Below are 288,358 nucleotides of genomic sequence, written 5' to 3'. Positions count from 1 at the left end.
CTTGACATTGGTTGGGTAATGCAAGACTCTCCAAGACACAGAAGGGAAGTTCTGAGACAAAATAATCTCCTGTAACCAGGGGCGTAGGAGCCGGGGGGAGGGGGGTGGGCTTGCACGTTGTGTATTTTGCTTTTCTAACTCTCAACAGTAAGTTGCGACCCCGAATTATTTCCTTTTTTGGGGGAAACTTTTCTTACTTTACTGTTGAGAGTTAGAAAAGTAGAATACACAACACGCAATTTCTAAATTTGGTTGTGCATCAGCAGTTTTTATCTTGTTATGTCAGTCACAGTCACTAAATTATCCCATGTCAGTACAACATTTCACTTAGGGCCCCCAAAAGGCTAGGGCCGGCTCTGACTGCATGTGTGGGAATGGATGTGGGTACGCAGAACCGAGAGCCACTGTGGCCCCTCATGATGAGCTCAGATTTTTAAGTGGCCCCCACCCCCATCAAAGTTGTCTATCCCTGGTCTAGAGGGTGTATTGCATGTGTTATCTTCATGCAGGAGAGAGGCAGCCATGATGATACCCATGGAGAGACAGACATGGATAGAGGAGAGAGAGAGAGAGAGAGAGAGAGAGAGAGAGAGAGAGAGAGAGAGAGAGAGAGAGAGAGAGAGAGAGAGAGAGAGAGAGAGAGAGAGAGAGACCACAAACAAACAGGTAAGACAGCGAGAAGTGTCTCTCCAGTTAACTTCATGCATGAGAGAGGCAGCCATGATGATATTTTATTTTTGATAATTGGAGATTGATTAATTTCAGTTAGACCGTTCATGCCTACCTTTTCTTTATTAAAACAGTTTTTAACTGTGTATGTTGCTGGTTATTATTACAGTATAACAACTGTATTATAAGTATAAAATATTACGTCAAAAACCATGCAGAATTTAGAACAGAAGTAGTAACAACCTGACATAGGGGAAGTGAGAAAAATACTAGGACATTATTCATACAGTAGCAGAGAAAGAGTACAAAATGGTTGTTTAATTGAATATATCCACATTAACAGTCATACTGGTATTCAGCACAGTATGAATGGCCATGGCCCTAAGATTGATTGGACTGTACCAGAGTAAGTGCCCCTCTGCCCCTCTGCAAGGCCCCCCTTAGCCTTGTAAACCTGTAAGTTTTCTCAAAAAGTCACTAGTAATGAGCATTCAAAACCTGAGCATTCAACCCCCCCCCAAAATATGTCAGAGTCACTCTGTTATAGTCCATGTTGATGTGTTTTCATGTGAATGTCCAGCACATTTGGTCCAATTCAAGTGAATTACCGGTAGCATCATTCTCTGTGTAACCATGGTGATGTCAGAGCATCACACCTGCAGTGTGTGCTGAATCTAAAGTTCTGAGATCACATACTCTCTAACTTTCAAAATATAACACAAAGGCACAAAGTACAAAGGCCAGAAAATAGGCAATTTTGCCAACTGTTAGACACATTTACTATTCCTTTGAACAGAAGAAGCTTGATAACACAGAAGATAATCTATTGTGACAGAAGATTGGCTGACTGAGTACCAATGGAAGAGCAGGGCAGGCAGGGCAGGACAAGGTTGGTGTGAGGAGGGCAGAAGAGGGGGGTGAGGAGAGTTATTCAACTCTCTAGACTAAACTGTATATCTGACTGTTTGACTGTGATAAGGCTGTACGCCATGCTTCCTCACAGCAGCACTTCCTCTGTTTGTTAGAAAGCTGTTGGGTCAGCAGCATGCTGCAGATACAGGGAAGCAGAGGGAGGAGGGCTTATGGACCATGTCCAAGGGAATGGGATAGTATAGGCAGCCTCAGATTTTATTTTATTTTATATTTTGTTTTATTGTTTTAGGGGGTAAATCTGCTTTAATATTGCAGATAGATTGTGGGTTCTATCAATGTAATTGTCTGCATCATTTCCAATCCCCCATATATTTTGTCCTTATTTATTATTTTCCCCTAACCCCTCCCCTTATTGGAGAAAACTAATTGACAACAACACTTAGGCTTCTACTTCCAGCTTATACATACTATATACATTTTACAGACACCGTATGTATATTTTACATTAGTTTTCTTTTTTAAATTGTTTTTACTTGTTTTTAGTCCCACCCTTCAGCTACCCTCAACCCCTCCCATCTATCACTGAAAACCATCCAGTTTTGATTTATAATTGCCATATATTTTTCAACTGTGCTGTAATGTTTCACAACAGTTCTGAACCTTTATATTCTCATAGTTTCTCCAGCTTGTAAATTAAAGATGACAATTTTTACTAAGAGTATTATTATACTGAACAAAAATATAAAAGCAATATGTAAAGTGTTGGTCCCATATTTCATGAGCTGAAATAAAAGAGCACAGACATTTTCCATACGCACAAAAAGCTCTCAAATTTTGTGCACAAATTTGTTTACATCCCTGTTAGTAAGCATTTCTCCTTTGCCAACATTGTCCATCCACCTAACAGGTGAGGCATATCAAAAAACTGATTAAACAGCATGATCATTACACAGTTGCACCTTGTGCTGGGGACAATAAAAGGCCACTCTAAAGTGTGCTATTTTGTCACACAACACAATGCCACAGATGTCTGAAGTTTTGAAAGAGCATGCAATTGGCATGCTGACTGCAGGAATGTCCACCAGAGCCGTGGCCAGAGAATTGAATGTTAATTTCTCTACCATAAGCTGCCTCCAACATCGTTTTAGAGAATTTGGCAGTACATCCAACCGGCCTCACAACAGCAGACCACGTGTAACAACGCCAGCCCATGACCTCCACATCTGGCTTCTTCACCTGCGGGATCATCTGAGACCAGCCACCCGGACAATTGATGAAACTGAGGAGTATTTATATTTGTATTAAAGGCCTTTTGTGGGGAAAAACTCATTCTGATTGGCTGGGCCTAGCTCCCCAGTGGATGGGCCTGGCTCCCAAGTGGGTAGGCCTATGCCCTCCCAGGCCCACCCATGGCTGCACCCCTGCCCAGTCATGTGAAATCCATAGATTAGGGCCTGACGAATTCATTTAAATTGACTGATTTCCTTATATGAACTGTAACTCAGTAAAATCTTTGAAATTGTAGCATGTTGCGTTTATATTTTTGATCAGTATATACAGTTGAAGTCGGAAGTTTACATACACATTAGCCAAATACAATTAAACTCAGTTTTTCACAATTCCTGACCTTTAATCCTAGTAAAAATTCCCTGTTTTAGGTCAGTTAGGATCACCACATTATTTTAAGAATGTGAAATGTCAGAATAATAGTAGAGAGAATTATTTATTTCAGCTTTTATTTCTTTCATCACATTCCCAGTGGGTCAGAAGTTTACATACACTCAATTAGTATTTGATAGCATTGCCTTTAAATTGTTTGACTTGGGATAAACATTTCGGGTAGCCTTCCACAAGCTTCCCACAATAAGTTGGGTGAATATTGGCCCATTCCTCCTGACAGAGCTGGTGTAACTGAGTCAGGTTTGTAGGCCTCCTTGCTCACACACGCTTTTTCAGTTCTGCCCACAAATGTTCTATAGGATTGAGGTCAGGGCTTTGTGATGGCCACTCCAATACCTTGACTTTGTTGTCCTTAAGCCATTTTGCCACAACTTTGGAAGTATGCTTGAGGTCATTGTCCATTTGGAAGACCCATTTGCGACCAAGCTTTAAATTCCTGACTGATGTCTTGAGATGTTGCTTCAATATATCCACATAATTTTCCTTCCTCATGATGCCATCTATTTTGTGAAGTGCACCAGTCCCTCCTGCAGCAAAGCACCCCCACAGCATGATGCTGCCACCCTCGTGCTTCACGGTTGGGATGGTGTTCTTCGGCTTGCAAGCAACCCCCTTTTTCCTCCAAACATAACGATGGTCATTACGGCCAAACAGTTCTATTTTTGTTTCATCAGACCAGAGGACATTTCTCCAAAAAGTACGATCTTTGTCCCCATGTGCAGTTGCAAACCGTAGTCTGGCTTTTTTTATGGCGGTTTTGGAGCAGTGGCTTCTTCCTTGCTGAGCGGCCTTTCAGGTTATGTCGATATAGGACTTGTTTTACTGTGGATATAGATACTTTTGTAGCTGTTTCCTCCAGCATCTTCACAAGGTCCTTTGCTGTTAAACTTATGACCCACTTGAATTGTGATACAATGAATTATAAGTGAAATAATCTGTCTGTAAACAATTGTTGGAAAAATTACTTGTGTCATGCACAAAGTAGATGTCCTAACCGACTTGCCAAAACTATAGTTTGTTAACAAGACATTTGTGGAGTGGTTGAAAAACGAGTTTTAATGACTCCAACCTAAGTGTATGTAAACTTCCGACTTCAACTGTATTATTGATCAATAGACTATGGCTTTTCAAGTCAACCAGCAGTGCTATTTGCAGAGTTAGCTCCAGGTAAATGTTGCAATTCTTCAGCCATTCCTGAACATGTGACCAAAAATGAGCTACATATGGGCAGTACCAAAACAAGTGATCTAATGATTCTGTCACTTCGCAGCAAAATCTGCTGAGCTGGGATGGTTGTATCCCCATATACATAACGTGCTATTGGTTGCAATAATTTTGTATAATAATTTAAATAGAAATACTCTCAGTTTTGAATCCGGTGTTGTTTTGTGTATCAGGATAAACCATGTGCCATGGAATTGGCACATCGAAAATCTCTTCCCAACTATTTTGCAAACTGTATTATTTCTTAATATTTAATAATTTCAGCCTTCCGAATTCATATTCATTATATAAATAGGCCCGTTTAATTTTGTCTGGCTTGCCATTCCAAATAAAGTGGAATATTTTTTGCTCATATAATTTAAAAAACAAGTTGTTCTGTCTAGGCAGGGCCATAAGTAAATGGATAAACTGGGATATGACTAAAGAATGAATCGGCCTCAGATTCTTGGTGACCCACTGTGTTTTGACAGTTTGGAGTGAGATACTCAACAGGAATGTGTTCTTAGATAGTATCTGTGTAGCAATGAAAGGTGTGATCTAAAGAACAGAACAGTAAGACCTAGTGAATGCAACAGCGCAACAGGTGTGTGGGTTTGTCTTTGTACATGTGTGCATGCGTTTGTGTTTGTGTGTGTGTTTACAGTATACGTTTCTTTGCACCTATACTAAACAGGCTAAGATGGATAAGGATATTTACGTACAATCTCCTCTCACTTCCTTTCCCATAAAGATTTGATACCAGAGAGCCAAGTAACACACCCACACTCCCATATCAGGATACACCTTTACACTGAAATGTCTCTCTCTCTCTCTCTCTCTCTCTCTCTCTCTCTCTCTCTCTCTCTCTCTCTCTCTCTCTCTCTCTCTCTCTCTCTCTCTCTCTCTCTCTTTCTCTCTCTCTTTCTTTTTCTTTCTCCTTTCCTGACCCATCAATCCCTCTCTCTGGACATCCTGCCTAACACCCGCTCTGCCCGGCATGGAGAACTCCACGGCTGTGGCCTTTAACTTGACCCCTGACCAGGCGAAACCAGAAGCCATGACACAACCCATGCCAACCAGTAAGTATTCTCCAACTGTCCAGTCTGGTACCGTTGAACCACCACACAACTCTCTCTGCCTGTCTGAGCAGCCTGGGCTGTGCCTTGCAGAACAGAAACAGATTGCAGTGTCACCTTCTGCTCCACTACAGTATTTTACAGGAAGGGACAAGGGTTTGGAGCATGCGGGGTGGAGTCAGGGTGAAAGTACTAAAACAGATTAACTCTAACTGTACTGTAACTCATTTAGACCCCCTATACTCCACACTGTTGTAAAGCACACAACACCTGACCTTGTCTACTCCTGAGAGAGAAAAAAAACTGGAAGAAGCACAACATGTATCGAACACCTGGCAGTCTGAGAGGCATGTTGAGTACTGCTTGAATTACTAGGTTTGGGCCAGGAGTGTTCCAATCAAGAAAGCAAAACAAAATGAACGACATCAAGCAGCTGTTATATTTCACTCCTTGTGATCTTGCATTGTTCAGTTGAATTTCACAGTTTTAGTATTTTTTTATTAGACTCCACCTGTGTGTATCCTGTCAAGCGCTGCCTAAAGTGGCCAAACATTGACAGAGCAGGAAGAAGATTGTTACAGTTGTTAGAAGTTGTTTCAAAGCTTTGACATTTAAATGTTTTAAATTTTAGTCATTTAGCAGACTCTCTTATCCAGAGCGACTGTTAGCTAGGTGAGACAACCACGTCTCAGTCATAGTAAGTACATTTTTCTTCAATAACGTAGATATCAGAAAAGTTAAATCCTTTCCATACAGTTTCCATACATTAATAAGCATTTATATGTACTGTAATTCTATATATTAGCAATACATTCTATTTGCTGTATGGAGTATGGTGATGTGTGAAACTCACTCCTCAGCCTGAAGTGTCGCCACTTGTTCTGAAAAATTGCTAGCTTTTCAATGGCGCCGACTGGAAAGACGCTTCAGGAGGGAAGTCATGTGTTCTATAAAGGCAGATCACTTGAGTTTGAGTCTCAGTGTGAGCTGAATCAGGAGGAAGCGGTACTCGCTAAGCAAGTAGCATGACGACAGTTACATATACACAAAATAGCTCTTACATATCCACAAATGTACTGAATGAAAGGAAAAATAAATAAATTAAATGTTAGAATCAAGAAATGCAAATTATATTAATCTATAGAATACTTTACATTTTGAAATATCCAAATCAATAAATGAGCAATATCTGAGGGTTTATATTTTTATCAGATCAATCAAAGTTCATAATTCAAACAAAATACACATTTTTTAAAATCTTAATATGATTTGAGCAACAACAAAGAAAAGCCTATTTTTGAGCAAGCTTTGATATACAATATGATTTCATGTGGTGTGAAGAAAAACACAAATTCTCAGTCTTTGAGAGTTCATCATTGTATTGACAGACAGGTAAAAATATACATATATTGTCATATACACCGAATATGTAGAGTCAAATGTGTTGTTTTATGTTGCCACCTGCTATAAGTCAAAAATACATGCTGGAAGTGCTTGGTCATGAATACAAAAAATAAGGCATACAAGTATGGGGGGGGGGAAATATGGTAGATTCTTGTCTGTTAGAAATGCCTTCACTTTTCAAAGTCAGGGCGACTACAGCTATGCTGTCCATTGTGCGTGCTAGTGTTGTCTGCAACGGTGTCACTGAGTGAGAGCAGGCAGGCGATATGACAGGTGTGAGTATGGATCTCCTCAATCCCCGGGACCTGGGCCTGACAGCAGGGAATGTGTTGCAAGGTGGCAGCTAGTCATCCACAGGATAAAAACAGTCAGCTCTCACAACCAACCACTTTAACAGGGTTGTTGGGTTTAACAAGGTGCAATCTTATCATGAGAAAAAACATACCCTCATTAGTGATGCAGTGACAAACAGCGCATCTGGCTGGATATTAGAAGCAAAGCAAATTGCAGAATATATATATTAATCGTTGTGGTTTTCAGGATAAAATTACGGGACAACACAGTGAGGCTGTATGGAGAACAGCACCACATTGGCCACAGGTTTAGTCAGTGTCTGTCTAGTCAGCGTAGATCAAATTTCATCTCCATACATCTGTACCATCTGGAGCATTTAAGTTAATAACATAATAGCAAGTCTTATCACTCAATATATCTGTAGGCTACTATGAGAGAGGCAGTTGTGTGCCAAAGAAAGAGGCAGGCAAGCGCCTGCAGACATTATAAAGCAGTCTTTCAGAGCCTGATTGTTCCTTCTCCTATTTTCCGGTGATCTTCATAACAGAGGAGAGGCAGCAGCAAACATCATTCTATTTGGCTACTTCAGCAAATGGTTAGTTCTCCAACCCATGCATATAAGCTTTAGGAAGAGAGGGTAACATTTTCCTCTGCACAAGTCTGTGAATGTATTCTTTCTCCTTGTTAGCGTGACATTCTTTTCACTGTGCACACCTGAAAGCCTGAAACCCGTAAGATAATATTAGAGGGTTTTAGATTTAATTCGATATTGTGAAGTAACTACTGACAGGAATTAGGTTGAAGCAAAAAAGAGGTGATCACCTCGAGTTCCAATTAATCTCAAAATAGGTGATAAAGACCCAATTTTAGACTGACTTGTCACTTTTTGATGAGGATAAGCTCCAATAACTGCTTTATGAGATATGAATGATTAAGCGAGCATAAAATTTGCCATCATGCTTGGCTGCTGATAACCCTGAAGTGCTAGGAGGGAAATGTGATTTTAATGTTAATTGACAATTACCTGCCACCATGCCTACAGGTTGAATCCTTCCCTGCCTATAGCACAAGGCAATAACACCATGGGAGCCACAAAGTCCAGCATTTCGCTACACCTGCAATAACATCTGCTAAATATGTGTATGTGACCAATAAAATGTGATTTGATTTGACAATGTGGCACTGTCATAGGAGTGCTTTGGGATCATCCTCATATTGTCATATGGTGGGACCATAGATGGGTATACACCTGGGCTCATTCAGGTGTCTATATCCTTCACCGTACAACTGCAATATGACTGTAGTAAGCTTTGTGTTGTGTAGGTGACATTTTGTTGGTGTGCTGAGGATAAATAAACATCTAGCAGAGTGTGAGTGATTCTAGGGTTTATGTATGTAAGGCTTTGAGTTTATAACTACATGACGTCACACACAGCCATGAATACAATATTAATTTAACCACACACTAAGGAGTATGTACATTTGACCGTATGTATACAGATCTGTTAACATCCATTTGCTCATCAAGCACCAATTGTGGGCCAGCACACATTGAATAGGTGCATTAAATAGGTGTTGAAGAATAATGATCTGTTTTGCAACCAGCTGGCAGAAGCTGTTCAAAAACACTGTGAGGCAGCGACCTGATGTTTGTTTGTATAAGCTGGTCTGGTGGCTGTCACTCAGCATGTTCTCATTAGCCTGCTATCGAAAAGAGGCCCTTCTCTCTGTGTTATCAACTATGCACTGTGCTAGCTACCATGCTAACTTTCTGCAGCATATAACTGCAACCTATGAATAATCAGACATGGAAATAGAGCTATTATTTTCCCACACACACTAACCCCCAGAGTCCCTATCTTAGTTCACAGAGACAAGCATGTATCATCTTAGACACAGAGTCAGGAAAGGACACAGAATAATGGAGATTCTCCATTTTTAGCATGAAAGCATATGTGTCAGAGGAGCTGAAAGGAGATGACAGTAGAGCTGACCTTAACTTATCTGGGCTGCTGGAGCTGCTGGAGCTGCTGGAGCTGCTGGAGCTGTGCATTCGGGAGAGGCTGTGCTTCTGAGGAGGCAGAGAAGGAGATTTCCCCTTCCTCTGCTCTCACTGTCAGGGTTTGCAGGGTTTGCAGACAGGTAGAAAGATGGCTAGAGAGAGGGAGAGAAAGAGTAAAGAGGGAGAGAGAAAGAGAGCATGCTTGAGAGAGGATGAGGCAGACAAAGACAGAGAAGCAGAGAGTGACAGAGGGGAACAGTAAGTGGCAGGCTGAGAGAAAGTGCTACAGAGATAGATTGAGGCTGGGATGGATGGAGTAGTTGGAGAAATCGATAAGAAAATAAAGGGAGAACTGGAGTAAAATTAAACACGAGATGGGAACAGGAAATAACCCTTCCTGTTTTCTTGGAGCAGGATGTGTTGTATTTAGAACCGCAGGGGTTGGAGGTATTTCTCCAAGAGTTGAGAAGAGATGAGGGAGAAGAGGGGGAGGATGTGTTTCTAAACCAGTGTGGAGAGAGCGGAGAGACCCAATAACAATCTCAGACTGGCGTCTCTGTAGTGTGTTTATCTTAGTCCCCCCAGAGTCTCCTCCCCTATCCACTCCATCCCTCAGCTCCATGCTCCAGAGATAACAGGGCAGATGTGCTGCCACAGCAGCAGCACCAACTACCTCTCACTCTCCCTCTCTCCCTCATGCTGGTGCTATAGCTTCACACCAGGGAGAGCCAATCAGGTGCCTGGCAGGGAGGCTAGATGCTGGTCCTGGAGGACAGCTGTCCAGTAAGTTTTCCAATTCCCTTGGAGCAGCCGTCTTTCAGTTTCTGGAGACAGCAGAGGTGCTTAATTGATTCCACCCAGGGTAAAGGGTGAGAACTCAGAGAAGTTTATAGCACTCTCATACAGTGTAAATCCCAGTGCAGGAGTGTTACACACATGGCTATCTAAACTGAGAGAAAAGCAGGAGAAAATGGTACGGTAGCTCCAACAAAGTTTCAGGCTCTAAAATCCTCTGTTGTTAGTAACCACAGAAATGTTATGAGTAATATCTAACAGTTGGTTCCGATTTTGTAAAAAATAAAAAGCATTTGCAATGAATCAAATGACAAGTATTCGGGTACAGGGTGCAGAGTTGAGAAGCAGTTAAGTAGGCCAAAACCATGGCAACAAACTTTCACTGCTTTTCTACGAAAGCGCAAAAGCCTTCGTGAGCCGCTGAACCTATCTGCCACTGTCTGGACGGTTCTGTTTATCTGTTTCTTCCTGATTCACTGGTTTCTCTGTGTGTGTCTACAGTAGTTAGCCCGGCAGAGAACAGACCTCTTTGTACATCCCCATAGGCGGCAAGGCAACGGGGAGCACAGGACAAGGCATCATCTGTCCCCAATCAGCCTCAACCATGCCTGAAGCAAGTCATCTGATCCTGTCATAAGATTTCATAGCCATTAACAACCTGGCCCAGACTCTTCCCATTCCCCCTTTACCCGGTCAGCATTAGGACAACTGCTGTACCTTTTACACTACAAGGAAAGAAAGGAAGAAGTAGGGAAATGGAAAGTAGTGTTCTACAGTTGCCAGTGCCATATGGTTGGAAGAGATAGGGTCTCCAAGCTATATTCCCAGCCAGATATGACCCCCAAGGCCAACCTGGACTCAGGAGTAGTTTTAACATAGTAAACGTAAATCTGGGACACTCAAATTAGTATTTTGTTTACTATGTTACATCTAGTCTATGAGTCCAGGCTGCCAGTAAGAGAGAGGGATTAGCTTGCTGCCTACCGGTGTATTTCCAAGAACAATGAGGAGAAGGCACGGGAAAGGGTGTGTGTGTGCATGTGTGTGTCATCTCCTTCAGCCTGTTGTGTGAATGTGTTTGTGTTGTGAAGTGAAGTGGGGTTGGAAGTGGACTCAGGTTGACTGTAACTCTCTTGAGGATATCCCCCTGTTGAGAGGAAGTCAATGTAACACTAATACCATTGTTCAGCTTTTATTAAAAACAGTTCCCAGACCATAACAATTCAGAAGGATAGACTACTTAATGAAAGACAGGTTTACATACCATTATGTGCCGCAATGGTCTCAAACAAGTTAATGAACCCTAACTTTTCTTTTTTTGTTTATATTTGCCTAATAATTGATTCTAAAGTACAATGCAACCATTGGTTGTTCTCCAAAATAAAACTGATACTGATTATTGTTCATAAGCCACTCCGACTCTAAAGATTACACAAATAAAATTACATTCCCATAATTCACAGGGGGGAAAGATATTTCTTCATGCTGCCAGTAACCTTTTGCCTCCAATTATTTTCCCTCTGTGTGATTTTGTACTGATGAAGTGTGGTTCTGCTATTGAATCTGTACAGGGGAGCACTGAGGTAATTGAAAGGATCTGAGGGGAAGTGATTTCATTTCTCAAATAACAATCCCTGAGGCAGTCTCCAGCTGACAGTGTCTGATTAGGGCTAATAACTGTTTCAGCCAGGGGGCATGTGTTAAGTTTTAAGTATTAGTAGCCTAAAGTTAAGATGACAATTGTGATGGACTGGTTAACTTTGGTCAGTCAGGTCAAGTAAGGATTTCGCAACATGCTGTTGGTGGAGTAGTGATCTGGTCTGCGAGATGAAATCATGTTTATTGGGGTGTCTATTTGTTTGATTTTGATGATTGACACACATTCAGGGCACCACCTCTTTCTCTTTCTCTAAAGTTGTGTGACTTTCTGAATCTATTCTGTCTGTATTCCTCATTTCATGTTGTAATAAAGTGAAGGAGAAAGGGAAAGAACAGGGAGAGTGATGCTGCTACTATATGTGTCCAACACAATATTTCCAGTTTATTTCCCAAACCTTCACTAGGTAGGTCCTATGTCCTCAAACAGTTTTTCACAATTTGGCCCTAGACCCTTGGGCTATGTCCAGTCAACCAGCCATCTTAACCCTGTGAGACGCAAGCGTTTCTGCAAATGTGTTTTTGCAACACAAATACCTCTAGCTCTGGCTAAGAATTTTTTATGTTTCTCTATTGATTTTTTTCTACATAATCACTAGATCATAGAGAAGACAGGAGGACACACAACACATGCTACTAAGAGATACATCTGGGTCTAAGGCGGTGAACAGAGTAGTGTTTGACATGAGTTTACGACCTGTTGCATTTTTGCACTTGGAGGTCTCACAGGGTTAACAGACAAACAGTGCTTCCCTTCAAGCTTAATTTTCCAATATGATCTCCCTGAAACATAATATTATTTCCCAGTCACTAAATAACTATATATGTGACCTGGTGACCAATGGGTCATTCACAATCTCATACATGTCAACTCTCTCAGTAATTCAGAATCCATTTTTGGCTCTGAAAGATGAAAACATTTCCTTCATGCAATTGTAAACTGACCGTGTGCTTGGTTAACACTATATCTGCTAAATTCCTCATTGATTTTTCTGAGCCATCGACTCCAGTTGAATTTGTTATCATTTTTCACTTTTTGTTTTGAAGTGAGATCGGACAGTGTCATCAAACAGGATGTGCGGAGGGCCAGCCCTGCTTCACCCAGTGACTCAGGAAACGTGTCCTCAATGTTTGATATAAATCTTTAACTTGTCACTCAGGCTGTCATGAATACCACCGAGGCTGCTCCTCCTCCTTGCTCGGGCAGGCTTCGGCGGTCGTCGTCCCCGTAGTACTAGCTGCTACCGCTTGATGTTCTCGATGTTTGTTTGGTCTTGTCTAGTTGGTGCACCTGTTTCGTCTTCTGTATTGATTATGTCACCTATAAGTTACCCTTTGGTTTTGTTTGCAGTTGTGTGTTATTGTCCGCCTGTCGTTTGTCTAGGTTCGGTATATTTTGTGCATGAGTGTATTTTACGCGTTGCGCGTAGTCTTTCGCCTCCTGTGTTTACGAGGCCATTTATTTTTGTATTTGTTCATTGAGTCTCAGTAAAGTCGTTTTGACTTATCCGCTGTGTCCTGCGCCTGACTTCACCACCACATCCACAAGTGTACCGTGACAGAATAACACTCCTGGTTGGAGTCTGCCAATTACGCACGGCCGACACATGGTCAATCTCCATCTTCACCCCTGACGCGGACAACCGATGACCCAAGAAGGAGATGGACTCCTGGAAAAACAGACATTTCTCTGCCTTGACATACAAGTCATGCTCCAACAGCCTACCCAACACTCGGCGCACCAGGGCTACATGCTCGGCTCGTGTAGAAGAGTACACTAGGATGTCGTCAATGTACACTACCACACCTTGCCCATGCAGGTCTCGGAAGATCTCGTCATTAACCCGTATGGCATGACGAGATACTCATAATGACCCGAGGTGGTACTAAATGCTGTCTTCCATTCATCTCCCTCCCTAATGCGCACCAAGTTGTAGGCGCTCCTGAGATCCAGTTTTGTGAAGAAACGTGCTCCGCGTAATGATTCAGTCATACTTGCAATCAGAGGAAGAGGATAACTGTATTTGACAGTGATCTGATTGAGACTACGGTAATCAATACACTGGCGCAACCTTCCATCCTTCTTCTTCACAAAAAAGAAACTCGAGGACGCAGGGGAAGTGGAGGACCGTATGTATCCTTGTCTCAGGGACTCGGCTATGTATGTCTCCATAGCCGCCGTCTCCTCTTGAGACAGAGGATACACATGGCTCCGTGGAAGAGCCGCACCTGCCTGGAGGTTTATCGCACAATCTCCCCGTCTATGAGGTGGCAATCGCGTCGCCCTAGTCTTGCTGAACACGAGTGTCAAATCCTCATACTCGGGGGGAATGTGCATTGCGGGCACTTGGTTCGGACTCCTCACCGTGGTCGCCCGGACGGAAACACCTAAACATCGCCCGACACACTGGACAGACCATTCCTTGAGAGCCCTCTGTTGCCACGAAATGGTGGGGTCATGGGCGATTAACCAAGGAAGCCCCAGCACCACGGGATACGCAGGAGAGTCGATCAGGTACAATTGAATGATCTCCTCATGACCCCCCTGCGTCTTCATCTTTAGTGGCGCAGTGACCTCCCTAATCAACCCAGATCCCAACGGACGGCTATCTAGGGCATGGACAGGGAAGGGTGCCTCAACGGGCAGGAGGGGAATCCCTAACTTAACACAAAATTTACGATCAATGAAATTCCCAGCTGCGCCTGAATCGACTAGCGCCTTATGCTGGGAATGTGATGCAACCGGAGGAAATACTACAGGTATACACAAGTGAACAACAGAGAGCTCTGGGTGAGTTGGGCGCCTACTCACCTGGAATGACTCCCCAGTGCGCGACCTGTTGCCTCGAATCCCTGGAGACCCTCCCCAGCACCTAGCCGCAGTGTGTCCTCCATGGCCACAGTTGGTGCAGGGGACGGCCCCCCTCGGGCTCTCTCTCCTCCTCTCTCTAGCGCCAGCACCCCCGAGCTCCATAGGGCTCGGCTCGGAGGTGCTGGGGGATGGAATGGACGGCCCCAACTCTGGACGTCCGCGGGTGGCCAGCAGGGTATTCAGACGGATTGACATGTCCACCAACTGGTCGAAGGTTAGATTGGTGTCCCTGCAGGACAACTCTCGTCGAACGTCCTCACGCAGGCTGCACCGATAGTGATCGATGAGGGCCCTCTCATTCCACCCCGCATCCGCCGCTAGAGTCCGGAAGTCCAGGGCGAACTCCTGTGCGCTCCTCTTCCCCTGTCGAAGGTGGAACAGACGCTCCCCCGCTGCTTTACCCTCAAGGGGGGGGGGGTACTGTCACGAATACCACCGAGGCTGCTCCTCCTCCTTGCTCGGGCAGGCTTCGGCGGTCGTCGTCCCCGGAGTGCTAGCTGCTACCGCTTGATGTTCTCGATGTTTGTTTGGTCTTGTCTAGTTGGTGCACCTGTTTCGTCTTCTGTATTGATTATGTCACCTATAAGTTACCCTTTGGTTTTGTTTGCAGTTGTGTGTTATTGTCCGCCTGTCGTTTGTCTAGGTTCGGAATATTTTGTGCATGAGTGTATTTTACGCGTTGCGCGTAGTCTTTCGCCTCCTGTGTTTACGAGGCCATTTAAAGTCCTGAGGAGATTGAACGAGGTATGCTACAAGTTACAACTGCCTAATGATTATCACATTAACCCCTCGTTCCATGTGTCTCTCCTCAGGCCGGTAGTAGCTGGTCCACTCCAGGACAGTGAGATAAGAGAGACTCCTCCGATCCCCCCACTGGACATCGAGGGGGCTCCGGCGTACTCAGTCCGGTCCATCGTGGATTCGAGACGTCGGATGGGGGGTCTACAATATCTCGTGGAGTGGGAGGGGTACGGTCCGGAGGAACGGTGCTGGGTGCCCAGGAGGGACATTTTAGATCCCTCCCTCCTGACGGAGTTCCACCGTAGTCATCCCACGCGCCCTGCTCCGCGTCCTCCTGGCCGCCCCCGAGGCCGGGGTCGGCACACGGCTGGAGCCGCGCGTCAAGGGGGGGGGGGGGGGTACTGTCACGAATACCACCGAGGCTGCTCCTCCTCCTTGCTCGGGCAGGCTTCGGCGGTCGTCGTCCCCGGAGTACTAGCTGCTACCGCTTGATGTTCTCGATGTTTGTTTGGTCTTGTCTAGTTGGTGCACCTGTTTCGTCTTCTGTATTGATTATGTCACCTATAAGTTACCCTTTGGTTTTGTTTGCAGTTGTGTGTTATTGTCCGCCTGTCGTTTGTCTAGGTTCGGTATATTTTGTGCATGAGTGTATTTTACGCGTTGCGCGTAGTCTTTCGGCTCCTGTGTTTACGAGGCCATTTATTTTTGTATTTGTTCATTGAGTCTCAGTAAAGTCGTTTTGACTTATCAGCTGTGTCCTGCGCCTGACTTCACCACCACATCCTCAAGTGTACCGTGACACAGGCCACAGATTATAATTGGTTTGTCCTGACAACCAGTGCTCGAAACCAAACACCCAAAGCCCCGATGCAGTGTTACACATCCATGAATTATGACAAGTCATTGTCGGACAAGGAGAATATATTACACTATCATAACACCTTTTATTTATTAATTTGGAATACTATAGGATATAATTCCCATGAAAGTATACATTTTTGTATCCTTCTCACAACGATATGAAGTTGCCATTGTGCTTCCCTGGAGGTTTGACCTAAAATATAAGGTTATTCGATAGGTTGTAAGGCTCCTGGTAACAAGTCTCTGAGAGGGGATCTGGGGCGCACCCTAATCGATCGTTCTGACAGCTCTGGGCCCGACAAATAAGTGACACTGCAAGTGGGGGAGAAAGATAATTTATTTTGTCTTCTTAATCAGAGCTGCGATATTGGATCCAATGTTTTATTGAGAGCGTCCTCATGGTGGCATGGTAAATTGTAAGATGCCAATCTAGAGGCTTCCTCAACAGGTTAATTACTTTTAGAGTATTCCATGGCAGTCCGATGATAACTTTGTCATCGATCATTCTAGTAGGAGAACTTTGATTTTGCAACAGAACTTGCAGACAGAGACTAGGGAGTCTGAGAGGCTGAGTGGGGGAGATAGCGAGAGAAAAGCCTGAACACAGCCAGATACAGCCAGAGGAAAGCAGAGAAAGAATGTGGGGGAGAGGCAAGGAAAGATAAGGGAAAATGGAGAGTTGTGCCAAATACTTGAGACACAGTGTAATGGTTCAGTGTAATGGTTATAGGGGCGTGGGTGGAAAGGATTGGAGGGGCAAAACATGTTTTATTACAGTACTGCCCACTGGATGACAAACAAGAGGTTCTGCTGAGGTGTGGCTGCCCTGTAGCCTCAGTCTAGAATCCTCTCCCCTCTATTCACTCTTCTCCTTTCCCTCTTCCTCTCCCTGTCTTTGTATATAATTCCAGGCTTTTTCTCTCTGTCTTAATCTTCTTCTTTTTTTGTCCCTGTTGCTTTCCCGCACGCCACACCCTTCACACACCTGCTTTCTGCAAGTTGTTGGCCTACTCTCTCACTTGCTAGCTTCCAGAGCTGTGATTGAAATGTTTTCATTGAGAATTCTGGTCCCGGTTAGAACCTCTGTCAGAAAATGGATAAGGGTTGTCAGAGCAACGAGCACAGAATAGCCGTGGAAGGAAAGGGGAGAGGGATGATCATGGCACATGGGTAGGTCTCCGAGAACCAACGCTCCACATATTTAACTTGTTACAACACATAACATTTGATAAACAACCTCAGGTCCCAAGAAGCGCTCCCTCAAGGACCAATTTTCTGATAGGATCTATTGTACAATCATGCCTACAGCCAGAAGAAATATGCTGTCCACTTTTGATGGGAGGCCTGATAATAAAAAGTGTTTAACACTGAAAATACAGGTTTGTAAAGCCTGTCCAAGTTTAACACAAAATGGTGTCTGACAAGCTTAAAACTCCAACTCATATATATGATATATTGGGCTTTTACACCACTCCACTCAAGGCTACCTACAGGCCTTCTGCTGTACACAGCATTTCACTACACAAATTTGCTTTACGTAGTATCCTTGGCACAATTACAAGACCTCAGACGACATCCCATTTTACCTTAAACACAGACTGTGTATTATCTACTTTCTCAGTAGGCCTAGATGAAGTGTACTGATAATTGTGTTTATTCAGTGGACCCTTTGGAGAAGATAACAGCTGACTGTTTTGTTCACACATTTAGAAAATTGCATTCTGTATCTACGAGATGGATTGAGTTTTGTTTTGTGTAGTCTGTATTGATTGAGATACCCAGCCAGATTTCATTAAATGAAACTTTGAAGGCATTTTTTTTACTACCACACTCTCTCTCTCTCTGCCCATATAGACAGAACTATTCTGATGATGACTTTGCTGTGTGTTTGTTTGTAAAGACTTCATTGCAAGTTCATTACTGATGTTCCCATATTGGCAGATTGCACTGGCATTGCTTGCATGTCATCAAAGCTTCTACTGCTGTTGAAGAGATTGCAGTATTGCCCTCCCAATCAACACAGTCTAAAGTAGCAGAAGAAAGAAACTCATTAGAATGTGTTGATTAGTTATGCCTGGCAGGCCGTTTGCAGAGAGATAACTTTATTCAAATGTGATGTCGTTCTGTTGCGTCGTCCCTCAGGCGGTCATTTACTTTCATTACCATCGCTGGAGATGATGATCAACCTGCATCACTGCTACAGAATGCACTAGATAGAACAACGCTGAGTAGTTTGGTGCCTGCCATGCAACTTGCAGGAGATCTTTAAACACACAAGGGCATGCTTTCTGCTAATACTGAACGTACAGTTCATCAGTAAAGATACCGTCTGCTGTCAGTGTTTATCCTAGAGCAGAGTCACTAGCATTCACTGTGTTAATTGGCAGTATAAATAAAATATGAAATGGCGGTTCACATTAGAGATCTGTATTTAGCTAATGAACTCATAGTGCCTGCTCAAACCTCTCAGATGAATAATGTAAAACGGCATGTCTGCATGGTTTCAGAGCTGATAAGATGCTTCCCTCCCCAGCCTCCCACCGCTACCCAATCCTTTCCTCCGTATCCTTATCACGACATGACTTGGAGGTCAGTGCATGAGTAGAGTACAGTATGTGAGAGGAAATATTAGTCTGGAACATGCCAGAGAAAACTATGCTTTGGCCAGCTCAAACATAGTAGCCATTTTGATTAGCGAAGCACGATTATTTATTCAGACCTATATGTACATGTAGCCAAGAAAATGGGGTACGACTGGTATGCAGTCCATTGTACATACCCATACATACCCGTACATTCTGTCTTTTGTATAGTCTAATCGGGGAGTTGCGCTCTTGGACTTAATGGAAGCACTAAGCTCAGGCTTTCAGTTCCTCAGAATGGCTATGAGCTGCTGACTCTGGTGACGAAATCAAAGCAATTCTTCAGTCAGCCATTTATTGCCCATTCATTGAATAGTCCATTTAGATATTATTTTTGTTGTACAGCACCATACCAGTCTTACTCTGACAGTGCTCTTACTGAAGGGGATAAATAAGAAATATGTTTTCTCCTCTATGTGATGTGACGAGGAAAATGATTGAGAAAGCCAAAGTGATTTTTTTAGTACCTGCAGTGTGTGGGAGAGGCAGGGTTCAGAACACATGTATATGAATTATAGACCAACATTTTTAAAAAGTAATGAAGTCAAATATGTTTGGAGCCCAGGCAGGGAGTTTGAGGCGAATGAAAGAGACAAGAGACGAACCCTGCATATTAAAACTATTCTGCAAGGATGAAGTTCCCTTGGCCGGCAAATTGAAATATTTGACATTTTACTCAGGAGCGTTATCTTAATGCGTTCTAAGACCCTGACGTTGGGAGAAAGTTCATTGTTCATTTATGGAGACCTTGCAGTCTCAAGACCAGATGAGTAGGTTTTTGATGTGATTGGTTATGATTTCTCATGGTTGCTTACATAACATATACCTAATAATAGATAATAGTGTTGCTAATGGTTGGTGCTTAGCTCATCCACAAACACAAATGCTTTATATTGAACATGCAGTAGGCTTGTGTATCATTTTCTCAACAGTACACAGTATAATAAGGGGAAAATAAATAAAGGGAACTGCAATATTATCACGTTTAACCAAGCCACAACCTCTCCAACTGCTCCACCAGACACCTGCCAGAACTCCAAAGATGTGCATTTCATTTGAAAGGACACTCAGTATTTAGATTTTTCAGACAGCTGCATGAGCAGCCCACAGCATGTTAAATAATACAAAGACGAGCATCCATCTCTGTGGAACATTACCGAAAGAAGAAGAGCAGAGAGAGAGATGGGGGAAGAGAGAGGTATTTATCCAGGCATTTAGTGGATGTTTTCACCCTCAGTTAGGCACAGGCAGCGGGCCACAGCTGAGCTGTTTGCTGACGGAAATCAGGAGTCAGCCATATCCACCAGACAATGACAGGTGGGAAATTAAGTTGAGAAACCACCGTTGCAGCCCGTCAATAATAAAACGTTTGAAATCCACCGAGACGAGGTGAAACTGTGCTTTGAACACTGTCTGTTCCATCCTTGAAATTTGAAGACTGTATTGAAGAGTTTGCGTGTTATCAAAATTCAAATCTATCGTCTGCATGTTTGACACTGAATTTTTATGGTAGTCTCCCAATCTCCCATGTTGTTTGATAGGCCCTACTTCTCAGACTGAGCTGGCGATTATTCTCAAGCCCCTTCTGCAACTTCATAATTGCAGCAGCATTGGTCCAACAAGCTAAATGATCCCAAATATTTGTGGGATTACAAAATGAACAGCAACTCCCCAACAAGTACAAGTTAGTAACAACACCACAGCTGTTGATTTGATTTGAAACATCATTGTGTTGTGACAGCACGGATGGCCTCAAGTGATTGCTGCCAAAAAAACAAGAGTGTTATTGTCATGGTCGCTGGCAGCTGCATTCACCTCCCAAGACTTATCACAACTCCATTAATGACATCCCCTGTGCCAGCTAGCCCAGAGAGGGAACCAGGAAATTGACTGTCCAACTGCAATACACCTATACTGAAAACTACTTTAGAGCACCAACTCTGCACTACGTGATACCATTTTCATTAAGATTGGTCCATGCAGTTTGATAGTGTGAGAAGCAAGATGCCAGCCTATCTAACATTTAAATGGATATTATTTACTTTTCCTTACGATGGCCACTAAATTGAACCGCCATTTAGGGACCAAGAGCCACTAGAGCTAGATGCGACCAGGCTTTAGCATATATTTATTTCCTGAGAATATCATATCAGCACAGTGTCAGCCACAGATCTGCAGGGTGGAATTAATTTGGCTTCCAGTTCCCCCTTCCTTACTATAGGGAGACATTTACCAGGCCTGCTTCACAGCCAGCTTTGGGCAAGATTAACGCCACTTCTGGGAATGCGATGAAAGCAGTGTCTCGTTCCCGGGGGAAACTCTTCGGCGGATGTGTCGGCGAAAGAAGCGAAAGATGGAGGTGATGCATGATGGCTAATGCTCTGTGGCATCCAATACTCACCACTCTCCACCAACCCTCCTCACGCCTTTGCCTGCCTGTCGGCCCATTTGGCTTCTGGTGACGAGAAGAGAAATCTGCTCTTGGATGAGGCTTAGTGGTCCCCATCGGGGGCGGTGCAGATGTCCCACTCTCCATGTCGCGGCAGTGAGCGGATCTTGCTAACGAGGCTAACGAGGAGACACCTCCGGGCAAGACAGGCCCCCCGTGTTTGCTTGGCAAATTTATCAGGGATTTGAGCTCTCTCCTCAGCTCTCAGATCTTGGCTGGCCTGATTAAGTGTAGACCATATAAAGAAATTAAACTTAACCCGTTCCCCTACCCTGAATTATGGATGGATATATTTTTGCTTTAAAATTGGATAGGATAGGCTGCCTCCCTCTGAATTTCACCATGCATCTTAGTAGCAGCTTAAACTATTGACCTGCTTGCTGCCTCATCTGTGATGATGAATCTTGCCTTAAGCAAAGTTGCTATTTTTTCCAGCAGGGTTTGCTTGTAAGTATTTGAAATTATGCATGCACTTAAAAGAGTGCAGTTCGGTAACAAAATATTGAGTAACATTGTCTACCTACACGTTATAATAGCTGTTGTGTAATTATGTAAAAATATTGTTTCAGCGACTATTCATATATATTAAGACTGAGTAGAAAAATGTATTATGATTATTTGTTTCTGGAGTGAAAGTGATATTGTCTTCTGACTCTTGCACTGTATTCTACAACCAAGCACTGCTTGCTTTCTCTGTATATTCACAGGTCTGAGTGAAGCAGCAGACACGATAACCGCTGTTGGTGAGTTCATTTTTTGATAAAGTGTCTTAAGTTTTTGCGTTCTGAATAATGTTAGGCATTCCAAAATCCAATCTAGATTTTTACAAGGGAATGAGATTGCACTGAGGTATCCCGTTTTCTATCTGATAAACAGAGATAATACACCACACTAAAGAATGGTTATATTGGTCAGGTATTTATTTAGATAAGACAAAATACATGCAGCTCGGCAGCAGACACAGGGTGTTTCTCAATATGCATACTAACGTGCTCCACACTCTCATGCTCCGAGTGCATTCTCAGAGGATGTTCTCTTGAGCATGTTCTTGTGAGGACGAGAGTGTGGAGAACGCATAAAACATTATATTTGAGAAGCACTCGCACTCCCCCTACTGTATTACCTCACACTGCATCTCCCCATTCACTGAACCTTATTCCAACCAGGACAATGGCAACAACAGAGGCGAAACAAGATATACACAAAGCAAACTTCATAATTATCAGCTAGATATATGTGAATCGTAGTAATCTAGTCAGCCAGCTAGTTAAACAGGCAAAAATGACCTAAAACTAATGTTATGCAAGGTAGATGTACATTCTTCATGGCTAGCTTGCTAGCCAGTTAGCCCTATTGACTTACTAAGGAGTTACCCATTCACTGAACCTTCTTCCTACCAGGACAATGGCAATAGAGACGAAACAAGATATACACAAAGCAAACATTTTACTTCATAACTATCAATTAGCTATATGTGAATCGTAATAATGTAGCTAACCAGCTAGTTTAACAGGTAAAAATGACCTAAAATTAATGTTATGCAAGGTAGATGTAAATTCTTCGTGGGTAGCTAGCTAACAATTCTTTGTGACTTTCTGGCTAGCTAACAGTAGTAGCTAGCCAGTTAGCCCTATTGACTTAGTATGGGCTTGCGATCTACGGTACGTAGGCAGGTAAGCATGCCAAAATTAACACAGCATGTATTTATTAACCTATCAAGATAAAATATTGTAGTCAGGCAATATATGAGATGTGAATAGGTAACATTTCATTCCGAAGTCGGAGTGTATTTTCTCTCGCTTCAGCGCAAATAATTGCCGCCATTGATTTCAATAAATGTTATGTATTTTTTACAGGGTTGCGTCATATTTCTTTTCATACTTTCCGTTAAAGCTTGCATCGATGCATGCTTCAAAATATGTACAAACGGAGTACGCCCTCCGTGCTCCGTTTCGCATACTTTGATTTGGACTCATATGCCGATCCTCCCGTGCTCCAATTTGCATGCTTGGAGCACGGAAGTATACATTTTGAGAAACACCCACACTCTCACGCCTGTTGATTTAGCCATAAATCCTAAACAGAAACAGTCTCATAACGGAGTATGTGTTGCTTTGGTCAGGTCTAACTGAGGGAGAAGAGAGTCTGCATCTAAAATAGCCGATCATATTTGGATCAAGATTGAATTATATTGAGGCCTCCAGAACAGGCAAGCATTCGTCAAAGACATTTTGAAATTCAAATATTGATTTAGTACACAGTAACTGAATGACCCACACAGCCTGGACCCTGTCCCATCACAGCTGCTTCACTGCACTTCACACTCTGTTCCCACAACTACACACTGAGGATATGTTGTTTAATTGCTCTCCCTCCATCCCAAATGAGCAGGTTCTGTTAGGCCTTTTAATTGCTGAGAATGTGTCCACATCGTAAACAATGCATCGTGATGAGGATCTAATGACTGAGCGAACACCTAGATGTGTTTCGGTTGATTAGGCATTAATGAGGCTGCCTTTTAATTGTGCACTTTGGGGTCTCCATTAACTAAGCACCATTTTGTTCTTCCTTTCTTCCTTCCTTCATTAGCTATAGCGCTTTCTCATGCTTGCAGGGATCGATCTCCATTTTGGATTTAACGTTGTGTTTTTATAAATGACACGGTTTCGGCTTTGACTGACTGACTCTGTGACTCTGTCCTTCAGAGAAAGTCAACTCAAGACAGTCAGATGTTGCCTGCGCAATAATTCATGATTACCTTTAATCACTTTCTTTAATGAGGGTTTTTTCTCCCGGTGACGGATACAAAGTACCTCTCTGCACACACACCAGGGAGACAGCTGTCTATAAAAACAAACCTTCATAAAACATTTACATTTGTTAAAATAACAAAGTAAAAGTCTGGGGAAACTAAATATTAATGTGGTTCAAGATACATGGGATAAATTGAAGGTAAAATAATTGTACTTACAGCGTTATAACTACACACTGTACTGTAGCTATCTATGTAACTTATGTAAACCTATATGAGCACATCTGAAATCCCTTTCTTTTTGCCTCCTTAGATTATGACGTGAATGATGGATACTTTGATGCCATACTAGGAGGTGAGTTATAATATAGTTATTCTCATTCCCAGAACATTCAAAGGGTGTCCATCAGCTTTGCTTCCCTCTGCAAACCTCATCCAAGTCGATATGGCTGATGGATTTGATGCTGGAGGCAGACATCCTCCTTAGTTTAACGATGCAACACAAAGATATCTCTTTCCCTTTATTTCAAAGCAGCGGTCTGCTAAATGTTCCAGAACAGAGCTATTTAAAGCTAATTTCTGGAGTCAGCCAACCAACGGGACAAATTTTACATGTAATGTCACTGCTATTTTTATGGAAACAGCTGTAACAGACCACACAATATGCATTTAAAAATACACTTTGTCCTTCTTCTGCCATTAATGTGTTCAAATTAGAATCTAGTGTGAAACTGACTTTTTATTATCAAGAGACAATTAAGTTGCAAAACATCTTCACAAGTTGTGATTTTTGGCCCAAGACAGTTTTTTCAAACTTAACAGGTCACTGTAGGACAATGTGTCTCTCCTACCACATTACCGCTACCATTCACTGTTGGCAAACCATCACAATGAACTTTGATTGAACTATTCTCATTTGAAAATAACAGAGAAACAGCTGTTTAGGCCTGTACTTGTCTCTGAACACTACATTATTGAACAAAGTCTTGTTTTGTACTGCACTCTGTTGGCAGATTTAAGATTGATCAGTATTTGGAGATGCATATCCCTTTTGGTTTTGGGTTGGCGTTTACCAAACATCAAGGAACAGTCGTCTTTCTGATCCACATACTGTACATTCCAATGACTTTGCCCATTCAAAGATCAATGACACTTCAATGTCGAAGTCCTGCCTGTGCAGAATCGCGGGCTATTGTGAAAAGCATCCCCCATTGTATTTTGCCATTGTCATTGTGATAGTGAATTGTCATTGTGAGACCAAAGTCCTTGCTGTAACACCCTAATCTATCTCCATTTGCAGCTGTCATTGCTGCTGTGTTCCTGGTGCTTCTTTGCTTGGCAGTGGTAGTGATTCGCTACATGTACCGGCACAAGGGCACCTACCACACCAACGAGGCCAAGGGCACTGAGTTTGCCGAAACAGAGGATGCGGCACTTCGAGGCGACCCGGCTCTGCAGGATGCCATGGACGAGAGCAAGAAGGAGTACTTCATCTGATCTCAGGAGGGGCAAACTGTGGCACTCTGGCTCCACGGACCTTGATATTCGAGCCAGGGTTGTGTATTTCATTGTTCGGGTGTATTTCTATGTTGGGGATTTCTGGTTGTGCATTTCTATGTTTGGGTTAATTGTTCTTTATTAGTCATATGACTCCCAATCGGAGGTAACGAGTGTCAGCTGTCGGCTCGTTATCTCTGATTGGGAGCCATATTTATACTGTGTGTGTTCACCTTTGTTTTGTGGGTTTTTGTTTCCTTGATGCTGTTAGTGTATATCAGTATTTGGACTTCACTTTCGTCCTATTTGGTTTGTTGTTTTTGATCGTGGTTTCTTTAATTAAATAAAGTCTACGATGTTCGCTCAACACGCTGCGCTTTGGTCTCCTCCTTTCGACGATCGTGACAGAAAAACCCACCAAAGAAAGACCAAGCAGCGTGTCCAGGAGCAAGGAGACTGGACATGGGAGGAGGCGCCGGGCAAGGAGATGGAGAGGCTGGCGATAGCCCAGGTGGGCACATCGTGGTCCTGGGAGGACATGCTCGGAGGCAAGGGACCTTGGGGAAGGATCAAGGCCCTGGCGAGAGAGGAGCAACGGCGGCAGCAGGGCCATCGTCGGAGGGTCGTGAGTCAACCCCAGAAAATTTTTAGGGGGGGGCACACGGCATGGACGACGGGGCTGACGGAGGAGAAAAGGGGGAGTATCCAGGAGGCCACCAGGCCAGGGGTACACCGCCCTGTACGTCCTGTGCTGATGCCTCACACAGAGTGTGTGAGGGTAGGCATTCAGCCAGGACGGGTGGTGGCCGCTGTGCACTCCAGGCCTCCTGTCCGTCTCCACAGCCCGGTCCGGCCTGTTCCTGCCACCCGCACCAAGACTACGGTGCGCGTCGCCAGCCCGACCCGGCCTGTTCCTGCCACCCGCACCAAGTCTACGTTGCGCGTCGCCAGCCCGGTCCGGCCTGTTCCTGCCACCCGCACCAAGACTACGGTGCGCGTCGCCAGCCCGACCCGGCCTGTTCCTGCCACCCGCACCAAGACTACGGTGCGTGTCGCCAGCCCGGTCCGGCCTGTTCCTGCCAACCGCACCAAGACTACGGTGCGCGTCGCCAGCCCGACCCGGCCTGTTCCTGCCACCCGCACCAAGACTACGGTGCGCGTCGCCAGCCCGACCCGGCCTGTTCCGGCCACCGGCACCAAGTCTACGGTGCGCGTCGCCAGCCCGGTCCGGCCTGTTCCTGCCACCCGCACCAAGACTACGGTGCGCGTCGCCAGCCCGACCCGGCCTGTTCCTGCCACCCGCACCAAGACTACGGTGCGCGTCGCCAGCCCGGTCCGGCCTGTCCCGGCCACCCGCACCAAGTCTACGGTGCGCCTCAGACGGCCAGAGTCTGCCGTCTGCCCAACGGGGCCTGAACTGTCCGTCTGCCCAACGCCGTCTGAACTGCCCGTCTGCCCAACGGCGCCTGAACTGCCCGTCTGCCCAACGCCGTCTGAACTGTCCGTCTGCCAAGCGCCGCAGGAGCTGCCCGTCGGTACTGAGCCTGCAAAGCCGCCCGTCTGCCATGAGCCTTCAGAGCCGTCCACCAGACCGGAGCCGCTAGAGCTCTCCGCCAGACAGGAGCAGCCAGAGCCTTCCGCCAGACAGGATCAGCCAGAGCCTTCCGCCAGACAGGATCAGCCAGAGCCTTCCGCCAGACAGGATCAGCCAGAGCCTTCCGCCAGACAGGATCAGCCAGAGCCTTCCGCCAGACAGGATCAGCCAGAGCCTTCCGCCAGACAGGATCAGCCAGAGCCTTCCGCCAGACAGGATCAGCCAGAGCCTTCTGCCAGACAGGATCAGCCAGAACCTTCCGCCAGCCAGGATCCGCCAGAGCCGTCCAGCCAGGATCCGCCAGAGCCGTCCAGCCAGGATCCGCCAGAGCCGTCCAGCCAGGATCCGCCAGAGCCAGCTAGTCAGGTACTGTCCCTTAGCCCGGTGCGGCCCATTAGTCCAGGGCTGCCCCTTAGTCCGGTGCTGCCCCTTAGTCCGGTGCCGCCCCTTAATCCAGTGGGGTTGAGTTGGGGGGTGGTCATGTGGAGGGGGATACAGAAGCGGATAGTGACTAAGGTGGGGTGGGGACCACGACCTGGGCCAGAGCCGCCACCAGGGACAGACGCCCACCCAGACCCTCCCCTAGACTGTATGCTGGTGCGCCCGGAGGTCGCACCTTTAGGGGGGGGTACTGTGGCACTCTGGCTCCACGGACCTTGATATTCGAGCCAGGGTTGTGTATTTCATTGTTCGGGTGTATTTCTATGTTGGGGATTTCTGGTTGTGCATTTCTATGTTTGGGTTAATTGTTCTTTATTAGTCATATGACTCCCAATCGGAGGTAACGAGTGTCAGCTGTCGGCTCGTTATCTCTGATTGGGAGCCATATTTATACTGTGTGTGTTCACCTTTGTTTTGTGGGTTTTTGTTTCCTTGATGCTGTTAGTGTATATCAGTATTTGGACTTCACTTTCGTCCTATTTGGTTTGTTGTTTTTGATCGTGGTTTCTTTAATTAAATAAAGTCTACGATGTTCGCTCAACACGCTGCGCTTTGGTCTCCTCCTTTCGACGATCGTGACACAACCTCTGCTGTTTACAATTCACTTTAGTCTCCCAAAAGAAGTGTCTTTTGGGGTTGGAGGATAGAAAGCTTGGAGAGGGGGTGAAAATGCCCTCGCCATATTGAGGCTCAGAGTGACTGATCAGACAATCTACCAAAGAAACATCAGATGAATCTTACGATAATATCAATTTAGTATTCTTCCCCCCTACCTGTTTTTCTCTCCAATATATTTGGCATATCACCAAGCATATATACTTTTCAAAACACTGACTTTGCTTTTAGGAGGCTATATTTGTCATGCAGAGCATCTTCCCATGGGGAACTGTCAGGAAAAAAGCATCTTATGAGGATCTAAGGCACCCATAGACACCAATGCCTTCTGTGGAAAAAGCAAGAGTATTCCTGCAACACAGAATTGGAATTCACAAATATTAATAGACCCTTCTCAAAGATGTCTATGATGAAAGTCAAGGAAGTGAATTGATGCAGAATTTCTCTGCAAGCTCACAAAACTAACTGTATTTACTAATGGTATTGAAACTAAAGCAAAATACATTTTGGAATGAAGAAACCTCTCAACAAATTGTCAGATCTGTCAGCAAGCTCAAAGTGTGCCTCTGCTCTCAAGTGCAATGCTACGGAGGAAAACATGGAACAAATGATGTTGAAGGAAGCAACTTTTACTGTACGAACTGAATCACCAATGGGCCCTTACCAAAATCCTGAATATGGCTGGTTGCTCCCGGAACTACTTTTGAATAACTTTTGTTTGGATTGTGAATGTCAATTTGTGAGTGTTCAAGGGAATGCCTTTAGCATTGATTAATAACTAGTTAATTACAGATCCAAAGAGATAAAAAGAGAGCTAAACAAGCTAAAACTGCAGGAAGACCTTGCCTGATGAGGTTAGTTGTGAATACCAAAGTGATGCTCTGTCCTGGACAGGGAGGACCAGGGTTCAAACAGGTTCCTAATGACATTTTCTCCCTAGCACCCTGTCCACTGACTAAAGTCAATTCCAAGTATATTGACATGCTATTTGGATAGCCACAGAAAACCAAACATATTGTGGTCTTTCCATCTTGATTTGGGCATAAAAATTACACTAACTAATAAAAGTATTGTGCGGTTTGTGTCCATAAAATGTTTAGCATGAACATTATAGACTGGACATGTTTTGGATTGATGCAGAATTCAATGATGACTTTGTAAGCACCAGAGGTTCCTGTATAAATGTCTGAGGGTGGATAAGTGTTGTGATCTGGTCAAGACTGTAACCCTATTTGTAGAACTATTTGTGGGACTATTTCTTGGAACACTGTAATGATGCTTTTTAAATTGCCTTGCTAAGGAAAAATATTAAAGTACAACTCATTCTCAACTATAACTGCCCTGACTCAGTGAACCGACAACTGCAATAATTGGATATTGTTTGTGACTTTACACCAGGATGATACTAAACAAAAATGAGAACACCAAGGATTTTTTTGGGGGGGTCAATTAATTTTATTGTGGTGGAAATGGCAACTGAAAATAAGCCCCCCGAGCTCCAAATCTCATTTCAATTCCCCAACCCCTTTTGCTCTTCTCTGCTGGCTTTGATTAATGCTAACTTTTCTTTGTCTCCATGATTGCCAAGTTCTACAAGAAAAGAAACAAGAGTTTTATTGGTTCAAACAGAAGGTTTGTTAGAGAGCACAATGCTAAATGGCTCCTCTGCAAATTCTGCTTTGATAACTAGTGCTGATGCAGGTATGATTAACTCTCTGCAAACAAGTATAAGATACATACGCAGCGATATAATTATTCACTCTCCTGAGGGCGTACACTTCTTTTAGATCACATGTTAAGTGGAGACACTTAACACCAAAATGTATTTAATCTCTGCTGAAGATAATGAAATTCTTGTAATTTCCTAACACAAGATAAAAATGAAAATACTTATAGTAAGAGGATGCATGGCTATGCCAAGGCATAGCATATAACAAAAGCTGTTACAGAACAGAAGATACCTTCATCCCAGAATTGTCCATCATTTGTTTGTTTTTTGCCGTCTTTGCAATAGTGCATGCCATTGACTGTCACTATAAGTGTATTGCATACATTAATAGCTGCTCTCAAACTGTGAGCTCTCTGTCCCTCCATTTCATTTTTTTTTTTTCATTCTTAACTGACAGGAGACGACTGACATTGAGAAACAGAGAGGAAAGATCCCAGCTAGCCTCAGCGGCAGTAAGAAATACAATTTAACTCTCTGTTTCTTTTGCACTGCGGGATTATCTGATTCAAGTGGCAGGAATTGACTCTTTATGTCCCCTTCACCTTCAATGTTTTCTTAACTGTTGAAATATTCATGTTGACGCATTATTTTGAAGCTCAAATGTTTTATTTATTTCCAAGAGGTAAATCCAACTAAAAGCAAATAAAAGGCATTCCAATTCAAACGTACTATTTCCAAGTTTTCTAAAATGACATATATAAAAGTATTATTAAGTGAAAAGTGCTGCTCGGGTTCAGAAGTATTTTCCATGACTCGTGAGCCGTGACTGGTCTTCCGGATCAACAGACAGCCGAGTGTAGTCAGAGCTAGTCTGTTTGTCAAGAACTCTGATGAGCCCACTGTCAAAAGACTGCTGTGAAACTTATCAAGCATGTCCTTGCAGAGAAGATTTAGTTATGAACGGTAAACAAGCTGAGAAACGATGAACTGAGTATTGCTTCCATGTAAGCCACTCTCTTGAAATCTCTAAACTCCAACATGATTCCAGGGGAAATAATATATTTCTGCCATACAGTATAAAACTGACAGAACCTCATCATTTTTTCTGTTCAGGTTACATTGCGGTCACTAAATACTCAGTCTCAAGCCTCAGGCCTCTATAATCTTTTTTTTTTTTTAAATGGCTAGAGCATATGAATGTCTCGCAACAGCTTCATTGAAATAATCCATTCTCTTTCCAACCATATTGTCACGCCCTGGCTCGGGGGACTCTCGTATGTTGAGCCAGGGTGTTAGTTTCTATGTTTTTGTTGTGGGTCTAGGTTACTTATTTCTATGTTGGTCTGAGTGACTCCTAATCAGAGGCAACGAGTGTCAGCTGGTTGTCTCTGATTGGGAGCCATATTTAAACAGTCGGGTTTTCATTCGTGTTTGTGGGTTTTTGTTTCGAGTCTGTTTATGGTAACCGTGAACTGTCACGTATTGTTCGTTGTTTTGTTCGTGTTGCCTTCAGTGAGAATAAATATGTTTGCATTCAACGCTGCGCATTGGTCCACTCTGTTAGACGATCTTGACAGAAAAACCCACCTCTACTGGACCAAGCAGCGAGTCGAGGAGCCATCGCCAGGGAAATCGCTGGCAGATCTCCGTGGCAGCTTCGACTGGGTCAAGCCCATTGAGGAGCTGAGTGACGAGGGTTGGAGACAGAGGAGCGAGAGGTGGGCGAGAACGATGGAGGCCTGGCCCACGGGGAGGAGAGACCCCCAGAACATTTTTAGGGGGGGGCTCACGACGTCGGGGCAGCAGGAGGCCGCTATGGAGCGGTCCAGCGGGGTTGCAGAGGAGGCCGCCAGGTTACGGGGGCCACTGGTAGAAGAGGGGATGGAAGGTGTAGAGGCACGGCGAGAGGTACTGGGGTGTGTTACCAGTCCGGTCCGGCCCGTTACAGATCCCGGTGTAGGGCCAGTGGTGTGTGTCCCTAGTACGGTCCGGTCTGTTCCTGCTCCCCGCACCAAGTCTGTGGTGCGTCTCGTCAGCCCGGCTCTGCCCGTTCCTGCTCTCCACACCAGGTCTGTGGTGCGCGTCGCCAGCCCAGTCCGGCCCATTCCTGCTCCCCGCATCAAGTCTGTGGTGCGTCTCGTCAGCCCGGCTCTGCCCGTTCCTGCTCCCCGCACCAGGTCTGTGGTGCGCGTCGCCAGCCCAGTCCGGCCCATTCCTGCTCCCCGCATCAAGTCTGTGGTGCGTCTCGTCAGCCCGGCTCTGCCCGTTCCTGCTCCCAGCACCAAGTCTGTGGTGCGTTTCGTCAGCCCTGTCCGGCCCGCTCCTGCTCCCCACACCAAGCCAGTGGTGTGCGTCGTCAGTTCAGCACGGCCCGTGCCTGTTCCCCACACCAAGCCAGTGGTGTGCGTCGTCGGTCCGGCACGGCACGTGCCTGTTCCACTGGTGCCTGGTCCGGCGCCGGTCAGATGCGTTACGCCGGAGCTAGAGCAATCCGCTCCACCAGTGTGCAGTCCAGCTCCGGTCAGCAGGACCAGACCGGACCAGGGGTACTTTGGGGGGTTAGAGAGCGAGTGGGGATCATGCCCGGAGCCGGATCCGCCGCCTAGGTGGAGTGCCCACCCGGTCCCTCCCCTGTTGTGTTTCGTTGGCGCGGTCGGAGTCCGCGCCTTTAGGGGGGGGGTACTGTCACGCCCTGGCTCGGGGGACTCTCGTATGTTGAGCCAGGGTGTTAGTTTCTATGTTTTTGTTGTGGGTCTAGGTTACTTATTTCTATGTTGGTCTGAGTGACTCCCAATCAGAGGCAACGAGTGTCAGCTGGTTGTCTCTGATTGGGAGCCATATTTAAACAGTCGGGTTTTCATTCGTGTTTGTGGGTTTTTGTTTCGAGTCTGTTTATGGTAACCGTGAACTGTCACGTATCGTTCGTTGTTTTGTTCGTGTTGCCTTCAGTGAGAATAAATATGTTTGCATTCAACGCTGCGCATTGGTCCACTCTGTTAGACGATCTTGACACATATACTCTCCGTAACAATCGTTCACACTCAAACAAGAAAAAAAATATATATATATATGTAGGCCTACTGCTACCGTACTTTCCGTAACATACTTTAGCCGTGTTTGGCGCCTGGTTTATATTCCCCCCAAATTCGAGCCCTCTCTCAGACACTCAAGTGGAAAAACACAATAAGACCGGTTTGATCCGACAGGTCTCAGACAGGAGTTATGGCCCAGATACTTGCCTCGATTGATCTCCCCTCTCCGGGAAAAGAGAATCACCGTAAATAATTCACAGTGTGGTCTAACAGACATGGCCGTCGGACACTTCTTGTCAGATCACTTTTCAAACTGCCGCTCATTTCAAGCTTCACACTTTCAAAATTTGTGGCCGTAGCTTGAAGCTCCTCAGCAAACAGGAACCAAAGCCAAGAAGACAGAGAGAGATGAGAGTGCCTGAGTCGTTCTACACCACCACATGTGCAGCCAGGACAGTTAATTTAGCTATGCATCCCCAATACAAGTCCCAGAAGTATTAATCTTTGTGCTGGGATTTACACAAACTACACAGATACAGTGTGGAAAAAAAGTATTTAGACAGCCACCAATTGTGCAAGTTCTCCCACTTAAAAAGATGAGAGAGGCCTGTAATTTTCATCATAGGTACACGTCAACTATGACAGACAAAATGAGAAAAAAAAATCCAGAAAATCACATTGTAGGATTTTTTATGAATTTATTTGCAAATTATGGTGGAAAATAAGTATTTGGTCAATAACAAAAGTTTCTCAATACTTTGTTATATACCCTTTGTTGGCAATGACACAGGTCAAACGTTTTCAGTAAGTCTTCACAAGGTTTTCACACACTGTTGCTGGTATTTTGGCCCATTCCTCCATGCAGATCTCCTCTAGAGCAGTGATGTTTTGGGGCTGTCGCTGGGCAACACGGACTTTCAACTCCCTCCAAAGATTTTCTATGGGGTTGAGATCTGGAGACTGGCTAGGCCACTCCAGGACCTTGAAATGCTTCTTACGAAGCCACTCCTTCGTTGCCCGGGCGGTGTGTTTGGGATCATTGTCATGCTGAAAGACCCAGCCACGTTTCATCTTCAATGCCCTTGCTGATGGAAGGAGGTTTTCACTCAAAATCTCACGATACATGGCCCCATTCATTCTTTCCTTTACACGGATCAGTCGTCCTGGTCCCTTTGCAGAAAAACAGCCCCAAAGCATGATGTTTCCACCCCCATGCTTCACAGTAGGTATGGTGTTCTTTGGATGCAACTCAGCATTCTTTGTCCTCCAAACACGACGAGTTGAGTTTTTACCAAAAGGTTCTATTTTGGTTTCATTTGACCATATGACATTCTCCCAATCCTCTTCTGGATCATCCAAATGCACTCTAGCAAACTTCAGACGGGCCTGGACATGTACTGGCTTAAGCAGGGGGACACGTCTGGCACTGCAGGATTTGAGTCCCTGGCGGCGTAATGTGTTACTGATGGTAGGCTTTGTTACTTTGGTCCCAGCTCTCTGCAGGTCATTCACTAGGTCCCCCCGTGTGGTTCTGGGATTTTTGCTCACCGTTCTTGTGATCATTTTGACCCCACAGGGTGAGATCTTGCGTGGAGCCCCAGATCGAGGGAGATTATCAGTGGTCTTGTATGTCTTCCATTTCCTAATAATTGCTCCCACAGTTGATTTCTTCAAACCAAGCTGCTTACCTATTGCAGATTCAGTCTTCCCAGCCTGGTGCAGGTCTACAATTTTGTTTCTGGTGTCCTTTGACAGCTCTTTGGTCTTGGCCATAGTGGAGTTTGGAGTGTGACTGTTTGAGGTTGTGGACAGGTGTCTTTTATACTGATAACAAGTTCAAACAGGTGCCATTAATACAGGTAACGAGTGGAGGACAGAGGAGCCTCTTAAAGAAGAAGTTACAGGTCTGTGAGAGCCAGAAATCTTGCTTGTTTGTAGGTGACCAAATACTTATTTTCCACCATAATTTGCAAATAAATTCATTAAAAATCCTACAATGTGATTTTCTGGATATTTTTTTCTCAATTTGTTTGTCATAGTTGATGTGTACCTATGATGAAAATTACAGGCCTCTCTCATCTTTTTTTGTGGGAGAACTTGCACAATTGGTGGCTGACTAAATACTTTTTTCCCCACTGTATGTGGAAGCTCGCCCTTCCCCAGTCTTGACTTTTGAGATTGGGTATTTTGAATCTCCCTTGGACGTTGATTCTTGCTAAAGACAAATTGCTTTCTTTAAGTTTATTTTAGTATTCTATAAAACTCTGAACGCTCCCCTTCTCCAAGAGTGAGCAAGATAAGGGAAAAAATTAAATGCATTTGAGTGTTGAGTGTCCTCCTTTGTGATAAAAGCTTAGCGTGCGGTTTGATTTTTTTATTGTGTTGCCTTGTGGTGACATGGTGTGCTCAGGATTGTCATATCAAAGTCAAGTTTCAACTGGGAGCATTTAATAAGCTATTCTTCTTGAGAACATTTCCCCACCAGCAAAATAGTTCTGGATGTGTAATTGCTGCTTTGTGTGTGAGTCAAAGTATATAAAGTTCAAGCTGAGCTCTTTGGTCCAAAGCTTTTGTTTGGGAGTTGATATTGCTTTACGTTGATCACCCAGGGGTTTATACATATTGGTTCAGAGACACAATAATACACAAGATTTTCCTGCATAATGTACTCTCCCTGTACGTTGCTTTAAATTGAGAAGGTGTAAAAACATCATGAAGCTTAGTTTTCTGTATATCTGGGATCCTTTTTTAATCATGGCGGCACTTTACTACTTTTTGAACTCTGGATGAATTATAGCTAGCAATTAGGCTACTCATAGATTCATATCTGCAAAGGGCTTCACTGTCAAGACAGGATATGGAGAATTCACTGCTGCACCACCCAGGAAATTGCTGTATATCAAAAATTAGTTATCTAATATGAATGTAGTGTTAGCAGATAATTATGAATAATATAAACTCAATAAGACATTTAGATGAGGTGCAACATAAACTTTCACAGAGCTTAAGTGTGAGGACCAGAATCATAAGAACTTAACTGTGCATCAAAAGGAACTAAAGGGAGGAAGTGCTGGCCAAGCAGATTAATGTGTCTTGCTGTTGTTCAGAAAATGAATTAGCTATTTGATTTAGAATTTTAGGACCCCTTTAGGTATTTTTTTTTTTATGAAACATTGAATTTGTCCTTACTGCTCTTAACCCATAGAAATGCATTAAGTAACAGATAGTCAAAAAATATATCATAAGGAAGTTGTTTTTAAATGTCTGTCCTATATCTGAGAGATATAAGAAAGATCAGGAAATTATTGTAATTTATTTGTACCCATATTTAACCCCTTTTTTTTGGCACTAAACTACTTCCATATATACTTCCATTTTTTTTTTACAGGTATCGGGCTACCTTCAGACGAGTCTTGTGGGCGACCTAGAGCAAAACTTGTACGTCTTCGTGAATTTCGGGATGTCGGATGGTCTGACGAACACCGCTGTAGCTCGGCCACCTTCCATTGCAGATGCGGAAGGCCGCCATTGGCAGATGCAAAAACCCAGATATCTCTAGTTTAAAGTTAAATGTAACTAAATGTAATCGGAAATGTAATCTACGTAATCCCCAAAAGTAATTATTTATCATGATAGGGCCATAAACAATAACTATTAATGCTGCATACTCCAATAAATTTAAAAAATACACCTTTCTGGTGAAAATAGTTATAACTTACTTAGGTGTAGTCACTTTTGAGGACACAAGCTCAAGTACACAGTACAAATATGATACAAATATGAAAATATGAAATATTTTATAATATGTATTTCCTATTCAACAAAACTGTATGAATAAGGTTTGAAATGACATATGCTTTCTAAATACAGTATAATCAATTATAAAATGACTAACTATAAGATTACACCTTCCTTATAACAGTAAAATACATATTTGTATGTTTATTGTTAGAGAAAATGTGAATTTTTCTAAAGGTCTCTCTTGATCAAAATGTCTGCCCCCATCGCTGTGAACGTCTCACAGAGCTTTAGCTTGGCTTCCTGAACTGGTTAGGATCTCGACTTTCATCTCATATTAATACGACAGACAGTTTTTTTTATTTTAGATTAATGGCTATAAATCGATCTCTACAGTGATAAAACCACTCTCTCCTGCTGCGCTACGGTGTAAGGATTGCAGGCATGTGCTTTGTCAGTGGCTGTGATGTACAGTGCCTTGCAAAAGTATTCATCCCCCTTGGCGTTTTTCCTATTTTGTTGCATTACAACCTGTCATTTAAATTGATTCTTATTTGGATTTCATGTAATGGACATACACAAAATAGACCAAATTGGTGAAATGAAATGAAAAAAATTACTTGTTTCAGAAAACTCTAAAAAATAAATAACGGAAAAGTGGTGCGTGCATACTATATGTATTCACCCCCTTTGCTATGAAGCCCCTAAATAAGATCTTAGGGGAGAAGGTACGGTGTGATTCGAAACGGTCGGTGATCTGTTTGTTAACTTGGCTTTCAAAAACGTTCGAAAGGCAGGGCAGTATGGATATAGGTCTGTAACAGTTTGGATCTAGAGTGTCACCCCCTTTGAATAGGGGGATGACCGCGGCAGCTTTCCAATCTCTGGGGATCTCAGACATTACGAAAGAGAGGTTGAACAGGCTAGTAATAGGGGTTGCGACAATTTCGGCGGCTATTTTTAGAAAGAAAGGGTCCAGATTGTCTAGCCCAGATGATTTGTAGGGGTCCAGATTTTGCAGCTCTTTCAGAACATCAGCTGTCTGAATTTGTGTGAAGGAGAAGCGGGGGAGGGGCATGGGCAAGTTAAAGCGGAGGGTGCAGAGCTGGTGGCTGGGGTAGTGGTAGCCAGGTGGAAAGCATGGCCAGCCATAGCAAAATGCCTGTTGAAATTCTCGATTATTGTATATTTATCAGTGGTGATAGTGTTTCCTAGCCTCAGTGCAGTGGGCAGCTGGGAGGAGGTGCTCTTATTCTCCATGGAATTTACAGTGTCCCAAAACTTTTTGAAGTTAGTGCTACAGGATGCACATTTCTGTTTGAAAAAGCTAGCCTTTGCTTTCCTAACTGCTTGTGTATATTGGTTCCTAACTTCCCTGAAAAGTTGCATATCGCGGGGGCTATTCGATGCTAATGCAGTACGCCACAGGATGTTTTTGTGCTGGTCAAGGGCAGTCAAGTCTGAGGAGAACCAGGGGCTAAATCTGGTCTTAGTTCTGAATTTTTTGAATGGGGCATGCTTATTTAAGATTGAGAGGAAAGCACTTTTAAAAAACAACCAGGCATCCTCTACTGACGGAATGATATCGATATCCATCCAGGATACCTGGGCCAGGTCAATTAGGAAGGCCTGCTCGCTAAAGTGTTTTAGGGAGCATTTGACAGTGATGAGGGGTGGTCTTTTGACCGCAGACCCGTTACGGTCAGATGAGACTAAAATTGAGCTTTTTGGCCATCAAGGAAAACGCTATGTCTGGCGCAAACCCAAAACCTCTCATCACCCCGAGAACACCATCCCCACAGTGAAGTATGGTGGTGGCAGCATCATGCTGTGGGGATGATTTTCATAGGCAGGGACTGGGAAACTGGTCAGAATTGAAGGAATGATGGATGGCGCTAAATACAGGGAAATTCTTGAGGCAAACCTGTTTCATTCTTCCAGAGATTTGAGACTGGGATGGAGGTTCACCTTCCAGCAGGACACTGACCCTAAGCATACTGCTAAAGCAACACTCAAGTGGTTTAAGGGGAAACATTTAAATGTCTTGGAATGGCCCAGACCTCAATACAATTGAGAATCTGTGGTTTACTTAAAGATTGCTGTACACCAGCGGAACCCATCCAACTTGAAGGAGCTGGAGCAGTTTTGCCTTGAAGAATGGGCAAAAATCCCAGAGGCTAGATGTGCCAAGCTTATAGAGATATACCCCAAGAGACTTGCAGCTGTAATTGCTGCAAAAGGTGGCTCTACAAAGTATTGACTTTGGGGGGGTGAATAGTTATGCACGCTCAAGTTTTCTGTTTTTTTTGTATTATTTCTTGTTTGTTTCACAAGAAAAAAATATTTTGCATCTTCAAAGTGGTAGGCATGTTGTGTAAATCAAATGATACAACCCCCCCCCCCCCAAATCCATTTTAATTCCAGGTTGTAAGGCAACAAAATAGGAAAAAGGGGGGTGAATGCTTTCGCAAGCCACTGTAGGGTTCAGCCAGGAGTTGATCGACAGTTGGAAGAGCAAATGAAATGGTAGGAGGGACATCCCAGCTTCAAGTGGTTTCAGATTTCACATCCTACATCAGGCAAAAAAAAAAATTATACAGTGTCCGTTGGAATCAGGGCTATCGCTCAGTGCAAGCCAGTTCGATCTACAGTATCTACAGATCGATTTATAAGCGAAAAAATTGGTCGGAACCGGTACCAGACCCACGCAGGTACCCTAAACAGGGGACTTTACATCTAAGAGGTTTTAAACAGAAGGATTTTGAAGGGGAGTTTTGTTTTATGCTAATTAGATTTGCGTGGGGCTTGGACATCGAATCTAGGGGGTTTTAATAGTGTTGATATAAATGAGAAATAAACAGTTACAACTCAATCCATTGGCTGAGATGTATTAGCTGATGTGTGGTAAGCACTCTGGTGTAAAATGGCTGCACTGGATAACTAGTGCCAGAAGTTGCTATAAAAATATTGAAATCTTCTAATTGCAGCTTTGATTATTACTCTACATCTACACTGAGTGTACAATGACATAGACTGACCAGGTGAATTGAGGTGAAAGCTATGATCCATTAGTGATGTCACTTGTTAAATCCATTTCAATCAGTGTAGATGAAGGGGAGGAGACAGGTTAAATAAGGATTTCTAAACCTCGAGACAATTGAGACATGGATTGTGTATGTGTGCCATTCAGAGGGTGAATGGCAAGAGAAAATATTTAAGTGCCTTTGAACGGGGTAGTAGGTGCCAGGCGCACCGGTTTGAGTGTGTCAAGAACTGCAACACTGCTGGGTTTTTACGCTTAACAGGTTCACATGTGTATCAAGAATAGTCCACCACCTAAAGGACATCCAGCCAACTTCACACAACTGTGGGAAGCATTGGAGTCAACATGGGCCAGCATCCCTGTGGAACGCATTCGACACCTTGTAGAGTCCATGCCCAGATGAATTGAGGCTGTTCTGAGGGCCTCATCAACAGAAAATGACCATTGATATATGACATTAGAAAATAACTGGTACTCAATTTATAGCAAATGGTAAACAATTATGCACATTTGAGATGAGGGAGGATTATTTTTATTTAATGAGCATGGCCTTATTTCTATTACAGCATATTGGCTGACTGTCATTCATATTCCATTCACCCAGCTCAATGTAACATCGATAGGTTTAGGCTACTACAGTACATGATACTAGAATTTTCCCTGTACCCATCATGAGGTTGCTACAACCTAGCCTATGAATAAAAGTTTACAATGTAGGTGTACAGGTCAAGAGAATTTTGAGTAATCAAGGTGACAGACAGTGACACATTCAATACCGCCTTGCACACTCTTGCCTGCATCTAGCTGATCTGGGGTGTAATCATTAGACCAACAGTTGCAAATGAAGTATGTTTATCCCCATTTCGTTCCGTTTGCTTCCATTTAAGAAACGTTTTTTCAACAGAATCGGTGGAATGAATACACCCCTGGTCACATGCAAACACAGTTCACTTTCATAGCAGCCACATAAAAACAGCATGATCACTTTACTCCTTGTATATATAATTCCTAATCTCAACTATCTACGCGCTCTCCTCCTCTCATTTTTTTATTCGCAATTCACTGAGGAGCCTCCACTGATGTACAGTCTGGGAGTGGTATAGTTTTTAGAAATGTGTGCTGAGAGAGAAACATATCTGTCCTTAATCTTTCCATCAACAATACTTTTTTATCGTTTGTGTGCATCGTCTAAAAAATGCTTAAAACATTTGCCTGCCAGTTTTAGAAGTGATTACCTTACTTGCAAGAGAGATGCTTACTTTGAGGGGTCATTTTTTGGAGAGCGTCCTGTCTCCCCTGCTGACTCTGTGACATCTGTCCTCACCGGATGGGGGCAAACATCACTTTTGTTATGGTACTGAAGGTATTTTTAGACATGGAGATTAGCCCTCTGCCAGAGGGGTTGGAGGGGTGGGTGGGCAACAACTGACCCGAGGATCAACACAGGAAGACATGCTGTGGAGAAGGGATTTTAAGATTAAACTGAATTAAAGTGATAATACAAGTGATTCTGAAACTCTTGTGATGATGTTTCCAATCATAATTGTTTATTTAGTTTGGTGAATACACCTTCGAGACTATTCTTTTGGTCAGATTGTATTGGGCAAACTAAATCAAGCACAGCTCAAGTATTTGGAAATATAACAACATTAATAATCTATTCATTGGAATAACGTATTGTCTCTCACTACCTGTAAATCAATCAAACCTTCCACCCCTAGTACTGTTCTTCATTATTCATGTACTTCATCTTGCAAAGTGTTCTTACGGTCCTTGAATTGAAAAATGGACAGCTACTCACTGAGCCATATGATTAAAGGGGAATTTCACCCTGGGGGAATCTGGGCTTGTTTTCATCATGTCTGAGGCATTTCTAGGACAGTGAGAATTGCCCAGGAGGAAGGCAGGTCAGGGCTTTGCGCGCTGAATGATACACCCTATGACGGCTTCCGGTGTTTTGATCGGGGGGGGGGGGGGGGTTGGGTCTAAAAATTAATGTAGTCCTGCTATGTGGCATTTCGCGAAGGCTCGATGTTATACTGATTGCACTTTACGTTGTTGTGGGTGTAGATATGGTTGTCCTTGTTCGATAGAGCCATTGGATGTCTTTCAGTGATGTTCCTATCGGCTGATTCATTGCTAAATATACAAGCAGACACATTTTTGTCCAGTCTCTGAAAGACTACAACTTGTGTTGGGTAGTGCTTCATGCTCTGGCCCCCGTCCCTCCCCTAAGGCAGGCTTTTTTGAAAAGAAGGTGGACACTAACAACAATCCTTTGGGCAAAACTGAAAGAACTGACCAGACACAATTGCTTCAAGTGATTGCTCTCATCAACATTAATTTGATGATGGAGTATCTATTAGTTACATGGTGACATTCAACCTTACATGTTTCAACCAGAATATAGCAAAGAGTATTCGAAACAAACAGTTGGATTTAGCTAACGTAACATTAGAAGCTCATCAACAGCCGATGCCAGCATCAAGAAGGCAGATGACAAATACGGTGCCTAGCTAAGTAAATAATTTTTCCTGCAAGCCACCTAGCTAACTTTAGTTTATCTACTGAGACCCATATTGCATATTGCTGGCTAACGTTCTACTGTGTTACAGTGGAGGGAAATCAAATTATGTTTTTTTGTGCTAACTTAGCTAGCTAGGTAGCTAGCTTACTCTTCCCAGTTATGAGATTTGCATCTAATTGTTGTATAAAACAAATTATTAAGTATAATATTACTTTTGTGAACAATGTGATTTTAGCATTCTAGATGAGATAATTGTTTTCCATATTGATTTGTTCTCAGTCAGTGGCCACGCCCAGATGAGCACAAACATGATGGAACACCCCTTTTACCCCGAGTGCATAAAAAGCATTGTGACAAAATTCAACTCAGACCAGGAAGCCGCACGACTTAAAATGGTTGAAACTCTACAGACCAGCAGACGTGAAGCGTGAGCTAAACGTTACAAAATTGCTTAAAACTACAACTCCATTACCAAAGGAAGACCAAGCATACTACGGTATAAGCCGGATGTTGCAAATGGTTGAATTTCTACAAGACCAAGAAGCGTGTGTCACGATCGTTTAAAGACTGGTCGAACCAAAGCGCAGCGTGATAACCGTACATATTTATTTAAGTACTAAACACGACAAAACAACAAACAAACGATACGTGAAGTCTTAAGGTTACACAAAACAAACATATACAGAACAAGATCCCACACAGACTGGTGCCAAAAGGCTGCCTAAGTATGGTCCCCAATCAGAGACAACGAGCTACAGCTGCCTCTGATTGGGAACCACCCTGGCCAACATAGATCTACACGATCTAGAAACTCAACATAGAAAACTTAACATAGAAACTACACACCCTGGCTCAACATTTAAGAGTCCCCAGAGCCACGGCGTGACAGTACCCCCCCCAAAGGTGCGGACTCCGACCGCGCCCCATAAACATAACAGGGTAGGGGCCGGGTGGGCATTCACCTCGGAGGCGGATCTGGCTCCGGGCGTGACCACCACTTTCTCTCCACCTCCCTGTTGCGCCCCTGGTCTGGTCTGGCACCGCTGACTGGAGCTGGACCCGACGAAGGTGGATCGAACTGTACAGGCTCCGGACTGGAGCCGCTGGCCGGAGTTGGACTGGGCACCGGTGGAGCGGACTTCTCTGGCTCCGGAGTGGAGCGGCTGACCGGAGCTGGACTGGACCCCGGTGGAGCGGATTGCTCTGGCTCCGGAGTGGATCCGCTGACTGGAGTTGGACCGGACCCCGGTGGAGCGGATTGCTCTGGCTCCAGAGTGGAGCAGCTGACCGGTGCCGGACCAGGCACCGGTGGAACAGGCACGGGCCGTGCCGGACTGGACACACACACCACTGGCTTGGTGCGGGGAGCAGGAACGGGCCGGACCGGGCTGACGACGCGCACCACTGGCTTGGTGCGGGGAGCAGGAACGGGCCGGACCGGGCTGACGACGCGCACCACTGGCTTGGTGCGGGGAGCAGGAACGGGCCGGACCGGGCTGACGACGCGCACCACTGGCTTGGTGCGGGGAGCAGGAACGGGCCGGACCAGGCTGACGACGCGCACCACTGGCTTGGTGCGGGGAGCAGGAACGGGCCGGACCGGGCTGACGACGCACACCACTGGCTTGGTGCGGGGAGCAGGAACGGGCCGGACCGGGCTGACGACGCGCACCACTGGCTTGGCGCGAGGGGCAGGAACAGGCCGGAACGGGCTGGCGACGCGCACCACTGGCTTGGCGCGAGGGACAGGAACAGGCCGGACCGGGCTGGCGACGCGCACCACTGGCTTAGTGCGGGAATCAGGAACGGGCCGGACCGGACTGGCGACACGCACCACTCGATTGGTGCGAGGAGCGGGACTGGGTTCCTTCATTAACCCCCGCTCCTTCTGCTGCCTAACCAGCTCCTCTCGCCGTGCCTCTACACTTTCCTTCTGCTCCCTCTGCACCAATGACCCCCTTAATCTGGCGGCCTCCTCTGCTAAACGGCTGAACCGCTCTATCGCGGCCTCCTGCTGCCTCGTCGTCCACGGCGTGAGCCCCCCCCCCTAAAAATGTTTTGGGCTTGTCTCTCCCCCGTGCTCATGGCCTCCATCCCTCTTGCCAGACTCTCGCTCATCTCCTCCCAAGTCCATCCTCTCTCCTCATCACGCTGCTTGATCCAGGATTGGTGGGATCTTCTGTCACGATCGTTTAAAGACTGGTCGAACCAAGGCGCAGCGTGATAAGCGTACATATTTATTTAAGTACTGAACACGACAAAACAACAAACAAACGATACGTGAAGTCTTAAGGTTACACAAAACAAACCTATACGGAACAGGATCCCACACAGACTGGTGCCAAAAGGCTGCCTAAGTATGGTTCCCAATCAGAGACAACGAGCTACAGCTGCCTCTGATTGGGAACCACCCTGGCCAACATAGATCTACACGATCTAGAAACTCAACATAGAAAACTTAACATAGAAACTATACACCCTGGCTCAACATCAGCAACTGTAAATAATTTTACTAGCTAGCTAAGTAACATAATTGATGAGGGTTGACATTGATTATGATTATGACCGTGGATGCAAGATAGGATTACAAACAGATGTAAATAACAAGTATTGCATATCCAGCAAGCTAGTTAGCTACAGTTGAAGTCGGTAGTTTACATACACCTTAGCCAAATACATTTAAACTCAGTTTTTCACAATTCCTGACATTTAATCCTAGTACAAATTACCTGTCTTAGGTCAGTTAAGATCACCACTTTATTTTAAGAATGTGAAATGTCAGAATAATAGTAGAGAGAATGATTTATTTCAGCTGTTATTTATTTCATCACATTCCCAGTCGGTCAGAAGTTAACATACTTAGCATTTGGTAGAATTGCCTTTAAATTGTTTAACTTGGGTCAAACGTTTTGGGTAGCCTTCCACAAGCTTTCCACAATAAGTTGGGTGAATTTTGGCCCATTACTCCTGACAGAGCAGGTGTAACTGAGTCAGGTTTCTAGGCCTCCTTGCTCGCACAAGCTTTTTCAGTTCTGCCCACAAATGTTCTATAGGATTGAGGTCAGGTCTTTGTGATGGCCACTCCAATACCTTGACTTTGTTGTCCTTAAGCCATTTTGCCACAACTTTGGAAGTATGCTTGGGGTCATTGTCCATTTGGAAGACCCATTTGCAACCAAGCTTTAAATTCCTGACTGATGTCTGGAGATGTCGCTTCAATATAGCCACATAATTTTCCTTCCTCATGATGACATCAATTTTGTGAAGTGCACCAGTCCCTCCTGCAGCAAAGCACCCCCACAGCGTGATGCTGCCACCCCCGTGCTTCATGGTTGGGATGGTGTTCTTCTGCTTGCAAGCGTCCCCCTTTTTCTTCCAAACATAACGATGGCCATTATAGCCAAACAGTTCTATTTTTGTTTCATCAGACCAGAGGACATTTCTCCAAAAAGTACGATCTTTGTCCCCATGTGCAGTTGCAAACTGTAGTCTGGCTTTTGTATGGCGGTTTTGGAGCAGTGGCTTCTTCCTTGCTGAGCAGCCTTTCAGGTTATGTCAATATAGGACTCGTTTTACTGTGGATATAGATACTTTTGTACCTGTTTCCTCCAGCATCTTCACAAGGTCCTTTGCTGTTGTTCTGGGATTGATTTGCACTTTTCGCACCAAAGTACGTTCATCTCTAGGAGACAGAACGCGCCTCCTTCTTGAGTGGTATGACGGCTGTGTGGCTCCATGGTGTTTATACTTGCGTACTATTGTTTGTACAGATGAACGTGGTACCTTCAGGCGTTTGGAAATTGCTCCCAAGGATGAACCAGACTTGTGGAGGTCTACCTTTTTTTTCTGAGGTCTTGACTGATTTCGTTTAGATTTTCCCATGATGTCAAGCAAAGAGGCACTGAGTTTGAAGGTAGGCCTTGAAATACATCCACAGGTACACCTCCAATTGACTAAAATGATGTCAATTAGCCTATCAGAAGCTTCTAAAGTCATGACATTATTTTCTGGAATTTTCCAAGCTGTTTAAAGGCACAGTCAACTTAGTGTATGTAAACTTCTGACCCACTGGAATTGTGATACAGTGAATTATAAGTGAAATAATCTGTCTGTAAACAATTGTTGGAAAAATTACTTGTGTCATGCACAAAGTAGATGTCCTAACTGACTTGCCAAAACTATAGTTTGTCAACAAGAAATTTGTGGAGTGGTTGAAAAACGAGTTTTAATGACTCCAACCTAAGTGTATGTAAACTTCCGACTTCAACCGTATAAGTGAATTTGTTCCACTACTTTTGGTCCCCTAAAATGCAGGGACTATATACAAAAAGTTCTGTAATTTCTAAATGGTTCACCCGATATGGATGAAAATACCCTCAAATGCACTCACTAACTGTAAGTCGCTCCGGATAAAGGTGTCTGCTAAATGACTAAAATGTAAATGTAATAATAAACAGAGTAGCAGCAGCGTAAAAGAGGGGGTTGGGTGGGGTGGGGGGAACAATGCAAATAGTCTGGGTAGCCATGATTAGCAATTCACAAGGCTTATGGCTTGGGGGTAGAAGCTGTTAAGAAGCCTTTTGGACTTAGACTTGGCGCTCCGGTACCGCTTACCGTGCGGTAGCAGAGTGAACAGTCTATGACTATGGTGGTTGGTGTCTTTGACAATTCTTAGGGCCTTCCTCTGACTCCGCCTTGTATAGAGGTCCTGGATGGCAGGAAGCTTGGCCCCAGTGATGTACTGGGCCGTACGCACTACCCTCTGTAGTGCCTTGCAGTCGGAGGCCGAGCAGTTGCCATACCAGGCCATGATGCAACTCTCGATGTATAACTTTTTGAGGATCTGAGGACCCATGCCAAATCTTTTCAGTCTCCTGAGGGGGAATAGGCTTTGTCGTGCCCTCTTCACGACTGTCTTGGTGTGTTTGGACCATGATAGTTTGTTGGTGATGTGGACACCAAGGAACTTGTTGCTCTCAACCTGTTCCACTACAGCCCCGTCGATGAGAATGGGGGTGTGCTCAGTCCTCTTCTCTACCCTCATAATCATTGCATCATTTCAAAGTGCTGGAATAAGGAGCCCAAACAAAAAACAAAAAAATCACAGTCCCAAAACTTTTGGAGCTCACTGTAGAACTACAGATATAGGAAATGAGATGTACTCCGGGAATGAGAACAATAGAAGTGACTCCCTGAGCCTTGGGGGTCTGTGTGCTGACACAGTCTCTGATCTAGCACCACTCAGACTTGATGTGTTTCAGAAGGGCAATTATCCACAAACCATCAATCCCCTGAAGGCACAATTATCAGAAGAAAGATCTGATGTATCATATTTTTTCATGGCATAGTTATTTCAGTATAGTTATATCACAACCAGGACCCATTTCAGAGGACTTGAAATTATATGAATATCACAATATTGTCTGTTGTTTGCCTCTATAGCTATTTCTGTGTTCTTTCTCCTACAGGACAATATTAAACAACAAACAGAATGTTGCAGTTGGTTTTTGACTTTACAGTGCACTGGTTTGATGGTTGGTACTTGGTGATTAACTGATATGATTGATGTTAATATGAATTGAATATGATTAATTAATATATTACAGTTGGCCATTGGTATTCAGAGGCGTCATGCCCATAGGAGGCACAAGGGCATGGGCCCCCTCAGATTTGTCCTGTATTTTTTTATTTTTCAGATGTTCAATTAATTACTCAACTTAATTTTAAAGCTCACGTTTTATCTTAATTATTTATAAAAATATCTGTCAGTGGTATTTTGAGGAGAGGGCACACTGACAGGAATAGGCAAAGAGTTATTCTCCCTAGTTTTTTATTTATTTATTTTTATTTAACCTTTATTTAACCAGGTAAGCCAGTTGAGAACAAGTTCTCATTTACAACTGCAACCTGGCCAAGATAAAGCAAAGCAGTGCTATAAAAACAACATCAACACAGAGTTGCATATGGAATAAACAAAACGTACAGTCAATAACACAATAGAAAATCTATATACAGTGTGTGCAAATGTAGTAAGTTATGGAGGTAAGGTAATAAATAGGCCATAGTGCAAAATAATTACAATGTAGTTTTAAAACTGGAGTGATAGATGTGCAGAAGATGTGCAAATAGAGATACTGGGGTGCAAATTAGCAAAATAAATAACAATGTAAATAACAATATGGGGAGGAGGTCAGATATCTGGCCGTGTGGTGCCAGGACAACAACCTCTCCCTCAACGTGACCAAGACAAAGGAGATGATTGTGGTCTACAGGAAAAAAAAGAGGACTGAGCACGCCCCCATTCTCATCGACGGGGCTGTAGTGGAACAGGTTGAGAGCTTCAAGTTCCTTGGTGTCCACATCACCAACGAACTATCATGGTCCAAACACACCAAGACAGTCGTGAAGAGGGCACGACAAAGCCTATTCCCCCTCAGGAGACTAAAAAGATTTGGCATGGGTCCTCAGATCCTCAAAAAATTCTACAGCTGCACCATCGAGAGCATCCTGACTGGTTGCATCACCGCCTGGTATGGCAACTGCTTGGCCTCCGACCGCAAGGCACTACAGAGGGTAGTGCGTACGGCCCAGTACATCACTGGGGCCAAGCTTCCTGCCCTCCAGGACCTCTATACCAGGCGGTGCCAGAGGAAGGCCCTCAAAATTGTCAAAGACTCCAGCCACCCTAGTCATAGACTGTTCTCTCTGCTACCGCACGGCAAGTGGTACCGGAGTGCCAAGTCTAGGTCCAAAAGACTTCTCAACAGCTTCTACCCCCAAGCCATAAGACTCCTGAACAGCTAATCATGGCTACCCGGACTATTTGCACTGCCCCCCCACCCCATCCTTTTTACGCTGCTGCTACTCTGTTAAGTATTTATGCATAGTCACTTTAACTCTACCCACATGTACATATTACCTCAACTACCTCAACTAGCCGGTGCCCCCGCACATTGACTCTGCAACGGTACCCCCCTGTATATATAGCCTCCCTACTGTCACTTTATTTTACTTCTGCTCTTTTTTTTCTCAACACTTTTTTTGTTGTTGTTGTTTTATTTTTACTTTTTTGTTTAAAATAAATGCACTGTTGGTTAAGGGCTGTAAGTAAGCATTTCACTGTAATGTCTGCACCTGTTGTATTCGGCGCATGTGACCAATAAAATTTGATTTGATTTGATTTGATTTGATTTGATTTGATTTGATGAGGTAGTTGGGTGGGCTAATTACAGATGGGCTGTGTACAGGTGCAGTGATCGGTAAGCTGCTCTGACAACTGATGCTTAAAGTTAGTGAGGGAGATAAGTGTCTCCAGCTTCAGAGATTTTTGCAGTTTGTTCCAGTCATTTGCAGCAGGGAACTGGAAGGAATGGCGGCCAAAGGAGGTCTTGGCTTTGGGGATGACCAGTGAGATATACCTGCTGGAATGCATACTACGGGTGGGTGTTGCTATGGTGACCAATGATCTAAGATAAGGCAGGGATTTGTCTAGAAGTGATTTATAGATGACCTGGAGCCAGTGGGTTTGGCGACGAATATGTAGTGAGGGCCAACCAATGAGAGCGTACAGGTCACAATGGTGGGTAGTATATGGGGCTTTGGTGACAAAACGGATGGCACTGTGATAGACTACATCCAATTTGCTGAGTAGAGTGGAAGCTATTTTGTAAATGACATCGCCGAAGTCATGGATCGGTAGGATAGTCAGTTTTACGAGGGCATGTTTAGCAGCATGAGTGAAGGAGGCTTTGTTGCGAAATAGGAAGCCAATTCTAGATTTAACTTTGGATTGGAGATGCTTAAGGTGAGTCTGGAAGGAGAGTTTACGGTCTAACCAGACACCTAGGTATTTGTAGTTGTCCACATATTCTAAGTCAGACCCGCCGAGAGTAGTGATTCTAGTCGGGCGGGCGGGTGCAAGCAGTGTTCGATTGAAGAGCATGCATTTAGTTTTACTAGCGTTTAAGAGCAGTTGGAGGCCACGGAAGGAGTGTTGTATGGCATTGAAGCTCGTTTGGAGGTTTGTTAACACAGTGTCCAATGAAGGGCCAGATGTATACAAAAGGGTGTCGTCTGCGTAGAGGTGGATCTGAGAGTCACCAGCAGCAAGAGCGACATCATTGATATACACAGAGAATAGAGTCGGCCCGGGAATTGAACCCTGTGGCACCCCCATAGAGACTGCCATAGGTCCAGACAACAGGCCCTCAGATTTTACACATTGAACTCTATCTGAGAAGTAGTTGGTGAACCAGGCGAGGCAGTCATTTGACTAAAATTTACATTTGAGAAACCAAGGCTATTTAGTCTGCCAATAAGAATGCGGTGATTGACAGAGTCAAAAGCCTTGGCCAGGTCGATGAAGATGGCTGCACAGTACTGTCTTTTATCGATCGTGGTTATTATATTGTTTAGGTCCTTGAGCGTGGCTGAGGTGCACCCATGACCAGCTCGGAAACCAGATTGCATAGCGGAGAAGGTACGGTGGGATTCGAAATGGTCGGTGATCTGTTTGTTAACTTGGCTTTCAAATACTTTCAAAAGGCAGGGCAGGATGGATATAGGTCTGTAACAGTTTGGATCTAGAGTGTCACCCCCTTTGAAGAGGGGGATGACCGCGGCAGCTTTCCAATCTCTGGGGATGTCAGACGATACGAAAAGAGGTTGAACAGGCTAGTAATAGGGGTTGCGACAATTTCGGTGGCTAATTTCAGAAAGAAAGGGTCCAGATTGTCTAGCCCAGCTGATTTGTAGGGGTCCAGATTTAGCAGCTCTTTCAGGACATCAGCTATCTGAATTTGGGTGAAGGAGAAGCGGGGGGGGCATGGGCAAGTTGCAGCGGAGGGTGCAGAGCTGGTTGCCAGGGTAGGGGTAGCCAGGTGGAAAGCATGGCCAGCCATAGCAAAATGCTTATTGAAATTCTCGATTATCGTAGATTTATCGGTGGTGACAGTGTTTCCTAGCCTCAGTGCAGTGGGTAGCTGATTTCTGTTTGAAGCTAGCCTTTGCTTTCCTAACTGATTGTGTATATTGGTTCCTGACTTCCCTGAAAAGTTGCATATCGCGGGGGCTGTTCGATGCTAATGCAGTACGCCACAGGATGTTTTTGTGCTGGTCAAGGGCAGTCAAATCTGGGGTGAACCAGGGGCTATATCTGTTCTTAGTTCAGAATTTTTTGAATGGGGCATGCTTATTTAAGGTGGAGAGGAAAGCACTTTTGAAGAACATCCAGGCATCCTCTACTGACGGAATGAGGTCAATATCCATCCAGGATACCCGGGCCAGGTCAATTAGAAAAGGCCTGCTCACTGAAGTGTTTTAGGGAGCGTTTGACAGTGATGAGGGGTGGTCGTTTGACCGCGGACCCATTACGGACACAGGCAATAAGGCAGTGATCGCTGAAATCCTGGTTGAAGACAGCAGAGGTGTATTTAGAGGGTAAATTAGTCAGTATGATATCTATGAGGGTGCCCATGTTTACAGATTTAGGGTTGTACCTGGTAGGTTCCTTGATCATTTGTGTGAGATTGAGGGCATCTAGTTTAGATTGTAGGACGGCTGGGGTGTTAAGCATATCCCAGTTTAGGTCACCTAGCAGTACGAACTACAGTGGGAAAAAAAAGTATTTAGTCAGCCACCAATTGTGCAAGTTCTCCCACTTAAAAAGATGAGAGAGGCCTGTCATTTTCATCATAGGTACACGTCAACTATGACAGACAAAATGAGAAAAAAAAATCCAGAAAATCACATTGTAGGATTTTTAATGAATTTATTTGCAAATTATGGTGGAAAGTAAGTATTTGGTCAATAACAAAAGTTTCTCAATACTTTGTTATATACCCTTTGTTGGCAATGACAAAGGTCAAACGTTTTCTGTAAGTCTTCACAAGGTTTTCACACACTGTTGCTGGTATTTTGGCCCATTCCTCCATGCAGATCTCCTCTAGAGCAGTGATGTTTTGGGGCTGTCGCTGGGCAACACGGACTTTCAACTCCCTCCAAAGATTTTCTATGGGGTTGAGATCTGGAGACTGGCTAGGCCACTCCAGGACCTTGAAATGCTTCTTACGAAGCCACTCCTTCGTTGCACGGGCGGTGTGTTTGGGATCATTGTCATGCTGAAAGACCCAGCCACGTTTCATCTTCAATGCCCTTGCTGATGGAAGGAGGTTTTCACTCAAAATCTCACGATACATGGCCCCATTCATTATTTCCTTTACACGGATCAGTCGTCCTGGTCCCTTTGCAGAAAAACAGCCCCAAAGCATGATGTTTCCACCCCCATGCTTCACAGTAGGTATGGTGTTCTTTGGATGCAACTCAGCATTCTTTGTCCTCCAAACACGACGAGTTGAGTTTTTACCAAAAGTTCTATTTTGGTTTCATCTGACCATATGACATTCTCCCAATCCTCTTCTGGATCATCCAAATGCACTCTAGCAAACTTCAGACGGGCCTGGACATGTACTGGCTTAAGCAGGGGGACACGTCTTGCACTGCAGGATTTGAGTCCCTGGCGGCGTAGTGTGTTACTGATGGTAGGCTTTGTTACTTTGGTCCCAGCTCTCTGCAGGTCATTCACTAGGTCCCCCCGTGTGGTTCTGGGATTTCTGCTCACCGTTCTTGTGCTCATTTTGACCCCACGGGGTGAGATCTTGCGGGGTGAGATCGAGGGAGATTATCAGTGGTCTTGTATGTCTTCCATTTCCTAATAATTGCTCCCACAGTTGATTTCTTCAAACCAAGCTGCTTACCTATTGCAGATTCAGTCTTCCCAGCCTGGTGCAGGTCTACAATTTTGTTTCTGGTGTCCTTTGACAGCTCTTTGGTCTTGGCCATCGTGGAGTTTGGAGTGTGACTGTTTGAGGTTGTGGACAGGTGTCTTTTATACTGATAACAAGTTCAAACAGGTGCCATTTATACAGGTAACGAGTGGAGGACAGAGGAGCCTCTTAAAGAAGAAGTTACAGGTCTGTGAGAGCCAGAAATCCTGCTTGTTTGTAGGTGACCAAATACTTATTTTCCACCATAATTTGCAAATAAATTCATTAAAAATCCTACAATGTGATTTTCTGGATTTTTTTTTCTCAATTTGTCTGTCATAGTTGACGTGTACCTATGATGAAAATTACAGGCCTCTCTCATCTTTTTAAGTTGGAGAACTTGCACAATTGGTGGCTGACTAAATACTTTTTTCCCCACTGTATGAGGATAGATGGGGGGCAAGCAATTCACATATGGTGTCCAGGGCACAACTGGGGGCTGAGGGGGGTCTGTAGCAAGCGGCAACAGTGAGAGACTTATTTCTGGAAAGGTGGATTTTTAGATGTAGAAGCTCAAACTGTTTGGGCTATCTCTACAGTAGATTGCAACTCCGCCCCCTTTGGCAGTTCTATCTAGATGGAAAATGTTGTAGTTTGGAATGGACATTTCTGAATTTTTGGTGGCCTTCCTAAGCCAAGATTCAGACACTGCTAGAACATCAGGGTTGGTAGTGTGCTAACGCAGTGAATAACTCAAACTTGGGGAGGAGACTTCTGATGTTAACATGCAAGTAACCAAGGCTTTTACGGTTAAAGAAGTCAACAAATGATAGCGCCTGGGGGGTAGGAGTGATACTGGGGGCTACAGGGCCTGGGTTAACCTCTACATCACCAGAGGAACAGAGGAGGAATTGAATAAGGATACGGCTAAAGGCTTTAAGAACTGGTCTTCTAGTGCATTGGGTACAGAGAAAAGGGGCAGATTTCTGGGCGTTGTAGAATAGATTCAGGGCATTATGTACAGACAAGGATATTGAAGGATATGAGTACAGTGGAGGTACACCTAAGCATTGGGTAACTATGAAAGAGATAGCATCACTGGAGGTACCGATTGAGCCGGTCTCCGTGTGTATGGGGGGTGGGACAAAAGAGCTATCTGAGGCTGGTTGAGCTGAACTTGGGGCTCTACAGTGAAATTGTATAATAAGAACTAACCCAAACAGCAATAGGCTAGGCATATTGACATGGGAGAGAGGCATAACGCAATCACAGGTGTTATTCGAGAGGGCTAAGACTGGTAATGGCGACGAAAGTTTGGGCTGAGGCTAAACAGATAAACAGGATGGGGTACCGTGTAAAGGAACAGTCCAGCAGGCATTAGCTGTGTAGCTGAGTGATCATAAGGTCCAGTGAACAGCACTAAGTAAGTCTGGGAGCAGATCGTAGGCTTCTAATGCACAGGCGATCAGGAGGCACGGCTGTTGATTGCGCGTGCTAGCGGGCCGGGGCTAGCAGATGGATCTTCGTGGTCGTGCAGACAGTATCGTCAGTGGAGGAGAAGAGAGAGAGTGTAGAGTGACACACACCGTGTTCGATTTGATTTTAGCTGCCGGTGATGGGAAGGACTCGCAGAAGGTATGTTTGTAAATGAATTTGATCAAGCTATGTAGCCTATTGATTCCTTCTTGATGAATAAATAAAACAAAATATTTGTTGTTTCTCTGTAATACTAGCCACCTAGCAATGTTATGAAGTTAGCTTTAGCTAGCCAGCTAGATAGGTTATCAATCTCCCAACCTCATAACTAGCTACCATTTCAGGCTATCAATCAAGTTAGAGTAGCTTGTCTAACTATCTTAGCTGGCATGCCGGCTGGCATGGTTGGTAGACTTTAGAAAAGCAAGCACTAAATGTAGGCCTACTGAATAAGACTCGCATTCCTTTCAATCTTTTATCCACATTTTAGCAGAGATGCAGAGAAGCATATTTAGGGTTATGTGTAGCGGGTGATTTGGACGGAGTCAGGCGCAGGAGGTGTAAATCACAGAATAATGGTTTATTCGGCCAATACAGTGGTTCGCAGCAATGCGTAAAACAACTACAGTGCGACTTAGTGGCGCACTGGGGAAAACAAAACACACAGGTGAATATCCCGGCGATAAGGTACATAAAGCTCCAACGAGCTATCGACACCTCCACATGGAAACAATCATACACAAAGACATGGGGGCAGAGGGAATACTTATACAGGGACTGATGAGGGGATATGAACCAGGTGTGTGTAAAAAACAAGACAAAACAAATGGAATAATGAGAAGAGGAGCGGCAGTGGCTAGAAGGCCGGTGACGACGAACGCCGAAGCCTGCCCAAACAAGGAGAGGTGGCAGCTTCGGAGGAAGTCGTGACATTATGATCCTACTGAATTTACCAGTGTGGCAGTTGTACTTAACTCTTAAGGCCTAAAAGTTCTTTAAAAATCTATGTACATCATTAATTAAAATGCCAATTGAACAGGTAAATAGGTATGCTTAAATAACCTATGCAGAAAAATATAAAACATTTTTTTACATAGAATTAGGCATAATGATTATGGCTCTAAATTCTCCAACTTCCCAAGGGGAACTTCCCCTTGCAGTTAGTGTGTATTCTTCACAAGGTTAACTGCTTTGTAAGTGAATACATAGATCTGTCCACAGCAGTAAAAACAGTGTGCTTCGCTCCAGGTGAAGCCTCTGACAATTACCATTGAGTTGTTAGCCAGTTGTTAGCCTTGAGGTGTGAATGGACAGCTAGCTACCAAGCTGCGTGCATCAAAATGGACTTTTCTGCCTTAGGGCAATATAGCACTGCAGTGTCCACTCCTCACCACTACAGGCCAAGAGTCATAAAATACACACATGAACCCAGAAAGTAATCATGATTCATAATAGATTATCCAGATCTCACAATCAACATCAACACAAGGTCACCTACACAGCATTTCAAAATCCTTTGAGAATCCTTTGACTCACATTCAGTGAGTCTAGTAGTGATCTATAAAGATGAAAAGTGGAAATAAGGATGACAGAACCATAGAACTCTCACAAAACGGATAGATAGAGTCGGCAGACTTTATGAGTCATGTAATGTAGACCTCAGGGCCCCGGACATGTCTGAGGCTGAGACAACCACTTCAAACACCTCGTCTCATTAACATTCATCGCTGGGCTCTAATTGGTGGAAGGAACGGAGGTAAAAGAGAGGAGGAAAGGAAGGGAGAGCGAGAGGGAGGGAAGAGCCCAGCTCTGTGGCCATTAGCCAAAATGAATTAGTGTGGCCGGGCCATAAGGGACCACATGCTGCTTACAGGGGGAAGCCTGGCTTCCTGATTTTACAGTGATCATTATCAGGGATCATTACACTGTCCTTCCCACAGGCATATAGGGAGATGGTATGTGTGATGTCCCTCCTCACATAAGAGAGCACTGACTGGATAAATGTGAGGTCTTCAAGCTTCAGTCAACACATCTCATAATGTAGTAGGGTACTATGGAGGACTATGGGTACTATCCAGTAAAGGATGACATATTCACCATTTTTAGCACAATCTACCCACGCATGTAGAATCATAAAAATATAATAAATAGAATGGGTGTCCCCATTCAAGTCAATAATGGCATAATGGGTGGACTGGCGGCCATTTTGAGTGTACCCATATGTCGTGACGTGACTTACTTTAATGTATGACTGTTATTTATCGAATCACCTAACTATGTTTAATTGTCACTCGATTAAATTAATCATGTAACAAGTTGTTGTTAACGAGTTACCATCTCCCGAATTAAACTCTTAGAAGATATATGTTAAATATAATCGATAACAGTCACGTATTAAATAATTACCTCTTATCAGTCTAATTCTGAACGTTGCATAATCCTTGAACCTGCAAGAACCCTAACCTTATTGATGAATCAGCAATACACAAACTGGCTTAATTATTTATTTACTAACTAAATAATAACACAATACAAACACACATACAGTGGAGAGAACAAGTATTTGATACACTGCCGATTTTGCAGGTTTTCCTACTTACAAAGCATGTAGAGGTCTGTAATTTTTATCATAGGTACACTTCAACTGTGAGAGACGGAATCAAAAACAAAAATCCAGAAAATTACATTGTATGATTTTCAAGTAATTAATTTGCATTTTATTGCATGACCTAAATATTTGATACATCAGAAAAGCAGAACTTAATATTTGGTACAGAAACCTTTGTCTGCAATTACAGAGATCATACATTTCCTGTAGGTCTTGACCAGGTTTGCACACACTGCAGCAGGGATTTTGGCCCACTCCTCCATACAGACCTTCTCCAGATCCTTCAGGTTTCGGGGCTGTCGCTGGGCAACACGGACTTTTAAGTAGGAATGTTGTTTCCTTATCCACTTTTGGATGTTTGAGTTTTGGCGGGAAGACTTCCTTTGTTAACAAAGGGGTCCTTTCTCCCAATACTTCATGGCAAGGAAGAGAAAGTCTCTTCAAGGAATTTACGACCGGTCATAAAACTGGCCCCCAGGAAAGGGGATGTTCAAACCTTTGCCTAGCAGGAATCTTTGATCCTCAGCCAATGAGGGCAAGTCATGACAAATAAGAGCAAAGCAGGAAGTAAAAGCAGGAAGTAAAAGTAGGAAGTGTACCCATCAATCTGTGCTGTGACTTGTTGAATAACTTCAACTGACATTACACAAAATACATTTAATTGCATGAGCCACATCAGTTAGCAACATTTGAGTGAACACTCTACATTACCATGGAAATCATTGCATCACAATACCAGGCAGCCATTGCGAGTGTACCCATGAGTTTACCAGTCAAATGGTCAGGGTTAGAGGTTCCAAGCTTATTCTATTCATTCTATTTCTATGTGTAGAATACTAACATTGCACAGATGGTTGACATGGGATTTAATATAGATTGCATGTATACATTTCTGCCTGTGAATATAAGGAAGTGCCGTGTAGAGAACTCATTTAGATGCACGTGTTGTTATGTAGTCAGTTTGAACACAATACAACGCATGACTGGAGATGACAGGAGAACCTACACTTCTAGAACATGGTTAAATTTACAATTTACAAACAGCAGAGGCCTATTCAAATTCCTTTACCAACCATACCATAAGGGCAAGGCTGCTTTCCTCTACAGTGCCTTTGGAATAGGATTCTGGGGCTTGTTACAGGCATAGACGAACATGGCAGATGGAAGCTTATTAGGCTGGGGGGGAAATCACCATCCCTCAGATACCTTGTATTTGTTATCCTGGTGTCTGTACCTGGAAGTCAGCAAATGTATCAAAGTGGGAGAGGTGTTCCTGGGCATTGTAAAACCATTTACACAGTAATGCTGGAAAGCTGGTGGAAAGCGTGCCAAGGAATTAAAGCAAAGGTTCTGCATCTGACTACATAACATTAAGCTTGCATGGTAGCCACTCAGTGAAACTCACACACACCTACAGAAATCGCACACACCTACAGTACATACCAGAGGAGGCTGGTGGGAGGAGCTATATGAGGATGGGCTCATTGTAACTGCTGGAATAGAATAAATGGAACAGAGTCAAACATGTGGTTTCCATATATGTTGATGTGTTTGACACTGTTCCATTCATTCCATTCTAGCCATTTCACATGCATGCCCTCGTAAAACTGACTATCCTACCGATCCTTGACTTCGGCGATGTCATTTACAAAATAGCCTCCAACACTCTACTCAGCAAACTGGATGTAGTCTATCACAGTGCCATCCGTTTTGTCTCCAAAGCCCCATACACTACCCACCACTGTGACCTGTACGCTCTTGTTGGCTGTTCCTCACTACATGTTCGTCGTCAAACCCACTGGCTCCAGGCCATCTATAAATCACTGCTAGGCAAATCCCCGCCTTATCTTAGCTCATTGGTCACCATAGCAGCACCCACCCGTAGTCTGCGCTCCAGCAGGTATATCTCACTGGTCATTCCCAAAGCCAACACCTCCTTTGGCCGCCATTCCTTCCACTTCTCTGCTGCCAATGACTGGAACGAATTGCAAAAATCTCTGAAGCTGGAGACTCTTATCTCCCTCACTAACTTTAAGCATCAGTTGTCAGAGCACCTTACCGATCACTGCACCTGTACACAGCCCATCTGAAATTAGCCCACCCAACTACCTCATCCCTATATTGTTATTTATTTTGCTCTTTTGCACCCCAGTATCTCTATTTGCACATAATCTCTTGCACAACTAGCATTCCAGTGTTAATACTATTGTAATTATTTTGCACTATAGCCTATTTATTGCTTTACCTCCATAACTTGCTACATTTGCACCACTGTATATATATTTTCTGTTGTATTTTTGACTTTATGTTTTTTTACCCCATATGTAACTCTGTGTTGTTTTTATCACACTGCTTTGCTTTATCTTGGCCAGGTCGCAGTTGTAAATGAGAACTTGTTCTCAACTGGCTTACCTGGTTAAATAAAGGTGAAATAAAAAAGTAAAAAAATAAAAAAATGTGCAAGCATACGCACACACACACGGCACACATGTACGAGCAGACACGCACACACACTTATTCAAACACGCCAACTTACTCACAACAGAAGAACAATAATTGACCCTAACCTCTTCCTGTTGCTCTCCACCCGAGCCAGGTGTTGAATATGAGCCGTTGAATATGCCTTCCTGAAGGGTTGTGAAAAGTAATGACATTTAAGAAACAGGGACATAGAGCTGGGAGGAGATAAGAGGTGAGGAGAGACTCTACAAAGAGGCAGGATAGGTTCCGACACTCTGTGACTAAGTGTGAAATGGTGTCCTCTGGGTCTCGGTTATGGAGAGCCTGGGTTTCATTACATTCATTTCTGTGGAAGGTAAATAACAGGAAGGAGTGAGGAGCCAGAAGTGGGCTTTTTGTTCCTGCTCATGAAGGATATCCTTCTTTCAGCAGAGCTACCTTTCAGGTGCACTCATTATCAGCTAAGACAAATAGGCCTTTATGCTGCCGCCCCTCATTTGTTTAAGACAAAGTCATGTAATTAAAATCTAATCAGAGACGGGGCCAGAGTGCCAGAGAATACATGAATAGTTAAATCTGTTTTGCTTCTGAATCTTAATGAAATGGTAATTTTTGAAAGCTGCAGGCTTAATTTTGGCCAGGGAGCAAATTAACTGGATTTCAAGAGATTCCCTAAAGTATTTTCCCCTCCCAGCTTTTCCTCCTCAATGTGTGGTACATATGGAAATCTGAATAAAAGTTATATTTAAAACTTGCTCCAACTGCTTATCCAACAAATCCAGGCCATGTTTTGCTCATTTTAAAAAAATCAATGTATATTCTCAGAAGAATTCTGTTTTCTTGGTGGTGTAGGAGTTGTTGGGATTTAATATTATGGCCAGGAGGGAGGTTCAAATCATGTTTTGAGGCGATGCCAAATTTACACCCTTGAGTGAGCGCCTTAATCTGCATTGGCTCAGAGTATCTCCAGCTCTATAAATGGAGGAGTTAAAAGTCTTAAGTTATGTAAGCATCCCAGGGCAGAGGACTCGGCTGGCCTTGTAAATAATGGAAGATGTTGAAGGGCGACTGCACTTCCTGATTTGGTTCATTAAGAAATGCTAGCGGCCATGACATGAGTTGATTTTGGGGTGTGGTTTGATGTGGGTGTCTTGCGTGTGTTCACAGGTCGGAAGAGTTAGCCAAATTATTTAGCCAATTAGCTTCAGCCGGCTGGTGTATGACAGTGGCAAAATTGGTTTGACTTTGGATAGCCCATTTCGGGGCTAGTTAGGGACTGTCAATAAATTACACAAAGTTAAATACATTTATTGTGTTTCATAATGCTTGTATCTAAACCAAAGTAGATTGTTTAAAGACTGTATTATACATCAGTTGGGGTCTCTATAAGCTACAATTTGGGGTATTAAACCTACCATGAAAGTGTTTCATTGTAGCTGTGTGGGCTAATATAGTCCACATTTTTGCTTTGGAGTACAGTAAATTGAGCCAATGGCCACCAAACACAAATGATGATTTTGTCAGTTTTATGTGTCATGCATATTTTTGCAATGTGTCATGCGTTTTTATTGTTCACAGAGCCGACATCATCATGCCCTGTGTATACAAATGTGAAACAAGCAGGGGTCTAGGCCCCCTTGAGGTTCTTAGAGAGCAGCCAAGGAAGTGAGAGAAGAGAAGAAGTCCATTAGACAAACAAATGAACATGTACCTGTGCGAAAGAGAGGCTATGATAGAATAGCAGAGGCACACAAGTTCTTATCTTATGACATGGAGTCTGAGCTTGCTAAACATATCAAGAATGTCACGAAACAGTTTCATGGGCTTAGTAGCCTCAAATGCAGAGAAGTTGCTTACAAATTGGCACATCGGAACAACATCCCTGTCCCAGACAACTGGTCAAGCAATGGAAGGGTATGGGATTAAGGTCTGGGGAGTTTCCTGGCCATGGACCCAAAATGTCAATGTTTTGTTCCCTGAGCCACTTAGTTATCACTTTTGCCTTATGGCAAGGTGCTCCATCATGCTGGAAAAGGCATTGGTCATCACCAAACTGTTCTTAGATGGTTGGGAGAAGTTGCTCTCGGAGGATGTGTTGGTACCATTCTTTATTCATGGCTGTGTTCTTAGGCAAAATTGTGAGTGAGCCCACTCCCTTGGCTGAGAAGCAACCCCACACATGAATGGTCTCAGGATTATTTTCTGTTGGCATGACACAGGACTGATGGTAGTGCTCACCTTGTCTTTTCCGGACAAGGTGTTTTTCGGATGCCCCAAATAATCAGAAAGGGGATTCATCAGAGAAAATGACTTTACCCCAGTCCTCAGCAGTCCAATCCCTGTACCTTTTGCAGAATATCAGTCTGTCCCTGATGTTTTTCCTGGAGAGAAGTGGCTTCTTTGCTGCCCTTCTTGACACCAGGCCTTCCTCCAAAAGTATTCGCCTCACTGTGCGTGCATATGCACTCACACCTGCCTGCTGCCATTCCTGAGCAAGCTCTGCACTGGTGGTGCCCCGATCCCGCAGCTGAATCAACTTTAGGAGATGGTCCTGGCGCTTGCTGGACTTTCTTGGGCACCCTGACGCCTTCTTCACAACAATTGAACCTCTCTCCTTGAAGTTCTTGATGATCCGATAAATGGTTGATTTAGGTGCAATCTTACTAGCAGCAATATCCTTGCCTGTGAAGCCCTTTTTGTGTAAAGCAATGATGACGGCACGTGTTTCCTTGCAGTTAACCATGGTTAACAGAGGAAGAACAATGATTTCAAGCACCACTCTCCTTTTAAAGCTTCCAGTCTGTTATTCTAACTCAATCAGCATGACGGAGTGATCTCCAGCCTTGTCCTCGTCAACACTCTCACCAGTGTTAACGAGAGAATCACTGACATGATGGCAGCTGGTCCTTTTGTAGCAGGGCTGAAATGCAGTGGAAATGTTTTGGGGGGATTAAGTTCATTTTCATGGCAAAGAGGGACTTTGCAATTATTTGCAATTCATCTGATCACTCTTCATGACATTCTGGAGTATATGCAAATTGCCATCATCAAAACTGAGGCAGCAGACTTTGTGAAAATGAGTATTTGTGTCATTCTCAAAACCTTTGACCACGACTGTAAATGAGACAATATTTTTATGTCGCACACGTTTTAGGTTTTCATGAAATGCTTTCAATATTTGTATATGCATTTCTACAATGTATATATGGTTTGACGAGACTGACTTTATGAACAAAATGATCCGCTTTAAAACTGGCAGCCTGCACTGTCTCATCGCCATTGGCTTAGCTTTGTTCTGTTTCTGTGGCAATGAGTTGTTGAGTCACATGCATGCACTTCCCGCCAAGTGGCACTGGTGTTGAAAGCAGACTTGTTATTGTTGATAACATCCTGAGCCATCGCTACATGACCTAGGGGAATATCCCGACTGTTAGGAAGAGGCTGTAAACTGATCATGTCTCAAGGAAAAGGGATTGTGCATTAGTAGTGTGATGTGAAAAGCCATTTTGGATATCATCAATGCTTATCGGCCTTTCAACACTGTTTCGACCATGCTTAGCAGGCCTATGTTTACACCAAACATAGAGATAACTATGGACAACAATGTATATTACACACTTATTTTTCCTCCTAGAATTACTCCCTTTCAGGGACCCAGTCAAATAACCTTTAGCTCTCCTTTACCAATACAATCCTTTTCACACTAGAAATAGATGCTGAATTGATTAAGTTCATTTAACCAAGGATGATTCGGGAGTCTATGTTTACAGAAATGGCTGAAATGAAAGCCTGCACATCTTTCAATCTAGCCTACTACTGTGCTCCAATAGAATATTACAGTCTGCACTGAAATTAACTGTCTGTGAATGTATTCATATTTTATTTTCACATGGGTTCTTGGGTTCAACATGCAATTTCAAGCTTAATCAACTAAACCTTCATCTCCAACATGGTGTCTAACCCTAGGCTGCTATACATTCATCTTTAGTTATTCATCACTCAATCGCTGGCTCTATGACCTGGCTTTTTACTGGGCACGCATTGCCTTGGAGGGATTTTTGTGTTTTTCTTTATAAATGAGGCCATTTTCAAGGGGGCGATAATAGAGGTGTGTATCTAGGGGGAAATGAGAGACAAACGGGTAAATAAACGAGATCTCAAGTGGAAAATGACATGGTGTTGGACATGATTGCATTTCAAAAGATGTCTTCGAAGAGTCACACATGGCTCAGTGGAGTCCACCACTCACGGGCTGTCTAGACGACTCCTTTGCCAAAACGTTCAGGGGCAAACACTATTTATTGTCAAATATGTTTTTTAAAGCCACTCTGGTAAGGATGTGACTGAATATTTTCACGGACTGGAGAAATTGCTCGTCACTCTGGCTGAGAGAGTGTATGCATTTCCACACACATCTTTACGGGCGCAATTTGGCATTCTAGATTAATGAGATATTTTTCTGCTAAAGCTGGCAGTGAAACACACAGGGTGACAAAGCTAAATCTAATAAGACTCCTTCCTCAAAGAGAGTGGGTATTAGAGTTTGAAGAAAAACTGAGCTAAAAACGGAGAGCCATCCCAAGGCTTGCAGTATCCCCGCTACACTATGATATAGGTCCAGTATAACACTGAGATTAGGATTTTCTGTAAGCACCCGAGGGGTGTAGGGGTGGGAAAGGCCTGCTTTTGGACCCATTTGGTGGCTAAATTACTCTATACAAGGTTTGGCAGCGCTCCACAGAGACTTAATTGACTGCAGCTGCACACCTTACACACCTGGCTGCAATTAGCGTTACAGCAGCAGCACATAGGCCATGCAGTAGCATTCACAGAGAGGAGAGAGCTGTGAGGAGTACCTGTCAAAACTCTGTTGCGGGCATTGGACCACCCAGAACAGAACCCCAATATGCATAAGGATTAAGCTCTCTCTGCCCTGGGGTAAAATATTATCTTCCCCAGTATTTAAGTTTACTTTAGTTGCTGCATTAAAGAGCCAGTGTTTGATTTGGTGTGTTTGCCATGCTTTAGTGAGTACTTTATTTTGGGACATGATTCCCCAAGCTACCTGTTAAGTCTTATGAGTTAAATCCCCATTTGAGAACTGAATTGTCTTGTCTAACTCTTGGTTTTGCACTGCCACACGAGACACGCCCCTCCACCTATGGGGTCGATAGAGTACATTGTCATGTTGAGGAATTCTGGACAAGTGCGTATCTGCCATTTAATTGAGTAGAACATGTACTCATATTGCCTTTTATTTAACATTATCTATTAAAAATGGGTGACATGAAACCAAAGACAAGAAATTGACAAAAGGACAGAGGCACTTTCACATCCTTCACGTCTGTGAAATCATATCCTGCAGGCTCAGTGGATAGGTGTCAAGACTGCCTGCTACCTGCTCCTGTAGTAAGGACAGGAAGACAAAAATAAACGTATAGGCTTAGTGCAGTAAAAAAATTGATTTTCCTGTTTTATATACTACCTTCAGAAAGTATTCATACCCCTTGACTTATTCCACATTTTGTTGTTACAACCTGAATTCAAAATGTATTAAATCGTTTTTTCCCCTCACCCATCTACACACAATACCCCATAATGACAAAATGAAAACATGTTTTTAGATTTTTTGTTTGTTTGTTTTAGGTTATTGTCCTGCTGAAAGGTGCATCTCCCAGTGTCTAGTGGAAAGGAGACTGAACCAGGTTTTCCTCTAGGATTTTGCCTGTGATTAGCTCCATTCAATTTATTTGTTATCCTGAAACTCCAGTCCTTAACGATTACAAGCATACCCATAACATGATGCAGCCACCACTATGCTTGAAGATAATGGAGCTTGGTACTCAATAATGTGTTGTATTGGATTTGCCCCAAACATAACACTTTGTATTCAGGCCAAAAAGTTCATTGCTTTGCCTAATGTTTGGCAGTATTACTTTAGTGCCTTGTTGCAAACAGGCTTCCTTCTTTTCACTTTGTCAATTAGGTTAGTATTGTGGAGTAACTACAATGTTGTTGATCCATCTTCAGTTTTCTGCTAACACAGCCATTAACCCCCTAAAGTCGATTGACTCACTGGTGTATCAATCTAAGTAACATAATAAAAAAATCCCCATCAAAATTGGTCAGTTTAAGCTAGAGATAGGACAATCTGTTGTTTTGCATTGGATGCGTCTCAAGCCACCGCATCCGCCTACGTCGCACTTCCGCATATGCAGTGAAAGGTGGCAGAGCTAGAGTGGTGTTTGTCAGACCATGAGACATCCCGAAAACGTCTGTAGCGTCCGAACGGTTTGACTTAGAAACTATTATGACCCCACTGTGGAAAGGGGAGATTCTCACGAACACGATGGTGGGACTCGTCTGAAGGTAACCAGTGAAGGTAGTTTTGTGCCTACCCAAAAAAGGGGTTAAATATGTGTAAAAAAATATACATATATTTCCTGAACATTCTTATATATCCTAGATATAGGACAGACACTTCAAAACTATATTTCCTATTATATATTTTTTTAGCTGTCTTTTTTTTCCATTTATGAATGTGTTATTCAATGCGTTTCTCTGGGCTATAGTAGTAAAGGCACTGTATATGTCCATACTAAGGTTAGAATAATATTGTGAAAATGATGATAATACCCTTTTAGTGTAAGAGCTGTTTGAAAAGACCACCTGGTATTTCCTCCTGTTTCCGGTGGGATGGAATTTTGTTTGGCCTTCCATGGTGACATCAACATGCGTTAAAATATACTGAACAACAATATAAACACAACATGTAAAGTGTTGGTCCAATGTTTCATGAGCTGAAATAAAAGATCCCAGAAATTTTCCATACGCACAAAAAGCTTAAGTCTCTAAAATGTTGTGCACAAATTGGTTTACATCCCTGTTAGGGAGCATTTCTCCTTCGCCAAGATAATCCATCCACCTGACAGGTGTGGCATATCAAGAAGCTGATTTAACAGCATGATCATTACAAAGGTGCACCTTGTGCTGGGGACAATAAAAGGCCACTCTAAAATGTGTTGTTTTGTCACTCAACACAAAGCCACAAATGTCTAAAGTTTTGAAGGAGCGTGCAATTGGCATGCTGACTGCAGGAATGTTCACCAGAGTTTTTGCCAGAGAATGTAATGTTCATTTCTCTACCATAAGCTGCCTCCAACGTTGCTTTAGAGAATTTGTCAGTATGTCCAACTGGCCTCACAACCGCAGACCACGTGTAACCACGCCAGCCCAGGACCTCCACATCCGGATTCTTCACCTGTGGGATCGTCTGAGACCAGCCACCAGGACAGCTGATGAAAATGTGGGTTGGCACAAACAAAGAATTTCTGCACAAACTGTCCGAAACCGTCTCAGGGAAGTTCATCTGCATGCTCGTCGTCCTCACCAGGGTCTTGACCTGACTGCAGTTCGGCTTTGTAACCGACTTTAGTGGGCAAATGTTCACCTTCGATGGCCACTGGCACGCTGGAGAAGTGTGCTATTCACGGTTTCAGGGTAGATAGCAGACAGTGTGTATGGAGTCATGTGGGCGAGCGGTTTGCTGATGTCAATATTGTGAACAGAGTGCCCCATGGTGGCAGTGGGGTTATGGTATGGGCAAGCATAAGCTACAGACAACGAACACAATTGCATTTTATCGATGGCACTTTGAATGCACAGAGATACCGTGACGAGATCCTAAGGCCCATTGTCGTGCCATTCATCCACCACCATCACCTCATGTTTCAGCATGATAATGCACGGCCCCATGACACAAGGATCTGTACACAATTCCTGGAAGCTGAAAATGTCTCAGTACACCAGACATGTCACACATTGAGCATGTTTGCGATGCTCTGGATCGACGTGTACGACAGCGTGTTCCAGTTCCCGGCAATATCCATCAACTTCGCACTTCCATTGAAGAGGAGTGGGACAACATTCTACAGGCCATAATCAACAGCCTGATCAACTCTGTGCAAAGGAGATGTGTCGCGCTGCATGAGGCAAGTTGTGGTCACACCAGATACTGACTAGTTTTCTGATCCATGCCCCTACCTTTTTTTAAGGTATCTGTGACCAACAGATGCATATGTATATTCCCAGTCATGTGAAATCCATAGATTAGGGCCTAATGGATTTATTGACAGATTTCCTCATATGAACTGTAACTCAGTACAATCTTTGAAATTGTCCATGTTGTGATTCTATTTTTGTTCAGTATAATATTTAATAACTAGGCCTGTTTTGTTTCATGGGCAAGTATGTTGCACTCATATTTCAAAGAAATAGCTAATAACTGGCTCTGAATATATAATAGCTGTGCTCAGAAGATTGTGTTTGTGTGTGTGTGTGCATGCCAATGTGTGTACATGTGAGCTACCCGCAAGCGTGCAGTAAACTTCTCTCCAAGTCTGTATAGGCCCAGCCTGAATGATGAGTTTGCCTAACGATCAGCTTGAGGAGGGCCTGTCAAGGGGGAGAGAACATGTCATTGGGAATGTGGAGGGTTCCTGATTGACTTGTCATTGAGACCTCCCATGTCCCCTGCCCCCGCGCTGCAACAGCACTGTTCCTCTGACACCCTGCTACACTGCCGTGTCAGACACTTTGATCTGCTCATTATGTTCTCTAACCGCTGGTGTCGACTCACATCTACCCAGTCCTCCGCCTTCCCAGCATGCCACCTGTCATGGGGCTCGCTCAGTTCCCTTCCCACTGTCCTAGAGGTTGACATAGACTAGAGTCTGTTGGACCTCACTTGAATGTGAGGGAATATGGGGTCTCAGGCAAATAAACTTCCTTGAGGTTGACATGGACTGTCACTGTGACTGTGGTTCTACGTGTTATTTCTGTGGGACTGCTGTTTTTAAATGAGGGGGGCTATTGTTGGAAGCATAAATCTGTTGGGAATATCTGACATCTGTTGTGATATAAAGCTTGTGCATGCATTACGAGTGACTTATTCTGCCTTACACAACAGACTTTAGCCCATTCCGATGAATCATGTTTGTGGATCCCTAGAGAGTAGTAGTATCATGTGTATTCATCCTCAAACTACAACACGTGACCAGAATTGATTTATCGCCATGAATGTAAAAAGAGCATTGATGGATGATCATGGAAAATGTTGTTAATTTAAGTGCTCTGGGCATATGTTCATTAAATAAATATATTACTGTTCAATAAATTACATAGTTAATTTAATTAATTGGTAATTTGTAGTTTCTACCTCTGCTTTACAGCCTCATTACTAGTAACAGGTGTATTACAGCATTGGCATCCTGAATATTATCTAAAATCAGAGGCTTAAGAACGCTGAACAACAACTGCTGGATAAGACCTTCTGAGGGCATTAAAAATGTATATTCTTAAAACGCTGAGGTCAAAATAGAAGCTTCTTAACATCATCTGCACCCAAGACAAAAGCATAAAAAAATCACACACCACAGCATGTATATCAAAGAGAGAAATACATTTAGTACAGGAAAATGTACAGTTGCAAGGCTGCAATGGAGCAACAGTGCCCCCTTTTGAAACTGAGCCTCCTCTCCTTCAGTGCAACTACAAACCGTCTCTGCTATGCCCATGCAGACATGTCTACTGCACCTACTCTGTTTTGTGCTTCATAAACCTAAATCTCTCACGCAGTCAGTTGAAAAAGGAAGAGAAAAGGACAAGAAAAACATTCAAAATGCAGTTCCATGTTTCACAAACTGAAGAAATTACTGCCATACCACTTTTAAATACAAACTATTGAAACAAGAGAGCATTGAAGTGTTGGATCCAGAAACTGTTTTCACCGATTCAAACTGTTGATTAAACTCCACTGAACAAAAATAAACACAACATGCAACAATTTCAAAGACTTGACTGAGTTAGTTCACATACTGAACAAAAATATAAACACAACATGTAAAGTGTTGGTCCAATGTTTCATGAGCGGAAATAAAAGACCCCAGAAATGTTCCATACGCACAGAAAGCTTATTTCTCTAAATTGTTGTGCACAAATTTGTTTACATCCTTGTTAGTGAGGATTTCTCAAGCAGCTGATTAAACAGCATGATCATTACACAAACTGACTGCATGCTTGTCGTTCTCACCAGGGTCTTGACCTGACTGCAGTTTGGCGTCATCACCGACTTCAGTGGGCAAATGCTCACCTTCGATGGCCACTGGCATGCTGGAGAAGTGTGATCTTCACGGATGAATCCTGGTTTCAACTGTACCGGGCAGATGGCAGACAGCGTGTAAGGAGTCATGTGGGCGAGCGGGTTTGCTGATGTCAACGTTGTGAACAGAGTGCCCCATGGTGGCGGTGGGGTTATGGTATGGGCAGGCATAAGCTATGGACAATGAACACAATTGCATTTTATCGATGGCAAATTGAATGCACAGAGATACTGTGACGAGATCCTGAGGCCCATTGTCGTGCCATTCATCCGCCGCCATCACCTCACGTTTCAGCATGATAATGCTAGGCCCCATGTCGCAAAGATCTATACACAATTCCTGGAAGCTGAAAATGTCCCACTTCTTCCATGGCCTGCATACTCACCAGACATGTCACCCATTGAGCATGTTTGGGATGCTCTGGATCGACTTGTACGACAGTGTGTTCCAGTTCCTGCCAATATCCAGCAACTTCACACAGCCATTGAAGAGGAGTGGGACAACATTCCACAGGCCACCATCAGTCTTATTAACTCCATGTGAAGGAGATGTGCCACACTGTATGAGGCAAATGGTGGTCACACTGGATACGGACTGGTTTTCTGATCCATTCCGCTACTTTTTTTTTAAAGGTATCTGACCAACAGATGCATATTTGTATTTCCAGTCATGTGAAATCCATAGATTAGGGCCTAATGCATTTATTTCAATTGACTGAGTTTCTTATATGAACTGTTACTCAGTAAAATCTTTGAAATTGTTGCGTGTTGCATTTATATTTCTGTTCAGTGTATAAGGAAATCAGTCAATTGAAATAAATAAATTAGGCCGCTTGCCCACACAATGCAGTACACACTGTCTGCCAACTGCCCGGTACAGTTGAAACTGGGATTCATCCGTGAAGAGCACATTTATCCAGCGTGCCAGTGGCCATTGAAGGTGAGCATTTGCCCAATGAAGTCGGTTACGACGCCAAACTGCAGTCAGGTCAAGGCCCTGGTGAGGACGACGAGCAAGCAGATGAGCTTCCCATAGACGGTTTCTGACAGTTTGTGCAGAAATTCTTTGGTTGTGCAAACCCCCAGTTTCATCAGCTGTCCAGGTGGCTGGTCTCAGACCATCCCGCAGGTGAAGAAGCCGGATGTGGAGGTCCTGGGCTGGCGTGGTTACACGTGGTCTGAGGTTGTGAGGCCAGTTGGACGTACTGCCAAATTCTCTAAAGCGACATTGGAGGCGGCTTACGGTAGAGAAATTAACATTACATTCTCTGGCAACAGCTCTGGTGGACATTCCTGTAGTCTACATGCCAATTGCACGCTCCCTTAAAACTTGAGACATCTGTGGCATTGTGTTGTGTGACAAAACTGCACATTTTAGAGTGGCCTTTTATTGTGCCCAGCACAAGGTGTACCTGTGTAATGATCATGCTGTTTAACTAGCTTCTTGATATGCCACACCTGTCAGGTGGATGGATTATCTTGGCAAAGGAGAAATGCTCACAGGGATATAGGGATATAAATAAATTTGTGCACAATATTTCAGAGAAAAGCCTTTTGTGCTTATAGAAAATGTCAGGGATATTTTATTTCAGCTCATGAAACATGGGACCAACACTTTACATGTTGCATTTATATATTTGTTCAGTGTTATTCCATTGGTAGAAAGTATCATATGAAGTCCAATACACAAGATAGGCTGCTATCGTCATTGGGATCTAGCAGCAGCATGTACGTAATTGGAGAACTCCCCTTGTCTCACTAACACCCTTAGCTATTGAGCCTTTTGTGTGTATCAGCACTGGCAATCAAGAGTTGATTAGAACTACGAGACGTTAGCTCCAACTGACAAAAGAAAGAGAAATGAATCACTGCTTCTCTCGCAGAGGCAGAGCTATTTCTAGAGATGTGGTCACTGTGTTCAGGCCTAGCCAGCCAAGCCACTGGGAACAAAAACTGACTCCAGACTGGCCAAAGATGGCATCATATGGCGAAACAATCAATCTGAACTACCACATGAACTGTGCTGCTCAGTTTTCAGAGTAGGACTTAATGCAACTGATTTTCTGCTGAATGGTTTATAGCCCAGATAAACTGTACTAAAGAAGTGGGTCATAATCTTGTAGAAATCTAACTTTTTCATATTCATAACGTAGCCTACTCTTCATCCTCCGTTGCCCTTTTGAATGTGTTTTCCCATTCTGGCACATGGTTAGGGTCTAGCTTTAGGAAATGATCAGTCTGAGATTGGCCATAAGAGAGTTCTGTAAACCCGATTTCAACTGTGACATCCTACAGTGAGGGAAAAAAGTATTTGATCCCCTGCTGATTTTGTATGTTTGCCCACTGACAAAGAAATGATCAGTCTATAATTTTAATGGTAGGTTTATTTGAACAGTGAGAGACAGAATAACAACAAAAAAATCCAGAAAAACACATGTAAAAAATGTTATAAATTGATTTGCATTTTAATGAGGGAAATAAGTATTTGACCCATCTGCAAAACATGACATTTACATTTTAGTCATTTAGCAGACGCTCTTATCCAGAGCGACTTACAGTTAGTGAGTGCATACATTTTAAAAACAATTCTCATACTGGTCCCCCGTGGGAAACGAACCCACAACCCTGGCATTGCAAACACCATGCTCTACCAACTGAGCTACACAGGACTACTTGGTGGCAAAAGCCTTGTTGGCAATGATAGATGTCAGATGTTTCTTGTAGTTGGCCACCTGGTTTGCACACATCTCAGGAGGGATTTTGTCCCACTCCTCTTTGCAGATCTTCTCCAAGTCATTAAGGTTTCGAGGCTGACGATTGGCAACTCGAACCTTCAGCTCCCTCCACAGATTTTCTATGGGATTAAGGTCTGGAGACTGGCTAGGCCACTACAGGACCTTAATGTGCTTCTTGTTGAGCCACTCCTTTGTTGCCTTGGCTGTGTGTTTTGGGTCATTGTCATGCTGGAATACCAATCCACGACCCATGTTCAATGCCCTGGCTGAGGGAAGGAGGTTCTCACCCAAGATTTGACGGTACATGGCCCCATCCATCATCCCTTAGATGCGGTGAAGTTGTCCTGTCCCTTAGCAGAAAAACACCCCCAAAGCATAATGGTTCCACCTCCATGTTTGACGGTGGGGATGGTGTTCTTGGGGTCATAGGCAGCATTCCTCCTCCTCCTCCAAACACAGCGAGTTGAGTTGATGCCAAAGAGCTCGATTTTGGTCTCATCTGACCACAACACTTTCACCCAGTTCTCCTCTGAATCATTCAGATGTTCATTGGCAAACTTCAGATGGGCATGTATATGTGCTTTCTTGAGCAGGGGGACCTTGCGGGCGCTGCAGGATTTCAGTCCTTCACTGCGTAGTGTGTTACCAATTGTTTTCTTGGTGACTATGGTCCCAGCTGCCTTGAGATCATTGACAAGATCCTCCCGTGTAGTTCTGGGCTGATTCCTCACCATTCTCATGATCATTGCAACTCCACGAGGTGAGATCTTGCATGGAGCCCCAGGCCGAGGGAGATTGACAGTTCTTTTGTGTTTCTTCCATTTGCGAATAATCGCACCAACTGTTGTCACCTTCTCACCAAGCTGCTTGGCGATGGTCTTGTAGCTCATTCCAGCCTTGTGTAGGTCTACAATCTTGTCCCTGACATCCTTGGAGAGCTCTTTGGTCTTGGCCATGGTGGAGAGTTTGGAATCTGATTGATTGCTTCTGTGGACAGGTGTCTTTTATACAGGTAACAAACTGAGATTAGGAGCACTCCCTTTAAGAGTGTGCTCCTAATCTCAGCCCGTTACCTGTATAAAAGACACCTGGGAGCCAGAAATATTTCTGATTGAGAGTGGGTCAATTACTTATTTCCCTCATTAAAATGCAAATCAATTTTTGACATGCGTTTTTCTGGATTTTGTTGTTGTTATTCTGTCTCTCACTGTTCAAATAAACCTACCATTAAAGTTATAGACTGATCATTTCTTTGTCAGTGGGCAAACGTACAAAATCAGCAGGGGATCAAATACTTTTATCCCTCACTGTATAACAAGTCATGAGACTGACTGCTCATTTCATATAATGCCAAGTACAACTCTTCCCTCTCTCATGGGCTGTGAAAATCACCACTGTCGATAGATTGCAAAGTGGCCCATGTGAAAAGGAAGTCAGGGGAGGGAGGCGTTCTTTTGTTTCACAGGGTTTTACCTGCTAGATCCATTTGCACAGTGAAGAGCAAGGGGAGGTCGACAAGTGCTCATTTAATCGTACTTTAATGCCATGTGTTCAATGAACATTTTGGAAGATGACACCAGCCGACTAGGTACTACACCCAGCGTCTAATTGCCATAGCCTGCCAAACTGTTCCTCTCGGTCAGTATAATAGCTCCGTGTCATCCGTCTGCACTGAGCTACAGTGGCGTAGGTGTGTAAATGCTGGAGGTGTGTGTGTCTCTGACTGAGTGAGTGAGAGAGGTGAGAAATGCTGAAGAGTCAGCTGGTGGTGAATTAAAAGCAACCAGGCTCTTAAAGTCAAACTGTGAAAAGAGAGTGGAGGAGAGAAATTGCACTTCTGTTTTGGTACATGAAGACCTGAGGGGTGTAATACAAAGCAGGATCAATGAGTTAGCCAGCTAACTTTCATAAACAACCAGAAATAACTTTAGATTTTCTGGTTCAATAAGAAAGCTAAACTTCAATGTTTTTGGTGATCCACACCACCAGAGTCTGAAATGAGCAGCACCTGAATGATCATCTAAATAAAACAAGATCCTTCTCTTTCATTAAAAGTAGTATATCTAATCTTGGCCTTAAGGCATGTCATAACTGCTGAGACAGATTTTAGACACATTATTTATAAATGCATTGTGTCTGATATGACGTTATGGAACAGCTGGAAGCCAATCAGTCTGAGCCCAGTCAGTATCTGCAGACACATACAGTACAACATGCACACTGAAGGCCTGCCTAATTGGCTACCTGTTTCCTTAACTGGAACTGTGGTTTAGAAAAACAGTAAACCCTTACGGGGCTATGTGCCACCTCACTACGCACTGACAAAGTCACTGTGTGAAGCATCTGCTAAAGAAAAGATTAGGGGATACATTATAATGATACAAGTTAGTAAAGTCACAGTCTCCCGAGTGGCGCAGTGGTCTGTAAGTCGCTCTGGATAAGAGCATCTGCTAAATGACTAAAATGTAAATGTTAAACTGGGACAGCAAACTTGAAAGTTATCTAAAAAATAATAAATCAGTAATATGATTGAGGATAAGCCGAAATTTCTCCTCTCAATCCAATTGCCATTATCGCTCTTGAAAAGGCTAGATGCATATTCCACAAAAATGAAAGAACACGTTTTTAGATGTACTTTTAATACATAATTTATGGACATATTACAATTAATTTATCCTTGATACACACAGTCGGACCAGAGAAGAGAACGTTGCTGATTGTATCAAATGGATAACCCCATATTTAGACTTCTCCGCCCATAGGGAGGAGTGAACAGGTGTGTGAGGGGGGTTGAGGGAGGGAATGAGGAATGAACCATTCATCTATAGCAATCAACTCCAGAGTAGTCCGGTCCACTCAATCACTTCAGCCAGATGTTCTTGTCTCCTACGTCTGCATTATAACCTGCAGCGTACTTCTTTCCCGGGAGCTTTTGGACAGAAAAGAAAATGACAGTCAATTTAATTAGATTGAGAGAAGTGATTGGCTATATCCCCTATGATGTATGCTAAACATCTGGGATGTATTTGCTGAAACAGTTGCCAAAAATATAGAGCGCAAATCTTAGTTAAGTTGCAAGTAAAATACAATGTAGTTACCTAGGTATAAACAAAAACAACAACTTAATAGATATTGAGCCTTTTTGGAAATAAATCAAGTTAGCAGCCTAATAGTTATTCTGAGAGTTCTGTAACCCTCTTAGTCTGGGCATACAGTAAGCCATAGCCTACACTTTACTGAAGAAATCCTTAAAACTAATCCAATGTGAGGGTTTTAGTCAAGGAGTCATCCTTGCCTCAAAAAAAAAACTTTTGTGGGAATTGCTTGGGTAAAAAGAGACAAGTGAGATTCCACAGGACACTTAGGCAGGTTTAACGTTCTCTGATTTAAGGAGCAGGGCCTTCTTATTCCCTTAAGCTTTGAAGAACTAGCCACTCAAGACTCATCCATCCTTGGATGTGGGATGACAGCAAAGACTAATGGTATAGCAAAGTGTTTTTGTCACTAGGGGCGACATTGCAGTCCATCACCCCAGAGCCTTGGCAAACAGCATGTTATGAGTTACTGCTAATGTGAAGCCACATCAGTGACAGAGTGATAGACAGCCAGGCCGCTCTCCGTCACCCAGGCGACGCTACACCATTAGTCTTGTGAGTATGAAACAAAAAATAGTCTAGTGTTAACTGAGGCCTACATTAGCACTGCTTCTCTTTCTTTCAACTGTTATCAGTCAGCAAAAGAAGCAGAAAATATACTTAAATATAAAAGACATTTACAGCTTCAAAGACAATCAGCCAAGATTGGAGAAGTGGTGTTGGATTGCAAATAGCAACATTGATAGGCATTCAAGTTTTATTTTGTTTACCTAGTTTTACTTTGACATCTGCGGTACAATTTAGCAAGAGTTTTAGCTGGCGAAGCCAAAATGAAATCACCAGACAAAACCCTATCTGTTGTTCTTCTTGTCAAACAGTACAGTACATGCTCTACTGCAGAATACTAGCTTGCACTTCAGAAGAAGTGAACTTTGTCAAGTAAAAGTATGGATGAGAAAATGCAGACAACCTAAGCCCGCCATAGTTCACATTCCCCAAGCTTGTCCTCCCACTCGTTCCAGTATAATAGCGGGCACCGAGCAAAATGTCAGCTCAAAGAATCCTGTAGCACATTATATACCCCCACATCTCCAGTCAATAAACTTTAAAGGTCAGGACAGAATGTTTTCCTGCAAGACTGATGACACCAATGACTTGGAGAATATTCCACATATGGCATTTCCCTTTTCGTATATCATTTGATATTTCAGCTACCAAAATAGTTATTTAATATGCTGGAAGCAAAAGCACTAGACGGCCACAAAACCCAGGAGAGACGGAGGGAAAATACTATTGAAGGAGGGAGAAAGTCCTGTCCCTATGCAGTATGGTAGCCTATAGCTCATATACCACTTTATCATAATCTGGTCACATCAGGTGATCTAGCCACACCACATCATAAGAGAAGTGCTTTTCTCCCTTACCGATTTGAAGGCATAGTAGCCTGCGTCGTACTCGTGAGCCCCGATGGTGACCTCAGGGAGGAAGTTGGGTACAAGGGTCAGGTCTGCCACCCTCATCTTGTCTTCCACCCTGGGGAGAAAGGCAGGAAAACAGCAGGCTGATGAGAAGGCCTCCAGAGGTCCAATATCAACTATATATGCCTACCCATGTACGTGACGGAAAATTAAGGTCTACACGTGTAGGGAACAAATTAAGTGATTATACTTACAGCATTCTCAGGTAGTGGAGTGTGACATCATCCTGCTCTACCCAAGGTCCTTTCTCAAATTTCAAGTACTCAATGTCTTCTGCAATCTAAAGATGAGAAAAACAAGTCTTTTTTGACAAGAAGTTTTTGTGAGGGAATAAGACGGGTTTCCAATAGCAGTCAGTGCATTTCAGGTTCATGCACTGGGTAGGCCTATAACAAATAACATCAACACCATGTTTGTTTTCTCACCAGAAACTACAAGGTTAGCCAATTATGATATAATCATTGTTTTATACTTCTAGTCATTCACTGTATTTCTTACCCTCTCGATGTCTTGTGCCTGGGTTGCATCATAAGCGAGCAATTCTGCATTCTCACTGAAATACAGAAAAACAATCTCAACACCTTTCTTGTAAATGGTTGAAGGTCAAATTGGAGAAAAATTGCTTTGTTCAAAAATGTTCAAGTTGTTAATAGACAGGGTCATCTCAGAGGTTTCAAGAATAGTATTTACGCTTCACTAGAGAGCTTTCTAGTCCACTAACCTGATTTTGGGAAGGTAGGTCTTCTTGTAGGCATCCTCAATGCTCTTCAGATAGGGTAGGGGTATATCCTGAGGGTAAGACAGGATAGATTCATAAAGACAGGAACAACACACTTTAGAAAATAGACTATTTGAAAAGATAAGATAGCTACACCAGACCCAACACAATTCACTTGCTTAGTCAAAGTGCCTTAAATTGATTTAACTTAACAAGCGGAACACCCAAAGTGGTAAAGAAGCAGATCTGTTTGGAGCTGTTGAAACAGATTCTCACCTTCAATGATCTGATCTGTAGAGTGGAAAGGTAATTATACCTAACTTAAGAATAATCACTGCACATTTTTTCCACATGTTGTTGTGTTACAGCCTGAATTTAAAATGGATTAAAATGAGCTTTTTTGTAACTGGCCTATACACAATACCCCATCATGTCAAAGTGGAATAATGTTTTTAGAAATGTTTATGGCAAGCCTAAATAAGTTCAGGAGTAAAATATTGCTTAACAAGTCACATAAGTTGCATGGACTAACTGTGCGCAATAACAGTGTTTAACATGATTTTTTTTTATGACTACCTCATCTCTGTACCCCACACATACAATTATATCTAAGGTCCATCAGTCAATCAGTGAATTTCAAACACAGATTCAACCACATAGACCATGGAGGTTTACCAATGCCTCGCAAAGAAGGGCACCTATTGGTAGATTGGTTAAAAAAAAAGAGCAGACATTGAATATCCCTTTGAGTATGGTGAACTTAGTCACTACTAAGATATAGGCGTCCTTCCTAACTCAGTTGCTGGAGAGGAAGAAAACAGATCAGGGATTTCACCTAAGGCCAATGGTGACTTTCAAACAGTAAGAAAATGTAACGGTTGTGATAAGAGAAAACTGAGGATGGATCACCAACATTGTAGTTACTCCACAACACTAACCTAGTTGACAGAGTGAAAAGAAGGAAGCCTGTATAGAATGAAAATATTCCAAAATATGCATCCTGTTTGCAACAAGGCACAAAAGTAATACTGCAAAATTTGTGGCAAAGCAATTACATTTTAGTCCTGAATACAAAGTGTTAAGTTTAGGGCAAATCCAATACAACACGTCACTGAGTACCACTCGTCATATTTTCAAGCATAGTGGTGGCTGCATCATGTTATGGGTATGCTTGTACTCGTTAAGGACTGGGGAATTTTTCAGGATAAAAAATAAACGGAATGGAGCTAAGCACAGGCAAAATCCTAGAGGAAAACCAAGTTCAGTCTGCTTTCCAGATACTGGGAGATGAATTCACCTTTCAGCAGGACAATAACCTAAAACACAAGGCCAAGAAGAGTTGCTTACCAAGAAGACAGTGAATGTTCCTGAGTGGCCAAGTTACAGTTTTGACTTAAATCTGATTGAAAATCTATGGCAAGTCCTGAAAATGGTTGTCTAGCAATGATCAACAACCAATTTGATAGAGATTGAAGAATTTTCAGAATAATAAAAATGGACAAATATTGTACAATCCAGGTGTGGAAAGCTCTTAGAGACTTACCCAGAAAGACTAACAGCTGTAATCGCTGCCAACAGTGATTCTAACATGCATTGACTCAGGGGGTTGAATACTTAGTGCATTCGGAAAGTATTCAGACCCCTTTACTTTTTCCACTTTGTTACGTTACAGCCTTATTCTAAAATTGATTCCCCCCCCCCTCAGAAACTTGTCCCAAAGCCACTCCTGTGTTGTCTTGACTGTGTGCTTAGGGTCATTGTCCTGTTGGAAGGTGAACCTTCGCCCCAATCTGAGGTCCTGACGTGACGCTTGGCATTCAGGCAAAATCATTAAATCTTGGTTTCACCAGACCAGAGAATCTTGTTTCTCATGGTCTGAGAGTCTTTAGGTGCCTTTCGGCAAACTCCAAGCGGGCTGTTATGTGCCTTTTACTGAGGAGTGGCTTCTGTCTGGCCACTCTACCATAAAGGCCTGATTGGTGGAGTGCTGCAAAAATGGTTGTCCTTCTGGAAGGTTCTCCCATCTCCACAGAGGAACTCTGGAGCTCTGTCAGATTGACCATAGAGTTCTTGGTCACCTCCCTGACCAAGGCCTTCTCCCACGATTGCTCAGTTTGGCCGGGCGGCCAGCACTAGGAAGAGTCTTGATGGTGCCAAACATCTTCCATTTCTGAATGATGTAGGCGTACTGTGTTCTTGGGGACCTTCAAGGCTGCAGAAATCTGTGCCTCAACACAATCCTGTCTCGGAGCTCTACGGACAATTCCTTCGACTTCATGGCTTGGTTTTTGCTCTGACATGCACTGTCAACTATGGGACTTTATATAGACAGATGTGTGCCTTTCCAAATCATGTCCAATGAATTAAATTTACCACAGGTGGACTCCAAGTTGTAGAAGCATCTCAAGTATGATCAATGGAAACAGGATGCACCTGAACTCAATTTCGAGTCTCATCGCAAAGGGTCTGAATATTTCTGTTTTAAATGTTTAATAAATAAAATAAAACAGTTTTCGCCTTTTCATTATTGGATGTAGATTGATGAGATTTTTTATTCATTTAATCAATTCTAGAATAAGGCTATAACGTAACAAAATGTGGAAAAAGTCAAGGAGTCTGAATAATTTCTGAATGCACTATATCTAAATCTATCTATCAAATTTTTCTATGGCTGACCCCAATTAGTCCACTGCTCGATTGTTTGGTCAATAGGCTGTTGGTCGACCAAGATTTTTTTAGCCGAGCAGTAGCAAATAAATATATTTTTGATGGCACACGAGACACCCGTCTTATTCGTGCCCATCTCAGTGAACTAATCCATTGTGGAGGCCACGAGGATGGCACAGTCCAAGAAGAAGGGCAGTGTGGCTAAGATGCACAATGCACATCTCCCGCCAATTTGTGCACATTCATTGTTTCATAACTTCATTGTGTCAATTGTTTGCGTTTGATTGTTATTGTCTATCAATTCCCCATGACATACAGTGGGGAGAACAAGTATTTGATACACTGTCGATTTTGCAGGTTTTCCTACTTACAAAGCATGTAGAGGTCTGTAAATTTTATCATACGTACACTTCAACTGTGAGACGGATCAAAAAAATCCAGAAAATCACATTGTATGATTTTTAAGTAATTAATTTGCATTTTATTGCATGACATAAGTATTTGATCACCTACCAACCAGTAAGAATTCCGGCTCACACAGACCTGTTGGTTTTTCTTTAAGAAGCCCTCCTGTTCTCCACTCATTACCTGTATTAACTGCACCTGTTTGAACTCGTTACCTGTATAAAAGACACCTGTCCACACACTCAATCAAACAGACTCCAACCTCTCCACAATGGCCAAGACCAGAGAGCTGTGTAAGGACATCAGGGATAAAATTGTAGACCTGCACAAGGCTGGGATGGGCTACAGGACAATAGGCAAGCAGCTTGGTGAGAAGGCAACAACTGTTGGCGCAATTATTAGAAAATGGAAGAAGTTCAAGATGATGGTCAATCACCCTCGGTCTGGGGCTCCATGCAAGATCTCACCTCGTGGGGCATCAATGATCATGAGGAAGGTGAGGGATCAGCCCAGAACTACACGGCAGGACCTGGTCAATGACCTGAAGAGAGCTGGGACCACAGTCTCAAAGAAAACCATTAGTAACACACTACGCCGTCATGGATTAAAATCCTGCAGCGCACGCAAGGTCCCCCTCATCAAGCCAGCGCATGTCCAGGCCCGTCTGAAGTTTGCCAATGACCATCTGGATGATCCAGAGGAGGAATGGGAGAAGGTCATGTGGTCTGATGAGACAAAAATAGAGCTTTTTGGTCTAAACTCCACTCGCCGTGTTTGGAGGAAGAAGAAGGATGAGTACAACCCCAAGAACACCAATCCCAACCGTGAAGCATGGAGGTGGAAACATCATTCTTTGGGGATGCTTTTCTGCAAAGGGGACAGGACGACTGCACCGTATTGAGGGGAGGATGGATGGGGCCATGTATCGCGAGATCTTGGCCAACAACCTCCTTCCCTCAGTAAGAGCATCGAAGATGGGTCGTGGCTGGGTCTTCCAGCATGACAACGACCCGAAACACACAGCCAGGGCAACTAAGGAGTGGCTCCGTAAGAAGCATCTCAAGGTCCAGGAGTGGCCTAGCCAGTCTCCAGACCTGAACCCAATAGAAAATCTTTGGAGGGAGCTGAAAGTCCATATTGCCCAGCGACAGCCCCGAAACCTGAAGGATCTGGAGAAGGTCTGTATGGAGGAGTGGGCCAAAATCCCTGCTGCAGTATGTGCAAACCTGGTCAAGACCTACAGGAAACGTATGATCTCTGTAATTGCAAACAAAGGTTTCTGTACCAAATATTAAGTTCTGCTTTTCTGATGTATCAAATACTTATGTCATGCAATAAAATGCAAATGAATTACTTAAAAATCATACAATGTGATTTTCTGGATTTTTGTTTTAGATTCCGTCTCTGATAAAAATTAGACCTCTACATGCTTTGTATGTAGGAAAACCTGCAAAATCGGCAGTGTATCAAATACTTGTTCTCCCCACTGTATATCACCAGTAGTACATTTACCGTTAATTCCTATAATTTCCATTCTACAATGTTTGTTTGGTTACGGTAATTTCTGTTAACCTCTACGGGATCAGTGTCCTGTATACGGGACGGTTGAGCTATCGTGCGCTAATGTGATTAGCATGACTGTTGTAAGTAACAGCAAACTTTCCAGGACATAGACATGTCTTATATGGGCAGAAAGCTTAAATTATTGTTAATCTAACTGCACTGTCCAATTTACAGTAGCTATTACTGTGAAAAAATACCATGCTATTGTTTGAGGAGAGCGCACAACAACAAAAAAACGTATCATCACGGCAACTGGTTTGATACATTCACCTCTGAAGGTAAATAATGTACTTACATTCAGTAATCTTGTTCTGATTTGTCATCCTAAGGGTCCCAGAGATAAAATGTAGCATAGTTTTGTTTGATAAAATCAATTTTTATATTCAAATGTAGGAACTGGGTTCTACAGTTAGATCCCCTGCTGTCTCTGGCTCCACACCCACCCCGCCCGGCCATCTAGATCTGTGAAAGTTAGTGTATAAGCTAATGATCCAGCATGACATTCCTGGGAGTGTGTAAACTTACATTTTGTATTACCATATATTTTTTGTATGTTCTCTATAGTTATGTACTTGAAAATGTATCAATTGACCAATTCGGCACATTTGGGCAGAGTTGATACAAGATAGTCCAGTATTACAATGCTTCACTGGATCAATCTGAAACTTTGCACACACTGCTTCTATCTAGTGGCCAAAGTTTAAATTACGTCTAAACTGCAATATTCCATTGTGTTCTTGTGTTCTATTCTATTCTCTTGCATTTCAAAGATGGAACAACAACAAAAAATAGAAAACGCATGCTTTTTTGTTTGTATTATCTTTTACCAGATCTAATGTGTTATTCTCCTACATTAATTTCCACAAACTTCAAAGTGTTTCCTTTCAAATGGTATCAAGAATATGCATATCCTTGCTTCAGGTGGTTAGATTTGGGTATGTCATTTTAGGTGAAAATTGAAAAAAGGGTCCGATCCTTAAGAGGTTAATGCATTCAATACATTATTATTCCAGTCTTTTACCGTTCTCATTGTCAGGTGGACACGTTGTTTACAGAGCGCACAACCTATGCTACACTTGTGTGAAACAAGTTTTGGTTTATTTTATTCTATTTACGAGTTTTGTCAATTTAGTCATTGTCTCGTTTGGAGCGCTCCTGTCAATGTTGAGTATTGGACGCGCACCTGAGTACGCATAGAAGTAGGCCTATAGGCTACCTGGCCTACGCGCAAATGTAGGCATATAAAATGTGCCCATTTGGGGTTCTGATAGTATTTCTGATTGGCTTAACGCACCACCACTACTTAGCTGTGGAGCTTCTCAAAGTAATGTTTTCTTCACCTCAAAACAGCAAGCAAACAAAGTCTGTTTTTACATCCATTGAGAATGACAATAGTTCTTCAATGTATTTGAACAATCTTTCCATCTCTCTCCCTTTTGATAACCACTCAGCGTGAAAGGGAAAAATGTCATCCTCTGATCCACTGGAAACATAATAAATAGGCCTACCTGATTACTTCTTATTCCTTGCTCAAAATAGCCTACAGCTGTGTCTGTCCCGAGCTCATTTGCACAGGAAACTGAGGGCCCAGAATATTTTATACAATGTTGCAAGTTTGCTAGCACGAGCTTCCAGGCAGAGTCTAGTTAATAGTTTATACAATGTTGAAAGTTCTATGTGATTTATAGGATATTTCTTTTTATCAGGATATTTTCTACCTGCAGGCTGCAATGTTTTTATTTGTTGGCTTTATATAGGTAATTTTTACATAGTTGGCAACGGTAATAGAAGTTACTTTAGGGTTTGTATCATTTTCATTTAGATATAAAGTTGATTTTAAAACGCACAGGGTGTGTCTATATATGGAAAAATAGACGCTTTAAAATTTCAACCAATCGATTGGTCAAAAGAACAGACGACTTTCGGTCCACAAAGATTTTTTCTAGTCGAGGACAGCCTTATTTTTTTTCTTTACAAAATGTTAGAATTTTTCTTCCAATTTGACATTGCATAGTATTTTCTGAAGATCGTTGACAATAAAATGACAATTAAATCCATTTTAATCCCACTTTGTAACAACAAAATGTGGAAAAAGTCAAGGGCTGTGAATACTTTAAGGCACGAGCATAAACAAGACCATAAGATGACAATGGTTATTCAACATGCACCCTAAACATTGAATAGCTAAAAAAGCTCCATCATGTTGATCACTGAAAGGATACATCTGGCTTTAACTAATAAGAAAGTGTGATTTAACATCTTTAAAACTGTGATGTTTAAACATATATTATATTTAAATCCAATCAGAGACGTGAGAATTACACTCAGGAAAAAAAGTTTGGAACACTGATCTGAAGTATAAATCAAACTATATAAGTTGAAAATAGCCTAGGTTTTAAGCACCTAGACTTGTCCTAAACACTACTTTTCTGGCAGAATCTGAGACTCCATATTTATCTCGATTCGCACCGAATTCCACCAGCCCTCCATGATTATCTTTAAAGACAGGATTATTGCTGGGGCCCACAATTGCATAATGCTAATAACTACCAGGCTTTGTGAGGCCCGCCTGCCTGCCAAATGTGAGAGGTCCTAAATGGGTGTGCGGGAAAACAACTACTAATTCCTATAATTGTTACACATTACCAGAGACAAAAATCATTTTAAACTTCTCGAAAAGTCTCTACTGTGGTCAAGATTCTCAGTCTGTTGCTAACAGCAAGTAATGTTCTTAATTGGAAACTTTAAGAACATTACTCGCTGTTAGCAACAGACTGAGAATATTATGTTCTGTTTCTAACCTAGCTCATGACCACAGTAGACTTTTTGAGAAGTTTAAAATGCTTTTTGTTTAAAGCCCCAAATACATCAATATTAGAAAACCTTCACACAATTTAGAATCATTATTGAACAGGGCTCAAAATTGGTTGAATAAAACCTGAGTCACACATCAAACATTACGGCAACTTCCATAGGTTCTCTACCACCTGATAATAGATTGTCATTCAGTCAAACAGACAAACGATATGCCTAGAAAAGTATAGCATTGATTATATTTTCCTTGTTTGTGTCTCCCTACCTTGCCTGACGCCTTTAGCTTCTTCTGCACTTCTTCTGCTGGCGTGTCCACATAGATGACCAAGTGAGGGGGCAGGAACTCACAGATGCTGATACCTTTGATTTCATTGTAGTGGTCTACGCCTGCATTACAGAACATATGAGATTCATCAACCTCAGCCATGTAAAATCAAATCAAATTGTATTGGCCACATGCGCCAAATACAACAGGTGCAGACATTACAGTGAAATGCTTACTTACAGCCCTTAACCAACAGTGCATTTATTTTTAATAAAAAAGTAAAATAAAACAACAAAGAAGTGTTGAGAAAAAAAGAGCAGAAGTAAAATAAAATAACAGTAGGGAGGCTATATATACAGGGGGGTACCGGTGCAGAGTCAATGTGCGGGGGCACCGACTAGTTGAGGTAGTTGAAGTAATATGTACATGTGGGTAGAGTTAAAGTGACTATGCATAAATAATTAACAGAGTAACAGCAGCGTAAAAAAAGGGGTGGGAGTTGGGGGGCAGTGCAAATAGTCCGGGTAGCCATGATTAGCTGTTCAGGAGTCTTATGGCTTGGGGGTAGAAGCTTTTTTGAAGCCTTTTGGACCTAGACTTGGCACTCCGGTACCGCTTGCCGTGTGGTAGCAGAGAGAACAGTCTATGACTAGGGTGGCTGGAGTCTTTGACAATTTTGAGGGCCTTCCTCTGACACCGCCTGGTATAGAGGTCCTGGATGGCAGGAAGCTTGGCCCCAGTGATGTACAGTTGCCATGCCCCTTGTGTATTAATGGTGGCATACATAAAAAAAGCTTCTTCACCCACAGTTTATTTATTTATAACACTAATGACCTTTCAATATCATGGCATTGTGAGGTTGGTGTTAAACCAGGTCTGATTCATAACAATGCAATAGCACTATTCAGATCTGGACCACCCTTATTATTGGGATTTCAGTACTTACACTGCCTTCTGATGTAGCCCTGTTTGAACATGGCCTCCACAAACACCATGTCACTGTAGGGGGAGCGCTCCAAGATCACACCTTGGCCTAGAATGGAGAAAGGTTATGAGAAGGACATTACTAAAAACACAAAATGGCCAGAATCATATTTTTGTTTAAGATCTACATGAAAAAAGCCATTTAGAATATACCTAGGCATTAATTTAACTACAGGAAGGTAAGCTCAATAATTTGTTTTTCCCGAATCCCTAACACAATCCTGATATCATTTGTGAGTGATATCTGAGCACATTCCCATAGCCAGCCAGCCGTACCTGTGGTGAGCAGGTGCTCCATGGCGTCTGACCACTGAAGGAGCCTCATGAGGTACATCCATGCCTGCAGCCGGTAGGAGTTCCCATCAGCAGCCTTGGGGTCTGCATAGAACTTCTCCAGGCTGCAGTTACCGTTGAAGGCGGTTGGTAGAGGCCCCTTCTCCGCTGTCATCTTGTCCAAGTAGTGTGTGTTAGGCTCGGGCATGTACAGCATCCCTACAGACATCAGGCAAAGTGTTAATGTAGTCAATATACATTAATCCTGTTTTGTACCAGAAGGTAGGAAATGAATGTTTTTTTATTTTTAGTCAATGAAAATAATTGGCATTATAAACTTCAAACTCCCCAAGTTATTAATCTGTATAAATAAGTTGGCCACATGCACCAAATACAACAGGTGCAATAAGTAGTCTAGACTTCAATAACTGCATTGACAACATGATCATTACCCAGCTTGTCAGCCAGATTCTGGGCCAGCGCCCCCTTTCCTGAAGCCAGGTTGCCATCAATGGAGATGATCTTGCTGTTCTCCTTGAACCTTGGGGTTGTCCTCTCGCCCAGTGCGTATGCCCACCAGCCGTACCGTAGGTTCCTTACTGAGCTTGTGTGAATACCTGCCTAAAGATATAAGATATGTTGATCAATTAATTCTCAAATCAAATATTGAATTGTACTCAGTGTCAATAGAATGAGCATGTGAGTGTCATCCTTCTGACCATCCTGCCCACCATGAATTAAGTATGCTTAGGTAGCTAGTTAAATCATTGTAATTGAATTGTAACTGAAAGACTAGCTAGGATGTCAGGAGGATGACAAGAATGGGATAACGGTAACTAGCCAATTAGTTCATATAAGCTAGCTAGCTAGCCAATTAGTTCATATATTGCCGCTAATTACAATACATTGCTACAGAATAGTTGTTGACAACAGCAAAACAGTCAGCTGTCCACGCAAAACACCAATCTGCTAGCTAGCCTTCTTAGCATTAGCATTCTTGTTATGGTGTCCTTGTACCGAGGCTTGTGAACTTGATGCCCTTCGTTGCGCGAGAGAGCATTTTTGCAATTCTTCCTATAATCTTACCGTCTGAATAGGTGTCCCTGCTTTGAAAACGGCTGTCCCCGAGGGGATGAGCAAACGGATCACCCGTAACGCCATGATTATTTACCACCAGAACCGCTAATCTGACCCAAAAATCACCCTCTTTACTAGTTCTTTCGAGGCGCGACAATAACGCGTTTAAAGGGGCTTTCTTGCCCGTAGTCGAGTAATATTGACGTCATCAAGAGTGTCCAATTGTATTGCCTGAAAGAAAAATACAATACATTCAAATGAGCGCCATGGTTAAGGTAAGGGGTAAAGTTATGGTTAAGTTTAGGGTAGGGACGTCCCAAGGATCGTGGATAGCACTTACCAGATTATAAAAGAGATGAATATTATCTACTGCCTCCGCCACAGGAGGTTGGTGGCACCTTAATTGGGGAGGACTGGCTCGTGGTAATGGCTGGAGCGGAGTTGGTGGAATGGCATCAAATACATCAAACACATGGTTTGATTCCATTGCATTGGCGCCGTTCCAGCCATTATTATGAGCCTTTCTCACCTCAGCAGCCTCCACTGGTCTCCGCCCTTACTTCACCCATGCACACTAAGGCTTTTCAGCACTCAGCTTTGATAATACAGCTATGTTGGTCTACTAGTAGGCCTACAACTGTACTTCAAACAACATTTACATTTTAGCAGACGGTCTTATACAGAGTGCCTTCAACTAAACCACATATCACAGTCATCTCAAGTAATACTTTCTTCAATAAAGCCGTTATCAAGGAAATCAGTGCTAGTAAGAAAAGACAAGTGCGAGAGACTATAGCAGTGTTAATTATGTTGTTTGTTTGTTTCTATTGGGGGGGGGGGGGGGTGCTAGGGGTTCGTTCAACCAAAGTGCTTCACCTGCTCCTTGAATTGATCTCTTCAAATCATTCTTTTACTTGTGTGTATTGTCGTGTATTGTTAGATATTACTGTGCTGTTGGAGCTAGGAACACAAGCATTTCATTACACCCGCAATAACATCTGCTAAATATGTGTACACAACCAATAAAATGTGATTTGATTTGATTTGAACCAGAGAGGAAGAAGCGAGAGGGTGTCCACCAAAATAAGACCACGAAGTAAGGAATTTTTGTATGGAAGTCAACAAGAGAGTGTCGAATTTGGTCAACAGAAAATCTAATTGCTAATTTACTACATGAGGCTTATTTGATCAAATATATGTTTCGTAATCGTTAGGTCGTTATGAATGTACTGATATAAGTGGACCCACGTGACATTTCGGCAACTTAAAAAAATATATATACTTTATATCGGAGTTGTGCCTGTTGTTCAAGCGTATATCTGCCCTCTCATTGGCTAGAATGATCCCACCTGATCTCGCCTCCTCCCACCTGCCTTCCGTCTTTGAGGACATGTATTTCCATTGTTAGAGCAGTCACTCGACTATCTTGTCAATATAATAGAAAATATTTTATTCAACACAGGGCAGATGTAGGCCTGCTCTACGTCCAGTAGATGGTGCTAACTGACCCCGTACTATGCTGCCATGATAACTTCAATATACCTAGGGTACTGGATACATTAGGCTGCAGTATATCAACATGGGTTAACAAAAAATATGTTAAGTGTATCTAAAGTAATAGATTACGTTTATTTGTCTGTTTGCTACTGGTATTTCAATAAAATGCTAAATATGTATTTTTGAAATTGTCAACGCATGTTCAATGTTACCATATCCTGGAAAGAACATATCTGCTTGGGAGGATGTGTTGCTCAAATGTATGAGATTGAAAAACATATATTTTATGTAGATGTGTAGTTTTAGATGTGAAGATATTAACAAACGTTATGAATACATATATTTTCCAGTATTACAAACAGTATTTTGGAAGAGATAGTATTAAGTACTATTGTTCACGTGACAGACGATAGCTTACAGAATAACTGCTTTCTTTCTGGAAGGAGCAGTCTACATGTTCAGACCCTACAGTTGCTTATCTTGAGATGATCGACAAGTTATTTTTATCTATTCCTTTCTGACATGCCTCCAACAGGATTTTTTTTATTGTAAATCTTTAGTGCATTTCATGCTTGTTCATGGCAAACGTCCATTGGCCAATACCATGCCAACTAAGCTAAGCAGAACATTTTGAGTTCTATGATCCGAGAGCATTCCCTTAGAGTAAAATAATATGTATATTCGGTTTTATGGGTCTTAGATTTAAATGTTGGTGTTTCAGCAGCAAGTTTAACCACTGTGGGCCCGAGTAAGAGATGAATGGTCCTCTGTAGCTCAATTGGTAGAGCATGGCGCTTGTAACGCCAGGGTAGTGGGTTCGATCCCCGGGACCACCCATCTACACGCTATCATAAATGTAGTGCAATGGCACTGATTTAAGCCCTAAGTAGGCCATTGCTGCCTGTATTTGGAGCCTTGAATACAAAAGCTGTATTATTAATGATACAGACATCTGTTGACCCCCATCAAGGCTGGCTCTAGCCTTTTGGGGGCCCTAAGCGAGATTTGGTTGGGGGGCCCCCTCACCAAGCTGTAAAAAATTTTAGTGGCTCCTCTGTTGACGGCGGAGAGAAAAAGTTTAGTATTAAAGATTATTTCCTGCAATTCTACTAATTTTGCCATGGGGCAGAGAGAAAATGTTGCAGTTTTAAAGCTAATTTCCTGCAATTCTACCCATTTTGCCATGGGGTGGAGGGACATTTTTGCAGTTTTGAAGCTAATTTCCTGCAATTCTACTTATGCCATGTTAATGATATCTGAATGGGAGTGACTAACAAAACCAATGGGGGCCCCCTGGAGGTCAGGGCCCCTGGGCATGTGCCCTGTGTGCCCGGTCGGTATTTGGCCATGATTACTACAAGTTTAGATAATTGGCTAAACTAGCTTACCAATCTAAAAAGAAGAGAAAAAACTACTGATGCACAACCAAATTTCACCTTGTGTAATCTTCTATTTGAACTCTCAACAGTAAGTTGAGATCCCGACTGAGTACCAATTATTTAATTTTTTTTTATGCCTAGAGCTGTCCCTGACCCTGTCGCCACACCTCTAGCACCCTGGAGGAACACCCATAGCTCTCTGAGCTTTACATAACACTTTCTGACTGTCAGCTCCTGAGCGTGACTCGGCGGCTGTTATCTCTATCGTCCCGGAGACCATGAATGTAAACAGGCCTACTGTCAGCTCCAGTCGTCCATATTTCATTCCTCTGACTTCAAGCCAACATTTCTCACCTATTTTCTGGAAGAAAAATCCTCAAAGTGAAAAAAAGGTGAACATTTGTGTTTACCTGCCAAAACTTGGTTTGAAAAAGTTGGGAAAGACTTCAAGGACACTAAAGAAATCCGGACACACCTCATCAATTATTGCAGAGATTGAAGACTAATATTTGTTTAGGCCACGCTTTATTAAAGATCGTTTACATAAAGCCGTGAATGAAGATGGGCAGAGAGTAAATCTTAACACTGTATGACAGTAGAGGCCAACAACTATGCTGTGCAAAAAGGGTAAACTTCAAAACTTCTAGTGTGTAATTTGTGCTGCCCTTGAAAGATAAGCCACACATGCACATACATGCAAAAGCACATACAAAGCATAGAAACACCCACCAACTCACTATTACCCCCAACCCCACATAGACACATGCAAGTGCACACAAGTTCACACAACCACACCCACCCATCCACACACACATGATTGTGGAGACACACAGACACGCACACACACACTTATCTCACACATACTTATCTACAGGAACCAAGGTAATTAGTAAATAATGTACAATGCAGTAAAACAACAATATGCCACATTCAGATCTCACGGCTTAAGCCCTGTGAGGCCAGTTGTGGGATTTGGCAATGCGTCTTTGCCAAATTTCCCCTGGTTATGGCAGGTTTTATTTAACTTTTCTGCAGCTCAGAGTGGCTTTTACAGTGCCAATAGGGAGGCAATTTGCCTGCTTTGTTTATCATTAAACAACTGGACGTCCATGGCAACAAATATAGGTTTAAGCATTCAACTGAAAATAGGTACTTTATGGGAGGGATTTATATCGATTTGCCATATATTGCATCGCTATTCTTATCATCACTCTTTACTGCCCTTATCTGATCTGTGTAACCCAGCTGCATACTTCCATTTCATATTATTAATATTGCTGACATATAATAAGAAAGTCTACAGTACATTTGATGGAGATACCCTTGCTTCTGTGTAATGAAACAGAACATAATTTTTCAGTATTGGAACATTTTTGTTCTTAATAACAGATTCCAGTCAAGAGGAGAAGGGTGCTAGTAGTTGACACCACAATCTGTTTCTTGTCCATAGAGAGCAGAGGAAGCCTTGAACACAAAAGGAGGAGAAAAACACACATGGGGCAACAATTATGGTCCTTGCTTCCCTGCATGACAGACATTGTGGTTTCTCCCCAACTCAGAACACACAGAATCAATTGCCATAGTTAGCTAATAACATCACCCTTTACAGCTTGACCGCTGCAGTCCAAATCGGCAGAAACCATGACACTCCCTGGACACAGTATATGACCTGAGGTAATAGTAGCAGTTTTATAGTCTATAGCGGGACTGAGTCAAAAGTCGAGGTGTTATTAGAATGCATTTGCAGCATTCACACGCTACAGCCTTCCCACAGGAATAGCTAGCATCATGTTTTCATATGAGTCTGCAGTGCACTGCACAGAGGCTGAAGTAAAGATTAGGTGAAAGGACTGCATTTCAAGTTACGATAGCCTAGCTATGTTGCTTATTTTTTGCTTCTTATTTTCTCTGTCTGAAACACGGTACAGTACATGTATGCATCCTTTACTGGTTTAAACAACCGACCATGCTACCGAGCCTTAGTAAACTTTTGAAAAACATTGGGTTTGACCCGATACAATGCTATTTCACAGTAAACAAATTAACAACTGACTTTCAGCACACTTATAGGGAAGGACACTCAACATGTACGACACTGACACAAATTACTGATGCTTGGCTGAAAGAAATTGATAATAAGAAGTCGGGAGCTGTTTTGTTAGACTTCAATGCAGCTTTTCACATTATTGATCATAGTCTGCTGCTGAAAAAAACATATATGTTAGGGTTTTACATCCTCTATCATATCGTGGATCGAGAGTTACCTATCTAACAGAACAAATAAGTTGTACTTTAATGGATGCCCCTCTAACGTAAACCAGGTAGAGTTACCGTAGGCATACCTCAAGGTAGCAGTCTTGGCCCCTTACTTTTTTATATTTTTACTAATGACCTAGCCTTGAGTAAAGCCAGTGTGTCTATGTACGCTGAAGACTTAACATTACACACTACAGCAAGTGAAATCCCTGAAACACTTAACAAAGAGCTGCAGTCAATTTTAGAATGGGTGGATAGTAATAACCTAAAAGCATTTGCTAAACCTTGTAATGAATAGTTCAGGAGACTAAACTACTTGGTGTAATCCTAGATTGTAAACTGACCTGATCAAAACATATTGATGCAACAGTAGCTAAGATGGGGAGAGGTCTGTCCATAATAAAGCGCTGCACTTCTTTCTTGACATCACAATCAACAAAACAAGTTCTACAGACCCTTGTTTTATTACACCAGGACTACTGCCCAGTTATATGGTCAAGCACCACAAAGAAGGACATAGGCAAATTACAGTTGGCCCAGAACAGAGCAGCACGTTCTGCTCCATAAATGTACACAGAGGGATAATATCAATAACATGCATGTCAATCTCTCCTGTCTCAAAGTAGTGGAGAGATTGACTCCATCCCTTTGTGAGAGGTATTGACGTGTTGAAAGCACCAAACTGTCCGTTCAAACAGTTAACACACAGCTCAGACACCCATACCTACCCTACAAGACATGCCACCAATGGTCACTTCACAGTCTCTAGGTCCAGAACAGACTCTGTGTCACGACCACGATTAGATTTAGTTATCCTCTCCCCCTTATTCCTTCAGTGATTGAGTCAATGCATGGGGCGCACTTCTTCACTAAGCTAGATCTCAGGAGTTCATACAGTGGGGGAAAAAAGTATTTAGTCAGCCACCAAATGTGCAAGTTCTCCCACTTAAAAAGATGAGAGAGGCCTGTAATTTTCATCATAGGTACACGTCAACTATGACAGACAAAATCACATTGTAGGATTTTTTATGAATTTATTTGCAAATTATGGTGGAAAATAAGTATTTGGTCAATAACAAAAGTTTCTCAATACTTTGTTATATACCCTTTGTTGGCAATGACACAGGTCAAACGTTTTCTGTAAGTCTTCACAAGGTTTTCACACACTGTTGCTGGTATTTTGGCCCATTCCTCCATGCAGATCTCCTCTAGAACAGTTATGTTTTGGGGCTGTCGCTGGGCAACACAGACTTTCAACTCCCTCCAAAGATTTTCTATGGGGTTGAGATCTGGAGACTGGCTAGGCCACTCCAGGACCTTGAAATGCTTCTTACGAAGCCACTCCTTCGTTGCCCGGGCGGTGTGTTTGGGATCATTGTCATGCTGAAAGACCCAGCCACGTTTCATCTTCAATGCCCTTGCTGATAGAAGGAGGTTTTCACTCAAAATCTCACGATACATAGCCCCCTTCATTCTTTCCTTTACACGGATCAGTCGTCCTGGTCCCTTTGCAGAAAAACAGCCCCAAAGCATGATGTTTCCACCCCCATGCTTCACAGTAGGTATGGTGTTCTTTGGATGCAACTCAGCATTCTTTGTCCTCCAAACACGACGAGTTGAGTTTTTACCAAAAAGTTCTATTTTGGTTTCATCTGACCATATGACCTCTTCTGGATCAAACAAATGCACTCTAGCAAACTTCAGACGGGCCTGGACATGTACTGGCTTAAGCAGGGGGACACGTCTGGCACTGCAGGATTTGAGTCCCTGGCGGCGTAGTGTGTTACTGATGGTAGGCTTTGTTACTTTGGTCCCAGCTCTCTGCAGGGCATTCACTAGGTCCCCCTGTGTGGTTCTGGGATTTTTGCTCACCGTTCTTGTGATCATTTTGACCCCACAGGGTGAGATTTTGCGTGGAGCCCCAGATCGAGGGAGATTATCAGTGGTCTTGTATGTCTTCCATTTCCTAATAATTGCTCCCACTGTTGATTTCTTCAAACCAAGCTGCTTACCTATTGCAGATTCAGTCTTCCCAGCCTGGTGCAGGTCTACAATTTTGTTTCTGGTGTCCTTTGACAGCTCTTTGGTCTTGGCCATAGTGGAGTTTGGAGTGTGACTGTTTGAGGTTGTGGACAGGTGTCTTTTATACTGATAACAAGTTCAAACAGGTGCCATTAATACAGGTAACGAGTGGAGGACAGAGGAGCCTCTTAAAGAAGAAGTTACAGGTCTGTGAGAGCCAGAAATCTTGCTTGTTTGTAGGTGACCAAATACTTATTTTCCACCATAATTTGCAAATAAATTCATAAAAAATCCTACAGTGTGATTTTCTGGATTTTTTTCCCTCAATTTGTCTGTCATAGTTGACGTGTACCTATGATGAAAATTACAGGCCTCTCTCGTCTTTTTAAGTGGGAGAACTTGCACAATTGGTGAGTGGAAGACAGCACTCAGCACAACAACGGGGCATTATGAAACCTGGTGATGCCCTACGGTTTGATGAATGCTCCATCAGTCTTCCAGTCCTTTGTGAACGAGGTGTTTCGGGACATGCTTGGTCGCAGTGTGGTGGTCTACATCGATGACATCCTGGTGTATTCCACTACTCGCGCCGAGCATGTGTCCCTGGTTCGCAAAGTGCTGGCCCGACTGTTGGAGAATGACCTTTATGCCAAGGCAGAGAAGTGTATGTTTTTTCCAGCAGTCCGTCTCCTTCCTCGGATACCGTATTACCACCTCAGGTGTGGAGATGGAGGGAGATCGCATTTCAGCCGTGAGTAATTGGCCGACTCCAACCACGGTAAAGGAGGTGCAGCGCATCCTTGGCTTTGCCAACTACTATCGGAGGTTTATCCGGGGCTTTGGCAAGATTGCAGCTCCCATTACATCCCTGTTGAAGGGTGGGCCGGCTCTGCTGGTCTGCTGAGGCTGACCTGGCCTTCAGGAGACTGCGAGATCTGTTCACCTCAGCTCCGGTACTGACCCACCCCGATCCATCACTACCGTTCGTAGTGGAGGTGGATGCGTCCGAGGTAGGGATGGGCACTGTCCTGTCCCAATGCTTGGGCACGCCACCCAAGCTCCACCCCTGTGCCTTCTTCTCTAAGAAGCTCAGCCTGGCGGAGCAGAACTACGACGTTGGTGATCGGGAGCTGTTGGCTGTTGTCCGAGCTTTGACCGTGTGGAGGCATTGGCTCGAAGGGGTGAAACACCCTTTCCTCGTCTGGACGGACCACCGTAACCTGGAGTACATCCGGGCATCGAGGAGGCTGAATCCTCGCCAGGCCAGGTGGGCCCTATTCTTCACCCGGTTTGATTTTACACTGTCATACATTCCGGGTATGAAGAACGTGAAGGTAGACGCACTGTCCCAGCTGTATGACGCAGAGGAGAGGTCCATAGACAACAGCCCCATACTCCCGGCCTCCTGCATTGTGGCGCCGGTAGTATGGGCGATGGACGCAGCTATAGAGCAGGCATTATGCACAGATCCATCTCCACCGCAGTGTCCAGCTGGGCTGCGGTACGTGCCTGCTCTTATCCGTGATCGTCTGATCTTCTTGGCACACACGTCACCCTCCTCTGGTCACCCAGGTATCGGTCGTACAGTGCGCTGCTTGATCGGAAAGTACTGTTGGCCTACCTTGGCTAAGGACGTGAGGGTGTACGTCTCCTCCTGCTCGGTGTGCGCCCAGAGTAAGGCACCTAGGCACCTCCCAGTGGGTAAGCTACAACCTTTACCAGTTCCACAACGCCCATGGTCTCACCTTAGTATTGATTTTTTGACTGATCTTCCCCTCTCCCAAGGTAACACCACCATCCTGGTCGTTGTGGACCGCTTCTCCAAGGCCTGCCGCCTCCTTCCTCTGCCCGGTCTCCCCACGGCCCTGCAGACTGTGGAGGCCCTGTTTACTCACGTCTTCCGGCACTACGGGGTGCCAGAGGATATAGTGTCTGACCGAGGTCCCCAGTTCACGTCCAAGGTTTGGAAGGCGTTCATGGAACGTCTGGGGGTCTCGGTCAGCCTGACCTCTGGGTTCCACCCCGAGTCAAATGGGCAGGTGGAATGTGTAAATCAGGATGTGGGTAGGCAGTAGGTTCCTGCGGTCCTACTGCCAGGACCGGCCGGGGGAGTGGTCGGTGTTCTTGCCATGGGCAGAATATGCCCAGAACTCTCTCCGCCACTCCTCTACTAACCTAACACCATTCCAATGTGTTTTAGGTTACCAACCGGTTCTGGCACCGTGGCACCAGAGCCAGACCGAGGCTCCTGCGGTGGATGACTGGTTTCGGCGTGCAGAGGAGACGTGGGAGGCTGCCCACATTCACCTCCAGAGCGCCGTGCATCGTCAGAAGGCTAACGCTGACCGTCACCGCAGTGAGGCCCCGGTCTTCCTACCGGGGGATCGGGTCTGGCTCTCGACCCAGAATATGCCCCTCCACCTACCCTGCAGGAAGCTGAGCCCGCGGTTTGTGGGGCCGTTCAAAGTCCTGAGGAGAATCAACGAGGTCACGTATAAGTTATTACTTCCCCCTGATTACCGTATTAACCCCTCATTTCATGTGTCTCTCCTCAGGCCGGTGGTGGTTGGTCCGCTCCAGGAGTCTGAGGTGCGGGAGGTTCCTCCACCTCCTCTGGACATCGAGGTTGCCCCGGCGTACTCTGTCCACTCCATCCGGGATTCGAGGCGTCGGGTGGGGGGCTTTCAGTACCTCGTGGAGTGGGAGGGGTACGGTCCGGAGGAACGGTGCTGGGTCCCGGTGAGGGATATCCTCGATCCCTCCCTGTTGCGGGATTTCCACCGTCGCCATCCGGCTCGCCCTGCTCCGCGTCCTCCTGGCCGTACCCGAGGCTGGGGTGGGTGCGCTGCTGGAGCTGCGCGTCAAGGTGGGGGGGTACTGTCACGACTTCGGCCGAGGCTCCCTCCCCTCCTTGTTCGGGCAGGCTTCGGCGTTCGTCGTCACCGGCTTACTAACCACTGCCGCCCCAATCATCATCACATTTGTCTTGTCAATCACACAAACCTGGTTCTAATCCCCTCATTAGTCCGTGTATAAGTGTTCCCTCTGCCCCCTTGTCCTTGTGGGTGATTGTTAGTTGTGAGAGTAGTATGGCTCGGTGGAGCTACTCGTACATTTTGTTGCCAGGGTAGTTTTTCCCCTGTGCCTATATATTATTGGATTCTACCGTTACAGCGTATTTGCCAGGGATTAGAGTTTCCCCTGTGCCTGTTTCGTTGATCGCTATTTGAGCGCATTTGTGTGTCAATGAAGGAATAAACTCTTTGTTCGGTGATTACCCTCCTGCACCTGACTCCTTTCATTTTACATTTACATTTTCGTCATTTAGCAGACGCTCTTATCCAGAGCGACTTACAAATTGGTGAATTCACCTTATGATAGCCAGTTGGACAACCACTTTACAATATTTTTTTTTTTTTCTGTGATTTGTTGTTATTTTTATTTTCATTATTATTTTTATTTGTTGGGGGGGTGGGGTAAGGGGGGGTAGAAGGATTACTTTATCCTATCCCAGGTATTCCTTAAAGAGGTGGGGTTTCAAGTGTCTTCGGAAGGTGGTGAGTGACTCCGCTGTCCTGGCGTCGTGAGGGAGCTTGTTCCACCATTGGGGTGCCAGAGCAGCGAACAATTTTGACTGGGCTGAGCGGGAACTGTGCTTCCGCAGAGGTAGGGGAGCCAGCAGGCCAGAGGTGGATGAACGCAATGCCCTCGTTTGGGTGTAGGGACTGATCAGAGCCTGAAGGTACGGAGGTGCCGTTCCCCTCACAGCTCCGTAGGCAAGCACCATGGTCTTGTAGCAGATGCAAGCTTCAACTGGAAGCCAGTGGAGTGTGCGGAGGAGCGGGGTGACGTGAGAGAACTTGGGAAGGTTGAACACCAGACGGGCTGCGGCATTCTGGATGAGTTGTAGGGGTTTAATGGCACAGGCAGGGAGCCCAGCCAACAGCGAGTTGCAGTAATCCAGACGGGAGATGACAAGTGCCTGGATTAGGACCTGTGCCGCTTCCTGTGTAAGGCAGGGTCGTACTCTGCGAATATTGTAGAGCATGACCCTACAGGATCGGGTCACTGCCTTGATGTTAGCGGAGAACGACAGGGTGTTGTCCAGGGTCACGCCAAGGCTCTTTGCACTCTGGGAGGAGGACACAACGGAGTTGTCAAGATCATGGAACGGGCAGTCCTTCCCTGGGAGGAAGAGCAGCTCCGTCTTGCCGAGGTTCAGCTTGAGGTGGTGATCCGTCATCCACACTGATATGTCTGCCAGACATACAGAGATGCGATTCGCCACCTGGTTATCAGAAGGGGGAAAGGAGAAGATTAATTGTGTGTCGTCTGTGTAGCAATGATAGGAGAGGCCATGTGAGGATATGACAGAGCCAAGTGACTTGGTGTACAGCGAGAATAGGAGAGGGCCTAGAACTGAGCCCTGGGGGACACCAGTGGTGAGAGCACATGGTGCGGAGACACATTCTCGCCACGCCACCTGGTAGGAGCGACCTGTCAGGTAGGACGCAATCCAAGAGTGAGCCGCGCCGGAGATGCCCAACTCGGAGAGGGTGGAGAGGAGGATCTGATGGTTCACAGTATCAAAGGCAGCAGATAGGTCTAGAAGGATGAGAGCAGAGGAGAGAGAGTTAGCTTTAGCAGTGCGGAGAGCCTCCGTGACACAGAGAAGAGCAGTCTCAGTTGAATGACCAGTCTTGAAACCTGACTGGTTTGGATCAAGAAGGTCATTCTGAGAGAGATAGCAAGAGAGTTGGATAAAGACAGCACGCTCAAGAGTTTTGGAGAGAAAAGAAAGAAGGGATACTGATCTGTAGTTCTTGACATCGGAGGGATCGAGTGTAGGTTTTTTGAGAAGGGGTGTAACTCTCACTCTCTTGAAGACGGAAGGGACATAGCCAGCCGTCAAGGATGAGTTGATGAGCGAGGTGAGGTAAGGGAGAAGGTCTCCGGAAATGGTCTGGAGAAGAGAGGAGGGGATAGGGTCAAGCGGGCAGGTTGTTGGGCGGCCGGTCGTCACAAGTCGCAAGATTTCATCTGGAGAAAGAAGTCAAAGAATAGGGCAGGGCAGTGTGAGCAGGACCAGTGGTGTCATTTGACTTAACAAACGAGGATCGGATGTCGTCAACCTTCTTTTCAAAATGGTTGACGAATTCATCCACAGAGAGGGAGGGGGAGGGGGAGGAGTATTCAGCAGGGAGGAGAAGGTGGCAAAGAGCTTCCTAGGGTTAGAGGCAGATGCTTGGAATTTAGAGTGGTAGAAAGTGTCTTTAGCAGCAGAAACAGAGGAAGAAAATGTAGAGAGGAGGGAGTGAAAAGATGCCAGGTCCGCAGGAAGTCTAGTTTTCCTCCATTTCCGCTCGGCTGCCCGGAGCCCTGTTCTGTGAGCTCGCAAGGAGTCGTCAAGCCACGGAGCAGGAGGGGAGGACCGAGCCGGCCGGGATGATAGGGGACATAGAGAGTCAAAGGATGCAGAAAGGGAGGAGAGGAGGGTTGAGGAGGCAGAATCAGGAGATTGGAGGGAGAAGGATTGAGCAGAGGGAAGAGATGATAGGATGGAAGAGGAGAGAGTAGCGGGAGAGAGAGAGCGAAGGTTGCGACAGCGCATTACCATCTGAGTAGGGGAAGAGTGAGTAGTGTTGGAGGAGAGCGAGAGAGAAAAGGATACAAAGTAGTGGTCGGAGACTTGGAGGGGAGTTGCAGTGAGATTAGTAGAAGAACAGCATCTAGTAAAGATGAGGTCAAGCGTATTACCTGCCTTGTGAGAAGGGGGGGACGGTGAGAGGGTGAGGTCAAAAGAGGAGAGGAGTGGAAAGAAGGAGGCAGAGAGAAATGAGTCAAAGGTAGACATAGGGAGGTTAAAGTCACCCAGAACTGTGAGGGGTGAGCCATCCTCAGGAAAGGAACTTATCAAGGCATCAATCTCATTGATGAACTCTCCAAGGGAACCTGGAGGGCGATAAATGATAAGGATGTTAAGCTTGAATGGGCTAGTGACTGTGACAGCATGGAATTCAAATGAGGAGATAGACAGATGGGTCAGGGGAGAAAGAGAGAATGTCCACTTGGGAGAGATGAGGATTCCTGTGCCACCACCCTGCTGACCAGATGCTCTCGGGGTAGAGAGCAGTAGGAGTAGCAGTGTTTTCTGTGGTAATCCATGTTTCCGTCAAGTACCTGTATAAGTGTTCCCTCTGCCCCCTTGTCTTTGTGTGTGACTGTTTATTGTGAGGATAGTGAAGCTCGGTGGAGCGCCTTGTATTTTGTATCGCCAGGTTATTTTCCCTGTGTGCCTTGTTCGTTCCAGTGCGCCTGTTTTGCGCACTGGACTGTTTTGACGCATTACTGCGTAACTGTTTTCCAGAATAAATCCTGTTATTCTGTGATTTATTCACCTGCACCTGACACCTTCAACTCACCCATCACAAAGCTACCAACTCAAACTTAAATAAACCTTGTAAAGTAGCCTCCCATTTTGACTACGAGATACAGCACTAAACATTGCTGTGCTTAAAAATAGTATGGATAATATATATGTTAGATGTACAGTACTTTATAAATATTGTCAGTAACAACAACAGAGAACGGTGGTAACTGTTGCAGCTAAAAATGGCAGGGCAATAAAATATAGTGAGAGAGGTTGTTTGCATGCCCACAAAAACTCAGCCAGTTAAACATGTAGCTTTGCCTTCAGACCAAATCTATCTATAAAGACATCTTGCCACGGTGTCTATTGCCCTTCACCGGTGACTGTCACCCAGGAATGCATCATGGCCACATAAACAAACACACATAATAAATTAATCTCATGGGAACAGCTGCATGATGGGCCTCTCCACCACCACGGTCGGAATTATGTGGCGAGGACAGCAACCATGTTCCTCAGCTCCCACGGTCTGAATTGCACTTTGTCTGAATTGTTATTCTACTGCACAAGGAAAACTATCATTACCACCGGACTGCTGCTGAAATGTGAGGAAGGCTGGCTGGCTGGCTGGCTAGCCCACTGTAGAGCAGAGCACAAAGCTAGGTTGGCCTGCTTGCATCATTATGGCAACAGGAGTTTGACAAAATAATACATGTTGGAAAAATAAAATTTGACAAAGGCACACACAAACACACTCCCTCCCTCGTTTATGCTACAACTCTCACGGTTGTGTTTAATACAGTCATTTCCCACCGCCCTGTGATGTTCTGTAATGATAGCTTACAGCGAGTGTATGAATGTGTGGTTGGTTACAGGTAATAGGTAATGGGCCTGTACAAGTAATAGAGAAGCCAGACTTGAAAAGCAGGTCACTGTTGGAACGTCGCGACTTTTACCACGTCCACAAATACTCAGCCTTTTTTTTTCTCTCCCTTTACTATTTGTTTGGTTGTTAGGGAAGTGATTTACATGGCCCTAGGGCAGAATGTATCCTCTCCCAATGATAGAGACATGGCAGATACCCTATACATACACCTACAGCACCTCTCAATCACGGCCCTGTGTAGTAGATCAAATCAAATCAAATCAAATTGTATTTGTCACATGCGCCGAATACAACAGGTGTAGACCTTACCGTGAAACGCTTACTTACAACCAACAATGCAGTTTAAGAAATAGAGTTAAGAAAATATTTACTAAATAAACTAAAGTAAAAAATAAAATAGAAAGTAACACACTAAAATATCAATAATGAGGCTATATCAATGTAAATAGTCCGGGTGGCCATATACTGCCTAGTATAGAGGTCCTGGATGGCAGGAAGCTTGGCCCCAGTGATGTACTTGGCCATACGCACTACCGTCTGTAGCACCTTACGGTCGGATGCCGAGCAGTTGCCATACCAGGCGGTGATGCAACCGGTCAGGATGCTCTCGATGGTGCAGCTGTATAACTTTTGGAATATCTGGGGACCCATGCAAAATCTTTTCAGTCTCCTGAGAGGGAAAAGGCATTGTCGTGCCTTCTTCACGACTGTCTTGGTGTGTTTGGACCATGATAGTTTGTTGGTGATGTGGACACCAAGGAACTTGAATCTCTCGACCCACTCCACAACAGCCCCGTCAATGTGAATGGGGGCGTGTTCGGACCTTCTTTTCCTGTAGTCCACAATCAGCTTCTTGTCTTGCTCATGTTGAGGGAGAGGTTGTTGTCCTGGCACCACACTGCCAGGTTTCTGACCTCCTCCCTGTAGGCTGTCTCACCGTTGTCGGTGATCAGGCCTACCTCTGTTGTGTCGTCAGCAAACTTAATGATGGTGCTGGAGTCATGCTTGGCCACGCAGTCGTAGGTGAACAGGGAGTACAGGAGGGGACTAAGCACGCAACCCTGAGGGGCCCCCGTGTTGAGGATCAGCGTGGCAGATGTGTTGTTGTCTACCCTTACCACCTGGGGACGGCCCATCAGGAAGTCCAGGATCCAGTTGCAGAGGGAGGTGTTTAATCCCAGGGTCCTTAGCTTAGTGATGAGCTTTGTGGGCACTATGGTGTTGAACGCTGTGCTGTAGTCAATGAACAGCATTCTCACATAAATGTTCCTTCTGTCCAGGTGGGAAAGGGCAGTGTGGAGTGTGATTGAGATTGCGTCATCTGTGGATCTGGTGGGGCGGTATGCGAATTGGAGTGGGTCTAGGGTTTCCAGGATGATGGTGTTGATGTGAGCCATGACCAGCCTTTCAAAACACTTCATGGCTACCGACGTGAGTGCTAAGGGAAGGTAGTCATTTAGGCAGGTTACCTTTGCTTTCTTGGGCATAGGGACTATGGTGGTCTGCTTGAAACATGTAGGTATTACAGACTCGGTCAGGGAGAGGTTGAAAATGTCAGTGAAGACACTTGCCAGTTGGTCCTCGCATGCTCTGAGTACACGTCCTGGTAATCTGTCTGGCCCCACGGCCTTGTGAATGTTGACCTGTTTAAAGGTCTTGCTCACATCGGCCACGGCTAGCGTGATCACACAGTCGAACAGCTGGTGCTCTCATGCATGCTTCAATGTTGCTTGCTTCGAAGCGAGCATAAAAGGCATTTAGCCCGTCTGGTAGGCTCTGGGCAGTTCACGCCTGGGTTTCTCTTTGTAGTCCATAATAGTTTGCAAGCCCTGCCACATCCGACGAGCGTCAGAGCCGGTGTGTACGTGATCATGAGATCATAAGTGTACATATGTCGGACCTTAATTTGAGCCAGTTTGCTACATCAGGAAAATGTTAATTATTATGTGGATTATAATGGACATTTTTGTAAGAGTTGATACATTGTTCTTACGGGAAAATCATGTCTGAAATGTTTAACTGGAAGTTATTAACATCAGAAGCCATTTTAAATCTCAAATACACTTAATGTTTAAAATGTCCTGCATTGCAGGGAGGTTCTCCTGCAACAGGGTGATGATCAAATTAAGATCCTACATCTGTATGAGACCATGCTGCGGATGTTGAGCAATGTATGTTCGTCTTTTGTTTGTAAAAGGCAATGGTAGCTTACTTTTACTGATAGAGAGGGAGGAGAATGGAGTTCCTGTCTGAATTACTGGCATACTTCGGGCACAGGACGGGAGCATGGTGACAGATGGTTGCCATGAGGAAGTGTCACAGGGTTTTCTAGATAAACATGCTGTTTACAGAGGGCCACAGGGAGTGCTTGGAGTGTGAAACGCTTTCTCTGGGTGCCACACGCACAGCTTCTGACTGTCAGTGAGGTTTGGTGATGTGTGGAGATATGGGCTATATGCTCTACAACATATAGACAGCCATCAGGGCTCTGAATGGGGCTAAGTTCAACTTTTTATCAATCTCTCTCACTCGCCAGGCTTTTGTCATTAAATGAGTGAGGCTTGCACCAACCTAATGCTTGAAAGCGTGCTGCAAATGTCAGCCCATTATTGTCAGAAATAAATGTATTGACATTAAATTAGTAGGCTATTACTTTATTATTACCATGATATTGTACTATTAAACCATTACTACTTTTCTTTCACTAATGCAGGCACAGATCCATCCAAAACATCTGTAAGAACTCTACCAGCTAAGCTATGGTTCCCCCTAGCCAGACGTGTCACCCATGATGATGTTGAGTTGGAGTACCTGCATACAGTACACTGTAAAGACGTTACTGTGAATTTGACAGTAGCTTACAGTCAGCTCGGTGACAAGTAAAATTCTCTATTTCATATTACAGTATACCTACTGCAATATAAATATGGTATCAAAGCAAGTACTGTGTAATGACACACAGTACAATACCGTAAAATTGACTGCATTTTACTGTTAAAAAAAAGTTTATGCTACCGTAATCGGAATGAATTAATGGATGAATGAAATTCATTAAGGAGATGGGTTTGTATTTCACAGTATTTTACTGTAATTACAAGGGACTGGTGCAAGCAGGTTGTCTGCTAGGTAAAGTGTTTACAAACATTACAGCATATTATTGAATATTTGGTGTTTTATATCACTTGCACTTCTAAAGGCCTTAACAAAGGCTTCCAAACTAGCAGCGACTACAGGGCAAAACAGAGAGGACATGGCAAAATGCTCAACAATTTAAGGTTTAAGACTTGCTTCCATTCCAATCTGTCCCCTATACATTTAAAACTGATGGGGCACTATAACCACATAGGAGTCAGGTACAGCATTCTCACCCATTGGTGCAACAAATATAGCCTCTTACAAGGCAAGCCTCAAAATATGTTAATGAGCCAGAAACAACAATACCATGCACCCACTTGTGGCAAAAGGTTTTTGGCACTCCAAATATACGGTACTGTACTGTATTCTGTTGGGTGAAATTACAGTACCATTCGAAATATAGCAATTATTTCCTTTCCCACATTTTCCCATAATGCACCATAATTTATAGTATGCTACAGTAAACATTTCAGAGTATTTTACTGATGATTTACTGTATAATTTACAGTTTTCCGTTACAGTGTAACTCCTGTTGGCCTATATGACAAGCATTGGCCTATATGATTATATTATTTCTGCATGTCATATGGAAATACAGTTCTTATAACTCTGTAGTTACTAACATTATTTAATAACATTACTTGTAAATGTAAATGTTTACTGATTCTACTGCACATGACTTCCAAAGGAAAATGGATGAGTTTATAATCGATTTAATGCACGCGACAAACGGAGGGAGTGCTTTTGCGCTCTGTTTCTACTGCTCTCGGCTCTCCACTTCTATTCTGGTCCACCTTAAAAGTGCTCTGACCGTAGGTATATGATTTCCTGAAAACGCCCCATGCCAAAAACAAGAGGGCAGCTCCGAAACTGTTCTAAGGGTTGGGTTACGGCTAAATCTACCCCTTTAGAATAAGTATTTTATTGTTTGTTTGGGGGTCTGGAGACTTCTCCCGGAAAAAGAGCAGGATCACGCACATATTAAGCTATTCACGCGGGGGAATTTTCCTGAAGTTGCTTAATCCCCCAAACACTTCTGGATTTCCACCGCACATCTAACACTGTCGATTTTGACGGCTTGGGTTTGTTTATGTCGCGTTGCGGGGATCTGCGTTACAGAGAGACCTCTGACTTTGAAGGGATTCACTCATGTCTGGATATTAACTTCCCTTGTTAATTTGAGAACTGTCTGTGAGGAAGACAGTGAATGTTATTTTGTTGGTGTTTAAAAAAAAACATTTTGTAGCCGATTTACAGCAGAAGCGTCACCATGTTGAGTAACGCTGGAGTCTATGCTGTCAAAAAGCGGAAGAAGCCGGTTCAGAAAACGTAAGGATATAATTTAAACATGTTTGACCTGACAGTAAATGTTTTGGGAAGTTCGATTTTGGTCTTGCATGAGCTAGATAGTCTACAGAATCGCGTATGATTTTAAAATGTACTTCATGTCTTTGCCCGACCATATATAACAAAGATATTGACATTTCATAATGCAATTAGTCACGAATAGGCTAATGCACATATAATTACACACATTATAATGTCAAGTGAGTTATTTAAATCTCATTCGATGTAATTTCAATAACAGCCCATTCAATAGCCTATTCAATAGCCAGGTGAGATATAATTCATTATGTTTAGGCTATACATTGCCTATTTATCCATGCAACTAAATACAATCATTCACTTCGTGCTGTTGGATTATTTTCTTCATAAATGGTTATTAGTGTTGGTCTATTGCTAGTGTTCTACTCTTTCTTCTGGAGTAACTGGCTTTCTTTCTGCACAGACCGTGGATAAAGTCTCACGTTTACGCACGCAAATCTCGTAATATTGCATGTGTGCTGTGTTGATGTGTAGCTGTTAGTTTGTGCCTGACCAGAAGTTCTTGTTCCTCCATTTAGTGTTCACCGGGTCACCTTAAGAATCTCTCTTCGTGTATAGTTTTGGTCTGGCATGGAAATAGTACTCTTGCATTAATCACAATCAAGTTTGAGAGTCGGCTGCGCTCTCACGCGATGCTTAAAGGAGGGCGGGGTGCGCGGGGGGATCGTTTGCCTGAGGTATGTTATTGTAATCTGATATACGGTTTCTTCTCATTATGGGAACACACTTCTAAGTCTTTCCTACTTTTTTCACTTAAGCATATTTTATGACATGCACTGTTATTACACAACCTAGTTACAAAATAAACATATGTTTTGTAATGCAGTTTTTCGCCACTAAGTAAGATTTACTAATAGCTTGGCTGGGAAAAACACTTTTTCCTTTATGGAAAATTAAAGCTGTGCAATGCGTTTGTATTTGTTGTAGGCTACTACTATGCTATGATATGACTTTTCCACTGTTTCCACTATTAAAAAAAAAATGATTCCAACAAAGTATTGAGAATGTTTCACATACATTAATAATTAATAACACCTAGATAAGTATGTGCTTACTATAATATATCATTAAATAAAATGTAACCTCTTAAGGATCGTTTTCGCCTAAAATGACATACCCAAATCGAACTGCCTGTAGCTCAGGACCTGAAGCAAGGATATGCATATTCTTGATACCATTTGAAAGGAAACACTTAGAAGTTTGTGGAAATGTGAAATTAATGTAGGAGAATATAACATATTAGATCTGGTAAAAGATTAAACAAACAAAAAAACATGTGTTTTCTATTTTTTTTTTTTGTTCCATCATCTTTGAAATGCAAGAGAAAGGCCACAATATAATATTGCAGTTTAGGCGCAGTTTAGATAGCAGTGTGTGTCCAAAGTTTCAGATTGATCCAGTGAAGCATTGCAATACTGGACTATTTCTTATCAAGTCTGCCCAAATGTGCCAAATTGGTCAATTGATACATTTTCAAGTACATACACTACCGTTCAAAAGTTTGGGGTCACTTAGAAATGTCCTTGTTTTTGAAAGAAATGCATTTTTATTGTCCATTAAAATAATAATCAAATTAATCAGAAATACAGTGTAGACATTGTTAATGTTGTAAATGGCTATTGTAGCTGGAAACGGCTGATTTTTTAAATGGAATATCTACATAGGCGTACAGAGGCCCATTATCAGCAACCATCAGTCCTATGTTCCAATGGCACATTGTGTTTGCTAATCCAAGTTTATCATTTTAAAAGGCTAATTGATCATTAGAAAACCCTTTTGCAATTATGTTAGCACAGCTGAAAAATGTTGTGCTGATTAAAGAAGCAATACAACTGGCCTTCTTGAGACTAGTTGAGTATCTGGAGCATCAGCAATTGTGGGTTTGATTACAGGCTCAAAATGGCCAGAAACAAATAACTTTCTTCTGAAACTCGTCAGTCTATTCTTGTTCTGAGAAATGAAGGCTATTCCATGCGAGACATTGCCAAGAAACTGAAGATCTCGTACAACTCTGTGTACTACTCCCTTCACAGAACAGCACAAACTGGCTCTAACCAGAATATAAAGAGTAGTGGGAGGCCCGGTGCACAACTGAGCAAGAGGACAAATACATTAGAGTGTCTAGTTTGAGAAACAGACGCCTCACAGGTCCTCAACTGGCAGCTGAAAGAAAACAAGGACGTTTCTAAGTGACCCCAAACTTTTGAACGGTAGTGTATATATCTGAGACATTTCTACATCAGGTTGTGATTACTCCCAGAGCCCACTGTGTGAAAATATGGCTTAATTATTACCTAAGGGTCCCTTTGGGAAGGTGTGTGTGTGAGTTGTGTGTTTGGGTGTTTGCATGGTAGCTTAAGTAGCATGTGTGTGTTTGTGTCTGTTTGTGAGTGTGAGAGAGTTACAGATGGTTAAGATATAAGGTATTATTGAATGTTTCATTTTTTGTCAGAGCACACTCTTCATAAGTAGATTTGTATGGTGTTAGAGTTGTTAATACGTTTCAGAAAGCGACAAAAAGCTTATTATGAGAGTGCTTACCATGTTCTGCTGGTGTCAACATTATTGTTGGCCAACAGTGAGGTAGGGGGATTAGTATGTCTCTACTAGCTAACAATGGGGGAAAGGTAGGTGTGTGTGTGTGTGTGTGTGTGCACACAATCTAGCTGATAGAGGTGAGGCAGAAAGCCAAAACAAACCTTCTGCACAACAACATAGTGGCTTATTGTTCTATGGTTGTCTCATATCTACAACAGTCTCAACTGTATACATCAAGTCACTGTTCTCAGCTGAACTTTGGCCACAAAAGAAATGCATTAGGATCTGTTTATTCTAACTGCAGCCTACATGTCAGACCAAAGACAGATTTTAACAAACTTGTAGATTAATAATGTACCCGAGTGTGCAACTGTTGTTTATGTGAAGAAAACAAAAAACACACTCTACTTTCAACCTTAAATAATGCTTAATAACTCTGCATTGTCTCTTTTACGTTGCCCAGCCTGATCTGGGGAATGGGTTTTATTTCGAGACAAGAAACAGTTTCTTTAAACAGATTAACAGTGATGGTAATACCATGGTGATACCAGTCTTCATAGCCAGTCTTTATTTTTCGGATAGGCAGCAGCCATCTGTCTTTCTAGTGGTAGGGATCAGCTGATCAGACTGCAGCTCCCTGGGGGTTTGTGGGGAGGGGGACTCATACAGTTCCCTTGCCCAGGAGAGATACCTTCCAGGCTGGCTACAAGGCAACTGGAAGTGGGGAGTCCATAAGGTACATTGTTGTGGAGCCGGAGCAGAGGAAGCAGATCAATTCATTTTCATCCGCAACTAACAGAGCTCAGGTGGAAGGAATGTTCAGAGCACCTCAGGAACAGAGAAAAGGAAGGAAGACATCAGAGAGTGGATATTGTGAAATAAAGTAGCTCTCTGTGTGTGTAGCCTTTCCTTCAGTGTTTCTGGTAGTGTAGTAGGCTATCCTTCAGTAGGGTGTTTCAGTAGCCATTTGTGCTAAATGCCGTGTGCTGTTTGAGTGTTTGTTCACTTCAGTCCACCATGTGGCTGAATAAGTCCATGGTTTCAAAGTTGTTAGATCTGATTGCATGATTGTAGTTGTGGGTGTATCCTACACATTTGTAGATGTATTCTCGGCCTGTTCAAAATACTTTCATGATCCCCAAACCACCCACTTTGAGCAGACAAAAGCATGCCGATTGCATTACAACGTACTCAGTGCAACATGATTCCCTTTGAATCGGAGTGAAGAGTCTTTGGGTCCAGCCAGCCCATGTCTTTTTGCACTTTAAATAGGCTATCCCTGATAGAGGGGGAGTGAGATGAGATAGTTTGCTCTAACTCTAACAATGACTGCCCTGATGTCTGTGAATGGAGCCCCATGATGCACTGCAACCGAAGGTGGAAAAAATGGGGTCTGAATACTGGCTTTTGTCTTCGCAGGCATTTTTTAAAAGTGAGGTCAGTCTTGCTCTATTTCTGGGAAGGTATTGCTTGGGTCTAAGGCCGGGAATTGAGTTATGGCTCTATTCCCTGCAATTCAATAGGGAAGAGGGAAAAAAACTATGCCTATGATCATCTGCAGTTTCTGTAATGGGAAAGTCACACAAAGTATGGCAGAAACAGCTCTGGGAGGAAGGTGGAACCCTTGCATTTGGGAGGAGGGAGGATGTGTGGTTGTTGAACTTGACCAGCAGCTATTATCTCCTGCTGTTCACTAGCCTACACTAGATTGGGTTGGGTCTTGTGTTGAGTTGAGTTGGACTGTTGTATTGAAATTGATTAAAACCTTATATGGCCCCCTTATCATGTTTTTTCTCCAGTTGGTGTGAATATGCTTTTTGTCCCCTGATAATTAATTGTCTTACTGTTACAGTATGTCTTACAGACGCTGTTTGAACAATGCCCTTGAGATAAATAGCAGCTGCCACTCCCCCAACCCTTAACCCACATTTTAAAAAGTTTAATAGTGTACTGAAGTCGTCCACTTTTGCTCCAGCAGGTGTGAGGGGAGTTGTAGCCTCCTGACTCCCATGATTTGGGTTTGGGGTATGTGTCATCCCCCTCCCTCCCTCTCTTCCAGTCCCAGCAGGCTTGGCTTGAGCCTGAGCATGTGTTTCTGATTTGCAATGTGTCTCCACCAAGTCTCGTAAACTTCACTTTGGCCTTCAACAATGGTGGTCCCAAGACTTCATCACCCAGTTGCCCCTGAAGTGATATTAGCACATGAGCTCAACAAAACAAACAAAGACCATGAGTAGCCTCTGATGTGGCGAAAAATACTCGGTTTTGACACAGTGGAAATTAGGAAAATTGCACATTTAAGGCCTCAAGGTTGCATTGTGTTTATTCTATAGATGTGAACGTTTGTAGACATTAACAACTGTCCATCTTTGTTAATTGTAATTTTTCCACTATACAGGCTTTTTGCATTGCAGAACATTTAGTCTTGGAGAAACTGTAGAGAGGAGTGATACTTGTATATTGCATGCTACCAGCTGCACTGTAGGGTGTTCTACGCTTTGTTACTTAAAGCAGGCCATCCCTCTGGCCTCAGGCGCTGCGATTGTTTCGTCTGACTCCTATCTTAGTTGGCTAATGATGCATGATGACTCACATAGAAAGCAGTGTGCTTCACTATGTTTATTAGTCACGTTTATGAGTTGCATCGTCTTTCCTGCGTTCGGGCTAGAGTGGCGTACCACAATGTTCAGTGGGTTTCAATACTGTTCATGTTTTTATTAGCTTGTGTCATACACCAGTAATGGGAAGTTTGGCTGTTTTTACTGACTCTGATCTATTCAACTCATTCAGTCAAAAAAAGTTAATTCGTTCATTTGATTCAGTAATGCCCAGTGCACGCAGGACCCCCTACTGGCAAACTATGAACTAAAAACTTGAAAGAATCATGATTCTACAAGCCTCTAGTATCAGACCTCAGGATAAGACCCAGATGCAGACAGTTCGAAGTAACAAAAGTTTATTACAACAACAGGGGCAGGCAAGCAACAGGTCAATGGCAGGCAGAGGTCAGTAATCCAGAGCAGAGTCCGAAAGGTACAGAACGGCAGGCAGGCTCAGGGTCAGGCAGAGGTCAGACCTGGAAAGAGGAGACAGAGGGCTGTGAGACAGAGGTTTAATCCTTGATATATGAAATGTGGGATGTATACTGAGGGTGCGGGGCAACAGAAGACGAACAGCAGAGGGGTTAAGGATCTTGGAAATGGGGAAAGGGCCGATGAAACGGGGGGAAAGTTTGCGGGACTCTACCTGGAGGGGCAGATCCCGAGTGGACAGCCATACCCTCTGCCCAAGACGATAGCGGGGAGCCGGGGTCCAGTGGCGGTCCACCTGTCGACGATACCTGGAAGTGGTCTTGAGAAGAGCATCTGGACCGAGCTCTCTTCCAGGTACGCCGACAGCGGCGAACGAACATCTGGGCATGTTGACCTCTTCCTCTTGCTCCAGGAAGAGTGGGGGCTGATAACCCACGGAGCACTCGAAGCACTCGAATGGTTGTAAAGTCGTCTCAAATAAAACTGTGAAGGACCTAGGCGTTACTCTTGACCCTGATCTCTCTTTTGACGAACATATCAAGACTGTTTCAAGGACAGCTTTTTTCCATCTACGTAACATTGCAAAAATCAGAAATTTTCTGTCCAAAAATGATGCAGAAAAATTAATCCATGCATTTGTTACTTCTAGATTAGACTACTGCAATGCTCTATTTTCCGGCTACCCGGATAAAGCACTAAATAAACTTCAGTTAGTGCTAAATACGGCTGCTAGAATCCTGACTAGAACCAAGAAATTTGATCATATTACTCCAGTGCTAGCTTCCCTACACTGGCTTCCTGTTAAGGCAAGGGCTGATTTCAAGGTTTTACTGTTAACCTATAAAGCGTTACATGGGCTTGCTCCTACCTATCTTTCCGAGTTGGTCCTGCCGTACATACCAATACGTACGCTACGGTCACAAGACGCAGGCCTCCTAATTGTCCCTAGAATTTCTAAGCAAACAGCGGGAGGCAGGGCTTTCTCCTATAGATCTCCATTTTTATGGAACAGTCTGCCTACCCATGTGAGAGACGCAGACTCGGTCTCAACCTTTAAGTCTTTACTGAAGACTTATCTCTTCAGTAGGTCATATGATTGAGTGTAGTCTGGCCCAGGAGTGTGAAGGTGAACGGAAAGGCTGGAGCAACGAACAGCCCTTGCTGTCTCTGCCAGGCCGGTTCCCCTCTCCACTGGGGTTCTCTGCCTCTAACCCTGTTGCAGGGGCTGAGTCACTGGCCTGCTGGTGCTCTTTCATGCCGTCCCTGGGAGGGGTACGTCAATTGAGTGGGTTGAGTTACTGACGTGATCTTCCTGTCTGGGTTGGCGACCCCCCCCCCCCTTGGTTTGTGCTGTGGTGGAGACCTCTGTGGGCTATACTCGGCCTTGTCTCAGGATTGTAAGTTGGTGGTTGGGGATATCCCTCTAGTGGTGCGGGGGCTGTGCTTTGGCGGAGTGGGTGGGGTTATATCCTTCCTGTTTGGCCCTGTCCGGGGGTTTCTTCGGATGGGGCCACAGTGTCTCCGGACCGCTCCTGTCTCAGCCTCCAGTATTTATGCTGCAGTAGTTTATGTGTCGGGGGGCTGGGGTTAGTTGGTTATACCTGGAGTACTTCTCCTGTCTTATCCAGTGTCCTGTGTGAATTTAAGTATGCTCTCTCTAATTCTCTCGTTCTCTCTTTCTCTCTGAGAACCTGAGCCCTAGGACCATACGTCAGGACTACCGGGCATGATGACACCCTGCTGCCCCCAGTCCGCCTGGCCTTGCTGCTATTCCAGTTTCAACTGTTCTGCCTGCGGCTACGAAACCCCTACCTGTCCCAGACCTGCTGTTTTCAACTCTAAATGATCGGCTATGAAAAGCCAACTGAGAGACCTGAGCCCTAGGACCATACGTCGGGACTACCGGCCGTGGTGACTCCTTGCTATCCCCAGTCCGCCTGGCCTTGCTGCTATTCCAGTTTAAACTGTTCTGCCTGCGGTTATGGAACCCCTACCTGTCCCAGACCTGCTGTTTTAAACTCTAATGATCGGCTATGAAAAGCCAACTGAGATTTATTCCTGATTATTATTTGACCATGCTTGTCACTTATGAACATTTTTGAACATCTTGGCATGGTTCTGTTATAATCTCCACCCGGCACAGCCAGAAGAGGACTGGCCACCCCTCATAGCCTGGTTCCTCTCTAGGTTTCTTCCTAGGTTTTGCCTTTCTAGGGAGTTTTTCCTAGCCACCGTGCTTCTACACCTGCATTACTAGCTGTTTGGGGTTTTAGGCTGGGTTTCTGTACAGCACTTCGAGATATTAGCTGATGTAAGAAGGGCTATATAAAATAAAATTGATTGATTGATTGATAGACACATAATGACCGGCAGTTCCGCAATACAGACAACTCTGGGTGTTAAGTCTGCGTAAGTGTTCGGCTGGAGACAGCCTAGCTCTGCCGAATTGCATCGGCTCCGAAAAAGGCGAGTCGGCAGACCTCAGAGACTCTCGGGGGATATTGGGTAACCTCGGATCCTCTCGGGGTTGTAGACGCCGGGGACTTCCGGAGTTCCTCGGAGGCAAGGTGGGATCCTTGGGCGAGCGATTGGGACTGGAATCAGACCCTCCCGCAAAGCGTTCCAGAGGAGGTAAGCAGGGTTCTTGGGAAGCTGGGATGGCCTGGAGAGACACATTGCTGACAGTGGTGTTACTGGGGGGCTGGGAGGCTACTGTCGTGGCTGGCTGCCTCACAAATAATCTGCGTAATTGCTCCAGCAATGTATTCAAGGTACAGTCATGGCGTTCTGCCAAGGTCTGTAGTCCGTCCATAAGACCTCGAAGTAACTCCTCGTGTCTCCCAATGGTGGCTCCTTGGGAGAAGATGGCGTTTGTTAGCTGATCCGAGTCTGCTGGGTCAGTCATGGCCAGTTCGTACTATCAGACCTCAGGATAAGACCCAGATGCAGACAGTTCGAAGGCAAGCAACAGGTCACGGGCAGGCAGAGGTCAGTAATCCAGAGCAGAGTCCGAAAGGTACAGAACGGCAGTCAGGGTCAGGGTCAGGCAGAGGTCAGTAATCCAGGGCAGTGTCACAAGGTACAGAACGGCAAGCAGGCTCAGGGTCAGGGCAGGCAGAATGGTCAAAACTGGGAAAACTAGAAAACAGGGACTAGAGAGAAAACAGGAGTACGGGAAAAACGCTGGTAGGCTTGACGAGACAAGATCAACTGGCAACAGACAAACAGAAAACACAGGTATATATGCACAGGATAATGGGGAAAATGGGCGGCACCTGGAGAGGGGTGACATCTTGTTTGCCATAGGGGGCTTATTGGAGCTGTCATTTGTGACTGAGAATTATGAAAGTGTTCTTCAAACAATGTACATTTGTGATTGCTAGGCATACAAATACGATTATTTCTTGATACCTTTGAAACAAGGTCTAGTTGCGGCCGCAAACGGACTAGATTGTGAACGACTTGGTGGAATGCCATTGCTTGACTGCGCGAGGGAAATTAGCACAACAAAATCATTTGTGAACTCCAGAAGCCCCCCAAATGATTAGTTCATTCTCAAGTTCGAGTGTTGAGCAGAGGCAGGCTGTGTATGTTTTGGTAGAAAGCTGTGTTCATTGACAACATTCAATAATCAATTAATTGCATTCATTATTGCACCATGCAATCAATTATGAGTTCTATATATGCCTTTTTCTTCTCTATGGGGCCTGCAGCATGATCTATTTTCTGTGCTCACATGATAGACAGTTGTTGGTAGGAGCATGTCTCCGAAGCCGCTGAGCCGGGGGAGTGTGTATTGATCCTGCTGTAGGACTCATTACGGCCAGCAGCAGGTCAAACAAACAACTACAATGAAAGAGTCACTTGGAAAAACAAATTGAAGTCATTCAAAAAGAACAAATTGTTTGCAAACTGCACATCCCTATCGTACCCCCAACTCAGAGGACGCCATGCTCTGGCAGGGCCTACTGGCCAGGATGACTGAAGTGAGTCAGTCTTGGTTCATTTAGTTTGAAGAGTTCCTGTTCCCCTCTGCTTATGACAGTTTTAGGAAATGTTTCCATTGCTAAATGATTCATGCTTCTTATTTAATCACAGGAAGCTGTTTTAGTGGATGTCACTCTTGCCAGGCATTTAAAGCTTATGACATTTAGCTGTAATAACATATGTCATAGACACATATTTTAGCTAAGCTAAAGTCTAAAGTTTGATGTGTACACTGGCCATTATGAAGTACAGTGCATTTTACAACAAACTAACCATAATGATCATGTCTCTTTGTCCCTCAGCAAGAAAACCCCTGCTCCAGATGTGGTCAAGTCTAACCCTTCCAAACGCCACCGGGATCGGCTGAACGGGGAGCTGGACAGGCTGACGGGCCTCCTACCATTCCCTGAGGATGTGCGCTCTCGCCTGGACAAACTCTCCGTGCTCCGCCTCAGCGTCGGGTACCTGAAGGTCAAGAGCTTCTTCAAAGGTGAGTGTCAGTTCAAGTACCAGTCAAGTACCAAATTAATCAAACAGACATTGCTTGACTTGGGCCGGAGCTGTCCGGAACCCCGTACCGGCACTTCACATTTTTGGGGAATTGTGAACCGGCTCCTCTATAAAAACAATGTAGCCTATCGCTGGCCCAGATTCATACACCAAAACAAAAAAGGTTGATCAAAGCGGAATGAAGGCAGGATCTTCATTGAATAGCAATGGAGAGTAGGCATTAATTTCCTGATTCCGCTTTGTTCAAGTTTATTTGCAGCTAGTCTGTGAATCTGTGAGTGACAGTAGGCTGTTTGAGATTGAACCAGATTGAAAATGTGCCAGCCTGAATGACATGATGCGCTGTTCCAAGTTGTAAATTATGGTTTGTAAGGTCATCAAAAGTCATGGAAATTAGTTTAATAATTGTTGTTAGTGTAATTCATGAAAGCACACTTTTAAATATGATCAATAAAAAAACGACATATCAGCCATTATCGGAATTACCCTTCAGTGCATGTCTATGGTGCTGCATGTGTGCCAGTGCGAGTGGGACCTTGCCCAAGGAGAGAGAGCGCGACATTTCAGCAGCAGGTATAAAAAAATTACAGACAGACTAACTAGATCACCAATTCAAAACATAACTTGTAGCAGTTATGTCGCTAGTTAACTATAGCTAACTAAGCATTCATTTTGTCGTTGCCTTTCCACCGGCACTGTAGAGCCTAAATATATCTGCACTGTTGGAAAGCTGGGATTCCCCTCTATTAAACAGTAGCCATGTAATTGCCACAACATAAAACATATTCTAAGAATAGCCTAATTGACAAATAACTTGCTGTGCATAGATCTCCCCCAAAACATGAATATTTTAGCCTTATATATAAACATGTCTAGTTAGATATCTTGCTTGAAGTAGTCTACCTTATCCATTTGATCCCTGATTTATTGAATGAGGGAATAACTGTATAAAGACAAAAGTATTTGGTTGTAACGTTGAAAAAGCCTGCACACCCAGGAGCTCTCCAGATGGAGGGTTGACCACATGTTCACAACATGTGACTAACAGTGCAGTTCTATGTGGGGGGCTAAGTGCCTTGATCAAGGGCACAACAGCAGGAGGTGGTAGGGCTACATGGGTTCAGACACAGCAGCTTTGCAGTGTCAATAATGCTTACTTTTTCATGTAGGTGATAATAATAGACATGTAAATGTGGTTAAAAGTCATGGAGAAGTCATGGAAAATGTGTATAAACCATTATCAGTGAATAATCAGAGGTCTCTATAGTGTAATGTCATTTATGAATTTCGGTGAACATAGTCTAATGGTCCGACTTGGAAAAAGACAGCTCCTGCACTTCTTCCATCCCAAGTCAAGCATTGCAAAAAGACAATTAAGAACTTATATGGCATCAAAGATCAGTGCAGTCTCCGGATTACAAAGTAGTTAAGGAGAGAACTTAGTGAATAAATGGTGACGTGTACATTCTGTCCGTGTAAAAATAACCCAAGGAGAATACAAAGATGCAGCAAGAAACTAAAGCCTCTTGTGGAGGAAAAGCTAGAGGAAATGTTGTGTAGTAGACTGCAGCATTTAGCAGAGCATCAGCTGACCCAGGACATAACAACATGACAACAATGACACTAGAATCTCCAACACAGCATACACAACAGTACTAGGCCTTCCTTTGGCTCCCAGAATCACAACAATCCTACTATGGCACGCTAGGCCCTGATTCCAGTTAATTTCCCTGAACAAGGGCCATTTGTAAACACATCTGAAATAGCTATCTTGTATTTCCTTGTTCCGTGACTATTTTTATGTACTGTTGAAAGTCTGTGCTCCCCTAGTGGGCTGGCAGCAGGACAGCCACAGAGCGCGGACATGAATAAATCAAGATGTTGTTGTCTGTAGAAATGTGCCCAGGCCTGCCCCGTCACACTGTTTGTCTAACCTGGGTCACCCAAATGTTTGGAGCCTCTGGGGCCATTTTTACTTTCGAAGCAGACCACAACAAACGTGTTGCCAGTATTGCACTTGGTAGACAACATACAGTGCCTTGCAAAAGTATTCATCCCCCTTGGCGTTTTTCCTATTTTGTTGCATTACAACCTGTAATTTAAATGGTTTTTTATTTGGATTTCATGTAATGGACATACACAAAATAGTCCAAATTGGTGAAGTGAAATGAAAAAAATAACTTGTTTCAAAATATTCAAAAAAATAAATAACGGAAAAGTGGTGCATGCATATATTCACCCCCTTTACTATGAAGCCCCTAAATAAGATCTGGTGCAACCAATTACCTTCAGAAGTCACATAATTAGTTAAATAAAGTCCACCTGTGTGCAATCTAAGTGTCACATGATCTCAGTATATATACACCTGTTCTGAAAGGCCCCAGAGTCTGCAACACCACTAAGCAAGGGGCACCACCAAGCAAGCGGCACCATGAAGACCAAGGAGCTCTCCAAACAGGTCAGGGACAAAGTTGTGGAGAAGTACAGATCAGGGTTGGGTTATAAAAAAATATCAGAAACTTTGAACATACCACGGAGCACCATTAAATCCATTATCAAAAAATGAAAGAATATGGCACCACAACAAACCTGCCAAGAGAGGGCCGCCCACCAAAACTCACAGACCAGGCAAGGAGGGCATTAATCATAGAGGCAACAAAGAGACCAAAGATAACCCTGAAGGAGCTGCAAAGCTCCACAGCGGAGATTTGAGTATCTGTCCATAGGACCACTTTAAGCCATACACTCCACAAAGCTGGGCTTTACGGAAGAGTGGCCAGAAAAAAGCCATTGCTTAAAGAAAAAAATAAGCAAACATGTTTGGTGTTCGCCAAAAGGCATGTGGGAGACTCCCCAAACATATGGAAGAAGGTACTCTGCTCAGATGAGACTAAAATTGAGCAGTTTGGCAATCAAGGAAAACACTATGTCTGGGGCAAACCCAACACCTCTCATCACCCCGAGAACACCATCCCCACAGTGAAGCATGGTGGTGGCAGCATCATGCTGTGGGGATGTTTTTTCATCGGCAGGGACTGGGTAACTGGTCAGAATTGAAGGAATGATGGATGGCGCTAAATACAGGGAAATTCTTGAGGGAAACCTGTTTCAGTCTTCCAGAGTTTTTAGACTGGGACGGAAGTTCACCTTCCAGCAGGACAATGACCCTAAGCATAATGCTAAAGCAACACTTGAGTGGTTTAAGGGGAAACATTTAAATGTCTTGGAATGGCCTAGTCAAAGCCCAGACCTCAATCCAATTGAGAATCTGTGGTATGACTTAAAGATTGCTGTACACCAGCAGAACCCATCCAACTTGAAGGAGCTGTAGCAGTTTTGCATTGAATAATGGGCAAAAGTCCCAGTGGCTAGATGTGCCAAGCTTATAGAGACATACCCCAAGAGACTTGCAGCTGTAATTGCTGCAAAAGGTGGCTCTACAAAGTATTGACTTTGGGGGGGTGAATAGTTATGCACGCTCAAGTTTTCATTTTTTTTTGTCTTATTTGTTGTTTGTTTCACAATAAAACTATTTTGCATCTTCAAAGTGGTAGGCATGTTGTGTAAATCAAATGATACAAACCATTTTAATTCCAGGTTGTAAGGCAACAAAATAGGAAAAATGCCAAAGAGTGTGAATACTTTCGCAAGCCACTGTAACGGGATGTTTTTGATTATACTGTGATAGGGAATATGGCAATACAAATACTTAGATAAACAGGCCATGGAGAACATGATTCCTGAGACAAAATAAAAGTATACATAAATTATAGCTAAATACTCCAATCAGCATCTGTCTTGAGCCAGTACTGTATCTCGACAAAGAAACCATGTCTTAGTGGTTCATCTCTCTAACTCTTTCTTGGAATTTCGGATCATCAAATCTTTAACTCTTTTTACCTTGTTTTGTTGTAGCAATGATAATCGATAGGAAGGACTCTTGAAACAGACAGTTATGCTTCACTGCTCTCGGCACATCGGCGAGAGAAAGCTGCTTACGAATGCATGGCATGCTGGGAATCTGATTGAATGGAAAGAGCACATCCTCAACAGTCGTTACGTTGCCCTACTCCCCCCACCCCACCATAATTTGCAAATAAATTCATTAAAAATCCTACAATGTGATTTTCTGGAGAAAAAAAATTCTAATTTTGTCTGTTATAGTTGACGTGTACCTATGATGAAAATTACAGGCCTCTCTCATATTTTTAAGTGGGAGAACTTGCACAATTGGTGGCTGACTAAATACTTTTTTCCCCCACTGTAAACCTACCATTTAAATTATAGACTGATCATGTCTTTGTCAGTGGGCAAACATACAAAATCAGCAGGGGATCAAATACTTTTTTCCCTCACTGTAGGATGTCACAGTTGAAATCGGGTTTACAGAACTCTCTTATGGCCACTCTCAGACTGATCATTTCCTAAAGCTAGACCCTAACCATGTGCCAGAATGGGAAAACACATTCAAAAGGGCAACGGAGGACGAAGAGTAGGCTACGTTATGAATATGAAAAAGTTAGATTTCTACAAGATTATGACCCACTTCTTTAGCACAGTTTATCTGGGCTATAAACCATTCAGCTGAAAAAGGGATTTTCTGGAAATTTTTTCCTCATTTTGTCTGTCATAGTTGACGTGTACCTATGATGAAAATTACAGGCCTCTCTCATCTTTTTAAGTGGGAGAACTTGCACAATTGGTGGCTGACTAAATACTTTTTTCCCCCACTGTATTATAGAAGAAGAAATAAGAAATTAAATGGATAATGATTTGACTACTTAAAACATCACAGGCTGCCACTTACTCATATCGATAAATGGAGTTTTGAACACAGCAGAGGTGGAATTTACATAAGCGTAGGCAATGATAACATACTGAATATGGTCCAGGGCCACTCAGATTTTTTACCTAACAATGAGTGACTGGGATCGGGACAGTCACATACCAAATGTTTGGTTCTATATGATGCAAAGCAATGTCCAGTGACTCATAAGATGACTCATCATTGAAAAACCAACTCCAACAACGTCAACATGGCAGCCATTGAGGGTTAACAGACATCAAAGCCGGAGTGTTGGCAGACAAATTGCTGAGTCAGTTATTTTGGCGCCTCTGGCACAGCCACCATATCCTTTCAGTCTTCATGTCCTCTTACACTCTCAACCCTGGCCAGGACCATAACCCTGGCCATTGGTGAGTGTCGATGGGCAGTTTAAGCTTTAGAAAACCAATTACTTATTTATTCACATTCTCAGTGAATCCTCAATAACTCAACCCTCAACCTATAGGCGCCAACATGAGGTCCTGAAGGGGGCTGAGCATTGACAAGCTCACATCCCATAGATTTATAAGCTGTTAGAACTAGTTATTTAAAGTGTATCCATCTCTTCTCTCACTCTATTTAGTTCAGGAAAGTCCCTGTGTACAGTGCAAGGCTTGCTGATTTAAAGAATGGATAGGCTTGAAGGTGTTGAAAGGCGAAGCACAGCTCTGCTCATCTCAAACCAGAGGTGATGACATTCCTAAAGAGAGTTGACTCCTCCTCATACATCATTCCGCCCTCTCACCTCTTTCTCTCCCACACGAGATACGATTTATATTCCCTCTCATAGAGAAGTTCTTATCTCACCTTTGCGTGGGGTAAGCATGTGACCCGGTGATTCATAACCATTAGAAACTGTGTTCCATTCATGTTTAATTACACAGGTGAGCTATGAAGGTTTGAATGATGATTCTGGTCTGCGCTGTTAAAGTGGATAAAGAGGAGAATGATAAAGGTGTCTGTGAGGGAGGAAATGCCCTTTCTCTCTCTCGCTCTCTCTCGCTCTCTCTCGCTCTCTCTCTCTTTCTCTCTCTCGCTGCCCTGCCTTTTTTGTTGTTGATACTTTTAGCAGGTGACAATGGATGATAACTATACATGCTTCATACACAGTTGGTTTGTTGATTGTTTACACTTCTTTGATGCTCAATGCCTAAGTGGCTATTTTACGATTTAGAAAAGAATTAGAGGCAGGAGAATTAGAGGCATGAGACAGCTCCCTTTCCCTCCTCTCTCCTTTCTGCACTCGGAGTCAGAGGTCAAGGTTCAGAAAGTTACATAGCTTCCCCTTCACCTCTCCCCCGGCCCCGGCACCCTCCTCCTCTCCTATTCTCCCTCCTGGGAGCCCGTTTTCAACAGGAAAAACATCCCTGTCCCAAAGTGGACTGGGCTTTCACTTGGCTTACAGGAAGTTGAATAGATACGGTCCTAATATACAGGTAACTACCAAAATAAAGGAAACACCAACATAAAGTGTCTTAATAGGGCGTTGGGCCACCACGAGCTGCCAGAACCGCTTCAATGCGCCTTGGCATGGATTTTACAAGTGTCTGGAATTCTATTAGAGGGATACCATTCTTCCATAAGAAATCCCATCATTTGGTGTTTTTTTTGTTGATGGTGGTGGAAAACACTGTCTCAGGCCCCGCAGCAGAATCTCCCAGAAGTGTTCAATTGGGTTGAGATCTGGTGACTGAGACACACACACACTATTTAGGGGACTTTGAGCGGTTTGCATAGGGAGTGAAGTGTCACATTTTCTGGACTATGCAGACAAAGAATACATTTTCTCTACCTTTGAGCGACAGAGCAAATCCAGCAATCCTGGTTTAATCTCGCTGTGATACTCTCAGCCGGATTTAGAGCTCTTAACATGAAAAAATACTAAATAATTGTGTAGAATTGAAACACGACCACTTTCCCTTGGTCACAGAGGGACAAAATCACTGTGTGCGTAAAGCTGATGTTATAACGAGTCTGCAGACATCCGAATGGTGTCTCTGCGTTGCTCAGAGGACGGTTGTCAGTTATATGAAATGGGACCAAATTTGTACTGTCACTAAATATTATCATATTTATTATACAGTTATAAGAAAGGTGAAATCTTATAGTAAGTCGTTTATAATTTGAATGTTAATATATTTAGAAAGCATTTCAGTCATTTCAAGCCCTATTCACCACCCACTGTTGTTGAATAGGGAAAAATAATCAAATATGATTTGTTACAGTTGAAGTCGGAAGTTTACATACGCCTTAGCCAAATACATTTAAACTCAGTTTTTCACAATTCCTGACATTTAATCCTAGTAAAACTTCCCTGTCTTAGGTCAGTTAGGATCACCACTTTATTTTAAGCATGTAAAATGTCAGAATAATAGTAGAAAGAATGATTTATTTCAGTTTTATTTCTTTCATCACATTCCCAGTGGGTCAGACGTTTACATACACTCAATTAGTATTTGGTAGCATTGCCTTTAAATTGTTTAACTTGGGTCAAACGTTTTGGGTAGCCTTCCACAAGCTTCCCACAATAAGTTGGGTGAATTTTGGCCCATTCCTCCTGACAGAGCTATTGTAACTGAGTGAGGTTTGTAGGCTCCTTGCTCGCACATGCTTTTTCAGTTCTGCCCACACATTTTCTATAGGATTGAGGTCAGGGCTTTGTGATGGCCACTCCAATACCTTGACTTTGTTGTCCTTAAGCCATTTTGCCACAACTTTGGAAGTATGCTTGGGGTCATTGTCCATTTGGAAGACCCATTTGCGACCAAGCTTTAACTTCCTGACTGATGTTTTGAGATGTTGCTTCAATATATCCACATAATTTTCCTTCCTCATGATGCCATCTATTTTGTGAAGTGCACCAGTCCCTCCTGCAGAAAAGCACCCCCACTGCATGATGCTGCCACCCCTGTGCTTCACGATTGGGATGGTGTTCTTCGGCTTTCAAGCTCCCCCTTTTTCCTCCAAACATAACGATGGTCATTATGGCCAAACAGTTCTATTTTTGTTTCATCAGACCAGTGCAAACCGTAGTCTGGCTTTCTTATGGTGGTTTTGGAGCAGTGGCTTCTTCCTTGCTGAGTGGCCTTTCAGGTTATGTCGATGCAGGACTCGTTTTACTGTGGATATAGATACTTTTGTACCTATTTCCTCTAGCATCTTCACAAGGTCCTTTGCTGTTGTTCTGGGATTGATTTGCACTTTTCGCACCAAAGTATCAGTTTATCTCTAGGAGACAGAACGCGTCTCCTTCCTGAGCGGTATGATGGCTGCGTGGTCCCATGGTGTTTATACTTGCGTACTATTGTTTGTACAGATGAACGTGGTACCTTCATCCGTTTGGAAATTGCTCCCAAGGATGAACCAGACATGTTGAGGTCTACAATTTTTTCTGAGGTCTTGGCTGATTTCTTTTGATTTTCCCATGATGTCAAGCAAAGCAGCACTGAGTTTGAAGGTAGGCCTTGAAATACATCCACAGGTACACCTCCAATTGACTAAAATTATGTAAATTAGCCTATCAGAAGCTTCTAAAGCCATGACATCATTTTCTGGAATTTTCCAAGCTGTTTAAAGGCACAGTCAACTTAGTGTATGTAAACTTCTGATCCACTGGAATTGTGATACAGTGAATTATAAGTGAAATAATCTGTCTGTAAACAATTGTTGGAAAAATTACTTGTGTCATGCACAAAGTAGTCCTAACCGACTTGTCAAAACTATAGTTTGTTAACAAGAAATGTGTGGAGTGGTTGAAAAACAAGTTTTAATGACTCCAACCTAAGTGTATGTAAACTTCCGACTTCCGAAAAGTATTTGATCCCCTGCTGATTTTGTACGTTTGCCCACTGACAAAGAAATGATCAGTCTATAATTTTAATGGTAGGTTTATTTGAACAATGAGAGACAGAATAACAACAAAACAATTCTGAAAAACGCATGTCAAAAATGTTATAAATTGATTTGCATTTTAATGAGGGAAATAAGTATTTGACCCCTTCTCAATCAAAAAGATTTCTGACTCCCAGGTGTCTTTTATACATGTAACTAGCTGAGATTAGGAGCACAATCTTAAAGGGAGTGCTCCTAATCTCAGTTTGTTACCTGTATAAAAGACACCTGTCCACAGAAGCAATCAATCAATCAGATTCCAAACTCTCCACCATGGCCAAGACCAAAGAGCTCTCCAAGGATGCCAGGGACAAGATTGTAGACCTACACAAGGCTGGAATGGGCTACAAGACCATCGCCAAGCAGTTTGGTGAGAAGGGGACAACAGTTGGTGCGATTACTCCCAAATGGAAGAAACACAAAATAACTGTCAATCTCCCTCGGCCTGGGGCTCCATGCAAGATCTCACCTCGTGGAGTTGCAATGATCATGAGAACGGTGAGGAATCAGCCCAGAACTACACGGGAGGATCTTGTCAATGATCTCAAGGCAGCTGGGACCATAGTCACCAAGAAAACAATTGGTAACGCACTTCGCCGTGAAGGACTGAAATCCTGCAGCGCCCGCAAGGTCCCCCTGCTCAAGAAAGCACCCCAAGAACACCATCCCCACCGTCAAACATAGAGGTGGAAACATTATGCTTTGGGGGTGTTTTTCTGCTAAGGGACAGGACAACTTCACCGCATCTAAGGGATGATGGACGGGGCCACATACCGTCAAATCTTGGGTGAGAACCTCCTTCCCTCAGCCAGGGCATTGAAAATGGGTTGTGGATGGGTATTCTAGCATGACAATGAACCAAAACACACGGCCAAGGCAACAAAGGAGTGGCTCAAGAAGAAGCACATTAAGGTCCTGGAGTGGCCTAGCCAGTCTCCAGACCTTAATCCCATAGAAAATCTGTGGAGGGAGCTGAAGGTTCGAGTTGCCAAACGTCAGCCTCGAAACTGGCTTTACTTGTAATGCATGTTCCTGCAAAATATGACCTGGAAATAGTTGTACTTGTAATACGTGTCCTTCTGCTCATACTAAATATGGCGGGGAAATGGTAGCTGAAAAAAGTATGAAAATGTATGCACTCACTACTGTAAATCGCTCTGGATAAGAGCGTCTGCTAAATGACTAAAATGTAAATGTAAATTGTGAAACCTTAATGACTTGGAAAAGATCTGCAAAGAGGAGTGGGACAAAATCCCTCCTGAGATGTGTGCAAACCTGGTGGCCAACTACAAGAAACGTCTGACCTCTGTGATTGCCAACAAGGGTTTTGCCACCAAGTACTAAGTCATGTTTTGCAGAGGGGTCAAATACTTATTTCCCTCATTAAAATTCAAATCAATTTATAACATTTTTGACATGCGTTTTTCTGGATTTTTTTGTTGTCATTCTGTCTCTCACTGTTCAAATAAACCTACCATTAAAATTATAGACTGATAATTTCTTTGTCAGTGGGCAAGCGTACAAAATCAGCAGGGGATCATATTAATATAATAATTCTTATGTTTTCTTATATACACTGAGTGTACAGATCATTAGGAACACCTTCCTAATCTTGAGATGCACCCAATTTTGCCCTCAGAACAGCCTCAATTCGTCGGGGCATGGACTCTAGAAGCGTTCCACATGGATGCTGGCCCATGTTGACTCCAATGCTTCCTACAGTTGTGTCAAGTTGGCTGGATGTCCGTTGGTTGGTGGACCATTCTTGATACACACAGGAAACTGTTTAGCGTGAAAAACCCAGCAGCTTTGCAGTTCTTGACACACTCAAACCATTGCACCTGGCACCTACTACCATACCCCATTCAAAGGCACTTAAATATTTTGTCTTTCCTATTCAGCCTCTGAATGTCACACATACTGTACACAATCCATGCCTCAATTGTCTCAAGGCTTAAAAATCCTTCTTTAACCTGTCTCCTCCCCTTCATCTACCCTGATTGCAGTGGATTTAACAGTTGACATTAATAAGGGATCATAGCTTTCACCTGGTCAGTCTATGTCATGGAAAAAGCAGGTGTTCCCAATGTTTTGTACACTCAGTGTACGTTTGTCATATTTCTGCTGTTGGGAAGATAATTGGATGTTATGCAGAAAAATATGTTGATCGGACAAGGCTATGTATGTTTGGAAGTCAGTGATTTATGTTTACTATATATTACCAGTCAAAAGTTTGGACACACCTACTCATTCCAGGGTTTTTTAACACTTTTGTGGTTACTACATGATTCCATATGTGTTATTTCATAGTTTTGATGTCTTCACTATTATTCTACGATGTAGAAAATTTTAAAAATAAAGAAAAACCCTGGAATGAGTAGTTGTGTCCAAACCTTTGGCTGGTACTGTAGGTTAATGAGGCAATACAAATGTGATGTGACTAAAATCTGACTAAAATGAAAGGACATTTAGTTGACTAAAATGGCTCACTGTTTTCATCATTTTGAATATAACTAGACTAAATCCTTATTCAAATAACAAAAATTTGAGTAGGACTTAATGATATTTTAGTCAAAATGACTAAGAGTAGACTAAATCTATAATCTACATATGAAACCCAACATTTCGTTCTATGGGCAGGTTTTTTCCCTGACACTGTGAGGCTGCTTTCCCATTATTATCATGTGCTGGAGGAACAGACAGATGGTGGCACCGGACCAATGCAGCGTCATTCGTAACTGCTATGAGTGGCATTTTTATGGGCATACAGTACATGCCAATGTAACCCCTCACCCTTTGACCCTACTCCTATGGCATCCACACGTTGTGGGCATGCAGCACCTGAAACCTTGCACACTTGTCTCAGCCCCAGCCAGTCAACAAGTTTAAAGAGCACAGTGTCCATGCCAACTCTAGCCTTGCGTGGCATGGTGTTTTAAAGACTGGGCTGAGCGACTTTGAATCGGTGATTAAAGGGCCTCAGTTGCATTGTTGTCGTTTTTCATTTTTTATTTGATATGATGGAACAATAGACGCCGGAAAGTGGGTAATTTGTACACTTGGCGATAGCAGATTGCATCATCACACGTTGCATTGTCTTATGGTCCACACTGTAAAGTATTCAAAGCACTTTGATATTCTTTGTGATGTCGTTCATTGTCTCCGTTTCCGTTGGCCGGGTTGAATTCCCAGAGACTGTGTTATGTAGTGAAGTTGAAAGTCACAAAAGGGTAAGATCTCACAGAAGAATATAGTATGGACCTAGAACAATAGGGACAAGGATCCAGCCATTTCCATCGTATGTTTTCTGGTGAAAACATTGCACACAGTTATATAATACACAATAAAATATATATATTTTTATTCTCGCAGGAGCATAGTAATGAGGCATACATTTATTATACATATTTATCTTTATTCATCTCTTTTTCTTCATTCTCAGATTGACCAAATGTGTTGGTCCTCATGCCAGTGGCGAAAGGAAGCACAACAGAAATAGAAGCACAAAAACAAGTGCACTGCATGGTTTCAGAGGGTCTTCGCATGGGCAACACTACAGATAGTATCAGCCAGCTAGGTCTACTCTGTACGCTCCCCCCAGTCAAAACAAACGCTGGTAGAGCTCAAGTGGGGGCAGGCTTAGGGACCTGATAAAGATCCTGTGAACGGTTTGGGAAATAAATGGCAGAACAAAAGATATTTGATGGTGCTAGTCACATTTAAAGAGCCGTTTATGAAAGCTTGATGTGTGTGTGTTTGTTTTTCCTTTTCAAATTACTTTTTAAATGGCTGATATGGCCCAAACTGATTTGAAAACTACATATTGTATGTGTGTCTTGGCTTTATAGCGAGACTTTATGAGGTAAAGCTACAGTGAGGGAAAAAAGTATTTGATCCCCTGCTGATTTTGTACGTTTGCCCACTGACAAAGACATGATCAGTCTATAATTTTAATGGTAGGTTTATTTGAACAGTGAGAGACAGAATAACAACAACAAAATCCAGAAAAACGCATGTCAAAAATGTTATAAATTTATTTGCAATTTAATGAGGGAAATAAGTATTTGACCCCTCTGCAAAACATGACTTAGTACTTGGTGGCAAAACCCTTGTTGGCAATCACAGAGGTCTGACATTTCTTGTAGTTGGCCACCAGGTTTGCACACATCTCAGGAGGGATTTTGTCCCACTCCTCTTTGCAGATCTTCTCCAAGTCATTAAGGTTTCAAGTCTGACGTTTGGCAACTCGAACCTTCAGCTCCCTCCACATATTTTCTATGGGATTAAGGTCTGGAGACTGGCTAGGCCACTCCAGGACCTTAATGTGCTTCTTCTTGAGCCACTTCTTTCTTGCCTTGGCCGTGTGTTTTGGGTCATTGTCATGCTGGAATACCCATCCATGACCCATTTTCAATGCCCTGGCTGAGGGAAGGAGGTTCTCACCCAAGATTTGACGGTACATGGCCCCGTCCATCATCCCTTAGATGCGGTGAAGTTGTCCTGTCCCTTAGCAGAAAAACACCCCCAAAGCATAATGTTTCCACCTCTATGTTTGACGGTGGGGATGGTGTTCTTGGGGTCATAGGCAGCATTCCTCCTCCTCCAAACACGGCGAGTTGAGTTGATGCCAAAGAGCTCGATTTTGGTCTCATCTGAGCACAACACTTTCACCCAGTTCTCCTCTGAATCATTCAGATGTTCATTGGCAAACTTCAGACGGGCATGTATATGTGCTTTCTTGAGCAGGGGGACCTTGTGGGTGCTGCAGGATTTCAGTCCTTCACGGCGTAGTGTCTTACCAATTGTTTTCTTGGTGACTATGGTCCCAGCTGCCTTGAGATCATTGACAAGATCCTCCCGTGTAGTTCTGGGCTGATTCCTCACCGTTCTCATGATCATTGCAACTCCACGAGGTGAGATCTTGCATGGAGCCCCAGGCCGAGGGAGATTTACAGTTATTTTGTGTTTCTTCCATTTGGGAGTAATCGCACCAACTGTTGTCACCTTCTCACCAAACTGCTTGGCGATGGTCTTGTAGCCCATTCCAGCCTTGTGTAGGTCTACAATCTTGTCCCTGGCATCCTTGGAGAGCTCTTTGGTCTTGGCCATGGTGGAGAGTTTGGAATCTGATTGATTGATTGCTTCTGTGGACAGGTGTCTTTTATACAGGTAACAAACTGAGATTAGGAGCACTCCCTTTAAGAATGTGCTCCTAATCTCAGCTCGTTACCTGTATAAAAGACACCTGGGAGCCAGAAATCTTTCTGATTGAGAGAGGGTCAAATACTTATTTCCCTCATTAAAATGCAAATCAATTTATAACATTTTTGACATGCGTTTTTCTGGATTTTTGTTGTTGTCATTCTGTCTCTCACTGTTCAAATAAACCTACCATTAAAATTATAGACTGATCATTTCTTTGTCAGTGGGCAAACGTACAAAATCAGCAGGGGATCAAATACTTTTTTCCCTCACTGTAGATATTTTGGAACACTCATAGGACATTATCCTGGCGGCACATTGTGTGTCACTGTAAAAAAGCAAATAATGGAGCGTCTTTTCAAGTTAATTGAAAAAATCCTCAGTATGTCTGTTTGCCATTATAGCTGCTTTGTTGATGTCATATCTCTCGATGTTAATTTCAATGTCTTAGGAATGTCCACAAAACACCCACATTGACATCCGCACACACACACACGCAAACACACACACACATAAACCGACCAATCCAAACAAGGTCAAAGTGTAACAAAACAACAAGAACACACGGCAAAACCTCACAGAACACATAATAATTTGAGAATGGGGTAAAAACTTCTAAACGCCTGCTACTTGGGAGAGGCAAGAGCATTTGTATTGGAGAAGTCTTGTTGTTTGTTATTGAATCGTGATTAACTGATCATCAATTTTCTTGAAGGACAAGCTGTTTTGGGTAAAACTCTCTTTAAACCCCAGTGTAATTCACCTGTCAACCCAATATCAACATCTCCAGGAAAGACCATTTTACTGAAGTGACAGGTTTTATTTTCATTGAACAATTGCCTGTTGGCTCTGACTCCATGGCTCGCCTTTCAGCATAGCGTGAGAATGCAAACGACCATTGGGAAGTCATTTTAATTATGTTTTCATTTCTACTAACTGAATTTGGTGTAAGGCTTATGATCTGGGTCCCACTGCTGACACGATACTCTCCTTTTCTGCCTTATTTTGGATCCAAAGAACGTTAGGCATTAGAACCTGCACACCATTCTGCCCAGGACACATGCATAAAGATTGGTCCTTCTAAATGACAACCCTTTTGCAGCTGACAAAAACATCAAATTTGATTAAAATAGAACCTGGGTAATTTATGTAATAAAAGGGCATAGATTATGATTACTCATATTTTGTTGGAAGGTTGACCTGAAGTAGGTAGGTGGTGGTCAAACCTTTAGTAGATCCACTGCTGTTGTACTCTTTCACCCTCTCATTGTCTGTCTTTGTGTTGTTGTTGGCTTCCTTCAGGCTGGCCTACTACTATGGTTTATACTCTGACATTTAACATCTCCCACAGAGGATCACTCTGTTTATTTAAAGCTATAATCAACAGACTATGAACCAATTCAGATCTTTAGAGAATTCTCAGGCAATGATAAACATGGAGGGTGCATTTGTCTTTCTGGGATTCATATCTCTCTCAAGACATTGAAGAATTGTGAAATATCAACAACAAAATACAAGCCGGGAAAGACAACACCATTCCCCCCTCCTCTAGAACAGCAAAGAATTCAGAAGAAAACAAAACATGTCTAAAACAAACAAGCATGAAGAAGCGTCCTATTTTGGGAGAACAGTTATATTTTGTCTGATGTGGCCGTGGTATGCCATGGAGGTCATGTAACAACCTAACATGCCTCTCGTTGACCATGTTCTCTTCTCTGAAAGAGCAGGTCACAGAAGGAATATAAACCACCATTATCTCTCACACTCTATCAGACATAGCCTAATCCTCTCTGCTGTTACTCACCACCATCACAACCAAACACTATCTGATCTGAGAGGCTAAATTTAGACGGGAGATATGGGCCAATTTCAACATGTTTTTTTGTCTTCAAACTATTCCTGTACGTCTCGGCACAATGAGCTCTTTCTCCCAGCTTTGATCAACTGCCTAGAAGGTGATAAGGATCAGTATGGCAGTGTGATATCTAGAGCACACCAGGCACAGAGTTAGTTTGGGTTGCCAGATCATATTCACTTTTGCCAAGGAGAAAGATTCCTATCCTATATTGTGCCCCCTGAGTGCCTCATCAAACATAATTTTTTAACAGACACGGAGAAGAACTCAACTTGCTCATTGCGTCTCTCATATTGAGTTATGAATGGTGCCTAAACACTGTTTATTTACTTGGATGAACTCCTCATCCAGGTTGGCTTAGTTGACTTTCATATGCAGTTCTCCATAAAGCAGTACTTCTAACACGTTATGAAAGCGAATTGACAACAATTCTTCAGACGATAGCCAATTCTAACCTGACCACCAATTCTAACTTTTGCCTTATAGCAAAGCAATTTACCAATCTCAAGTACCTTGACTACACTTTCAAGTTTCAAGTTCTATTAGTCGTATGTACGGGATACGCATGGTATACATCGTCCAAAGAAATGCTTACTTGCAGGTTCCTTCTTGACAATGCAACAACAACAAGAAATAGTAAAAAATAAGAATATGAACATAAAGTAAATAAACATAGCATAAGTATAATACAGGAAGGCACAATTTATAGTCAAATATTTGTGTATTGGGGAAGTGGGGGATTGGGGGCAAGTGTATAAATTGAGCAGTATAATAAGAGTCTGGTAGCAGCAGTTGTGATGTGTGCTAAGGTGCAGAGAATCAGAGCAGGTGGTCAGCAGTCTGATCGCTTGTAGACAGAAACTGTCTCTGAGCCTGTTGGTATCAGACCTCATGATCCGATACCGTCTGCCCGACAGTAAGGGAGAGAACAGCTCGTGGCAATGTACTATGATAAGAAAAGGCAGAAGATGTTGCCTTTCACTCCAGTCATGGAAGTAACAGGAACATTAATCAAGTGAGTGACAGAGGGATGGCCCTATAGGGCAGCTACAGTGGGGAAAAAATTATTTAGTCAGCCACCAATTGTGCAAGTTCTCCCACTTAAAAAGATGAGAGAAGCCTGTAATTTTCATCATAGGTACATGTCAACTATGACAGACAAAATGAGGAAAGAAAATCCAGAAAATCACATTGTAGGATTTTTTATGAATTTATTTGCAAATTATGGTGGAAAATAAGTATTTGGTCAATAACAAAAGTTTCTCAATACTTTGTTATATACCCTTTGTTGGCAATGACACAGGTCAAACGTTTTCTGTAAGTCTTCACAAGGTTTTCACACACTGTTGCTGGTATTTTGGCCCATTCCTCCATGCAGATCTCCTCTAGAGCAGTGATGTTTTGGGGCTGTCGCTGGGCAACACAGACTTTCAACTCCCTCCAAAGATTTTCTATGGGGTTGAGATCTGGAGACTGGCTAGGCCACTCCAGGACCTTGAAATGCTTCATACGAAGCCACTCCTTCATTACCCGGGCGGTGTGTTTGGGATCATTGTCATGCTGAAAGACCCAGCCACGTTTCATCTTCAATGCCCTTGCTGATGGAAGGAGGTTTTCACTCAAAATCTCACGATACATGGCCCCATTCATTCTTTCCTTTACACGGATCAGTCGTCCTGGTCCCTTTGCAGAAAAACAGCCCCAAAGCATGATGTTTCCACCCCCATGCTTCTCAGTAGGTATGGTGTTCTTTGGATGCAACTCAGCATTCTTTGTCCTCCAAACAGGACGAGTTGAGTTTTTACCAAACAGTTATATTTTGGTTTCATCTGACCATATGACATTCTCCCAATCCTCTTCTGGATCATCCAAATGAACTCTAGCAAACTTCAGACGGGCCTGGACATGTACTGGCTTAAGCAGGGGGACACGTCTGGCACTGCAGGATTTGAGTCCCTGGCGGCGTAGTGTGTTACTGATGGTAGGCTTTGTTACTTTGGTCCCAGCTCTCTGCAGGTCATTCACTAGGTCCCCCCGTGTGGTTCTGGGATTTTTGCTCACCGTTCTTGTGATCATTTTGACCCCACGGGGTGAGATCTTGCGTGGAGCCCCAGATCGAGGGAGATTATCAGTGGTCTTGTATGTCTTCCATTTCCTAATAATTGCTCCCACAGTTGATTTCTTCAAACCAAGCTGCTTACCTATTGCAGATTCAGTCTTCCCAGCCTGGTGCAGGCCTCTTAAAGAAGAAGTTACAGGTCTGTGAAAGCCAGAAATCTTGCTTGTTTGTAGGTGACCAAATACTTATTTTCCACCATAATTTGCAAATAAATTCATTAAAAATCCTACAATGTGATTTTCAGGAATTTTATTTCTCAAATTGTCTGTCATAGTTGACGTGTACCTGTAATGAAAATTACAGGCCTCTCTCATCTTTTTAAGTGGGAGAACTTGCACATTTGGTGGCTGACTAAATACTTTTTTTCCCCACTGTAGTTCACCCCATTGGCTCTCGCTGTGTCATTATCCCCACCCCCAGAGGCGTCATGCCCATAGTGGCATGTGCCCCCTCAGATTTGTCCTGTAAAAAAAAACTATAACAAAAAAACAATTTCTCTGTAATACTACTAGCCAGTTAGCAATTTTATGAAGTTGGCTTTAGCTAGCCCAGATAGGTTCCCAATATCCCAACCTCATAACTAGCTACCAAGAAGCCATTTCAGGCTATCAATCAAGTTAAAGTAGCTAGCTTGTCTCACTATCTTAGCTGGCATGCCTGCTGGCAAGGTTGGTAGACTTTAGAAAAGCAAGCAATAACTAAATGTACTGAATAAGACTTGCATTCCTTTCAATCTTTAATCAGATTTTTGCAGAATGCAGAGAAGCATATTTAGTTTCTTTAAAAAAAGAACCACCAGTCAGGAGGATACAGACAGCTGAAGAGGTACAGTATGAAAAGATATGCTGAAAAATAGACATATTTATTTATATAGAATTAAGCATAATGATTATGGCTCTAGATTGCAGGAAAAAGCAGTTTCAGGTGTTCGAAAGATGCAAAATTATCTAAGCCCCCCTCCGGACCACCTACCAGCCGTCCTCACATACTTTGTGCCTTCTCAGATTTTTGGGGTGCATGATGTCCCTGCCCGCCACTTCCTGCACATCTGCGTGAGAACAGAGATCTGTGTACGGGATCTGCTGGAACTAAATGTTTTCAAATCAGATAATATTCCCCTATGCATAGCTGGCATGCTTTCATTTCTCTCCCTCTCTTTCTGGCACTGCGCTTCCCCCAGCCCCTCTCTCTCTACGACAACGTTGTGCACTTTCATTTATACTCATTAACTCGCTTTCTTGCACAATCTGCCTTTTATAAACTCTCTGTCAGTCCCAGTCCCTTCAACTGCATTCCTTTCAGTCTTTCACTTTTTAGAGCTCGTACTCAGCCTCTCTTTCTGGCTAGCATGGTCTTTCTTTCATAAATCTACTGTCTTATCTCAGAGTGTCAAGATTTAAGTATGAATACAGTGTATTCTTCAGGCACTACTAAGCACAACATTGCCCATGATAAGTTATAGTGTGCCTTCAAGTCATGTCTTTCATGTACATAATATACTGAAGACAGATCTCTCCTAAATAGCCAAACCAGCTGTATTACCTCCCCCTCTTTTTGCTATTTTAATTTCAGCTAATTATATACTGTTGAAAAGATATCAAGTTCTTGAAGGGCTATACCAGTTCCTCTTACTCTGAATGACAAGGAAGTCTTGCCTGGAGTGAATCTCATGGAGTGAATCTCATGTTCTACAGTTCTAGAATCCTATAATCGTGGTTGTGACAGACAGAGGAGGCCACAGTGCTGGTGGTTAAGGCCCTGTCAGAGCGGTGTCGAGTTTCATAGCCAGGTGTAAGGGTTGGTGTGAGGTGTGACCTAGGTGCGGTGCAGGATATACAGTAGGCAGTAGGCAGAGATGGTGAAACAAGGATCTTTACTGGTGGTCCCGAAGCCAAAATACAAAATAACGGACTTATCACGATAAAAGAAAGGCGGAGCAAATAAGTCTCCAAAAACCGGCTGACAGCCAAAATACGAAATACTACCTACGACTGAACCAAATAACGAAACAGGGAGAACACTTCTCAAGTACCTGGACATAGGTCTCCGATAACACACTGAGTAGTACTGCTGGACATAGAGAAACTAACAGAAAAAACTGAGCAAGGGAACACAAAGAAGTGAGGGCATAAATACACAGGTGAACAGGTAGACACAGGTGACACCAATAGGATACTGATTAGTCCAGACTGTGAGTGAGGAGGTGCCTAAGGTTGTCGGAGGATGACATCTAGTGGGTCGCTCCGGAACTGCGACCCCCTCCTGTAACAGTGCCCCCCCCCGACGAACGGCCCCAGCATACTGAAAAACACTTTCATGGACAATCAGCCATGGTTTAAAAGGGCCAAAATGTCCTCCTCTACTGTCTAGCCTAACATCATTGGGTGGATGAAGATATCTGATATAGATATCAAACATCTGCTGCAAGTTTAGTAACACTAAACTTGGGCAGTAAGGGAGATTGATTTGTTTGCTATTCTACAGTAGGGTTGTGTCTAGCTGCTGCCAAACCATTAACGTAATCATGTATGTGCTTACTGTTATTTAACGTGAATCACCTGGATTTATACATGATAGAGTATGCTAACAGGAATCAACCAATGGCAGGGGCTGTGAATGAAGGTGGATGCTAGGTCAACACATACTGTAATGACCTGTACTCTAAATAGGCTTTTCACTAGACAGGCTTTTAGAAGAATCAACAACTCATGTGTGCTTTCATATTGGTGGCGGCACATTGGTGGTTTACCTTGTAGATAATACAGGTTGGATGTATGCCCATTCAGGGCCCTTTGAAAAACTTGTGTTTACAAATCAGATGTGGCTTTTATTCAAGTTTTTATGAGCACATTGATGCAAGTGTGTCTTTTATTTCATGGCTAATCTGTTTTCGTAAAAGACAATGCAGGTATTATGGGAAGGTATTTGCATAGGTAGCTGACTGTGTGAAGGACAAGAGTCATAACAGTACTCAGTGCAAGTCTTTCACAGCATGAAAACAGCATGTAGTCTTTTACATGTAGTTGTAATGACTTTGCTGAACTGAAAAAGAACAAGTACAGAGAAAACATTGTAGGGGTTGTGAGGATCTGGATGACCGCCAGAGTTCTTTGCAGTGTTCATGTGAGACCACACAAAATGACGCTTGTAAAAACAGTCCAACCGACTGTCTGGCAGTGTCGGGTTTTGATTGTGTTAAACCTTGGGTCTGTGCCAAAAGACAGGTTTTCTCATTGCAAGCTGCAGGACTGATCTAGCAGCCTGCACAAACACACACACACACACACACACACACACACACACACGCACGCACGCACACATACACACTTTCACACACACATCCTCCCTCCTCCCGCATGGACCCCTAGGGCTTTTGTAAGCAATACCGACAAGAGCGTTTCCCTTATCTGAGCAGCTGCCGCAGGAAAATCCCAGGATGTGGCCTCTCCCCAGCCCATCCGTCCACTCTAGTCACGCAACACTTTTAGGGGGGAAAGGGGCCCCCCGAGCACACACCCCCCTGCCTGCCTCCTCTTGGAAAGTGCTCACACAGCACACACAAATACACACATACAGTACAACACACACATAAGTGAATGCCCATCTAGAAAAAAAATGTATGCACGCATGACTGTAAGTCGCTTTGGATAAAAGCGTCTGCTAAATGGCATATTATTATTATTATTATTATAGAAACAGACATTAACAAGCACACACACATTATGAACGCTGCTCAGGCTCAAGTCTCTGAACAAGCTCCCAGGCAAACAAAGCTGTCCATCAAACGACCAAACAAATGAAAACAGACTAAATATCAGCCCTCATGACAAACACACTGCTTCTACCTACTGTGTAGCCCTACCGCCTCTCTCACACATAGACAGGCACACTCTCCAAAACAGAGAGGCAGGTCAATCCAAGCCAAAATCTGGATGATCCAACACCTTTTTTTTAGCCCTTCTCACTGTTCGCGTGAGTAAGTGGACCCTTAGCAGCGCTCTGTGTGTTTTTATTCTGGTTTTCTTTCCGAGTGGGGAATTGTGCTTTGTGTTCTTTCTTCTGATTTTTAGTTGTTAACTGCTAGCATTTATTGCATGTGTGGTGGTGCATTGTGCAGTACAGTAAGGTTACTGCTCTCCTGTGCTGCTCCTGAGTCCTGGCCCACCACTTGGCTGCCAGACTGGGGAGGTCAGTGGAGTTCCTGAGGCTGAGACGGAGAGGGCTGAGGGGGTCCCACGACCCAGCAGATCCAATCGGGCAAGGCTAGCTCCCCAGTGAACCAGCCACAGTGGAGTCAGGAGGGTCAGGGGGAAGGGGATGTACAGACATCCTCTGGTTGAGGAGCATCCCTGGCTGTCAGTCCTTCTGCCGCAAATAATGGACATAATTATACTGTATGTCCCAGACAGTCCCATGCACTTTGTAGATTTTTTTGGTTCTCTCTTTTTGTACCAAAAAAACAGATTAAACTGGTTGTATTATCTATTGAATCAACTAAGCGAGTATAGAACAAGTCCAAAAACCTATGTTTCACATCAGTAAATCTATAGATTACACAAGAACACTGCAGGCCCTAATGCTGGAAAAACCACCTCAAAGAAAAACAAACAAGGTTTAATATGCTTCCTCCAATAGGACACCGGCAGTGTAGTAAACCGTCACGTGCTCGTCCTATAGTAACTCCTATGCTCATTCACTCAGCCTGTACAGCACATGAATACGCAGTGCATTACTACAACACACATCACTCACATTGGAGTGCTAGATCTCTCTCTCTCTCTCACTCTCTCTTTCTCTCTCTCTCTACTTTCTCCCTCTCTCTCCCCATCTCTCTCTCTCTCTGAAGCTGTTCTGCAGGTCAGAACCTGCTCATCGACTGATGATGCACGCCACTCAGACACCAGGGGGAAACAAAAGCTCCATTCAGCTGCAGGGATTTACTCTTTGACCTCACACAGATTGGGTGGGCTCAGGTGGGCTGAGCTGTGTGTGTGTGTGTGTGTGTGTGTGTGTGTGTGTGTGTGTGTGTGTGTGTGTGTGTGTGTGTGTGTGTGTGTGTGCGCGCGCGTGCGTCATGTGGATTGGGCATGTTTTTAGGGAAAATAAGGAAAGATATTGAGATGGGTCAATTTTGCAAGTGTGTGTATATGTTAGAACCAAGTGGAGCCCCCTAGTGGGTGAAGTGGGTGGATGTTGAGATAAATGAGGTTGTGAACAATGAGGCAAGTTTCAGTGGTCTACCACCTTTCTAAGAGCTTTTCAATTTGCTGATGTGGCGCTTCACTCACATTGGCAAAAGGGGCACAGGCCCAGCACAGCCAAAACAAACAGACAAGCTGAATGCCAGTAGGCGAGCTTGGCACAGACTGTCTCTCGCTCTCTTGCTCCCTAGAAATGCTGTGCAGTAATAACAAAGTTACACACTCCCTGCTGGTTCTCGCCCCAGTCTTTGTGTGTGCCATTAACAACATAAGCAATGGGATCTCAGCCTTCCTTTTATAACTGAGGCCGTTCCAAAAGTCGCCTTTTGTAATCCCGTAACTGGAAGTGATTGTCTAAACAGGCTTTGTAGCTCTCTGGAAATGATACACAGTGTTTCAGGTACAGACCAGTGGCGTCTTGTCACTCCCATTTCAGAACATCCCCGGTCAATCAACCTCGTTGGTCAGTTGCTTAAATGAAGGGTGATCACAGATTTAAGAGGGGTGCACTCTGTATGGTATGGATAAGACCCTAGAATGTTTGTTGACGTGTACCCACAGATACACACTGCTAGAGTCTGTGTGACTCCTCAAATACTATGTGACAATTGTTGGCAACTTGAAAGAGTTGTAGAGACAGCATAGAAGGTCTTGGACAGCTTTAATAAAAGTGATCTGAGACATTTGTCTATAAACGTTTTAGTTCTATGCAATAAAAAAGACATGAATGTTTTATTTGTCACATATTTGACTTGGATTATACGATGCCACCCAATATCCACAGGTGGAGTAGCTTTTGATTTTCCTATTGCTAGAAGCGCTTCCAACATTTCACTCCAGTGGAAAGCTTTCCTTGTCAGGCTTTTCCACTTGCGGATTAAATGTCAAACTGCAGCCAGACCACTGATCATGTTAAGAAACCCTTAATGTATCTTTAAAACAAAACAAATGGCATCATTTGGACTGTTTAGTTCTCTTTCTTCTGAAAGGCTTACCAGGTAGGGCAAAGCCAGGGAATCGTAATCCAGGAGCCTAAAAACGATTTACCACACACAGTCAGTCCCACACATCCACACCCATTCTCACATAAACAAATCTGCGTACTATAGTTTTTACACATATTTAACCCCTTGCAAAAGATGATATATAATGTGTTGGTATTTGTCCTGTTGGGAAACTTCTTTGTTTTCATGACAGATTGGTTTCTTTAATCATTTCTCAGAGTTGTCTAAAGAAGAACCCTTTCACAGAGAGAGAGTATTCACAACTATAATCAGTACAACTGCTAGCTTCTATGTAAACATTTAGTTCTCATTAAAGTGGAACAATTCTGAACGTTATGAAAGCCATATCTGTTTGGCAATCTTAGGAATACCCTCTCTACATTTATTACTGTATGTCCTCTTTCATTTTAATTGCGTATTATAAAAGTTGTTGGTATAGGGTTACATGTTTTGCCAGAAGCAAGTCCACATAATTGTGAAGCCCCAGAAATATGAGCAGTTGGTTTGTAGCAAAACAGATGCTTCACAGTCCCATTTATATCATGGAAAAGGATTTTCATGGAATTGGTTTAATTCAAATCAAACAGAGTTTTTCTGTGATTTCAGTGAGTTGTGCTTTGATCTGATCTGATATGGATTATTAAACCCATCAGGTTGGCCTTGTCTTTGAAATGGGATGGTATGCCTATAATGTCCACAAGCAAGCTGCAATAAAACCATGGGTTTTTTGTCTTGCAAAAATGTTACACAGTTCATAAAGCCTATTATGAAATATGCATCATTAATATTGCAAGGAAAGGCATCCTCCTTAAACCTGGTGCCCATCTGTTTTTCACTCTAGTGAAAACATGGCGGGTTGACTTGTTCAACAAAAAAGTCTGGATATTTTTAACAAGGAGTTACAGACTAAACATGACTGGCCCATGTTGCTGGTACTTCAACAGATGTGTGCGAACTGGCATCCAACAATATGTAGTTTAGAGGAAAATAGAAAAATGTGAGGTTCAGTCCTGATCATGATTGATGGAATTTCCTTGCAGCACCATGATTTTCATTTAGTCGATGGCAGGGCTTCAAACCCATTGAGCGAGAGCAGAACCATCTCTCATGACGTAATCTTACACATGCCAGTTGTTTTCACTCAGCGTCACCTAATCCCACTCTGTTTGACTGTGGTACAGGGACAGGGATGAGAAGAGAAGTCATAGAAAGTGATGATTGTGGCCTGTAGAATCACATAAGCCTTGTGTCTTAGAGACCAACTCTGTGTTTCTGTCCAGGAAAGAAGGAGAGGAAGAGGACAGAGGAGAGATAGGGTGTGTGGAGCATCAACGAGTAATGTCAGAGAAGAGATGAGGAGGACAGTCAGTTAAGAGAGAGTGACCTTAAAGAGAGAGATGATTGGCAGATGAGGGAAGAAGGTGTGAAAGTGGGAAGGAAGCCAGTTGAGTAGGTGAGAGGAGTGGAGAGAGGGAGTTGGGGCAGTAAGGGGGGAAAAAAGAGAGAGCGGAAAGGGGGAATTGAGGATACAGTGGAGGGAGGGAGGGAGGGAGGGAGGGAGGGAGGGAGGGAGGGAGGGAGGGAGGGAGGGAGGGAGGGAGGGAGGGAGGGAGGGAGGGAGGGGCAGCAAGAGTGGAAAAAGGTGGGAGAGAGAGATGGGCAGGGATGTGAAGGGGGAGTGGTGAGAGAAGGAGTTGGTATGTTTTACTGAGCGCCAAAATATGAGCCCTACTGGAGAACTTGGCTGAGGGCACATAAACTAAGAAAAAGTGAAATTGCCAAAAGTCCAAACCCCAGAAACCCCAGACTCCTGTGCGTATTGCTTTCAGGATAGCTTGCTGATGTGAGCTTGTTTTTCCTCCCCTCTACCGCCCTCCACTCCCCCTATCCCCCTCCTCCCCTCTCTGTCTGCAGCAACCATGAAGAAAAGCAGTGACCTGTTTCCCAGTGGGAATGGGCTGAACATTAATGGGATGGAAGCCACAACCTTCTCCAAGGGGGACCTACTACTAAAGGTACAATACAGTACAGGACAGTACAGTACAGACCACTGACTTCACAGGACCAACGTACAGACAGACAGAAATGTTGCGGTTTTGGTCGGGCCCATATTGTGTGGCTGACTGGCTGACTGACTGTCTGACTGACTGTCTGACTGTCTGACTGATTGACTGGCTGACTGGCTCAGACTGACAGTAGATAAAGAGCCAGACATTGTTTATTTGTTTGTTAATCCAGGTGGATTGAGTTATAATCCAGGACCATCCATTTAGCAGGAAGTTCTGACAGGTGAAATAGGTTGCCCTGGTGCTTTATGCCAAGGCCTGGTCACGGTTTACTACACTAAACAAAGCGAACGCTCCCTAGTTCTCTAGCACACTGTTTACTCACGCTCAGATGTCAGGTACATTTTCACACCAAGCGATGAATGGCATGTTTGGGTTTCCTCTCTCACGATGGAGGCTGTTATGATCATCAGTCAATGCTGAGGGATCTGTGAAGGCAGAGCAACAGAGGCAGTTGTTGGCAAACTGATAGAAAGTAAACAGGTTGCCAGATGATAATAACACCAGATAAACAAAATGTCCTCTTTAATGCAACACTCTAAATGATGTGTTTGTGGATGTAGCTCGACTACAGTGAAAGTGAGAGAATTATCAGTGTGTGTGTATGTGCGTGCGTGCTTGTGCGCATGTTCGTGCGTGCTGCGTGTTTGTATATGTGTGAGAGTGTATATAAGTGAGTGTTTTACTGTTTTATCACTGCATTTGGTCTTGCAGGCTCTGAACGGCTTTGTGCTGGTGGTCACAGCTGAAGGACATGTGTTCTATGCCTCTCCTACTATCCAAGACTACCTGGGCTTCCATCAGGTAACAACTCCAACATCTGTAGCATAACACAACTGTAACATCACATCACATTTGTAAACCATAGTCCTCATCACTACATAACCTCACCACTTTCTGTCTTTGTAAAAAATAATTATTGGGTGTCGTGAAGATTGATATTGAAATACAAAGGCAAGACATTTGAATGGAGGAAACAGATTACCAGGGAACAGCGTAGCAGTAAATTTAGGAATTAGGGGGATACAATGGGTTTTGTTGAATCTCTGCTCTGGATAGTTGAATCCCTTTGAGAATCAATCTTCTAAGAGACAGAGAACCAAAGGCAACATTTGTTGTTAATCAATGTGAGCAAGGCAAGGCACCATCTTTGCTGGAGAGCTACGGCCCACTGCATAACTTGGTAACAATCCAGATTTCCATTTATCATCAAAGAAAGCGAATGTGCAACTCAACCACCTGTTAACTAACCAAAATAGGCAGGTGTTGAAGGAAGCGTCTTGTAGCAAATTTGCAGTTGCGCTTTGCCTTTCTCTTGGAAATGATAGTTTGAGAATTCCTTATGTAACCATGATCATGACATTCTTTTCCACAGACGAAGAGAGATCCCATTGTTGTAGATGTACTAGCCTACTTCTACATACTGAGCTATATGATCTACTGTACACATGTGCTTTGTGTTAGCCATGCTTTCTGTCATTATCGCTACTGCATCTATACTGTTCCGCGAAGCCCACAAGAAAATGACGTATAGCTGGGGTAATGCGTTGATCCTTTGTCATTGCAGCCACATCCATATAGTAAGATTACAGACCCACAACTCAGAACTTAAGCATACATTTTAAACATATGTGGTGAACCCTATAGCGTATGTTATAGTAACTTGCAACTGACCATACTGTATATAGAGACAGGACAAGGATGTCTTTCAACAAAAATAGATCAAAGATTATTTATTTTAAACTACAGTTTGCTATGACTGCGTCCTGTTGTGCGTTGAAAATAGTTTGCTTGAATAATCATACTAGCTTGACAGTTATTGACCTCCTCATCCAATATAGTTATGCGTTATCCCCTCCTTCGTTACAGTTATATAGTATAGAGTCTATTCAGTATTGACAGGTAACTATGAGGCCCCACTGAGAGGGATGCCAGTCTTAATACAATCCTTTGAAGGTTACTTTTACCCTTTATGAGTTGTAACTCATGGACTGTCCCCGCTGGGTGATCAGCACAACAAACACACACAGAGTTTACTACTGCCACAAATCAGAAGCAGTTGGATTATATTTAGAGTTACAGTTCGCACAAAGCCTTTCACATTGGTTTTCAGTAGAAATGCATTGTTTCAGTTAATTAAATTTGACCAAAGGAAAATACAGGTCACTGCCAAAATCAAGGAAATACTTGAGTATTGAGGGATACAAGGTATATTGAAAGCAGGTGCTTCCACACAGGTGTGGTTCCTGAGTTAATTAAGCAATGAAAATATCCCATCATGCTGAGGGTCATGTATAAAAATGCCCAGTTGCCCATTATTTTGGCTACCATGGCTAGAAGAGATCTCAGTGACTTTGAAAGTCGGGTTCCAAAGGACCAAAGGGGGCTTAAAGGATGTGTGTGTGTCTCAATCACCAGACCTCAACCCAATTGAACACTTATGGGAGATTCTGGAGCGGCACCTGAGACAGCGTTGTCTACCACCATAAATAAAACAAATTATGGAATTTATTGTGGGAGAATGGTGTTGCATCCCTCCAATAGAGTTCCAGACACTTGTAGAATTTATGCCAAGGCACATTAAACCTGTTCTGGGGGCTCGTGGTGGCCCAATGCCCTATTAAGACACTTTATGTTGGTGTTTCCTTTATTTTGACAGTTAGCTGTATATCAGTGTTACGAACCCCGTGGCTTTAAACGTCTAGGGTGGATGGACAAGAGACCCGTAACATAATTCATGCAAATTAGAATCGTGACATGGAACAGTGAGAACAAAAACTACACGACAACCATAAACTACCGTCAAACATAAAATGTTTATTTTTGAACACACGGTAAAGGTTTGGGAAAAAGGGCAGAGCAGGACCCAAGAAATGAAACAATAGTGTAAAAAAAAACTAAACTGATCTTGCCTGCCTCAGGAACCGCTAAGCTACTGCTAATCATACAAAAATACAGTGGGTGGTCCGCTCAGGTCTAACTAGTGTTTTTAGACAGTTTTCTTCCTACGGGTAATGTATGCCCAAGGGCAACTTGCTTAAATTCCCCTTTTCCCAGAAACACCCAACAAAGTTACCAAACAGAGTAACCAGCAAATGAGTGCGTACACAAAACACAGGACACCACAGTATCCATACTCGCATACGGAAAATAGTCTCTCTCTACAAACACAACTGACCGGCTTTTAAACAATGGGATGTGTGATTGAAAAACCAGAAACAGGTGGTGCAATGCAGAGGAATGTCCACTGATTGGTCCACCTCAGCAATCAGCAGACACCCCAACGACCACCAATCAGGAACATACAGGACACCTGTGATTAGGGCAGAAGGAGAGGAAAAACACAAAAAGACACAGGATACCTGTATCCGTAACAATCAGTGCCATCTGACTGATGGTCAATGTGGCAATGTGATGTTACTCTGTTGGTTCCAAGAGTCCACTATGACCACAAACCACATTGTTCCTCTTGTTCTGAAGAGAGCGCCAGAATTTTTAATTACAAGTGATTCAGATGAAACCAGAAACAAACAGTGTCCAGGACCCACTTTAGTCTTGTGGCTTCAGGGTTTGTTTGCTTAATAACAGACATAAGCTGAGCTCCATTACATTGCCGTTATAGTTTCTCAGTGGTGGGCAGCACAGTTGCATTTCCTCTTTTAGGTCCTATTAAAGGCTCCTAGTTGTCCATTCCAGTGGAGGCCAGACTGCTTGTAATGTACACATGTCATTAAGTAACCCTGATATGGCCTGTAGACACCATTATTATTATGTGTCTACCATAATAATGGAGGCTACATCCATAGTCATAAGACTTAAAGGAAAACCACCCCAAAACTATATTTTGGTATTTGTTTCATTAGTCCATTGTTGATAGTCCCATTGTAGTCCCAAAATGTTTTGCATGTCAGCAATCACATTTTCAAGATATATAACCTTTAAAATACAGAAATAAAGCCAGAATGAACCATCATACCAGTTGTATTTCAGTATTTTGAAAGTTATACAGTGAGTGTACAAACATTAGGAACACCTTCCTAATATTGAGTTTGCCCTCAGAACAGCCTCAATTCGTTGAGGCATGGACTCTACAAGGTGTCCAAAGTGTTCCACATGGATGCTGGCCCATGTTGACTCCAATGCTTCCTACAATTGTGTCAAGTTGCCTGGATGTCCTTTGGGTGGTGGACCATTCTTGATACACATGGGAAACTGTTGATCGTGAAAAACCCAGCAGCGTTGCAGTTCTTGACACACTCAAACCGGTGTGCCTGGCACCTTCTACCATACCCCGTTCAAAGGCACTTAAATATTTTGTCTTGCCCATTCCTCCTCTGAATGGCACACATACACAATCCATGTCTCAATTGTCTCAAGTCTTAAAAATCCTTCTTTAACCTCTTAAGGATCAGACCCTTTTTTTCAATTTTCACCTAAAATGACATACCCAAATCTAACTGCCTGTAGCTCAGGACCTGAAGCAAGGATATGCATATTCTTGATACCATCTGGAAGGAACCACTTTGAAGTTTGTGGAAATATGAAATTGATGTAGGAGAATGTAACATATTAGATCTGGTAAAAGATAATACAAACCAAAAAACATGCGTTTTCTATTAATTTTTTTGTTCCATCTTTGAAATGCAAGAGAAAGACCACAATATAATATTGCAGTTTAGGCGCAATTTAGATTCTGGCCACTAGATGGCTGTGTGTGTGCTAAGTTTCAGATTGATTCAGTGAAGCATTGCAATACTGGACTATTTTGTATCAAGTCTGCCCAAATGTGCCAAATTGGTCAATTGATACATTTTCAAGTACATAACTATAAAAATATACAAAAATGATATGGTAATACAAAATGTAAGTTTACACACTCCCTGGAATGTCATACATGATGGATCGTCCAGGCTCTGTCGTAGCCGGCCGCGACCGGGAGACCCATGGGGCGGCGCGCAATTGGCCCAGCATTGTCCAGGGTAGGGGAGGGAATGGCCGGCAGGGATGTAGCTCAGTTGATAGAGCATGGCGTTTGCAACTGAGCTATAAATGGCTATTATAGCTGGAAACGACTGATTTTTTATGAAATATCTACATAGGCGTACAGTCCAATTATCAGCAACCATCAGTCCTGTGTTCCAATGTCACGTTGTGTTTGCTAATCCGAGTTTATCATTTTTAAAGGCTAATTGATCATTAGAAAACCCTTTTACAATTATGTTAGCACAGCTGAAAACTGTTGTGCTGATTAAAGAAGCAATACAACTGGCCTTCTTGAGACTAGTTGAGTATCTGGAGCATCAGCAATTGTGGGTTTGATTACAGGCTCAAAATAGCCAGAAACAAAGAAATGTCTTCTGAAACTCGTCAGTCTATTCTTGTTCTGAGAAATGAAGGCTATTCCATGCGAGAAATTGCCAAGAAACTGAAGATCTCGTACAACGCTGTGTACTACTCCCTTCACAGAACAGCGCAAACTGGCTCTAATCAGAATAGAAAGAGGAGTGGGAGGCCCCGGTGCACAACTGAGCAAGAGGACAAATACATTAGAGTGTCTAGTTTGAGAAACAGACGCCTCACAGGTCCTCAACTGGCAGCTTCATTTAATAGTACCCGCAAAACACCAGTCTCAACGTCAACAGTGAAGAGGCAACTCCGGGATGCTGACCTTCTAGGCAGAGTTGCAAAAGAAAAAGCCATATCTCAGACTGCCCATCTTAATCTTTTATTTTTATTGGCCAGACTGAGATATGGCTTTTTCTTTGCAACTCTGCCTAGTAGGTCAGCATCCCGGAGTTGCCTCTTCACTTTTGAACAGTAGTGTACATTATTTACCTTCAGAAGTGAATGTATCAAACCAGTTGCCGTGATACGTTTTTGTTGTTGTTGTGCACTCTCCTCAAACAATAGCATGGTATCTTTTCACTGTAATAGCTACTGTAAATTGGACAGTGCAGTTAGATTAACAAGAATGTAAGCTTTCTGCCCATATAAGATATGTCTATGTCCTGGAAAGTTTGCTGTTACTTACTGTACAACAGTCATGCTAATCACATTAGCGCACGTTAGCTCAACCGTCCCGTATACGGGACACCGATCCAGTAGAGGTTATTAACCTGTCTCCTCCTCTTCATCTACACGGATTTAAGTGGATTTAACAGGTGACATCAACAAGGGATTATAGCTTTCACCTGGATTCAACTGGTCAGTCTATGTCAAGGAAACAGCATGTGTTCCTAATGTTTTGTACACTCAGTGTATACATTGAAAACTTGATTGCTGACATACAAAACAATTTCGGACTATCTCAACAATGGACTAATGAAACAAATACCAAAAGATATTTTTTGGGTGGAATTTTACATTAACTTTGATGGAGTACAATCATTGAGTTTGCCCTCTCTCTTTGTCTGTCTGTAGTCAGATGTGGTCCACCAGAGTGTGTTTGAGCTGATCCACACAGACGACAGAGCAATGTTCAGACGACAGCTTCACTTCGCCCTCAACCCCAAGCCCTTTGACCCAGAGCAGGGAGGAGACGGTGAGTGATCTGGAGAGAATGGGTTGTGGACAGTTTGGGTTGTTTTTTCAGTGGAAGTCATCAATTGATGTCAATGGGAGCCTGTTCGAGCTAGGTGTGTATATTTCAAGTTAAGTTTTGCCCCATGTTTTTGATGATAAGCTCTCATTATACGATCTTTCACCCTGTTTTTATGTTCAGGCATGGCAAGCAGCAGTGACATCACCAGGAACATTGTGACCTACAACCCTGAGCAGCTCCCCCCAGAGAACTCCTCCTTCCTGGAGAGGAACTTTGTGTGTCGCTTCCGCTGCCTCCTGGACAACTCCTCTGGCTTCCTGGTGAGTCACTCATCTATAGGGCTGTAGAGACAACATCCACTTTGTATTATCACCAGAAAGTACTTCATACACTTTATTGTGTCATAAGAACTAGGGTTGCATAGCTACCGGTAATTTACCAAAGTTACTAGAATCTTCAGTAATTTTGGTAATTAACAGAAACTCTATTGCAATCTATTGTAACTTTGGTAATTTATACTTCAATAACTTTTTTAAAAAATGTATTCATATATAGTATACATTTTTTTATATCTGTGTCCATATTGTCCATGAGTTTCTAGTACATTGACCATAAGGTTCAAGAGAATTAATGGAAAAAGCATCAAATCAACAATGGCATTATTTTCAATTACCTCTGCAACTTGTCCAAATATTGACTTTTTTTTACAAAATATTGAAAACAAATACATATTGACATAGTAAAATATATAAGTGTGTAAAAAGAATATGAAGGATATATCATGCTGAAACCCTCATATTAACCACCAATGTTATTCACTAAGTTGATGGTTTATATTTAGGATAATGTTTTACAGCTTTGTCATTCTATATATTTTTTTAAATAATCGTATTTAATTATTTAATATATTTGACACGTGATGAGAACAGAGAGAGGGCCAGATATAATTACAGAAACTAGTGATAATCTGAAGTACCCAAAAGGACCACTAGATGTATTTTGATAGATTACATAAAATCCTTGAATGTTACCAAAATTCTGGTAGTTTACTGGTAAGCTTTGAAAGTTTCCAGTAAAATACCCTCCCTTTGTGCCTTCCAAAGTATTCAGCCCCCTTGGCGTTTTTCCTATTTTGTTGCATTACAACCTGTAATTTATATAGATTTTTATTTGGATTTCATGTAATGGACATACACAAAATAGTCCAAATTGGTGAAGTGGAATGAAAAAAATAACTTGTTTCAAAAAATTCTAAAAGATAAATAACGGAAAAGTGGTGCGTGCATATGTATTCACCTCCGTTGCTATGAAGCCCCTAAATAAGATCTGGTGCAACCAATTACCTTCAGAAGTCACATAATTAGTTAAATAAAGTCCACCTGTGTGCAATCTAAGTGTCACATGATCTCAGTATATATACACCTGTTCTGAATGGCCCCAGAGTCTGCAACACCACTAAGCAAGGGGCACCACCAAGCAAGCGGCACCATGAAGACCAAGGAACTCTCCAAACAGGTCAGGGACAAGTTGTGGAGAAGTACAGATCAGGGTTGGGTTATAAAAAAATATCAGAAACTTTGAACATCCCACGGAGCACCATTAAATCCATTCTTAAAAAATTGAAAGAATATGGCAGGGACCACAACAAACCTGCCAAGAGAGGGCCGCCCACCAAAACTCACGGACCAGGCAAGGAGGACATTAATCAGAGAGGCAACAAAGAGACCAAAGATAACCCTGAAGGAGCTGCAAAGCTCCACAGCGGATAATGGAGTATTTGTCCATAGGACCACATAGGACTACTAAGCCGTACACTCTAAAGAGCTGGGCTTTACAGAAGAGTGGCCAGAAAAAAGCCATTGCTTTAAGAAAAAAATAAGCAAACATGTTTGGTGTTCGCCAAAAGGCATGTGGGAGACTCCCCAAACATATGGAAGAAGGTTCTCTGGTCAGATGGGACTAAAATTGAGCTTTTTGGCCATCAAGGAAAACACTGTCTGGCGCAAACCCAACACCTCTCATCACCCCGAGAACACCATCCCCACAGTGAAGCATGGTGGTGGCAGCATCATGCTGTGGGGATGTTTTTCATTGGCAGGGACTGGGAAACTGGTCAGAATTGAAGGAATGATGGATGGCGCTAAATACAGGGAAATTCTTGAGGGAAACCTGTTTCAGTCTTCCAGAGATTTGAGACTGGGACGGAGGTTCACCTTCCAGCAGCACAATGACCCTAAGCATACCGCTAAAGCAACACTCAAGTGGTTTAAGGGGAAACATTTAAATGTCTTGGAATGGCCTAGTCAAAGCCCAGACCTCAATCCAATTGAGAATCTGTGGTATGACTTAAAGATTGCTGTACACCAGCGGAACCCATCCAACTTGAAGGAGCTGGAGCAGTTTTGCCTTGAAGAGTGGGCAAAAATGCCATAGGGGGTGAATACTTTCGCAAGCCACTGTACCAGCACTGTTGATTAATATAACAGTATAAAGTGAGTGGTGGATCTTAGCAAAGTTTGGCTAAGCTTTTTATACAATCACTAGCCATGTTTGAGTCTAACATCCCTTTGTTATCCTCATATTCAGGCTCTGAACTTCCAGGGGCGTCTGAAGTTCCTCCATGCCCAGAGCATGCAGGGGGAAGACGGGACACGCAGCCAGCCCAACCTGGGCCTGTTCACCATCGCCACCCCTGTCCAGACCCCGTCCATTTTGGAGATCAGAAGCAAGACAATTTTCTTCCAGACCAAACACAAGCTCGACTTCACCCCCATGGGTGTTGATGCCAGGTGACTCTAAAGGCCTGAAACTAATTCTCACTGGGTCCAAAAAAGTTGGAAGGCTTGGCCTACATTTAGGAAGGACGTATGGTAGTATTTAACCTAAGTGCCTTGATCAAATGTAGGACTTGATCAAACTGGGACTGTTCTTTAAATCTGTCACAATTTAATGTATATATTCAACATGTTTGAGGGAAGACTTCACAGGTGAACATGATGTGTTATGTGCTGTACTTTCCACTAATGCTCACATGGTGTGTCCTGTCTTGTCATCTCTCTACAGGGGGAAGGTTGTCCTGGGCTACTCAGAGATGGAGTTGTGTATGAGAGGCTCTGGATATCAGTTCATCCACGCTGCTGATATGATGTACTGCGCAGACAACCATGTCAGAAGTAGGTTTTCTTCATCATTTATAATAACTCTTTATTCGTTTGATCAATATTTTTTTGTATGCTTATCTAATGATATGAATCTTCTTCTCTCAGTGATGAAGACAGGAGAGAGTGGTCTGACCACATTCAGACTGCTTCAGAAGACCGGGTGCTGGGTCTGGGTCCAGGCCAATGCCAGGCTCGTCTACAAAGGAGGAAGGCCTGACTTCATCATCGCACGCCAGAGAGCTTTACTGTGAGTTATCAGTGTCTGAATCTACAATCTGTCTGTATCATAATTTGTATTGTTTCTCAAAATATATGATTGTATATTCATTCATTCAGTCATTCATACATATGATACAGGAATTCCGAGGGAGAGGAGCATCTACGCCAGAGGAAGATGCAGCTGCCCTTCAGCTTCACCACCGGGGAGGCCCTGCTGTACGAGACCGGCCCCACTCTGGACGCCACTGAGTTCCAAACCAACTCCCCCAAAATCCGCAAAGTAGAGTCTCTGGACCCCGAGTCTCTACTGGGCTCCTTACTGAAGCAGGACGAGTCCGTCTACACCCAGCCCCAGGAGCCTCAGCTACCCATAGACCAGGCATTCATGGACAGCCGAACGCTCACCAACGTGGCCTGTAACTCATGGCAGAGTAGCATGGAGCCCCAGGGGCCCGATGGGCATGATGATGGTGATGGCCCCAGTGAGGTGAAGCAAGAGGGGGCGGTGCTGGCCATGATCGACGCCCTGGAGAAGATGGCGCGGGACGGGGACCTGTGTGCGGCGCTGCAGGGGCTAGACGTGGATGCGGTCGAGCTGATGGAGTGGGAGAGCGCCCTCCTCAGGCTGAGCCAGGACTCCAACGGGACCGGGGGCAGGGATACCTCCCTGGAGCTGGATGACATCATGACCAACGACATCTTCTCTTACGTGGAGGAAGCCTTGTTCAAGGAGAGCAGCGAGGGGAGCGGTAACCAGCCCAACTGCTCCATTATGGTCAACAACAACCCTAACCTTAACCTGTTCACAGAGTTTAACAACAACAACCAGGGTGGGCCATTCACAGGAGTGGTCAGCCCTACAGGTGTCGGACAGTGCAAGCCCGGATTGCATGACAGCCGCAGCTTTATCCATAATGGCTCCCTATTGAATGGTCTAAATGTTCAGGTAACAGGCAATGGACCAGATGGTTTGGCAGGACAGAACCAGGCAGGACCACACCAGGTGTTCAACAGCACCCAGAGGCTCTCCCACTTCGGCCCCCAGATCCCTCAGATGGACCTGAACATCCCCACCCTGCAGCAGCTACAGCTCAACGACATCTTCACCCCCTCTCTGGAGCTCCCCGAGCTCAGTATCCCACACAGCTCAGGCCAGAAAGGGTCTGTCACGTTTGGCACCAGCATGACTGGATCCTGTGCTCAGGCACCAAACAACCACATGGGAAGCCCTCAGGGTATCACTGGCCAGGTCCACTCTAACCAGTCACCTACACAGTTTTTCACTCATAATGGCTTGCCAGCTACAATGGCACCAAACGGACCACAGCAGATCTCTGTTCCACAGTCCAACCATTTAGCACCTAGTCTGGTGGATGCCTGGGCATCCATGATTCCCAGTAATAGCTTTGTTTCACCCCAGATTGAATCTAGCAATCTCAATCTATCTAATCCCCTTCCGACTGCTTGCATTCAGGGAAACACTGCACCATTTCAGTCACTCAAAATCCAGAGAGTGGGGTTGTGGCCCCATAACCAGCAGCAGCAGCAGCTGCCACCCCCCGCCAGCACAATGCAGAATGGAATAATGCCGAATGGACACAATTTCATCCTTGACTGTCACAGTCAAGCCATAGAGACCCAAAGAGTCCCCCTCACAGGCCTTTGGCCACAGAACCCCAACGGACTGTATCACCAACCCCAGCAGGGGGGACTGGCCAATGGCCAGCCTGCTCCATCCAGCAGCTGCATGTTTGAGAACATCTCACCCCCCCTCCCTAATGGAAACAGCCACGTGAATGGCATCGGGCTGGACCCCACGTTGTCTGTATGCCAGAGGAGGAAAGTGGACCCCCAGGACCGGAGTCCTCCACAGGGGTCCTGCTACTTCCAGTGGGGCCCCAGTGAGCCAGTGGTGGGTACGTCAGCCATCATCCAGGACAACACCAGCACCAGCCCCCCGTCTCGCCCGCTGGTGTGGCCAGTAGGGCCTCACCACCCCTGAGGCCCTACTGGCCATGCAGCAGTACCTGGCTGGATGCAACGGAGTCAGACAGACAGGTAACTAAGCACCCTCTCTTCTTCTGCTGCTACTGTTATGGATGGAGCAGTGAGTTTTTCCTTACCACATGAACTGGTTTTCCTAGTCAAGTCACGCAGTTAGGAAAACTCAGGGCCCTAACTAGTTATGAAGTCATTTCTTGATATGAAGAATTGTTACTTTATGAAACTTTATGAAACAAGCCAGGCATCTGATTATATCTTTTGTCATACTTTTTCCCCAACAGATTCCAAGCCTCCCTGTTATAGACAGCAATGGAATATTCTCTTGACCACCCCTTGTAAATGGAACCATGTGCTTTACGGAGCACAACCAAACCAACTATTGCAACTTCTAAACATGCATCACATTGCCTTACGAGGTAAAAATGTCAGACTGAGAGAGGAGGAAGCCACCCATGCATCTATTCATCCATCCATCCATCCATCTGTATTCGTTCATAGACAACACTCTGCCTTAAGAGATGTCTCAGTGAGGGTGTCGTGAAGACAAGCCATCCCCTCATCATGTGTGGTCAAACACACCATCCATCTACCCATATCAGTGTTTGCAGTAAATACAAGGACTCCTTTAGTTACCCCTTGTTACTTATGTCAGCAACAGAACAAAAAGCAGCAACTTCAACTTTAACTGGTTTTCTTTGTATTTTTGAGTTGTCTTCTGTTTTGTTTGTTGATGCCTTGTCTTTGTTTTTATTACTGTGTAAAACAGTATCTGTCACAACTTGTTTGTTTAAATGCCTTCAATGATATGAATGAAGTATGAATCCTCACTAGTGCATTTGGCTTGTGTTAAAATGGAGTTTTGGCTTTTTAAGTTCATGACCAATTCCCATAGTGATATTCTAATGAAGCAGGCCGTATTCATTTCTTTTTACGTTTGTTTCTTGTGCACTTACATTATCGTTGGATGGTGATAGGACACCATTCAAGTTTTCACTCATGGGAAAACAAACAAAAAACTAATATTGTACACAAAAATAAAGTCATAACGTACTAAATTTTTGTATGGAGTGTAAATACAGAAATTGAATCTATATTCTTATATAAAGATTTTATGTAAAACGATGTGAGTGCACTTGTGTTTATGACTGCGAAAGTCTGCGATGAATATGACTGTGTGTGTGTGTGTGTGCAAGGCGTGCGTGCGTGTGTGTTTGTGTTTGCTTGTTCTGTAGAATGAATGAAGCAGTGTACAAATGTCCTGTGTAGCTCAGTTGGTAGAGCGTGGCACTTGCAACGCTAGGGTTGTGGGTTTGATTGCCAAGGAGGACCAGTGTGTAAAATGTATGGATTCAATACTGTAAGTTGCTCTGGACAGGAGCGCCTGCTAAATGACTAATATGTAAATGTACAAATAAAATTTCAGAGGAAAAGTTTCATCGAAATGTCTGCATTGGTTGCAGAGTAGGCTATAAAGAATGAATGCATACCCAAACATGTACAGTATAACTAACCATGCAAGGCATGTGCTTTCAGATGATACCCATTGTAATGCTATTGGTATCCAAATGTCATTACAATTTGACAATACTCTGATTTAGTATGTTGATAATGTTATATCAATAGTAGTCAACCCCTTTTTTGTTTTTCTTTGCTTTTGTTTTATTTTGGTATTATCTAAACTTCACAAAGCCATACGCTAACGTCTTGTGGTCATAATACAAACTGTGGAGGAATGCGGGCCCTAATACTGCATCTATAGGAGACGCAGGAGACGTAGAAGTTGTATAAGGACTAGTATAGTAACCACAGTTACTTTAGACATGGAACTAGAACTTCCCACGAGGCTGCCATGATGACTCGGCATATTCAACAAATGGAACTCCATGTCAGTCGATGATGGACAGAAACATGGCAGATCCTCCCATTGTAAATGTCCCCTGACACTGAAGTCTCCCGTCATCACTCATCTCTTGTCTCCCTCTGAGACTAAATCAATATGGCCACCCACCTTTCATTTCCCTTGACCTACTTCCTCATTCTGCTCATATGAAAGGGCAAGACAGGTGAGAGGAATATGGAGGAAACTAAACCCGGCCAACTAGAGGGGAAAATTACACATAGTAAAGGGAGCTATTCTATGTATTGGGTATATTCATATTTAGCTTTGGCTTTTAAATTATATTTAGCAATTGTTCTTATGCTTGTTGCTTTAACCAGCTGATATACAATATAATGCGTGTCAAGCTTTCGAAGTGCCTGCCTTGAAATGTTGATAATGTTTCTCGTATTAAAGCTGATTTAAAAGAAAGGGAAGGGTATACTATACAGTATACTGTATATTAGCCCCAAGCCATATACAGTTGAAGTCGGAAGTTTACATATACCTTAGCCAAATACATTTAAACTCAGTTTTTCACAATGCCTGACATTTAATCCTAGTAAAAATTCCCTGTCTTAGGTCAGTTAGGATCACCACTTTATTTTAAGAATGTGAAATGTCAGAATAATAGTAGAGAGAATGATTTATTTCAGCTTTTATTTATTTCATCACATTCCCAGTGCGTCAGAAGTTTACATACACTCAACTAGTATTTGGTAGCATTGCCTTTAAATTGTTTAACTTAGGTCAAACGTTTCGGGTGGATTTTGACCCATTCCTCCTGACAGAGCTGGTGTAACTGAGTCAGGTTTGTAGGCCTCCTTGCTTGCACACGCTTTTTCAGTTCTGCCCACAAATGTTTTATAGGATTGAGGTCATGGCTTTGTGATGGCCACTCCAATACCTTGACTTTGTTGTCCTTAAGCCATTTTGCCACAACTTTGGAAGTATGCTTGAGGTTATTGTCCATTTGGAAGACCCATTTGCGACCAAGCTTTAACTTTCTGGCTGATGTCTTGAGATGTTGCTTCAATATATCCACATCATTTTCCTTCCTCATGATGCCATCTATTTTGTGAAGTGCACCAGTCCCTCCTGCAGCAAAGCACCCCCACAGCATGATGCTGCCACCCTCGTGCTTCACGGTTGGGATGGTGTTCTTCGGCTTGCAAGCCACCCCCTTTTTCGTCCAAACATAACGATGGTCATTATGGCCAAACAGTTCTATTTTTGTTTCATCAGACCAGAGGACATTTCTCCAAAAAGTACGATCTTTGTCCCCATGTGCAGTTGCAAACCGTAGTCTGGCTTTTTTATGGTGGTTTTGGAGCAGTGGCTTCTTCCTTGCTGAGCGGTCTTTCAGGTTATGTCGATATAGGACTCGTTTTACTGTGGATATAGATACATTTGTACCTGTTTCCTCCAGCATTTTCACAAGGTTATTTGCTGTTGTTCTGGGATTTATTTGCACTTTTCGCACCAAAGTACGTTCATCTCTAGGAGACAGAATGCGTCTTCTTCCTCAGCGGTATGACGGCTGCGTGGTCCCATGGTGTTTATACTTGCGTACTATTGTTTGTACAGATGAAGGTGGTACCTTCAGGTGTTTGGAAATTACTCCCAAGGATGAACCAGACTATTACTATTTTTAAAAAAATTATGTGGTCTTGGCTGATTTCTTTTGATTTTCCCATAATGTCAAGCAAAGAGGCACTGCGTGAAGGTAGGCCTTGAAATACATCCACAGGTACACCTCCAATTGACTCAAATTATGTCAATTAGCCAATCAGAAGCTTCTAAAGCCATGACATAATTTTCTGGAATTTTCCAAGCTGTTTAAAGGCACAGTCAACTTAGTGTATGTAAACTTCTGACCCACTGGAATTGTGATACAGTGAATTATAAGTGAAATAGTCTGTCTGTCAACAATTGGAAAAATTACTTGTGTCATGCACAAAGTAGATGTCGTAACCAACTTGCCAAAACTATAGTTTGTTAACAAGAAATGTGTGGAGTGGTTGAAAAACAAGTTTTAATGACCCCAACCTAAGTGTATGTAAACTTCCGACTTCAACTGTAGCTATTCTTTAAGCGCACTCTTCAACAGTCTTCAACATCAGGCAGTTGCAGAGTTCAGCGGCAATATATTATGAATATATACGTATTTGCATTTGTTTGTTGTATGTTTGTTATGTTTTGTTATTATGTCTAGTGGCTTTACAACATCTGTTAGACATGTATTCTCTTTGTAAGCCTTTATTTCCACATAAATATATAATTTAGTGTAGTTCACTTGTATTTAGCCAAGTATAGTATATGCAATGTATTGATAATTGCCAACTTATTTGTTACCATTTGTTTCTTAATTGTAAAATTCATTTTAATATAAAAAATATTACTAATAACTTACTACTGTGTTACTTGGTCATTGTTAAAGTGAAGTACTCCTGTTGGCCACTGGAGGATGCATCTCTTCACTGTTGACTGAAAACAATCCTCTCACTGGCCTATGTAAACACTGCAATGAGAAGACTCTTATGACTCATGACTCATGTTTAGGATTTCCACTAGGGGAAGGGGATACCTAGTCAGTTGCTCAATTAAATGCATTCAACCGAAATGTAACCTAACCCCTATGAATCAGAGATGTGCGGGGGGCTGCCTTAATTGTCGTCATCAATGCCCGGGGAGCAGTTGTTGGGGGTTAACTGCCTTGCTCAAGGGCAGAACGGCAGATTTTCCACCTAGCCGGCTCGGGGATTTGAACCAATGACCTTCCAGTTACTGGCCCACTAGGCTATCTGCCGCTAGATAGTACAACCACAAAAATTGTGGTGCCCAACAGATTCCCTAACCTAAATGCTGTGACAAACAGACAGACCACCAACACTTTAAATACACAGATGATAAATCAACTGTAACCCAAGGTGTTCCTGAATTTAAAAAAAAAATCTAAACAAATGTTACCATTAACATTAAAACAAATTAAATGAGATAATATCTGTTACAACCATAAACAGACATGAAAGAACCTGGCTTCAATCACTCAAAGACAAGTACTGTATCTCTGCCAATTAATGATACCTCTTTGTACCATTCTCACTGGGTCTGCATTGTGACATCATTATCACCTCTCAACCCCACCCTGCCCGTCCAAAATCCCTCTTTCTGGATCCGCATGAGTTGAACTTGCCACGAAACCACTTCTATCCTCAATCAGTAAATTAGTCTTGGTATGGTTTTATAATGATGGGATCAGGGCTGTTGTGCTGAGGCAGAGACCAGGGAGACAGAGGGCTGGGTTTGATGAGGTTTCCATGCCCCTGCCGCCACAGGTTGGCACACAGCAATGTCTATTATACCCTACCAGGGCCATGCCGCCCGGCCCAGCCCGCAGGCACAACTCACATAAAAGCCCTGGCGCAGACTCTGACTATTACTTAGTCATTAATCACAGCGAGAGAGAGAGAGAGAGAGAGAGAGAGAGAGAGAGAGAGAGAGAGAGAGAGAGAGAGAGAGAGAGAGAGAGAGAGAGAGAGAGAGGGCATTGTTCACAAACAGACCCCCCTGAGTCACTATAGGACATTAGAAGTAGTGTTTCTGGGTTTAAGGTATTTCACTGTGCGTTTTCTTCTCATTTGTCTTCTCATTTATTTGTGTAACGTTGAGGGATGTGCACTCAAAGGAACAGACAGTACAGGGTTTGTGTATGTTAACAATCACACATGCACAGGCTTACATGTGTTATAGTATTTTCACCAAAGTATCCCAAGAACTACAGAAATAAATGACCCACATTTGATTATCTAAGTTTAATTTGCTCCAGCAGAGCAAAGGGAATGTTTGAAGGAAACTCGAGCTGCCGCTAAAGAAAACTCAAGTGCTCTACTTAAGTAAAAGGATTAAGGCAAAGGAAAACAGAGAAATCCAATCTTACAATCAGCTGTGCATAATATTATATTCGCACGCAAGCTATTTTATGTTTGCCAGGAGTTCTCTCTTTTTTCTATTTTCTTTACAGTGGCTTTTGCTAGCTTTGGAGACTGTACAAGAAAGAAAAAAGAGTTATGGTTTTGAAAGTGATCATTTTTCTACTGCGGCTGCATTCCCTGTGGTTATCATTGAGTTTAGGAAAACGTGAGACGTGATTTCACATCTGAACGTTTAAAGGTTTTCAATGGCTTAATATCTTAAACAAAATGCTCTCCTGCTGATACAGACATTTACATTTTAGTCATTTAGCAGACGCTCTTATCCAGAGCGACTTACAGTTAGTGAATACATATATTATTAATTTTTTATACTGGCCCCCCGTGGGAATCGAACCCACAACCCTGGCGTTGCAAACGCCATGCTCTATCAACTGAGCTACATCCCTGCCGGCCATTCCCTCCCCTACCCTGGATGACGCTGGGCCAATTGTGCGCCGCCCATGAGTCTCCCGGTCACGGCCGGCTGCGACAGAGCCTGGATTCGAACCAGGATCTCTAGTGGCACAGTTAGCACTGCGATGCAGTGCCTTAGACCACTGCACCACTCAGGAGATACAGCATGTTGCATGTCTCCGCTTATGAATATGGGATAATCTATGGTTACAGAACATGTGTTTTGTACAAGACTTGGGAAAAAGAACTGCAGGTGGCTAGACTGAAGTGTTTTCCTCTCTAGACTTTATCTACTGAGCCTGGTTCCTCTCTAGGTCTCTTCCTAGGTTCCTGCCTTTCTAGGGAGATTTTCCTGGTCACTGTGCTTCTACATCTGCATTGCTTGCTGTTTGGGGTTTTAGGCTGGGTTTCTGTATAGCACTTTGTGACATCTGCTGATGTAAAAAGGGCTTTATAAATACATTTGATTGATTGATGGATTGTCTTTATTATAGAAACAGTCATAAGGTTGAAATTATGTGCATTTATACAACGGGTGGGTCTAATCCTGAATGCTGATTTGGTTAAAGCCGCATTCCAGCCAGTGTCTATTCCACAAGTTACCATTGGCTAAATCTATGACATTAAAATGACTATTTACTCTGTTCCATCTGACTGCGCAATCCACTGTCTCATCAGCCCAGACAAGCAATTTATTTTACAACCTTGCTGTCTGTCTCTCCGACATTTGCAACATTGTTTCAATATTCAAATTCGATCTCCAGCTGTCCCATAGTAATTAACGTGTCGAGAGTCGGGACGAGACAGACAGGCAGGCGGCGTTTCTCAACCAGTCGAAATCATGAATCAGCTGGCATCATTTTTATGGATATATACAAAGACATTTCAAATGAAAAAAGGTCAAAAGAAACGAAGTGCAGCTAGTTTGCCGGCTTTCCAGCTTCAGTTTGAAGTGATTGTGTTTGCTGTGTTGATGGCTAGCTCCTCTGAACAACAGTGTCCTGACACATTTTCTATGCCAGGCAAAATTGCGCATCATTAGCTCATTGTTATGGATGTATCCAAATAAATGTCTCTAGAAAATAGCTTAAACAAATGCAAATGCAGCTACTTTGCTGTTATTCTGGCTGCACTTTTTAACTGTAAGTTAGCCGTAGTTGGCTAGCTAGCAAGCAAGGGATAAGAACGTTGCCAGCCAGTATGGCAATGGAACATTTAGAAGGAATGACTGGTCACGTTAATAGATACAAAACAAAAAGACTGAACGACTGGGTCGCGTCTCTAGCGACCGAACTGATCAAATGAACGACCAGCCGGCTTGGGTAGCAACCCTAGATTTGTGTCGGGACTATATCTTGTGGAAGGATGACATAGTATGAATAAATTAATCAAAATAACGTTTTTTATTAAAATATGTCAATCAATATTTGAATATGTTGGTAACCGGTTGTATAAAAGTGATAATGCCCTCAAAGCCGGTGTTTAGACGGTCTTCGCGTGCATTATCACTTAAATGGAGAACAGAGTTACTATAGTCAAATCTAACAGCTAAAGTTATTTTTTCTAAATAAAATACAGCTTGTGCATTGGAGAACCACTTGTGCAATGGAGAAGAGTCACTCAATTTAAAAGGAGAAACAACTATTTGAAATAGTTTTCTACTCGACTTCCAGTGGGTTTTGACAATGCAAGTGGTCCTTTGTAGCTTAGTTAGTAGAGCATGGCACTTCTAACGCGTGGGTTTGATTCCCGGGGCCACCCATATGTAAAATGCATGCAAGCATGACTGTAAGTCGCTTTGGATAAAAGTGTCTGCTAAATGGCATAATTATTATATACATTGGAAATCCCATTTGTTCTGCTTCCTTTGGGTGTTCACTCATTCAGACAGAGATTGTATAACACTTTTATAAGGCCATATGTAAGACATATGTAAGGGCTATGTAACACATTTGCAAGCATTATATACAATTCATAAGATCTTCATGAATGTTTATAATGCAGTGCTCATGAGGGTGTTATACATTGCTTATTAATGTATTACAGTGTAATAATCCAAGCCTAGAAAGTGCATTACAATCACTTCCAAGTGAGTAAAGTCTCTTGGGACTGTGGCTAGCATGCAACCAGAAGGTTGGAAGTTCATTTCCCTTGGGTGGCTAAAATATAGTCCACATAAATGTAATTATTAGGACATTTATACTCACCAGATTTACCAGATCACTAGACATACTCTATATATACATCATAGGTAATCTATAAATATATCGGTACAAAGCCGGTGACTATCATTTTGCAGTAGCTTGGTGGAAGCTTAACTAAATTCAAATCTAAGTAGTGTTTTCAGTAGTGAATTACTTTTTTGCCATGTAACAGTCTAGCTAACTGCTGGAACTACACACTACTTTATTTGCAAAAATAAAATAAAATAGGTGTGAAGGAGGCAATCATTTCCTTTCATTTTGGGGGTCAGACCTGCCTAATTCTCACTTGAAACATAGTTTTTGTGTTTAATAAGCTACAGTGAGGTAAAAAAGTATTTGATTCCCTGCTGATTTTGTACGTTTGCCCACTGTCAAAGAAATGATCAGTCTATAATTTTAATGGTAGGTTTATTTTAAACAGTGAGAGACAGAATAACAACAAAAAAATCCAGAAAAACGCATGTCAAAAATGTTATAAATTGATTTGCATTTTAACGAGGGAAATAAGTATTTGACCCCCTCTCAATCAGAAAGATTTCTGGCTCCCAGGTGTCTTTTATACAGGTAACGAGCTGAGATTAGGAGCACACTCTTAAAGGGAGTGCTCCTAATCTCAGTTTGTTACCTGTATAAAAGACACCTGTCCACAGAAGCAATCAATCAATCAGATTCCAAACTCTCCACCATGGCCAAGACCAAAGAGCTCTCCAAGGATGTCAGGGACAAGATTGTAGACCTACACAAGGCTGGAATAGGCTACAAGACCATTGCCAAGCAGCTTGGTGAGAAGGTGACAACAGTTGGTGTGATTATTCGCAAATGGAAGAAACACAAAATAACTGTCAATCTCCCTCGGCATGGGGCTCCATGCAAGATCTCACCTCGTGGAGTTGCAATGATCATGAGAACGATGAGGAATCAGCCCAGAACTACACGGGAGGATCTTGTAAATTATCTCAAGGCAGCTGGGACCATAATCACCAAGAAAACAATTGGTAACACACTACGCCGTGAAGGACTGAAATCCTGCAGCGCCCGCAAGATCCCCCTGCTCAAGAAAGCACATATACAGGCCCGTCTGAAGTTTGCCAATGAACATCTGAATGATTCAGAGGAGAACTGGGTGAAAGTGTTGTGGTCAGATGAGACCAAAATCGAGCTCTTTGGCATCAACTCAACTCGCCGTGTTTGGAGGAGGAGCAATGCTGCCTATGACCCCAAGAACACCATCCCCACCGTCAAACATGGAGGTGGAAACATTATGCTTTGGGGGTGTTTTTCTGCTAAGGGGACAGGACAACTTCACTGCATCAAAGGGACGATGGACGGGGCCATGTACCGTCAAATCTTGGGTGAGAATCTCCTTCCCTCAGCCAGGGCATTGAAAATGGGTCATGGATGGGTATTCCAGCATGACAATGACCCAAAACACACGGCCAAGGCAACAAAGGAGTGGCTCAAGAAGAAGCACATTAAGGTCCTGGAGTGGCCTAGCCCGTCTCCAGACCTTAATCCCATAGAAAATCTGTGGAGGGAGCTGAAGGTTCGAGTTGCCAAACGTCAGCCTCGAAACCTTAATGACTTGGAGAAGATCTGCAAAGAGTGGGACAAAATCCCTACAACTACAAGAAACGTCTGACCTCTGTGATTGCCAACAAGGGTTTTTCCACCAAGTACTAAGTCATGTTTTGCAGAGGGTCAAATACTTATTTCCCTCATAAAAATGCAAAACAATTTATAACATTTTTGACATGTGTTTTTCTGGATTTTTTTGTTGTTATTCTGTCTCTCACTGTTCAAATAAACCTACCATTAACATTATAGACTGATCATGTCTTTGTCAGTGGGCAAACATACAAAATCAGCAGGGGATCAAATACTTTTTTCCCTCACTGTATATAACCCCAAAGTGATCTATTTTTGCAATTTGTAGTCTATGACATTTCGGATTTACATATGATAATTTTTCAAAAAGTAGTTTGGATGTAGTAAACTACTTTTTCAAAGTAACTTTATTTAAGTGAACTATGTTTGTCTTTAGTGTAGCTTAACTTCTTCCAGTGTGAAGTAATTGGTAGCTTGTTAAACTATATTTTTAGAGTAGGTTCCCCAACACTGCATGATGGTTACCACAGTGCAATATTTTGACCATTATGAACCATTCACAGCTTTGGAATAAGGTGCAGAGTAGACAGGAAATCACAAATTTGACACCTCCCTCAGACACAATAACACATTGAGTATTCTATTCACTTCAAATGTAGTCACTTAGCCAAAAAGCCCTCTGCGGTTTGCACAAAAAAGAGAGACACAGCTTTTATTTTTTTCTCTGGTCCTGCTGGGATCTGAGTGAGCATGGAAAACACATTCACAGCTGTGGTGGTGAGGAGAGGAGGAGAGGAGGGGAAAGGAGGTGATGGCTCCTGGGACTGGTTGTGTCTAAACAAACACACAACCTCACTCTGGCTGGCCTGGCAGAAACACTCATCAAGGCCCATGGGATTTCTGCTATCCATTTGGCTTGGTATTTTGTGTTTCAGAGCAAACAAACAAATTAACCGACATACAACTAAACAAAACTGCCTGGTCCCCACTCAATGAATACAAGGAAAGTCAAAGCAGGGAAGATGAACAATGTATTCAGACATCATATTTGGTTTTGTCTGCTCTGAGCAGTGGGTGGGACTGACAGTTGACATTTTGAAATGCTAGTGAGAATTGCAGGTTGGTTGTGGTTCATATTTATTTTTTATAGTTTAAGTGGTTTCCAACAACAAACAAAATGTCCCAAACCTTACCCATTTTGTACTATTTTCATCACTTTTAGCATATTATGTACACTGCTTCATTTTGGTACACTACACAGAATGTACAATTCCCCAAAAGCCATGAAAAAATCATAAACAACATATTTGTGGTGCAGGCTCAATGATATGTGTGGTGAGCTACCAGCCACTAACTATGTGTTGTATTGAGAAACAAAAGGCTCTGCTCTACATACATAATCCTATATGTGTCTCTCTCATCTTCACGTAGCACAGGATATATAGGCCCTGCTGTCTCAGCATCAGGATCGCCAGTCACATGACTCCATGTATGCATTTTCATAGTTTTATTGTGTCTGTTGTGTGAAAACATTCACTTGAGCGTGCCTGTGTACATTTTGTTAAGGTTGTGAGAGGCTCAACTGCTTTCTAGCAGTAATATGTTTTATTAGGCCTAGTTCTAGATAGATCAAATTCCAGGCATATTATTACCAGCACGTCCATAATTAAAAATGAAAAAAGTTTGAATCTATATGCAAAGAGTTAGGCCAATTTTTTTATTTTGTAACATATCAGCAGGTATGTATACATTTTTATGAATCAAATGTAGGCTATGGCACAAAAGTGTAGGACTGTGGTCAAAAATCTTTTTTTTAAATGTATTGCATCTCAACACCATGGCTATGCTAAACTATTTAGAATTGCATGGTTTCATTATTTAAAAGTCTGACCTCTGACCCACATACAGCAAAGGCCACTTAGGCTCAACATTAACCGCGACTCTTTCATCTCCACTCTGATTGGACGAAACGGGCGGCTCAGGAACGCGCAAACATTGACGTGGTTGCTTGTGTTTCCAGGAGATTTTCTCATGATGCACCCGCAGACCTCTCTTGCTTGCCTAATGCCGATTGCGCGTGCCCGCCCAAATCTGTGCCCCGGATCCTAGCAGGGTGATGCGCGTGACCGAACCTAACTCGATAATTGAGAATAGCGGAAGTTTAGCATATGATTAATATACAATATATAAAATAATAATCCTAACAACGTTGTTCCATTATTATCAGTGTAAAATATGAAAAAATAGCCTGGAAAAGCATTGGAAAGGTGCATGGAAGGTGCATGGAAGGGGATTGAGCCTTTCTAAGCGCACTGGCACTGCAGATCTAGATCACCATTCCGCTATACGAGGAGAATAATTACTTGGGTTGTATATTGGTTTGAAGCATTGTTTTGTAGACCAATTAAGCTTGTTGATGGATTATAAACAGCATAGAAACTTTAATTAATTGTATCAATTTTAACGGAGGCAGTCTGGAGGGAAGTCTGAGCGCGCAACGATGCCATGCATCACCATGCATTTATAGAAATTATAATTATTCTCCCATCTCTGGATCAGCGCGCAGTTGAATGTGAAAATATAAACTAAAAGTAGCACTATTTGTTGTTTTTCCTTTAGATGTGGTTGGCCTCTCGCTAATGTGTTTACGTTCTTCATCTGAAGGATTAGTTTAACAACATTTCTTGTGGGCTGTATGTAGGTCGAAGGCAACTGTACGCCAATATTATTTTGGGAGATTCATCGGGCTTGCAATACAGCCACATCATGTATGCTGGACGTAAAAGGAGAAAACCAGTCCAGAGAGCGTAAGTACATTGTATTTCTATGAATTGAAAGGTATTTTTGCAAACAGAAATAACGTAATGTTCAAAGCCCTGCACCCATACCAGCTATCCCCTTTTAGCTTCAGTTGTAAGAAGGCCATCCCATGACAGCTCGAAATAGATGTCAATCTGTCATCTATTGTTTAAACTTAAATAGCATATTTTCACCTGAGTTAAATTGATAAATCGATGGCGCACGACAGGATAAATAAACTACTTCTATTGCGCCCTACAGGACAGTGTCAGAAAGGCCTCGAACAGGCACTCACGTTGTATAACAGTTTATTTTACTATACGAGTATTCATTTGTTACAGAATATATAGGCTACCATAAATCAATAGTACAACATTTTGTGGATATCGAATGTGATCGTAATTCGATATTTAATTATATTTCCCAGTAAGCTTAAAGTAGCTTGCTCTCGAACGTTTCACTTGCACTTGCCTTCATAAATTATTGTTGGTGCATTTGTTATTTTGTTATAAATAAATAAATAAATTGGTCATTTAGTTATCACGTGTAGTCTACATTTACTTGTAACTTCATAGCATAAATTTTTTATGTTTTATGTAAACCAAAGTCTATAACTGTAAGCATTGCATTTTGGAATAACGTTTTTACATCCACTTTAATGATGCAATTCTACCACAGCTGCAAATATCCTGCGCGATGTAATGTCAACACTACCTTTCGTTGGCTCTGGGTAAAAATGTTTGATAGAAACGAATGGGACAATGTCCAATGATTGTGATGGAGGTACAGGTGCATAAGGCAAGCCCTTTCAGATATTTAAGAGCAATTGCACCTAGCACCTGCTGAAATTCCTCACTGAATTAGAACCATTCATGTGTCAAAATGCACTGTGCAAACAAATTGCTTTTTTGTAGTGCAATAATTATATAATTATTATTACTATTATTACATTTCCATTTATAGCCTCTGTATTATTATTTTGAAATAGGCCTATTTAGTAATTTAGTAATTTAATATGGACAGTTGGCCTAACATGAATATAGGCCTATCATCTGTTTACATACATACATCTTTGTTGTATGTAAACAGTGGCGCAGTGGTCTAAGGCACTGCTTCGCAGTGTTAACTGTGCCACTAGAGATCCTGGTTCGAATCCAGGCTCTGTCGCAGCCGGCCGCGACCGGGAGACTCATGGGCGGCGCACAATTGGCCCAGGGTAGGGGAGGGAATGGCCGGCAGGGATGTAGCTCAGTTGATAGAGCATGGCGTTTGCAACGCCAGGGTTGTGGGTTCGATTCCCACGGGGGGCCAGTATATAAAAAAAAAAAAATGTATTCACTAACTGTAAGTCGCTCTGGATAAGGGCGTCTGCTAAATGACTAAAATGTAAATGTAAATGTTGAACCAACATTGTTTCTTGTGACTGGAGAATGTGTTGATGTTCATGGCACATTGCCTGCAGTGCATTCAGTGCTCTGGGGGCATTTATTGAAATGATTTGTTAAAGCATGAGTTGGTTGTTGAAGGAGTACTACACATGATAACTCAAAGCATATTAACAATAAAAAAGATTGTGTCATTCACACAAGGAAATTCATATGTTTTGTATTTTCCTTTTTATGTTTTGATAATTGTAATGTTAATTTTTTATTTATTTTTTACATTATTTAAATGATTCATTTATTTCTACAAAATGATCATTTGTAATAATATTGATAGTGGTAATAATTGTAAATATTGCCCTAATAATTAATACAAATAATTATAATCTATCATAAGACCGCCCTAGAATTTTCAGTAAAAATGTTACGTTTAAATGAATGGTTCCCTCTCTCTCAGGGTGAAACAGCCCCCATCAGAAGGGGCCAAGTCAAACCCCTCCAAGCGCCACCGGGACCGTCTAAATGGAGAGCTGGAGAGGCTGGCCAGCCTCCTACCCTTCCCAGAGGAGGTCACCACCAGCCTGGACAAACTCTCCATCCTCCGCCTTAGTGTCAGCTACCTCCGGGCCAAGAACTTCTTCACTGGTAAGAAGTAGTCCACAAAGAACCCCCTTATTGCTCTGGAACTATTGATTGAATAGGGCCCTTAGTTTGAGGTCCTCAATCGAGTGCTTCCTGACATGTAGTGCTTTCTGTGTAGACATAAGGATGCTCCTTGGATGCAAACAGGGGGCCACTGATCCCTCACTTTGTACAGCACAAGGGCGTGTTAGCATTGCACAGGGCTACTACAGTGAGGGAAAAAAGTATTTGATCCCCTGCTGATTTTATATGTTTGCCCACTGACAAAGACATGATCAGTTAATAATTTTAATGGTAGGTTTATTTGAACAGTGAGAGACAGAATAACAACAAAAAAATCCAGAAAAATGCATGTCAAAAATGTAATAAATTGATTTGCATTTTAATGAGGGAAATAAGTATTTGACCCCTCTGCAAAACATGACTTAGTACTTGGTGGCAAAACCCTTGTTGGCAATCACAGAGGTCAGACGTTTCTTGTAGTTGGCCACCAGGTTTGCACACATCTCAGGAGGGATTTTGTTCCACTCCTCTTTGCAGATCTTCTCCAAGTCATTAAGGTTTCTAGGCTGACGTTTGGCAACTCGAACCTTCAGCTCCCGCCACAGATTTTCTATGGGATTAAGGTCTGGAGACTGGCTAGGCCACTCCAGGACCTTAATGTGCCTCTTCTTGAGCCCTCCTTTGTTGCCTTGGCCATGTGTTTTGGGTCATTGTCATGCTGGAATACCCATCCATGACCCATTTTCAAGGGAAGGAGGTTCTCACCCAAGATTTGACGGTACATGGCCCCGTCCATTGTCCCTTTGATGCGGTGAAGTTGTCCTGTCCCCTTAGCAGAAAAACACCCCCAAAGCATAATATTTCCACCTCCATGTTTGACGGTGGGGATGGTGGTCTTGGGGTCATAGGCAGCATTCCTCCTCCTTCAAACACGGCGAGTTGAGTTAATGCCAAAGAGCTCGATTTTTGTCTCATCTGACCACAACACTTTCACCTCTGAATCATTCAGATGTTCATTGGCAAACTTCAGACGGGCCTGTATATGTGCTTTCTTGAGCAGGGGGACCTTGCGGGCGCTGCAGGATTTCAGTCCTTCACGGCGTAGTGTGTTACCAATTGTTTTCTTGGTGACTATGGTCCCAGCTGCCTTGAGATCATTGACAAGATCCTCCCGTGTAGTTCTGGGCTGATTCCTCACCGTTCTCATGATCATTGCAACTCCACGTGGTGAGATCTTGTCAATCTCCCAGGCCGAGGGAGATTGACAGGTCTTTTGTGTTTCTTCCATTTGCGAATAATCGCACCAACTGTTGTCACCTTCTAACCAAGCTGCTTGGCGATGGTCTTGTAGCCCATTCCAGGCTTTTGTAGGACTACAATCTTGTCCCTGAAATCCTTGGAGAGCTCTTTGGTCTTGGCCATGATGGAGAGTTTGGAATCTGATTGATTGATTGCTTCTGTGGACAGGTGTCTTTTATACAGGTAACAAGCTGAGATTAGGAGCACTCCCTTTAAGAGTGTGCTCCTAATCTCAGCTCGTTACCTGTATAAAAGACACCTGGGAGCCAGAAATCTTTCTGATTGAGAGGGGGTCAAATACTTATTTCCCTCATTAAAATGCAAATCAAATTATAACATTTTTGACATGCGTTTTTCTGGATTTTTTTGTTGTTATTCTGTCTCTCACTGTTCAAATAAACCTAGCATTAAAATTATAGACTGATAATTTCTTTGTCAGTGGGCAAATGTACAAAATCAGCAGGGGATCAAATACTTTTTTCTCTCACTGTATAGTATGTAGCTAAAGCCTATCCTAAAAATATGCTCTACTTAAACAGCATCAGAGCAGAGAGCTGTCAGAGCAGTTAGCCTGAGCCTGTTTCAGCATCCCTGTGCTGTCTTGCCTGTACACTAAGTAGTTGAACAGAGCAGTAATTGCTGCGCATCATCGTGGGAAGGACTGTGTGGAGCCACTGTGGTTTTCTAAACCTCCTTATTCATGCTCCCATCCCTAGAACTGTTATCAAGATGTCAAAACAATAGAGCTCCTGGGTCTCTCATGTGGCCTGTGTTTCCCGATGCCTTCATAGCACATATCAGCTGTTATGTGGAAGGAAAGAGCCCCAGCTAGTGCAGCAGCCAGCACATTATTTCATCCTGGAGAAGAAGAAGGGGCCTCAATATTTCATAGAGGCCCGTGACTCTGCCTGTATTTGGAGTTAAGGATGGAAGAGAAAGCAGGGGCTCCATTAAAAACCGAGAAGTGTGTGTGAGGGAACAAAATAATTGCATGCAAGGAGGACGGATTTGTATTTTTTCTCTCCTATGTTGTGAGGGAAAGACTTTGTTATTTTAGGAAGTGATCTTTAAAAGAGAATGCTGCAATGCGGGCGTTGGATGCACTCGACGCATTAATAATTGAGAGAAACCTCAGGGTTTAAAGAATTTATGAAATGGAGGAAGAGCAATGTTTGTTTAAGAGTGTAGCTTTTTGAAATGGCTGTTTGGGGTGAGATGGACGGGATCCGAGGCTCGTGATACCAGTGTGTTGGGGGGAGATATTGCAAATGTGTCGTTTTTCCGTTGTGAAGGGAGGGGGATGCCTTAAGTGCACACATACAAATACTTTGCGGAGAGGGTTGGAGATGCCCTAAGGCAGGGTTTCCCAAACTTGGTCCTCAGGACCCCAAAGGGGGTAACATTTTGTTTTTTTGCCCCAGCACTAGACAGCTGATTAAAATAATCAACTAATCATCAAGCTTTGATCATTTGAATCAGCTGTGTAGTGTTAGGGCAAAAACCAAAAATGTGCACCCCGTGGGGTCCCGAGGACCGAGTTTTGGAAATGCTGCCCGAAGGGGTGGGGGGAGAATCCAGACCAGACCTTAGTTATGGGATTAAATCATCTATCGCTTTAATCAGTTGAAAAAGCCAAATGAAAAGTATTTTAACCTTGATAAATCTAGTAATTTCTCAGGTCATCGAGGGGTTGATTCATCTCTGAAGTTGCTTGACTTTGCTTGAATATGAAACCTCATGATAGGTGCAATATGCGTTAATTGATTATTGTGTTAGGGGTCTAACACGTCTTCAGCCTGTCAAAATATATTGTTGATATTGTATTTCAGCGTCACAGGCTAAAGTGTGCTGACAAGCCCTCTTTTACTTGTCAGTGATTAATTGCCAGTGTTCAGGAAGTACATGACGAGAGAGTGAACCTTAACCTGCAGCCTTATCAACAACATCAGCCCATCATGGCCCTTGCCTGCCTGCTTACCTGCCTGCCTGCAGGCCCATAGCCTCTCGCTATGTGTCTGTGTGTCCCACCATAATTTGTTGTATGTAAACAGACCAAATGCTGCTCTGTGTGCTGGGATTAGGGTGGGTAGTTTATGGAGAGTTGGGTTAGCTCTTCATTACCGTCCACGCATCTGTATGGTGGCTAGTAGTCCATGTAGCCACCACCATCATTACCCAACTAATTGCTGTTAATGAATGAAGTCTACCTGCAGTTAATGCTGTGTAGTATTGGTTTAATAACAACCAGAGTGAACTAGCATTGTGCTATGGTAGGGACACCATGTTCTGTATTTTTTTTTTTATACCTCAGATGCCCTCTGTTGTATTTTTTTCTATTTCTACCTGTTTGTTTATCTCGGCAGCAGGATGTGTGTGTTGTACCATAGTCCAGTGTTGTTGCTGTGTGTGTGATTAAATGTCTTGTACAAGTTGAACAAAGCCTAGCAGAGCCCGTATAATCTGTCTGACAGTATTATCCATCCCAGCTGCCTCCTCTCTCCCTTGTCTTCAGGCCTTCTTGCATCCCTCCTCTGCCAGCCTTAAAGGCCCAGTGCTGTCAAAATTCAGTTTTTCCTGTGTTTTGTATCATATTGTACAACAGCTGATGAAACTAACAATGTAAAAGTGTGATTTTTTAAAATCAGTTTTATTTTCTGATCGTTGAAAATACAATATACACAGGACCTTCTAATCAGCAGGTTTGCATGGGCGGGAGTTTCGACTTTCCATGGTGACATCACCATGCAGTAAATTGGTTAATAGACCAATAATAACGAGAGTTCCAAACCTCTCTGCCAACAGCTTGTTTTCAGTTTTCCCCTCCCCACTCAGACCATTCCCAGACAGTCCTAGCAGTATTCTTGCTTGAGAAATAGTTTATTGCTAAAAAGCTATTTTTGCCCATTTTAATGGAACTCTATTACAGTATTGTACTTAATTGTTACCCAGAAATTATTTGATATTGATATAAAATGGCTGCATTTGGCCTTTAAGGGATAAGAGCAGGAGAGCCTGAAACCTAAAGCACCACCAGTAAATACCAAATGATTCTGTGTCCAGTACGCATAGGCATTTCTCCTGTATAGGCTAGGCCACAGCTTCTCTCACAGCTGTTTGCATTTTTGATGGACTGGATGTGTAAATATTTGATGGTACATTAGGCAGCATTTGGTTTGGTCCATGCTAATGCCTCCGATAAAGACAGGACTCTATGTTCTGTTCCAAATTAAACATTTTATGTTCTGGGTGCTTAAGGGACCACACATACCGCACCAAATGTTGATATGCCGTTGATCTGCCGTTCATTCGAGGTAGTGTGTTTTAGGGACGACCCGCTAGTGGACGTCTGACTGCCGACATTTTCACACGATTCTACATGTAGAATCAGTTTGTGCTCGGTTTGCAAATTACAGCCAGCACTCTGTTCAGAGATGCTAAGTACTCTCGGCCAGCAAACACTACCGGTGTGTCCAAGCCCTAAGTAGATTCCTTCTATCCTGCGACCGGACCAGGCAGGTGGCAACCCAGAGAGGCCTTGCCCCCTGTGCTTAACTGGTTACATGTAGAGCAAACAGCAATTCACTCCCAGGATTACCCGTACCCAGAATCAACACAATACAGCCACCAGGGGCAGGGGCAGGTGCAATCTCATCACAGGGAAACATGGGAGGTTATAACATCCTGGTCTCAGATGGGAGGCAGCTAGGCGGTGTCTGCGTCCCAAATGGCACCCTATTCCCTATAGAGTGGACCCTGGTCAAAAGTTGTGCACTATATACGGAATAGGGTGCCATTTGGGTGTCATCTCTGTGACTCCGGGTCCATGTGACACACCATGGTGGCCTCAGGTAATCAGGATTTTGTTTGAATATCAACGTGTCCATTTAGAATGTGTTTCTGTATAATGTGTCATTCAACTGCTGTTGATGGTAATATATTATGCTAGATATTTACTGTAGCATAAACACTTTACTGTAATACTGTCTTAGTTTTGCTGGTGGCTTTGTAACTTTTATTTTTCATGGATAATTCACCCTGGAGAATCAATTATATGCTTAGTAGTCTGCTATTGTGCAATCCCCCCCACCCCGTGTTTGTGTGTGTGTTTGTGCACATGAATCAGCATGTCAACTGCAATTCCCGTCCCAAGCCTCCCTATAGGTGTAATAGGGGAGGAAGTCATTCTGACATACATTAACAGGCACACATACCGTAGACTCACACACACTATGGCTTCCCGCTGCTGCTCTAAGAATGCAGCAATTAGAACTGTGTGTAAAGCTGTATAGCTTGTCTGAAAGAAGCCCTCTCGGAGCTCTGGCTCTGGACTCTAATGTTGCCAGTGTTTCCTCTGTTAATGGGCCACTCCCGCTGTGATGGAGGTCCCCACACTAACAACCACAGACAAGCCAAGCTCCAGTTGTGTTTCTCTCTGGCTCGCTGTACTGTAGCACGGTGCAGCACTTCATCCAGCCTGGCAGTCAGATGATGAACACAAATGAGTACACAAATCCAATGCATTCATAACATTTTGGGCAGTGTAAATGTGAAAACCCTTAATTTAGAAGGTACAATTAGAAGGTTGAAATACAAGGCTGAATGACACAAACCCAAGTGGATCAACCTCCAGCTTTAGAAACAGACATCAACGTTTTGTATGACACTATTTCAAATAAGGACAACACAATGAAAATACACTTGCCCTAAATTTGTAACCACCATCTTTTCTTTCATTCCGTTGTTCCAACAAAGTCACCTAGGGGCCCCCTGGGAGCGAGGGATGGCCCTTCTATCGTGAGTTGTTCTGTTGTAAAGACGAAGGGGTGAAAGGGGCCACAATGTCACCACGCGTTTCTCCTGCGATGTGGAAAGTGGCCAGGCAGGCCCTCAGATAACTTAACTAAGCCAATAAGAACACTCATGGGATTCCTGGAAGAGCTGCCTTTACTAGCAACTAAACCAGGAGGCAGGATTGCCCTTTCTTTTCTTCCTTCCCTCAGTTCCTTTGCTTTCTGTTGCAGAACTTTTTTGTCCTTAGGTAGCTAATGACCCAGTCCCCTTCAATGGATTCGTGCTTTTTGTTGTGAAGCTAACTAAGTAGTGGCTCTACCCAGAGGTTATTGCAGAGCGTCTGATTCCGAGAACACCCTGGTATAACGTATCTTATTGAGCTCATTGTTGTTGTCACCATAGGAAAATGTTTTCATTGATGTTAAAGGCCTTACTCCCTAATGTCATCTCAGTTCTATAAATAAAACACTTGTCAAGGGTTGGGTAGGTTACTTTCTAAATGTAATCCATTACAGTACTAGTTACTTGAGCAAAAACTGAACTTTTGGATTACCCAAACTCAGTAACGTAATCTGATTACCTTTGTATTCGTTTCCCCCAAGAGGCATTAGAAGAAGACAAAAATTATCCATCAAATGCATTTGGTGTGTCATCATAATGGTCTAGGACTTGTGGTCAGACTCGCTCAGGTGGAAGAAACATAAACTTGTGCTTTTTTTCAATGCTGAGTTGAATGTCATTGAGAAACCAGAAAGGTGTCATAGTGTATGTTTTCGCAAACATCATTTCTGAATTTAAATGTAATCCAAGAAGTAATCGTCTAGTTTTTCAAAAGTATCTATAATGTGATTACAATATTTTAGCTGGTAATGTAACTGATTACAGTTTCACAAAATATTTAATCAGATTACATGTAACTGATTACATGAAATCAGTTACTCCCCAACCCTGCTTGTGAAGCATCATTAGCCTTTGGTTCAACATATACTGAACACAAATATAAACGCAACATGCAACAATTTCAAAGATTTTACTGAGTTACAGTTCATATAAGGAAATCAGTCAATTGAAATAAATTCATTAGGCCCTAATCTATGGATTTCACATGACGATCCCACCGGTGAAGAAGCTGGATGTGGAGGTCCTGTGCTGGTGTGGTTACACGTGGGTTGCGGTTGTAAGGCCGGTTGGACATACTGCCAAATTCTCTAAAACGACGTTGGATGCAGCTTATGGTAGAGAAATGAACATTCAATTCAGCAGCTCTTGTGGACATTCCTGCAGTCAGCATGCAAATTGCACACTCCCTCTAAACTTGAGACATCTGTGGCATTGTGTTGTGTAACAAAATTGCACATTTTAAAGTAGCCTTTTATTGTCCCCAGCACAAGGTGCACCTGTGTAATGATCATGCTGTTTAATCAGCTTCTTGACATGCCACACCTATCAGGTGGATAGATTATCTTGGCAAAGGAGAACTGCTCACTAACACGGATGTAATCAAATTTGTACACACAATTTGAGAGAAATAAGCTTTTTGTGCATATGGAACATTTCTGGGATTTTTTATTTCAGCTCATGAAACATGGGACCAACACTTTACATGTTGTGTTTATATTTTTGTTCAGTGTAGTAGTGTGAATGAAAGAGATGTTAAATACCTCTTAGCATGAGTAGGTTAGATTTGAATCCTGTCCAGGTCTGTTGCTTAGTGGATCACAAAGGAAAAGGATGCTTGAAAAGTAAAGTTAGACAGTCATTTCTTTCTGTTATGTTCAGTTCTCCCTCTTTTTGTAGCCAAAATACAGCAGTTTACATTCAGCATAGATAGAGAGGGAAGCCATAAGAAGAAAACTGTAAATGGAATAGCCCCAGTCGGTATTAAATAGAACGTTGCGGCCCTGCCCGCCTGTGGGGAAAACAACCTGTGGTTACCTTGGTTACCCCATTAGCTCACAGGAAAAACGTGACACTCTTCAAACGCAATTTTCTTGTCTGCTTTTTTTAGTCAATTACAAAACTAAATTTAAGAAAAGTACAACATGTCTAAAGATTACTTTTCAACATTGCCTGTTCCCAAGCATTCTCACTACTTAGAAAACGTAATATTGTAGGGCTGCCCTCATACCCTATTCATGATGGCACTAATGTTATCCATGTGAGTGCTAGCTAGCTACCAACCAGAATATTAAGCTAGCCAAGACCAATAACACAAACAAACAGACTATAATGCTACAAGTAGTGAGTGGCGTTACAAACAGACTATAGTACACAAGTTAAATGTCTTACCTGTGATGAAATGTTTTCCACACACATAGCTACGTGTAGCCTACTTGGACACCGGGTACCCACAATTTCCCACACTTCCACACCGAATAGCCTGAAGCCACAGGGCTCTTCTTGCAGGGTCTATTTCCCTACATGGGAGCATTGCGAACCGTATGTTGGGATTTTTGACCAGGTTACATTGAACAGCACAGCAGCTTTTCGGCATGTTTTGTTATTTCTGTATAACAAAAAATCGACAACGAAGTTAGCTCTTTTACAAAGGGGGTAATAGGGGAAAAAGTTTGTTTTCCCCAATTTGTGGGCTTGGTTGAGGGGAATTCCTTCTTATGACATGAATTCCGACTCAGAGTATGGGTGAGAGAATGTAAAATGTATTATTCACAAGTTTCCATGTAGGTGAACCATTATATCCAGTGGTGGAAAAGTAACCAATTGTCATACTTGAGTAAAAGTAAAGATACCTTAATAGAAAATGACTAATGTAAAAGTGAAAGTCACCCAGTAAAATACTACTTGAGTAAAAGTCTAAAAGTATTTGGTTTTAAATATACTTAAGTATCAAAAGTAAATGTAATTGCAAAAATATACTTAAGTATCAAAAGTAAAAGTATAAATCATTTCAAATTGCTTATATTAAGCAAACCAGATGGCATAATTATTATAATACATTTTTTTACGGATAGCCAGGGGCACACTCCAACACTCAGACAAATTTACAAATGAAGCATTTGTGTTTCGTGAGTCTGCCAGATCAGAGGCAGTAGAGATAACCAGGGATGGCGCCGGAGGAGATGGCTGCCGTTTTACCGGCTCCTAACCAATTGTGCTATTGTGTGTGTTTTTTTGCGTTATTTGTAACTTATTTTGTACATAATGTTTCTGCCACCGTCTCTTATGACCGAAAAGAGCTTCTGGATATCGGGACAGCGATTACTCATCTCGTACCGGACGAAGATTTTTTTCTTTAATGAGTCGGACGCGAAGGATTTACTTCAGACACCCGAAAAGGCCCAAATCCCTGTCATTCGCAGGAGAAAGAGATGGAGATATCGGGGACATAGGTTGGGGTGCCTTGTAAGGATCCGACGGCGATTGGGTAATCTGCCTCTACCATCAGTCCTATTAGCCAACGTACAATCATTGAATAACAAAATAGACGAGCTACGATCACAAATATCCTACAACAGGACATTAAAAACTGTAATAACTTATGTTTCACTGAGTCGTGGCTGAACGACGACATGGATAACATACAGCTGGCGGGGTTTACACTGCATCAGCAAGATAGAACAGCCGCCTCCGGTAAGACAAGTGGTGGCAGTCTGTGTATATTTGTAAACAACAGCTGGTGCACGAAATCTATTATTAAGGAAGTCTCGAGGTTTTGCTCTCCTGAGGTAGAGTATCTCATGATAAGCTGTAGACCACACTATTTACCAAGAGAGTTTTCATCTATATGTTTCGTAGCTGTCTATTTACTACCACAAGCCGATGCTGGCACTAAGACCGCACTCAATGAGCTGGCCATAAGCAAACAGAAAAACACTCATCAAGAGGCGGCGCTCCTAGTGGCCAGGGACTTTAATGCAGGGAAACTTAAATCCGTTCTACCTCATTTCTACCAGCATGTTAAATGTGCAACCTGAGGAAAAAAAACTCTACACCACCTTTACTCCACACACAGAGATGCTTACAAAGCTCTCCCTCGCCCTCCATTTGTTAAATCTGACCATAATTCTATCCTCCTAATTCCTACTTACAAGCAAAAACTAAAGCAGGAAGCACCAGTGACTCGGTCAATAAAGAAGTGGTCAGATGACGCAGATGCTAAGCTAGAGGACTGTTTTGCTAGCACAGACTGAAATATGTTCCGGGATTCTTCCGATGGCATTGAGGAGTACACCACTTCAGTCACTGGCTTCATCAATAAGTGCATTGATGACCTAGTCCCCACAGTGACCGTACGTACATACCCCAACCAGAAGCCATGGATTACAGGCAACATCCGCACTGAGTAGAGCTGCCGCTTTCAAGGAGCAGGACTCTAACCCGGACGCTTATAAGAAATCCCGCTATGCCCTCCGACGAACCATCAAACAGGCAAAGCGTCAATACAGGACTAAGATTGAATCGTACTACACCGGCTCTGACGCTCGTCGGAGGTTGCAGGGCTTGCAAACTGTTACAGACGTATTCTTCGGTAGTCCATCGTATTCGATTATGACTTCCACTTCTGAGTTAAAGGTGAATTCTTTGGTGACTGTAGAGTCCAATCCGAGATCCACAAACTTTATTGCAGGTGGGGCATATGCAGTCTGTGTTGGCGGGGGCAGGCATGGTTGTATGTCTCCTGAGCTGTTTTTGCTGTCTCTTTGTGCTCCTCTCCTCCTCCCACCTCTGTACATCGCTCTGGCAGAGCTGCCGCCAGGTGGAACGGTCGGCAGCAGCATCCTCTAGGTCTGTGGGTTTGATGTTGCACTTCTTCAGCGACGTTTTCAGCTGGTCCTTGTAGCGCTTCATCTGCTCCCCTGCAGACCGCAGGCCAAGATGTCATACAGGATCTTCCGTGGCAACCGTTCCTGAGACATCCTAATGACATGCCCAAGCCAGCGTAGTTGGTTTTGGGTGACCATGGCCTTCATACTCTTGCAGTTGGTCTTAGCAAGTATTTCTGTAATGGGCACGTGTTCGCACCAGGTGATTCCCAGGATGCGCTGCAGGCATCCTATGTGGAATCACTCTAGCTGCTTGTTGTGGTGGCTGTAAGTGACCCAGGCTTCACTGCTGTAAAGAAGTGTGGTGATGCAGACAGCTTGATAGACTGCAACTTTGGTGTGGAGGTGGAGATCCCTGTTTTGGACGTCTGAGTTTCCTGAAGGCAGCTGATGCTTGATCCTATTTTGAATTTCAAAGTCGATGCTGCAGTCCTCCGAGAGGATGCTGCCCAGGTATTTGAAGGATGTGACTATTGCCAGTGATTTGTGTTCAATGGTGAAGACAGGCATGGTGGGTGGAGGGCTGGATCTCCATTGGCAGACCACCTCTGTCTTGGTGGTATTGATAGACAGTCCCATCCTACTATAGACCCTCACAGCCGCTACAAGGATGGACTGAAGGTCTTCCGGAGTGTGGGCCACAAGAGCACAGTCATCAGCATACTGCAGCTCAAGAACCCGCTCCATCAAAACCTTGGTGTTGCTTGGAGCCTTCTGATGTTGAATAGGTTTCCATCCAGCCTGAAGTCCACCGCAACCCCGCTGCTGTCCTCAAGCTTCTTGTGGAGAAGCTGGGTGACACATAGGAGGAAGATGTTAAAGAGTACAGGTGCCAGCACACACCCCTGCCTCACACCGATACTTACTCCAAAGGGCACTGACTCCTGCCCTCCTATGGCCACCCGAGCCATCATCCCATCATGGAACTGGCAAAGAATGTTGACAAATTTGTGTGGACAGCCAAATTTGAGTAGAATGCCCCATAGTTGTTCTCTGTTCACAGTGTCGAAGGCCTTGGAGAGGTTGACTAAGGCCATGAAAAGGTCCTGATGTTGTTCACGGCACTTCTCCTGAAGTTGCCGTGCCGTGAATATCATGTCGACCGTACTCTTCTTTCTGAAGCCACATTGTGACTCCGGCAGCAGTTCCTCTGTGATGTTGTTCACCAGCTTGTGTATCATCACCTTGGCCAGGACCTTGCCGGCAACAGCCAGGAGGGATATCCCCCGGCTGTTGCCGCAGATGGACTTGTCACCCTTGTTCTTATAGATGTTTGCATCCTGCCACTGTTGGGGGACGATCTCCCAGTCCCAAACCTCTGCGATGTACTGGTGGAGCATTCTGGTGCAGAAGTAACCTCCCTTCTTAAGTAGCTCTGCCGGGACTCTGTCAGCGCCAGGAGTCTTGTTGTTCTTGAGGGAACAGATAGCTGATAACACCTCTTGGAAGGTTGGCGAATGGTTGAGGTCTTGAATGGGCGGACGGACAGGCAGTTCTTCCAGGATGGAGTGGTCTGTAGGAGAGTGCTAGGGCTGCTCAGTCACACAGGGGTCTGCCGAGAGCAGCTGCCACTCAAGTCCCAGCTGCTGGCGACCATAATGGCCCTGTGCCGCTGGCATGCAGGAGTCTGATTAAGGGCTCCTGGTGCATTAACTCCTGCCCCTGTCACCAGACACCCCAACGCCGCCAGACTGTAGTCCGGTTTCCGGTTGATGGCTTCACAGAGGTCAGAAGTGGATACCTGCGCAAAGGAAGTTATTTAAAGTGCCGCTGAGGGTGCGCAATCCCCAACAGCACTACTTCACTGTAGGAAGGTGAATTCCAGTGGCAAGGGGGGAAACCCAGGATGACCAGTATCTTCCACAGCTGCAGGAGGCTGCCGGATCCCCAGTCTGTTGGCGTCCGCCTACCATGTGCCGCCAGCACGCTGCTTTTCTCTCAGGGTGTGCTCACCTAGCCTTTGTCGTACCAGACTAACCCACAAGGCAGCAGGACAGTGGTTGATGGCTGCCAGGATGTGTCCACACGAAGGTGGACCTGTACAGACGCATCTCTGGGGCCCACTGCTGCTCCGAGATCCTCTGCCGGTTAGCCTGGAGTTTCAAAACAACCAGTTAACGTCTGCCACCTCGAGGAGGCCCGACAGGAGTCTTGGTCATGGAGAGGCTTTGTACCGGTAAGGGGAGACTTGTGCATGAAACTGCTCCCCAATTCACCACAAGGGCTAGCCGGCGGAAGCGAGCTGTAAGCGAGAGTATGCAAGCACGTGGTAAGCGGGCATGCAACTTACCTCTACCTAGGCACTACTGCACTAGACGCGTCACATACACCCTGCGGTTGCCCGCGGGCACACAAAGTGAAGCACAGCTGCGAGCTGCCCAGTGACACGAGCCTACCAGATGAGCTAAATTACTTCTATGCTCGATTCGGGGCAAGCAACACTGAAGCATGCATGAGAGCACCAGCTGTTCCGGATGACTATGTGATCACGCTCCCAGTAGCCGATGTGAGTAAGACCTATAAACAGTTCAACATTCACAAGGCTGCAGGGCCAGACGGATTACCAGGACGTGTACTACGAGCATGCACTGACCAACTTGCAAGTGACTTCACTGACATTTTCAACCTGTCCCTGACTGAGTCTGTAATACCAACATGTTTCAAGCAGACCACCATAGTCCCTGTGCCCAAGAACACTAAAGTAACCTGCCTAAATGACTACAGACCCGTAGCACTCACGTCTGTAGCCATGAAGTGCTTTGAAAGGCTGGTCATGGCTCACATCAACACCATTATCCCAGAAACCCTAGACCCACTCCAATTAGCATACCGCCCCAACAGATCCACAGATGATGCAATCTCTATGGCACTCCACACTGCCCTTTCCCACATGGACAAAATGAACACCTATGTGAGAATGCTATTCATTGACTACAGCTCAGCGTTCAACACCATAGTGCCTTCAAAGCTCATCACTAAGCTAAGGACCCTGGGACTAAACACCGGTAACAACACATCTGCCACGCTGATCCTCAACACGGGGGCCCCTCAGGGGTGCGTGCGCAGTCTCCTCCTGTACTCCCTGTTCACCCATGACTTTATGGCCAGGCACGACTCCAGCACCATCATTAAGTTTGCAGACGACACAACAGTGGTAGGCCTGATAACTGACAACGATGAGACAGCCTATAGGGAGGATATCAGAGACCTGGCCATGTGGTGCCTGGATAACAACCTCTCCCTCAACGTGACCAAGACAAAGGAGATGATTGTGGACTACAGGAAAAGGAGGACCGAGCACGCCTCTATTCTCATCGATGGGGCTGTAGTGGAACAGGTTAAGAGCTTCAAGTTCCTTGGTGTCCACATCACCAACAAACTATCATGGTCCAAACACACCAAGACAGTCGTGAAGAGGGCACGACAAAGCCTATTCGCCCTGTTTATTATCTATGCATAGTCACTTTACCTCTACCCACATGTACATATTACCTAAATTACCCCGACTAACCTGTGCCCCCGCACATTGACTCTGTACCGGTACCCCCTGTATATAGCCTCACTACTGTTATTTTACTGCTGCTCTTTAATTATTTTATATTTTTATATTTTTTGCTTATCTATTTTTTACTTAACACTTATTTTTCTTGAAACTGCATTGTTGGTTAAGGGGTTGTAAGTAAGCATTTCAATGTAACCTGTTTTATTCGGCGCATGTGACAAATACAATTTGATACAAAGTGCATGAATTGGACCATTTTGCTGTCCTGCTAAGCATTCAAAATGTAAGAAGTACTTTTGGGTGTCAGGGAAAATTCATGGGGTAAAAAGTACATAATTTTCTTTAGGAATGTAGTGAAGTAAAAGTAAAAGTGGTAAAAAATATAAATAGTAAAGTACAGATACCCCAAAAAACGACGTAAGTAGTACTTGAAAGTATTTTTACTTAAGTACTTTACACCACTGATTATATCAAATCAAATCAAATCAAATCAAATCAAATTTTATTGGTCACATGCGCCGAATACAACAGGTGCAGACATTACAGTGAAATGCTTACTTACAGCCCTTAACCAACAGTGCATTTATTTTAAACAAAAAAGTAAGAATAAAACAACAACAAAAAAGTGTTGAGAAAAAAAGAGCAGAAGTAAAAAATAAAGTGACAGTAGGGAGGCTATATATACAATAGAATAAAGTGACAGTAGGGAGGCTATATATACAGGGGGGTACCGTTGCATAGTCAATGTGCGGGGGCACCGGCTAGTTGAGGTAGTTGAGGTAATATGTACATGTGGGTAGAGTTAAAGTGACTATGCATAAATACTTAACAGAGTAGCAGCAGCGTAAAAAGGATGGGGTGGGGGGGCAGTGCAAATAGTCCGGGTAGCCATGATTAGCTGTTCAGGAGTCTTATGGCTTGGGGGTAGAAGCTGTTGAGAAGTCTTTTGGACCTAGACTTGGCACTCCGGTACCGCTTGCCGTGCGGTAGCAGAGAGAACAGTCTATGACTAGGGTGACTGGAGTCTTTGACAATTTTGAGGGCCTTCCTCTGACACCGCCTGGTATAGAGGTCCTGGATGGCAGGGAGCTTTGCCCCAGTGATGTACTGGGCCGTACGCACTACCCTCTGTAGTGCCTTGCGGTCAGAGGCCAAGCAGTTGCCATACCAGGCGGTGATGCAACCAGTCAGGATGCTCTCGATGGTGCAGCTGTAGAATTTTTTGAGGATCTGAGGACCCATGCCAAATCTTTTTAGTCTCCTGAGGGGGAATAGGCTTTGTCGTGCCCTCTTCACGACTGTCTTGGTGTGTTTGGACCATGATAGTTCGTTGGTGATGTGGACACCAAGGAACTTGAAGCTCTCAACCTGTTCCACTACAGCCCCGTCGATGAGAATGGGGGCGTGCTCAGTCCTCTTTTTTTTCCTGTAGTCCACAATCATCTCCTTTGTCTTGGTCACGTTGAGGGAGAGGTTGTTGTCCTGGCACCACACGGCCAGATCTCTGACCTCCTCCCTATAGGCTGTCTCATCGTTGTCGGTGATCAGGCCTACCACTGTTGTGTCGTCGGCAAACTTAATGATGGTGTTGGAGTCGTGCCTGGCCATGCAGTCATGGGTGAACAGAGAGTACAGGAGGGGACTGAGCACGCACCCCTGAGGGGCCCCCGTGTTGAGGATCAGTGTGGCAGATGTGTTGTTACCTACCCTTACCACCTGGGGGCGGCCCGTCAGGAAGTCCAGGATCCAGTTGCAGAGGGAGGTGTTTATTCCCAGGATCCTTAGCTTAGTGATGAGCTTTGAGGGCACTATGGTGTTGAATGCTGAGCTGTAGTCAATGAATAGCATTCTCTTATATCCAATGTAAAGGCAAGCTTAGAATGGCTTTAGTATATAAATAGACACAGGCAGCAATACACATGAACATGGACATGTAGACCTAGGACACACGTGTTATGCAACTCTCCATTGATCAGGACATAGATATAGAAAATAAAAAATATAGTGCAATATCCTCCCCATGACAACGGTATAGCTGTGTTGTATGCATACGATTAAAATGAATAGTTAGACTAATTCTAATTCTATGATTGTATGCTGATGTTGAAAGTAAATGTGGAGATGCGCTTGTGTGAAACATGACATGGGGTTAAATATACATTAATCAAATCAAATGAATTTATTCAGTGCTTTGCTTTTGCTTCACGTGTTACTGTTGGTTACATCTGCACTGAAATGTGTCAACATAATGCCATTATACACTGAGTGTACAAAACATTAGGACCACTTTCCTAATATTGAGTTGCACCCCCTTTTGCCCTCAGAACAGCCTCAATTCGTCAGGGCATGGACTCTACAAGGTGTAGAAAGCATTCGACAGGGATGCTGGCCCATGTTGACTTCAATGCTTCCCACATTTGTGTCAAGTTAGCTGGATGTCCTTTGAGTGGTGGACCATTCCTGATACACACGAGAAACTGTTGAGCATGAAAAACCCAGCAGCGTTGCAGTTCTCACACTCAAACCGGTGCGCCTGGCACCTACTACCATACCCTGTTCAAAGGCACTTAAATATTTTGTCTTGCCCATTCACCCTCTGAATGGCACACATACACAATCCATGTCTCAATTGTCTCAAGGCTTAGAAATCCTTCTTTAACCTGCCTCCTCCCCTTCATCTATACTGATTGAAGTGGATTTAACAGGTGACATCAATAAGGCATCATACAACTTTCACCTGGATTCACCTGGTCAGTCTATGTCATGGAAAGAGCAGGTGTTCCTAATGTTTTGTACACTCAGTGTATAATGACAAATTATAATTGTGTAAACAACCTTTCATGTAATTAATATTCTATATATACTGCCACTGTGACATGGCATGCATCCAAATCCTGTAAACAAGCTGGAAATAGTCACAGGTCAAATCAAATCAAATCAAATCAAATTGTATTTGTCACATACACGTGTTTAGCAGATGTTATTGCGGGTGTAGCGAAATGCTTGTGCTTCTAGCTCCGACAGTGCAGTGATATCTAACAAGTAATATCTAACAATTTCACAACAAATACCCAATACACACAAATCTAAGTAAGGAATGGAATTTACGAATATATACATATATGGACAATCAATGACAGAGTGGCATGGACTAAGATACAGTAGAATATTATAAAATACAGTATATACATATGAGATGAGTAATGCAAGATATGTAAACATTATTAAAGTGACTAGTGTTCCATTTCTTAAAGTGGCCAGTGAGTTCAATACGTCGTAGTAGCATTTGGATGCAGATTTGTTACATAAGCTGCATGGCTGTTGTAAAAGTCTTGTGACATGTCATAGTACTCAGTGGCGTTGTTCGGTTCGGGTCGGGTCGCAGAGGCTTTTTCAAGGACCCCCATACCTCCCCTCCCCCCTCTCTTTCCGTCCGTCCTCTGCACTCAGATGAGAAAAAGGCAGAGTTCTCACTCTCCGGGTTCCAGTGGGTCACCCCCTCATCCCCCTCTTTCCCCTCTTCCCGAGCTAAGCCAACCCCCATCCCCCAGTCTTTCATGTGGCCTGGTGCATTGTGGAATGCAGGGCACCGAAGGGAAGGCATGGGCAATCAGTAATGACCGCCCCTCCAGCCCCAACCTCTGAATATGTGAACATGTGATCAGAACTCAGAGACAAATAGGCAGTGCAGGGTTTCGTGCTTGCCGCCTGCATTAACCACCGCATGTTCTTGTTAACTTGTGTGTGTGTAGCATGCATCCATGTGTATGTCAGTGGGTGCGGGGCTGTGTGCATGGTGTGTTTGTACACTGCAGTGTGTCGAGGCCGAGGGAGTTGAAATGTTCTATATTTACTCCCTGCTAGTTAGAAAAAGAGGCCATTCACACAGTGCTAGAATAATTAACACACAGACATATGTATGTGCACGCAAATGTACAGTGCCTTCAGAGAGTTTTCACATGCCTTGACTTTTGTCACACTACCCCATATTTTTTATTTTTTAGAAATGAATAGAAAATGAAAAGTTGAAATGTCTCTTTGTTATGGATTGCCTAAATAAGTTCAGTAGTAAAAATGTGCTTAACAAGTCACATAATAATTTGCATGGACTCACTGCAATAATAGTGTTTAACATGATATTTGAATGACTACCTCATCGCTGTACCCCACACAATTATCTGCAAGCTCCCTCAGTCGAGCAGTGAATTTAAAACACAGATTCAACCACAAAGACCAGGGAGGTTTTCCAATGCCTCGCAAAGAAGGGCACCTATTGGTAACACATGTCACCCCGCTCCTCCGCACACTCCACTGGCTTCCAGTCGAAGCACGCATCCACAACAAGACCATGGTGCTTACCTAGGAACAGCAAGAGGAACTGCCCCTCCCTACCTTCAGGCTATGCTCAAACCCTATACCCCAACCCAAGCACGCCGTTCTGCCACCTCGGGTCTCTTGGCCCACCCACCCCTACGGGAGAGCAGCTTCCGCTTAGCCCAGTCCAAGTGCTTCTCTGTCCTGGCACCCCAATGGTGGAACCAGCTTCCCCCTGAAGCTAGGACAGCAGAATCCATGCCCATCTTCCGAAAACATCTGAAACCCTACCTCTTCAAAGAGTATCTTAAATAATCCTCCTCCTCCTCACCCCCCCTTCTAGCTCTGACTCTACTGATAGCTACGTTATTGAGGAAAAATGTACTTTCTATGCCTGTGATATGTGGTTGTCCCACCAAGCTATCTTAAGATGAATGCATTAACTGTAAGTCGCTCTCGATAAGAGCTTCTGCTAAATTACTCAAATGTAAACGTAATCTCTTCTTCTAGTAATAGTAGTCAAAATAATGGTCAACTGGGCATTTTTATACATGACCCTAAGCATGATGGGATGTTTGAATTGCTTATTTAACTCAAGAACCACACCTGTGTGGAAGCACTTGCTTTCTATATACTTGTTGTATCCCTCATTTACTCAAGTGTTTCCTTTATTTTGGCAGTTACCACTGCGTGCTGACACACACATTCTCTTGTTCTATGTCCCTCTCTTTCTCTGGCTCTGTTGTACTAAACACAGCAATACAGAAGCACAGACATGCGCACTCACAGAGAGAGCCTGGTTGGTTTTAGCGGGGGTGGTTTGATTAGGGCAGCGATCCAAAGTAAACGTTAACCTTGGCCTCCGCTTCCCCAGTTCTTACTCAATCATGTGTCCCATCTGGGTGTGTCAGTTTCCCCCATTACCAATACACACAGCAATGGCTCTTGTATATCACATTTCTAAAAGGGGTCTGTGTCATTATGGTCCCACCCCCCATTGGCTTTAATGCTTTTCACTAATGCTATCCAAATATAGCACCATTTCATGATTCAGGGTCCTGCACTTGTTATCCTGCATGACGTTACAATGGAGAACCTCAGTGGTGACGCAAACATAGGAGTCAGCTCCGTTGTCCAGCGTCTCAATCGAAAGGTGTAAACTGCAGTCGGGTTTTTGAATGGAACAGGTTTATCAATGAGTGCAGTACTCCAAATAAAATTAGACTGAAAAAAGCCCTTCATGTTGAACTAAATGCCTTATTTGGTAACATTTCATTCAGTGGCTGGATGTCGGCCTGCTTGTTTACTAATTATGTTTTTATGTCATTGTTTTGTTTTTGTGTCTGTCTAATGTCTATCATCCACATCAGTGTATCAAGTGGCTTTTTTAATGCTATGGCCAGATGCCAGTGTCACATTTAGGGAAGGGATTGGCACTGCAAACTGAAGGGATGCAAAGAGCCTTAGAACATCCCTGTAATCCACTTGTAAATAGCATGATGGGACAAATAGAAATTCGTCAAACATTTGATAAATATTGTCAGTGTTTTGAAATGGGTTCCTACAGTTTTGCCGCAAGCAAGCCTCTCTGTCGGACAAATCCCAAACAACATAGCTGGATCGGGTTTTGAGCTCTCCTCCACAGAAAGAGTCACTAAACACAATGCGATGTGATGCCTCCATGACACCCTCCCCCATGATGATCGCTTCCATTATGGCTTCTGGGTCATGAGCCCAGAGATGGGATGGGGAAGGGTGTCTGGATGCCCATAGTTGGAGCTCCATTCTCAGTCCCAGGTACCTCAACAGTATAGATCCACATTTTTCCCTCCCTGCTCACCCCACATGTTTTTTTGATGTTTTTATTGCTTGTTGGCTGGTGGTTCTCTAGGTCCATTATGCTAAGTTAGGCGTATTTGGCAAAACCGAGCTGTTTAATTCAACTTAGCCCAGTGTAGAAATGCCCTCATGGATTTCTGGAGCACTTTTATGCCATATATATGAGATGGCTATGGCCATGTACATTTTTAATTATGTACACCCATGCCCAATGAACCCTGATAACCATAGATGGTCTTTGTCCTCCTCCGGACATTTAGCCAGGCAGGCGGAGTGGTGATGGCCCACTTTTTGGATGAGGAATGTTGAAAAAAAAGTTGTGTTGTGTGAACATTTGGATTTCCCTATTTAGTGACATGTTGTTTTAATGTCATATGTTGAACAATGTTGAACATCCTTTTACTGTTTGTCTATAATGCTGAACTGTTATGGTCTACTGAGTTCCTCCAAGCTCTCTCTCTCTCTCCAAGACAAAGAGTCATAAAAGTGGCTCTTCAAACCTAGGTGTGATACCATGTGACCTCACAGGACTACAAGCGGTACCAAGCGATACCATGTGACCTCTCAAGCTGGACCTCTCTCAAGGAGGGAGAAGAACCTGTTCAGTAGGCCGACCACAGGGCCTGGACCTTCACCTTTAATGGCAAGAACTGGTGAACTGTTAAATTAGGGAAAGTACCTTTTAGAGATTAGTACCTGTAATACAGTAAAGCATTTGGGATGGAAGAGCCCATGCACTAAACAATCTCAGAAGGAGACTTAGTCTTTAAAGAGCTAGTGCAGCCTGAATGGTACATTTAAACTAATCTTCTTCAAGGAAAGAAGGAGAAGACAATTAGAGCAAAACTCTGCAACTCAAGCAAGGAGCCAACAGAGAAGAGCAACAAGCATAAGGACACCAACTCCGGACCAAAGGAGCAACCTGAAGGAGGAACCACCCAACTCAACCAGAAAGGACACACAGCCATCTTCTTCCTTTGTTTTCCTCCACGAGGCCTGAACCATCAAGAAAACACAACAGACTTTGATCATAGACTGAGTACAACATCCTTTATCGTTCAGGATCTCGAGGTCTTTACTTCTTGCCTTTCATTCTATTTCCTACCGTTTCATGATGCTTCTCATTATGTTTGTAAATATTTTGATTAGTGTTATTAAATGTTGATTGTATAAAGAACTTGTGCTGTTCTTGTTATTCTGGGAAAGAATTCCAATTGATTCTCAAAGAATTCATACCTTCAGATTAATAAATGTATTACTATTATTCTAATTGTAGTGTTATTATAGAGTTATTACTAAAATAAATCATAAGTCAGGTCTTCTTAGAAGGCCATTTTGTCCAATAACTGGACTGGTGCCCGTTAATAATTTCATAGTAATAAGTGTACACACTACCTTACACCTGGTTAAGACTTTACATTAAGTTGCTCTTATTGTTGTGTAGTAACTCTGTAATTACAGTACATGGTAATGTTGTGATTGCATAGTAATGGATTAGTTGAGCGAGTTCAGGGGAAAAACAAAGAATAACAACTATCAAAAATAAAGGCTGTCCTTTTGATGGATCGTACTCTGGCCAAAGTGAGAAGCCCAGCACCGCTAACGAGAGACCAATGTCAAATATATAGAGTTGATGTATAATTTATGAGTTCATCAGTGAAAACAAAGCCCAGGCAACACAGTAGGGCTTCAGTAATCAGTTTGGAGTTGTATGTGATGGAGCAGCACCACAAAGCGCAGTGACCTACTACAATGGCATCAATAACAACAAAGCTTACTGCAGCAGACCGGCTGACAAAACGCCTCTCAAGCCAAAGGACATCACACTAAGTGAAAAAATTGCTTTTCTTTAGAAAACAAGGACATTTCTAAGTGACCCCAAACTTTTGAACAGTAGTGTATGGTTACCTATTACGGAAGGTAATGATTTCTACTTTCTGCAAGCACGTTCGTATCGTTGATGTGACGGTGGACAATGGATGCTCGTTTGAGTTGGTACAGTAACACAACAAGATCTAGGGCATGGACATTTTCAACTCACACACATTCACAGTCCATATGATATGTCTGATGTCCATAAGATGATATGATATGTCAAACCCGTGATACAAAGAATGGTGTGGGAATTAGGTCAGGGTCTCCACTTAACGGCCTCCACCAAAGCTCCGTGTGAGAGGTCCAAGCCCTGTCAAACACCCATACAAAGGTCCGTATGTCATCAGGTGTCGGCCCCACCCCTCCAATCATCTCCTACTCTTTTTTTCTGGTGACCCTTCACAGAAAACAAAAGGGCTGACCCAGACCCCATTCACACAATCATGTCAAGACATCGCCTTAGGAGTCAAGGGTTGTCTCGGGTCACAGCACAGTGTTGTGATAGAGGTCAGAGATGAATACGGCCAACCGCTGGTCCCATTCCCATGACATCATCAGGGTTCCAAACTTTTCTTCAATTCGCCCATCATCTCTTCTCCGTTTGTTGGGTTCGGTTAATGAATCAATGAGAGACTGACTCAATGGATTGATTGAATAGACAACTCACCGAAGTTGAAAAGCCATGGTTTTTGTTTGGAACTAATACAGTGCTGTATCGTTTCTGTGGAGATTGTTGGGTTAGAATATGGCATTGTATTGCAGTACATTGCATTGTATAAGTGATTATAGTGTTAAGCTTAGCAGTAAACGTAATTTATTTTCACCAAAGAAAACAAGTGAAAAACAGTACAGATAAAAGGCCAAAACGGTGTGCAGGTGGAAGCCCAAATGGGCATATATAGAAACCACACCCCAAAAAAACAATATACAAATATAAAAAAAGTTGGTTAAATCTGTTAAACAAGCACATTAATTAAAAGGTTTACATGATATACACAGTACACAAGATAAAAACATGTGTGATTATGTGAGGTGTTGCAATGGGGAGGGTGAAGGTTATCGCTGTGTCTTGTGTTGTATGCATGGATTTGGGAATTAACTTGGAAGAATCCATTGAAGGGTTTAGGTAGGCTTTCTGGGAGATATGTGTATTTGTAGATGAAGGTGCATAATAGGAGTATATTAATATTGTAGATAGACAATATCCTGAGTTTCTTTAACAGAGGGGCAGACGGAGCCAAGTAGTTAGAAGAGGTGGCTAATCTTGTAAATGTATTTTGTGTGATGATATATATAGGAGGGTGGCACCTTAATTGGGGAGGACGGGCTCATGGTAATAATGTCTGTGTTTGATGCCATTCCATTTGCTCTGTTCCGGCCATTATTATTAGCCATTCTCCCCTCAGCAGCCTCCTGTGATATATATATATATATATATATATATATTATCAGTGGAGGCTGCTGAGGGGAGAACGGCTCATAATAATGGCTGGAACAAAGCAAATGGAATGGCATCAAACACATGGAAACCATATGTTTGATGTATTTGATACCATTCCACTTATTCTGCTCCAGCCATTACCATGAGCCTGTCCTCCCCAATTAAGGTGCCACCAATCTCATGTGATATATATATATATAACACTATATTTACAAAAGTATGTGGACACCCCTTCAAATGATTGGATTCGGCTATTGAAGCCTCACCCGTTGCTGACAGGTGTATAAAATCGAGCACACCGCCATGCAATCTCCATAGACAAACATTGGCAATAGAATGGCCTTACTGAAGAGCTTAGTGACTTTCAACATGGCACCGTCATAGGAGCCCACCTTTCCAATAAGTCAGTTTGTCAAATTTCTGCCCTGCTAGAGCTGCCCCGATCAACTGTAAGTGCTGTTATTGTGAAGTGGAAACGTCTAGGAGCAACAACGGCTCAGCCGTAAAGTGGTAGGCCACACAAGCTCACAGAACGGGACCACTGAGTGCTGAAAAATCATCTCTCCTCTGTTGCAACACTAACTACCGAGTTCCAAACTGCCTCTGGAAGCAACGTCAGCACAAGAACTGTTCGTCGGGAGCTTCATGAAATGGGTTTTCATGGCCGAGCAGCAGCACACAAACCTAAGATCACCATGCGCAATGCCAAGCGTCGGCTGGAGTGGTGTAAAGCTCGCCACCATTGGACTCTGGAGCAGTGGAAACACGTTCTCTGGAGTGATGAATCACGCTTTACCATCTGGCAGTCAGACGGACTAATCTGGGTTTGGCGGATGCCAGGAGAATGCTACCTGCCCCAATGCATAGTGCCAACTGTAAAATTTGGTGGAGGAGGTATAATGGTCTGGGGATGTTTTTCATGGTTCGGGCTAGGCCCTTTTGTTCCAGTGATGGGAAATCTTAACGCTACAGCATACAATGACATTCTAGACAATTATGTGCTTCCAACTTTGTGGCAACAGTTTGGGGAAGGCCCTTTCCTGTTTCAGCATGACAATGCCCCCGTGCACAAAGCGAGGTCCATACAGAAAGGGTTTGTCGAGATCGGTGTGGAAGAACTTGACTGACCTGCACAGAGTCCTGACCTCAACCCTGTCGAACACCTTTGGGATGAATTGGAACGCCGACTGCGAGCCAGGCCTAATCGCCCAACATCAGTGCCCGACCTCACTAATGCTCTTGTGGCTGAATGGAAGCAAGTCCCCGCACCAATTTTCGCCTGGTCTACAGTTGGAACAATGGCATACATAACAGTATTGTCTGCATACAGATGAATATTACATGTTTTAACAGTTAGGCCATTATTATTTATATAAATAGCAAAGAGAACACGTCCCAATATTGACCCCTTTGGTACACCTTTCATAATATCCAGGAACCTAGACTTAACACCATCAGAAATCACACATTGTGTCCTGTCTGACAGATCATTATCAAACCACTTGCAAGAAGCCTGATCCAGGCCTATTTCAGTCAACATTTGAACGAGAGTGTGGTGGTCAACAGTGTCAAAGGCATTGGGAAGGTATATAATAAACAAGGCAGCACAATGATTTTTATGATCTAAGTAATTTAACATATAATCTAAAACAAGTGTAGCAGCTGAAACGGTGCCATGTTGGTGCACATTAAGAAACCGTATTGGTGCACATTAAGAATAGAGTGAGAAGTTAAAAAAAGTTATTAGCTGACAGTTGGCCAGGGATTCTAAAACGTTGGAAAGGCAAGATAATTTGGAGATTTTACAGTAGTTATCTAAGTCAGAAGGATCTCCTCCTTTATGTAGGGGGAGGACATGTGCCACTTTCCAGATATTAGGTATAACACAAGAAACAATTGTCAAATTAAAGATATAGGTCAACGGTTCTGCAATAAGTGGGACACTTAGTACATCATAGGCATCAAATCGTTGAAATGAAAATAAAGTCTGAGTCTATTATTGCATCATTCTCTACAATCTGTTCCGAGGTGACAAGAGGACTCCCTCTAGTGGAATGAGATGAATTTTCAGAGACTATCCTTGGATGAACCGAGGAAGGGTGGGTAAAGGGAAGTAGAAAGAAGGAGCATGGGAGAGGGAGGAGGGGAGAGGGGGATAGAGCTCAGCGAGCAGAGAAAGAGAAGTGCAAATATAGTGACGCCAGAAGGAATTGTCACCTCATTTCACTCTGATGCAGCATTAATGCGTCTCTCTCTCTCGCTCTGCTTCTCCAGCAATGCTGTTTTCTCTTAATTCTTCCATAGAAAGTAGGCTACAATAAATGAGGTGTTTGTTGAATATCATTGCGTGTCGAAGATGTCTCAATTTGCATTTCATTTAATTTCACTCTACGCTGTTGGACGACAGAATTTTCCAAAGACTATTGCTGTGTGTTGCTACTGAAAGACTACATTTACAACAGACCAGTGATTTAATATTTTTGTAACACCATACACTATGAGTCTTAAGGTGAAACACCACAAAAATATAGGTGAAAAATAGGTGAGAACTCTCAAAGCATACTGTCTTGTGAAACAGTCTGTTTAGAATGCTGAGTACGATGACCTCCCATTCTTTTTTTCGACCATGAATGTGCTGATGTGTTGGTTCCCAAGCCATTATGATGTAACCAGGTTAGACAAAGATAAAAGGTCTGGATTTGGATAGTAATTTTTAAGATGCTATTTGATTAAATTTTTATGAGCTGGTATCCTGTCGTGCATACAGTGTGGTTAGTGTACTAAACATAAAGCATTCTGACATTCACAGCAGTGCTTTGTAAACATTATTACAGGACTAACGCCTGACGCTCTCCCTCTCTCTCACTCCCTCTCTCTCTCTCCGTCTCTCTCTCTCTCACTCTCTCTGCAGTAGCCCTGAAGAACTGTACTTGCAAGAGAGAGCTGGCCAATGGTGATAGCGATGACAACGGCAAAGCCACGGGATTGGCGGACAGTTGGCTGCCTGAAGGCGAACTCTTGCTGCAGGTCAGCGCTAAGGGCTTGTCATGGCCTAACTTCAGCTGACTGCACTGCCAGCTGAATCGCTGTGTGTGTGTGTGTGTGTGTGTGTGTGTGTGTGTGTGTGTGTGTGTGTGTGTGTGTGTGAGTGTGTCTGAAACGCTTTCATGTTTTTTCTTATAGCAGAAAATCAGTTTGGGCAGGGAGATAGAGACAGGGGCTCAGGGATAGCTTATCAGTCAATATGTCTGCTCCTGTCTCTGTCTGTCTGAGGTTCCCATATGAAATGTGTGAGTGCAACTTGGAGTCAGCTGAGTCGCCTAACCTTGTGGCTAAACATGTCCCTTTGGATATTTTTGCAAGATAGGCACCAAAGCACTCAAGACAATATCTCCTTTTCAAGAATAATAAACATCAAAATGTGGAATCTTCTAAAAAATAAGAAAAGATCTGACTGTCTCCTCTTTTGGGAACTACAAGGCTTAATATCCAGTGATGGAATGTTGGATAAACCTCATAACTCATTAGCCAGCACTTTGTCTTTAATACAACATGTAACAGGGCAGGTAGCCTAGGCAGTTAGAGTGTTGGGCCAGTAACCGAAAGGTCGCTGGCTCGAATCCCCGAGCCTACTAGGTGAAAATCTGTCGATGTGCCCTTGAGCAAGGCATTTAACCCTAGTCGCTCTGGATAAGAGTGTCTGCTAAATGACGGAGATGTACCTCTGCTTATTAATTCCCAAGGCTCCAGAATACACCATTACACTCTAATACGCTACACCCCAATTTGTAATTCTAGTATTCATTGTCATTTTATCTAGTTTACTATTCCATCTCTAGGGAGCTATTTTAATTTTGTTTCTCTGTATGTGTTATTGAGTGGAGAGTGGCTGCCAAATCTCTTTTGGATACACCAGAGTCATTGATTTTCCAGTCCAGTTCCCCTCTATGTGCAGCACAGTGGAATTCCAGAGCATAGCCCTATGAACGAAGTTTCATTATTATGATAAACCTACATCTCTCCAATGTGTTAGCAATGAAGCATGAAAGCTCATTCTGGGGAGGAGGAATTAGTGAGGATGGAATCTTTTATTCAAATTGAGATAACAGCCATGGGACATTTTAAAAGACTGGAAAACAGGGAGAAAAGGCGAGGTTAGGGGAAGAAGTGGAGAAGGGCAGAGGTGAAGAGGGCTATTTCTGACCAAGTCTGATTTTCTCTCTCCTCATTTTCTTCTCTGTAGTTCAATGTCAGACACTTGGTAGTGAATTATAGAGGAGCTGTGAGGTCATTCATTATTTACAGCAGGAGAGGGGGAGGAAAAGAGAGGCAAAGCAGATTAATTTAGTTTTCACCCTTCACTGTCATTGTTGAAAATAGACAGACTGAGGACAGCCTGTTTTCAACCTCTTATACTCAAAGCAGTCCCACAGAAGCCTAACACTACCGTCATGAGGGAAAGTAGTTCTGCAGAATGCCGACAGATATTGTAAGTGTTGATACGGTACAAGCATGCACAAATGGAGTCCCATTGGAGATGTGATCTCTGTTCTGCTCAACCAGGAGGTCTACAATCTAGCTTGCACACATTGTGGTTCTCTGGCAAAGAGTCAATACAGGACTAAGATTGAATCGTACTACACCGGCTCTGACGCTCGTCAGATGTGGCAGGGCTTGAAAACTATTACAGACTACAAAGGGAAGCACAGCCGCGAGCTGCCCAGTGACACAAGACTTCCAGACGAGCTAAACCACTTCTATGCTCGCTTCGAGGCAAGCAACACTGAAGCAAGCATGAGCGCACCAGCTGTTCTGGATGACTATGTAATCACGCTCTCCGTAGCTGATGTGAGTAAGACTTTTAAGCAGGTCAACATTCACAAGGCCGCAGGGCCAGACGGATTACCAGGACGTGTACTCTAAGCTTGTGCTGACCAACTGGCAAGTGTCTTCACTGACATTTTCAACATGTCCCTGACTGAGTCTGTAATACCAACATGTTTCAAGCAGACCACCATAGTCCCCGTGCCCAAGGACACTAAGATAACCTGCCTAATGCTGAATGCTATTCATTGACTACAGCTCAGCATTCAACACCATAGTGCCCTCTAAGCTCATCACTAAGCTAAGGATCCTGGGACTAAACACCTCCCTCTGCAACTGGATCCTGGACTTCCTGACGGGCCGCCCCCAGGTGGTAAGGGTAGGTAACAACACATCTGCCACACTGATCCTCAACACGGGGGCCCCTCAGTGGTGCGTGCTCAGTCTCCTCCTGTACTCTCTGTTCACCCATGACTGCATGGCCAGGCACGACTCCAACACCATCATTAAGTTTGCAGACGACACAACAATGGTAGGCCTGATCACCGACATGGATGAGACAGCCTATAGGGAGGAGGTCAGAGACCTGGCCGTGTGGTGCCAGGACAACAACCTCTCCCTCAACATGACCAAGACAAAGGAGATGATTGTGGACTACAGGAAAAAAAAGAGGACTGAGCACGCCCCCATTCTCATCGACGGGGCTGTAGTGGAACAGGTTGAGAGCTTCAAGTTCCTTGGTGTCCACATCACCAACGAACTATTATGGTCCAAACACACCAAGACAGTCGTGAAGAGGGCACGACAAAGCCTATTCCCCCTCAGGAGACTGAAAAGATTTGGCATGGGTCCTCAGATCCTCAGAAAATTCTACAGCTGCACCATCGAGAGCATCCTGACTGGTTGCATCACCGCCTGGTATGGCAACTGCTTGGCCTCCGACCGCAAGGCACTACAGAGGGTAGTGCGTACGGCCCAGTACATCACTGGGGCCAAGCTTCCTGCCATCCAGGACCTCTATACCAGGCGGTGTCAGAGGAAGGCCCTCAAAATTGTCAAAGACTCCAGCCACCCTAGTCATAGACTGTTCTCCCTGCTACCGCACGGCAAGCGGTACCGGAGTGCCAAGTCTAGGTCCAAAAGACTTCTCAACAGCTTTTACCCCCAAGCCATAAGACTCCTGAACAGCTAATCATGGCTACCCAGACTATTTGCACTGCCCCCCCACCCCATCCTTTTTACGCTGCTGCTACTCTGTTAATTATTTATGCATAGTCACTTTAACTCTACCCACATGTACATATTACTTCAACTATCTCAACTAGCCGGTGCCCCCGCACATTGACTCTGCACCGGTACCCCCCTGTATATATAGCCTCCCTACTGTTATTTTATTTTACTTCTGCTCTTTTTTTCTCAACACTTTTTTTGTTGTTGTTTTATTTTTACTTTTTTTGTTAAAATAAATGCACTGTTGGTTAAGGGCTGTAAGTAAGCATTTCACTGTAATGTCTGCACCTGTTGTATTCGGCGCATGTGACCAATAAAATGTGATTTGATTTGATTTGATAAATGACTACCGACCCGTAGCACTGACGTCTGTAGCCATGAAGTGCTTTGAAAGGCTGGTCATGGCTCACATCAACACCATTATCCCAGAAACCCTAGACCCACTCCAATTTGCATACCGCCCCAACAGATCCACAGATGATGCAATCTCTATTGCACTCCACACTGCCCTTTCCCACCTGGACAAGAGGAACACCTACGTGAGAATGCTATTCATTGACTACAGCTCAGCATTCAACACCATAGTGCCCTCAAAGCTCATCAATAAGCTAAGGATCCTGGGACTAAACACCTCCCTCTGCAACTGGATCCTGGACTTCCTGACGGGCCGCCCCCAGGTGGTAAGGGTAGGTAACAACACATCTGCCACACTGATCCTCAACACAGGGGCCCCTCAGGGGTGCGTGCTCAGTCCCCTCCTGAACTCCCTGTTCACCCATGACTGCATGGCTAGGCACGACTCCAACACCATCATTAAGTTTGCGGACGACACAACAGTGGTAGGCCTGATCACCGACAACGATGAGACAGCCTATAGGGAGGAGGTCAGAGACCTGGCCGTGTGGTGCCAGGATAACAACCTCTCCCTCAACGTGACCAGGACAAAGGAGATGATTGTGGACTACAGGAAAAAAGGACTGAGCACGCCCCCATTCTCATCGACGGGGCTGTAGTGGAACAGGTTGAGAGCTTCAAGTTCCTTGGTGTTCACATCACCAACGAACTATCATGGTCCAAACACACCAAGACAGTCGTGAAGAGGGCACGACAAAGCCTATTCCCCCTCAGGAGACTGAAAAGATTTGGCATGGATCATCGAGAGCACCATTGAGAGCATCCTGACTGGCTGCATCACCGCCTGGTATGGCAACTGGTTGGCCTCCGACCGCAAGGCACTACAGAGGGTAGTGCGTACGGCCCAGTATATCACTGGGGCCAAGCTTCCTGCCATCCAGGACCTCTATACCAGGCGGTGTCAGAGGAAGGCCCTCAAAAATGTAAAAGACTCCAGCCACCCTAGTCATAGACTGTTCTCTCTGCTACCGCATGGCAAGTGGTACCGGAGTGCCAAGTCTAGGTCCAAAATACTTCTCAACAGCTTCTACCCTCAAGCCATCAGACTCCTGAACAGCTAATCATGGCTACCCAGACTATTTGCACTGCCCCCCACCCCCACCCCATCTTTTTACACTGCTGCTACTCTGTTAATTATTTATGCATAGTCACTTTAACTCTACCCACATGTACATATTACTTCAACTACCTCAACTAGCCGGTGCCCCCGCACATTGACTCTGCACCGGTACCCCCCTGTATATATAGCCTCCCTACTGTTATTTTATTTTACTTTTTCGGCGCATGTGGCCAATACAATTTGATTTGATTTGATTTGATTTGATTGCAAGAGTTCAAAGACATTAAATACTCACTTCAATGCAGTGTTTTAGTACTCGAGTCCAGGACTCGGACTTGACTCAGACTTAAGTCACAATATTTATGACTCGTTACCCAACTCGGACTTGACCAGTGGCGAATCGGACTTGGACTCAACCAGTTGTAACTTTCTTTTCAGAAAATCACTCTCTTTTGCATAATTGAACATATCAGCTACAACAGCAAACGTTAGATAGCTATACTATCTATTTAGTGTGGCTTGCGAAAATAATGTACCACTTATTTCAGACTTTTTATTGTAGTTATTCTTTACAACGCTACTCCTCTTACACCGTTTAAGTGAGAAACGCCATTCAAACTTTAAAACGTGCAGACTGGTCCGCACCAGTGTGTTTCCATACAACTTTTTGATTACATTTATACTTTCTAAAGGTCCTGTCCAAATTCTCATGACTTCCAACATTATATTCACTGTAAACAATGCAACTTTTTACACAAATCAGCTACTTTGATTACTTTCCCAACAACTTAGACAAAACTTCCACATCAACTAGATTTTCTGTAATTTTTTATAAACAACTGAAATTTGGACCACTTTCCCAACACTTGTTTGACATATTGTCTACTTCTCTGCTATTCGAATCTGGTCAGCGCTAAGGGCTTGTCATGGCCTAAATTGTGACTTTTGACACAAACCAGCTACTTTGACCACTTTCCCAACAAGCTAAACAAAAACGTAGAGTTGAGTGTATGACATCTTGGACTACTTCTCTGCTATTCAAATCTGAAATCAGAACAGAAATATATTCTACTGATCAAATGATACAGCTGTTTTAGTAAACGCATCAACTACATTTTTTTCTGTCATTTCTTTTAAACAACTGCCGTTTTGACCCCTTTCACAACAAGCTAGACAACAACTTAAAGGGAATGAAATCTTAGTCTACTTCTCTGCTATTCAAATCTGAAATATATTCTAGCAATAAAACAATACAGCTGTTTTAGTAAGCACATCAACAAAATGTTATCTCAACTTTTACAAACAACAAGTGAACATAGCTAAATGACTAAAAAATGTAAAGAATGTAAAAAATATATTCTACCAATCAAATTATAGCAGTGGGGGAGCACATAAGACTGATTGTGCCATGCATCTCACCCCAACCCACTAAACTAACCCACTATAACAACCCCCACACTCACTAACCAAACTACAATAGTGACCCCACTACTTATAGCTAACCCTTGACCTATCTATCTAAAACATTCAGGATCACTACTGCAATGTACAGCTACTAGTACTTCTGGGCTACTTACTTCTACTTAGTCTCCCACTGAAGGCAACTATCAACTATTTATAAAACAGTCACTCCATCTACTACACCAGCCTCAATTGTTCAACACTAACACAATTCTAATCTTCTTCCACTAGATGAACCATCATATTTCTCTCACCAAATGATAGCCTACAACTTTTCTAATTCCTTATGAGTAAAAGTGTAGGAGTCTGAGTGTATCCAAAGTAATAAGGTTGATATAGTAGTCTATCAAAGTAATCAGACCAGATATTTTAATATATTTAACTTTGACTATATTTCATTGCTTCACTTAAGTAAAACGTTTTAAACTTCTTCAACTACCACAAAAATAATTTTAAAGAGCTGAAGCAAGTCACACAATTTTTCTTCATTGAAAATTACCATCTAGTTAGCCTTACAAATGTGCAACACTGTAATGAAGTGTTGCTTAAAAAGTTATTGGAGAGCAATACAAAGAACTCAAACTTGAACTCAGACTCGAACACTAGAGACTTGGGACCCGACTCTGACTGGAGGTTTAGTGACTTGACTACATCACTGCTTCAATGTATTTGGAACAGTCTTCATATGGTGTCTGCCACTTGGGGCTTGCAACATTTATTTCACTTCACTAATTTGTAGTTGCTGAATGCCTGGGACATTAGACCCTGGAATCTGGCTATTTACTGTACTTGCAAGATGGTGTACAAACCATCCAAGCTGACATGATAATATTTATGTTTCGCTGGACTGGAGTGCTTACACACACAGAGGATCTGGTGCAGATAATTGGGGTGAAACACTTGATTATTAGTGAAAGAGCAACATGACATCACCATACCTTAGTCATGGCTCAGCCCCTGGGAAGACTGAGTGTACTTTCTGTGTATGCACCCATTGCACTGTCCGTGTGTCAGTTTGTTAATGTGAGCGAGTTTTAGTGTGTGTGTGTGACCCAGGTTTTTGTGTGTGTATTAACAAATCAGGTGATGGATGAATGTCTGTTTTGTTTTAATAAGGTAGATATGATTGTATGCCTGTATGTGAGTTTGTTTACTAAATGTTCTTGTGTGCGAATTTTCAGTGAATTTATGTAAATCACAAAGCTCATCTGCATTTCCTGCAGTGCTAGAATATTCTCTGCAACACAAGAGTGATCAAATGAATATCCTACATCTGTATGACAACCACTACAGTCACATTTTTGCTTAAGTAATCATAACACACAGCAAAATTCAGTAGATATAAAAATACTTAATTCTGTATGAGATGCATGTTCAAACAGAACCCGGAGATATGAGAGGACTAAGAAAGGAGGACTAAGCCTAACAGAAATTTAATAAGTGAGCATTATGTTGTCTAACAATCTTTCCTTATCTCATGTATGTTTGACCTACAGGCGCTGAACGGCTTCATCCTGGTGGTCACTAATGATGGGACCATTTTTTACTCCTCTCACACCATCCAGGATTACCTGGGCTTCCACCAGGTACCGTACAGATTGTCCCTCCTCCCTTTCCGTAGCCCAGTGAAGGTTATATCCCTTAAACATGACCAGGTTGTTCTGTGCCTCAGCTCATTCATAATGGACAAGCAGGCATCTGGTGAGGCAGCTTTATCGTCTTTGTGGTCTTGGCTGAATAATATCATTCATTTTACAGCTGGGTCACCCCAGTGCAGCATTGGCATGCATGTTTGCAAACGATAACGCATAATCCTCCATCGACACCTGGTCATCTCTGATCTAAGTTTTGATAATTAATTACATGCAATACGAACATCCAATGTTATCCTGTAGAACTGTAGAGGTTTTCCCTATAGAGACAGTTGCCCATAGATGCTTTGTCATGAAATAATTGGTCTTGCAAAATAGATTTTATCTCAACGAGACTAACCTGTATAAATCTCGTTAAATGAACATAATATTCATTGGCGTTGTGGTTGCGGTTTGGGGTTTAGGGGTTGGGGGTTTCGTGCGGTGTCTGCTGCGATTTGTCGGGGCCGTTGTCTGGGTTGTGGCCCCTGCCTGCTCAGTGTGTAGTCTGATTCTGCTCAGCGGGTCCACAGAGAGAAACTGGTAGAGACCAGTCTATTAATAGCATGGCCTTTAGTGGAAAGAAACCACCAGCCGTGGTAGTGGGAAGCAGCACTAGCCAGCACGACAGCTGAAGAGATGGATGGGAGTATGGAGGGGGATGGAGGGATAGTAAAGAGGCAGTCTACTGTACGAAATTCAGACCCTGGAGAAGTCCAGTACACACTGAGACACTGAGAATTCAACAGACTCTTGGAGATACAGTATATCCCAGACTCTTTCACTATAGCGAGGTTCCCATAACGTCACTCCTTCAGTTTAGCAGTATAGTGTCCGAAGTTCCCATAATGTAATTTGCATAAGGATGCCCTCAATTTAGATTTTGTTTGTGTCTGTATTGTGCATGCTTTCCATAATCTTTATTTTAACTGTCTTTATATTATGTATATTTCCAAAAACCTTTATTTTGTTTGTCTCTATATAATCTAACATAATCTTTACCTCCCCCCTCCTTCCTTCCCTTTCTCACTCCCACCTCCCTCTCTCCTTCCACAGACTGATGTTATGCACCAGAGTGTGTATGAGTTGGTTCATACTGAGGACCAGCAGGAGCTGAGGAGGAACCTCCACTGGGCCCTCAACCCACCTGACATCGTGGCCCCCGAGGCCCCACTGGGAGAGACCCCCTCAGGTTACCTCGTGCCTCAATGTTAGACCCTGAAACACCACCTCCATCAATGAAACAATGTTTAAGGATATTCAAACAGAAATTAATGCAGAACTTTTGGTATAATTTCCTATTGTCACGAACCGGCTCAAGTTCGTAACAAAAGGGAGACACGTGGAGACAAGGAATACCCAAAATATATATTTATTAGCTAAAGTAAACTAAATCAAATAACAATGGTGTGTGTAATCAGTAATCAGTAGTGTGAGTGTTTGCAGGCATAAATGTAATAATGCAAAGTGTTGAAAGGTGCCAAAGCAAACAACCAAAAAGGCCACAAAAATATCACAACCAAAGTCAAAGTATCTGCCTGGAGAGAGTCTCCTCAATGAATGTGGAAGAGGTCCATTTATGCTGGGACACACCCGGCCCAGGTGTTTCCCATGTAGCTGACGACCCTCCCAACTCCGCCCACCGGCATCCTAATAAGGAAACAAGAGCAAAGAGAGAATACGGCAGACAGAGTGGGAGGGTCGTCACACCCCCCCCCCCCCCCATAAGACCGGGGACCAACAAGGACCCCGGACCAACGTACCAGCCCCTGCGTCCCAAACCGACAATTTGTACATGTTCACCCCTCCACTTGCCCCACCCATCATCCTCCTCTCCAGACCTCAGCAACCTTTACACAGGAAGCAACCTTTAAGAGGAAAGAAAAACACAAGACTAGGAGGGGACAAACAGGAAAGATAGAACATGACAAAATCAAACAATGGTCGGTCACATCAATATTCATGAACAGGGCGCACGAGAGAGCGCATCAGCAATCACGTTATCAGTCCCCCGGATGTGCCGCACATCTAGATGGAAGGATTGTAAAAATAAAAACCATCTCATTATCCTCTGATTAGGACACCTCATGGACCTCAAAAATGTGAGAGGGTTATGGTCGGTGTAGACCACAATAGGTACTACACCCGACCCAACATACACTTCAGAGTGTTGTAGCGCCCATATAAGTGCTAATGCTTCTTTTTCAATGACCGAATAGTTCAACTGATAATGGTTAAACTTTTTGGAAAAGAAACAGGCCTCTCAACCCCAGCCACATCTGCTTGCAGCAAAACTGCACCCGCCCCCACATGACTAGCATCCACCTGCAAGGTAAATGACAAATCGAGGAGCAGCCTGTACCGGAGTTGAAGTAAGCAACCTCTTTGCATCTTCGAAAGCCTGTTGACAATGAGAAGACCATACGTACACAGCCTTAGCTTTCAGCAAATCTGTCAAGGGAGCGACCACAGTAGAGAAGTTCCTACAAAAACCACGATAATACCCAATCATTCCCAAGAAACGCATCAGTTCCTTTTTAGTAGTTGGTAGTGGAAAAGCATCAATAGCTACCACTTTAGCCCGAACAGGACGCACTTCACCCTGCCCAACCACCTTTCCAAGGTATGTAACAGTCGCCTGAGCAAACTCACATTTAGCCAAATTTATCGTGAGACGACCCGCAGCCAGACGTCCGAACAAGGCTTGAATACGGGACAGATGTTCCTCCCAAGTATCTGCATATATCACTACATCGTCCAGATAAACAGCGCACCCGGCCAGACCAGAGACAACCCTGTTCATAAGTCGCTGAAAAGTTGCAGGCGCATTACGCAGTCCGAAACTCATAACCGAATACGAGTACAGACCAAAAGGTGTAATAAAGGCAGAGATTTCACGTGCCCTACTCGTCAGTGGCACCTGCCAATAGCCCTTTAACAGGTCAAATTTGCTCACAAACTTAGCTGCGCCGACTTGATCAACGCAGTCCTCCATCCGAGGAAGAGGAAATGAATCCGGCTTAGTGACATCGTTTACCTTACGGTAGTCCGTACAAAATCTGTTTGTTCCATCCGATTTACTGACCAAGATACAGGGAGAAGCCCAACTGGAGAAAGAAGGCTCTGCTATTTTACTCTCCAGCATGTACCTGACCTCAGCATCCAGACAACGCAGTTTCTCTGAAGAAACTCTATAGAACCGTTGACGAATGGGGTCAGCATCTCCAATGTCAATATCATGTTCTATTAAGTTTGTTCATGCTCCATTTTAGCTTGTTCATGCTCCCGCTGTAACAGAAGCAGTTCTTTCTGCTGTTCAAAAAGAAGACTACTATGACTAACCGATGGAGCGGTCATTGTAACATATCGGGGAGACAACGTGTCCTCAGCAGAGGCTGCCCCAGTTGTAACATCCAGAATACCACTCTCCATCAAATTGGCCTTCAATATTAACCTAATATAATTTTAGACGTTTATCACTAATTTCAACCTTGTAGTGTTCAGCAACCTTCAACAGCTGTTCTTTCGTACATAATTCTAACAGTTCTTCTGATGGAAAGCGAATGAACTCATCTACATTAGACGCCATAATCAGGAAAAAAAAAATATATATATAGATCATAATAATCTTGCTCAACCCCTCTGCTGAGCACACCAGACACAAAAGAAATGACAATCACACAGAGCACCACAGAAGAGAGCTGGGATATGGAGCTTCCCCAAAACCTACAATAACTCAACCCTAGTCTTCGTGCAGATTCGCGGTGGGTAATTACGCACTGTAGCCCGCTGGCAAGGAATTAAACCCCCCAGCACGCTGGTAGATTTCCCCAAGCCACGGATGTGCCCCCGAGACAACTGCTCAGTCCACTGACACCACACAAAAATTTAACCATGCCCAACGTATCCCAAAACAAAACACGTCACTAAGCCTATCAGGGGAAAAAGCTATAGCTCCGGGTAGCAAATGTCACTACCCTACCCAATCTCCCACTGAGGTACACAGCCGATTGTACTCACCTCAGACCGATGTCCCAACAGCGAGTAGAGCAAGAGTTTCCAGGCTGGGCAGGGACTGGAAACTAACCAATGTACTCTCTCCAACGCAGTACAAAACCCAAAGGCAACCAATACTGGGCCTATCAAACTCAAACAAACTAACAAAATTTACAAAGAAAGACCCTACAGAATTGGACATTAACTCCACGTTCTCCCAAACACAACCAGTTCAAGATCCCGGACGAACCCCCACTTGTCACGAACCGGCTAAAGTTCATAACAAAAGGGAGACACGAGGAGACAAGGAATACCCAAAATAAATATTTATTAGCTAAAGTAAACTAAATCAAATAACAATGGTGTGTGTAATCAGTAGTGTAAGTGAGTGTTTGCAGGCATAAATGTAATAATGCAAAGTGTTGAAAGGTGCCAAAGCAAACAACCAAAAAGGCCACAAAAATATCACAACCAAAGTCAAAGTATCTGCCTGGAGAGAGTCTCCTCAATGAATGTGGAAGAGGTCCATTTATGCTGGGACACACCCGGCCCAGGTGTTTCCCATGTAGCTGACGACCCTCCCAACTCCACCCACCGGCATCCTAATAAGGAAACAAGAGCAAAGAGAGAATACGGCAGACAGAGTGGGAGGGTCGTCACACTATGAATACCCTCTTCATAATGCATTACAAATGCCGTTATAACACCTTGTGAGCTATGTGTAATGCATTAAATAAGTATATAATAATTCATTATTATTATGCATTATATAAACATCTATAACTAATAAATGCTCATAAACATCTAAAACCTTAGAGAAAGGCTCAGGCCTCTGCACCGAACTACCTCTCCACTAGGGGTAGTGTTGTAAGGTTTTCCTTTCCCTGGTAGAGAGGAAGCTGTCACATGGCATGCTAAGACTACATTAGCCTCTGGGGCTAATTACATAAGTGTATTTTCAACAGAGCTAGGAGAAGAGGACCACTGAGGACAGGACACACAGTCGGGTCAATAATTACTCCAAAGAGAGGCCATACACAGAACAGAACAGAAGCAGCACAGTTAGCAGTTAGAATGTGCTGAGAGATATTGAATAAGGCTTTGTTTAAAATGTCATCATGACACACATCCCTCAGCAGACACCCTAGCCAGACACCTCACATCAGCTTTTCTTCCAATCCCAAACATTAATGTCAACACTCAGTCAACAATGTTGTTACTCATTTTTAGCTTTTTGTGTTGATGAATTCCTGTACGAACATAAAAATAAGAATTATTTAATGAGATTAAAAGCAGTTTAATCAGTGATTACCTCAACTGTTTGTATTACCATTTTAGAGAAGTGGCACAGATTTGTTCTGTTTCTACAGTATGACTGAACTGTATACTGTAATCTTGAGGATCATTTCCAAATATAGTGAAATAGGTGGTTAGATTATTTTGATGGTAAAACCTGATCTGAACATGTCATCTCTTCTGACCCACAGATGCGGAGCCGGACAGCAGCACCAGTGCCACTGTGACCTACAACCCTGAGCAGCTCCCCCCAGAGAACTCCTCCTTTCTGGAAAGAAACTTTGTGTGTCGCTTCCGCTGCCTCCTGGACAACTCCTCTGGCTTCTTGGTAGGTGTTATTGACACCCCAGCCCTCACCCCGACCGAACACCCCTCACCCCAACCGAATGCCTTCAATCCCCAAATAGTGTGTGTTTAACAGTATTTTAGGCTCACCCAGAGGCAACCTCACATTAATATAGTGTAATGTTAATATGTTGCAATACGATTTTGATGGATTAACATGGACATCAGATTCAATTAAACATCTTGTCGGATGGGCTTTGGACAGAGAATCAAACACATGGTCAATGGAAGACGAAAAGATGTCTAAAACAAATGTTTGCATTCTCCCACCCTGCCAGGCCCTGAGTCTGCAGGGCAGGCTGAAGTTCCTGCACGGTCAGAACCAGCGGCAGGATAACGGGGACAAGGTGCCCCCCCAGCTGGCCCTGTTTGCCATTGCTACGCCCCTCCAGCCCCCCTCCATCCTGGAGATCAGGACCAAGAACATGATCTTCAGAACCAAACACAAGCTGGACTTCACCCCCATGGCATGTGACGCAAAGTACGCTCTCGTTGTCTTACTCATTTTCATGCTGATTTTGTGGCAGTTGCAATCATTGAAATACATTTACATTTTAGTCATTTAGCAGACTCTTTTATCCAGAGCGATTTACAGTAATGAGTGCATACATTTTCGTACTGGTCCCCTGTGGGAATCGAACCCACAACCCTGGTGTTGGAAGTGTCATGCTCTACCAACTGAGCCACATGGGACCAAAATAATTGGCTAGTGTACAATAGTACTGAATAGACTGTAATTTGTTATATTCATAATGCTATTGTTATGTAGTACTGGTTATGATATGAAGTGAAATAATGTTTATTGACATTATCCCTTGTCGTTTTGCAGGGGGAAAATTGTGCTTGGGTATACTGAAGCTGAACTTCGGGTGCGAGGCTCCGGCTATCAGTTTATCCATGCAGCGGATATGTTGTACTGCGCTGAGAACCATGTCCGAAGTAAGCCTCACGTCTATTATGTCTACCTAACATCAGGTTACTTAGGGGTTCAAGCTTTCAAAATATACAAACATGGGAGTATTTATTTGGATTGGGTTGAATTGGTTCTGTCCTCAAACATCGTTGAGGCTGGGTCTGACCAGGTCAAAGATGGTGGTCACAGAGTTCGGACAGCTTTCCCAAGTAATCCCAGTAGATTACGGAGCAGATTGCGCAAAACCGCTGAGCCGATAGGATACGCCCACAAATCCACTACATGAGCAGAGTACCAGCAATGATCCATATACAGTGCCTTCAATAAGTATTCACACCCCTTGACCTTTTCCACATTTTGTTGTGTTACAAGGTGGGATAAAATGTATTTAATTGTCATTTTTTGTCAATGATCTACACAAAATTCTCTGTAATGTCAGTGGAAGAAAAAAAGTATAATTATTCAACCCCCTAAGACAATACATGTTAGAATCACCTTCTACAGCGATTAAAGCTGTGAGTCTTTCTGGGTAGGTCTCTAAGAGCTTTGCACACCTAGATAGTACAATATTTGCACATTATTCTTTTTAAAATTCTTCAAGCTCTGTCAAGTTGGTTATTTATCATTGCTAGACAGCCATTTTCAAGTCTTGCCATAGATTTCCAAGCCGACATATGTCAAACTATAACTTGGCCACTCAGGAACATTCAATGTCGTCTTGGTAAGCAACTCCAGTGTATATTTGGCCTTGTGTTTTGGGTTATTGTCCTGCTGAAAGGTGAATTTGTCTCCCTGTGTCTGTTGGAAAGCAGACTGAACCAGGTTTTCCTGTAGGATTTTGCCTGTGCTTTATTCTGTTTCTTTTTATCCTAAAAAACTCCCTAGTCCTTGTTGATGAAGCATACCCATAACACGACGCAGCCACCACCATGCTTGAAAATATGAAGAGTAGTAGTACAGTAATGTGTTGTGTAGGATTTGCCCCAAACATAACATTTTGTTTTCAGAACATAAAGTTAATTCCTTTGCCAATTTTTTGCAGTTTTACTTTAGTGCTTTATTGCAAACAGGATGTATGTTTTGGAATATTTTTATTCTGTACAGTCTTCCTTCTTTTCACTCTGTCAATTAGGTTACTATTGTGGAGTAACTACAGTGTTGTTGATCAATTCTCAGTTTTCTCCTATCACAGCCATTAAACTCTGTAACTGTTTGAAAGTCACCATTGGCCTCATCGTGAAATCCCTAAGCAGTTTCCTTCCTCTCTGGCAACTAAGTTAGGAAGGGCACCTGTATCTTTGTAGTGACTGGGTGTATTGATACACCATCCAACGTGTAATTAATAACTTCACCATGCTCAAACGGATATTCAGTGTCTGCTTTTTTTTTTTACCCATCTTCCAATAGGTGCCCTTCCTTGCAAGGCATTGGAAAACCTCCCTGGTCTTGTGGTTGAATCTGTGTTTGAAATTCACTGCTCGACTGAGGGACCTTACAGACAATTGTATGTGTGGGGTACAGAGATGAGGTAGTCATTACAATTATTTTAAACACTATTATTGCACACAGAGTTAGTCCATGCAACTTATTAGGTGACTTGTTAAGCAAATCTTTACTCCTGAACTTATTTAGGTTTGCCATAACAAAGTGGTTGAATATTTATTGACTCAAGACATTTCAACTTTTCATTTTTAGGTAATTTGTAAACATTTTAAAAAAACGTCCACTTTGACAATATGGGGTATTGTGTGTAGGCCAGTGACACAACATCTCAATTTAATCCATTTTAAAATCAAGCTGTAACACAACAAAATGTGGAAAAGGTCAAGGGGTGTGAATACTTTCTGAAGGCACTGTAGCTATACCAACACAGCCCCACAATTAGGCAGAACTATTACAGGGACTATATAGCTTATCTAGCTACCTACTCTGGCTTCACTTTGGAATTTTTCCTAGATTCGCTTCTTAAAAAGATAATCTACCAACCACTGCTCCTTGCTAGAGCACAATCTCAAGGCAATGATGAGGCAACAATAGCTAGCTAGATATGTATTTAGAATAATTAAGTTGAACAGAAGTAGAACTCTACCCATTGTCACTCCTGCGGAGTACTGTAGCTTTAACAAAATGTAATACTTACCATGTGTAAGCCTCCCTCTCACTCTAAATGACTGTGTCCTGTGGATCCAGTGATGAAGACAGGAGAGAGCGGTCTGACCGTGTTCAGGCTCCTCACCAAGGACAACTGCTGGAAGTGGGTCCAGGCCAATGCCAGGCTGGTCTACAAGAACGGCAAACCAGACTACATCATCGCCACGCAGAGGCCTCTGGTGTACGTGAACTCACCTGGGCCCTGTCACATCCAGCCCCAAATACACACACTGTCTGGGAACAGTCGTTTTTCCTAAGGTCATATGGCCAGGAAATACTCACGGTCCTAAAAGCTATAGCGCCACATTTATGACATAGTTATGTTTTTCTGATGTGACTAGAACACCAGACAACACAGATGGAGGAAGGGATTATCGTGTGCTTATGATCTCAGTGAGACTATTTTCAAATCAGTTTCCATGCATGACACAATAATGTGGCAATACAGTAACACGCAGTTGTAACAGTGGTGAATTCCGACCATGACAATCTCTCAGGTGTTGTTTGTTTTCTGTCCATCTAGGGAGGAGGAAGGAGGCGAGCACCTACGTAAACGTTCCATGCACCTCCCCTTCACCTTCGCGACGGGAGAGGCCCTGCTCTACCAGTCCAACCATCCAATTGTACGCTTCAACAACGGTGCCCAGGGCTCTGAGAATAACGGCAGCAAGTCCAAGAAGGGACGGACTGACAGGGTCTCCAGGGATGGCCTGGACCCAGGCTCCCTCATGGGGGCGCTGATGAGTCAGGATCAGTCTGTGTACATCTGCCAGCCGGCCCTGGAGTCCAAGCTGTCCTTCCACAGCAGTCTGTTTGGGGACCGAGTCGGCTTCTCTGACTCCGACCCCACTGCCCTGCTCCAGGGCTGGGATGAGTCATCCAATGGAGTAGTGGGTCCGGGTCTTCCAGAGCCGGCGTCGAGCTTCGACCCACTGCTGGCGACCCTAGACTCCCTGTCCCTGGGGAGTCAGGGGGGTGTAGTGGACGGGGAAGGGGACGGAGGCAACGGGGAGGCCTGTTCCAACGGGGAGCTTTTTGGGGCTCTGGAGAGCCTGGGGCTGAGTGCCGAGGACCTGGAGCTGCTGCTGCTGGACGAGAGGATGATCCAGGTGGAGATGGACCCTGAGCGGGTTCCTACCCTGGATGACCTGCTGACCAACGACGAAATCCTCTCCTATATCCACGACTCCCTGGAGGCAAAGACAGACACGGCAGAGGACAGGGGCCAGGTGCCCTCCACTATCCCAGCTACAACTGCCCCAATAACGACGACGACAACAACAAAAGCACCTGTTGAAAGTAATCCCACTTCTGCCACCAATGTGCTCTCTCAATACCTTCACCATAAGTCTCCCCTGGTGGGGCAGGCACCCATAGTTCAGCTCTCCCAGCAGATGCAGCAGCACCTCAGCATGCGGCCAGGGATGGTGGTCCAAGACTGGGCCCAGCATAACAACCACATGCCCCACCCCGTGGTGCATGGACTACAGGGGCAGAGTCAGCCCATACACAATGGACAATGGACATCCCAGCACATTCTAGCCAGTACAGGGGTCCCAGTTGACCACTGTCACACCCCCCAGTCTCTGTTAAATGGAAAGACGTCAGAGCCGGATGGGGATCTTCACCGGCGGCAAGCCAACCAACACTACCTCCGGCAGCAGCATCAACAGCAGGCCATGGTCCAGAGCCAGCTCCCTCTGTGCCATGCCAAACAGCCAGACGCCAATCTCAATGGAGTGTATGGCATTCCAAACACACACACAGAGCATCACCCAGCTGGTAAACAGCAGTGGCAGGACTACAGCTACAGCCACCCTGGGGAAACCACCCTGAACAGCAACCCCTGCCTCAGAAATGGCCACATACCCCCCCTCACACACACCACCGTAGACGCTTGTATGGATTTCACTATGGCTGATAATCCTGCCGTGGATTATACCATCAACGAATGCTCGTATGGGGGGAACGGGCAGGACCAGAGGACAGAGGCTGCCGTTTCATCCTTCCAGAGGATGAACCACAAGCAACAGCAGCAGCAGGAGCAGCTGCCCCCTCCCTTGACCCAGGTGCTGTCCAGCCTCTCGCAGTGCCCTCCGCCAAATGCTACCCTGGAGCAGATCCTGGGGGTTGGACAGCCCTACAGACAGCTGCCCTCACTGGAGGCCTACGGCATGATGACCTCTGACATCCCTCACGACCCCAACCACAGTAAGGTGAGACTAGTGATTATATGTTCATATAGTCTTCTAATTATATTCCTTTGGGTGAGAGTTGATGTTAGGGATATAAATTAGTTAAGTTTAGGGTTAAGGTTAGGACTGAGGTTAAGGTAAGGGTTAAGGTTAGGGTTATGGGTCTGCTAGTTGAATATAAACTGCCTAAGAACTAGATGATTTGCATAAGGGTTCATCAGTTTTTACACCTCTTCCCCAACTTTCATATTGATTTGAAGACCAGTGCATGATCCAACAGAGGCTTTAGCTGGGACAATGGTCCCTAACAGAGGGCCTCAGAGGCCATGAAAGCAGGAGAGTGGGAGCCAAAGTTCTGAATTATCCCCCTAGTTGCTTTGCTTTGTTTGTTTTGTCTTCAGTGAATATAATGGATAGTTTATTGTTGAATAATCATGATCTTATTGTTGACAGGAGTGAGGAGGAGTGAAAGTAGGAATGTGTCAAGGAACAGTTACCACCACCCATTTTGTGGCACGTGTTATGTGTGTATGTTCAGGGTAAACAGTATGAATCTAAGATAAAAGGCCTTCTGGCCAGCAGTGGCGGCTCCTGAAAAAATTCTCAGGAGGGGCAATTTTTCTGATGATTTAGGTGACCTACACACATTTTTAAAAAGATATGTCCAGCAACAACATGAAGACAGGGGCAGCATATAAGTCAATACCAGAAGCATTTATTGACTGATCTCAAAAGTGTTGGCTTACAAAAGCAAAATAAGTTATCACAGTAAAAATAATCAAGGGTGTTCTTTCACATTCCTCAACACTGCATAAACAATATGTATGGCTTTGTAAAAATGAACAACCATATTCTGGCCAATTGTATAGATTTGTAAATATGAACAACCATATTCTGGCCAATTGTATAGATTTGTAAAAATGAACATGAACAGATTTTTTATTTTTTTGAATGGCAGTACCTTTCAAACATGTCTGCTTGCAGTAAGGTAGCACTCACAAGGTGGCCAGAGAAAGAGAACCTTTCTTTGGTGTGATCCAGGATGGTGTTGCAGACCTCTTCAGACAGCCTCTGCTTCTCCTCTTCTCTCAAAGCTGTTCTGGGTCTTTTGGCTCCTGTTGCTTCTTGCAGCTGCTGTTGAGAGGAGTCCCTGAAGGCAAACAGACCAATGTGTTTGTTGGCTTTGTACAGTATTGTTGTCTATGTGATGCACAGGTATATGCAATGTATCCATGTATAGTACAAATACTTCAGTTCCACTTAAAATGGGCAGGGATGCATAAAGTCTTTAGTGTTTAAGTTAGCCTTTGTGTCTCACATAGCCTGGATGTTCAGCACAGTATACAGTGGTGCTCATAAGCTTATGATCCCATGCTAAAGTTGACTAAAAAGAGGAATAAAAAAGAAAAGAAAATTGGTGTCCTTAAAGGTTGGATTTTCCAACTTTTTTAATTAAGTCATTAAGATCAATTTCCAAAAGATGATTTTTTTATTTTTTTATTCCTCTTTTTAGTCAGCTTTAGAATGTGTTCATACACTTATGAGCACCACTGTACAGTACACATAGTATATAAAATAAGATAGATTACACCACTGGCCATATATAATGACAATAATGTAATTTCAAACACAAATGCAGTCTCCTTTCATGCATACATTTTCAAATAAAGCTCTGCTTTGAGAAAGATCGAATGATATTGTTTAATCTTTATCTTACCTTATGGCCTGCACACTGCTTGCGAAGCTGTCGAGGGCACGCTTGATAAAGACAGCATCGATGTCCTTATTCTGTAGCTTCTGGTACGGTGGGCTGGTCAAATGAACCCAATGAACCCGTCCGGATGGCTTCAAAACATTCTATGAGGTCGTCTCGATTCTCGTAGACAGTGTTCACGACTCTGCTGTTGCTAACCTCATCGTTGTGGCGGCGGACAGCTAGCCTGTATCCCTCATCCAGTTGAGTGGCAATATTCACTCTCACCAAAGCAGACAATCTCAAACAGCTATCAATGTGGGTCTTTGACAGCTCATTTTTCTTAATCTTTTCTGAAAGATGGTGCATGTCGGTTACACCAGTCGCTGTCCAAGCGTTGCTGTCTGCCGTTCATGGTTACGTTACGTTACGTATGACGAAAGCGCGTAAGTGCAAGCCCTCAGACACCCATAGAGAATGTATTGAAAGCTCGGAAATTTGAAAAAAAATTTTTTTACATTAGAGGCTATGAGAGCCATAAGCCATAAGACTCCTGAACAGCTAATCATGGCTACCCGGACTATTTGCACTGCTCCCCCACCCCATCCTTTTTACGCTGCTGCTACTCTGTTAAGTATTTATGCATAGTCACTTTAACTCTACCCACATGTACATATTACCTCAACTAGCTGGTGCCCCCGCACATTGACTATGCAACGGTACCCCCCTGTATATATAGCCTCCCTACTGTCACTTTATTCTATTGTATATATAGCCTCCCTACTGTCACTTTATTTTTTACTTCTGCTCTTTTTTTCTCAACACTTTTTTGTTGTTGTTTTATTCTTACTTTTTTGTTTAAAATAAATGCACTGTTGGTTAAGGGCTGTAAGTAAGCATTTCACTGTAATGTCTGCACCTGTTGTATTCGGCGCATGTGACCAATAAAATTTGATTTGATTTGATTTGATTTGATTTGAGAGACTTCTGGGCGATTTTCAACCTGACTGAAATCGCCCCAAAACGGGCGGGGACATTTGAAGCACGACTTTAGCCTGATTGGACATTTAGTGGCTGGCAGATCAGACGTGAACACTGAACTACTGTTGCCATGATATAATTGATTAGAAAAAAAATCCCTTCCTTTTCCCGTTTGGCAGTGCGTCGCCCATATCGCCCTATTGAACACACCGCCCATGCTGGCCAGTCTGATTTGTTTTCCTTTTTTCTCCTGACCTACGAATTTGCTCTGCTACTGTACCATTACCTAATAAAGACACACAGAGGCTCAGGCAAAGAGGGGGAGGAAGAGAGGAGGGAGGGGGTGGGGTGGGGATAGAGGGCAGTGGCAGGCTTTCAGTGACGCCTGTAGAAAAATCCAGTCAGCATTTTCAATTAAAAGGGGATTGTCCCATTGTTTCCCTCTGATGGAAAGAGAGTGGATACATTGGGAGCAGTCATAACAGGGCCTATTGACTCTAGTTGGCATAGTACATCCGCCAGTGCAACAACATGAAAGAGACATACATACTGTAGGTTATCCTAAGCTGCACTCTCTAATGCCCTTCTGACCCCCTGGAACTGCAATTCAGACCAGACATTTAATTAATGGAGACTTTTTAAAGGGAACTGACAAGTACTTGATCCCAGATTTGAGGCTAAGGAGTCGGAAGGGACAGTGATTATCCATAGTTCACACCAGGACAGCAGGTGCAATTCATGGCCGCAACGTGTTTAGATAAATCATTATGATCATGATTCATTCAAGAATAACTTAAAGAATGAATACTGCGAATCACAAACTGGGTAAGCTTAGGTAAAAATTATTTTTTAGATTGATGATTTTTGATGGTTTGATATTGAGAATGTATCTTTCAACAACTCTTGATTAAATTGCCAATACTTTTGACAATGCAGTCCTAGATATGTAATGTGTTAATCTGCTGATGGTAATCAACCATCGACGGTCATATACCATTCACAAGCTGAAATGCAGTTTCCCGTCGTTGTTTCCCTGTCTTCTTCCTCTTTTCTTAGATGGAAAATGGCTGCATTCTTAACGGGACCTACTCAGGAGGCTGTGTTCTGCCCAATGGGAATGGTGTGGTGTCCTCTAACGGCCTGCTCCCCTGCCCAGACACTCTATCCAGCCTCCCTGATGCCTAGGCCTCAGGCTTTTACCTCTGACTGGGGACCATTAGGAGACACTGACTGACTGACTGAAGGAGGGTCACAAGCACCCATCCTACCACTGGACCAGCCTTGTACTGTACAACTAGTTGATAACATGAATCAAAAGCAAGACTCAGGCCTAAATGTTTTCGGTACTTTTGTTTTGTTGGGTTTGATGTTTTATAATAACGTAATTATCATTTGAGTTCTTTGTTTACAATATGCTGTCAGAGCGCTAAAGTTGAGTTTTATGAATTTTTTTAAATAACACAGAGAAGTAAATAAGAGTCTTTTAACTGTTGTTTCTGTGTTTTTCATGTAAAAAATGATTATCTTTTTCATCCCGTTTGAAGTACAGCATGGTCATTGGTAGTCATGGAGACACTACCTACCCTAGCATGTATAGACGCTAATGGCACCATCATCTTTATGATTTGTGACACATGACATCATCATCAGTGTTACGAGTTGTCATACAATAGGAATGTAACCTTCAAATGCAAAGGTCAATGCTCATGAGTTTACTCTATTGGGTAATGTAATGAATTGTCTTAGAAAATGAGATAAGTGATGTCAAGTAAAAAAGAAAAAAAAAGGTTTAGAATATCTGATATTTAACGTTTTAATATTTAAGGTGGATGTTACTGATGTAAGTTGGAAAATCTGTAACAATAATTGTCTTTTTGTTTTAAAAAAAAGCGGTATTATATTTCAGGTGATGGGTTGATGTCCTCACAGGCACATACACTTCTATACAATTGTCATAATAATATTTATTTCACTTGAATTATCCTTTTGATGTTGTCATTGACATCTTGTACCTCTGGGTGAGTGTTTGTCCAATACTAAGGTAAACTGTGACTGAACTAGCAGAAGTATTTATTTATTTTACAACAATTCCGTTTTCTTCATCATTTGTCATTCATGTCCTCTAACATACAGTACATTAAAGGATAACATCTTGGTGAGAGTGGAAGTATTTTGTCAGAATCTAGAGGTTGCCAGCAACTATTCCGGTTAAGATGATGATCTAATGACAGTTCACTGACAGATTTGCAAACACTGAAAACCAAACGTGAGTATTATAAAGGTCTCTTCTGGAAGGATACTATTTTGAATGTTTTATGTAAATAGTAAATGATACGGAAATAATGCTAAATGGAATTATGTCATCATGGAGATGCTGAAAAGAGATTTCCTTGTAGTTGTTACAATAATTATTGTCATTATTATTGTTATTATTACTATTATTGTTATTATTATGAGTTTTAAGTTGAAATGTGATACAAGCGGTTACATGTTTTCAGAATCAACTTGGTTTCTTTCCCCTTTCTTTTTTAAATATAAAAATGTTTGATATATTTAATATGATTGATGTGACCTATTAACAATGTGATGAAAATAATTGTACATAAAACAAACAATGGTTTTGAGAAATACAGGTATGTAATTAGGTTCTGTGTCATTTCACTTGTTTTAAGCACTATTTTTAAAACACACTGCTGCTTGAACTCTTGTGTTGATTCAATTTTGATTGTACATATACTGCACTTTCTTTCATGTCACAAAATGGTGCCATACTACTGAAACTCAAATAATTTAACGTTTTGAGAACTTTAATTTCAGTCTTTTACGTAGTCACATTGAATTTACTTTATTAACATGCTAACAGGAGCATGTTACAACGATAGAAAATGGATACGTTTTTACCCATGTCCTTTGACTGCTTGTTTGAAATGTATTATTTTGGTCCTTTGAAATAAAGGATTTCTGCAATCACATTGAAACTTTGATAATATTAATATTTCTCAAAGTTTTGCTTTAGACATCACCGACAGAGTGAAAAAAGCAGACCACGGTATTTGAGCTTGATGCTTTCTGTTGTATGTTTGTTTTATCTTTCTGTGCACAGTAGCCTCTATAGCCCGTGGCTTGGCCAGGGAATTTGAAAAGAGAAGAGATACATTTGGGTTAGCTGAGGAGGCTCCTGTCATTGCTGTTTCAGCCTTAATAGCGGAGTGACCCAGACTGAGCAGCCTCGTCTCAGCCCACAGAGATAACCGTAATGCCTTGTGACCAGCGGGCTGCCAGAGGGGAACACAGGCCGTGTGGGTTGAGAGAGGAAAAGGGGTAGAGGGAGAGGAGGAGAAGAGGGGGAGGAGGAGCCGTCACAATATTGTGATGGTTCTTACACCATGGTTACACTTCAGCAGGCTGTGTCTCCATCATACTCCTTCCCCCAGGTTAGTGGCTAAGCAACAGAGACCACATAGGACTTATGTCCTAACCTTTCATAATTCATAAGAAACAGCTTTTCTACACAAAATATACAATGTGTACATTACAATATACAGCTATGGGCGGAAGCCACCTCTCTGTCACTTTCACCACGTAAAATATTAATATTTCACTCTCACTCGCTCTTAGGCTTAAGCTAATCATCGAACAGCAAACTTAAGGAACTCTTCCAAAAATGTTTAATAGTATTGGATGGTGTTCCCCATAGCAAAATGCTGACATCACCACTGTGCTATTGCAACTGCATAGTGCATAGCCTACAGATAATGCAAGGGAAAGTGACAAGGAACTGTCCCATAGTAAGAGCAGAGGGGTGCAGTGTCGGCTATGCATAACTATATTCCATGCATCCTGTGGCTTTCTGACATATGGCCAAGGGAAACTTCCTCAATTTGTCTTATTTTTCATTTGAAAGGGGATATGTTTCTGGTCTTTTAGGCATATGTCAACGAGAGGCGGAGTGGACGTCACTTTGAATCTGATGATGACTAGTGGAGGGGAGCAGGGTCTTTCTGCTCTCGACCTATAAGATATGAAACATTTAGACATGGCCCATCTCATCCTATTTTGAAATAACAAGGCAAAAAGCAACCAACATGACCAAGTGTGCCCAAGGGACATTGTTATGGATATAATGCTCCATTTAGAGATGTGATCTTTGTCAGGCTCGGCTGGCTAAAGGGAAGCCAGATATATTGAGATAATGACCACCCAATTAGCTGGCTGTCCTGCAGACAGAGGGCCTGGGATGAGTGAATCATCACCCAAATACATCCTGTTCTGTTCTGTTCCCACTCACAACTGGGCTGGAGAGTGTCATCGTGGGATGTTTATTGGCCATTGATTCCCGGCAGGAAAAAAACTGGGCCCTATGTAGCTGGAGCATATGTCACAGTATAGTCTGTAGCCGTACTACGCTACCTAGTGTTTAAAAGAGGGCTAGGACCTCTGTATGAAGGAAGACTAAGACCAATGTAATGGAAGACTAAAGGCACCCAGATTCAATCTCTCCAATTCACCAGTTGACACAGACCACACAGAGTTGCCAAATAGTCAGAGTTGATTGCTCTTCAGGTGAGGGTGGTTGAGGAGAGTGGGAAATAAACTCAGCAAAAAAAGAAACGTCCTCTCACTGTCAACTGCGTTTATTTTCAGCAAACTTAACATGTGTAAATATTTGTATGAACATAACAAGATTCAACAACTGAGACATAAACTGAACAAGTTCCACAGACATGTGACTAGCATAAATTGAATAATGTGTCCCTGAACAAAGGGGGGGGGGGTCAAAATCAAAAGTAACGGTCAGTATCTGGTGTGGCTACCAGCTGCATTAAGTACTGCAGTGCATCTCCTCGTCATGGACTGCACCAGATTTGCCAGTTCTTGCTGTGAGATGTTACCCCACTCTTCCACCAAGGCACCTGCAAGTTCCCAGACATTTCTGGGGGGAATGGCCCTAGCCCTCACCCTCCGATCCAACAGATCCCAGACGTGCTCAATGGGATTGAGATCCGGACTCTTCGCTGGCCATGGCAGAACACTGACATTCCTGTCTTGCAGGAAATCACGCACAGAACTAGCAGTATGGCTGGTGGCATTGTCATGCTGGAGGGTCATGTCAGGATGAGCCTGCAGGAAGGGTACCACATGAGGAAGGAGGATGTCTTCCCTGTAACGCACAGCGTTGAGATTGCCTGCAATGACAACAAGCTCGGTCCGATGATGCTGTGACACACCGCCCCAGACCATGACAGACCCTCCACCTCCAAATCGATCCCGCTCCAGCGTACAGGCCTCGGTGTAATGCTCATTCCTTCGACGTTAAACGCGAATCCGACCATCACCCCTGGTGAGACAAAACCGCGACTCGTCAGTGAAGAGCACTTTTTGCCAGTCCTGTCTGGTCCAGCAATGGTGGGTTTGTGCCAATAGGCGACGTTGTTGCCGGCGATGTCTGGTGAGGACCTGCCTTACAACAGGCCTACAAGCCCTCAGTCCAGCCTCTCTCAGCCTATTGCGGACAGTCTGAGCACTGATGGAGGGATTGTGCGTTCCTGGTATAACTCGGGCAGTTGTTGTTGCCATTCTGTCCCTGTCCCGCAGGTGTGATGTTCAGATGTACCGATCCTGTGCAGATGTTGTTACAAGGGGTCTACAACTGCGAGGACGATCAGCTGTCCATCCTGTCTCCCTGTAACGCTGTCTTAGGCGTCTCACAGTACGAACATTGCAATTTATTGCCATGGCCACATCTGCAGTCCTCATGCCTCCTTGCAGCATGCCTAAGGCACATTCACGCAGATGAGCAGGGACCCTGGGCATCTTTCTTTTGGTGTTTTTCAGAGTCAGTAGAAAGGCCTCTTTAGTGTCCTAAGTTTTCATAACTGTGACCTTAATTGCCTACCATCTGTAAGCTGTTAGTGTCTTAACGACCGTTCCACAGGTGCATGTGTAGTGTCGAGAACGATGCTGAGATGCTGTGATGACAAGAAATCCGCTGACACTGTCCTCGATTATAATTATTTATTACATTGAAGATTTCAGCGCCAATTTACAGACTTCTGCAGACATCTGGAGAACAACCGTCCCAATCTCTTAATATGTTGTTCTCTCAGTCCTTTGTCCCAACCAAGGTATATATATCCTATGTAACCTGATATGGGTGTTTTCCCCCACAGACCAATCCCAGGACGCCACATAACAGACTTCCTCAGTTTTATGGTGCCCCTATAGAAATGCTCTCCAGATGCTTCCTCAAGCTGAGTCAACATCCTCTAAGACACCATTTGTAAATGTCAGCGACGTCATAAATTGTCTAGATACTACATATTTCCCCCCTTCGAGACTAATTAAGTCTCGAAAACAAAAATAATAGGATTATGACAAATAACAATTTCTCTTATTGAGTAACTTTAGCAATAAACCAACATTTATGGAGAGTAAACACATTTTTCTATGGAGTGTAAATACATTTCTATGAAATATGAACAAATCTTTATGGAGTGTGAGAGCAAAAAACCTGTCTGGCAGCTTTCTTCCCAAATATCCATCAATCAATCAAGACAGTAAAATTCTCTCACGGCCCCTCTGCCCCAGGCAACCACTTAAGTACTCCAGATCAATTCATAAATCTTTATCAATGCATTTTAAACTATGATACAATTGAATATACATGAAAGCCTCAGCAAACAAAATACAATCAAACTTGTCCACATTCAGGCTGGTCGACCCATCGGACCCTCCTGTGGATTCTCTCTGTCCCTGCCTAGACCCAATATCCCTAAGCATCCACGAAATAAACAAAAACATCTGAGATCCCCACATGTACCCAACTACAGCCAATATCATTCTTCAAAAATTAATACAGAAAGAATATGACACAAATTATGTATTACACATGCAAATATGTCTATATATCATTGCAGACACTGGAATGTAGTCCACTACACTTCATCTCCTCAGCAGTTTCGACTTTCAATGCATCGTCGATGATGGAATCTGAACATTTCCACACCATCCCTGTTCCACTTCCTCCAGTCTATTCATATTGTCCATTCATATTGTCCATTCATATTGTCCATGTTTGAGTATTTGAATCCCCTCTACACATTCCCCCATATGCTTCTGGAAGAAAAGAAAAGACCAAACAGTATCTTTTGCAAAACAACACATGCAAATTAAAACATCAATATAAACAATACTATAAAAATGATATATATATATATATATATATATATATATATATATATATATCACATTCCATTTCCCCCTTTTGATTCATAACAAAATACTAAATATCACAATAATATGTAAAAACATGTTAAAAATAATCGGATATTCAAAATTGACATCTATCCATCAATACTCCTTTGAATATTGACAGAAGGTTAAACCCTCTTATCGTTTCATTTGCAAAACTCTACAAAGTATAGGTAATATTATCAATGTGATCTGCCAAAAATTTTACACCATACCATGGAAAAAGTCCAAGTCCCCACTTCTCTCCTAGACTTATCCTCCAATGGTAGGCTTCCAGACGATGACATTTCTTCATTACCCTTTTCACCCTATTTCCAAACCTAGAATCAGATTCATCTATGTCCGGTGCTTCCCCTCTTTTAATTGTAAAAACCACATATGGAAGCTTCAACTTCAACATGTAACAACATCCTTTCCATCCATAGGGTAAGAATATATATATTCTTTCTCACCACAAACCCCCTAAATATCTCTAAAATTCCCAATAGTCACATTGCCATGCAAAAGCTGATCTTTCACCATCAAAGTCATGCTCTTCTTACTAACTGAAACATAAAAAGTTACATTATATTTCTCATTACTAACCTTATGTTCATGCTTACCCAAAGTCATCATATAATCATCACAATCTGATATTCCCCTAAACATCCCCTTTCCATCATATGTTTTATTTGAACAAAAACAGCTTTTAGCCCTCACGGGTTTCACCTCCAATGCTTCAGGAAGCGCTGTTAACTGATTTTCCTTCCTATCTAACAAATTCACATAGGGTAATTCATTTAACCAAGAACACTTAAACCTAGGCCTAAACAAATGCTTCGACAACGACATTATTATATCTGTTAATGATTGTTGCTGATAAAGCATAAGATTGACACATACTTGATAGAGGTTGAGCCACCGTCTCTAAGATTGAACCCCATGTAACATTACGCAAAATAAGTGAGCAATCACTCATAAACCTCTTCCACTTCATATCGTTGTACAAAATATACTTCCTTTGACTAGATGAAACAGCTTCTACTTCTGGTCCTGATAACAACACTTCTTCTTTATTATATTTCCACTGAACTCTAAATTTCCCTTCACCACTGTTCTCTCTCTTGTGCACTGACATAGAAGCTGAGCTGACTTTCCTAGAGTTCCTTCAACTCTAGTTTTCTTAACTTTTTTTTGTCTGACTTTTCTCCTAATTTTTTCAAAAACCATTTCACTGATTTATCCACAAATTCCTTTCCCACTAATTTGAGGATATTTGATCGGGAAGTCCCCACCTGCTTATGACTTCTTTACACAAGAACTTGGCAAACGATTGAGCATATTTTAGCTTAGTTGGACATATTATGCACCTCTTGGTGTAGGAATGTAACCAAGAATAACAGTTACACCCCTGCGAACATTATTTTTCAGACAGATTGTGCACCTGCCTATGACATAGTCAACCTGTTCAAGCAAATATGGTTCCCAAAAACCATACTCCTTTATGATCTTTCTCCTAACCTCCCCCCTTGCAACATTAGCTAACCCATAGCTTCCTAAATCATCAGACCTATTAGGTCTAGAGGCGCTACTATCAACCCCTCATGGTTTCTCCAAAGACAACAAACATTCTTGAACTTGTTGCAACATCTCCTCTTTCATAGGGTCTTAATCCATCTTCACACTGCAAATAGATGTGTCATCCGTACAGTTTATGACTCTCCTTGTCCTTGAGCCAAAATCATTATTTTTAAGAAATCGCTGATCTTCACTCCTCTAAATCCCCAAATTCTCTTTCATCAGTACAAAAACAACTTTCTCTGCTTTTGTCATCATTTCTCCTATTTGCTTCTGCTCATAGCCTTCAGAAACCAACAAGGTCACATGTGGCACACTCTTCTCAATCTCCAATTCTTTATCCAGATAATCGTCTATGTTTATCTTCATAGCTGCTCCTTGTGGTCCTAAAATTATGCAACATAAGCTGAGTTGAACTTTCTTTGGTTGATGACTCAACCATTCCTCTGAGTTCGTTTGGGCAGCATTCTTAAAATACTTGAGCTGAGTTGAAATGGATATTCCAGAAACCTCGCATCTGGCATATTTTTCCCAATTAATTTCTCCCATATCTTAGCCTGCTTCAAAAAATCTTCACTGAGATTTCCAATCCAGAATACTAAAGACGAATCCATCTCTGTCATCATCAACAATTGGTAAACCTTTTCCTTTGGCACTTCTACCAGACAGCCGTCTGGTGTACATTTTATTGTACAGTTCAACTTACACAATGCATCTCTTCCCAACAATGCAATAGGTGTATGTTCTGATTCCAGTATGGGTATTGTAATTTTCTGATTTTTATAGCAGAGCTCAATTGGTTCCGTAAGAGGAATCAACTGTTTCACTCCCTCAAATCCCTGTCCTAATTAGTTCATTGGACATAGTGAGATGTGTAACATCTTCAGGCCCAACACAGATAAAAGCAACTCCGCTATCCACCATCACTTCCAATGGTCGGTTGTTTATTTTCACCTCAATTGTTGGATCTTTTTCCTGGTCCTGATGCTACCAGCTGACACCCCCCTTTCGGATCTTCTGGGCACCCCTAGAATCCTTCCTCCTGGCCCCTATAAGGGTTCACCTGTCCTCCAGTTGATCTTGACTTGCCCCTGTATCTTCCTCTGAAATTCCCTCTTGTGTTTCCTTCTGGCCCATTACACTCACAGCAAAGTCACCAACCTGTCCACAATCATAACACACTTCTGAAGATTGCTGGAAGTATGGCTTAAATCTTCCTCCTCTTCCTCTTCCTAAGCCTTCTCGTCCTATTCCTCTCCAATTCTGTGTCTGTCCAGCGACTGTCTATGGATATGAAACAACTGGTACCACTAGTTGTGGCTGGTACAATTGCATTTGACCTGGTCCAGTTGAAGCTGTAGCAGTGATTGTTGACTTGGTGCACACTGATTCTTCATAACCAAAGCTTGTTTCTTCTCCTTCTTATTCTCCACCAGTTGTATTTCATTGAGTTTTCTGAGAGTTTGTTGGTCCTGTTCTTTCTGGTTGTGTTCCTTTTTCCTGTACAGATCCACTTGATGGGCTATATGATCTGTATATACACCTTTTGTCATGCTTCCAAGTCCAACCACCTCTGCCAGTTTGCTCCTTACTGTTGAGGGCAGTCCCATCTGCAGTTTAGCTCTCAAAATTGACTGCTCAATTTGACTCACATCTGGATCATTTCCGGTAATATTTCTCCACACTTTATGAACTCTTGACACATAGGCTCTCTGATTTTCTTGTTGTCCTAGTGGGTCAATCAGAATGTTGTCAGGATGCACATTTGTTGGAAACGTATCTTTCAGTGCTCTCCACAGCCGATTTCTACTTGCAGCCAACAATTCAGGGTCATTCACCGCAGTCCCCACATATCTATTAAGTCCAGCTCTCTGAAAAATGTCTTCCATATCTGGAATCCCAAGGAGATTAGCCAAAAGTATCTTAATGTCTCCTATGGCAGACTGTGTTCCCACCGTAATTTCTTCCAATTTTGAAATCCAAGGATATGCTCCATCTTGAAGAGTAGGCAGCTTCTCAAATATATCTCACATATCGGTATTCTGCAAAGGCTTATACTCTAGGTTCTGTCCTCGAATTATCACTGGCATCATCTTCTTACTTGTGCTCTCTTTCCTTGCCTCAATGTATACTTCTTCTCCAATTCTTGGGATTCTTTTCTCAGCAGTTTTTTCTTCTGTATCTTCAGCTTCTTGAGTTGTTCTTCCAGTTCTCTTACTTCTTCTAAATGATTTGCTTTATCCAGGCATGATATGCATCGGTCTATATCTCTTTCTATTTATTTTGTGCTAATCATTGTAGGATAAAATCCTCTTGAATATGAAGCACCTTTAATCTCCAAATCTTTATCGCTGTCTTCATCTTCACTTTCATCAGAACTCGAATATCTTGTATCCTTCTCCTTCAAACATCCATCTCCCCTTCTTTCCGCTCTGGACAACTTCCGTCTGATCACAGGGTCATATCCACCCATGATCTCTTCTGAATCACACTGATCATCATCATCATCATCTTCAAGTTCCATCCTCCTGAACCTCACTCCACCCTTAGTTTCCAGACATCTCGTTTTCTTCTTACTTTTGGAGTTTGGATTCATCTTTATGGTCGTTTCTGCTTGTCCTCTCTCTATTATTCATTCATCTCCATCTCTGATGGAATAATCACCCTCCTGAATGATCATTGGAAGCTGAGGATAGACGTCCTTAAACTCTACTTCTTTCTCGTAAGGTGGGGGTCTTTTTGCTGAATCCATATGTGAGAAAGGTGTATTCACTTCTGCCATTCGTTTTTCTGTTACCTTCACCTCTTTTGCCATTCTCTCTATACCTCTGTTTCTTTTATCGTTGGTATCTTTTATCAGTTTTTGTCCTTCATTTTCAAACAGCTTAAGAACACCCAGCTCTCTTTGTCTCTTTTCTTTACATTGTTCCCTTTTTTTCCCTACTTTTGATCTGCCTTATAAATTGACACAAGGACTTTCATTATGTTGATGACGTCAGGGTTAAGAGTCCCTTCCACTGGCCATGGTTGTTCAATGTCAGGCCAACGTTTATTCCATTTTCCAGATAACCTTGCAATACCATTAACTAGAGGATTACTATTTTCTACTACATCAACAGGAGTAATTACTTTCATAGTTTTGATGTCCTTTTTCCCCATTGTAACAACTCTTTTATATTCCTTTATTGTGAATTATTTTATTATTTTAGACTATGTAGCTTATGGTTCCCTCCCTCCCTCCCTCCCTTTTTAAAAAAATGTATTCATCAATTTATTTATTTATTCATTTTTATTTTATTTTATTTTACCAAATTATTGATTAGTGGCAATCTTACCACATCCGATCAGGGAAAGTAAATGAAAGTAGTCAACTTAAGAGCAATCCAAAAAAGAAAGACCCCTAATCCAGCAACACTCACAAACCAATTGCTTAATAATCACCCAATTACCTTAATTTTACAGAATAATGTCAGTGCTGGATTTCCAACACAACTCTAATCAAACCAACTCATGCACAAAAACTCCAATATGCAATTCTCAATTACATCAATTGATCAGTCTGCCAAGTCCCTGTCAAATTGTCACAACATGAAATATGCTAGGCACACAAAATATCCTCTATGGGAAGGTATGTTTTGTGAATAGAACAGTACTAGCCTTGATTTGACTTGATCCGTTGCAGCACCTCCTCTCTCTCTCTGTCTCCTCCTTATCATCTCTCATATCACAGAAGAACAAAGAACAGACAAGAATTTAGTCTTTTATGCACTCACTGGGTTATTTCAACCATGCAATACTCCTCTAGTCATACTTATTTTCACACTCACGCTAAGAAATAAGCAAACAGCTTAACTCAGGAATATTATAAATAGCTCAATAACATTTTATTTTATTTATTTTATTATTTTTAATCCGTCAACATATCTCTCATTTATCAATTCAATAGATCTCAATCAAATAGTTTCATCGTTAAGCAACAGCCGATTTAACAAACAGAATACTTTATTCGTGTGTAAGTCTCCCCCTTCTTCTCTGTCTGCATGTCACAGCAGCTCAGTGCAGGCAGGGGAGTGGCATATTTGCTCTACGTAACTCTAAACTCATAAAATCCCACGCATGCGTAGTTCATTCACCAGTGCGATTTCAGAGTGAGAAGAGCTCCCAAGCAGCTCTCTCCAAGCTAAACAACAGAAAGTAGACAGACCAGCTGTCCCTCCGTTATTTCCCCAATACAGACAAACAGTAACACTTAACAGAACTCACAAACCAACACAAAACAGAGAACACAAATCCTACTTCGAAGTTTCTTGTCTTTACTTATCCTAATCTGCAGATTTATAGTTATTTTCTTATCCATTACAAATAATCTCTATACACTCTTAAAAATCCTCCCTTTAGGCTCATAATCTTCTAACAGTTATTAAACATTCTCTTTTTATAGAGACTCGTAAGATTTTAACTTTAACTAACATATTTCCTTACACAAAACTAAAACCCCTGTTCTCATAGCCCTAGTCGACACACTGCAGAGACCTCCCCTTTTCTTTTCTTTTTCACACACACACACACACAATTCAAGAGGCTTGTATCCGTTCCTACGGACCTCTAAAGCATGCTACCGTCGCTCCTTATTTTTCATTGTTCCTTCCTAAATGTATGCTACCTCTGAGTTTGCAGATATTCAATGAGCGGTTACATCGAACATATACCTCATCAACTATAAGTCGAGCGGTAACTTGCAACCGAATGTATCTACCACAAACCCCAGTCCCCAGAACTGACCTAAAAACAACCTAGTGAGTTTTCAGGATTTTCAGCCCATCCTAATGATCGCCTCGTTTGAGGGCTTACCATAGATCAACGACGTCCTAATTTGTATACATTTTTCCTTAGTTCCTGGCCTTTCTCCTTCCTTCTATTCTTTTTGAATTTTATTCAAGCAAAATATCCCTGTGTCCAGTATTATCAATTCTTATAGACACTCCCCCCTGTTTGCGTTGCTTTTAACGCTTTTATCACACAGCAAATAACAGCAAAGTTCTTAACTGTGCATTCATTCAACGCAAACACACGGACACACAAACTGACCAGTGCCCAAAGTGGTGAGAAAACTCACCCTTATCTGCCGGACTCTGAAGCGAGAGTCAGCTCGGCGCCCATGAATGGAACGCTGAGAAAAGACGCAACACGGCCCAAATACCTCGTCACCATTAATGTAGCGTCCCTGGGTGGGCACCCTCGTCGCCATTAATGTAGCGTCCCTGGGTGGGCACCCTCGTCGCCATTAATGTAGTGTCGAGAACGATGCTGAGATGCTGTGATAACAAGGAATCCGCTGACACTGTCCTCGATTATAATAGTTTTATTACATTGAAGATTTCAGCGCCAATTTACAGACTTCTGCAGACATCTGGAGAACAACCGTCCCAATCTCTTAATATGTTGTTCTCTCAGTCCTTTGTTCAAACCAATGTATATATATCCTATGTAACCTGATATGGGTGTTTTCCCCCACAGACCAATCCCAGGACGCCACATAACAGACTTCCTCTGTTTTAGGGTGCCCCTATAGAAATGCTCTCCAGATGCTTCCTCAAGCTGAGTCAACATCCTCTAAGACACCATTTGCAAATGTCAGCAAAGTCATAAATTGTCTAGATACTACACATGTTCATTAATTGTTTATGGTTCATTGAACAAGCATGGGAAACAGTGTTTAAACCTTTTACATTGAAGATCTGTGAAGTTATTTGGATTTTTCAAATTATCTTTGAAAGAGGGTCCTGAAAAAGGGACGTTCCTTTTTTTGCTGAGTTTAATATTTTCTGAAATGAGCCGCTGACCCTTTAAGAGTCTTCCCAAAATCAGGATCTTCTGAAATCAGACGCTGGTCCTTTAAGAGTCCACTTCGGATTGGGGAGAATTTTCTTATTGCGCAATCCTTATATTGTCCACAGTGTCCAATAGGATCTACACGTCCACACTCGCGGGTCAATTTCACCAGAAAGACTGTGAGAACATCGAAAGGACAATCTTGCAAGGCACAGAGTAATTTGCAGTGAATGTGAATGTAGCCTACTCCCCTGTGACTCCCCTCATATCACATTACCTGTCCAGTCGCGCTATAGCCTACTGCGCTCATTGGCATCCAAAACACTATGCAAAACAAGCAAGCTCCTCCAGAGATGAAAAGGTTTAAAAACGATTCAAATCAGTTGTCCATCAAGGCATTACCCCATGAATGAGCTCCGAATTCCTCCATTCTCCACACCAAGAGCCTAGTACCAGCAATACTACCGGGATACCAACTAATGACAGCCAGGTGAGTGTCACATTCGTTGATGAACGGGTCAGACCAAGGCGCAGCGTGATATGCATACATGTTTATTTACACGAATAAACACCGACAAAACAACAAACTAAACGAAACGTGAAGTCCAAGGTACACAAACAACATACCTCACACGGAATAAGATCCCACAACCCAACAGTGCCAATAGGCTGCCTAAGTATGGTCCCCAATCAGAGACAACGAGCGACAGCTGCCTCTGATTGGGAACCAAACCGGCCAACATAGATCTAGACATACTAGAACTACAACATAGAAATACACAACATAGAAACTACAGACCCTGACTCAACATATACGAATACCCTGAGTCAGGGCGTGACAGTGAGTCTATTATAAAGATGGTGCTCCAATCGTGGCCGGTATCGCTTTGCATTCTGGACAAGGGCAATAAGCAGGTGAATCAGCCTTGCTGTGTTTTGTTACGGACCTGGGGGGAGTTGTGACTCGGGAAAACACACACACACTGAAAATACACACAATCCATTTACGTGCGCGCTGTCAATCAACTCATAGAAAAAAAAAGGTTAATAAGTATGTGTTTGTTATGAAAACATGGTTCACACTTGAATGGCAAAAGAAAAAAAGTTTCAGTCGCACTCCGCGACACTCTACCCCACTTGATGCGTTGTCATCCCGACCAACCTTACTGACCTGCAATATCGGGCAGGCTTCACCCTTAGATTGGTCCTTGTGGACCTTCTTGGTTGGTCCTCTGTCCTCGACTCTCCTTGGCCCTGTTGAGGAGGGTTTGTTTGATCCAAGGGTGCTGATGCCCTTTCAGGCACCTCTCCTGGAGGCTCCAGCTGAGCGTTGGGTGCTGGCACCCTTTCAGGCACCTCTCCTGGAGGCTCTGGTTGAGGCCTGGGTGCTGGCACCCTTTCAGGCAGCTCTCCTGGAGGCTCCGATTAAGCCCTGGGTGCTTACACCCTTTCAGACACCTCTCCTGGAGGCTCCAGTTGAGCCTTGGGTGCTTATGCCCTGTCAGGCACCTCTCCTGGAGGCTCCGGTTGAGTCCTGGGTGCTGGTGCCTTCTGTGGCGCATCTGCTGGGAGTGTTGCAGGGTCCTAATCCTCGCTCATTCCAGGGACCATGCGGTACTGTAATCTGAAAGGACAGATTAGAGGAATTCTGCCTGGCCCGTCCCTTCCCCCTCCTTGGTCCCCAGGGCCACTATCACTTTGCCCTTCCTCACTTGTTGGGGCTGACGGCACAACAGGGTAAGGGCATGTTCTCAAATTATTCCTGTGAATTGTCAGTTTTGGTCCTTCCTGTCCTTCAGGTTTAATTCTGTACACGGGGCCATTTGGGAATAAGGGGGCATCTATTACAAAGCGTTCTGGTCTCCATCTTGGGGCCAACTTACCCTGAGCTCTCCAACAAAACCCTCACAAACTTTTACAGATGCACAATTGAGAGCATCCTGTTGGGCTGTATCACCGCCTGGTACGGCAACTGCACCGCCCACAACTGCAGGGCTCTCCAGAGGGTGGTGCGGTCTGCCGAACGCATTACTGTGGGCAAACTACCCGCCCTCCAAGACACATACAGCACCCGATGTCACAGGAAGGAGAAAAAGATCATCAAGGACATCAACCACCCGAGCCACTGCCTGTTCACCCCGCTATGATCCAGAAGGCAAGGTCAGTACAGGTGCATCAAAGCTGGGACTGAGAGAATGAAAAACAGCTTCTATCTCAAGGCCATCAGACTGTTAAATAGCCATCACTAGCACATTAGAGGCTGCTGCTGCCTATTGAAATCACTGGCCACTTTAAGAATAATAATATGGCAATTAGCAGACGCTTTTATCCAAAGCGACTTACAGTCGCATAATTTTTTTTTGTGTATGGGTGGTCCCAGGGATCAAACCCACTACCTTAGTGTTACAAGCGCCATGCTCTACCAGCTGAGCTTCAGAGGACCACTAGTCACTTTAATAATGTTTACATATCTTGCACTACTCATCTCATATATATATACTGCATTATATTCTATAATATTCTACTGTATCTTAGTCCATGCCGCTCTGTCATTGCTTGTCCATATATGTATATATTCTTAAATCCTATTCCTTACTAGTTTTGTGTGTATTGGGTATATGTTGTGAAATTGTTAGATATTACTTGTTAGATATTACTGCACTGTTGGAGCTAGAAGCACAAGCATTTCACTACACACGCTATAACATCTGCTAAACACGTGTATGTGTCACGCCCTGACTCAGGGGACGTTGATTTGTTGAGTCAGGGTGTGTATATTCCGTGTTATGTTGTGTTTTTCTATGTCTAGTTCTAGATCGTTAAGATCTATGTTGGCCAGGGTGGTTCCCAATCAGAGGCAGCTGTAGCTCGTTGTCTCTGATTGGGGACCGTACTTAGGCAGCCTGTTGGCACCAGTTAGTTTGTGGGATCTTGTTCTGTATAGGTTTGTTTTGTGTAACCTTAAGACTTCACGTATGGTTTGTTTGTTGTTTTGTCGTGTTCAGTACTTAAATAAATATGTACGCTTATCACGCTGCGCCTTGGTTCGACCAGTCATTAAACGATCGTGACAGTATGTGACAAATAAAATTTGATTTGAATTTTAATCGGTAAGGTTGTCTCCATCACCATGTCCACTGGGATACAGGCATGCCTGCCAAACATAACCTAGAAAGGAGACAGACCAGTGGAGTCATTAACACTGTTGTAATAAGCATGGGTCAGCTCAGGGAGTTTGTACACCCAGTAGGTCTGTTCTTCCTCGTCTAGTGAACTTGAAAGGGATACTAGGGTGTGATTGAATCTTTCTACTGACTCATTACCTTGTGGCCAGTAGGTTGTGGTGCAGCTCTTATATGCTCCATACATCTTACTCAGTTCGGCAACAATGGCTGACTCAGAAGCTGCTCCTCGGTCTGAGTGAATGTGCTCAGGACATCCAAAGGGCTGTATTACATGCTGCCATAAAGCCTTAACAGTGGTACTAGCAGTCTGGTCTCTGGTGGCCACCACCACGCAAACCGAGCGAACACATCCACCATAACCAGAATATAAGGGTGCGTGTCTCCTGGTCACCCAAATGATAGGTAATCAATAGCAATAATCTCTCGTCTAGAGGATAAGAGGTGACAGTGGAAACCAAGGCGGCTCTTACCTCTGGTCTTGCTTTTCATGATAAGACAGTGGCTGCAGTTGTGAATTTGTCAGAAACAGCCCATGTTAGGTCCAATAGTTCCAATTTGAAAGAACTATAGTTCTTGTCATTGCGTTCACTGGGAGATAGGGTTCAGCTTGCACAGGCTATGACATGCTCTGTGCCCTGGTGTCTGAGAAAGGACAGCACCTAGGCCTCCTAGACTAGCATCTGCCTACAGTTTGAATGGTAAAGAGAAGTCAGCACATGCTAGAATAGGAGCACGCACCAGCTTTCCCTTGAGCACCTCGAAGGCCCTCTGACAGGTGTCAGTCCACTCAACCGGGTGGTTCTTCTTTCCCAACTGCGTGGTCCTAGTCAGTAAAGCATTGAGAGGGGCTGCGATGTTAGCAAAGACAGTAATGAACCATCTATAATAGCCCACAAATCCCAATAATGAGCGTATTGAGCGCTCCAATCGTGGATGGCGCCGCTTCACATTCTGCACGAGGGTAATAAGCAGGTGAATCATCCTCAGCTGTGTTCCAACACAGGCCTGTGAAGAGATGTGACTTGGGGAAAAAACACACAAACACTGAAATCCATTTATGTGTATGCTGTCAATCAACTCATAGAAAAAATAGCTAAATAAGCATGCGTTTCTTTTACGAAAACATGGTTTTTAACATGGTTGAATGGGAAAATAAAACAATTATGTCGCACTCTGTGATAAATACACTGATGAAACCCTGCAACATCAATGTCACTGGAGGGTATTCAACAGACATTTACCATTTAATCGACTTGATCTCATCTCATTGCAATATTTGATGTTTGTCTAAATGCCGGATTTTGGAACGATTCATTATGACTTGGAGTGACCTGACTTGTCAAAATTATGACATTAGCTGGTCAAAATAATGACTTCAAGAAGACCAAATCAGTTAAGTTTAGGCAAGGATTCAACTTGGTTAAGGTCCAAGCTAAAAGGTCCAGGCTATGTTATTCACCAGACACTTCTGGGGACGAGGTTAGGAGAGGTTTAAATAGAAAAAGTAGTCCCTGGTCAACAGCCTGCTTTTCCCTAAACAAATCTTTACTTTACAAAGATTTAGTCAACAAATCCGATTCCTTGGAGGGGTTGAGTTTTCACATAACTGCTCACATATTCTGCATTCAATTACAGCAATGTTGTTGTGGCTGTGTTGACATTGCTGATGTAAATATTTAGTCATCTGGTCATCATCGTGACCTTTCATCGTAGTTGACCCCTGGCGGTTTTCTATTTCTCCACTCACTCTTTTCTCCTCCCATATAACTTGTTCCTTCTCTTCTTCCCTCTTTCCCTCCATCCACTCCTCCTGCACTGAAACGTGGGTCTCGTCACTCATCTCGAGCTGACTAGTTCTGAGCGAGGGATTCTGGGGGAGGACAAATGCCCCAGGAGGCCAGGCCTATGTAGATGGATATGGTTGAATACGACCCCCTCCAGTCATTCACAGGCTCATTAGTTAGATGCGAGTCCTGTGCGCTCTCACTTCTTACGAAGACTAATTTAGCTAACATCAGCATTGAACTAAATGGTCTAAATGGTACAACGCTCCAAAGCCCCTAGGGGGTGGGAGATGGGACATTTTTAAAGTAAGCAGAAATTACTGGCGTCCAAGTCAGCATAATGTTTATCCCACTCCCACTGTATCTGTCGTTACAGTGGGAGTGGGATAGTTAAATTGTCACAGTGAGACCCAGTAGTCAAAATGAATCAGCCATTAATTTCGTATCCAATCGCAACTCATAGTCAGTTGAAACTGAGATGATTATCTTTATTCCTACCCCATCCCTTATCTTCCTCTATAGATGAATATACATTATAATGGTCAATACAGACATATTGCTATGCATCCGAAGCCTCTGTGAAATAAATACGCACGAATATAAAGTTCAGATACAGGAAATCTTTACTGTCCAAATACAGTAATTTGATTGCAGCAGTATACATACAATAGAAATACAAGTATACTACAAATCAGGTAAACAAAAACATAAAAAAGTAGGCAATTGATGAAAGATAACCTTAGCGCTACGGACTACGAAAAGTTTGGGACAGTCACCCAAGGTAATTAGGAAACCATATGTAATTTGGGCGAACTATCCCTTTATGCAAAGACGTTAGCTGCTCCTTTTACCAGTAGGGGTCTCCCTAAAACTATTTACAGAACTACAATTCTGCTTCTCAAACAGATTATACAATGTGCTGGGCCATCTGTTTCAATGGCTAATCAGGGGAATCAGACTCCATTTTCTTCTCTCTGGCCTCTTCACCTCGTATCAGTAAACTCCCCAGTAGAGACCCTGCTGCAGCCCCTATAGTTGTCCCTGTGGCTGCCTTACGGCGATGTCACCCTGTCTCTTCACACTGTGAGAAGTCGTGTGTCCAGCCTCAAAGTTTTCCTTACCCAAGATGCTATTTCCAGATGAGCTCTTCCCAACCCATCGCGGTCCCACTATGATGATTCTCTGCTCAGCTTCAGATAGTTGGTGGGACTTACCTGAATGGGAGATATTTATTTTAGATAACATAATCTATTTCCATGATTTCATATATCGCACCGAACCAATTAAAATATAAGGGTAAAGGTTTGAGGGAAATCATTAGGTAAAAAATATATATATATATATTTAGAATTTTTTTGATCCTCACCCCTGAGCAGAGATCTGAGTGTTTCCCTCTGTCTCTGAACCTTCATCCGTCTCAGGCTCGCCCTCTCATCCTCTGCCGTCCTCTTAACTTCAATTGCCATTGAAAACCTCTCATTCATGACAACATATCCAGGACCACCTGCCACCATTTTATCTATCTTCCTCAGCAGCTCTGGGACCTGAGTGACATCATCGCACCATGTGTTGGCCTTAGTGTTTAAAGCATGGTACCTATGCCCACACTTCCCCACCATCTCCTGGAGAAACCCATGTCTCGCTATGTGATCCTCTAGTGACATTCCCCTGAGTTTCTCACATCTGGTAAACACTACCATAATGTGTCTCCAGACTGTGTGGTTTAAAAGCTTGAGGGGGCCCTCTACTGTCCATTCCCTGCCTTTGCGTGGGTTCAAAGGGATGACCATGAGGAAGACATGGGGACCTGGTTGACACATGGACATACTGGCTTCTATGTTACGGTGGACAAGGAGAGGGTCCTGCACGGAGTACTGGATGCATCTGTCTGGTGTGTTGACCACAGTGACCTGCCGGCCGTTCACTAGACTCTGTCTCCTCACACACATCTCCACGTCCCTCCTGGTGTCAAACAGCTTCCTGTCCAGGATGGTGTTTCCTGTTTGACTCTTCTCCAGCCAATCCCTCCCCAGGAGGATGATTCTCAGCTCAGGGAGACTACGCTGGTCCCCTACTAGAGAGAAGAGGGCATGTTTTATAAAATATAACACACTTGAATTTAGGCATTACAGTATGACCAAATTTCCAATATATGACCAATATTTTAGCTAGAATCAACATAACATATTACTATTGATGACTAGGCCTATAAATACAATGTGAGAAAACTATAAACAATGCACTGAAAATGTAAGCTTAGATATAACTCAGTAACTGAACATTCTGTCTCTTTGCTCTGGAAGCCATTTAGAACCTCTCTCTCCCTTTGTTTGGACTTCACTGAAGTATACTCATTCAACCCTGCTATCATTTCCATGATCTTTCGTTTTCACATGCTGGTCATGTGGGCGCTCAACAGTCAAAGTCCAATTTCTCCTGACTGTAATATAACTCCACCCACATTGCTGATAAATGACAATTAGTTCATTAAAGATAGCACATCTTCATAAAGCTAATTACATTGACTGACAGACACAGTTATATACAGACTTGTCGGAATGTATTTAGACCCCTTGACTTTTTCCACATTTTGGTAAGTTACAGCCTTATTCTAAAATTGATTAAATCGTTTTTTCCCCTCATCAATCTACATACAATACCCCATAATGACAAAGCAGAAACAGGATTTTAGACATTTTAGCTAAAAAAAATTACAAATATTAAACGGAAATATGACATTTACATAAGTATTCAGACCCTTTACTCAGTACTTTTCTAAAGCATCTTTGGCAGCGATTACAGCCTCGAGTCTACTTGGGTATGACGCTACAAGCTTGGCACACCTGTATTTGGGGAGTTTCTCCCATTTTTCTCTGCAGATCCTCTCAAGCTCTGTCAGGTTAGATGGGGAGCATTGCTGCACAACTATTTTCAGGTCTCTCCAGAGATGTTAGATCGGGTTCAAGTCCGGGCTCTAGCTGGGCCACTCAAGGACATTCAGAGACTTGTCCCGAAGCCACTCCTGCTTTGTCTTGGCTGTGTGCCTCACAGGTCCTCAACTGGCAGCTTCATTAAATAGTACCCGCAAAACACCAGTCTCAACGTCAACAGTGAAGAGGCGACTCCGGGATGCTGACCTAGGAAGAGTTGCAATGAAAAAGTCCAGTGTCTGAGTTCTTTTGCCCATCTTAATCTTTTCTTTTTATTGGCCAGTCTGAGATATGGCTTTTTCTTTGCAAACTCTGCATAGGTCAGCATCCCTGAGTCACCTCTTCACTGTTGACGTTGAAACTGGTGTTTTGCGGGTACTATTTAATGAAGCTGCCAGTTGAGGACCTGTGAGGCGCCTGTTTCTCAAACTAGACATTCTGATGTATTTGTCCTCTTGCTCAGTTGTGCACCTCGGCCTCCCACTCCTCTTTCTATTCTGGTTAGAGCCAGTTTGCAAGACTTTCTGGAGTCACTGAAGGCTTTAAAGCTTAAATAATAAAGAGCTGAGTTTGAAATCCAGTGTACAGTATTTTCTTCAGATACAGTTGAAGATTGTACTGAAGAGACCCGCTCCCTTCAACCTGCTTGTGCAAGAGATCTATTGTTATCTGTGTTTTCCCCCCTCCTTAGTGAAAGCGCCATTTAGACATGGTGGTGTCAAAGTGAGATTTGATAGTTGATTCTCAGTTTGTCATTCAAAAGGTCTATTTTTGCCAAAGCATGTGAGCAAATGATCTGCTAAATACAATTATAATTTAAAAGTCAATACAACATATTCATAATTTATATTTATATTAAATACAACTCTTCATAGTTTGGGACACATGTAAGTAGTCCAAGTCTATGGTAGGACTTGCATATAAACCATGGGTATTTGTAACACATGGGTGTTTCAATGTGATATGGCTATGTGAAGGGGGTGACTAATACAGTGCCTTGCCAAAGTCTTCAGACCCCCTGGATTCATTTTATTGTGTTACAATGTGGGATTAAAATTGATTTAACTGTCATTTGTTTAATCAACAATTTACAAAAACGAATATTTAATGTCAATGCTGAATTATTATTATTTTTTAAGATAAATAAAATAATCATAACTAGAATATAGTCGTTGCATAAGTGTTCAGCCCCTTTGTTTAGGCAAGCCTAAATTAGTTCAGGAGTAAAATCTAGCTTAGAAAATGACATAAATTACATGGACTCACTGTGCAAAATAAAAGGGGTTGACATAAAAAAAAATATGACTAACCCTTCCTCTGTCCCCCATACATACAACATCTGTATGTTCCCTCAGTCAAGTATTGCATTTCAAGCACAGATTCAACTACAAAGACAAGGGAGCTTTTCGAAAGCCTCATAAAGAAGTGCAGTGATTGGTAGATGTGTAACAATAACAAATCAGACATTGAATATCTCTTTAAGAATGATCAAGCTAATAATTATGCTTTGGATTATGTATTAAACCACCCAGACACATCAAGGATACAGTTGTCCTTCTGAACTGAGTTGCAGGAAAGGAATGAAACTGCTCAAGGATGTTACCTTGAGGCCATTTGTGATTTTTAATCAGCTACAGAGTTCAATGGCTGTGAGAGGCATCATGGTATTGGTGTGCTTGACATCGGCAAATACTGGAGAGTTTTTCAGGATAAATAGAAACGGAATGGCGCTAATCACAGACAAAATCCTAGAGGAAAACTTGGTTCAGTCTGCTTTACACCAGAGACTGGGAGAGGAATTCACGTTTCAGCAGGACAATAACCTATACAATGCAAGGCCAAATCTACACTGGAGTTGCTTACAAAGAAGAGAGTGAACGTTCCTATGTGGCCAAGTTACAGTTTTGACTTAAATCTTCTCGAAAGTCTATGGCAATACTTGAACATTGCTGTCTAGACATGATCCCCAACATCTTGACAGAGCTTGAAGAATTTTGAAAAGACTAATTGGAAGATATTGCACAATCCAGGTGTGCAAAGCTCTTATAGACTTACCCAAGAAGACTCACAGCTGTAATAGAATCCAAAAGTGTTTCTAACATGTATTGACTCAGGAAGCTGAATACTTATGCAAAGACTATATTGTAGTTATTTAATTTGTATTATCTTTTTTTTAAAGATTATTTTGTGTAGATTGTTGACAAAAAAATCACAATTAAATCCATTTTAATCCCACTTTTAAGTGAACAACCTTTAAAACGGTCAGATTTCAGTTTCACATTTTTAACATTACTTAATTCTTTAGTTTCGAGAACTTAAACAAAAATAAGAAAATTAGACGTTACAGCAGTGCCATGTATTCATGGATTCCAGGCTTCCCCCCAAAATACATAAAAATACATAAAATCATGTATCTTTCGTCTCTCTGTGTTTCATAATTTTCCTTCAATTCGCAAGAGGCGGAATGTATCTTACAGGAGAAAGCATCCAAGCAAGCGAAACAGCGCCCCTCTGTCTCTCTATGTGTAGGCCATATATCTGATGCTGTCTGGTCCAAACGAGTATGACATTGTTGCCAACGACTCATGGTGTAATTGTAACAACATACAGGAATTCAAGTAATTTTGTTCACCTAACCTAGAATTCCTCACAATCAAATGCCGACCGTTTTATCGCCCAAGAGAATTCTCTTCGGTTATTGTTACAACCGTGTATATCCCCCCTCAAGCCGATACCACGACGGCCCTCAAGGAACTTCACTGGACATTATGCAAACTGGAAACCATATACAGTGCGGGAAAAAAGTATTTCATCCCCTGCTGATGTTGTACGTTTGCCCACTGACAAAGAAATGATCAGTCTATAATTTTAATGGTAGGTTTATTTGAACAGTGAGAGACAGAATAACAACAACAAAATCCAGAAAAACTCATGTCAAAAATGTTATAAATGGATTTGCATTTTAATGAGGGAAATAAGTATTTGACCCCCTCTCAATCAGAAAGATTTCTGGCTCCCAGGTGTCTTTTATACAGGTAATGAGCTGAGATTAGGAGCACACATTAAAGGGAGTGCTCCTAATCTCAGTTTGTTACCTGTATAAAAGACACCTGTCCACAGAAGCAATCAATCAATCAGATTCCAAACTCTCCAACATGGCCAAGACCAAAGAGATCTCCAAGGATGTCAGGGACAAGATTGTAGACCTACACAAGGCTGGAATGGGCTACAAGACCATCGCCAAGCAGCTTGGTGAGAAGTTGACAACAGTTGGTGCGATTATTTTCAAATGGAAGAAACACAAAAGGACTGTCAATCTCCCTCTGCCTGGGGCTCCATGCAAGATCTCAACTCGTGGAGTTGCAATTATCATGAGAACGGTGAGGAATCAGCCCAGAACTACATGGGAGGATCTTTTCAATGATCTCAAGGCAGCTGGGACCATAGTCACCAATAAAACTATTGGTAACACACTACGCCGTGAAGGACTGAAATCCTGCAGCGCCCGCAAGGTCCCCCTGCTCAAGAAAGCACATATACAGGCCCGTCTGAAGTTTGCCAATGAACATCTGAATGATCCAGAGGAGAACTGGGTGAAAGTGTTGTGGTCAGATGAGACCAAAATCGAGATCTTTGGCATCAACTCAACTCGCCGTGTATGGAGGAGGAGGAATGATGCCTATGACCCCAAGAACACCATCCCTACCGTCAAACATAGAGGTGGAAACATTATGCTTTGGGGGTGTTTTTCTGCTAAGAGGACAGGACAACTTCACCACATCAAAGGGACGATGGACGGGGCCATGTACCGTCAAATCTTGGGTGAGAACCGCCTTCCCTCAGCCAGGGCATTGAAAATGGGTCATGGATGGGTATTCCAGCATGACTTAACCCAAAACACACGGCCAAGGCAACAAAGGAGTGGCTCAAGAAGAAGCACATTAAGGTCCTGGAGTGGCCTAGCCAGTCTCCAGACCTTAATCCCATAGAAAATATGTAGAGGGAGCTGAAGGTTTGAGTTGCCAAACGTCAGGCTCGAAACCTTAATGACTTGGAGAAGATCTGCAAAGAGGAGTGGGACAAAATCCCTCCTGAGATGTAGGCAAACCTGGTGGCCAACTACAAGAAACGTCTGACCTCTGTGATTGCCAACAAGGGTTTTGCCACCAAGTACTAAGTCAGGTTTGCAGAGGGGTCAAGTACATATTTCCCTCATTAAAATGCAAATCAATTTATAACATTTTTGACATGCGTTTTTCTGGATTTTCTTTTGTTATTCTGTCTCTCACTGTTCAAATTAACATACCATTAAAATTATAGACTGATCATGTCTTTGTCAGTGGGCAAACGGACAAAATCAGCAGGGGATAAAATACTTTTTTCCCTCACTGTATCCTGAGGCTGCATTTATTGTAGCTGGGGATTTTAACAAAGCAAATTTGAGAGAAAGGCTACCTAAATTCTATTAGCATATTGACTGCACTGGAATGCTGGACCATTGTTAGACTCATTTCCGCTATGCATACAAGGCCCTCCCCAGCCCTCCTTTCGGCAAATCTGACCACGACTCCATTTTGCTCCTCCCTTCCTATAGACAGAAACTCAAACAGGAAGCATCCGTGCTTTGGACTATTCAACGCTGGTCTGACCAATCGGAATCCACGCTTCAAGATTGATTTGATCACGAGCACTGGGATATGTTCCGGGTAGCCTCTGAGAATAATATAGACGTATACGCTGATTCGGTGAGTGGGTTTATAAGGAAGTGTATTGGAGATGTCGTACCCACTGTGACTATTAAAACCTACCCTAACCAGAAACCGTGTATAGATTTGCGAAAAACTGAAAGCACGAACCACCGCATTTAACCATGGCAAGGTGACGGGGAATATGGCAGAATACAAACAGAGTGGTCGTTTCCCTCCGCAAGGCAATCAAACAGGCAAAACGTCAATGTCGAGACAAAGTGGAGTCGCAATTCAACGGCTCAAGCACAAGACGTATGTGGCAGGGTTTACAGAAAATCCCGGACTACAATAGGAAAACCAGCCACGTCTTGCTGACGTCTTGCTGCCAGACAAGCTAAACAAGTTCTTTGCCCGCTTTGAGGATAACACAGTGCCACCGACGCGGCCAGCTACCAAGGACTGTGGGCTCTCCTTCTCCATGGCCATGTGAGTAATTTAAACGTGTTAACCCTCGCAAGGCTAACGGCCAAGACAGCATTCCTAGCCGCGTCCTCAGAGCATGCGCAGACCAGCTGGCTGGTGTGTTTACGGACATATTCAATCTCTCCCTGTCCCAGGCTGCTGTCCCCACATGCTTCAAGATGGCCACCATTGTTCCTGTACACAAGAATGCAAAGGTAACTGAACTAAATGACTATCGCCCCCTATCACTCACTTCTGTCATCATGAAGTGCTTTGAGAGTAGTCAAGGATCATATCACCTCCACCTTACCTGTCACCCTAGACCCACTTCAATTTGCATACCGCCCCAATAGGTCCACAAACGATGCAATCGCCCTCACACTGCACACTGCCCTATGCCATCTGGACAAGAGGAACACTATTGTAAGAATGCTGTTCATTGACTATAGCTCAGCATTCAACACCATAGTACCCTCCAAGCTCATCATCAAGCTTGAGGCCCTGGGTCTCAACCCCGCCCTATGCAATTGGGTCCTGGACTTCCTGACAGGCCGCCCCCAGGTGGTGAAGGTAGGAAACAACATCTCCAACTCAACCATCAAGTTTGCAGACGACACAACAATAGTAGGATTGATTACCAACAGTGATGAGACAGCCTACAGGGAGGAGGTGAGGGCTCTCGGAGTGTGGTGTCAGGAAAATAACCTCTCACTCAACGTAACAAAAAACAAAGGTGATGATCGTGGACTTCAGGAAACAGCAGAGGGAGTACCCCCCTCACCACATCGACGGGACAGCAGTGGAGAAGGTGGAAAGTTCCTCGCCGTACATATCACTGACAAACTGAAATGGTCCACCCACACAGACAGTGTGGTGAAGAAGGCGCAACAGCATCCCTTTAACCTCAGGAGGCTGAAGAAATTTGGCCTGCCACCCTCAAAAACTTTTACAGATGTACAATTGAGAGCATCCTGTCGGGCTGTATCACAGCCTGGTACGGCAACTGCACCGCCCACAACCGCAGGGCTCTCCAGATGGTGGTGCGGTCTGCACAAAGCATCACCGGGGGGGGGCAAACTACCTGCCCTCCAGGACACCTACAGCATCCGATGTCACAGGAAGGCCAAAAAGATAATCAAGGACAACTACCTCCCGAGCCACTGCCTGTTCGCCCCGCTATCATCCAGAAGGTGACGTCAGTACAGGTGCATCAAAGATGGGACCGAGAGACTGAAAAACTGCTTCTATCTCAAGGCCATCAGACTGTTAAACAGCCATCACTAGCACAGACGTACAGACTTCAAAATCACTGGCCACTTTAATAAATGGAACACTAGTCACTTTAATAATGCCACTTTAATAATGTTTACATTTCTTGCATTATCCATCTCATATGTATATACTGTATTCTATACTATCTTAATAATGTTTGCATATCTTGCATTACCCATCTCAAATGTATATACTGTATTCTATGCTATCTATTTGTTAGAAATTGCGTCAATTCAAATCTGGTATTAGGAACAAAAGAGGTCAACACGACTTCTAAGGTATACTAGTTATTTTAATTAATGCAAAAACCTTCAATGGGAAATATGATGTTTCGTATATACGGGCTCTCTGAGATGTCTCGCAGGACACTCCAGACAACTAACTAATTGATTCAGAAACAATACCCAAATACTCTGACAGAGGGAATTTCCCACTTCTCTGCTGGTCAATTAGAGTAGACTTGAGCGTGGTTTAAACTTTCTCAGCCAATCCGTTAGTTCAGGGGTTGGTCTCATCTCCTCGGCGCCATTTGTTGCACAAGATTATCATAACAACCTATCATAGTGAGAAGAGCCAGCTCCCTTAGACATCATTCCTATGTCCAAGGAAGGCTCATAGATCACAAAGAACCAGTATAGTCTAGAATTTGAAGACACATCCTTATCTAATTTTACCCCCTAAAGCAGCTCTTCACATCAATCACAGCCTTGCCAGGTGTCACAGCCTACATTAGCCCAGTCAAGAATGCATTCATTCTAAGTTAGTCATCCCATCAATTTAGGAGAATAATAAATCCCCAATATATTGCATGTTAGCCTATGCCACTCTTATAATGACATTGCTCATCCATATATTTATTTATATATTCTTATTCCATTCCTTTACTTAGATTTGTGTGTATTAGGTTTTTGTTGTGGAACTGTTAGATATTACTTGCTAGATATTGCTGCACTGTCGGAACTAGAAGCACAAGAATTTCGCTACACTCACAATAACATCTGCTAACCATGTGTATGTGACCAATACATTTTTTATTTTTTTATTTTTTTATTGAAGCATCCGCTTGGCATATTTGGTAGTGAGAGGAAGCTCAGTGGCTGGCAGTGGAGAAGATGGAACGAGATGGATTCTGGCCGACATTCTGCTAATTTTCTCATTGATGAAACATTTGATCTCAATTACATTTTCTGTTCCCAAAACTAGAATATGTTACAAACATGGTGGACTACGTTTTGTAGACTTTACCCTTTGCCAAAGTCTTTAAAAATTGCGTTGTTTAGAAGGAGTGCAAAGGCGAATTGAGTTATTGCACACGAGCACTTTCAGAGTAGGCGTTACCTAACGGAAAGTGCTTAGCTCTGCCCACCTCCTTGCTTGTTTTGCCCACTATGACTCTTTGTTCCCGTTTGAAACGACGGTCAGTGGTCTATCTTGGTCTAGTTATTGAAATCTTTGTTTAGGCTAGCGAGCAAGCATTTCAGCCAGGTAGCCTAGGACAACAAAAAATAAAAGCGTATGTAACCTGTTCTGTACTACACCGCTGTAGCTCTGCGATGTGTGTGATTGATTGGGACTATAGACGTGGACTTCGGAGATCAGGCTGTTTGAATTAATCAGAATTCTCTCTCTCATAGTGCATAAAAATTAGGGCAAAACGTAAGTACACACTCCACATCATATTTAGCTTACTTGACTGGACTAAATTGTTTTTGGTATCTTTTAATTGTCACTGTATTAGACTAAGCAGAGATGATTTGATTATGTTTAAATGTTAAAGTTGAAATGGTGTTGGAATAGTGGAGGCAGCTCCTGTTTTCTTTGCAACTTGCGGTAACACTCTGTGGTTCTAAATCAATAGTTGTTTAGTGGTCCGAAAATGTCGGAAACATTAACTTGCTTGACAATGCTGTAGGTCATGTCTGTTACTGTACATGCAATATCTTTGTGGACTTCACTGGACAGAGGTTGCTATCTGGTTTTGGCAACAATGTCATAAATTGAAAATATATCATTATGTTGTTTGGTGATTGAATACATGTTTGGATCAATGGTTGTGTAGTGATAGACGTCTCCATACAAAATAAATGCACAATAAAATGTTTAAAATGTAAGACTTTCTGCATTACAGTTGTTAGCAGTTTGGAGTTTTGTACTAAGAGTTTTGAAATTTAACAACATGCTTATGAAAATGGCACCAAAGCGATATTTTTTGTTGTTGTTGGCAAATATAGTACAGTGCTATGAAAAAGTATTTGCCCCCTTTCTAATTTTCTCTACTTTTGCATATTTGTGATACTGAATGTTATCAGATCTTCAACCAAAACCTAATATTAGATAAAGGTAACATAAGTGAACAAATAACACAACAATTACATATTTATTTCATAAACAAAGTTATGCAACACTGTGGCGGCAGGTAGTGTTAGAAATTGCGTAATTCAAATCTGGTATTGGAATAAGAATCAAGATATCTTCAATCCAAGCTTAATTTATTATATGCAAAATGTATGTATGATAAGTATGAAGGTTCGTATACGGGCTCACTGAAAAACCACGCAGGGCAGACAGAGAACTAAAACATTGTTTACAGGTTCTTTCTCAAATACTCTGACAGAGAGTTCCCACCTCTTCTGTTGGCCAATCAGAGTAAAGGACTGAGTGTGGTTTAGACTTTACTCAGCCAATCCGTTGGCGCACGGGTTAGTCCCACCCCTTGGCGCTCCACCCCTTGGTGCTCCACCGTTCCCAGGCATAAGTTTCTATCATAATAACCTGCGGAGTCAGCACCCAAAAGACACCCCTCCAATCTGTACTCCATGTACCCACGTTCAAGGACGGTTTCACAGACAACAAAGAGAGAGTGTTCGTATCTGTAAGAAATACAAGTCTTATCTGTCCTACCCCTAACGTTCCTTACATGAATCACAGCCTGTTATGTGAAACAATTTATATCAGTATAGTACAAACCTATGCTCCTCATTAATGCATTCCTTCTAAGTTATTCATCACATACAGATCCAATTATGAGAAAAATAGAACCCAACAGTAGCTTAGTGGTTAAGAGCGTTGTGCCAGTAAACGAAAGGTAGCTGGTTCTAATCCCCGAGCCAACTAGGTGAAAAATCTGTGGATGTGCCCTTGAGCAAGGCACTTAACCCTAATTGCTCCTGTAAGTCGCTCTGGATAAGAGCGTCTGCTAAATGACAAAAAAATAAAAACACCCAATTCCCCTGTGTGAAAGAGTAATTGCCCCCTTACACTCAATAACTGGTTGTGCCACCTTTAGCTGCAATGACTCCAACTAAATGCTTCCTGTAGTTGTTGATCAGTCTCTCACGTCGCTGTGGATGAATTTTGGCCCACTCGTCCATGCAGAACTGCTTTAACTCAGTGACATGTGGGTTTTCAAACATGAACTGTTCGTTTCAAGTCCTGCCACAACATCTGAATTGGGATTAGGTCTGGACTAGGCCATTCTAAAACTTCAAATTTGTTGCTTTTTAGCTATTTTCATGTAGACTTGATTGTGTGTTTTGGATCATTGTCTTGCTGCATGACCAGCTGCGCTTCAGCTTCAGCTCACAGACGGATGGTCTGACATTCTCCTGTAGAATTCTCTGATACAGAGCAGAATTCATGGTTCCTTCTATTAAGGCAAGTCGTCCAGGTCCTGAGGCAGCAAAGCATCCCCAAACCATCACACCACCACCACCATGCTTGACCTTTGGTGTTCTTACTGTGGAATGCAGTGTTTGGTTTTCGCCAGGCATTACTGGAACCATGTCGTCCAAAAAGTTATACTTTTGAATCATCTGTCCATAGAACGTTCTTCCAAGAGTCTTGATGATCGTCCAGGTGCTTTTTGGCAAACTTGAGTCAACTTATTGGACAAGATGGGTCCCATTATGCCTGGCGAAAACCAAACACTGCATTCCACAGTAAGAACATCATACCAAAGGTCAAGCGTGGTGGTGGTGGTGTGATGGTTAATACAGTGAGGGAAAAAAGTATTTGATCCCCTGCTGATTTTGTACGTTTGCCCACTGACAAAGACATGATCAGTCTATAATTGTAATGGTAGGTTTATTTGAACAGTGAGAGACAGAATAACAACAAAAAAATCCAGAAAAACGCATGTCAGAAATGTTATGAATTGATTTGCATTTTAATGAGGGGAATAAGTATTTGACCCCTCTGCAAAACATGACTTTGTACTTGGTGGCAAAACCCTTGTTGGCAATCACAGAGGACAGACGTTTCTTGTAGTTGGCCACCAGGTTTGCACACATCTCAGGAGGGATTTTGTTCCACTCCTCTTTGCAGATCTTCTCCAAGTCATTAAGGTTTCGAGGCTGGCTTTTGGCAACTCGATCCTTCAGCTCCCTCCACAGATTTTCTATGGGATTAAGGTCTGGAGACTGGCTAGGCCACTCCAGGACCTTAATGTGCTTCTTCTTGAGCCACTCCTTTGTTGCCTTGGCCGTGTGTTTTGGGTCATTGTCATGCTGCAATACCCATCCACAACCCATTTTCAATGCCCTGGCTGAGGGAAGGAGGTTCTCACCCAAGATTTGACGGTACAGGGCCCCGTCCATTGTCCCTTTGATGCGGTGAAGTTATCCTGTCCCCTTAGCAGAAAAACACCCCCAAGCATAATGTTTCCACCTCCATGTTTGACGGTGGGGATGGTGTTCTTGGGGTCATAGGCAGCATTCCTCCTCCTCCAAACACGGCGAGTTGAGTTGATACCAAAGAGCTCGATTTTGGTCTCATCTGACCACAACACCTTCACCCAGTTCTCCTCTGAATCATTCAGATGTTCATACGGCCCTGTATATGTGCTTTCTTGAGCAGGGGGACCTTGCGGGCGCTACAGGATTTCAGTCCTTCACGGCGTAGTGGGTTACCATTTTTTTTCTTGGTAACTATGGTCCCAGCTGCCTTGAGATCATTGACAAGATCCTCCCGTGTATTTCTAGGCTGATTCATTACCGTTCTCATGATCATTGCAACTCCACGAGGTGAGATCTTGCATGGAGCCCCAGGCCGAGGTTGACAGTTCTTTTGTGTTTTTTTTCCATTCGCGAATAATCGCAAACTGTTGTCACCTTCTCACCAAGCTGCTTGGCGATGGTCTTGTAGCCCATTCCAGCCTTGTGTAGGTCTACAATCTTGTCCCTGACATCCTTGGAGAGCTCTTTGGTCTTGGCCATGGTGGAGAGTTTGGAATCTGATTGATTGATTGCGTCTGTGGACAGGTGTCTTTTATACAGGTAACAAGCTGAGATTAGGAGCACTCCCTTTAAGAGTGTGCTCCTAATCTCAGCTCATTACCTGTATAAAATATACCTGGGAGCCAGAAATCTTTCTGATTGAGAGGGGGTCAAATACTTATTTCCCTCATTAAAATGCAAATACATTTTAACATTTTTGACATGCGTTTTTCTGGATTTTGTTGTTGTTATTCTGTCTCTCACTGTTTAAATAAACCTACCATTAAAATAATAGACTGATCATTTCATTGTCAGTGGGCAAACATACAAAATCAGCAGGCGATCAAATACTTTTTCCCTCACTGTATGTTGCATTGCCATTTCAGTAATCCACATTTGGTCAACATTTCATATTTAATTCTTTCTGCAGTATCTAACACAGGATATCCTAGCAAGATCTTTCAAGAGAAATGTGACTCATGGTCTTTCGTATCAGTGGATGCAAGTTCCTGTTTTGCAGAAAATGTGCTCCTACACTTTCAGGGTATGCTCTTTCAGTTATTCTTCACTCCGAACCTAAAAATATTTTCTGCTTATGTATTTTATTCCCTTTTGAAAATAAGTATGTAATTTATTGTAAAAACATGTAAAGCATGGTCCTGATGTTTTATTATAGGGTCTTGTTTGGAACGATAGTTCCTGACCAACTTTACAATAAGGTAACATAACTTTTTTTGTTCCTCTTGTCTTGTAGTTGTTGGATGGTGGTCTCATGTTTCTGCTCCTTAGTTTGACTAGGATTTCTGCACAGAGAGAAATGTCCTTAAACCCCACTACAATAGGTCATTACACAGGTATAGCATCTTCTTCACATTTCACACATTTTATGTCCTATTATTACAAAGCAGAGTGAATATATTGAACCTAGAACAATAGACCTCTTTTAGTCTGGTAATGTATGTTAATATTTTAGCAGAGTCCCCATGTAAACTATTTGAGGAGGATGAAACTACTGTGACAGAGGGGGAGGCCCTTAGTTTGCCAGCCTACCATAACCTGAGTGAGTTGGATTGGGCCAACGTGACTGAGTTTACCTGGTACAGAAACAGAACCCAGGAGCTCCCGTCCTCTGAGGAAGGGCGTGTGCATCATCATGGGCCGGTGCTCTTCTTCCTCCCCCTTTTAATCAACGACTCTGATCAGTACTACACCTACTGGTAATACAACAACAGTGTGTTGATGTGTGTGTGTTTAGGGGTTAAATTGGTAATTCGGAGGTGGGGGAGCCCTATTTGGGGGGCTTAGGGTTAGGTTGAGGGTTGAGTCTAGGGTTAGTGTTGAACCTGGATGTGTACATGAAGCTAGGGCTAGGGTAGGCATGCACATTTACAGAGAAAAACCCCAAAATGTCCCTTGTCTTGCACGAACGTTGAATAATATTATACAGTACATTCGGAAAGTATTCAGACCCCTTTACTTTTCCACATTTTGATACGTTACAGCCTTATTCTAAAACGGATTAAATAAAATACAAATCCTCATCAATCTGCACACAATACCCCATAATGACAAAGCGGAAACAAATTCTTGCAAATGTAAAAATAAAAATGGATACCTTTATTTACATAAGTATTCAGACCCTTTGCTATGAGACTCGGAATTGAGCTCAGGTGCATCCTGTTTCCATTTGATCATACTTGATGTTTCTACAACTGGATTGGAGTCCACCTGTGGTAAATTAAATTGATTGGACATGATTTGGAAAGGCACACATCTGTCTATATAAGGTCCCACAGTTGACAGTGCATGTCAGAGCAAAATCCAAGCCATGAGGTTGAAGGAATTGTCCGTAGAGCTCCGAGACAGGATTGTGTCGAGGCACAGGTCTGGGGAAGGGTACCAAAACATTTGTGCAGCATTGAAGGTCCCCAAGAACACAGTGGCCTCCATCATTCTTAAATGGAAGAAGTTTGGAACCACCAAGACTCTTCCTAGAGCTGGCTGCCCGGCCAAACTGAGCAATCAGGGGAGAAGGGCCTTGGTCAGGGAGGTGACCAAGAACCTGATGGTGTCTCTGAATGAGCTCCAAAGTTCCTCTGTGGAGATGGGAGAACCTTCCAGAAGGACAACCATCTCTGCAGCACTCTACCAATCAGGCCTTTATGGTAGAGTGGACATACGGAAGCCACTCGTCAGTAAAAGGCACATGACAGCCCGCTTGGAGTTTGCCAAAAGGCACCTAAAGGACTCAGACCATGAGAAACAAGATTCTCTGGTCTGATGAAACCAAGATTGAACTCTTTGGCCTGAATGCCAAGCGTCACGTCTGGAGGAAACCTGGCACCATCTCTACGGTGAAGTGTGGTGGAGGCAGCATCATGCAATGGGGATGTTTTTCAGCGGCAGGGACATGGAGACTAGTCAGGATAGAAGGAAAGATGAATGGAGCAAAGTACAGAGAGATCCTTGATGAAAACCTGCTCCAGAGCGCTCAGGACCTCAGACTGGGGCGAAGGTTCACTTTCCAACACGACAAAGACCCTAAGCACACAGCCAAGATAATGCAGAAGTGGCTTCGGGACAAGTCTCTGAATGTCCTTGAGTGGCCCAGCTAGAGCCCGGACTTGAACCCGATCGAACATCTCTGGAGAGACCTGAAAATAGCTGTGCATCGACGCTCTCCATCCAACCTGACAGAGCTTGAGAGGATCTGCTGAGAAGAATGGGAGAAACTCCCCAAATACAGGTGTGCCAAGCTTGTAGCGTCATACCCAAGTAGACTCGAGGCTGTAATCGCTGCCAAAGGTGCTTCAACAAAGTACTGAGTAAAGGGTCTGAATACTTAAGTAAATGTAATATTTCTGTTTTTTATTTTTTATTCATTTGCTAACATTTCAAAAAACCTGTCATTATGGGGTATTGTGTGTAGACTGATGAGGAAAAACAACAATTTAATTCATTTTAGAATAAGGCTGTAACGTAACAAAATGCGGAAAAAGGGAAGGGGTCTGAATACTTTCCGAATGCACTGTATTTGAACTTACTCTGCCGATTGAAATTTGAGACAAAATATCCACAAAAAACTTTTATAACCGACTTCAAAAGGCGGGACTCGTGTGTGGCAATAAAGATGTGTTTGCTCCTGACCTAAGGCCAAGCACAAGATGGAAGGACATGCACGCCGATATATGCATACTGACCAAAATATTGCAGGTGTTTACATGGTTTTGAGCATGTGCCAGATGATAGAAATATCAACGGCAGTACCGGCACTCTAAAAAGTCAGGTAAATAATACTTTCCTGTGGATATTCTGTCTCAAAATTCGACCCACTGAAGGACCAACCACACAGACAACTGGTATGGTAAAATGTAATACAAATGTATTAAACATTCTGGCTTGTAAGGAAACTTTCTACGTTTTTACACTGCTTAGTTTCAGGCTATATAGACTCTTTGAAAAAACATTTGTTATCTATAGCCTAAAAGCGTTATTCGGCTGGCCCCCAGTTAGAACCCTGTTGGTTCCAGGTAGAACCGTTTTGGATAACTGGTACTCTGTATATATTCATATGTTCCAGGAGAAAGGCAGCAGACACCTGCCTCATATTTGTGACAGAGGTGATTGTGGTCAAAGCCCAACCATTCGATCACTCAGTCCTGTTCAGTGATATCTCAGAGTCAGCAGACAACATCGCTATCCCATGTCCTGACCCCGTGGAACAACTGTGCCAGGATGGAAAAGAAAACTTAGCCTGGTATAAGGTACTGAACATGACCAGAATGCTAACACAAACCTCAATCCTGCAAAACTATTTACCATTGGTTCTCAACTCCTGTCCTAAAGCTCATAAGTGTTGCACTGGTTTTGTTTTAGCCCAGCACTAACACCCAACTCATCATCAAGCTCTTGATTAGTGGAATCAGGTGTCTTACTGCTAGTTCAGCAAAAAAGTTTGTCAAATTGTTTGTCTTTCATTTCAGAATTTCAATCTCATTCCAAATGAGTCCGAGAGTAATCTGTGGGTGAATGGCGCCTCAAAAGCAGACGAGGGCATCTATACGTGTGTGTGCACGTGGGATCACAACGGGAGGGTTCTCAACACTTCTGCATCCAGGAGACTAAAGATCCAAGGTAACTAGGTCATGGCTTGATGACAGCTCTGTCAATCCACTCAGCATTTTATTTATTTGATTTTAGCTTTACTGAAACCTCGTCCAAGATGGCAGCAGGGTCAGCAAACATAGAAACTCTAGGCTACATTACAGTAGGTTATTAGGCTACACAAACAATCAGGATCAAAAGCAACATCAAAAGCAACCCTCCTATCATGTGTGGTCTTTGAGGCAGCAACAATCATCAAAAACATCAATGACTACATTTTGAATGTATCCAAAAGTATCTTTCTGACTAAACTGTGTGTTTGTCTCCTTCAGCTCCCTCTGCCTCGCATCCTCCTCAGATCAACCTGCCTAGAGACGGAAGCACAGAGACCACAGACCTGTGTAGGGATCACACCTGGCTCAAATACTTTCAAATACTTGTGTTGTGCTTGATTTGGTTTGCCCGGTATATCTCTCTGTCTTCATTGTACCTCTTGTTCTTCATAGACACCACTAAGAAGTTGAGGTGTGAAGCATTTTGTGGGCAGAACATTAAAGACAACTGTCATGTGTGGTGGGAGATGAACGGAGTGAAAGTGGGTTCGCAGCAGCAAGGCTACTCAGTGAACTCCACCAGGTAGGTACACACATGCACGCACGCACACACACATGGATGCACGCATACACACAAGCATACACACACTTGTTTTTGAGAACATGGTAACAGAATTTACACAGACCCCAGATTCACCATTGAGAATTCACTGTGTGAATATTTTGTGTGTATGTGTTACTGTAGCGAGGTGGAGGTATCTTCAATGCGGAGTATCTTCACGGCTATCCTGACCATAGACACAGTGACTATCAAGGACCTCCAGTCAGAGTTCAAGTGTGTTGCCATGAACGACCAGAAATGGATTCATGCAGTGGTGACTCTCAAACCAAGATGTTAGTGCACACACACTTACACAAACATCACTCAGACACACATCCACATGTCACACAAACAAAATCACACATATACACTCTGTAACTTTCTTGGTGTTGTGTCCTCCATGTCTTCCCCCAACAGGGTTTATATTTATGGGTCTATGTGTGGCATTGCTGCTCTTCTTCATGCTAGCTGCTGTAGCCGTCAAAGTGTTTGACATCGATCTGGCTCTCCTCTTCCGTGGAGTTTTCAAATGCTATGATCGATCTGAGGGTAAGAACATCTAGCCATAGACTAAAGTTTACTGATGCTATTTCACTAAGATATTTCATTGTACAGAAATGCTTATTCAGCCTACATTATCTGTATAGTATTGGGTACCATATAAACATATTACTACATTTAGTTTTTAGTCACCACACAGGAGCACTCTAACCTTGTACTGTACAGTAAATGTCTCAATCGGCCCACTGATTGTGCAGTGCAGTTGTTTGCAGTAGGCCTTTCGCAACAGGTCCCGCCTTGGGTCAATCCCACTACTAGTGTAGAAGTAATGGGCCATTTTATACTAAAATAACTCAATTTCAGTTCAAATGGAATTGAATCAAATCTCTCAAATCTACTCCTTTCATGCTGAGGTTTGACAGAAACCTCCTCTTTGTCTGTGTTTTCAGATGGGAAGGTCTATGATGCTTACATTGTCTACCAAATGGATGGCATAGACAAAGACATGGAGGAGAAAGTGTATCACTTTGTGAGCAGCGTTCTGCCGACTGTCCTGGAGCAGAAGTGTGGCTTTAGACTCTTCATCCACGGCAGAGACGACCTACCTGGAGAAGGTTGGTTCTTTCAGACTGTGTCCTGCCCTCTAAGAAGCAAATGTAACAGTAATAAACAGTACCAAAGTCGAAAGTTAACTTCTCCTGCTCCTCTCTGTTCTGTTGTCCCCAGACCGCATGGAGTTGGTGGAGGCCTGCATGCGGCTGAGCAGGAGGCTGATTGTCATCCTGACCCCCAGCTCAAGGTCAGGCTCAGGAGGTCAAGGGTCATGGGGCCAGTGGGGCTACTCGTCATCGTTGACCTCAGCGGAGGACTATGACTGTCAGGTGGGGCTCCACCAGGCTCTGGTCCACAGTGAGATGAGCGTCATACTCATCCAGCTGGGAGACATGGGTGAGGGGGGCTACACACACCTGCCCCCCGGCCTGCAGCACCTGGTCCGCAAGAGTGCCCCCTTAATGTGGCAGGAGGGAAAGCGTGGGTCGACGTTGCCCAACTCAAGCTTCTGGAAGAGGGTGCGTTACATGATGCCTTGGCCGCGCCACTCGACTAGTTTTGACAACCGGTTAATATGACTCTTCTATGTGAACGATCAGAAGGTCTGAGGACTTGAAGTGCAGTTGGAGGTCTGGGATTCTGTTATAGAAGAGAACACCCCAGGTTGTCTCTGAAAATCCTTATTCCAGTCATAGAAATAGAATGAATGATTCCAGTGCTGTGCAGAGATATACACAGGTTAGCTGAGAACGTCACAAAAACGATGTGTACGCTTCAATGTGGCAGAAGGCCGTGTGTTGTTTTGATTCTGGATGGCTAGCAACAATGAAAAGAAACTGCCATGTGGGGAATCGTAAATGACTAATTTCAGCAAGTGTTATCTTGTTCTTTATTTTTCTTTTTTCCTTCTTTTTTCTTTTTTCTTTTTTTCTTTTTTTGGGGGGAAATGGATCAGCTTAATATTGCAGATAGATTGTATCTTCTATCAATGTAATTGTCTGCATCACTTCCAATCCCCCATGTTTTTAATTTTTTTTAATTTTTTAATATATATATACTCCCCTTTATTACTTTTCAACCCCACCATCCTTTCGCTACTTGGAGTAAATTAGTGAACAACAATGCCCAGGCCTCTACTTCCGGTCTATACTTACTAGGGGTGTAACGATCCATCTACTACATCGATGTATCGATTTATATTCCTATGATCCAACTACATCGATCTGTCCTCGGCGAGTTGGCCTTTTGGACAACATATATCAATCTAACATCGTTTTAAAATGTAATAAATCGATTGTATCGATACTAGGAAATAACCCATTGGATTTAAGCACGTCAGACTTTATATGGATGTTTTTTCTTAGCACTTTTAATGATAAAGGCTTTAAACATTACTCGATTCAGTCTGCCTATCCGTGACGTCATCGCCCAGCGCCAGCAGCAGCGCAAAGGCGCAAAGACAACAAAACATAGCATGGCGGACGACAGAGGAGAAGCCGACGAGCGAGAAATTATCAAGCCACCATTGCGGTCCTTACAAGAAACAGGAATCTATGAAACTTCACCTGCACTGTCCAGTATCCAGGTATTTATTTCAGTCACACTGGTTGAATTTTTGGCTAAAAGGTTACTGAATCGATTTCAAGTCACTGAATCGTTTCGGATCGTATCGTTCTAAATGAACCAATATCGTCCTTGAATCGTATCGACAACCACGAATCGTGATACAAATCGAATCGTTGTTAAAACGAATCGTTACACCCCTAATACTTACTATCTACACCTTATGGACAGAGTTAATTTTACAATAATTCTATTATATATATATATATATTTTTAAAAAATTGTATTGCTCCTGAACTTCTTCTACTCTCAACCTCTCCGATCATTTTCATGATGTCCATCCGGTTTGCTTCTATATGCCATATCTTTCTAACTGTGCTCTTTCCCAAAAGCTCCCAACATACAACCTATATACTTATTATGGACACAGTATGCTTACATTATTAGCTATCTTTGTTATTATTTGTTGTTATTTGTTATTAGTCCCATCCTTCAACTCTATTCAATACCTCCCATCTATCTCTTAACACCATCCATATAGGATTTCTATTTGCCATATATATTTCAACCGTACTGTGATGTTTTACAAAAGTTCTGAACCTTTCTATTCTCATTGCTTCTACAGATTGTGAATTAAAAATAAACATTTTTGCTAAAAGTATTATTATATTATTGATTGATTGACTATGACTTTTCAGATCACCCAGTAATGCTATCTGCAAGGTTAGTTCCAGGTAAATATTGCAATCCTTTAGCCATTCCTGGACCTGTGTCCAAAAACAAGCTACAAATGGACAGAACCAAAACAAATGATCTCTGGTCCTCTGTAGCTCAGCTGGTAGAGCACGGAGCTTGTAACGCCAAGGTAGTGGGTTCGATCCCTGGGACCACCCATACACAAAAGAATGTATGCACGCACGACTGTAAGTCACTTTGGATAAAAGCGTCTGCTAAATGGCATACTATTATATTATTATCTAATGATTCTGTCTCTTCACAGCAAAATCTGCAGAGCTGGGAAGATTGTATCCCCCATATAAATAACATTCTATTGGTAGCAAGAATTTTATATAATAATTTAAATTGAAAGATTCTAATTTTTGAATCCGGTGTCGTTTTGCGTGTCAGTTCATAAACACTATGCCATGGGATCGGTACGTCAAAGATCTCTTCCCAACTATTTTGCAATCTATATGGGACGGCTGTCAATCCTTTGGTCCTTAAGTGAAACTGATATACTTTTTTATTTATCACAGTTTTCCTTAACCAATTATGTTCTTTAATGCAAGGCCGACAGACAAGTTCCTTACTTTCTCCCCCTTCCACTTTCCTCTTCCACTTTTGCGGTAAGGCAGCAATTATTTGGTTGTAATTTTGGGTAGAGCAGACATTTCCATATGTTTTTGTCAGCTGCATGTGCGACATAACTCCACCAGTCCTACCGATGATATCATTTACGAAGATTATACCTTTTTTAAACATTCTGTCAAATAATCAAGGTTTTTTGTCAATTAGTATATTTGAATTTAACCACAATATTTGTTGCCTTATTTGTTCTGTCGTTTCTGGAGGATTAAATTGAAATTGCAACCAACTTTCTATGGCTTGTTTTAGAAATAGTGACATTTGGGAGATTATTTCCTTTTCAAATAACTGAAAGTGAGAGGTTGTAATCTGAATAAAGGGAAAAAGGCCTTTCTTGAACATTGGGTGAGACAATCTTACTAATTTGCTTGAGAACCAGTTCGGATTTAAGTATAACTTTTGTATGACTGAAGCTTTTAGTGATAGGTCTAATGCTTTAATATTTAATAATTTCTGTCCTCCGAATTCATATTCATTATATAAATATGCTCTTTTAATTTTGTCTGGCTTGCCGTTCCAAATAAAATTGAATATTTTTTTCTCATATAATTTAAAAAACTGTTCGCTAGGCGTAGGCAAGACCATAAGCAAATAGGTAAACTGGGATAATACTAAAGAGTTAATCAGGGTGATTTTTCCACAAATAGACAGGTATTTTCCTTTCCATGGTAGTAAGATCTTATCTATTTTTGCTAACTTTCTATTAAAATGTATTGAAGTGAGATCATTTATTTCTTTGGGATATGTATTCCGAGTATATCCACATCACCATCAGACCATTGTATTTTTTAGTGATCCAATACGTAATATAGTACATTTGTCATAATTTGGTTGTAATCCAGAGAGGTTAGAAAATGTATATAGATCCTCTATGAGGCTGTGGAGGGATTCTAGTTGTGGATTTAAAAGAAAACATGAATCATCAGCATACAATGACACCTTTGTTTTTAAGCCCTGTATTTCTAATCCACTGATATTATTATTGGATCTGATTTTAATAGCTAACATCTCGATGGCCACAATAAATAGATATGCCGATAGTGGACAACCTTGTTTCACTCCTCTTGACAGTTTAAAACTTTCTGAGAAATAGCCATTATTTACTATTTTACACCTAGGGTTACTATACATGATTTTGACCCATTTTATAAGAGATTCTCCAAAATTGAAATGCTCCAGGCATTTATATATAAACCCCAGTCGAACTTTATCAAATGCCTTTTCGAAGTCTGCTATGAATAGCAGGCCTGGTTTCCCATATGTTCCATAGTGTTCTATTGTTTCCAATACTTGCCTTATATTATCTCCAATGTATCTTCCATGTAAAAAACCTGTCTGATTAGAATGAATAATATCCGACAATACCTTTTTAATTCTATGCACTATACATTTTGCTAAGATTTTTGCATCACAACACTGAAGTGTAAGGGGCCTCCGATTTTGTAAATGGACTGGATCTTTATATTTTCCACTTGTATCCTGTTTCAGTAATAATGAGATCAGACCTCCTTCTTGAGTGTCAGATAATCTACCATTTACATAGGAGTGGTTAAAACATGCTAATAACGGTCCTCTTAGTATATCAAAAAAGGTTTGGTATACCTCGACTGGTATGCCATCCAACCCTGGAGTTTTCCCAGACTTAAAGTCTTTAATTGCATCCAGAAGTTCCTCCTCTGTAATTTCACCTTCACATGAGTCTTTCTGTGTGGCTGTTAATTTGACATTATCAATAGAAAAAAATCTCTACAATTAGCTTCAGTTAGAGGAGATGGAGGCGACTGAAAAGAAAACATATGCTTAAAGTACTTTGTTTCTTCCTTCAAAATATCATTTGGTGAATTATGGGTGACTCTGTCAATTGTAACCAGTTTCATTAAGTTATTTTTGGTAGCATTCCTATGTTGAAGATTAAAAAATAATTTTGCTCATTTTTCCCCATATTGCATCCAGTTTGCTTTATTTTTATAATATATTACACTTGATCTTTCTTGAATAAGTTTCTCCATTTCTTTTTGTTTTTCCTCTAATTTATTCTGAGCCTCTATGTTACAGTTTTTATTGCCATCTATCTGTTCTGTTAGACTTTCTATTTCCTTTCTTAGTATAAACTCTTTTGACCTAAATTGCTTTTGTTTTCGAGATGAGTACTGAATTGCATGGCCTCTAAAGGCACATTTAAAGGTGTCCCATACAATAAGGGGATTCGCTGTTCCTATGTTATGTTGGAAAAAGTCTGTTATGAATTCCTTTGTTCTAATTATAAATAAATTATCATTTAATAGGCTTTGATTAAATTTCCAATATCCTCACCCATGTGGAAATTCAGTAAGAGTAATGTATATGCCTATTATATGATGGTCCGACCGCATTCTGTCCCCTATCAACACTTTTTTAAACTTTTGGTGCCAACGAGAATGAGATAAGAAAGAAGTCAAGACGACTAGCTTGATTCAGTCTCCGTCATGTATATCTCACTAGATCAGTATATTTAAGCCTCCATATATCTACTAGTTCTAATGTATCCATGACATTCACAATTTCCTTAAGAGCATGTGGGTGATTGTTTGTGGTGTGATTTCCTTTACGGTCCATTGAGCTATTTAAAACAGTATTATAATCCCCCACCATAATAATATTGTCTTGAGTTGCTTGCAGGCTTGATCATTTATTATATATATTGTCAAAGAATTGTGGATCATCATTATTTGGTCCGTAAAGGTTAATGAGCCATATCTGTTTATGGTCCAATAACATATTTAAAATAATCCATCTACCTTGTGTATCTATTTGTACAATTTGCACATTCAGATCGAAATTACTACTAATTAATATCATCACCCCTTTTGAATTTCTTTGCCCATGGGAGAAGTATATTTCACCCCCCCCCCCCCCATTCTTTTTTCCACGCTACTTCATCTCGAATTGTTGAATGAGTTTCCTGTATACAATAGATATTATATTCCTTCTCTTTGAGCCGTGTAAATATTGTTCTTCTTTTGTAATTATCAGCTAAGCCATTACAATTATAACTGGCTATACTTATTTCACCATACACCATAATGAGATACAAGTTTCAAGTCTATTTATCATTATATATGTTTGTAAATTTACCAATAAAAAATAGCGTAATGATTGAGTGTCCATATAGTTGTACCGTGATATTTGCATTGCTACGGAGTAACCCTTCAATTGTTCTCCACTAATTCCCCCGCTAAAGCCCCTCCCCATCCCAAGTTGAGCCGTCATCCCAGTGATCAGCATCCCACCCACGTCCCTCCGTATCCCTAAGGCCCCGAGAGGCCAGGACCCATCCATCGAAAACAGCACACAGTACCACCCACAAAACAGAAGCAGATTAACCGCCAAAAGCATTTCCAATGCTTTCACCTCTATATATATATATATAACTATTTTTTTTAAATTATGCATATCCTATTTTCCATCATTATCAATTAATATGCGTAATAATGTCGGCAGTTCACGCGTAGGATTCTAACATATAACCCGGATTGCCATTGTATTACATTTAATTAATTGACAAGCAATTATTATCCTAGCAAATAATTCCCGCGGTCCATCCCATACCCTCCCCCCCCAACATCCCCACCCCCCCACAACAGATGCCAGAGAAGCACACACGCACATACTCACATACTTAAACACACTCAACCCCCCTCCTCCACAATCCACCATAAAATCAGATACTCAACGGCTGTTATATCCCAGAGCCCAACTCGAGAAATAACTTGATTTACGAGTGCCCATACAGTTAAAGCTGATTGAGAAAGCATGCAGATTGAGCAGAAATTGATAACAATGTGAGATTTGATTAATCTACTTAATCTATGTCAAGTCCTAGGTGATGGAGATCAGATCCACCCTCTTCACCTGAGACACAAACACTCTGATCCCCTGTTGTAACCATTTTCCCAAGCATCTCCATGCGGTCAGACCTTTGATTATTTTGTGCCACCTGGGCTACAATGATAAACCCCCTCTCTGATTGTCCGAGTGTGACCCCCTCCCCATGGGTTACTGCAGCCAGTGTTGCCAGCACTGCCACTACCTGGGTGGGCGTACCCCACCGGAATCCCCACCGGCTAGGTAAAAGGTCGTCAAGGTTCTCATTAGCAGCTTTGAGAATTTCCTTGTATATTATGCTCTCCCATCAGGGGGCTCTGGCTTTGTAGGACCAACCCTGCCAGGCAGGCTCAGAATCTTGTTATCTTGTTCTTGATACCATGTGTTGTTTTTAGGGATTTTCACTGATGTCACGTCAATGCTAAAATGGCAAAAATCTGCTAGCTAACTTACAACTGTAATGATGTATTTGAGAGACAAGTGCTCATTGTGCAACTTTATTTATGTTTTCAATAAACATTGGAGACTAAATATAGTTTACATGTTGTCAAGAATCTAAGCCAACACTGTCTGTTTTGCCCCATATTTGTGCACACGTCGCATATGTTGCTATACAACCAACCGGTCTATGGCAGCTGCCATAGTGACATATTGACTAAGGTCCTAAATCAATTGAAATTTACATTTCCAACCTTTTGTGTAAGTAGACAAGTTTCTCAAGAAAAGCGTGTCGATTATTACAGTGGGGAAAAAAAGTATTTAGTCAGCCACCAATTGTGCATGTTCTCCCACTTAAAAAGATGAGAGAGGCCTGTAATTTTCATCATAGGTACACGTCAACTATGACAGACAAAATGAGAAAAAAAAATCCTGAAAATCACATTGTAGGATTTTTTATGAATTTATTTGCAAATTATGGTGGAAAATAAGTATTTGGTCAATAACAAAAGTTTCTCAATACTTTGTTATATACCCTTTGTTGGCAATGACACAGGTCAAACGTTTTCTGTAAGTCTTCACAAGGTTTTCACACACTGTTGCTGGTATTTTGGCCCATTCCTCCATGCAGATCTCCTCTAGAGCAGTGATGTTTTGGGGCTGTCGCTGGGCAACATGGACTTTCAACTCCCTCCAAAGATTTTCTATGGGGTTGAGATCTGGAGACTGGCTAGGCCACTCCAGGACCTTGAAATGCTTCTTACGAAGCCACTCCTTCGTTGCCCGGGCGGTGTGTTTGGGATCATTGTCATGCTGAAAGACCCAGCCACGTTTCATCTTCAATGCCCTTGCTGATGGAAGGAGGTTTTCACTCAAAATCTCACGATACATGGCCCCATTCATTCTTTCCTTTACACGGATCAGTCATCCTGGTCCCTTTGCAGAAAAACAGCCCCAAAGCATGATGTTTCCACCCCCATGCTTCACAGTAGGTATGGTGTTCTTTGGATGCAACTCAGCATTCTTTGTCCTCCAAACACGACGAGTTTAGTTTTTACCAAAAAGTTATATTTTGGTTTCATCTGACCATATGACAGTCTCCCAATCCTCTTCTGGATCATCCAAATGCACTCTAGCAAACTTCAGACGGGCCTGGACATGTACTGGCTTAAGCAGGGGGACACGTCTGGCACTGCAGGATTTGAGTCCCTGGCGGCGTAGTGTGTTACTGATGGTAGGCTTTGTTACTTTGGTCCCAGCTCTCTGCAGGTCATTCACTAGGTCCCCCCATGTGGTTCTGGGATTTTTGCTCACCGTTCTAGTGATCATTTTGACCCCACGGGGTGAGATCTTGCGTGGAGCCCCAGATCGAGGGAGATTATCAGTGGTCTTGTATGTCTTCCATTTCCTAACAATTGCTCCCACAGTTGATTTCTTCAAACCAAGCTGCTTACCTATTGCAGATTCAGTCTTCCCAGCCTGGTGCAGGTCTACAATTTTGTTTCTGGTGTCCTTTGACAGCTCTCTGGTCTTGGCCATAGTGGAGTTTGGAGTGTGACTGTTTGAGGTTGTGGACAGGTGTCTTTTATACTGATAACAAGTTCAAACAGGTGCCATTAATACAGGTAATGAGTGGAGGACAGAGGAGCCTCTTAAAGAAGAAGTTACAGGTCTGTGAGAGCCAGAAATCTTGCTTGTTTGTAGGTGACCAAATACTTATTTTCCACCATAATTTGCAAATAAATTCATTAAAAACCCTACAATGTGATTTTTTGGAGAAAAAAAATCTCAATTTGTCTGTCATAGTTGACGTGTACCTATGATGAAAATTACAGGCCTCTCTCGTCTTTTTAAGTGGGAGAACTTGCACAATTGGTGGCTGAATAATACTTTTTTTCCCCACTGTATGTCAAAACAAAATGAAGAAAAGGTAGTCTACTGTATTTTGCTTTTGTGCTTGTAAAGACTTGCCTCATTTACTCAAGCCTTGCAATAAAGATAAATGCTATCGTGTTTCTGTCCAATTTTGTCAGCCTGTATCGGTTCGTGTGGATGGTTTGGTTAGCTGCTGTACTGATGTTTACGCACTATTAGCTGCTGCTGCTGTATCTAATCAGACCTCTTCTCCCACCATCTGTTCTCATGACATTTAGACTAGGCTCTGCTCTGGCACACACCTTCTCATGTAACACAGACCCAAACACACACACACCTGGGGACATTCTGTACATTTGTGTGTGTGTGTGTGTGTGTTGGAAATATACCTTTTTTGAGTGACTTTAACTTATCTGATGCCCTGAAGATAGTCACTGAATAAACTGGATGTGGAAAAAGCCACGACTGTCAATCTGAACAGTCAGCATTACAGATGCCATGTACTGTAGGCAAATTATGAAAGTGATAACTGCTGCCACAGAAGATCAATCAACATATATTTTTTCTTTTTCTGGTAGCACTTTGTAATAACTCTATGTAATAAAGCATAATAGATTAGTAAATAGTTTATTCATCATTTATTAGTCATTACTCCATTCATAAGATGTTTAATATAGGTCTTTATTAACCATTTTCTAATCATTAGTCTTTTTGTGTGGCCTCATCTGAAGTGTGGGCTATTTATACTTTATAAATACTTTATAAATGTTTTGAGTGACCAGTGTAATTTCTCACAAAAAGATGGACATGCCATTTCTGAGTGATGTTATATCGATTCCTGGGGTCATTTCATGTGAATCTGAGCTATTGCCGTTCAAGCAGGCAGAAATACAGCAGGTATGACGAGTTTTGTATTTCATGCCTGGTTGAACAGTGAATATATCAGATACACATGAAAACAGGAAATCAACCCAGGAATCGATAGATCATCGCTCAGAAATGCACAAAAACGATATAACATTCAAAATGGGTGAATCTTTCCCTCTTAAGGTCTCAAAATAGCCTAGAACATATCAATGGTTAAAGACTAACCACACAACACAGGATGGTATTGGAAATATAACAAACATTTAATTCACAAAAACTGTTGTGAAACAACTGTTGCTAGGACTTGAGGAAGACTTGTAATGTGAATGTTTTGCTAATGTTGTCAACCTCGCGAACACAAACTAATCATAAAACGGGGAGATCTACCTGCCAGTTTTTCTGTAGTGGATTTTTATTCCTTTCTTACTACTGATACAGTATGTGATTGAGGTATAAATGTTACATGTATGATTTGCAAGTAGAAATGTATAACCTTTAAATGCTTCCAGTGCTTCAGTCTTTAATATTTTAACCTCACTTATTTTGGTAGAAAAGTCACTGCCAAGAAATGCTAATGTTAGAATTTTTGGAGAATAAATAATGTTATTTTACTCAGCATAGAGGGTGTCTGAAGTTACACGTCACAATATTACAACAGTTTAACTGTTTTGGAATAAAATGTTCAATATATGTTCTTAAACAACCTCTTGTTATAGGCTTTGGGGTTTTGCTCAATTTCGTTTTCGATTTTGTTTTCGATTTACAGGTTGGCTCTCTTTGGGTGTGGCTTGCCCTGATTTGAATCATCCTCGTTGGTCAGGATGTGTTGCACCTGTTGCCTCGTTAGTCAGTCGTTAGTTTTACCTATGCAATCACAGGTGCTATTTAAGAGTGGCTGGCCGAGTGCTCCAGTTGGCATGAAAGATGTTGGATGAGCGACACTGCTGTTTAGCACCTTCTCCTTAAGTTGTGAAAAATACTTATCTTGTCTCACCTGTTTGGTTTGCTCCACGTTTATTTGCACTCCCTTACCTAAGTTGGTGTGGGTTTTATTTTCCTTTGTTTGTCTGAGAGCTTCAAGTTCCTTGGTGTCCACATCACCAACAAACTATCATGATCCAAACACACCAAGACAGTCGTGAAGAGGGCACAACAAAGCCTATTCCCCCTCAGGAGACTGAAAAGATTTGGCATGGGTCCTCAGATCCTCAAAGTTCTACAGCTGCACCATCGAGAGCATCCTGACTGGTTGCATCACTGCCTGGTATTGGAACTGCTTGGCCTCCGACCGCAAGGCACTACAGAGAGTAGTGCGTACAGCCCAGTACATCACTGGGGCCAAGCTTCCTGGCATCCAGGACCATCTGCAAAGATGGCGTTTGGTCAGCCCCTGGAGACTCCAGAACCGCCTGGAAGCAGCCCACACCTTCGCCCGAGAGCAGCTGGTGAATGCAGGTGTGAGGCAAGTATAAGACCATGCTTAGCCATTGTTCTCTCTCTTACATCTGGTCTTAACAAGAGATGGTCATGGTTGTTTTATATGGTTATCCTTGATTTATTTGGCGAGGCTACGGTCAAACAGTAGCCTGTGTTGAGTTTGGTAAATAAATCTGGAATTCGTAAACTCAAGCGTCTGTCTGGGCATTTGTTCCTTTATGATCTAGCCAGGTCATTACAAAATAGTTGATGTTATGGTACTAAAGTCGGGGACAGTGGGCGGATTCGATAATGCTGAGCTGCAGGGCACTGGTCTTTGGCCCGTGACATGAACGGCGAAAAGCGGTGAGAGGGGAGCCCCTTCTCAAATCGAACAGAAATCTGCGCCACTCTGTCACGTTGTCAACAAGGCAGCATGGTACATCATCTAGAAACATCTCTTTTAAACATTTTATTTGTTGAATTTTCTAACTAGTTTTCATTGGGAAGGCAAATCAGTAGGCAGGTTTCCGTTGACCCAGGTTTATTCGACAAAAGCAATGTTGCAAAAAAAATATTTGCGACGCGTAATGTTAAGTCAGATATAGGAGACATCTAAAGATCAACAGCATTTTTATCCATTCGACGGGTGGATTTTTCTTTTGTCGAACTTTATTAATAGCGATAAGTGATAAACTGTGTTTTTCAAATAAATGATGATTGCCGAATACTATTGAAGGTAGGCTACGCGGTGCATGTGACGTCTTCAGGTAACTAAAAGCTCCACTCCACATTTCATTCTAAATACCTAGCCTACGTCTAGCAAAAATGTTCAACTATAAAATGTTTTTTCTTTGTAGGACAAGGATTGTCCTGACTTTCAAGAATGCTGTTTGAATGTTAAATGACGAGACGGAGGCATTAATGCGAGTAACCAGTCTTGTTCAGTATATTGCAATTATATCCGGGTATCTCAAGTACACCGGTAAAACACTGTTGCAGTAATTAACATTTACCAACAGATGGGATCATTGTGCCATCTTCCACCATAACATCTTCCCTTTTATAAAATAGGACAGGAGCTGTCAATTCACTAACAAAACAAACCTAGTAGTAATTTCCAACATGAACAGTTTAGTATTATTATTATTATTATTTTTTATTTTTTTTAGTTAACCACTTAACACATTTTGATACACTCTTCACTTTTATCTCTGTCTGTCAACAATCCCTAATGGGAAACCTACAGATTAAGTATTTTTGGTGGCTGGGACAGACGCCCGCAGAGTGAAAAGACAGGGGGCTTACATTTACATTTAAGTCATTTAGCAGACGCTCTTATCCAGAGCGACTTACAGTTAGTGAGTGCATACATTATTGTTTTATTTTTCATACTGGTCCCCCATGGGAATCGAACCCACAACCCTGGCGTTGCAAACGCCATGCTCTTCCAACTGAGCTACATCCCTGCCGGCCATTCCCTCCCCTACCCTGGACGACGCTGGGCCAATTGTGCGCCGCCCCATGGGTCTCCCGGTTGCGGCCGGGTACGACAGAGCCTGGATTCGAACCAGGATCTCTAGTGGCACACTGCTTGTCTGCGTGGACTGTGGGCTCCCGCACAGGCTTGTCACCTGACTGTCTAAGGGGAGTATTGATGGGCGAGGGAGTGGCCGACCTGTGATCCCCTGGCTCTTCGCCCAGTGCCTCAGGCCCCATGTGACTTGCTGGGGTTCTGTCTTTTGTCATGCGACCCCTATGACCATCAGAGTTCTGAGTAGATGCTGGCTCAGCAATCCGAAGGTCAACCCTGTTACGATGGTACAGTGATCCATTCACTTCGACCAAGTAGGAGCGTGGTGCCACTTTCTGTACACAGGATCCGAGTCTCCAGAGGCCCGTCCGGTCCCTTGGTAGTGGCTTCATTCGCACCGTTTCACCCACCCTGAGTTCAGGTAAGTCTTTTGCTGATTTGTCGTAGATGAACTTGGAGACCTGTCTTCTGTGACGTAGCTTCACCAGCACGTCTGTCACCACACATGGCTCCAGGAGAGTGCTTGCTACTGGCAGAGCTGCTTTTAAACGCTGTGCCATGAGGCGCTGGGCCCGGGCTGCTATCCATGCCTTCTATCGGGGTATTGCGCCACTGCAGGATTGCTTTCCAGGCATCTTTGCCCTCTCGCAGAGCTTTTTTGCAGAGGTTCTTTGCGATTTTGACTGCCGACTCAGCCTTCCCATTAGCGTTTGGGTGTCGTGGTGATGAAGTAAGCATTTCACTGTAATGTCTGCACCTGTTGTATTCGGCGCATGTGACCAATAAAATTTGATTTGATTTGAAGTGACATGCTCAAATTCCCATTCTGCAGCAAATTTTCGGAACTCACATCCGGTGAATTGGGGTCCATTATCTGAAATTACCCTATCTGGCTGGCCATAGCAGGCAAACTGAGCCTTGCAGCGTTTGATCGTTGTCTCTGCTGAGAGGTCAGGGAGGAGGTCAATCTCCCAGAAGTCTGAGTAATGATCAACTACCAGCAGAAAGTCTTTGCCACTGTGCTGGAAGAGATCTAGACTTACTATCTGCCAGGGGCGCATTGGTAGCTCGTGGGACATCGTCTCTCTCTGTTGCTCAATGGCATATTCATTGCAGATTGTGCATTTACTGACAGTCTTTGATTTCACTCTGCATTCCTGGCCAATACAGTGTGTCACGTGCTTGTCTGTAACAGGCCTCACCTCCTATGTGACTTGAGTGCACGCGCGCCAACATCTCAGGGCGCAGAGACCGGGGAATAACGACTCTCTGACCCTTGAATATTACTCCGTTTTGAACACTGAGCTCTTCTTTGACTGGCCAATATTCTCTGATGGCTAAAGCAGTTTCTTCCTTGCAGTCGGGCCAGCCCATCAGAATCACAGACCTCAATGCCTGGAGTTGCTCGTCCCTGTCTGTGTGCTGTCTGATTTGTATAAGGCGCTGGTCCGTAAAATTGAGGTAGTCAGCCTGGTTGATGTGTTCAACATCCACTTGCTCTGTTTGTAAGCTGCACACTGCATGTTGTTCATGCATGGAGCGTGTGTGAGTGCCTGATACAGTAGCCCTGCTGAGCGTGTCACTCACATACATCTCTGGCCCTGGCTTATACACCACCTTGAGGTTGTAGTTTTGTAGGGCCAGTAGCATGCTCTGCAGTTGTTTCGGGGCATTCAGGAGAGGCTTGCTGAAATATAGCAATAAGGGGCTTGTGATCTGTCTCTGCGGTAATATTGTCACGCCCGTACAGGTAGTGGTGGAAGTGTTGGCATGCAAACACAATGCTGAGGCACTCCTTCTCTATCTGGGCATAGTTCTGCTCTGTTGGAGTGAGTGCCCTAGAGGCGAATGCCACAGGCTGGCCCTCTTGCATGAGGCAACAGCCCAGTCCATACTGGCTTGAGTCACTCTGAATCGTGACAGGTTTTGACACATCGTAGTATCGCAGTACAGGTGTCTGGGTGACCAGTTGTTTTATTTCCCTCACCGCTGTGTCATGTTTTGGGAGCCAATGCCAGATGGTGTCCTTGTCCATGAGCCTCCTTAGTGGTTCACACTCTTCAGAGAGCAGCGGTAGGAACTTGGCCAGGTAGGTGACGAATCCGACGAAGCGCTGCATTGCCTTCACGTCAGATGTGTGGGGCATATCCAAGACAGCCTTCACTTTTTCTGGATCCGCCTTCAATCCGGTGGAGGACAAGATGTGCCCATGAAAGCGAACATCTGGCACTTTAAACTGAAGCTTTTTTATGCTTAGCCTTAGCTTGACCTGTCTGCATCATGCATATCCATAGCTTGTCTGGTTTCTTGACGATAACCATATTACTTATCCAGTCTGTAGGCTCGGTGACGGATATGATGTGGCCATCTGCTTCGTATTTGTCAAGCTGAGCCTTCGTAGCTGCTTTCATGGCCACTGGTACATTGCGGGGTGCACACTGGACAGGCTGGATTGCTGCATCCAACTCAAAATGGACTTCGCCGGGAACTGACTCGACCGGTGCGTTGAAGACATCATGGTACTTGCTTAGGAGAGTCTCCTTGCTCAGGGGCCCAGCCTGGACTTTGTCTATAATGTTAAGATCAGCTGGGATGGTGAAGTTAATAAGCCCAAGGTCCTCGCATGTAGAACCTGACAGTAATGGCTGTTGACTAGCCTCAACTATTTCAAACTCAAGAGTGTGTTTCTGGCCACGTAAAACACACTCTATCACAAACAGGCCTAAAGAGGTCATGAACTGGCCTGAATACAGTTTCAGCTTGGTGCTACTCTGTGTGAGTTTGTCTCTGGGCGCGAGCCTCCTTTTCTCTTTAAGGCTCATGTTACGTGGCCCCTGAATCTAGCTGGCATTGCTGTGGTTTATTATTAAGTAGCAGGGTGACAAACAATTGTTTTCCTTTTGCCCTTACTGCCCCTATGCAATCGCTAGCATATACATCCTCTGTGCTGTTGTTCCCTTCATCTGTGTTTATTTCAATGGAGTGCACTTTACCAACCTTTCTCAAGCTTTTCATGCAGGCCCTTGGGAAGTGATTAGCTGTACCACAGGATTTGCATATTGTTCCATAGGCTGGGCAGTGTTCTTTTCCTCGTCCATGAGAAATGCCACAATATCGGCATGCATTGGGGTTGTCTACTGCAGAGTTGGCTATAGTATTAGCATTAGCTGTGGCAAAAGGGAATTTCTTTACTGGCTGCCTGAATGTAGCATTGACATTGTCCATATGTTGCCTTTCTAGCTCCATGGACCTTATCTGTAAGCTCTGCTGCACGGCATGTCTCCACTGCCAAGACCAGTGTCAGGTCACGTTCTCTAAGCAAACGTCTGCGGGTGCCCTCATCAGTTATGCCAAGCACTATCTTGTCTCTGATCAGTTCATCTCTTAAAGCACCATAGTCACATGTAGCTGCCTTTTCCCTTAGCTTAGTGACAAAGCTGTCAATGGACTCCCCGTCCTCCTGTTTGCAACAACCGAAAACATAACGCTCGTAGATAACGTTCTTTGCTGGCTTAAAGTAAAGTTTGAGAGCATCAAGAATAGCTGTAGCGTTACCTTGCTGAGCTGCTGTTAGGTTCAGGTTGTGTTTGTATACGTGTCGGCATTCAGCTCCCATTATAGTCCTCAAAGTGGCAGCCACTACCTCATTGTCCTTTTCCCGAAGTCCCGTTGCTAGTGCATAGTCCTCCCATTCACCTCTAAACGTATCCCAGTTTGTGCTCCAATCTCTGCTGAGCTTCATAACGGCGGGAGGGGGAATGTTCGCTGCCATGTCTAAACGGTGCTAACAACACAGAAGCTAACTAGCAAACTCAATCTAGCTAAGGACAATTCCGGCGACGTTTTACTCAACTAAGCTTTTTTTTGTAAACCAGAACAGGTGACTCTAATTTGCGGAAAGCATGGTTAGTTATCTGACTCTGACACCATGTTTGAATGTTAAATGACGAGACAGAGGCATTGATGCAAGTAACCAGTCTTGTTCAGTATATTGCAATAAATCCGGGTATCTCAAGTACACCGGTAAAACACGGGAGTTGCAGTAATTAACATTTACCAACAGATGGCATCATTGTGCCATCTTCCACCCATAACAAATGCCTGAATTGCTTCACCTTGCTTTTCTGGTTGCCTGGCAAGTTTCACCATCCAATTATTTCAGATCTACAGGAATGCAGGTTTCACCATGGCACGAACTAGCCTAGGCAGCCGATAGTGCATGGGAGCTAGATCTGTGGCGTTATGTTAATGATGAGAATTATTAGAATTTGGCAAAGATATGTCAATTATTGCATTATATCCATGATGGCTTTCGTGGGCTACCTGAGACAAGAAACCTAAGTGGGAGGGCATACAGCTGTATGCACAATTTGCCTAAATGAGTAATGGAAATACTTCAACCTACATTTGTATTCAACGTTTAATGATTTGGGTGACGTCATTACATACAGCTGTTTTCAGTATAGTTCAATGGAAACGCACCCTAGCATGCAATTGTCACATCTATTTTCTATGTAAACTTTCACTGGACAAGTTTAATTGAAACATAGCTGCTCTTGCATGTGTGAAAAAAAAATCCTACTCATTACTCCATGTGCTTAATTACGTCACTTTTATTTTGAGCCGACTCCGAGGCAGCCCGGTTCCAAAATGAATGCAATCAACTTTCACCCAGTGCAAAACACGCCTACCCAGATGCCCGGGACGATTTAATCTAATCCCCTCAGATCCTGAAGCACACCCCTTTTTGTTAGCCAGCAAATCAAATATTATTGGTTGTATACAGTCTTTTTTGTAGATTATCGCAGGTGCAGTGAAATGCTTGTTTCTAGCTCCAACAGTGCAGTATACCATCCAACCCGTATCAGGCATCTTTCTAGAGCTCTGACTTTCTGACCTGAAGATAACTGACGTCATGATTTGACCAAGTGTTTTTTCATGTTGCCAGTTGTCTTAAAAGCACGATAGGTGAATCTCTCCCAAGTCTATGGATGCTCGTCTGAAGTAGAATAATTAATTGGTAATCAATGTCATTGTTGTCAAGGGTGCATTAATAAAGGCAATAAACAGCCAAACACTAGAACATTGTCTTTGAAGAGTTTATTTATTTGTTGGAGCTCAAACAAGCTGTGCAGATCTGCTGGCTACCCTTTTGTGTGAAGAAATCAGACTATCCAACTATTGTTACTCATTCAGAGTCAATGAAACAGTGGCGAGACATTGAGGTAAGTGGTTATTTAAAAAACTGGATGACATCTACTAAACACACTGTACTGATTCAGGGATGTGTGAATGGCAAGGATGTCTGGCAAGAGCAGAGCCAAAGGATGTCAGGGCAAAGGGTTTTTCTTGTCACCACACAACGCACTCCGGTTCACTTTGGGTACTTATACAACAGGGTGTGATGTTTCTAGGAGGAAAGAGATAAATGGAAATATAATTAACCATGCAAAGTTATACACAAAGGCTATACAAGGCAATTGGGCCTAAACATATTTACACTACTGCATCACACAAGTTAAGCTAAATACAATACTGTTCTCAATTGAACACTAAAGATAAACATGCATGAAGCTAAACATGCATAATATTGCAGTGTCTGAATCACATATCAATGAATATTGATGGCTAAATAGTAAGCGGCCCATGAAGAGCCTGAAGCTAGTATTAGCTGTTTGAATTAATCAGAATTCTCTCTCTCATAGTGCATCAAAATTATTTGCGCACGAGCACGCAGGGCAAAACGTAAGTACACACTCCCCTATTCCCAGGATGCAGGCATGCATAATAACAAATCAACATGCTAAATTAATATATGAACCTGGTGAAATTCACAAAGTACTTTAACAACTGTTACACGTGTACTGTATGACAGAGTCATAGACCGTTTTGTCAACATGAAAGCGAGGAGGATGGCATTGCCGTTTCTCTACAAGTAGGGTGAGTCAACATGCTTTTCTACATGCACAAACGCACACAGAAATCAGATCCATGGACAGCCACATCATATTTAGCTTACGTTGACTGGACTAAATTGTTTTTGGTATCTTTTAGTTGTCACTGTATTAGACTAAGCAGAGGTGATTTGATTATGTTTAAATGTTAAAGTTGAAATGGTGCTGGAATAGTGGAGGCAGCTCCTGTTTTCTTTGCGACTTGCGGTAACACTCTTTGGTTCTAAATCAATAGTTGTTTAGTGGTCCGAAAATGTCGGAAACATTAACTTGCTTGACAATGCTGTAGGTCATGTCTGTTACTGTACATGCAATATGCTTTGTGGACTTCACTGGACAGAGGATGCTATCTGGTTTTGGCAACAATGTCATGAATTGAAAAGATATAATTATGTTGTTTGGTGATTGAATAAATGTTTGGATCAATGGTTGCGTGGTGATAGATGTCTCCATACAAAATAAATGCACAATAAAATGTTAAAAATATATAAGACTTTCTGCATTACAGGTGTTAGCAGTTTGGAGTTTTGTACCAAGTTTTGAAAATTCACAACATGCTTATGAAAATAGCACCAAAGCGATAGATTTTTTGTTGTTGGCAAATACAGTACAGTGGTATGAAAAAGTATTTGCCCCCTTTCTAATTTTCTCTACTTTTGCATATTTGTGATACTGAATGTTATCAGATCTTCAACCAAAACCTAATATTAGATAAAGGGAACATAAGTGAACAAATAACACAACAATTACATATTTATTTCATTTATTTCATAAACAAAGTTATGCAACATCCAATTCCCCTGTGTGAAAAAGTAATTGCCCCATTTTACATTTACATTTTCCCTTACACTCAATAACTGGTTGTGCCACCTTTAGCTGCAATGACTCCAACTAAATGCTTCCTGTAGTTGTTGATCAGTCTCTCACGTTGCTGTGGATGAATTTTGGCCCACTTTTCCATGCAGAACTGCTTTAACTCAGTGACATGTGGGTTTTCAAGCATGAACTGTTCGTTTCAAGTCCTGCCACAGCATCTCAATTGGGATTAGGTCTGGACTTTGACTAGGCCATTCCAAAACTTCAAATTTTTGTTGCTTTTTAGCAATTTTCATGTAGACTTGATTGTGTGTTTTGGATCATTGTCTTGCTGTATGACCCAGCTGCACTTCAGCTTCAGCTCACAGATGGATGGCCTGACATTCTCCTGTATAATTCTCTGATACAGAGCAGAATTCATGGTTCCTTCTATTAAGGCAAGTCGTCCAGGTCCTGAGGCAGCAAAGCATCCCCAAACCATCACACCACCACCACCATGCTTGACCTTTTGGTATGATGTTCTTACTGTGGAATGCAGTGTTGTGGTTTTCGCCAGGCATTACTGGAACCATGTTGTCCAAAAAGTTATACTTTTGAATCATCTGTCCATAGAACGTTCTTCCAAGAGCCTTGATGATCGTCCAGGTGCTTTTTGGCAAACTTTGAGTCAACTTTTTGGATGAGATGGGTCCCATTATGCCTGGCGAAAACCAAACGCTGCATTCCACAGTAAGAACATCATACCAAAGGTCAAGCGTGGTGGTGATGGTTAATATGTTGCATTGCCATTTCAATAATCCCCATTTGGTCAACATTTCAGATTTAATCATTTCTGCAGTATCTAACACAGGATATCCTAGCAAGATCTTTCAAGAGAAATGTGACTCATGGTCTTTCGTATCAGTGGATGCAAGTTCCTGTTTTGCAGAAAATGTGCTCCTACACTTTCAGGGTATGCTCTTTCAGTTATTCTTCACTCCGAACCTAAAAAAAAATTCTGCATATGTATTCCCTCTTGAAAATAAGTGTCATTTATTGTAAAAACAAGTAAAGCATGGTCCTGATGTTTTCATATAGGGTCTTGTTTGGAACGATAGTTCCTGACCAACTTTACAATGACGTAACATTACTTTTTTTGTTCCCGTTGTCTTGTAGTTGGTGGATGGTGGTCTCATGTTTCTGCTCCTTAGTTTGACTAGGATTTCTGCACAGAGAGAAATGTCCTTAAACCCCACTACAATAGGTCATTACACAGGTATAGCATCTTCACATTTCACACATTTTACGTCCTATTATTACAAAGCATAGTGAATATATTGTACCTAGAACAATAGACCTCTTTTAGTCGGGTAATGTATGTTAATATTTTAGCAGAGTCCCCATGTAACCGATCTGAGGGGGATGCAACTACTGTGACAGAGGGGGAGGGCCTTAGTTTGCCAGCCTACCATAACCTGAGTGAGTTGGATTGGGCCAACGTGACTGAGTTTACCTGGTACAGAAACGGAACCCAGGAGCTCCCGTCCTCTGAGGAAGGGCGTGTGCATCATCATGGGCCGGTGCTCTTCTTCCTCCCCCTTTTAATCAACGACTCTGATCAGTACTACACCTACTGGTAATACAACAACAGTGTGTTGATGTGTGTGTGTTTAGGGGTTAAATTGGTAATTCGGAGGTGGGGGAGCCCTATTTGGGGGCTTAGGGTTAGGTTGAGGGTTGAGTCTAGGGTTAGTGTTGAACCTGGATGTGTACATGAAGCTAGGGCTAGGGTAGGCATGCACATTTACAAAGAAAAAAAAACTAAATGTCCCTTGTCTTGCATGAACGTTGAATAATATTATACAGTGCATTCGGAAAGTATTCAGACCCCTTTACTTTTCCACATTTTGATACGTTACAGCCTTATTCTAAAACGGATTAAATAAAATACAAATCCTCATCAATCTGCACACAATACCCCATAATGACAAAGCGGAAACAGGTTTTTAGAAATTCTTGCAAATGTAAAAATAAAAATAGATACCTTATTTACATAAGAATTCAGATCCTTTGCTATGAGACTCGGAATTGAGCTCAGGTGCATCCTGTTTCCATTGATCATCCTTGATGTTTCTACAACTGAATTGGAGTCCACCTGTGGTAAATCCAATTGATTGGACATGATTTGGAAGGCACATATCTGTCTATATAAGGTCCCACAGTTGACAATGCATGTCAGAGCAAAATCCAAGCCATGAGGTCGAAGGAATTGTCCGTAGAGCTCTGAGACAGGATTCTGTCGGGGCACAGGTCTGGGGAAGGGGACCAAAACATTTGTGTAGCATTGAAGGTCCCCAAGAACACAGTGGCCTCCATCATTCTTAAATGGAAGAAGTTTGGAACCACCAAGACTTCCTAGAGCTGGCCGCCCGGCCAAACTGAGCAATCAGGGGAGAAGGGCCTTGGTCAGGGAGGTGACCAAGAACCTGATGGTCTCTCTGAATGAGCTCCAGAGTTCCTCTGTGGAGATGGTTGTCCTTCTGGAAGGATCTCCCATCTCTGTAGCACTCTACCAATCAGGCCTTTATGGTAGAGTGGACATACAGAAGCCACTCGTTAGTAAAAGGCACATGACAGCCCGCTTGGAGTTTGCCAAAAGGCACCTAAAGGACTGACCATGAGAAACAAGATTCTCTGGTCTGATGAAACCAAGATTGAACTCTTTGGCCTGAATGCCAAGCGTCACGTCTGGAGGAAACCTGGCACCATCTCTACGGTGAAGCGTGGTGGAGGCAGCATCATGCAATGGGGATGTTTTTCAGCGGCAGGGACTTGGAGACTAGTCAGGATAGAAGGAAAGATGAATGGAGCAAAGTACAGAGAGATCCTTGATGAAAACCTGCTCCAGAGCGCTCAGGACCTCAGACTGGGGCGAAGGTTCACTTTCCAACACGACAAAGACCCTAAGCACACAGCCAAGATAATGCAGAAGTGGCTTTGGGACAAGTCTCTGAATGTCCTTGAGTGGCCCAGCTAGAGCCCGGACTTGAACCCGATCGAACATCTCTGGAGAGACCTGAAAATAGCTGTGCATCGACGCTCTCCATCCAACCTGACAGAGCTTGAGAGGATCTGCTGAGAAGAATGGGAGAAACTCCCCAAATACAGGTGTGCCAAGCTTGTAGCGTCATACCCAAGTAGACTCGAGGCTGTAATCGCTGCCAAAGGTGCTTCAACAAAGTACTGAGTAAAGGGTCTGAATACTTAAGTAAATGTAATATTTCTGTTGTATTTTTTATTCATTTGCTAACATTTCAAAAAACCTGTCATTATGGGATATTGTGTGTAGACTGATGAGGAAAAACAACAATTTAATCAATTTTAGAATAAGGCTGTAACGTAACAAAATGCGGAAAAAGGGAAGGGGTCTGAATACTTTCCGAATGCACTGTATTTGAACTTACTCTGCCGATTTTGAAATTTGAGACAAAATATCCACAAAAAACTATTATAACCGACTTCAAAACGCGGGACTCGTGTGTGGCAATAAAGATGTGTTTGCTCCTGACCTAAGGCCAAGCACAAGATGGAAGGACATGCACACCGATATATTCATACTGACCAAAATATTGTAGGTGTTTACATGGTTTTGAGCATGTGCCAGATGATAGAAATATCAACGGCAGTACCGGCACTCTAAAAAGTCAGGTAAATAATACTTTCCTGTGGATATTCTGTCTCAAAATTCGACCCACTGAAGGACCAACCACACAGACAACTGGTATGGTAAAATGTAATACAATTTTATTAAACATTCTGGATTTTAAGGAAACTTTCTAAGTTTTTACACTGCTTAGTTTCAGGCTGTATAGACTCTTAGAAAAAACATTTGTTATCTATAGCCTAAAAGGGTTATTCGGCTGGCCCCCAGTTAGAACCCTGTTGGTTCCAGGTAGAACCGTTTTGGATAACTGGTACACTGTGTATATTCATATGTTCCAGGAGAAAGGCAGCAGACACCTGCGTCATATTTGTGACAAAGGTGATTGTGGTCAAAGCCCAACCGTTCGATCACTCAGTCCTGTTCAGTGATATCTCAGATTCAGCAGACAACATCGTTATCCCATGTCCTGACCCTGTGGAACAACTGTGCCAGGATGAAAAAGAAAACTTAGCCTGGTATAAGGTAATGAACATGACCAGAATGCTAACACAAACCTCAATCCTGCAAAACTATTTACCATTGGTTCTCAACTCCTGTCCTAAAGCTCATAAGTGTTGCACAGTTTTTGTTCTAGCCCAGCACTAACACCCAACTCATCATCAAGCTCTTGATTAGTGGAATCAGGTGTCTTACTGCTAGTTCAGAAAAGAAGTTTGTCAAATTGTTTGTCTTTCATTTCAGAATTTCAGTCTCATTCCAAATGAGTCTAAGAGTAATCTGTGGGTGTATGGCGCCTCAAAAGCAGACGAGGGCATCTATACGTGTGTGTGCACGTGGGATCACAACGGGAGGGTTCTCAACACTTCTGCATCCAGGAGACTAAAGATCCAAGGTAACTAGGTCGTGGCTTGATGACAGCTCTGTCAATCCACTCAGCATTTTATTTATTTGATTTTAGCTTTACTGAAACCTCATCCAAGATGGCAGCAGGGTCAGCAAACATAGAAACTCTAGGCTACATTACAGTAGGTTATTAGGCTACACAAACAAACAGGATCAAAAGCAACATCAAAAGCAACCCTCATATCACGTGTGGTCTTTGAGGCAGCAACAATCATCAAAAACATCAATGACTACATTTTGAATGTATCCAAAAGTATCTTTCTGACTAAACTGTGTGTTTGTCTCCTTCAGCTCTCTCTGCCTCGCATCCTCCTCAGATCAACCTGCCTAGAGACGGAAGCACAGAGACCACTGACCTGTGTAGGGATCACACCTGGCTCAAATACTTTCAAATACTTGTGTTGTGCTTGATTTGGTTTGCCCGGTATATCTCTCCGTCTTCGTTGTATCTCTTGTTCTTCATAGACACCACAAAGAAGTTGAGGTGTGAAGCATTTTGTGGGCAGAACATTGTAGACAACTGTCACGTGTCGTGGGAGATGAACGGAGTGAAAGTGGGTTCGCAGCAGCAAGGCTACTCAGTGATCACCACCAGGTAGGTACACACATGCACGCACGCACGCACACACATGGATGCACGCATACACACAAGCATACACACACTTGTTTTTGAGAACATGGTAACAGAATTTACACAGACCCCAGATTCACCATTGAGAATTCACTGTGTGAATATTTTGTGTGTATGTGTTACTGTAGCGAGGTGGAGGTATCTTCAATGCGGAGGATCTTCACGGCTATCCTGACAATAGACACAGTGACTATCAAGGACCTCCAGTCAGAGTTCAAGTGTGTTGCCATGAACGACCAGAAATTGATTCATGCAGTGGTGACTCTCAAACCAAGATGTTAGTGCACACACACTTACACAAACATCACTCAGACACACATCCACATGTCACACAAACAAAATCACACATATACACTCTGTAACTTTCTTGGTGTTGTGTCCTCCATGTCTTCCCCCAACAGGGTTTATATTTATGGGTCTACGTGTGGCATTGCTGCTCTTCTTCTTGCTAGCTGCTGTAGCCGTCAAAGTGTTTGACATCGATCTGGCTCTCCTCTTCCGTGGAGTTTTCAAATGCTATGATCGATCTGAGGGTAAGAACATCTAGCCATAGACTAAAGTTTACTGATGCTATTTCACTAAGATATTTCATTGTACAGAAATGCTTATTCAGCCTACATTATCTGTATAGTATTGCGTACCATATAAACATATTACTACATTTAGTTTTTAGTCACCACACAGGAGCACTCTAACCTTGTACTGTACAGTAAATGTCTCAATCGGCCCACTGATTGTGCAGTGCAGTTGTCACGCCCTGACTCAGAGGACGCTTATATGTTGAGTCAGGGTGTGTATATTCCTTGTTGTGATTTTCTATGTTTAGATCTAGTATGTCTAGATTTAAGTTGGCCGGTGTGGTACCCAATCAGAGGCAGCTGTCGCTATTGGCACTAGTGGGTTGTGGGATCTTGTTCCGTGTTAGGTATGTTGTTTGTGTACCTTGGACTTCACGTTTCGTTTGTTGTTTTGTCGTTGTTTATTCGGTTCAAATAAACATGTATGCATATCGCTGCGCCTTGGTCTGACCCATTCATCAACGAACGTGACAGCAGTTGTTTGCAGTAGGCCTTTCGCAACAGGTCCCGCCTTGGGTCAATCCCACTACTAGTGTAGAAGTAATGGGCCATTTATACTAAAATAACTCAATTTCAGTTCAAATAGAATTTAATCAAATCTCTCAAATCTACTCCTTTCATGCTGAGGTTTGACAGAAACCTCCTCTTTGTCTGTGTTTTCAGATGGGAAGGTCTATGATGCTTACATTGTCTACCAAATGGATGGCATAGACAAAGACATGGACGAGAAAGTGTTTCACTTCGTGAGCAGCGTTCTGCCGACTGTCCTGGAGCAGAAGTGTGGCTTTAGACTCTTCATCCACGGCAGAGACGACCTACCTGGAGAAGGTTGGTTCTTTCAGACTGTGTCCTGCCCTCTAAGAAGCAAATGTAACAGTAATAAACAGTACCAAAGTCGAAAGTTAACTTCTCCTGCTCCTCTCTGTTCTGTTGTCCCCAGACCGCATGGAGTTGGTGGAGGCCTGCATGCGGCTGAGCAGGAGGCTGATTGTCATCCTGACCCCCAGCTCAAGCTCAAGGTCAGGCTCAGGAGGTCAAGGGTCATGGGGCCAGTGGGGCTACTCGTCATCGTTGACCTCAGCGGAGGACTATGACTGTCAGGTGGGGCTCCACCAGGCTCTGGTCCACAGTGAGATGAGCGTCATACTCATCCAGCTGGGAGACATGGGTGAGGGGGGCTACACACACCTGTCCCCCGGCCTGCAGCACCTGGTCCGCAAGAGTGCCCCCTTAATGTGGCAGGAGGGAAAGCGTGGGTCGACGCTGCCCAACTCAAGCTTCTGGAAGAGGGTGCGTTACATGATGCCTTGGCCGCGCCACTCGACTAGTTTTGACAACCCGGTTAATATGACTCTTCTATGTGAACGATCAGAAGGTCTGAGGACTTGAAGTGCGGTTGGAGGTCTGGGATTCTGTTATAGAAGAGAACACCCCAGGTTGTCTCTGAAAATCCTTATTCCAGTCATAGAAATATAATGAATGATTCCAGTGCTGTGCAGAGATATACACAGGTTAGCTGAGAACGTCACAAAAACGATGTGTATGCTTCAATGTGGCAGAAGGCAGTGTGTTGTGATTCTGGATGGCTAGCAACAATGAATAGAAACTGCCATGTGGGGAATCGTAAGTGGCTAATTTCAGCTAGTGTTATCTTGTTCTTGGTACAATGTGTTGTTTTTAGGGATTTTCACTGATGTCACGTCAATGCTAAAATGGCAAAAATTTGCTAGCTAACTTACAACTGTAATGATGTGTTTGAGAGACAAGTGCTCATTGTGCAACTTTATTTATGTTTTCAATAAACATTGGAGACTAAATATAGTTTACATGTTGTCAATCTAAGCCGACACTGTCTGTTTTGCCCCATATTTGTGCACAATTCGGTTATGTTGCTAAACAACCAACCGGTCTATGGCAGCTGCCATAGTGACATATTGACTAAGGTCCTAAATCAATTGAAATGTACATTTCCAACCTTTTGTGTAAGTAGACAAGTTTCTCAAGAAAAGCGTGTCGATTATTATGTCAAAACAAAATGAAGACAAGGTAGTCTACTGTATGTTGCTTTTGTGCTTGTAAAGACTTGCCTCATTTACTCAAGCCTTGCAATAAAGATAAATGCTATCGTGTTTCTGTCCAATTTTGTCAGCCTGTATCGGTTTGTGTGGATGGTTTGGTTAGCTGCTGTACTGATGTTTACGCGCTATTATCTGCTGCTGCTGTATCTAATCAGACCTCATCTCCCACCATCTGGTCTCATGACATTTAGACTAGGCTCTGCTCTGGCACACACCTTCTCATGTAACACAGACCCAAACACACACACACACACACACCTGGGGACATTCTGTACATTTTTGTGTGTGTGTTGGAAATATACCTTTTTTGAGTGACTAACTTATCTGATGCCCTGAAGATAGTCACTGAATAAACTGGATGTGGAAAAAGCCACGACTGTCAATCTGAACAGTCAGCATTACAGATGCCATGTACTGTAGGCAAATTATGAAAGTGATAACTGCTGCCACAGAAGATCGATCAACATATATGTTTTCTTTTTCTGGTAGCACTTTGTAATAACTCTACGTAATAAAGCATAATAGATTAGTAAATAGTTTATTCATTTATTAGTCATTACTCCATTCATAAGATGTTTAATATAGGTCCTTATTAACCATTTACTAATCATAATTAATCATTAGTCTTTTTGTGTGGCCTCATCTGAAGTGTGGGCTATTTATACTTTATAAATACTTTATAAATGTTTTGAGTGACCAGTGTAATTTCTCACAAAAAGATGGACATGCCATTTCTGAGTGATGTTATATCGATTCCTGGGGTCATTTCATGTGTATCTGAGCTATTGCCGTTCAAGCAGGCAGAAATACAGCAGGTATGACGAGTTTTGTATTTCATGCCTGCTTGAACAGTGAATAGATCAGATACACATGAAAACAGGAAATCAACCCAGGAATCGATAGATCATCGCTCAGAAATGCACAAAAACGATATAACATTCAAAATGGGTGAATCTTTCCCTTAAGGTCTCAAAATAGCCTAGAACATATCAATGGTTAAAGACTAACCACACAACACAGGATGGTATAGGAAATATAACAAACATTTAATTCACAAAAACTGTTGTGAAACAACTGTTGCATGGACTTGAGGAAGACTTGTAATGTGAATGTTTTGCTAATCTTGTCAACCTCGCGAACACAAACTAATCATAAAACGGGGAGATCTACCTGCCAGTTTTTCTGTAGTGGATTTTTATTCCTTACTACTGATACAGTATGTGATTGAGGTATAAATGTTACATGTATGATTTGCAAGTAGAAATGTATAACCTTTAAGTGCTTCAGTCTTTAATCTTTATACCACACTTGTTTTGGTAGAAAAGTCACTGCCAAGAAATGCTAATGTTAGAATTTTTGGAGAATAAATAATGTTATTTTACTCAGCATAGAGTGTGTCTGAAGTTACACGTCACAATATTACAACAGTTTAACTGTTTTGAATAAAATGTTCAATATATGTTCTTAAACATCCTCATTATAAGCTTTGGGATTTTGCTCAATTTCGTTTTCTATTTTGTTTTCGATTTACAGGTTGGCTCTCTTTGGGTGTGGCTTGCCCTGATTTGAATCATCCTCGTTGGTCAGGATGTGTTGCACCTATTGCCTCGTTAGTCAGTCGTTAGTTTTACCTATGCAGGCACAGGTGCTATTTAAGAGTGGCTGGCCCAGTGCTCCAGTTGGCATGAAAGATGTTGGATGAGCGACACTGCTGTTTAGCACCTTCTCCTTAAGTTGTGAAAAATACTTATCTTGTCTCACCTGTTTGGTTTGCTCCACGTTTATTTGCACTCCCTTACCTAAGTTGGTGTGGGTTTTATTTTCCTTTGTTTGTCTGAGAGCTTCAAGTTCCTTGGTGTCCACATCACCAACAAACTATCATGATCCAAACACACCAAGACAGTCGTGAAGAGGGCACAACAAAGCCTATTCCCCCTCAGGAGACTGAAAAGATTTGGCATGGGTCCTCAGATCCTCAAAGTTCTACATTTACATTTACATTTTAGTCATTTAGCAGACGCTCTTATCCAGAGCGACTTACAGTTAGTGAATACATATTTTTTTTTTTTTATACTGGCCCCCCGTGGGAAACGAACCCACAACCCTGGCGTTGCAAACGCCATGCTCTATCAACTGAGCTACATCCCTGCCGGCCATTCCCTCCCCTACCCTGGACGACGCTGGGCCAATTGTGCGCCGCCCATGAATCTCCCGGTCGCGGCCGGCTGCGACAGAGCCTTCTACAGCTGCACCATCGAGAGCATCCTGACTGGTTGCATCACTGCCTGGTATTGGAACTGCTTGGCCTCCGACCGCAAGGCACTACAGAGAGTAGTGCGTACAGCCCAGTACATCACTGGGGCCAAGCTTCCTTGCATCCAGGACCATCTGCAAAGATGGCGTTTGGTCAGCCCCTGGAGACTCCAGAACCGCCTGGAAGCAGCCCACACCTTCGCCCGAGAGCAGCTGGTGAATGCAGGTGTGAGGTAAGTATAAGACCATGCTTAGCCATTGTTCTCTCTCTTACATCTGGTCTTAACAAGAGATGGTCATGGTTGTTTTATATGGTTATCCTTGATTTATTTGGCGAGGCTACGGTCAAACAGTAGCCTGTGTTGAGTTTGGTAAATAAATCGGGAATTCGTAAACTCAAGCGTCTGTCTGGGCATTTGTTCCTTTATGATCTAGCCAGGTCATTACAATATAGTTGATGTTATGGTACTAAAGTCGGGGACAGTGGGCGGATTCGATAATGCTGAGCTGCAGGGCACTGGTCTTTGGCCCGTGACATGAACGGCGAAAAGCGGTGAGAGGGGAGCCCCTTCTCAAATCGAACAGAAATCTGCGCCACTCTGTCACGTTGTCAACAAGGCAGCATGGTACATCATCTAGAAACATCTCTTTTAAACATTTTATTTGTTGAATTTTCTAACTAGTTTTCATTGGGAAGGCAAATCAGTAGGCAGGTTTCCGTTGACCCAGGTTTATTCGACAAAAGCAATGTTGCAAAAGAAATATTTGCGACGCGTAATGTTAAGTCAGATATAGGAGACACCTAAAGATCAACAGCATTTTTATCCATTCGACGGGTGGATTTTTCTTTTGTCGAACTTTATTTATAGCGATAAGTGATAAACTGTGTTTTTCAAATAAATGATGATTG

At 43.0% G+C, this 288,358-nt stretch overlaps 5 protein-coding genes and 1 pseudogene across 12 annotated transcripts in view; 5 read left to right on the top strand and 1 right to left on the bottom strand.

Moving 5' to 3' along the window:
* Positions 1 to 25,917, top strand: part of LOC311143282 (glycophorin-C-like) — a 26,674-nt gene extending 757 nt beyond the window's left edge. Inside the window, exons 2-5 of one of the 2 annotated variants that reach the window (XM_084179112.1) lie at positions 5,429 to 5,504; positions 21,925 to 21,960; positions 24,283 to 24,324; positions 25,270 to 25,917. In XM_084179112.1, the coding sequence (XP_084035238.1) occupies positions 5,483 to 5,504; positions 21,925 to 21,960; positions 24,283 to 24,324; positions 25,270 to 25,466 (297 nt within the window). In that variant the 5' untranslated portion in view covers positions 5,429 to 5,482 and the 3' untranslated portion in view covers positions 25,467 to 25,917. Of the gene's footprint in view, positions 1 to 5,266; positions 5,505 to 21,924; positions 21,961 to 24,282; positions 24,325 to 25,269 lie in introns of those variants that run through there. The other variant, XM_084179111.1, reaches the window with a different exon arrangement.
* A 49,029-nt stretch (positions 25,918 to 74,946) lies between these two features.
* Positions 74,947 to 87,838, bottom strand: LOC311143993 (NADH dehydrogenase [ubiquinone] 1 alpha subcomplex subunit 10, mitochondrial-like). Its single transcript, XM_084179906.1, has 10 exons — positions 87,675 to 87,838; positions 87,041 to 87,209; positions 86,592 to 86,807; positions 86,278 to 86,364; positions 85,332 to 85,453; positions 77,621 to 77,688; positions 77,398 to 77,452; positions 77,094 to 77,179; positions 76,846 to 76,954; positions 74,947 to 75,255 (listed from the first exon to the last, which is right to left on the bottom strand). Exons 1-10 carry the CDS (start codon positions 87,747 to 87,749, stop codon positions 75,187 to 75,189), a joined length of 1,056 nt encoding a protein of 351 aa, XP_084036032.1. The 5' UTR covers positions 87,750 to 87,838; the 3' UTR covers positions 74,947 to 75,186.
* Positions 87,839 to 106,082: 18,244 nt separating this feature from the next.
* On the top strand, positions 106,083 to 159,039 carry LOC311143311 (aryl hydrocarbon receptor-like; annotated as a pseudogene). Its single transcript, XR_014615552.1, has 11 exons — positions 106,083 to 106,539; positions 116,456 to 116,643; positions 142,675 to 142,775; positions 143,541 to 143,630; positions 149,247 to 149,367; positions 149,548 to 149,687; positions 151,954 to 152,156; positions 152,431 to 152,540; positions 152,634 to 152,775; positions 152,886 to 154,805; positions 155,033 to 159,039. The product of XR_014615552.1 is annotated as an aryl hydrocarbon receptor-like (transcript).
* Positions 159,040 to 166,921: 7,882 nt separating this feature from the next.
* On the top strand, positions 166,922 to 220,657 carry LOC311144083 (aryl hydrocarbon receptor-like). 3 transcript variants are annotated; one of them, XM_084180042.1, is made up of 11 exons: positions 166,922 to 167,631; positions 169,463 to 169,650; positions 196,410 to 196,522; positions 203,981 to 204,070; positions 205,172 to 205,325; positions 209,599 to 209,735; positions 210,031 to 210,233; positions 210,582 to 210,691; positions 212,856 to 212,997; positions 213,340 to 215,032; positions 218,742 to 220,657. In XM_084180042.1, the coding sequence occupies exons 1-11, from the start codon at positions 167,591 to 167,593 to the stop codon at positions 218,868 to 218,870; spliced, it is 3,000 nt and encodes a 999-aa protein (XP_084036168.1). In that variant the 5' UTR covers positions 166,922 to 167,590; the 3' UTR covers positions 218,871 to 220,657. The 3 variants fall into 3 exon arrangements, with proteins under 3 accessions (XP_084036168.1, XP_084036169.1, XP_084036167.1); XM_084180043.1 differs by having other exon boundaries at positions 196,407 to 196,522; positions 205,172 to 205,307; XM_084180041.1 differs by having other exon boundaries at positions 196,407 to 196,522.
* Positions 220,658 to 248,072: 27,415 nt separating this feature from the next.
* On the top strand, positions 248,073 to 258,988 carry LOC311144055 (interleukin-1 receptor-like 1). Of its 4 annotated transcripts, none has more exons than XM_084179993.1 (12): positions 248,073 to 248,302; positions 252,290 to 252,403; positions 252,614 to 252,713; positions 252,836 to 253,076; positions 255,440 to 255,623; positions 255,843 to 255,993; positions 256,296 to 256,364; positions 256,470 to 256,599; positions 256,762 to 256,910; positions 257,035 to 257,166; positions 257,568 to 257,732; positions 257,845 to 258,988. In XM_084179993.1, exons 2-12 carry the CDS (start codon positions 252,359 to 252,361, stop codon positions 258,246 to 258,248), a joined length of 1,770 nt encoding a protein of 589 aa, XP_084036119.1. In that variant the 5' UTR covers positions 248,073 to 248,302; positions 252,290 to 252,358; the 3' UTR covers positions 258,249 to 258,988. The 4 variants fall into 4 exon arrangements, with proteins under 4 accessions (XP_084036119.1, XP_084036118.1, XP_084036120.1 ...); XM_084179992.1 differs by having other exon boundaries at positions 252,833 to 253,076; XM_084179994.1 differs by lacking the exon at positions 248,073 to 248,302 and adding an exon at positions 252,536 to 252,578 and having other exon boundaries at positions 252,301 to 252,403; positions 252,649 to 252,713; positions 252,833 to 253,076.
* A 23,459-nt stretch (positions 258,989 to 282,447) lies between these two features.
* On the top strand, positions 282,448 to 284,506 carry LOC311143427 (interleukin-1 receptor-like 1; the record flags this gene model as incomplete). Its single annotated transcript, XM_084179247.1, has 5 exons — positions 282,448 to 282,503; positions 282,668 to 282,816; positions 282,941 to 283,072; positions 283,781 to 283,945; positions 284,058 to 284,506. The coding sequence occupies 5 exons, from the start codon at positions 282,448 to 282,450 to the stop codon at positions 284,504 to 284,506; spliced, it is 951 nt and encodes a 316-aa protein (XP_084035373.1).
* Between the last annotated feature and the right edge of the window lie 3,852 nt (positions 284,507 to 288,358).

This window comes from Coregonus lavaretus (genome assembly GCF_964263955.1).
Source record: "Coregonus lavaretus genome assembly, chromosome: 16".
Classification (NCBI taxonomy): Eukaryota; Metazoa; Chordata; class Actinopteri; order Salmoniformes; family Salmonidae; genus Coregonus; species Coregonus lavaretus.
This window is presented reverse-complemented; position numbering and strand designations above follow the sequence as displayed.

Excerpts from the sequence above, each read along its gene's own strand:
- LOC311143993 (XM_084179906.1), bottom strand. The coding sequence starts at position 87,749 with ATGGCGTTACGGGTGATCCGTTTGCTCATCCCCTCGGGGACAGCCGTT. Across the intron at positions 86,808-87,040 it reads GAATCTGGCTGACAAGCTGG|GGATGCTGTACATGCCCGAG; the intron begins GTAATGATCATG and ends TGATGTCTGTAG. Across the intron at positions 85,454-86,277 it reads GGGCTACATCAGAAGGCAGT|GCGTAGACCACTACAATGAA; the intron begins GTAAGTACTGAA and ends TCTGTAATGCAG.
- LOC311144083 (XM_084180041.1), top strand. The coding sequence starts at position 167,591 with ATGTATGCTGGACGTAAAAGGAGAAAACCAGTCCAGAGAGC. Across the intron at positions 212,998-213,339 it reads GCCACGCAGAGGCCTCTGGT|GGAGGAGGAAGGAGGCGAGC; the intron begins GTACGTGAACTC and ends CTGTCCATCTAG. Across the intron at positions 215,033-218,741 it reads ACGACCCCAACCACAGTAAG|ATGGAAAATGGCTGCATTCT; the intron begins GTGAGACTAGTG and ends CTCTTTTCTTAG.
- LOC311144055 (XM_084179992.1), top strand. The coding sequence starts at position 252,359 with ATGCAAGTTCCTGTTTTGCAGAAAATGTGCTCCTACACTTTCAGG. Across the intron at positions 252,404-252,613 it reads TGTGCTCCTACACTTTCAGG|TTGTTGGATGGTGGTCTCAT; the intron begins GTATGCTCTTTC and ends CTTGTCTTGTAG. Across the intron at positions 256,911-257,034 it reads GGTGACTCTCAAACCAAGAT|GGTTTATATTTATGGGTCTA; the intron begins GTTAGTGCACAC and ends TTCCCCCAACAG.